We start from the raw sequence: 251,165 nt of genomic DNA, 5'->3' as shown, positions 1-251,165 counted from the left end.
GGAGGAGGGGTGGGAGGAGGGGTGCCCCGGCTGTGGGAGGGGTTGGGAAGGAGGGGGTACGGGGGGAGGGGGGGAGGAGGGGTGCCCTGGCTGTGGGAGGGGCTGGGCGGAGGGGGAGGATGGGTGGGAGGAGGGGTGCCCTGGCTGTGGGAGGGGCTGGGCGGAGGGGGAGGAGGGGTGGGAGGAGGGGTGCCCTGGCTGTGGGAGGGGCTGGGCGGAGGGGGAGGAGGGGTGGGAGGAGGGGTGCCCCGGCTGTGGGAGGGGTGGGGAAGGAGGGGGTGTGGGGGGGAGGGGTGGGAGGAGGGGTGTCCTGGCTGTGGGAGGGGTGGGGGAGGAGGGGGTGCGGGGGGGGGTGGGAGGAGGGGTGCCCTGGCTGTGGGAGGGGCTGGGCGGAGGGGGAGGAGGGGTGGGAGGAGGGGTGCCCCGGCTGTGGGAGGGGTGGGGAAGGAGGGGGTGTGGGGGGGAGGGGTGGGAGGAGGGGTGTCCTGGCTGTGGGAGGGGTGGGGGAGGAGGGGGTGCGGGGGGAGGGGAGGAGGGGTGGGAGGAGGGGTGCCCCGGCTGTGGGAGGGGCTGGGCGGATGCAGGGGTGGGGGAGGAGGGGGAGGGCTGGGGGAAGCAGGGGGTCCCTGGCTGTGTGTATGGGGAGCTGGGCCCTTGCTGGGCAGGGCGGAAGGGCCCTGTGGGAGGCTTTAGCCCCACCCTTGTTAAGTGTTTTCTAGAGCAATGCTCCACAGCACCTCCAGTCATCCTGATAAAGGCTGTGCACTTTTCTCATTGGCTGAGCAAGGAACTGACAGATCTGCTCAAGGCTGGTGCTCTACCACTGGAGCCACCCCTCCATTTCCAGCTTTTGCTGCTTAATTTGGAGATAAGAGACTTTCTTGGTGTGGCTTCCAGCCACAGTTCTCAGATCTCCTCCTGAGTAGCTAGGACTGCTGGCTTTTTCTTCTCTTTTTCTCTTCCTCTCCCCTCCCTCCCCCCTACCTTCTTTCCTCCCTCCCTCCCTCTCTCCTTCTCCCTCTCTCCTTCCTTCCTTTCTTCTTTCTTTGGTGACCTTGAACTCAGAACGTTGTAGTTACTAGACAAGCACTCTACCCCTGAGGCACACCTCTAGTCCTTTAAAAATGAACAGAGCTCAGTTATGTGGGGGAGGGGAGCTTCTCTGTGGCATTTGCACACATGTAAGCAGTGCACTCTGATCGGCCTAACTCCATCTGTTCTTCTGTTTCCATGGAAGTGAACTATGGGCTGAGTCCCCCCCCCCGCCCCCCCCATGGCCCTGCTGCGTCCCTCTACGAAGCCCCATTTCCTGGCGTTTAGGGTGTGTGTGAATCACACCAACCCCTCCTTTTGTTTGTTTTTCGGGGAGGATCTCATTCATTTGCCCGGCTGTCCTGGAGCTGTGATCTTGTCTCCATCTTCTGAGTGGCTGAGATACAGGTATGCATCACCATTCTTGGTTCCTGTTACCTTTATCACCTGAAACTTGGGGCAGAGGTTAGGATCCTGGTGGCCCTGAGCTGGTCTGTGTCTGCCTGTCCTGCAGCTCGCTGAATGATCCAGGTCTGTGGCGCAGCCCGGACCCTGTGAGGAGGAGGCCTCTCAGGAGGCCATGGAGACGAAGCCAGTGTTCCTGGTGCCGGTTCTTCCCACAGTGGGGCCTTGCTGCTCGAGGGCGGCCTGTCCGTGGGTGGGGGTGGGGGAGTCATGGGGGGAGTGGGGGAGGGGGAGGGGGAGTATGTGTGTGCATGTGCGTGTGCGTGCCCCCCCAGCCCGAGCCCCGCCCCAGGTGGACAGCGCCTGCAGGAGCTGGAGAAGCAGCCCGCTGTGACAGTGGCTGGCCCCAGGCCGGCAGGGGCAGGTGGCCTGGGCAGCGTGGGGGGAGGGCCGGGCAGGGCTTCCAGGCGCAGACCAGTGGGATGGCCTAGGAGGAGAGAAGAGTCTCACAGACTTTCCTTCTCCGGCTAGCTCCGCGGTTTCGGCCTCCCCCTGCCAAAAGATGCAGCTGCAGGGGTGGGGAAGGACCGGGCGCTGGCTGCCTGCCACGTGGGGTCCTGCAGACATCGGGGCTCCCCCCAGCCTGGGCCCCAGCACCCCCTCCCCACCGGCCCCTCCCCGCACCGCGCCTAGCGCTGGCTGGCAGCGGATCCATCAGATAGGGTTTCGCTTACCCGGCAGCGCTGCGTGTTCGTGGGCCGTGTCAAGCAGCTTCCTGTACCCTCAAGACAAAGATTAAAAAGTAATTAACCTAAATTTAGCCTGATTGTCATAAATAAATTAGCCACATGAACCACCTGTGGTCTGCCAGCCTATACACGCTTGGCTGCCAGGTGAATGTCCTGAGGGGCCCTGGGGGGCGGTCCCCTCCTGCCCAGACCGGGGTCTGCACACAGCACGCTGGGGGCTGACCCCTACTGCCCAGACCGGGGGTCCGCACACAGCACGCTGGGGGCTGACCCCCTCCTGCCCAGACTGGGGTCCCTGCGCTTGGAGCTGCACATGGCCCTCTGGCCTGCAGGCAGCTGTGGGCTTGGGGTGGCTTGGAGGAGCAGGAGCCGCTGTGGTCCTTCCATGGCCCCTCCTGGCCAGCTCTTGGCTGTGGCTTTGCCATCCCTCTGCGAAGCCCCAGGTCAGCTCCCCCGGGGGGAGGGGGGCCCAGGAGTCTGCCCTGCATCTGGCACTGTCTCCTCCGTGTCTCCCGCAGTGTCATGGTTGTTTGAGGCCCTGGCCCTCTATGCCTGCGTCCTGCCCCCAACCGGAGGTCAGCCCGGCCCAGCCCCACGCAGTGAGTGGCCCAGCACCCTGTGGCCCTGGGGTCCCACTGCCCGCTGCCCCGGTCCTGGCCCTGGGGACCCACTGCCCGCTGCCCCAGTCCTGGCCCTGGGGTCCCGCTGCCCCTGTCCTGGCCCTGGGGTCCCGCTGCCCCGGTCCTGGCCCTGGGGTCCCACTGCCCGCTGCCCTGGTCCTGGCCCTGGGGTCCCGCTGCCCGCTGCCCCGGTCCTGGCCCTGGGGTCCCACTGCCCGCTGCCCCTGTCCTGGCCGTGGGGTCCCACTGCCCTGGTCCTGGCCCTGAGGTCCCGCTGCCCGCTGCCCCGGTCCTGGCCCTGGGGTCCCACTGCCCGCTGCCCCGGTCCTGGCCCTGGGGTCCCACTGCCCGCTGCCCCGGTCCTGGCCCTGGGGTCCCGCTGCCCGCTGCCCCTGTCCTGGCCCTGGGGTCCCGCTGCCCGCTGCCCCTGTCCTGGCCCTGGGGTCCCGCTGCCCCGGTCCTGGCCCTGGGGTCCCGCTGCCCGCTGCCCCGGTCCTGGCCCTGGGGTCCCGCTGCCCGCTGCCCCGGTCCTCGTGCCCGCCCATGGCCTCCTGTCTGCTCTCTCAGCTGCGCTGTAGCTGTGGCCTCAGAAAAAAGACCAACTGATGGAAGCGTTTTTGTCCTCAATGCAGAATCAATGCACACTTTGGGGAGATGAGGGAAGGAGAGGAGATGGGGAGGTGAGGATGGGGAGGTGAGGATGGGGAGGGGGGATGGGGATGGGGAGGTGGGGATGGGGGAGGTGAGGATGGGGAGGGGGGATGGGGATGGGGAGGTGGGGATGGGGATGGGGGATGGGGGAGGTGGGGATGGGAGGTGGGGATGGGGGAGGTGAGGATGGGGGGATGGGGATGGGGAGGTGGGGATGGGGATGGGGGATGGGGAGGTGGGGATGGGGAGGTGGGGATGGGGAGGTGAGGATGGGGAGGTGGGGATGGGGAGGTGGGGATGGGGAGGTGAGGATAGGGAGGTGGGGATGGGGGAGGTGAGGATGGGGAGGGGGGATGGGGAGGTGGGGATGGGGAGGTGGGGATGGGGGAGGTGAGGATGGGGAGGGGGGATGGGGGAGGTGAGGATGGGGAGGTGGGGATGGGGAGGGGGGATGGGGAGGTGGGGATGGGGAGGTGGGGATGGGAGGTGGGGAGGTGAGGATGGGGAGGGGGGGATGGGGAGGTGGGGATGGGGGAGGTGAGGATGGGGAGGGGGGATGGGGGAGGTGAGGATGGGGAGGTGGGGATGGGGAGGTGGGGAGGTGAGGATGGGGAGGGGGGGATGGGGAGGTGGGGATGGGGGAGGTGAGGATGGGGAGGGGGGATGGGGAGGTGAGGATGGGGAGGTGGGGATGGGGGAGGTGAGGATGGGGAGGTGGGGATGGGGGAGGTGAGGATGGGGAGGGGGGATGGGGAGGGGGGGATGGGGAGGTGGGGATGGGGGAGGTGAGGATGGGGAGGGGGGATGGGGAGGTGAGGATGGGGAGGGGGGATGGGGAGGTGGGGATGGGGGAGGTGGGGATGGGGGAGGTGAGGATGGGGAGGTGAGGATGGGGAGGTGGGGATGGGGAGGTGGGGAGGTGAGGATGGGGAGGGGGGGATGGGGAGGTGGGGATGGGGGAGGTGAGGATGGGGAGGGGGGATGGGGAGGTGAGGATGGGGAGGGGGGATGGGGAGGTGAGGATGGGGAGGGGGGGATGGGGAGGTGAGGATGGGGATGGGGGATGGGGAGGTGAGGATGGGGAGGTGGGGATGGGGAGGTGAGGATGGGGGAGGGGGGATGGGGAGGTGGGGATGGGGAGGTGGGGATGGGGGAGGTGGGGATGGGGGAGGTGAGGATGGGGAGGTGGGGATGGGGGAGGTGGGGATGGGGATGTGGGGATGGGGAGGTGGGGATGGGGAGGTGAGGATGGGGGAGGGGGGATGGGGAGGTGGGGATGGGGAGGTGGGGATGGGGAGGTGGGGATGGGGGAGGTGAGGATGGGGAGGTGAGGATGGGGGAGGGGGGATGGGGATGGGGAGGTGGGGATGGGGAGGGGGGATGGGGAGGTAAGGATGGGGAGGGGGGATGGGGAGGTGGGGATGGGGGAGGTGAGGATGGGGAGGGGGGATGGGGGAGGTGAGGATGGGGAGGTGAGGATGGGGAGGGGGGATGGGGAGGGGGGGATGGGGAGGTGGGGATGGGGGAGGTGAGGATGGGGAGGGGGGAGGGGGAGGTGAGGATGGGGAGGGGGGATGGGGAGGTGAGGATGGGGGAGGTGGGGATGGGGGAGGTGAGGATGGGGAGGTGGGGATGGGGGAGGTGAGGATGGGGAGGGGGGATGGGGAGGGGGGGATGGGGAGGTGGGGATGGGGAGGTGAGGATGGGGAGGGGGATGGGGAGGGGGGATGGGGAGGTGGGGATGGGGAGGTGGGGATGGGGGATGGGGAGGTGAGGATGGGGAGGGGGGATGGGGAGGTGGGGATGGGGGAGGTGGGGATGGGGGAGGGGGGGATGGGGAGGTGGGGATGGGGAGGTGGGGATGGGAGGTGGGGATGGGAGGTGCAGATGGGAGGTGGGGATGGGGAGGTGGGGATGGGGAGGTACGGATGGGAGGTGCAGATGGGAGGTGGGGATGGGGAGGTGGGGATGGGGGATGGGGGATGGGGAGGAGGTGGAGATGGGGAGGTGGGGAGGTGGGGATGGGGAGGTGGGGATGGGGGAGGTGGGGATGGGGAGGTGGGGAGGGGGGAGGTGGGGATGGGGGAGGTGGGGATGGGGAGGGGGGATGGGGAGGTGGGGATGGGGAGGTGGGGATGGGGAGGTGGGGATGGGGAGGTGGGGATGGGGGAGGTGGGGATGGGGAGGTGGGGAGGGGGGAGGTGGGGATGGGGGAGGTGGGGATGGGGAGGTGGGATGGGGAGGTGGGGATGGGGAGGTGGGGATGGGGAGGTGAGGATGGGGAGGTGGGGATGGGAGGTGGGGATGGGAGGTGCGGATGGGAGTTGTGGATGGGAGGTGGGGATGGGGAGGTGGGGATGGGGGAGGTGAGGATGGGGGAGGGGGGATGGGGATGGGGAAGGGGGGATGGGGGAGGGAAAGGTGAGCGAGCAGCAGGCTCCACGTAGTCTCTGGACTGGGTGGCCCTGCAGGGGCAGAGCTCTGCTTGGGGCCCTGAGGAGCCCTCAGGCTGACCCTGGGCCCCCGGGGTCAGGTTTGCGTGGCCCCACTGTGACCAAAGAGCCCCTCCCCCTACCGGCATGCGCCCCCAGCTCCGACTGAGCCTTGCCTAGCCGGCGCCTGCTCCCGTGAGCCTCCTAGCCTTGGGCAGGTCCTCCATGGGACTCGGCCCTTGGCTGCCACAGATCCCAAGGCAAAACCACCCTGTCCCAAGTCCTGGTCCCTTGTCTGAGCTGCCCAGCTGCCCAGGCAGCAGCTGGGGTACAGGGAGGCCTGGGGCCTGTCACGGGGCCAAGTTAGAGCAGTCCCAGCCTGCCAGCGGGAGGCTGGGCCAGGGTCTGCAGGGTCTCCTGCTGGCTGGGTGAACAGGGCCCCAGCGTCCGGCGGCTACGCGCTGAGGGCGTGATTTTGGCTGGTGACGGGGAAGCGCCCTGCCTCCTCCTGGCTCTCCTGCCGGTCTGGGCGTCCTACGCCCCCAGGGGCGGGGGCGGGCTGTGCTCCTGGGCCCCGGGGCTGTTTTTGTGGTCTCACCGTGATGGGTCCACCTGTGCTGTGCTGTTGGGTTTCCCTGCCCAGCCTGGACTCCCAAAGGAGGCAGGGCCACCTTTGCTACACGGTGCTGTTCTAAGTCCCAACGTGTGTGCGTTCTTACCGCACTGGTGTCGTTTGGGCTGTGCAGTTTCTGTGTGGTGTTGGAAACATGGTTTCACTCTTCATAGTTTCTTTCCTATTTCTTCCTTTGTTTTTCTTGTCAGCCGTGGGTATTGAACTCTGGGCCTGGGCGCCGTCCCTCAGCTCTTCAGCTCAAGGCGAGCACTCTACCACTTGAGCTACAGCGCTGCTTCTGGTTTTTTAGTGGTTTTTTGGAGATAAGAGCCTCATGGGCTTTCCTGCCCGGGCTGGCTTTGAACCGTGATCCTCACATCTCAGCCTCCTGAGTAGCTAGGATGACAGGCTCGAGCCCCCAGCACCGGTCTCTTTCCTATTTCTTGCTGGAAACGTCCAGCGTTCCTGGGGCCAGCGGCTCTGGGGCCAGCGGCTCTGGGGCCAGCGGCTCTGGGGCCTGCGGCTCTGGGGCCAGCGTTCCTGGGGCCAGCGGCTCTGGGGCCAGCGTTCCTGGGGCCAGCGGCTCTGGGGCCAGCGGCTCTGGGGCCAGCGGCTCTGGGGCCAGCGGCTCTGGGGCCTGCGGCTCTGGGGCCAGCGTTCCTGGGGCCAGCGGCTCTGGGGCCAGCGGCTCTGGGGCCAGCGGCTCTGGGGCCTGCGGCTCTGGGGCCAGCGGCTCTGGGGCCAGCGTTCCTGGGGCCAGCGGCTCTGGGGCCAGCGTTCCTGGGGCCAGCGGCTCTGGGGCCTGCCGGCTTCTGGCTGTTTCTGTTCCCTCTGTATGGCGTCTGCTCATGGGGCTGCACATCTTTGTGTGCCTGTGTGCCAAGCATCTTTGTTTGAAAATTTATTCATGAAAAAAGAACTTGAGGACAACCATGATGGTACGTTCTTCAAGATGGGATTTTTTTTTTTTGTCGGTTGTGGGGCCTGAACTCTGGGCCTGGGCGCTGTCCCTCAGCTCTTCAGCTCAAGGCTAGAGCTCTACTGCTTGAGCCACAGCGCCACTTCTGGTTTTCTGAGCGGTTTATTGGAGATAGGAGTCTTACGGTCTTTCCTGCCCGGGCTGGCTTTGAACTGCGATCCTCAGATTTGAGCCTCCTGAGTAGCTAGGGTGACAGGTGTGAGCCATTGGCTCAAGATAGGATTTTTAATAATTGCAGAAACCAGGATTTGGAGATGGCTTTAGTCATGTCTAGGCCACCTTGCCATGCAGCTGGTCTGCGTCTGCCCTCTGAGGCAGCCCCGCAGGTGTTGGGCCCTGTCCCTGGTGAGCTCACCCCTGTGCGCGGCCAGGCCACCTGGGAACCCGGGCCCTGGGTGCAGTTCCCCACAGCGTTCTGCTTTCATGGGGTATGGGCAGAGATTCAGGTCGAGACAGCCACCTGTACCTCGTTAGCACAGGCACGCTGACGTCACCCAGGGCTGCACACTCAGACCTGGGAGTCACACTCGGAACGTGTCCAGCTTCCTCCCCTTCAGCCACCTGGAGCTGCGATCACTCACTAATCTGGAGATGCTATCTGCCTGCTCAAAGCAGGGGCCTCCTGCGTTCATTACCTGTGGGAGGTGACTCACTGGGCCCCAGATCTAACGAGGCTGCTGTCCCTGCAGCTTAGACAGCCATACAGAGACATGCAAGCATGTGCACATGCATGAACAGATGCACGCACATGGATGTGCGCACACCACACAATGCAGGCCTTACAACACGCACTTGCACACGACATGCATGAACAGATGCACACACATGGATGTGTACACACCACACAATGCAGGCCTTACAATGCACGCATGCATACGACATGCATGAACAGATGCATGCACATGGATGTGTGCACACCACACAATGCAGGCCTTACAATGCACACATGCACATGACATGCATGAACAGATGCACTCACACGGATGTGCACACACCACACAGCATAGGCCTGTACACATGCACACACGCACACAGCACATGTATGAACAGAAGCACACACATGGATTGCACATAGCACAAATGCATGCCTTATACATACACACATGCACACAACCCATGCATGAACAAAGATGCATGCACGTGGATATGTGCATACCACACAGCACAGGTCTTCACACATGCACATTGCCCACACAGATGTATGCGTACACACACCTGCACACATCCCATACAGATATGCAGGCACGTGCAGACATGCATACACCATGTCAGCTTCTGTGTGGCCATGCTGTGTCCAAAGCAAAGTGTGCTGCCAGCCAGCTGTTGAGTGTGACCTGTTGAGCGTTCGCCCTCTCCTTCCCCTCTTTCCTTTCATTGGCTCAGCACTGACCCGTGGCCGGCTTCGTGTGCGGAGCTGGCACAGGGGAGGGGGGGGCAGCAGCTCGTCTCCCCTCCGTCTCCTGTGGTGAGTAGAAGGGGCTCCCGGCCAGGGGGTCTCTAAGGACAAGGCCAGAGCCAAAGGCCAAGCTGAGCGGCAGGCGAGGTGTCCGGGTGTGGGTGGAGGCAGGGAGGCCTGAGAAGGCCCCAGCGAGGCTCTCTGGGGCCGTGTGAAGCTGGTGGCGGGGTGGGAGGGGGTAGGAGCTGGCCCCAGGTCATGGTGAGATGGGGCGGGCGGCACACTGGCTCAGCCTCATGGTAGAGTTGGCAGCATTCACCGGTGGCCGAGCGGCACACTGGCTCAGCCTCGTGGTAGAGTTGGCAGCATTCACCGGTGGCCGAGCGGCACACTGGCTCGTGGTAGAGTTGGCAGCATTCACCGGTGGCCGAGGAGGAAAGAAAGGGCAGCGGCCCTGACCTTGGTCATGATGTCCCCTCACTTGCTTCGGGAGCTGCTCTTTCCATGGTGCTCCCTGGGTCTGGCGTTGGGGGCCCACAGCCCACCGCCGGCTTCCCCTCCCTGCATGCGGTGCCCAGGCCAGGGCACCCCTCCCAGGATGTGAGCCTAGGCCCAGGCACCCTGCCGGGCCCCTGCGGGGCTGGCTTGTGGCTCTGGTGACAGCTAGAGCTGTGGCCAGGCCATGGGCAGGTTTGGGGTGTGTGCCGGGTCTCTGTGCGCCCCGGAGCGTGGCTCCGGGCAGAGCTGGCTGGCAGCCGCTCCGGGGGGCTGAGGCAGGGGGCCGACAGGGCTGCTGGGCGGGCCGGGTCTACGCGGGGATGTCCCTGGCTTTGATGCTCACTGTAATTGGCACCTGCCGTTTCCGGTGAATTCCAAGGGCGGCTTCCTGCCAGGCTGGGCTCCCGTGGGGCGTGTGCTCTGCCAGGGCCTTGTAGGAGTCAGGGAACAGCCCTGCACGGGTTGGTTGGACTCCAGTGACTCAGTCATCTTTGTTGGTCTGAAAACTCACCCTTCTTTGTAGCCCGGGCTCACCTGCGCATGTGCTCTCTCTGTCTGTCTCTCTCTCTTTGTCTGTCTGTCTCTCTCACACACACACACCACACACACACACACACACACACACACACACACACACAGAGGCCATGTAAATCCACCATTTAAGAAACCCCACCCAAAACACAGATGGAGAAATTTCATTGCCTTTTACAGGCTTGATCGACAAGGCGGCAGGAGTGGCCTGTGTTACTTTGTAAGCAGTAGCATCTGTGCAGACACAGACTGGGGAAGAGCCCGGCCCGGACTACTCAGTCACGGCTGTATTCCTGAGTTGGAGACAAACTAGAAACGCCAGGTCCAGTGCTGGGTGTGGTGACTAATGCTTGTAAGCCTGGGCACTTGGGGGCAGTTCATGATCAGCCCAGACGACATTGCCTGACCTGGAAAATAACTAAAGCAAAGGCTCTGGGACCAGGCACCAGTGGCTCACCCCTGTAATCCTTCGCTACTCAGGAGGCTGAGAGTGGAGGATTGCGCTTCAAAGCCAGCCCGGGAAGGAAAGCCTGTGAGAGACTCTTATCTCCAATGAACTACGAGGAAGCCAGAAGTGGTGCTGTGATTCAAAAGGCGGAATGCTAGCTTGCCCAGGCCCTGAGTTCAAGGCACCGGGGGCACAGAGCCTGCTAAGGACACTGTGAGGCTCACAGTCCAAAACCCCAGTGTGCCCCAAAGAAGACACGGGCTAGCGGCGTAAGCAGCAGGTGAGGGGGCTCTGCCTGGGTCCCACCGCAGCTCCGTGGGACCCAGGGCCTCTCAGGGGCTCTTGGGCCCTCGTGGGTCCCAAATCTACAGGGCCTGCATCCCACTGTGGTGCGAGTTCCTCCCTCAGCCGGGCAGGGCAGAGGGGTGGTGGTGGGACAGGACACATCCCGGAGGGAGAGGTTTCTGCCTCTGGGCAGGGCCGGGCGCTCTGTCCCGTCCCTCCAGGCCGGTGTCTAGACTCCGAGGACTCAGCGGCTGAGGTGGGTTTGCTCCTGGCTGGATGACGTGGCGCGGGGTGAGGCTGTGCCGCCAGTGGCAGGGGTGCGAGTGTGGGCTTGCGGGCTGGGGAGCAGGTGTTGGGGTGAGGCCAGCACGCTGTGGGGTCAGCAGCCACTGGTGTCTGGACCCCTGGGGGAAGGTTCTTATCAGGACAGATGTAAAATGTAAAAAAAGCATTGAATGTCAGCTGGGATGATCGCGTGATCTCTGTTCTTGGCTCTGTGATGTGATTCGTTACACTCACTGACGTACATGTGTTGATAAACACTCGGAAGATGCTAAGAATAAAAGGAGCCGGCCCGAACTTAGTAAGGTGGCATAGACAAACCCTAGGGCAGCGCATCCCTCCACGGGAAGAGCCGGCGCCATCTTCCCTGAGGCCAGGCTGTGTGCATCTCCCCAGGGCCGGCTCTGGTGGCCACGCTCCCTCCGCCCGCCCCAGAACAAGGCCCCGGCCCCGCAGACCCTTCCCCAAAACAGGAAAGGAAGGCCCGCTCTCCTGGGCGGGGCCCGCGCGGCTCAGGACTCCCCTCTCTCGCCTCCGTCCCGGGGTGCGGCGCCCTTTCCACAGCGCGGCCTTTCCCGAGCCGCGGGGCGCAGGTGAGAGCCGGCCCCGGGGCTCGGGCGGGGGTCTCTGTGCTGCCCTACGCGGGCCTTCCCATGGCTCTGACACGGGTGTGGAGCGGCCGCAGCCCCTGTGCACAATGTCGTGCGGCGGCCCAGGCCTGGCGGAGCGCCCTCAGAGTCCGCTCTCCTCGGGCCTCTCTGGTCCATGGCTCCCCCATTCCCTTCCCCGCGAGCTCACAGGCAGTCTCGGCCGCTCTGGCCCAGGCTGGTGGGGCCTGAGCCTGTGCGTGTCTGGTGAGTCCGCAGGTGCCACCTGGGGCTGGGCGCGGGGCGTGGGCTGTGCCCCGGGGCGCTGGGGCCCAGCCTTGGCACCGTGTGGGTCAGCTGCCAGTCCCCCGGAGTCTGACGCAGGTCTGGGCTGGCACAGCTGTGACGAGGCCCCCCCCCCGACTTCTGTACCCACCGGGCAGCGAGCCCGGGCCCACGCCCTGAGTGGGCAGCGTCAGCCACTCCAGTTTTGGGAAGTCTTGCTGCTCCTTGTCTGGAAGCTGAAGTGGGGCTCAAACCGTCTGTGAGCCTACGCTCTTCTGCTAAATATTTCTTTCTTTTCTTTTTCCTTTCTTTTTTTTTGTCCCTCCCATCCCCCCTCCTCCCTCGCATGCCCCCTCCTCCCTCCCATGTCCCCTCCTCCCTCCCATGCCCCCTCCTCCCTCCCATCGCCCCTCCTCCCTCCCATGTCCCCTCCTCCCTCCCATGCCCCCTCCTCCCTCCCATCCCCCCTCCTCCCTCCCATGTCCCCTCCTCCCTCCCATCCCCCCTCCTCCCTCCCATCCCCCCTCCTCCCTCCCATCCCCCCTCCTCCCTCCCATCCCCCCTCCTCCCTCCCATGTCCCCTCCTCCCTCCCATCCCCCCTCCTCCCTCCCATGTCCCCTCCTCCCTCCCATCCCCCCTCCTCCCTCCCATCCCCCCTCCTCCCTCCCATCCCCCCTCCTCCCTCCCATGTCCCCTCCTCCCTCCCATCCCCCCTCCTCCCTCCCATGTCCCCTCCTCCCTCCCATGTCCCCTCCTCCCTCCCATGCCCCCTCCTCCCTCCCATGTCCCCTCCTCCCTCCCATGTCCCCTCCTCCCTCCCATGCCCCCTCCTCCCTCCCATGTCTCCCTCCTCTCTTGCCTGTGCCCTTTGCCACCAGGCCCAGAGCATCTTGCAAACTGGACCCACATTTGACACAGCTGTGCAGGTGACAAGAAACAGGAGCACTCTTGGGAGAGAAGTCTCAAGGTCCTGTTTGCAGTTTGCGTGCTGGCGATCTGCAGAGGAGGTCAGCACTGTGCACGGAGGGCCGGTGCTCCCGGTCCGGGGAGGCGCTGGCGCGGGGTGCTGAGGTGGCAGGCACGGGATTCCTGACTCTAGAGCCCCAGTGAGCAGGCTGGGACTGGGGAGGCTGCTCGGACCCTGCCTGCCCAGCCCGGTGTCCGGGACACACCTGCCTGCAGTTCCCCGGTTGACATGTGGTTAGAGCAGCCTGAACGCAGTGGCCAAGCACTAGCCTTGAACACAAAGAAGGTCAGGGACAGAGTCCAGGCCCCGAGTTCAAGCCCAGGCTTGGCACAAAAAACCAAAACAACTACAGAAGAATAGGCGTGTCTGTTCAGATTGGATGTGTGAGATGGCGTGTGTTTATAGCGGTGTGGGATGCGTGTGGAGATGTCTACGTGTATAGCGGTGTGGAATGCGTGTGGAGATGTCTACGTGTATAGCGGTGTGGGATGCGTGTGGAGATGTCTACATGTAGAGAGATGTTACTGCTGCAGAGTACTGACTCAGTGGTTGGCAGTGGGGTAGAGCTACTTTTTATTTCCTTCTTCTTGTCGTTAGTATGAAATGGGGTTTCAACAAGGATCCTTTTGTGACTTGTATAATAAGAAGGATAAAGTTATTTTTAAGAGCTAGTGCGTGTCTGAGTGATGTAATGTATTTGCTGAGCGCCCTGGATGGGAACCGTCACCGACCGCTGCCCGGGCTTCAGGCTGCCAGCTCCGCAGGAGCCAGGCCGGGCTCCCAGGGGCCTGTGCCCTGGTTATTTCAACAAACCACCTGAAGAAGGTGGGAGTGTATTCTAGTCCAACAACAGAGGGTGTCATGCCAGAGCGGGTCGTGGGTCAGGGGGCTGCGGGTCGTGGGTCAGGGGGCTGCGGGTCGTGGGTCAGGGGGCTGCGGGCGAGTCCACCTAAGAGCACGGCGCACCTGCGTGAGTCGCGTCATGAGCCAGCGGGGGTGTGCCCCCTGCGGGCCCTGCGGTCCCCCTGCGGTCCTCCAGTCCGGCTTTCTGGCTGCCCCCTCTCCACTGTTGCTCGGAGAAGATGCACGGTTAGTCTTCATGTTGCCGGTTAGATTCCTGACCCTGAGTCCCGGACAGACACAGAACGTGCTGGCACACACCTGTGAGTTCACGCGTCTCTCCTGTGGTAGTGGGTGTGAGGGGCAGTGAGTCCCTCTGGGCAAAGGCCGGAGTCCGGGTTTTGTCTCTCGCATGGGACCACGTGGCAGAGCTCAGGGCCTCATGCTTGCTAGAGGGTGCTCTACCACGTGAGCCACACCACCCCCGATTTTGCTGGGTATTTTGGAGATAGAGCCTAGTGAAGTCTTCTGCCCGGTGGGCCTTGGACTGCAGTCTTCCAGGTCTCAGACTCCTGTGTCGTTGGGCTTACAGGTGTCACCTATCAGCTCCCCCTAAGAAAGGCGTGAGCCGCCGGTGCCTGGCGCAGACAATTCTCTTCTACACACCTGAAGGGGAAATGGAAATGTCGGCCGCAGGTGCGGTCGGCGCTGGCTCCCCAGCGGCCCTCCCCCCGGCAGCGGCGGGCAGTGGCAGCCCTGGGGCCTCGGGAGAGAGCCGAGTTCCGTTCGGTGGGCTTGGTTGAACTCTGAGTCATGTGCGGGTGGAGGTCTCCATTGTCCCGTGTGCTCAGCTCGTGACCGCGGGAGACTGGCCACTTCCTCCCCTGTGTCCTGCCTGCTGCGTTCTCCAGCCACGGCCCTTGTGGCTGTAACATCTCCCCTTGTTTTCCCTCTGACTCCCCCCTTCCCATCAGGTCCTGCTCTTCCTGCCTGGAGGCTCCATGGAGGCTTCCCAAACACTGGCCTAGCCTCCCCCCAGACCAGCCCCCAGCCAGAGCCCAGAGCAGCCCCCGCTGGGGCCCAGGCATCCTGCCCTGGGATGGGCCCAGCCCCATGCTGACCGGCCGCCCTGCCTGGCTGTGCCCCTCCCAGCCCCACAGCACCGCGCTGTCCTCTGAGAATGGCCAGTGGGCTTCCTGCTCGTCCTGCAGCTCAGTGCCCAGTTTGGTGGCCGAGTCCATGTTCCTTCAGGAGGCTGAGATCCGAGCCATCCTGGGAGAAAAAGTTTGCAAGACTACATCTCTAAAGCAACTAACAAAAACCTGGGCTGGGGGCATGGCTGAGGCAGCAGGCCAGCACTTTAACCCTGGTTTCCAAACATGACTCCCACAAAACAAAACAAAAACAGTGGCAAAACCAACAAAACAAAGCAAAAAGGTAACTTTATTAGATTTGTAATGAGTACTTTCCTTTTGGGACAATGTCACCCCTTCCCTCATTTTATTAGATTTTTTTTTTTTTTTGGCTAGTCCTGGGGCTTGAACTCAGGGCCTAGGCGCTGTTCCTGAGCCTCTTTGTGCTCAAGGCTAAAACTACCACGTGAGCCACAGCGCCACTTCTGTTTTTTTTGAGACTTTGTTGGAGATAAGAGTCTCACGGACTTTCCTGCTGAGCTGTGAGGCACAATCCTCAGATCTCAGTCTCCTGAGTAGCTAGGATTACAGGCGTGAGTCACCAGTGCCTGGCCATTTTATTCATTTTAATGTTCTAACAAACTGAAAGAAGAGTACTTTAAAAATGTTTTCCAGCTACAGACCTGGACAGGTCAGCAGGAGCACGGGGCTGTGAGGCCCGCTGAGTCCACGCGCCCTTTGCAGAGGTCAGCCTGACTCCCGCATGGGGCCTTCTGGAAACTTCCCCGGGGGGTCACCCTCTTCAGTGGCTTCCCCTTTGCATCCAGAGTGGGGTTCCCTGGCAGTGCCCAGCGTGGCCTGCCCTGCTGGCCCTGCCGGCCGATGGGAGGGGGCAGGCTGTGGGCTGCGGGCCTGAGGCCGGGGCACGCGTCCTGCAGGCCCAGGGCCGGACGAGGACCAGGGCACCGCCCAGCCAGGCCCCCACTGCTGCGTCCAGGTGCTTTTGCTCCTGAGGTTCCAACCCAAATCCCCAGGGGCTCGGAGTCCCCGTCCACCGGCGGTGCGCTAATTACAGCCTGGCGGCCCCTCCGCCCAGCTGGCCTTTGAAGCGTGCAGGGCCCCAGGGCCCGCGCCCGAACCCTGCAATTGCGGCGGCCCTGGGGCAGGGCGTCCCGGAGTCCCAGCGTCCCGGCCTTTCCAGCCCTCCTTGGGGAAATTACAGTGCGGCTGGCGCAGCAGGCAGAGGACGCGGTAATCGGCAAGGAATGTTAAGAACATGGTTTGTGTGGGAAGGTGGGCTTGGCCCCGAGCGAGGTGGGGACGGGGCGCCCCAACAACAGCAGATAATAGTGGGGGGCCCTGTGGGCTGGGGGGGGCTCAGGCGGCGTCCGCGCTGCCCTCCAGCCTCAGCCCTGCCATGGGGGGTGGCCAGCGGCCGCTTCCCTTCCCGCCAGGGCGGCCCCTGGGAGCTCAGAGCCAGGGAGAAGTCACCGGAGCCGGGAGGCCGCGCACCCCTCCCGGTGACACCGAGGCCGGTCTCTCTGGAGGTCCCTTAGCTCCGTCCACAGTTGCTTCCCACAGACTTGGCAGCCTGGGAGCTGATGTAGCAGCGCCCGCGATCCGGGCTGCCCCCCCCCCCCCCACGCCACTCTGACGCAGAAAGTGGCTGCGAAGGGAAACCGCGAAGGTTTGTTTTTTGTTTAAAAATCTTATTTCTTAATCTTCATATGATTGTGCAAGGGGGTTACAATTTATTTACTTATTTTGCCGGTCGTGGGCCTGAACTCTGGGCCTGGGCGCTGTCCCTCAGCTCTTCAGCTCAAGGCTAGCGCTCTACCACTTGAGCCACAGCGCCACTTCCGGATTTTTTCTTTTTGCTTATGTGGTGCTGAGAAATCAAATCCAGGGCCTCATGCATGCAAGGCAAGTGCTCTACCACTGAGCCACCTTCCCAGCCCCAGGAGGTTACAATTTAACATGTCCATTTATGTGTCCACTTAGCTTTTTTTTTTTTGGCCAGTCTTGGGGCTTGAACTCTAGGCCTGGGCGCTATCCCTGAGTTCATTTTGCTCAAGGCGAGGGCTCTACCACATTGAGCCACAGCGCTACTTCCAGCTTTTTTGTGTAATGAATTGGAGATAAGAACCTCACAGACTTTCCTGCCAGGGCTGGCCTTGAACCATGATCCTCGGATCTCAGCCTCCTGTGTAGCTAGGATTTGTAAACCACCGGCACCCAGCTGCCTTTTTTTTTTTTTAAGATCCAAATTTACTAAGCTGATCCCCGTCCCATCCCTGGGACCAGCTGCTACAACAGTGCGAGGGGAGGAGGCGCACATGCGGCTCAGGTCGGAGGGCACGGGCCCGGGTGCCGCTGAGTGGACCCCGCCCGCCTGGTTAGTGGCTGTCTGTCTCCCTTCCCCTGCTTCATAGGGCTTCTTCCTCTCTTCTTCAACATGTCCCACAATTCTGTATTTGGGGGGCGGGGAGGGACATCGTGAACTCAGCACTGAGGGCCGGTGGAGGTTTCCTTCCCCCGCACATGAGTGTACAGATGCACACAGACGCGCACACTCAGACGCGCACACTCAGAGGGATATCATGAACTCTGCACCTGAGGGCCTTCCTTCCCCCACATGTGAGTGTGCAGATGCATGCTCAGGCTCAGCTTTGGCTCCTGGAATCTCAGGTATGCACAAGTGTTTTCACAAGCCCAGTCAGGGTGCAAACCCTCGTGCACCTGCTGCACATCTGCAGCCTAACATCTCCACGACAGCATGCCCTGGTGTGCGGGCAGCCTGCACACGCGTGTAACATCTCCACGACAGCATGCCCTGGTGTGCGGGCAGCCTGCACACGCGTGTAACATCTCCACGACAGCATGCCCTGGTGTGCGGGCAGCCTGCACACGCGTGTAAACACACCAGTGCCCAAGGCAGCCACGCACAGATGTGCACATGTGTGCCCTGCAGAGACACACATGCATGTGCACACACACACATGGGCAGAAGCACACTGCACAATTGCGCCCTCACACTCCCCAGAGATGTGCGTGCGTCTGCGGCAGGTGCCCGCCACCTTCCTTCCCCCCAGCCCCAGCCCTGCACAGCTGTCACCCGGCTGCACGCCTCCCTCCCAGTCTGCACCTGGCGGAGCCTCCTGCTGGGGCAGATCTGGGACGGTGACTTAGCTCAGCTCGCCACGCCCCCCAGTCACCACCCCACGCGGCTCCCCCCCCCCCAGTCACGCTCCTGCCAGCCACACACTTGCTCTGCCCGTGCTCTGCCACTGGGCCTGTCCCGCGTGGGCACCGTGCACGGCGTGAGCCGCGTGTACCCCGGGAAGCTCAGTGCGGCGACTTGGGTGGGACCTTCTGAGAGCTCCACAAGCAGTGGTTACCCAGGCAGCAGTGCTGCAGGGGACGGGCCACGGATGTAGCCACAGACCACAGGGCACAGACACAGCCACAGACCACGGACCACAGACCACAGTCCCTGGACGCAGCCACAGGCCACAGACCACAGGACACAGTCCATGGACACAGCCACAGACCACAGGGCATGGGCACAGCCACAGACCACGGGGCACAGACACAGCCACAGACCACAGACCACAGACCACAGTCCCTGGACGCAGCCACAGGCCACAGACCACAGGACACAGTCCATGGACACAGCCACAGACCACAGGGCATGGGCACAGCCACAGACCACAGGGCATGGGCACAGCCACAGACCACAGTCCCTGGACGCAGCCACAGACCACGGGGCATGGACACAGCCACAGACCACAGTCCATGGATACAGCCACAGACCACAGACCACAGTCCCTGGACGCAGCCACAGACCACAGGCCACAGATTCAACCACAACCATAGACACGGACATAGACTGTGGGCCATGATGAGCCCCGCAGCGGCCACAGTCCGTGGCCATGCCCGTGGATAGAGCCCACCTTCTCTGGGCTGCTCATCTCCCCGGGCTCAGGGCCCAGCGTGGCCCCCACGAAGCGCAGAGCAGCATTTTCCTTCCTCCCCGTGAGCGCCTGCTCCCTCTCTCGCGGCTGGGATGGCGCCCCTGCAGTCTGCCTGGACCCGCTCTGGAGGCCGGATGTCCAGGGCCAGGCTGGGCAGGGCTGCTTTCTGGAAAGGCTCTCTTCGGGAGCTGTGGATTCCAGGTCATGTAGCTTTGTCTCCATGCCTCTGTGCTTGATTCTGGGGTGACAGGGGAAGTGTGGCGACTCCTGGGTCACACAGTTCACGCCTGAGGTCAGATGCAGGTTTTGGGGAGATGCTGGTTGCTGTGTGTGGGCAGTGCTGAGCCTGAGGCGCCCTCCCCTGACCATGTCCTCCTCCTGACCATCTCCTCCTGACCATGTCCTCCTGACTATGTCCTCCTCCTGACCATGTCCTCCTGACCATGTCCTCCTGACCATGTCCTCCTGACCATGTCCTCCTCCTGACCATGTCCTCCTGATCATGTCCTCCTCCTGACCATGTCCTCCTGACCATGTCCTCCTGACCATGTCCTCCTCCTGACCATGTCCTCCTCCTGACCATGTCCTCCTGACCATGTCCTCCTCCTGACCATGTCCTCCTCCTGACCATGTCCTCCTGACCATGTCCTCCTGTCCATGTCCTCCTGTCCATGTCCTCCTGACCATGTCCTCCTGACCATGTCCTCCCCTGACCATGTCCTCCTGACCATGTCCTCCTGACCATGTCCTCCTCCTGACCATGTCCTCCTGACCATGTCCTCCTGACCATGTCCTCTTCCTGACCATGTCCTCCTCCTGACCATGTCCTCCCCTGACCATGTCCTCCTGACCATGTCCTCCCCCTGACCATGTCCTCCTGACCATGTCTTCCCCCTGACCATGTCCTCCTGACCATGTCCTCCTGACCATGTCCTCCTGACCATGTCCTCGTGACCATGTCCTCCTGACCATGTCCTCCTCCTGACCATGTCCTCCTGACCATGTCCTCCTGACCATGTCCTCCTCCTGACCATGTCCTCCTGACCATGTCCTCCTGACCATGTCCTCCTCCTGACCATGTCCTCCTGACCATGTCCTCCCCTGACCATGTCCTCCTGACCATGTCCTCCTGACCATGTCCTCCTGACCATGTCCTCTTCCTGACCATGTCCTCCTCATGACCATGTCCTCCTGACCATGTCCTCCTCCTGACCATGTCCTCCTGACCATGTCCTCCTCCTGACCATGTCCTCCCCCTGACCATGTCCTCCTGACCATGTCCTCCTCCTGACCATGTCCTCCTGACCATGTCCCCCTGAACATGTCCTCCTCCTGACCATGTCCTCCTGACCATGTCCTCCTCTTGACCATGTCCTCGTGACCATGTCCTCCTGACCATGTCCTCCTCCCTGACCATGTCCTCCTGACCATGTCCTCCTGACCATGTCCTCCTCTTGACCATGTCCTCCTGACCATGTCCTCCTCTTGACCATGTCCTCCTGACCATGTCCTCCTGACCATGTCCTCCTGATCATGTCCTCTTCCTGACCATGTCCTCCTCCTGACCATGTCCTCCTGACCATGTCCTCCTCCTGGCCATGTCCTCCTGACCATGTCCTCCTCCTGGCCATGTCCTCCTGACCATGTCCTCCTCCTGACCATGTCCTCCTGACCATGTCCTCCTCCTGAGCATGTCCTCCTGACCATGTCCTCCTGACCATGTCCTCCTCCTGACCATGTCCTCCTGACCATGTCCTCTTCCCCTGGCCATGCTCCCTTCCTCCTCTTTCTCCTCCCCTCCCCCCCTCCCCTGCAGGCAGCTGCTCCCTTTAAGGACTGATTTGGCTGGGGAAATTCCTGACACTGGCGGTTGACAAACCCACACCCCTCTGAGGGCTGGGCGCCAGATAAAAAGCCCCTCCTGGCTACAGCAGCACCCAGCGGGGTGCGAGGAAGGGTGGGGTTGCCCGTCTCTGACAGAGCGAGGGACCCGGCTGGGGGTCCCCAGAGAGGCACGCGGGCCCCTGGCTGTGCCGGAGACCCCGCAGAGACGCTGCTGCTTCCCTCCTCCTGGCCCTGCCAAGATCACCAGTGCAAGCACCCGGCCTGAGACCGCGCTGGGAGCCGCACGCGGGGAGCACTCTGCCTGAGAGCCGCGCGCCAGGAGCACCCGGCCTGAGACCGCGCTGGGAGCCGCACGGGGGGGATCCCCGCCTGAGTCCCGCACGGGGGAGCACTGGTGCTCTACGTTTTTCTGGTTTGCTCCCGGCTGCCGGCTGCGCGTGGATTCCTGGGTTTCCTCAGGGGAAATGTGTGCTGCCAATGACTGACCCCAGGCCTGTGGGGCCTGCGGTCCCCTGGGCACCCCCTCCCTGGCGAGCAGGCCCCCAGCCTGCGGGGGAAGCTGGGCGATAGGCCGCCCGCACCGCTGCGGCCGGAGCTCTTCCTCCCGGGCCGGCATGCGGCCACAGCTGTGACGGCCGCCGCACCTGGTCACGGACTCGGGCGTGAGGAGCGGTGGCGGCGGGCCTGCAGGCCGAGCGGAGCCGCCCATGTCTGCCCTGCTGGCGCTGTGCGTGGCCCTGGTGCCCCTGTCCGCCCCGGGTGGCGGTGCCCAGCCCTGGGAGCCCTGCTCAGGTAAGGCGGGACTGGGGGCGCGTGGGTACCTCGCGCGGGTCCGGAGGCCGCAGGCGGGCGGGCCCCTGGGGTTGGAGGGCGCGGGCGCTGGCGCCAAGCGGGTGGACCATCTCCGCCAAGTGCCGAGCTTTGAACTGCATGGGGCGTGCCAGGCTTCAAAGAGTTAACCGGCAGCCGTGCGGCTGGCGCGTGTGTGTACCTGCTCGGCACCTGCCTGCGGAATGAAGCAGCTGCGGCCCTGCGGCCCGGGACGTGGGGGGTGGGGGTGGGGGGACACCCTGGCCTGCGTGGCACACAGTAAAGAGGCAGCCAGGGCCAAGCCCGGCCCGCGGAGAATGGTGACCCAGCCTCAGCCCCGCACACCCGGTCCAGCCCCCAGCAGCGGGAGGAGCCCAGCAGGCCCAGGACTGATGTGGGCTCCTCCCTCCTGGAAAGGGCGTCTCTGCCAGTCGGAGGGCTCCTCAGCCAGTGACCGAGGGCTGAGACCCAGAGCCCCCGGGAGCCCAGCCGCAGACTTGCCATGCCCCCAGCACGACCCTAGCGTTTTGTCGCAGATAGCTGATCCTGGCTACTAGAAAGCACCTACATGTCCTCCTGGTCTGGCTCTGCCCTGACCACTTGGCTCCTTGTGCCATGGCCAGGATCTGGCCCTGACCACGGGCTGCGTTCATGGTGGTGGCAAACCCCAAATCAGGACAGCCAGGGCCGCGACTTGCTGTAGCTGCTAGGTGTGTGCCGGGTGAGCAGGCTCTGGGTGAGCAGCCGTGTCTGCCTGTGCCCCCGGGGGCGGGCAGAGGCAGACCAAAGGCCCGGCGACCGGTGACCACCGGTTCCAAGCAGACGCACCTGCCTGCAGTGGCTTGGGATGGGTGGATGCCCACGGGCTGTGCGCATGCAAAGCTGGGACTCGCAGGTGAGGGAAGAGGCCAGGGGCCGGCCTGGGGCTGTGTCTGTGCGGTGGGGGCACCCAGTGCCAGCTGAGCACCCAGGACGCCTGGGCTGGGCTGGAACTCGGGCGCACAGGGCTGTACTCCCTCGGGGATGAGTCACTGACAAGTGCTTTCATGTCCCCGTCAGCGCACAACAATAATAAAGGTTATTTATAAAGCATGGCGCTCCCCCGCCCCCCAGGTACGCTGCGGATAGGTAAAGATGACCCACTTAGAGACGCACCAGCGGGAGGAAAGGCAGGGATAATAAGCAGTGAAGTCTGGATCGCTTCCAGCAGATGGTGTCCTGGCCGCCCAGGACTCGGGTCCTTTCCCAACATCACTTTGGTTCCATTCAGGTGTGAAAAGCGCCCAGGACCTGGCCAGGTGTGTGCGGCATGTTTTGGCTTTCCTCTCAGCCCTGCATGCAGCATGCCTGCCGCATGGGGTCCAGGCTCCTGAGTCCTGGCCGGGGCTCTGGGGTGCATCCCGGCACCCCAGCAGGGGGTCGGGACAGGGCACAGGCAGACGCGTCGCCACAAATGTGACCTGTGTGAGCGTGTGTCCTGCGTGTGTGTGTCCTGCGTGCACGTGTGTCCTGCGAACACGTGTGTCCTGCACGTGCGTGCATCCTGCGCGTGTGTGTCCTGTGTGCGCGTGTGTCCTGCATATGTGTGTCCTGCATGCTCCTGAGTCCTGCATGCACGTGTGTCCTGCATGTGCGCGTGTCCTGCATGCGTGAGTCCTGTGTGTGCATGTGTCCTGCGTGCGCGTGTGTCCTGAGTGTGCGTGAGTCCTGCGTGCGTGTGTGTCCTGTGTGCACGTGTCTTGCGTGTGCATGTGTCCTGTGTGTGTGTGTCCTGCGTGCGCGTGTGTCCTGTGTGCGCGTGCCTGCGTGCATGTGCGTCCTGTGTGTGTGTCCTGCATGCGTGTGAGTCCTGCGTGCGTCCTGTGTGCGCGTGAGTCCTGCATGCGTGTGAGTCCTGCGTGCGTCCTGCGTGCGCATGCATCCTGCATGCGTGTGAGTCCTGCGTGTGCGTGCGTCCTGCGTGTGCGTGCATCCTGCATGCGTGTGAATCCTGCGTGCACGGGGCTGCTCTGCAGGAGCAGCCGCGGCTCTCCGCACACCTTCCCTTCTTGTTCCGGCTGCGGCCTCTAGCATGGGTTCACAAACCGGGTGGATGGTGGAGGATTGTGGCCGGGACCTCCAGTGTGCCCTGACCTGGGGCGGCCAGCAGAGCATGTCTTCACACCTGTGGCCCAGGGGTGGCCGCGTGAACCCAGCCTGGCCCAGACCCAGCCAGCTGCTTCCTTGGTCCGCTCGCTGAGCAGGGCCCAGCTCTCTGGACAAGAGGCCAACATGGGGTGCCTAGAGTTGGGGTCAGCAACCCCAGGAGGGGCAGATGGGGAGCCTGGCCTTGCCCTGATCCAGCCGGCCTCGGCACCCCATGCTTGCCGAGGGCTAGCCAGACCTGTCCTGTGAGCGCTGGGGAGCCCCGGGGAGTCACTGTGGACTGTGGGCTGTGGCGGGCCACGGGAAGGGCTGCTGGACGCGACCTGTGCTGGGCCCTGGGACATGTGGAGGCTGCACAGAGACTCATTCCCTCCCCTCCCTTTGCTCTCCATGTCCACCTGTGGCAGGGAGCCGCTGTCCAGCCTGCTGAGCACCAGTGCCCCGAGACCCCGACTGCCCTGTCCTTCAGGGAGGGCCGGGCCCGGGCCCGGGGCTGAGCAGCCTGGGCGGCCCTTGCAGGTGCAGCAGTCCTGCCGGGGAGAGGCCGGGCAGACGGGGTGGCTGTGGGAGCCCCTCAGTGCCCAGACGGTGCTGGGGCCGGGCTGCACGCCCAGCCTGGCCGTGGCCATTGTGGCAGCATGGACGCCCTAAATAATTAGCGGGCTTCATTGAGGAGAATGAATTTTGAGTTTTTCTGATGCACAGAGGGAAATAGAAATAAACTCCTGCGCTGTGCAAAGCTTGGTAGTTACAGGTGAGAAGAGTCAGACAACCATTTTGCTTGTTTGCTGACATCACTGCGCTGGGTGTTCTCCGGGTGGATGGTTGGTGGACCACCGCTGGCCCTGGGGTCTGTGGATGCTTCTAGCACTGGAGGTTATGGAATGTTTGCCTCTTCTGCAACTCAGCCAGTTCTTGTTCTTAAATAAGGAATGCCCAGGACAGAGGAGCAGAGCCCTGCTGGCTGCGCCTGCATGAAGGCCGCTGTGTCCACTCGGCTGTGACCGGACTCCCTCTTCTACCGCATGCGCCCCAGCTCCGTGCTGAGGCAGGGCGGGCAGGGTGGGCAGTGTGGGCAGGGCGGGCAGCGTGGGCAGGGCGGGCAGGGCGGGCAGCGTGGGCAGGGCGGGCAGCGTGGGCAGGGCGGGCAGGGTGGGCAGTGCGGGCAGGGCGGGCAGGGTGGGCAGTGCGGGCAGGGCGGGCAGGGTGGGCAGTGCGGGCAGGGTGGGCAGCGTGGGCAGGGTGGGCAGCGTGGGCAGGGTGGGCAGCGTGGGCAGGGTGGGCAGTGTGGGCAGGGTGGGCAGCGTGGGCAGGGCGGGCAGCACGGGCAGCGTGGGCAGGGTGGGCAGGGTGGGCAGTGCGAGCAGCGTGGGCAGTGCAGGCAGCGTGGGCAGGGCGGGCAGCGTGGGCAGGGCGGGCAGGGTGGGCAGCGTGGGCAGGGCGGGCAGGGCGGGCAGCGTGGGCAGGGTGGGCAGGGTGGGCAGGGTGGGCAGGGTGGGCAGTGCGGGCAGCGTGGGCAGGGCGGGCAGGGTGGGCAGGGCGGGCAGGGCGGGCAGGGTGGGCAGCGTGGGCAGCGTGGGCAGGGCGGGCAGGGCGGGCAGCATGGGCAGGGCGGGCAGCGTGGGCAGGGCGAGCAGCGTGGGCAGGGCGGGCAGGGCGGGCAGGGCGGGCAGCGTGGGCAGGGTGGGCAGCGTGGGCAGGGCGGGCAGCGTGGGCAGGGCGGGCAGCGTGGGCAGGGTGGGCAGGGTGGGCAGCGTGGGCAGGGCGGGCAGCGTGGGCAGGGTGGGCAGGGTGGGCAGCATGGGCAGGGCGGGCAGGGCGGGCAGCGCGGGCAGCATGGGCAGGGCGGGCAGCGCGGGCAGCGCGGGCAGGGTGGGCAGGGTGGGCAGGGCGGGCAGCGTGGGCAGGGCGGGCAGCGTGGGCAGGGCGGGCATCGCGGGTAGGGTGAGCAGCATGGGCAGTGCGAGCAGCGTGGGCAGTGCAGGCAGTGTGGGCAGGGCGGGCAGGGTGGGCAGCGTGGGCAGGGCGGGCAGCGTGGGCAGGGTGGGCAGCGTGGGCAGCGTGGGCAGGGCGGGCAGCGTGGGCAGGGTGGGCAGCGTGGGCAGGGCGGGCAGCGTGGGCAGGGCGGGCAGCGTGGGCAGGGTGGGCAGCGTGGGCAGTGCGGGCAGGGTGGGCAGTGCGGGCAGCGTGGGCAGTGCGGGCAGCGTGGGCAGTGCGGGCAGCGTGGGCAGCGTGGTCAGGGCGGGCAGCGTGGGCAGGGCGGGCAGGGCGGGCAGCGTGGGCAGGGTGGGCAGCGTGGGCAGGGTGGGCAGGGCGGGCAGCGTGGGCAGGGCGGGCAGCGTGGGCAGGGCGGGCAGCGTGGGCAGGGTGGGCAGGGCGGGCAGCGTGGGCAGGGCGGGCAGCGTGGGCAGGGTGGGCATCGCGGGTAGGGTGAGCAGCATGGGCAGTGCGAGCAGCGTGGGCAGTGCAGGCAGTGTGGGCAGGGCAGGCAGGTGGGCAGCGTGGGCAGGGTGGGCAGCATGGGCAGGGTGGGCAGCGTGGGCAGGGTGGGCAGCATGGGCAGGGCGGGCAGCGTGGGCAGCGTGGGCAGGGCGGGCAGGGCGGGCAGGGTGGGCAGCGTGGGCAGGGCGGGCAGGGCGGGCAGCGTGGGCAGGGCGGGCAGGGCGGGCAGTGTGAGCAGGGTGGGCAGTACGGGCAGCGTGGGCAGGGCGGGCAGGGTGGGCAGCGTGGGCAGCGCGGGCAGGGCGGGCAGCGTGGGCAGTGTGGGCAGCGTGGGCAGCTCAGGCAGGGCGGCCCCTGTCCTGTCAGGTCTTGGGAGGCCGCTGCACTCCTGGTCCTCAGATGTGGCCCTTGGAGCCCACACCCCTCCTAGAGCAAACCTGGGATGGGTGATTCCCGTCCTGACCTCTGGGTGGCAGGGCTGGTCCCCTGGCAGCCGGACACGCGCCCGTGTGCATGCCCCTGTGCAGTGCTTTGGGTGCACTGACAAGCCCAGGCCGCCATCCCGCAGCCAGCTCACCCCGCCTCCCTCCTCCCGGCGATTAGCACGGCCCCTCGGGCAGGGCGGGGACAGCCAGGTGTGTGGCGCCCTCTGGTGGGGGGGGCACAGACCCACATCACCCACATCATGGGCGGCCCGGCACAGACACCTGCCCCTGACGCCACACCCCTGGAGACAGCAGGGTGTGACCCCGCAGCGCAGCGGCTGGCAGAGGACAGCTGGCCTTCAGGGACAGGACAAAGCCTGAATTTTAGGCTTGTTTCTGTCAAACAGTGCACCTGTGCAGCGCGGCAGGGCTGTGAGCGCGGCGGGGTGGTGTGCGCTCCCGTCCCGACCTCTGCCGGGTACCGTGGGGTGGTGCATCCTCCGTGGGGCCCTGTATTTGTGGGGCCTCCTCCCTCCCATCAGGCTCCGAGGCCCCGTCACTGTGCAATCTCACTGTCGCGATTGCGGTGCTGTACGGGCTACCATTTCAGGTGTCAGGTAAGGAGTCCGTGTCTTTTCTGGGGGACGTCGCCCCTCCTCCGCTCTCCTCGTTTCTCCCTTGCCCACGTGTCGCAGAGGTCATTTTCCAGTAGCGCATACCGACTAGCATGGCTGCATTCCTTCCCCTTCCCCCTCCTTTCCTGCCATTCCCTCTTTATCCCTCTTTAAAAAAAAAACAACAAAAAAGCAAAAATAAACACCACCAACACCAATATCAATAACAACAAACCTATGTTTCCATTTCCTGGAATTCCCTTAGATAACCAGTATTTTAAAATGTTTAGGGGAGTTACACTGTAGGGTTCCTCCCTGATGGTGCTTCCTTTAGTCTGTGTGTGCATGCCTAGAATCTCGCACACATGATCATGTCTAGTTGTATTTTAGATCTGGCATCCACACTGAGAGAAAACGTGTGCTGTTTAGCTCTCTGATTTTGGATCGCCTCGCTTAACATGATTTGTTCTTGGTGCATTTCCCTGCAGAGGACACACGTTTATTCTGTCTAAGGGATGACCAACATTCCATTGTGTACAGGAACCACGTCTTTGGATCTACTCATCTGTTGTAGGGCATCTGGGCTGTTTCTATACCTTGGCTACTGTGAATAGTGCAGCAGTGAACGTGGGTGTGCAGGTGTCTTCCTGGTCTCCTGGCTCACGATGTTCTGGGCAGATGCCCCGGTGTGGTAAGGCTGGGCCACAGGGAAGGTCTATGCTTAGTTTTTTGAGGAGCCTCCAGACCGCTGTCCAAGTGTTTGGACTAGCTCACAGCTGTGCAGTGGGTTCCTTTCTCCCGCCCCTTCGGCAGTTGTAAATTTTTGATGGTGGCCAATCTCACTGGGGTGAGATGGAATGTGGGAGTTGTTTTGATTTTCATTTCCTTTATGGCCAGGGATGTTGAGCATTTCCTCATGTGTTTATTTGCCATTCTTTCTTCTGAGAATCTTTCTTTAGCTCCTTTGCCCACTGATGGGTTGCTTTGTTAGTTTGGGAGGGGGTTAGTTTCTGGAGTTCCTTGTATATTTAGGATTTTTGGCTTTTGTTGGATGTATTGCTGATAAAGATCTTCTCCTAGTCTGTTGGCTGTCTTTCCAGCTTAGGAACTATGTCCTTTGCTGTGCAGAAACTTTTTTTATTTGGATACAAACCTATTTGTCAAGTCTCTCTCCTATCTGTTGTGCCTCTGGGACTTTTTTCAAAAAGTTCTTGCCTACATCTATAAATTCTAGTGTTTCTCCTTCTCCCTCTTGCAGTAGTTTCAAACTTCCACGTCCGATGTTAAGGTCTTTGATCCACTTTGGGTTGATATTGGTGCATGGTGAAAAACAGGTTCCACTTTTAGTTTTCTTCCTACGGAGGCCCAGTTTTACCAACACCAATGACTGAAGAGGCTCTCTTTCCCTCCATACATTTTGGGCTGTCAAATATCAGATAACTAAGTATAATAGCTTTATTACTGGGTCTTCTGTTCTGTTCCATTGATGGCTAGGCCTGTTTCTGGGCAGTACCAAGCTGTTTCTGTTACAGCTCTGAAGTAGAGCTGAGCTCCAGGATTGTGATACCACCAGCATTGCTTTTTGTGCCTAAAATTGCTTTGGTTATTTGAGGTCTTTTGTGGGATTGTTTGGGTGCGGAGTATCATTGTGATTTTGACAGAGTGTTCTAAATTTGTAGATCACCTCTGGCAGAACCCTAGGCCCCTTTCGTGGGGAGCAGTTTTGGAAAGCCGGCCAGGGCAGGGGCAGATGCGGTCCTCAGGTCAGGACCTGAGGTCTGACCACTCTGAGGGTGTCAGGAGCTGCTGTCTAGTGGTGTGGCCGCTGGGTTGGCAGTGGGGTCTCAGCTCACTCCCATGGGAGCCGCGCGAGTATAGATGTGGACACGGGGTGGCTCCAGGCGGGGACGGGGGAGGCATCCTGGGTCTCTGGGCCTCTGGGGGCCCAGGGGAAACCCAGCCAGAGGGATGTTCTGCCCCAGATGCTGGTGTGGGGATCCCGAGGCCCCATGGCCCGGCCTCTGTCTCTTGGATACTCAGGCTGCTCCGGGCTGTGGTAGCTGCTGGTAGTCTTCCAGGCACGCTGTGTGTGTGTGTGTGTGTGTGTGTGAGTGTGTGTGTGCGAGAGAGAGCTTTGGATGAACCCTAGCACGGATGGGTGCATGGCGACCCGCTGGGTGCCCGTGGGCAGCGGGCCACTGCTACTGCGCCCCACAAAACCTGCAGGCTGCCCAGAGCCCGTGAGCAGGAAGGCGGCGGGACCTGCGCACCCCGGCAAGCACGGCGCCAGAGAGGCTCAGCGGGGCGCTGCGGCTGCAGAGGCCCGGCCCGGAGCCCGGGAGCCGCCTGGGCTCTGGAGCTGTGCGCTGCTCTTTAGACCGGTGCGGCCTGCGCCTGCGGCCTGCGTGTGCTGAGGCCAGCACCGTGTGACCTGGGAAAAGACGGAGCCTCACAAGAGGCAGCAAGAGAGGAGCTGAGAGCACGCGGATGAGGGCAGAGAGGAGGCTTTGTTTACTGCAGGTCAGGACAGGGCGGGGAGGGAGGAGATGCCGTGGGGGGGCAGAGAAGCCCAGGCTGGGGAGGCCCCTGCCTCAGTCGCTCAGTGGCCCCCCCAGGCGCGAGGGGCTGGCTGAGTGCTCAGCGCCCGACGCAGGGGCAGGTGGGCGAGACCGGCACCGAGGCTCCTGCTGCAGCTCAGTCCTGCAGGCAGCAGTGAGGCCCTGGGTGGGGAGTGGAGGGACCGGCACCCACGGCCCCGGGCCGTGCCCATCAGCAGCTGCACTGGCCTGGGGAGCCGCCACAGCAGGCCTGGCGGGAGCAGGCAGGGCGGCACAGCAGGGACACGCACGAGGCCGCCGGGCGGCAGCAGCCGGGCTGGCAGCAGGGGGCACAGCAGGAGGAGGTGGGCACGCAGCAGGCGGGCCTGCACACGGGCCTGCACAGCAGGGACATGCTGGAGGACGGCGGGCAGGGCGGGCAGGGGCGGCAGCAGGGCTGGCAGCTGGACGGCTGGCAGCAGCAGGAGGAAGTCCCACAGCACACAGGCTCACAGCACACGGGTCTGCAGCACACGGGCTCACAGCACACGGGTCTGCAGCACATGGGTGTGCAGCACATGGGTGTGCAGCACATGGGCTTACAGCAGACGGGCTCACAGCACACAGGCTCACAGCACACGGGTGTGCAGCACACGGGCTCACAGCACACGGGCTTACAGCAGACAGGCACGCAGCAGGACGGCTGGCAGGCTGAGCAGGGGCAGCAGCAGGGCTGGCAGCTAGACGGCTGGCAGCAGGAGGGTGTGCAGCAGCTGGCGCAGACGGACTGGCAGCAGGGGCTGGACGCACAGCCCGCTGGGGAGCAGAGGAAGGTGAGGCAGGGGGCGGGGGCGCAGCCGCGGGGCTGGCAGCAGCTGGGGGCGCCGCAGGGCTCGCAGCAGCTCTCTGGGCAGTCGTCCACCTGCCAGGAGGCGTGGGTGCAGGCGTCGGAGCAGACGGACATGGTGGAGGCGGCCATGGCGGCGGGGCTGGGAGGAGCGGGAGGTGTGAGTAGTGTGAGTGAGTGTGAGTGAGTGTGAGGTGCTTGGGCTCCTGGGCTTTTATACAGGCCAGGTGTTTTCAGCCGGGCACTCCGGGCGTCATCCCTTCCTTGTTGGTGGCCCTTCCTTGTTGCTGTTTTGCGCTGGCTTCTGGGTCCTCATTAATTCTGGTGTATTTACACAAGGCCCTGTTCTGCCGGCACAGCACAAACCTGTGCAGAGGGCAAGGCCGCGCAGACAAGCCTTTGTGCGCTGGGCCACGGCCGGTGCAGGATGACCTTGCTCTGCTACCAAGACCTGCTGGGCCGGGAGGGGAGAGGCCGGGAGTTCCGGTCCTGCGTCTGAGCCACACAGAGCAGTGCGCCGCAGCCGGGGTGGACGGGCCGGGGAGGAGGCAGAAGGACGGAGGAGAGAGGGCCATGGTGGAGGCGGCCATGGCGGCCATGGTGGCGGGGCTGCGAGGAGGGGGAGGGCAGGTGTGAGTGTGGAGCTGGGTTGTCACTTTATACCTACTCCCCGTGTTGCCTGCTTCCCTGCTCCTAGAAGCGCCTCATTCTGGGTTGGTGTGGACTGTTCTGGAAGCCCCTGGTCATGGTATCGTGTTTTCCCAGAGAGGTGTGCAGCTTGTAAAGCTCAGGGCTGGGCTGTGGTGGGCGGGGCTGGGGCGTGGACAGCAGGGGTGAGTGGGTGGTCTCTGCTGGCGGCGGGGGCCGGTGACGGGTGGGTCTGCAGCCGTCTCCCTCTCCTCTGCCAGCATGTTTGGGAGAGTGGGCAGGGCCAGCGTGGCCCGGGCCTCGGGGGGAGGTGCCTCTCCTGGGCCCTGGGGACGGGGTGTGTGGAGACCCTGGACGTTTGTTGGTTCGCAAAGCCCAGCAAGGCAGGGCCACACCTTGGTGCGGGCACACCAGCAGGCATGCGGCCCTGCCACCGCGCTGTGTGCTGATCGGGCCTGGGACGTCCCAGTTGGTTGGTGGAGGCTGTGGAAGTCACCGTGAAGCCGTTGGGCCGCCCTCACCCCAGCCCGCGATGTCAGCCTTGTCCTCACGCGCACCGCCCAGGCCCGAAGGGGTCACAGGCTCCAGCGGCTCCGGCAGCTCCTCGGGAGCGGTTGCGTGCCTCGGTTTCCAGAGGGCGCAGAGGATGGGGGCGGAGGCTGGGGGCGGAGGATGGGGGGGGAGGATGGGGGCGGAGGCCGGGCTGGAGGATGGGGTGGAGGCTGGGGGCGGAGGCTGGGGGCGGAGGCCGGGCCAGAGCACAGCCTTGCCTTCAGCCTGCTCTCTTCCAACTAAACGTCGCAGCCCAGTGAAGGGGGCATGAGAATCACAAGGGCACAGCGCCGGGTCCCGCGCGCCGGGGCACAGCGCCGGGTCCTGTGCGCTGGCTGCATTGTTAGACGCGGTGCACCTTAGACACCTCCCCGTGAGCGGCTTCTCCCGCACCTGCAAGGTACCCTCAGCCTCTCCCGCGCTGTCACTGCCCACATGCGCTTAGGGGCGCCGGTCACGAAGGGGCCTGCCTGCCTGCCTCCCTGCCCTGCTCCGGAGGAACCCCAGGTCCGCGGCTTCCGTGGTTGCGGCCGGCCGGCGCGCTCTGCTCCCGCCCAGCAGGGTCCCTCTCTACGCTCCGGCCCGGGCCTGTGGTGGCCTCTGAGCTGTGGCGGCTAGTGGTCAAGCTCTGGGGCCAGCCTTGAAATTCCTGGGGAGCCTTCCACAGACTCGCGTTCCCGTGGGCCCCGGGGCTGACGTGTCGCAGCGGCCACGACATGGTCCCGTGGAAAGGAGAGCCGTGGCCCCTCCTCCCTGGAAGCACACTCCCCTGGGAGCTGGAGACCAAGGTCTGCTTCTCCAGAGATGAGACAGGACCCACGCGCACCCCACAGGGAGATCGCGTGGCGGGAGACGCACAGGGGAGGCCAAGCGGACGCAGCTTGATGGGGCGTGGAAGGATCCGCCAGGCCCAGCGCCGGGCAGCAGCCGGAAGGACAGGCCGGCCTGGGAAGGGTCCGGAAGACGCGTGCTCTTTTCTTGCTTCTTCTCTTCAGTGGAGCTGGAGCTCAAGGCCTGTGCTCACTCAGACGGCGCTTGGCCACGTGAGCCTCTCCTTCCCCCTAGTTATTATGGAGATGGAGTCTAGTAACTTGTCCTCCTGGCTGGTTACAAGCTGCGGTTCTCCAGCGATTGGTCCCACGTGGCCGAGAAGCAGGGATGGCCGTGTGAGTCCCAAGTGTCTGAGCAGCGGGGACCACAGTGGCGGTGTCCCACGAGGCCAACTCCCGTGTGGCTGAAGAGCAGGGACCACAGAGGTGGTCTGCAGTTCCCCGCTCAGACTGTTTTCTGTGTAAGGGGGCAGGGGCAGGGGCAGGGGCAGGGGCAGGGGCAGGGGCAGGGGCAGGGCAGGGGCAGGGGCAGGGGCAGGGGCTGGGGCAGGGGCAGGGCAGGGGCAGGGGCAGGGGCAGGGGCAGGGGCAGGGGCAGGGGCAGGGGCAGGGCAGGGCAGGGGCAGGGCAGGGCAGGGGCAGGGCAGGGCAGGGCAGGGCAGGGCAGGGCAGGGGCAGGTTGTTGTGCGAGGTGGAGGCCCTGGTGCGGAGGCTGGTGGCAGCTCTTGTCACACGGGTGAGAGCGTCTCTTCCTCCCTGGTAGGGACTGGGTGTAAAGTGCCCGTGTGGGAGGCGTGGCCGCAGCCTGGGCGCTGGGTGAGCACCGCGAGGCGCTGACCCCCCACAGCTTAGTATGGAGATAGCGCCACGCTGGACGGGCTCCCCGGGCTCCCCGGAGGCCGGCTGCCTGTGGAAGTGGGGTGCACAGGCCTGCCGCTTGGGGCCGGTCTCCTTCCTCACGGCCACGGGGCTGGCAGCTCGGTCCCGCCGTGCTCCCTCACCCAGGCCGGGGCCACGGAGCCGGCCACGGACAGACACCTCAGCCACCAGGAGCCACCGTGAATCCTCGTCCCTCCCGGGGTGGCATGGCGAGGAGTCTGATGCTCCGGGCTCCTTCCTTGTTAGGGGCTCACGCTGACGCAGCCTCTCTGACAGTTCGCTCGTGGTCACCGCCTCTGCTCGGCCTCCTGGACTGAGGTGGCAGCAGAGGCTGCAGGTGGTCCCCGCGCGGTCAGGGCCCCCCCCCGGGCGTGAGCAGGTGAGCACAGGACAGCCCCTGGAGTCCATGCCCGGGCCGAGGCCTGGAGCAGGAGGCGGAGGCGGCCGCGGAGCCCCGCGTGGAGCCGGAGGGCGCTGGCTCCTGCAGGCCGGGCATTTCCAGTGCCATCTCCCCCCCCCCCCCCCCCGCGTGGTCTCCGCACACCGCCGCTGACGGCGCACAGTGGCCCTGCCCTCTGCGTGGGGTGGCGGTTCCACGCCGCGGAGCCCTGCGCCCTGAGGCCAACGTGGTTTCCAGACTGCTGTCTCCCAGGGATGCCTGGAATGGTGCCCCAGGGGCCCAGACGCCGTCCAGCTCCCCCTCCACCCGGCCCAGAGGTGCAGGCCCCGCAGCAGCTCACCAGACTCACACCTCAGGACCCCCAGCCCTCCCGTCCTCCCCCGTCCTCCCCTGTCCTCCCCCATCCTCCCCCCGCCCTCCCCCGTCCTCCCCCCGTCCTCCCCCGTCCTCGCCCGTCCTCCCCTCGTCCTCCCCTCATCCTCCTCCGTCCTCCCCCGCCCTCCCCGTCCTCCCCCGTCCTCCCCCTCCCCCGTCCTCCCTCGTCCTCCCACTCCTCCGTCCTCCTCCGTCCTCCCCCGTCCTCTCCCGTCCTCCCCCGTCCTCCCCCCATCCTCCCCCATCCTCCCCCGTCCTCCCCCGTCCTCCCCCTCCCCCGTCCTCCCCCGTCCTCCCCCGTCCTCCCCCATCCTCCCCCATCCTCCCCCCATCCTCCCCCGTTCTCCCCCCATCCTCCCCCCGTCCTCCCCCGTCCTCCCCCTCCCCCGTCCTCCCTCGTCCTCCCCCTCCCCCGTCCTCCCCCCATCCTCCCCCGTCCTCCCCCCATCCTCCCCCGTCCTCCCCCCATCCTCCCCCGTCCTCCCCCGTCCTCCCCCATCCTCCCCCGTCCTCCCCCGTCCTCCCCCGTCCTCCTCCATCCTCCCCCATCCTCCCCCGTCCTCCCCCCATCCTCCCCCATCCTCCCCCGTCCTCCCCCGTCCTCCTCCATCCTCCCCCCGTCCTCCCCATCCTCCCCGTCCTCCACCATCCTCCCCCGTCCTCCCCCATCCTCCCCCGTCCTCCCCCCATCCTCCCCCCGTCCTCCCCCCATCCTCCCCTCGTCCTCCTCCATCCTCCCCCCGTCCTCCCCATCCTCCCCGTCCTCCACCATCCTCCCCCGTCCTCCCCCGTCCTCCCCCGTCCTCCCCCGTCCTCCCCCCGTCCTCCCCCGTCCTCCCCCGTCCTCCCCCCGTCCTCCCCCGTCCTCCCCCGTCCTCCCCCGTCCTCCCCCCGTCCTCTCCCGTCCTCCCCCGTCCTCCCCCGTCCTCCCCCGTCCTCCCCCGTCCTCCCCCGTCCACCCCCGTCCTCCCCCGTCCTCCCCCCGTCCTCCCCCGTCCTCCCCCGTCCTCCCCCGTCCTCCCCCCGTCCTGCCCCGTCCTCCCCCCGTCCTCCCCCGTCCTCCCCCGTCCTCCCCCCGTCCGTCCTCCCCCGTCCTCCCCCGTCCTCCCCCCGTCCTCCCCCATCCTCCCCCGTCCTCCCCCGTCCTCCCCCGTCCTCCCCCGTCCTCCCCCGTCCTCCCCCATCCTCCCCCGTCCTCCCCCATCCTCCCCCGTCCTCCCCCATCCTCCCCATCCTCCCCCGTCCTCCCCCGTCCTCCCCCGTCCTCCCCCGTCCTCCCCCCGTCCTCCCCCATCCTCCCCCGTCCTCCCCCGTCCTCCCCCCGTCCTGCCCCGTCCTCCCCCCGTCCTCCCCATCCTCCCCCGTCCTCCCCCGTCCTCCCCCCGTCCTCCCCCATCCTCCCCCATCCTCTCCTCATTCTCCCCCACATCCTCCCCCCGTCCTGCCCCGTCCTGCCCCCCGTCCTCCCCCCGTCCTGCCCCCATCCTCCCACATCCTCCCCCGTCCTCCCCCGTCCTCCCCCGTCCTCCCCCGTCCTCCCCCGTCCTCCCCCCGTCCTCCCCCGTCCTCCCCCGTCCTCCCCCGTCCTCCCCGTCCTCCCCCCATCCTCCCCCGTTCTCCCCCATGCTCTCCTCATTCTCCCACACATCCTCCCCCCGTCCTGCCCCCCGTCCTCCCCCCGTCCTGCCCCCATCCTCCCCCATCCTCTCCCGTCCTCCCCCGTCCTCCCCCGTCCTCCCCCATCCTCTCCTCATTCTCCCCCACATCCTCTCCCTGTCCTCCCCTCCCCTCTCCTCCCCTCCCCCATCCTCCCTCCCATCCTCTCCCCCCCGTCCTCCCTGCAGCTCTCTTCTCCTCCCCGGCTGGTCTCCTGGGGTGCAGAGGTGGTCAGTGGAGGGTGTCCTGGCTGGTCTCCTGGGGTGCGGAGGTGGTCAGTGGAGGGTGTCCTGGCTGGTCTCCTGGGGTGCAGAGGTGGTCAGCGGAAGGTGTCCGGGAGGCCGGGCTCCCGCTGCCGCACTCTTCTCTCCTGATTTCGGGGCTCGTGTGCTGGGTAGCCGCTGCGTCTCATGCCCTTCTCTGTGGGCCTCAGCCTCTCTGTCCAGGAGGGTGCTGCTGGTGGGTGTGAGGTGGGGCCGGGCTGTGCCCAGCCAGTTTAGGGCCATGCTGTGTGTATGGCCCAGCAGTGTCCCCCGGGGGAAACCACCTTCCAGCTGTAGCAGGAACTTTCCAGACCTGTCCCTGGCAAGTGGGTGTTGCCTGAGAACATGCTGCTGAGCTGGGATTCCGGTCTGGCCGGAGTTCCTCAGTCCTAGAGTTCACAGACTTGGCTGGAAGCCAGGTTCGGTCCTCTGCTTTTGTGTCAAATACATTAAGACCAAGAAGAGGGCCCAGCCCAGCCCAGCCCAGCCCAGCCCAGCCCAGCCCAGGCGCTGCCAGTCAGATGTCTAGATCAAGTGCCACACATGGTTGGGGCTTGCTTTTTATTTTGCCAGTCCTGGGGCTTGAGCTCTGGGGCCTGGGTGCTGTCCGCGCTTCTTTTGCTCAAGGCTAGTGGCTAGTGTTCTACATTCGATCCACACCTCCACTTCTGGCTCTTTTGGTGGTTTATTGGAGATAAGACTTTGTTGTCAGGGATGGCTTCAAACCACGATCCTCAGATCTCAGCCTCTTGAGTAGCTAAGATGACTGGTGTGAGCCACTGGTGCCCAGCCGGTCTTGCTTTTTGTGATCCAAGTTTCTGTTCTGCATCTTTACTGGGGAGTTGAGACTGTGTACATCCAATGTTCATATCGAGAGGTATGGCACGTCTCCTATAATTTTGTGGTTTCGTGGTGCTCGCTTCTTCCTGCTTTACTAATCTAGTCTTCTGGTAGAGTTTTCCTGTATTTCCTATTCTGTATTTTCCTCTTCTTTAGGTAGCATTCCCTTAAGTATGTTTTTGTTTTTTTGGGGTGCTGTTTTAGGAGTCATGAACTCCTTTAGCTTTGAATTCTCCATCAGTTTTGATGAGTGGCTTTTCTGCATACAGTATCTAGAGTTGGCAGTGTCATTCAGGGCTGACTGCTGTCTCTCCATGTTCTGTGTCTGTGTTGTCTGTTTGTCATTCTAAGTTCCTTGTGTCCTCTCTTTCGCAGCTTTCGTATTCTTCCGTTCTGCATACGTAGTGTTTTTACTGCAATGTGTCTATGGTGTCTCTTCAGTAAGGTCTGAACACCTTCACTGCACAGATGACCCTCTCTTGAAGACTATTCTTTCATTGACTTGGTTCTCAATGCCTTTAGTTTTTCTTTCTTATTCATCATCTATGCTCACGATTTGTAGGTTTGAGCTTTTAACAGAGAGGTCTTGTAAAGGCTCCCTGGTGTCTGTGTGTGTGTGTGTGTGTGTGTGTGTGTGTGTGTGTGTGTGTGTGTGTGTGTGTTAATTTTTAACTTTCTAGATTAAAAATATTTTTACAATGTTTTTTATCTAATTCCTCTGCTTTAGTCAACATGTGATACCCTGTCTCAAGTCCCTCTGTTCTACTGCCCAGGCTTTGCCTAACCTTCTTATTTGAGAAATTGAACACTTCACTTCTGGTACTTCAGCTTGATCCCCACCCCCATTCTCTTCATTAAATTTCTGCCTTCTTTAGTTCATTCAGCTGTTTGTGTGTATCCTCTTGTTTTTTTTTTCCAAACACTTGTTGGATTTGTCTAGAGTTAAAAAGATTTATTCCTTTATTTCATTAACCAATGTTATCATTTTTATTGAATTCATTGTTTAGCATCTCTTCCTCTTCACTCTGACTAAAGCCCTTTCTTGTGGCGTTATTGGTGTGTGAGGCACAGCCTCACGATCTAGGACGCCCCGAGCCAAGGAAGTAGGCCGAGGGGTGGTCTACCCTCCCTCTCCTCTGGTGGCTTCCTGGCTCTCCCTGCAGGGTACCTGGGCAGAACATGGGGTTTGTCTGGGAATTGTCCTTGAGGGCTTTCTCCAAGGCTGGCTGTAAGGTTTGCTGAAAGGAAACCTCTACAAGGATCAGGCACAAAGAGTTTATTGGGGGAAGAGCCAACGGCTGTCCCGCATGAGATGAAGCTGTTCCCGAGAGAGAAGGGAAGGAAGGAAAAGAGGGAGGGGATGTGGGTGAGGGGGAGTATGTGAGGAAAGAGGGGAGGTGTGACCACAGCAGGTGCAGTGACCTCAGAGCCCAGGGAACCGCCCACTGTCCACGGGAGGCAGGCTGGGCGGGTCAGGAGGTGACCTCAGCAGAGGAGGGCGTGACCTCAGAGCCCAGGGAACCGCCCACTGTCCACGGGAGGCAGGCTGGGCGGGTCAGGAGGTGACCTCAGCAGAGGAGGGCGTGGCCTCAGAGCCCAGGGAACCGCCCACTGCCCACGGGAGGCGGGCTGGGCGGGTCAGGAGGTGACCTCAGCAGAGGAGGGCGTGGCCTCAGAGCCCAGGGAACCGCCCACTGCCCACGGGAGGCGGGCTGGGCGGGTCAGGAGGTGACCTCAGCAGAGGAGGGCGTGACCTCAGAGCCCAGGGAACCGCCCACTGCCCACGGGAGGCGGGCTGGGCGGGTCAGGAGGTGACCTCAGCAGAGGAGGGCGTGGCCTCAGAGCCCAGGGAACCGCCCACCACTGCCCACGGGAGGCGGGCTGGGCGGGTCAGGAGGTGACCTCAGCAGAGGAGGGCGTGACCTCAGAGCCCAGGGAACCGCCCACTGTCCACGGGAGGCGGGCTGGGCGGGTCAGGAGGTGACCTCAGCAAAGGAGGGCGTGGCCTCAGAGCCTGGGTCCTTTGCTGACTCAGGCAGGTGGCTGATGGTCAGGCAGGGGAAGAGGAAGCGGAGGCTGCTCTCCCAGGCAGATCTAACACTGGTGTGCTCTCGTAGAGAGGTGGCGCTTCCTTCTGGGAAGGAAGTTCTGTAGGAGGGGCTGTGCTGTCACGGGTGCCCTCTGCGTCCCTGCCTCCCTGGACAGGTGTCTGGCAGGGTCAGGCATAGATCCCGACTGGCTGGAGGGTGGACCAGACGGGTCCCGGTGTGTCCGTCTGCCTCACACCCAGGGAGGGCAGGACAGTAGGCTCAGCTTCCAGGGCCGTGCTTGAGGGCGCGGGTGTGGCCAGTGAGGCTGTGGGAAACCGAAGGGCAACAGCGGGTCCCTGTGCATAGCCAGGTGTGGATGTGTCAATCCAGGCTGTGTAGGAGCCCAGCAAGAGCGGCAGGGGGATCGGGGGGGGGTCCCCTGCAGGTCAGAGGACATCACGGGGCAGACCTGCAGACCAGGGCGCACTGGGTCTGAGGACGAGGCCCTGGGGGGTGGGAGGCAGGGTGTGGCGGGAAGGCGGTGCTGGAGGAGAATGTGCTGGGTCACCGGGAGCCGTTTTGGGCAGGGCTGGGTGGTTGGGAGGACTCAGCTCAGTTCTTCTCATTAGAAAGCCTCGTGGATGTGTGCAGCTGAGCAGGGTCCGGGGACAGCTGCGGGAATGGAGGAGATGGGAGGGCTGGGCAGCTGGCTGGGGGCTGGGCAGGGCTGGGCTCCGATTCGCCCACCCGGGACTGGCAAGGCGGCACCGGGTGTTGCCCAGGGGAGGCAGCCATGTGGATCTGGGTGTCACACCGGCGACTCGGCAACTCCTGGGAGAAGGGCCGGCCTCCGGAGCCCCTTCCGCACAGTGCCAGCGCCGTCAATGCGGGCCCGCGGGAGGCCGTTCAACCAGGAACGCGGGAGGAAGCGCAGCGCACAGCCAGCTCAGGCAGAGCGCTTTGTTAGGTACCCAAGGAGACGTTAGCCACAAAGTGCACAGCCGTGTCCGAGAGGCTGAGTGCAGCAGTCCAGAGAGTGGAGAGGGGTCCCCCGGCCGGTGACTCGGCCTGAGGTGGGAGCAGAGGAGGAGGCGGGACTATCTGTGTTTTAACAGGGTCCCCTCCAGGACTAAGCAGAGGTTGAGGCTGGGCCTGAACCCAGGGAAGTCAGAGGCCGAGGCAGCTCAAAGGCCTGCAGTAGGAGGGGGAGGAGGGGCCTGTGCTCACATGGTCGCGCCCATCAACAGCTGCACTGGCCCGGGGAGCCGCCACAGCAGGCCTGGCGGGAGCAGGCAGGGCGGCACAGCAGGGACACGCACGAGGCCGCCGGGCGGCAGCAGCCGGGCTGGCAGCAGGGGGCACAGCAGGAGGAGGTGGGCACGCAGCAGGCGGGCCTGCACACGGGCCTGCACAGCAGGGACACGCTGGAGGACGGCGGGCAGGGCGGGCAGGGGCGGCAGCAGGGCTGGCAGCTGGACGGCTGGCAGCAGCAGGAGGAAGCCCCACAGCACACGGGCTCACAGCACACGGGTCTGCAGCACACAGGCTCACAGCACACGGGTCTGCAGCACACGGGTGTACAGCACACGGGCTCACAGCACATAGGCTTACAGCAGACAGGCACGCAGCAGGACGGCTGGCAGGCTGAGCAGGGGCAGCAGCAGGGCTGGCAGCTAGACGGCTGGCAGCAGGAGGGTGTGCAGCAGCTGGCGCAGACGGACTGGCAGCAGGGGCTGGACGCACAGCCCGCTGGGGAGCAGAGGAAGGTGAGGCAGGGGGCGGGGGCGCAGCCGCGGGGCTGGCAGCAGCTGGGGGCGCCGCAGGGCTCGCAGCAGCTCTCTGGGCAGTCGTCCACCTGCCAGGAGGCGTGGGTGCAGGCGTCGGAGCAGACGGACATGGTGGAGGCGGCCATGGCGGCGGGGCTGGGAGGAGCGGGAGGTGTGAGTGTGTGTGTGTGAGTGTGAGTGCAATGCCGCTGGCTTTTATACCCCTCCTGTGCATGCTGTGCTGGCCACAGCTTCCCCTTCCTGGTGTATGGGCTCCTGGCTGCGTTGGCCGTGTTTGTTTGCTGAGATGCTGTGCAGCTTGTTTTCCGCCAGACAGTGTCTGTGCCCGGGGCAGCAGCAGCAGGCTTGCCAGTGCGGATGGGGCTGCCTGCCATTGCTCTCTCTGCCGTTCACCTCTCTACCTCTCATCTCTCCGTCGGCCTGTGCTCTGTCTGACCCTGTGTCTGTCTGTCATCTGTGTGCCTCGAGCATGGTGCTTGGTATCCACAGTAGTAGTTGTCTTGGGTGGAGTGTTGGGTGGAAGGGAAAGGAAGTGGTCTGCCTCAGGACCTGGAGTACAAGCTGTCCCCGGCCCCTCAGCCCAACCTACCACAGCTCTCTGCCTGTCTTGTCATCACGGTGGCTGCCAGTACACCAGTACATCTGTCTTCTAGGGGCTGGAATCCGAGAGCACTGGCAGACCCAGTCCTGCAGCTCTCTGCACAGCGTCCTCTTCAAGAACTCTCTTACAGAAGCCCCATCTTCTGCGCCTTATTTACAAAGTCTCCTTGCTGTCAAGGTTGAACCAAAGCCTGGGACTCTTTCTAAATGTGTGTTTGGAGGCTTTCCCAGTGTCCACTTTGAGTTTTACAAGCACAGTGCTGGAGGGCCAAGGGCACGAGGGAGATTCACTGTGTCCCTTCTTTGGGTTTTGGGAACTGGAGAAGGACAGGCGGGACCCCCGGGAGAAGACAGAGGATGGCCTCTGAAGACAGGCTGCATCCCCTCCTCTTACCTTGCTAAAAGCATTTCCAAAGACCAGGGACCGAGCTGAGAGCTCCCGTCCCCCAGGAGTGGGGGGACCTGGGTGACCCTCTGCTGTCTCTCCCTCTGCCTCTCCCCCAGCTGCCTGCCAGTCCTGCCGAGGCTCCTGGGGACCTGCATCTGTCGAGTTTCTCAGAGCTGGGAGTTCCGTCTCCATGCATTGGGTGCAGGCTTATGTCTCATTCTGCTCCCTAAACAGAGACTTTTAGAGACCAGGATCCTGGGCCCTACTGAGACAGGAGTCTCTGTGCCTTCTCCTGGCTGTCCTCTGCCCCACCCAGCTCTGAGTCGCCAGGGATCAAGAATGTGCACTCTGCAGACCCGTCCTGATCAGCAGAGGACAGAGCTCTGGCTGCTTGAGGACTGTCACCACAGGGAGGAAAACTTGGGGTCCTGCAGCTTGGGAGCCTCACAAACGTGAGTCAGAAAATGTGATGGAGGAAGGCAGAGTCAGGTGGAGCCAGAGAAGGACCAGAAGATGCCCAGGGATGGGCGATGCCACAGTGAAGGCTCAGTAGTCAGAGCTGACGTGAGGGCCAAACAAAAGCAGACAATGCGGTCTAGGTAATGCAACAGGAAGCAGAAGGAGGAAGACAAGGCTGTGTTGTGTTGTTGGGACACCTGGGCTGGGTATAAAAGCTGCCCAGAGCAGGAGCCAGACATTACCACCTCCTCTCCACAACAGCCAGCCTCCACCATGTGCCACACCAGCTGCTCCACAGGCTGCCAGCCGACCTGCTGTGTGTCCAATCCCTGCCAGCCATCCTGCTGTGTGTCCAGTCCCTGCCAGTCATCCTGCTGTGTGTCTAGTCCCTGCCAGTCATTCTGCTGCGTGTCCAGTCCCTGCAAGCCGGCCTGCTGTGTGTCTAGTCCCTGCCAGCCATCCTGCTGTGTGTCCAGTCCCTGCCAGTCATCCTGCTGTGTGTCCAGTCCCTGCCAGTCATCCTGCTGTGTGTCCAGGCCCTGCCAGTCATCCTGCTGTGTGTCTAGTCCCTGCCAGTCATCCTGCTGTGTGTCCAGACCCTGCCAGCCATCCTGCTGTGTGTCCAGTCCCTGCCAGTCTTCCTGCTGTGTGCCCGTGAGCTGCAGACCTGCCATGTGCATTCCTGTGAGATTGCAGGTGGCCTGCTGCTCCCCTGTGAGCTGTAGACCTAGTGTGTGTGTGTCTCCTTCCTGCCAGTCCTCCGTGTGTGTTCCTGTGAGCTGCAGGCCTGCTGTGTGTGTGGTCCCCAGCTGCCAGTCCTCTGGGTGCTGCCAGCCATCCTGCCCCACCCAGGTCTGCAGACCTGTGTCCTGCAGCACTCCTGCCTGCTGCTGACCAGCAGAGCTCAGCCCGCTCTTCCTAGTGCATCTGTGCCCTTCCCAGTACTACTCCCTGTGGCTGCAGTGCAGCACCCAGCAGGTGGAGAGTCCCCTCATCCTACCCTGACCTGCGTCATGCATGCTGCAGGATGATCTGGACCCCTGCTCTGACTGGTCCCCAGAGGGCCAGGCTGTCAGGAGTTTGCTGTAGGATCACAGACTCCAAATAAATGCACATTTCTGCCCCCTTTCACGCTCTTGTTTGCTGTCTATTCTGACCATGGAGAGTTGGAGGGGAGGCCGTGTGGACCCCACAGAGAGGCTCCTGCGGAGCCAGGCGGCGTCAAGGGGACAAGGCAGAGGCAGGGAGGGCTGTGTGCGTTGTCAGGAATGCGGTAGGTGCACACCTGGCAGATGGGTCTTATAAGAAAGGGATGGGGAGCTGTGTCCCTGTGTTCATGCCTGTCATCCTAGGAGGCAGGGTGAGGCCTGAGAAGCACATTCAAAGCCAGCCAGGGCACACAAAACCACAAGGCTTGACTTGTGATTAACCAGCAAAACGCAAGACGTGGAGGCATAGCTGAAGGAGTACAGTGCCAGCTGTGAGAGTGGGACCCCGTTTCTCAGACCCAGTATCAGGGCAAAGAGACAAAACAACCGCCCCAAGCCAACCAACCAAACCCACAGAATCCTGAAAGAATATACGTAAAAAGCTCAGCATGGTGGTGCATTCTTATAGCCCCAGCAACTTACATGACAAAGATCAGTAGGATACCGGCTCAAGGTCCACCCAGGAAAACAGTTAGCAAAACTTCATCTTATTGAACAAAATTGGGCTTGGAGGCACACACAATTGCAGCCATGTGGCTAGCAGAAGGAGGAGGGTGTGGGCAGGGGCCAGTCCCATCAGCAGAAAGCATGAGACCGGACCTGAAAAATAGACAAAAGGAAAAAGGGCTAGTGATGATGCTGAGTGGCAGCAGAGTGCTTATAACAGTGTGGCTAAGTGGTAGCAGAGTGCTTGTACCAGTGTGGCTAAGTGGTAGCAGAGTGCTTGTACCAGTGTGGCTAAGTAGTAGAGTAGGTTCGCTGAAGGCACTGAGTTCAGTCCTCAATACTGCCCACCCCCAAAAAGAGAGCAGAGAGGCAACGCAGAGAGTCTGGGAGGGGATTGTGGGATGTAGAAGAAGCAGTAAGCCCCGTGTGTGGGAAGGCAGTGGGGGAAGGAGGGAGGACGGCAGTGGAGCCGTGGGCACGGCTCTCCTCACACTAGGTGTGAGTTGTAGCAAGTTTTGTCCCGGTGGGGTTTCTGTGGCGCTGGGGTCAGCGCCTCGCCTTTCACATGCTCCTGGTCTACTACTTTGGAGCAGGCATTTCAATCTCCCTTTAGCTGTTTAAGTTTACATTTTTTTTGGGGGGGTCCTGGGTCTTGAACTTAGGGCCTAGGCTCTGTCCCTGAGCCTCTTTTTGCTTAAGGCTAGTGCTCTACCACTTGGGCCACCGCGTCACTTCCAGCTTTTTCTGCATAGTGAGTTAGAGATGAGAGGCTCATGGACCTTCCCGCCTGGCAGGCTTCTACCTGTGATCCTCAGATCTTAGCCCTGAGTAGCTGGGATGGCAGGTGTGCGCTGTGCTTCTGGTGCACAGCTTATTCCTTCTTTTGATCAAAATCTTTCCACGATATATTTTTAAATGTTTGTGAGGAAGAGATTAGATTTTAAGACTCATGTGTTGGTGGCGGGGTGGGGGGGTTGGGGGGGGGACCCGGGCCTGTGCCCAAACGATGTCAGGACTTGTGGGGTGACAGCGGCTCTAAGTCCACGCCACCAACCAGGAGACCAGAGGCAGGAAGAAGGAAGGAAAGGCGGATTCATTTCGGCAGACAAAATGAGGACCATGCAGGCTACTCTGTCTGTCTGTCTGTCAGGGCTGTGGAGGGCTGGGCTGGGCTTTTGGAGGTGTGTGCTAAGGTGTGTTCTGGTGGCCAATGGTGGCCTGGTGGCTGACGTGGAGGCAGGGGCCTCCGGTTCCCTGCTGTCCCGTGGTTCCTTCCCCCAGGTCAGAACGGGCACAATGGTCTTGCCTGGGGCTGAAGACACATTTGTGAGTTTCCTGGGATGGGATTGGGGAGGTGTGCAGGAGATGAGACCACGGGAAGCAGAAAAGCTCTTTAAAAACCTGTGAGACTGAAAGCAGACTGGCTGGTGAACTGAGCTGGATTTGGGCTGAAGGCGCAAGGTGGGCATGTTGGGGGTCTCCTCCCTCGACAGTCTGGGGTGTTGTTTCTGGCCGTTGGGGGTCTCCTCCCTTGACAGTTTGGGGTGTTTTCGGCTGTTGGTCCATCATGATCTTGGTCTTTTCCCTTAAACACACAGGCCTGGATGCACATGAAGGGCCGTCATTATGAACAGGATGAAGGTAGAAACTGGCTACAACCCTGTGTATGGAGCCCTCCAGCCTGAGCCCTGGGGCTCAGAAGGTCATCCTGTGTGGCCGGGTTGAACTCCTCCAGAGATGTTCCACACGGGCACATCTGCTTGGCCAGGGGGCTGAGCAGCCACGTGCACCCTTCCTGTACTGCTCACGGGCTATGGGGAAATCAGAATACAGGATCCAGCCCCTCACATCATCCGGTGATCACAGGGACCCGACACCTCTGGGTGGGCCGCGTGCTCTCGGCCAGGGCTCCGGGGCCTCTGCCATCCGTCCTGTCCCAGCAGAGAGGGTGGGGTTGTGGCTCTGTGCCCGGCATCTCTACACCTGAACAAGCTCATGAGCTGTGCTTTGCCCCGTGCCGCCATCCTGCATGAGAACTGGAGGAAAGTGGCCGTCGTGGCATCCCAGGGAGGGACAGAGCCCACCCAGTGTCCTCACACACACAAGTCCTTCCACTCGCGGCTGTCCAGTCAGCAGAGGCCCACTCTGGGGGGTCTTTACCACGGGGAGGACACACCGCCCACATGGGTGCTGTCCTCTGTCCTCTCATGGACGGGAAGCTGGAAGTAGCTCTCTCAGACCCAGGATAGGCCCGGCTCGGGCTCCCCAAACCCAGGTCAATTGGGCATGCTCCAATCTGTTTCAGCGTGGCATCTGCCACTAAAATAGGGGGTGGGCAGTGGAGGTCCCAACAGTGTAAGTCCCCTCAGGGAGGCCAGGGCGGGCGGCTTGAGGCTCAGGTCTGACTCTCACTTGGCCGGTACGGTCAGGGGCCTGCTGTGGTCCACGGGGAGCCGGCCTGGGGTCGGTGACAGGGATGACGGGGGCTCCTGCCCACCCCACAGATTGCGGAGTCAGGTCCCAGAACCCATCACTGTCCTCCCTTAGCAAGACTTCAAGGCCTGCACTGGGGACAGGTAGAAGTTCTGAGTGGTTTCTGGGTGGAGCTTCCAGGCCCGCAGTCTGCCACGCAGCCCTGTGTCCTTGGCTCTGGCCAGTCTACCCCCAAGGTATGTGAAGGGCTCTGTCTCTTTAGAGCATTTGGTAAGCCAGCACCCTCCCCGGGACCCAACCTGGCCTTCCTCAGAGGAAGTTTCTGTGGGCCTGAAGCCATGTTTTTTGATTATCTTATCTATCTAGCAAGCTGTCAGTGTATTTTGCATCAGTATCAGCAAGCCAATCAGCTTGCTTTCTGGTGCTTCTGCTTTGGATGGTGGTGGCACTGTTTGGCCCGTGAATGGCTCCCACATGGCCATCTGTTTTGCATCTATTGTTAGTAGATTGGAAGTTAAGGTCCTTGCAGCTGGCATAGCATTTCAAAATCAGGAGCTACTCTGAAAGCATGGCTCTGTGTGTGCCCAGTGGCTGTGTGCACGTGCATGTGGTCTCTGCCTGCTCACAACCATGGGTGGAGGATGCTGAGCTGGTCGTGGAGATGCACTCTATCATTCCTGTCAGACACGCCCTGCCCTGAGGGAAGCTCTCACTCTATCACCAAGGCAAGGCCCGCAGCTGGGCACCGGAGCGGCTGCTCCACCAAGGCAGTGACCGTGGTGGAGCAGGGATTAGAACCAGGGATGTCGGGCCTCAAGGTGGGCTTGATGCTAGGAGAGGTGGAGACACAGACAACAGAAGTGTGGTGGTGTGAGGGGCTGGCAGGGTGAGGGTACGGGAGCCTCGCAGGGGCTGAATGGCTCTGTTCCTGGGCCAACTTCTAGGAACAGCATGCTGTGTGCACTCTGGAGTCTGCCAGGTCTATTTTGATCTCCTGGCTTTGGGGAGGGGACCCCCAGGGTGTTTTTCTTTTCTTCACGTCTGAATAGAGGAAGGCAACGTCGAGTTGAGGTGCCCAAAGCAGGTGTTTGGTCTAAGCTACAGCAGAGGAGTGTCCTGGATCCATTCAGGGGGCAGATTGTGGTCCTAATTTTTAAAAAGAAATATGGTGGACAAGTCCCTCAGGAAAAGCTAGGAAGCCAGGTTCAGCCTTGTCCCATTCACATGGAATCCTGCAGTGTTTCCTTGCTTGGGGGGCGGGGTGGAAGGCTGAATGGCTCCCACTTCTGTCTGCTTTGACTGAGAGTTTTGATCAGGTGGCAAAAGTGTGGCCAGGGGAAGCTTATCTCAGAAGACCCTGAGTCAATGAAGCCGCCTGTGGCAGTGTCTGGTGCTTGGCTGGAGGAGGAGCGTGGCCGGAGCGGGGGAGAAGAGGAGGTGGCACTTGGGTTATAGCTCAGAACTAGGAGCAGAAGAGGCGGAGGTAGCTGTGAGTACCCAACCTTCTACAGATGAGAAATGTGCGGCGGAGGCTCTGGCCCCCTCCCACTGCACCGGGGAGGGGGCTCGGGTCTCCCTCAGCCCCTTCTGTCCTGTTCCTGTCCTCTTCCCACCGCACGAGGGCCTCAGTCCCAGCTCTGCCACACATGTTCTGTAAGGTACAGAACATGGGAGGTAAGGAAGAGGACGAGATCTGGAGACGTATTAATTTAGGGAAAGGCCCAGTCAGAGGCCCAGTTCAGCACAGCACAGAGAAGCAGAGCAGGCTGGGGGGCAGCTACAAGGGCAGCCTCTGTGGTGGATGCAGGATGAAGGTGCAGTCTGGCAGATGGCCGGCCTCGTCAGGAGATGCTTCCCTGGCCTCCTCTTGGCCTGAGGCTCCGTGGCTTAGGACCACCGGGAGCCTCCCTGCAGGAAGATGTTGTTTTCTTTTCTGGCCTCTGCTGTTGCCTCCCTGCTACACTCAGCTCAGGAGCCCTTGCCCTGCCAGAGGCTTCCAACAGCCCTACCTCAGCACACCATGAATATACCTGGGACAAGTTGTCTTGTCCCAGACAAAGTGGCAGGCACATTCAAGCCCTTGTTCATCCTTCTACATTTCCTGTTGTACAAATCTACTTCTGATGAATTTTCTTTTCTTTTTTGTCAGTTGTGGGGCCTAGGCCTGAGTGTTGTCCCTGAGCTCTTCAGCTCAAGGCAAGTGCTTTACCACTTGAGCCACAGCACCACTTCTGGTTTTCTGGTGGTTAATTGGAGATAAAGAGTCTCACAGACTTTCCTGGGCTGGCTTTGAATGGTGATCCTTAGATTTCAGCCTCCTGAGTAGCTGGGATTACAGGTGTGAGCCGCCGGCACCCAGCTTCTGATGAATTTTCTCTGTACACGGTGCTGAGGAATTGAACCCAGGGCTTCATGCATGCTAGGCAAGCACTCTACTACTAAGCCACATTCCTGGCCCCTGATGAATTTTCTTAGTGATTGTTTTCTCAAAGCACTCACTGCATTTGCAGCTTGTGCAAGTATTTTTCCTCAGATAAAGCAATACTGGGTAGCTGTTTTATCAGTGGATGAAGACAACGTTCCATTGTCATATGGCCTCCACTGTCTTGGAAGAGGAGTCTGCGATCTCTCATCTGCAATCTCTCATGTGTGACTCTTCCCGCTTCAGGGACTTGATGGCTATTTTTGTTTTTCATGTCCTAAATTACCCTGTGGAGTGTCTCCTAAAATTTCCCCAGCTGTCTAGTTGTAGGAGGCTGGTTTGGGGCCCATTTTGTGCCCTCCCTGGGTCGGTATGTTGTCCACGTTCATTTCTTGTACGTCCTGTGTCTTTCAGCACAGCTCTTCTTCCAGGATTTGTTCTAAGAGCACCATCTTCTGTGCCACTTCTATAGCTTCCTTGCTCTGAAGCATGACTGGGGTTGAGTGGATGAAAGCTGGGACTCTGAAAGTGCCCAGGAAGCTTCCCAAAGGCGCACTCTGTGTTTTGCTGGGAAAGGGGAAGGGTGGCAACAGATGGCTGCCATGTTCCTCCTTTGTTGTTGTTGTTGTTCTGTGGGGTAGCTGTAAGGATGCATGTTCACAGGGAGAGGACAAGGGGTAGCCTCTGGTGAGTGCCCATGGCCCCTCCTCTGGCCTTGAGCAATCCCACAGGTGTGGCACTGGGTCACAGTTCCTGTCCCCCAGGCACCCAAGCTGCTCAGGCCTCCAGCCTGAGGCCTCTGGGACCTGCCTTACTTCTGATGCCCCCCAGAACTGGGCTGAGGAATCCTTCCATGTGGGTGCTGTCTCCAGGCCTGGAGGGGAGCTGTGTCTCATTCACTTCCCTAGTTTTCTTTTACATAGCAGGGAAGGGTCAACACATAGGAAGTTCTTCACATCATGCAGCCACCCTCCTAACTCAGGGAGAGAGCGTCCGTGTGCCCTTCCCCCTGCCTGTATTCTTGGACTCCAGCCATGGAGTGCCTTTACTCTGAAGTCTGGATCTGCAGATACTTCCCGATTAGCGGACATGGGTGGGTTTTGTAATTGCTTGGAAAACATCATCCCATAGGGAGGAAATACAGGCCCTGGATTTTGGCAATCTCACTAAGTTTGGAAATGTGATGGAGCAGAACAGAGCCAGGTGGAGCCCAGGAAAGACCCAGGCAGGTTCCACAAGTGGTAGGTGATTGGGGAAGAGCCAATTAGCGAGGAAGCTGAGTCTAAACACCAACAAATGCAAATGGGAGACACTTCAGTCTAGTTAATGAAACAGGAAGCAGAACAGGAAGACACGGCTGTGCTGTGTGTTGTTGGGAGACCTGGGCTGGGTATAAAAGCTGGTCAGGGCAGGAGCCAGACATTACCACCTCCTTCCTACACCAGCCAGCCTCCATCATGCGCTACACCAGCTGCTGCTCAGGCTGCCAGCCATCCTGCTGTGTGTCCAGGCCCTGCCAGTCATCCTGCTGTGTGTCCAGTCCCTGCCAGCCATCCTGCTGTGTGTCCAGGCCCTGCCAGTCATCCTGCTGTGTGTCCAGTCCCTGCCAGCCATCCTGCTGTGTGTCCAGTCCCTGCCAGTCTTCCTGCTGTGTGTCCAGGCCCTGCCAGTCATCCTGCTGTGTGTCTAGTCCCTGCCAGCCATCCTGCTGTGTGTCTAGTCCCTGCCAGTCATCCTGCTGTGTGTCCAGTCCCTGCCAGTCATCCTGCTGTGTGCCCATGAGCTGCAGACCTGCCATGTGCATTCCTGTGAGATTGCAGGTGGCCTGCTGCTCCCCTGTGAGCTGTAGACCTAGTGTATGTGTGTCTCCTTCCTGCCAGTCCTCCGTGTGTGTTCCTGTGAGCTGCAGGCCTGCTGTGTGTGTGGTCCCCAGCTGCCAGTCCTCTGGGTGCTGCCAGCCGTCCTGCCCCACCCAGGTCTGCAGACCTGTGTCCTGCGGCACCTCCACCTGCTGCTGACCAGGAGAACCCGGCCTGCTCTTCCCAGTGCATGTGCCCGCATCTGTGGCCTCTCTAGCACCTTGCCCACTTTCTCCCCATGAGGCTAGTAGAAATACCCAAGCCATTCCTGGGCCCCTAGGTGGTGATCATGGGGTGATGTTTACCTCCCGCTTCCTCCCTGGGAAGGCCTGATCCCCTTGACCTCCCCTTGCTCCAGTGACCAAATAAACTGTCTTGTTCAGTGTATGAGTGCCTTTCTGTCCCTGCTTGTGTCTCTGGCTATGCTGAGATCACTAAGGATTTGGGCGAGTCCTTTTCTGGCCCATGTTCACTGTAGCTCATCAGAAGGGAGCACTGGGTAAAGGAAGCTGCCTGACAGGCCGGTGTGGTGAGACCCAGAGCCTGTGTGGACCCAGGAACATGGCCCTGCCAGGACTCCCTGTCCCTGCCATACAGCTCTCCCTCCCGTGGTGACTGCAGGCAGAGGCCATGTGGGTCCCTGAGACTTGGCATGACCAGAATGGGCCTCCACCTCCACAGGTGCTGCCTGGCTTCCGGGTCCTTCAGACTCATGCCACAGCTTACATGAGTATTCCCCTCTAGGTCACAGAAGTTGATTTGCTCTGTCAACCAACCCCCTATTGCTGGTCAGGGTTCCCCATCTTCTACTGATAAAGAATCATCATTGAAACACCAGTGTCTCACTTTCCAGCACAGAACCTGGGACACATTTGTAATAAGGCCCACTTCCTGTGGCAGGGTGTGTTGCCATGAAGTGATTGTACCCTCTACCCTTTCTGAAGAATATATTTGACTCACCCCTCTGGGTGAGTCAGTGTGGTCACTTCTGCAGATGCAGAAGCTCTGGGAATAAGGTTTTCCTCTTGTCCACTCTGAGGAGCTCTTTTGTTCTTGTTTCCTTGTGATCTCGAGGTTGTACCCCTGTGCAAGCAGTTGAGTGCTTGCTACACCCCAGCCCTCCCTGCAGTTCCATGGTGGTCATTCTGTGTTAAAGGCTTCCATGGGGGGCTGGGAAGGTGGCTCAGTGGTAGAGTGCTTGCCTCGCATGCATGAGGCCCTGGTTCTATTCCTCAGCACCACATAAGCAGAAAGAGCAAGAAGTGCACAGTGGCTCAAGTGGTAGAGCACTATCCTTGAACTGGAGAGCTGAGGGACAGAGTCCAGGCCGAGTTCAAGCCCCACAACTGATTTAAAAAAAAAAAGGTTTCCCTAGGGCAGGCAGCTATAGAGTCCCACGCTCTTCCTTCCACGGAATCCACCCTGCGACCTACCATCCTCATGGCTGTCACAGACTCCAAAGTGTCCGTGTATGTGCTAGAAGCTGGCCATGGGTCTCAAGTTGTGAAACTGGTTTATAACTTGTAACCAAGATTGCCTGGGACCCACTGAGTTGTTGGAATTGGGGCTTTGGATGAGACTTAGCCTGAAATAGAACTGGGGAACATGGAGAAGGAGTCTGTGTCCTCCACAGAGTGGACACCCCTGCCCCAGAAACTCCAGGGAGAGTCAGACCCACAGGGGTGGCATTCTCTTTGAGACTGAAGGCCAGTTTGGGCCTCAGAGGCCAAAGCCAGGGGCAGGACTTAGAAGAGTAAGGTTCCCTGTGTTCGCTGTCCTCCTGAGCCAGTATGTGTCCATCCGGTAGAGTGACCCTAAGGCCTGTGCAGAGCCACACGAGGGCAGCGTGGGCATCATCACGCAAGGGCAGAGTAGACATCACATCAGAGTGATCGTTGCCAGCAAATCCTGTGGTCTGAGCACAGCACACGCTCTGTCTGACAACAGAGAAACGCACAGCTGTGTGTGACCATGTGCCCGTGGACAACATATTTCAGTTTAAAATGTTCAGTGTAAACCCCACTTGAGACCAGTTGTCCTGCAAGAAAGGAAATGTGCCTTTGTGTTTGTATGCGTGTTTATCGGCGTGTCCACCTGGCTTCCATTCTGATCTGCTTGAAGGGTGTCTGCTGTCGTCTCTTGCTGTAGTTACAGTACTTCAAGCAGGTTAATTTATAAGTGGTAGCAGTTCACTTAGCCTGTGGTCCTGGAGGCTGGACCGTCCAGGGCGCAGTGTTGCCCTCCAGTGGGGGCCTCCACAGCATGCTAATTTGCAGAAGGCTGGCTTGAGTCTCTTTTTCCTACGAAGCTCCAGTGCCAACTGGGGGTCCTGAGGGTGAAGCCCCATCCTTGTGCCCACAAGGCCCATCTGCAAACCCGCGAAGCGCATCTGCAGTAGTGAAGCTTGGGGGGTCCCACCGCCACACCTCACCCTCCTGAATGTGTTCGCGTGAGGAGGACTGGCTGAGCTCCTGTTTCTCTGAACCTTTCTCCCCTGCTCAGTGGGCTGTCATTTTCTCTTTTTGAGTCAGATGCTCTAGGCTGCAGTTTTGTCTTTCCGTGGTTGAGATGTCCCAGGGTCCCTGTGCTCTGTTGTCTCTGCAGAAGAGTCGTGGCTTACTTTTTCCAAGCAAGATGCTGGAAGCACTAGGCGGTAGTGAGGAAGATCTCCACGGTTTCATGTATGTGGCTTTTAGGTGGCCTAATGACAGCCCAGAGGAGGAGACACGTGGTGTCCTCTACTGAGTGGTGAGCCTCCGACTTGCACCTCTAAAGACCCAGTTCCCAGCCCTGAGCTGCTGTGCCCCAGGCCCTGGGCACCCCCTGTGGAGACCTGCCGTCATAGGTGACAATGGCTGCCCTGGCCACCCCGTAGCCCCTGCGTGCAGGCTTCTGTCTGCAGGTGCTGTGGTGCTGCATCAGGTCTATTGCTTTCCTGGACCAGGGCTGTTCTGGCCTTCACCTCACATCAGAGAGATGCAGTGCTGCACTTTATTCTGGTTCCCCAAGAAGTTTCCTACAGACAGGGACTTGGGTCCCACTAAGACATGGTTTTCCAGAACCCATGCCCTCCACGCCTGCCCACCAGGGGACTGGGAATCTGTGCCCTCCTCCTGTCCATCCTCCTCCTGACCCCAGCTCTGAGCCATGGGGTGATGTGTGAGCACACTGTGACCAGGCTCTGTGTCCCATCCTGATCAGTAGAGGACCGAGCTCTGGCTGTCTGAGGGCTGTCACCGCAGGGAGAACTCGGGATCCTCCGGCTCTGTATCCTCCCAAGTTCAAGTGAGGAAATGTGATGGAGCAGAACAGAGCCAGGTGGAGCCCAGAAAGGGCCAGGGAGGCGCCCAGGGTGAGCTGGGGCTGGGAACGCTGCTCAGGAAGCTGAGTCCAAACATCAACAAACACAACTGCCGACAATGCACCCTGGGGACAGGAAAGAGGAAGCAGAACAAGGAAGATACGGCTGTGTTGTGTGTTGTTGGGACACCTGGGCTGGGTATAAAAGCTGTCCAGAGCAGGAGCCAGACATTACCACCTCCTTCCCACACCAGCCAGCCTCCACCATGTGCCACACCAGCTGCTCCACAGGCTGCCAGCCGACCTGCTGTGTGTCCAATCCCTGCCAGTCATCCTGCTGTGTGTCTAGTCCCTGCCAGTCATCCTGCTGTGTGTCCAGTCCCTGCCAGTCATCCTGCTGTGTGTCCAGTCCCTGCCAGTCATTCTGCTGTGTGTCCAGGCCCTGCCAGTCATCCTGCTGTGTGCCTGTGAGCTGCAGACCTGCCATGTGCATTCCTGTGAGATTGCAGGTGGCCTGCTGCTCCCCTGTGAGCTGTAGACCTAGTGTGTGTGTGTCTCCTTCCTGCCAGTCCTCCGTGTGTGTTCCTGTGAGCTGCAGGCCTGCTGTGTGTGTGGTCCCCAGCTGCCAGTCCTCTGGATGCTGCCAGCCGTCCTGCCCTACCCAGGTCTGCAGACCTGTGTCCTGCGGCACCTCCGCCTGCTGCTGACCACACACTGCCAGCCAACTGTCCTCAGGGCAGCTTGATGTCACGTGAGCCCCCGAGCGCTGTCCTCTGTGTGGGCCCAGGCCCACGCCATCCTTGGGTCCTTTCTGAGAACATGAAAAGATCATCTGCTCTCCTGCCCAGCACGGCTTCCAGCCTCCTTCTCTTACCCACTGTCCCAATAAACAGTCTGTGCTGCTAGCATCCTTCCTGTCCTGTGTTCAGGTGCTCCGAAGGCTGTCGGGGTCGTGCTGGTCATCTGGTGTCACCGGGTCATCAGCAGGGCGTGCAGGGCGGAGGAAGCGGCCGGCTGCGCTGGCGCGGTGAGGTCTCCCCAGACTCCCTGGGGCCCGGGCTGGCCTCACCAGTCCCTGTCCCGCCTCCCCCTGGTCCTGCCCCGTGGGGACGGTGGTCGGCGAGGTCTAGCGCGCCCCGCTCTGCGTCTTCTCTAAACCATACCTTCCTCTGGGGGGCTCTGTGCGTCCCCCTGTGAGGTGCCCCCTCCGTGGTGCTCGGGCCACGTCCGGCCGCTCCGCTGCCCACCTGTCCTTTGCTGGTCCCAGGATTCAGGGCGCGTGCATGCAGGGGTCAGGACGCATGCGTGCATGGGTCAGGGCCCGTGCTGCGGGGGTCAGGGCGCATGTGTGCAGGACCAGGACACATGCATTCAGGGGTCAGGGTGTGTGCGTGCGGAGATCAGGGCGCATGCGTGTGGGGGTCAGGGCGCATGTGTGCAGGACCAGGGCGCATGCGTGCGGGGCCAGCGCTTCACCGTGGGCCTGTCGCCGGCTCCCCCGCGGTGGTGCGGGGCTGTCGCAGGTCAGTGGCGCCCAGAGGACGCGGACCTGTGGTTCTTGCTCAGCGCTGCCCGCCTCGGCCCAGCCGAGGCGCACAGAAGGGTGCACAGGGCCACCGGCCCGGCCCGGCAGCAGCGGCTCGTGCGGCCCTCCTTGAGGAAGGTGAGCCACGTGGTGCCGCCGGGCGGGGGGCTCAGCTCCGCGGGAGGCCGGGCGCGGGGCACGGTAGGCAGGGCGCAGTTGGCCAGGCGCGGGGCGAGGGGCACGGGAGGCCGGGCACAGGCTCAGCTCCAGGGGCGGGAGTCCGGGAGCGGGGCGCAGGAGACGGGGCGCGGGCTCAGCTCCAGGCGCGGGGCGCGGGAGGCGGGGCACGGCCTCAGCTCCAGGCGCGGGAGGCGGGGCACGGGAGGCGGGGCGCGGGAGGCGGGGCGCGGGCTCAGCGCGGGGCGCACGAGGAGGAGCAAGGGGCGCAGGAGGCGGGGCGCGGGGCGCGGGAGGCGGGGCGCGGGCTCAGCGCGGGGCGCAGGAGGAGGAGCAAGGGGCGCAGCGCGCTCAGCTCGAAGCGCGGGAGGCGGGGCACGGGCTCAGCTCCAGGCGCGGGAGTCCGCGCGGAGCGCAGGAGGCGGGGCGCGGGCGTGGGAGGCGGGGCGCGGGCTCAGCGCGGGGCGCAGGAGGCCGGTGCGGGCGCGGGCGCGGGCTGGGTCTCCGCGGGGCCCAGGCCTCCTGCCCCTGCAGTCTTGCAGCATGGCGTGGGTCTCCTCCGGCTCTTCTGCTGGCCCCGGGCGTCCGTCCTCCACCCAGCCGTGCGGTGTCATTGCGGCCATGGCAGCGGTTCTCAGCTCGGGCGTCTCCTCGGGCTCGGGGTGGGTGCTGTGGTTCCGTCACTCACCTCCACGGCCCTCGGGGGCGGAGCCTTGTGCGGGTGGGGGCGGAGCCTGGGTGGGGCAGAGCCTTGTGCGGGTGGGGCGGAGCAGGCGTGGGGGCAGAGCCTTGTGCGGGTGGGGCGGAGCCTGCGCGGGGGCGGAGCCTGCGTGGGGGCAGAGCCTTGTGCGGGTGGGGCGGAGCCTGCGCAGGGGCGGAGCCTGCGTGGGGGGTGGAGCCTGCGTGGGGGCAGAGCCTTGTGCGGGTGAGGGCGGAGCCTGCGTGGGGGCGGAGCCTGCGTGGGGGCGTTGCCGGTGGGTGGGTTGGAAGGCGGACCCTGTGTGGAGGCAGAGCCTTGTGGATGGAAGGGCGGAGCCTTGTGTGGGTGGGGGGGCAGCCTGTGTGGGGGAGGAGCCTGCATGAACAGGGTGGAGCCTTGCATCAGGGAGGCAGAGTCTGGGGCGGAGCCTGCGTGGGCAGGGGCAGAGCCTTGTGTGGATGGGGAGGTGGAGCCTGTGGGGGGTGGAGCCTGCCTGAGGGCGGAGCCTGCCTGGGGGCGGAGCCTGCCTGGGGGCGGAGCCTGCCTGGGGGCGGAGCCTGCCTGGCAGGCCTGCAACTCGGAGCCCGGGTGGCTGAGCTGAGCGCATTTGCACCACGTGGATGTGAGATCCGGGCTCGCGAGCCGCCGTGAGCGCCGCGGCCCTCCGTGGCCGAGTCCCGCAGGCCGGGGACTCGTGAAGAGGCTCCGGATGCGTGGTCAAGGCCCGACAGCCCGGGCGCGAAGCAGCTCCCAGCCCCGCATTGAGTGCTGGGACCTGTGCAGCGCGGGTCCCTTCTCCTTATGAGCCGGCCAGAGCCCGCGTGGGCCACCTGCGGACCCCGCCCCGGGACCCGCCCCGGACCCCGCCCCCTGATCCCACCCCCGGGACCTGCCCGGGGGCCCACCCCTGCCCTGGACCCTGCCCCCACGACCCCCGCCCCGGACCCCGCCCCCATCCCACCCCTGGGACCCCACCCCTGCCCTGGACCGTGCCCCCAGGACCCCGCCCCGGGACCCGCCCCGGACCCCGCCCCCATCCCACCCCTGGGACCCCACCCCTGCCCTGGACCGTGCCCCCAGGACCCCCGCCCCGGACCCCGCCCCCATCCCACCCCCGGGACCTGCCCCGGGGCCCACCCCTGCCCTGGACCATGCTCCCAGGACCCCGCCCTCGGACCCCACCCCAGCCTCACCCCCTCAGACCCTGACCCCAACCCCACCCTTTGACCCCGCCCCTGCCCCGGTGCCATGGCCCTGCACAATGGCCTGGAGGGGTCCCCAAGACGCACCTCGGCCAGGCTCACCTTGCTGGAAGCTTGGTGTCGGGCTTCCTGAGCGAGGGAACCCCGGCTCAGTCTGCGCCTGCCCCAGCCGGTTGGGGGTCGCTGGTCTTGACCCATAGAGTTTTTTATTTTCAAATTCTTTATTGTGATTAAGTGGTTACATAATTCCCCAAATTTCACAGTATTGTGGGATAGTGATGCTCAGTTAAAGTCACAAACACATTCTAACTTTCCTGGAGCAAATTGTCTATCATGGTCTATAACATTGAGGAGTTCTATGAGCTTTGCGATACAGTTATTTCTTCCACATTGGTGATATGTACATTTCTTTTGTTTTGCATAGCGTCAGCTGTTCCCTCTTTCCCACTTGTTCCCTCCCCCCATCGCTGCCATTGAGTTGCTTAGTTCATTTTGGTCAATGTCCAGTGCAGCTGATGGGTCCTGCTGTTGTGTGTTTTTCCCTGATTCCCTCTAGTTCTGTGTCGTCTTCCTGGTTCCCCTCTGGTGTACACATATACACCATACTTGTGATCAGCAGCATGGGGTTATGTAGTAGTGATTTGACCAGATGAGTGGAAGCCCTTTGTTTCTTAAGTCCTGTTAATTTTGTTGTATCACTTAACATTTTGGATTTAACATCCACTTATCAAGGAGACCATGTGCCGTTTGTCTCTTTGCTCTTGGCTTACCTTGTTCAACATGATTTCTTCTAGCTCCATCCATTTCCCTGTAAATGCCATTATTTTGTCATTTCTAATGGCTGCATAATATTCCATTGTGTATAGATAACCACAATTTTTGGATCTATTCATCTGTGGTGGGACATCTGGGTTGTTCCCATATCCTAGCTATTGTGAACAATGCTGCAATAAACATAGAGGTGCACGTGTCCTTGTATATTGGTTCCTGTTGTTCAGGGTAGATGCCTAGAAGTGGTATGACTGGTTTGTAAGGGAGGTCAATCTTTAGCTTTCTAAGGACCCTCCAGACTGCTTTCCAAAGTGGTTGTATAAGTGTACATTCCCATCAGCAGTGTAATAGGGTTCCTCTTTCTCCGCATCCCCTCCAGCATTTGTCGTTGGCTGTCTTGTGGATTTGGACCATTCTGGCTGGGGTAAGGTGGTATCTCAGGGTTGTCTTTCTTTGCATTTCCTTTACAACCAGGAATGGTGAACATTTCCTCATGTGTTTCTTTGCCATTTTTATCTCTTCATCTGAGAAGTCTCTCTTTAGTTCCCTTGCCTATGTAGTAATTGGTTTATTAGGTTTGGGAGGGATTAGTTTCTTGAGTTCTCTGTATATACTGGATGTTAACCCCTTGTCTGATACATTGCTGGTAAATATTTTTTCCCAGTTAGTTGGTTGTCTTTCTAGCTTAGTTGCGATAGATTTAGCTGTGCAGAAGCTTTTTATTTTAAGGTAGTCCCATTTGTCGAGTCTCTCTCCAACTTGTTGTGACCCTGGGACTCTGTTCAGGAAGTTCCTTCCTGTGCCTTTAAGTTCAAGTGTCTCTCCTACTCTGTCCTGCAGTAGTTTCAGAGATTCAGGTCTTTAATGTTAAGGTCTTTAATCCATTTTGAGTTGATGTTGGTGCATGGTGATAGGCTGGGGTCCACTTTTAGTTTTCTGCATGTGGCCGCCCAGTTTTCCCAGCACCAGTGGTTGAAGAGGCTGTGTTTCTTCCATTGTATGTCTTTGGCTCCTTTGTTGAATATCAGCTGGCTGTAGGCCTGTGGATTTATTTCTGGGTCTTCTATTCCATTGGTCTTCGGGTCTGTTTTTGTGCAAGTATCAAGCTGTCTTTGTTATGGCTCTGTAGTAGAGTTTGAAGTTCGGCATCGAGATCCCTCCCATGTTGTCTTTTTTTCCTAGAATTGTTTTGGCTATTCTAGTTCTTTTGTTGTTCCATATGAATTTTTGGGCTGTTTTCTGTATTTCAGAAATATAAGTCATTTGGGACTTTAATAGGAATTGGTTTGAATTTGTATATTAATTTTGGCAGTATTGCCATTTTCACTATATTAAGTCTGCCTATCCAAGAGTATGGAAAGTCTTTCCATTTCCTAGTGTCTTCTGTAATTTCTTTCTTTAACTTTTTATAGTTTTCATTAAATAGTTCTTTTACATCTTTGGTTAGGTTAATTCCTAAATATTTTGGGGAGGTTATTGTGAGTGGGGTAGCTTCCTTTATTTCCCTTTCTGCTTGTACATTGTCAGTGTACAGGAAGGCGACTGATTTTTGTGGGTTGATTTTGTATCCTGCTACTTTGCCAAAGTGATTTATAATTTCTAAGAGTTTGGGGATAGAGTTTTTGGGATCGTGAAGGTATAGTATCATGACATCTGCCAAAAGGGATAGTTTAACTTCTTCTTTCCCTATGCGGATCCCTCTAATGTCTTTTTCCTTTTTTTTTTTTAATTTTTTTTGGGGGGGTCCGGTCATGGGGCCTGAACTCTGGGCCTGGGTACTGTCCCTCAGCTCTTCAGCTGAAGGCTAGCACTCTACCACTTGAGCCACAGCGCCACTTCCGGCTTTTTTTCTTTAGACTTATGTGGTGCTGAGGAATAGAACCCAGGGCCTCATGCATGCAAGGCAAGCGCTCTACCACTGAGCCAACTTCCCAGCCCTTTAATGTCTTTTTCTTGCCTTATTGCCCTGGCTAAGGGTTCCAGGACTATATTGAAGAGGAGTGGAGACAGTGGGCATCCTTGCCTTGTTCCTGATTTTAGGAGAACTGGTTGTAGTTTTTCCCCATTAAGTATAATATTGGCTATTGGTCTGTCGTATATGGCTTTTATTGTTTTAAGGAATGTTCCTTCTATTCCTATTTTCTCCAGAGCTTTTAACATGAATGAATGTTGTATTTTATCAAAAGCCTTTTTCTGCATCGGTGGAGATAATCATGTGATTCTTGACCTTGGCTCTGTTGATGTACTAGATAACATTTATTGATTTAAATATGTTAAACCATCCCTGCATCTCTGAGATGAAACCTACCTGGTTGTAGTATATAATTTTTTTAATGTGTTTCTGGATTCTGTAGCTAGAATTTTGTTAAGGATCTTTGCATCTGTGTTCATCAAGGAAATTGGTCTGTAATTCTCTTTTTTTTTGTTGGGTCTTTGCCTGGTTTGGGGATGAGTGTGATATTGGCTTCGTAGAATGACTTTGGGATAGCTCCCTCCTCTGCTTCTCTGAAGAGCTTGAGGAGTATGGGTATTAGTTCTTCTTCTGTTGTGAATCCATCTGGTCCTGGGCTTTTCCTTGTTGAAAGAATTCTGATTGCTTCCTGTATCTCGTTGTAAGATATTGGCTTATTTAGTTCACTTACTTCTTCTTTGCTCAGTTTGGGCAACTTGTATTTCTCTAGAAATGCATCCATTTCTGCCAGGTTTTCTTCCTTTAGAGAATATAACTTTTGAAAATAGTCCTTTATAATTGTTTGGATATCTTGGGTTCTTGTGATTTTTCCCGTGGCATCCCTGATCTTGTTAATTGGGGTTTCCTCTCTTCTTTTCTTAATTAATGTTGCCAATGGTCTACCGATTTTATTTTATTTTTGGAAGAACCAGCTTTTTCTTTTATTAATTTTACCTATGATTTTCCTATTCTCAATTTCATTAATTTCTACTCTTAGTTTGACTATCTGGCTCCATCTAGTAATTTTAGGTTCCATTTTTTCATGTTTTTCTAGCTGTTTTAATTGCAACATGAGATTATTTGCTTGGACTGTCTCTATTTTCTTGATGTGGGCACTGAGGGCAATAAATTTGCCCATCAGGACTGCTTTTGCTGTGTCCCACAAGTTTCTTTGTGGTGTGTCTTCATTTTCATTGAATTGTAGGAACTTTTTAATTTCTTCTGTTACCCAGGTGTTGTTTAGAAGTGTGCTGTTCAATTTCCATGTATTTGAATAATTTCTATGGCATGCTTTGTTATTGAGAACTAGCTTGATTCCACTGTGGTCGAATAGGATACAGGGGATTATGTCAATCCCTTTGTATTTGTTTAAGTTCCTTGCATGAACTATGATATGGTCTATTTTGGAGAAAGTTCCATGAGCTGCTGAGAAGAATATGTACTGTGTTGTTTTAGGGTGAAATACTTGGTAGATGTCAATTAGTTCTGTTTGAAATATGGCATCACTTAAAAAATTTGGTGACTTCTTTGCCAATCCTCTGGTTGGTAGACCTGTCCTTTGGTGAGAGTGGTGTGTTAAAGTCTCCTAGTATTATCGGATTGGATCTATTTTATTCTGTAAGTTTGAGAGTATTTGCTCAACATATTTGGGTGCTCCAATGTTTGGGGAATATAAGTTGATGATGGTAATATCTTCCTCTTGGATTGTTCCCTGTATTAATATGTAGTGTCCTTCCTTGTCTTTCTGTATTGATTTTAAAGTTTATTATGTCAGATATTAGAGTAGCTACTCCTTCTTTCTTACTGGGGCCATTTGATTGGTAGATCCTTCTCCAACCCTTCACTCTGAGTTTGTTTGTATGTTTGGATGAGAGGTGGGTCTCCTGAAGGCAACAGATGGATGGGTCATGTTTTCTGATCCAATCTGCAGATCTTTTTCTTTTGATTGTTGAATTAAGACTGTTAATATTAAGAGATAGTATAGAGAGATGCATTGTGGTCCCTGTCATTCCCTGTTTTCTAAGTTTTTCTTCTTTCCTTTCCTCCTGTGCTTGCTCAGTTAGACTTCTATTAATGCCTGGCTGTGTGCGGGTCCCTGTTCCTGGTTGCTTTCTTCAGGTTGTGTTCCCCCTCTTAGTATTTTTTGTAATGCTGGCTTAATGTTTATGTGTTCATTTAGTTTTTCTTTGCTATTAAAAATTTTCAGCTCTCCATAGAATGTGAAGGCTAGCTTTGCTGGGTATATCAGTCTGGGTTGGCAGTTATTCCTCTCAGGGCTCGTATGGTACTTTCCCAGGCCTTTTTTGCATTCAGTGTCTGTGTGGAAAGATCTGCAGTGATTCTATTTTTTTTTCCTGTTGTAGTATAGCTCCTTCATTTTTGCTGCATGCAAGATTGTTTCCTTATTATTCAGATCTATCAGTTTTACTATAATGTGTCTAGAACTTTCTGCTGGGATCCTGCTTGTTAGGTGTTCTATATGCTTCTGTTATGTAGGTAAGATGACCTTTTTTTAAGATGGGGGAAATTTTCACCGATTATCTTGTTGAATAGGTGTTGTATTCCCTTGCTTTGATATTCCTCACCCCTCGTCCACTCCAGTTATACGAAGGTTAAGTTTCTTGGCATTATCTGCTTGCTCTTGAATTTCCCTTTGGCATAATTTATGTGATTTTTCCATATCTGTCATTTTTTGGTCCAGTTGGTTTATTCTGTCTTTTGTATCTGACAGTCTACATTCCATTTCATTCACTCTGTTAACTGTGGCTTCCATTGTGGTTTGCATGGAGGAAATGGACTCATTTATAGATTCGATGTTGGTTCTCAGAGTACTAATCTCACCTCTTGATGAGGTGCATACTGCCTCTATTTTGGTATTAATCTCACCTCTTAGTGAGGTGTGTGCTGTCTCTACTTTTGCATGCATCTCTTGTTTGATACTCTGCATCTCTTTCGATATTTCATCCCTATGTTCTTTAAATTTCTGTTCTATTTCTCACTTTAATTCTTGAGTCATTGCCTGCAGCATCCCTTAGATGTAGCTTTTGTCTTCTATATCTGCTTTGCTTCCACTGGGGCTCTCCCCTGGGTGTCTGCTGGCTTTTAGGAGTAGCTTGCTATCCTGGGTGTTGATAAACCTTGTAATTTTTCTCTGCGATTTTCGCATGGGGATTCAGGGATTATTGGAGACTAATCTGAAATTTGGTTTTGGTCAGTAGGTGTCTGTCTTTGCTTGGTTGCTGTTTCTCTGCTGGTAGAGAGAGTCTGTACCTGATCTCGGTTCTGTTGGGGGCGGACCTCCAGCTGCTGGTCTGACCCACATAGGGTTCTCGGCTCTCTGCTGTAGATCACTGGCAGTTCCCGCCTTTAGAAGGGTTGAGCAGCCTAGACTGCTCCTGTTTGCACCTACAGTTGCTCTTGGCAAGATCGGATGTGCTGGATGCACTCTCCCAGTTGCTGGAGTCTGCTATGGGCTCCTGATTTTTTTTCTTTTTTGCCAGTTGTGGGTCTGAACTCTGGGTCTGGGTGCTGTCCCTCAGCTCTTCAGTTCAAGCCTGGTGCCCTACCTTTGAGCTACAGCACCACTTCTGGCCCTTTCTGCTTATGTGGTGCTGAGGAATTAGATCCAGGGCCTCATGCATGCAAGGCAAGCACTCTAGCGCTGAGCCAACCTGAGCTCTACCAACCTGAGCTCCTGACTATTATCAGGTGCTGGCAGCCTGAGTTGTCCAATTTCTGGCCTGGGATATATGGGTTGGGTTCTGGTGGGGTTTGGGCTTCTGGTTCTCTTGCCCTGGACACCCAGGTCTTTTGCTGTCTCAGGGGTAATTCACAGGGGGTGCAGTTCTGTTTTCCCCCCTCTGCGGAGGCATGTGCTCAGCTTCTGACTTCAGTTGGGAGGAGTTGGTTGTGTTGCTCAGGCCCTGGTCCCCAGGCCTGGTCGTGGCCCCCTGCCTGGGGCATGCCAGTTGGACCTGTGCTGCTGGGTATCCGGCCTGGGCTACACAGCCTGGAGTACACAGTTCAAGTTTCTTCCATTGTTGGCTGTTGTGACCCAGAGGCACTGTTCCTGGCTTGGGCATTTAAGCCCCCTTCCAGGGGTGCTCTTGCTCTAGCCTGGCCAGCTGGGTGTGCTCTACAGGCTGGTGGAGCTCTCGAACAGTGGCCAGTTTTAGTGGGTCCTGTAATCCAGGTGTTGGGGTAGGGGTCTGGGTTAGGGTCTGGGGCTTCCCACCAGCTCTGTCTCCCTGTCTCCCTTGAGGGATACACTGTCCCCTGTGGGGTACTCACCCTGGAGCTAGTTGTTTCTGTGTGATGTAGGTTGTCAGTTGCTGCTGCAGTCAGAGTTCAGTTGAGATGGTTGTGGACTGGGCTGGGCAGTGGTGTCCCTGTGTGTTTCTCCTCTGTCTCTGCCTTTGTTGATGCTGTTAGGGCCGGCGCCGGGATGGGCCTCTGGCCTCCATCTGAGGGGTGGGGGAGGGGTCTCCGTGCAGGTTCTGAGCGCTGGGGTTTGTCTCTATTTGCGCTCTCCAAATCAGCACCAGTTCCTTGCAGGTCTTCTGCTCTGGCATTCTGTGGGTGTCCCGTGTAGCTCTGGGGTTCCCACTGTGGGGCCCAGTGGCTTTGGTGGGATGGAGCCTATCTGCTCGGATGGAGAGTGAGGGGTGGGGGTGGGATCTTTGTCCAAGCTCCCAGCTCGGAGGTTTCTCTGCGATCAGTGGGTCCGACACCGGTACCTCAGGAATCTTCTGTGCGGGTGATCTGCAGACAGCCCCCCCGTGTCTCTGGGGACTAGGGCAGCCCCTGCCGGGCCAGGCTGGCCGCGGCTTGGCACGTTCCTGCGCAGCCAGTAAGAGTTGGGGAAGGGGTCTTTGCGCTCCTCTGTTCTGAAATTCTTCCTTTTCTTTCTTTCTTTTTTGTTTTTTCCCCCCATCTTCTGTTTTTCTGTGGGTTTTCGTCTTTTTGTTGTTGTCGGTCTCTTGGGGAAATTAAGCGTTGGAGCTCGAACTCTCTTTTTGGTTGGAGAGAGCTGTGGCATTTCCCTACTGCCCCGTCACCATCTTGGTCCCCCATCTAAAGAGTTCTTTTAGAGACAAGGATCCTGGGTCCCACTGTGGCAGGAGTCTGTGTGTCCTCCTCCCATCCATCCTCCTCCTGACCCCAGCTCTGAGCCATCGGCTGATGCGTGAGCACATTGTGACCAGGCTCCGTGTCTCCACACTCATCCTGATCTGCAGAGGACCGAGCTCTGGCTGTCTGAGGGCTGTCACCGCAGGGAGAACTCGGGATCCTCCAGCTCTGTATCCTCCCAAGTTCAAGTGAGGAAATGTGATGGAGCAGAACAGAGCCAGGTGGAGCCCAGAAAGGACCAGGGAGGCACCCAGGGTGAGCTGGGGCTGGGAACGCTGCTCAGGAAGCTGAGTCCAAACATCAACAAACACAACTGCCGACAATGCACCCTGGGGACAGGAAAGAGGAAGCAGAACAAGGAAGACATGGCTGTGTTGTGTGTTGTTGGGACACCTGGGCTGGGTATAAAAGCTGTCCAGAGCAGGAGCCAGACATTACCACCTCCTTCCCACACCAGCCAGCCTCCACCATGTGCCACACCAGCTGCTCCACAGGCTGCCAGCCGACCTGCCAGTCATCCTGCTGCATGTCCAGTCCCTGCCAGCCATCCTGCTGTGTGTCCAGTCCCTGCCAGTCATCCTGCTGTGTGTCCAGTCCCTGCCAGCCATCCTGCTGTGTGTCCAGGCCCTGCCAGTCATCCTGCTGTGTGTCCAGTCCCTGCCAGTCTTCCTGCTGTGTGTCCAGGCCCTGCCAGTCTTCCTGCTGTGTGTCCAGTCCCTGCCAGCCATCCTGCTGTGTGTCCAGTCCCTGCCAGTCATCCTGCTGTGTGCCTGTGAGCTGCAGACCTGCCATGTGCATTCCTGTGAGATTGCAGGTGGCCTGCTGCTCCCCTGTGAGCTGTAGACCTAGTGTGTGTGTGTCTCCTTCCTGCCAGTCCTCCGTGTGTGTTCCTGTGAGCTGCAGGCCTGCTGTGTGTGTGGTCCCCAGCTGCCAGTCCTCTGGATGCTGCTAGCCGTCCTGCCCTACCCAGGTCTGCAGACCTGTGTCCTGTGGCACCTCCGCCTGCTGCTGACCAGGAGAGCCCGGCCTGCTCTTCCCAGTGCATGCACACATATCCATGCCCTATCCAGCACCTTTTCCCTGTGGTTCAGGACCCACACATGGGGCAGGAGCAAAACCTATTCAGCCTTTGTTGTGAATCTATCCTGAGGATGTTCATCTCCCCCTCCTCAGCCCAGGGGAAGCTTGGCATCAGCATCCTCTTCTAATCCTCACTTTCAAATAAATATCACCTCTAGTGCATGGCTGCCTCCGTTGTTACAGTATGCTCTCGCTGCTCTGGCTTGGTTTCCTGAGTGTCAGAAGGCAGACAGGAGGCGGCCTGAGCCCTGGCTGTGGTGAGGTCACTGGCGTCTGGGGCTTTTGTCAAGACTGGAGTCCACACAGCGATTGCATAGGGGGTCACAGTGTCAAGGATGCAGCCTCCGTGTCCTGGGGGACAAGGGCCTGGAGGCAGGACCCAGGGCTCTGCTTCTGGGTCCTGTGGAGTTCCTCCAGCAGAGCAGCTGGATTTCCCCATTCCTCCACGTCAACTGTGTGACTCTCCATCATCAGGGGTCATCAGCCCCTCTCCTGCCATGCCGCGAGCCCACTCCGTGTTAGACTCCTGGGAGAAGGCAGACCTGCCCTTCCCAGGCCCTGGTTCTCCACAGGTGCAACACGTATGCCTCTGACCCAGAGTTTGTCCTGCTGTGCTTGGGCTCAAGCCTTGTTACTTACTGGATTTGAGTTCCCTGGTGGTTTGATGGCCTGGAGCTGAGGTGGCCTGGTACCTACTGGGTCGTTTAAGTTGGGGAACTAGAAGCAGTCGACCTGGGTCAAGAGTCCTGACTGGGCACACCCCATGTACCTGTTCCACACACGTGCGTGCACAGATGCACACAAATGCACCCATCCACCCTCACAAGGCAAGTGCACATGGAAACAGTTTTGCACACGCAGACAGTTTTGTGCACGCGTCATCACACGTGCACACAGGAGTGCCTTGCACACTCCTGCATGCTCCTGCACACATGCAGCAGGGTTCTCACATGCACACACACGTGGGAGTGCCTTGCACTCCTGCGCTATGCACACCTGCACATGCATGCAGGGGTGTGGCCTCACCAGTGGGAGGATGCTCTGGAAACTTCTACTGCTGCTGGTGGGGGGGGGCAGGCAGAGGCTCTGAGCCCCTGCAGCAAGGCCCCAAGCCTGTCCCAGCCCCCCATGCTGCTACACTCCACACACAGTGGGTCCACAGAAACAGGCTCAGAACACAGCAAGGAAGAGCACGAGGTCTAAGGATTTGTTAACTTAGGAGAAACAGGTAGAATTCCAGTTTTCCTTAAATTCACATTGAAGGAAGGGGAATAGAATGGGAAATGCCACTGGAAGAAGGGAACGAAGCAGGAGAGGAGAGCTCAGCTGTGGGGGTGGGGAGTGTGCAGGCAGGCACGCAGGAGCCTGGTGCCAGCTGAGGGGCACACATTTCCAGGCCACACGGCAGCGGTGCCCACACTGCACACAGGGTGGTCCGGGGTCCATGCTGAGGGCCGAGGGGCTGCCCTGAGGTGGGCAGCAGGCGTTGGGGCACAGCCCCGAGAAGCAGAGCAGGCCGGCCAGCCAGGGTGGAATGGCGGCCGGGCGGCCAGGGGAGCCTCTGCGTCCTGTCATGCACACACCCTCTCCCTCCCCTTCGCCTCGGCCAGCTGTATCCTCTTGGAGTTTGCCATTTGGTGGCTACCTCAGGCCTCAAGACCCATGTGGCCCTTGCCTGTCTATATGGCCACATGTCTGTCTGCCTGCCTGGCCAGCGTTCTTCTGTTCGGTCTTGGCTACTCTGTGATGCCCAGATACTCCACGAAGTCTGATACTCCTCTGTCATCCAGATACTCAGTGATGGTAAGAAGTGTCACGTGTTCCTGGTGAACTGAGACTGGTTGGGGGGGCATCAGATTGCAATATGTAGCCTGGTGATTGCTGGGGAGGCACTGTGGCCCTTGAGCCAGCCCTCCAGCCCTTTTTGCCTGGTTATTTCCAGGGTAGACTCTTCCTGTACTCCAGGTGTGGCCTGGGCCATTCTCCTGCCAACCTGCTCCAAGGTCGGGATGACCAGTGTGCGCTGGCCCAGCCATTGATTGAGATGGACTCTCATGACTTCTAATGTTCTTTTATGCTCAAATTGGTCTCCATCTCTACCCTCCAAGTAGGTCAGATGACAGGCTTGCGTCACCATGCCTGGCACATTGAACCTTTTAAGCCATCAATTAGATATCTTCTTCGTCAGTGCTTTCTGCTCTATCTGCATATAGTACTGGGGTTTGAACTCAGAGCCTTGTGCTTAAAGGGCAGGTGTGCTACCGCTTGAGCCGTGCTCTGCCCAGCCTTCTACCACTCCTTACTCTGTGATCTACGGTGTTTGATATCACAGGCATAAGCCACGGGCGCCTGGCATTAACCTATATTCTAGTGGGTTTCTGTTAAACAGAATCTTGTTGGACTTTGCTTTTTTTTTTTTAAATCTAATTTGGAAATCTCTGTCTTGTGATTCTAGAGCTCAGATGTTCACTGACATATTTAACTGCATGTACCATCTTGATAATCCACTGCTATTTATCCCATCTATTCTTTTCTCTTTGTTACACTTCTTTTGGGTTTGGTTTAGAGTCCTTGGGTATTACATTTCATTCTCTAAATGAGGCCAATTAATTATCTATCTTGTCAATGCTCTTGACCTAGCCAAGAGAATGGTGTATTGTGTTTACAATACACAGCTTTAGTAAGACAGGAATATCTCTGCTCCACCTTTTGGCACATCCCCCTCCCTCTCTGCCTTTGGGGTCTATGCCATCATATTTTGCTTCTACTTATGTTAAGAGTTCCGCCAAGCATTGCTACTATTTTCACTTAGGCAGCAACTATCTTGCCAAGACTTACTTGTCTTCTCTTTGAAACAAATCCTCTGCTGAGGAGATTTCTTCAAGATTTATTGCATCCATGTTTGTTGTTAATGGAGTTGCTCTTAATTTTGGTTTATCTAAAATGTATTTGCTTCTCTTCATTTGTTAAGGCGCTTTCCTTCCACAGGGCTGGCCACTGGCTTAGCACTTTACATACCTTTGTTTCCCGTGTGTGGCATTTTAATCTGCACACTTCCACAATTTCCTCTTTATTTTTTATTTTTTGCTAGTTCTGGGCTTGAAGTCAGGGCCTGGGCTCTGTCCCTGAGCTTCTTTTGCTCAAGGCTAGTGCTCTACCACTTGAGCCATAGCACCACTTTTGGCTTTTTCTGAGTAGTTTATTGGAGATAAGAGTTTCATGGACCTTCCTGCCTGGGCTGGCTTTGAACCACAATCCTCAGATCTCAGACTCCTGAGTAGGAACTTTGGTTTTTTAAGAGAACTTTTTGTTGTGATTGTTAAGGTGTTGTAAGAGGGGTGACGGCCTCACGGGCTGGGTAATGAGTACACTTCTTGGACAACATCACCCATTCCTTCGCTTTTCCCCCAGCTTCCCCCTCCTGTCCCTGCCCACAAGTTGCAAAGTTCATTTTCCACATAGTGTCTACTGAATACCACTGCTACATTTGCTCACCCTCCCTACACTTCTGTCCCCTTTTCTGCCCTCAAAAGAGAGAAAAGAGAACAAACAAGAAAAAAAACCAGACAACCTATCTCCACCAGTAGCTGACTGGTTCCTGAGAGCCATAGGTTGCATAAGGCGCATCTACCTTTGTGGGGGGCGGGGGAGGGGAAGCTCTGTGTAATTACTGTTGTCATCTCCTTAGTGTCTCTTCTGCTGGTCTCCCCCGCCCCCTCTCCTCCCGGGGCTCCAACTGCAAACATCAGCCGTGGCCTGCCACGGTCCCCGCGCCCCTCGCTCTGCGCCCGTGCCTTCCCCGCGGTCACTGTTCCCCTTGTACCTCACTGCTCCTGATTCCTGTCTGCCTCTGTTTGAGTCCCGAGAGCCCGTCGCAGCTCATCTTCCACGGTGTGTTTTGGCGTCTGCCTTAATCACCTGACTCGCTGTGAAGTTTGTGTCTGACAGCTCTGAGCCTGGACTAGTGAGTCTGCTTTGCTGATTGTAGCCTCTTGATGATTGGCTGGCTCTTCCTTGCTGACTTAGGTGCCTTATCATCTTTGATTGGATATTAGGCAATATATATTGAGCAACTAAAATTGATAAAAGTAGAATTTCCCCTGGAAATGCATCTCTGCTGCCAGGTCATGTGTGTGTGTGTGTGTGTGTGTGTGGTGTGTATTATGTTGAATCAATTGGGGAGTTTTCAGATGCCTATTACATAGAGAGGTCTTCACACATTTTTTTCCCCCAGTGGGAGTGGGTAGGGTCCCTGCCTCTGATCTCTGGCCTCCAGCCTCTGGTCTCCTGTCTCTGGTCTCCAGCAGGCCTCTAGGCTGGGGCTGAACAGGGGCTTCTCTGACCTTCTGCTCTGAGAGCAGCTTCTCTTGGTATTAGTGTTGTTGTTGTGAGAGATGTGATCCCCATCCTCCCTGATATGGACTCCTTCAGGGTCTGGCAGGAGCTTTGAGGTCCAGGCCTGTTTCCCACATACCCCTCATACTGGGTCTTCCTCTACCATTGCTCCCAGGTGCTGGAAATTCAGCAGGGGTGGGGCCATCCCACACCAAGATGTTCCTCGTCAGCTCAGTGGGGTACAGAGGAGAGAGAGTGGGGAGGGCTGGCAGGAGAGGGACAGTGGAGAGGAGGGGGGAGGGCCAGCAGGGGAGGGACAGTGGAGAGGAGAGGGGAGGGCCAGCAGGGGAGGGACAGTGGAGAGGAGGGGAGGGACAGTGGAGAGGAGGGGAGGGGGAGGGCCAGTGGGGGAGGGCCAGTGGAGAGGAGGGGAGGGGGGGCAGGCAGAGGAGGGGTATAGGCCACATTTGTGTCCTATGGTTTATGGAGACAGCTTCACAATTGAAGATGAGAGAGAGAAAGAGAGAGAGACAAGAGGTGTGCTACAAACATGAATTTATTTGGTTCACATGGAGAAGAGAAGGAGCTGGGACCCAGAACTTCTCCAGGGACAGGGACAGGGTGATCTGGATCATTCAGCTGTCCTCTGTGTTCTCACTGGGAAGTCCAGGATTGGGTGAGCAGACCCTACACCTGCCTCAGGTGCTGCACCGCGGCCACAGAGCACAGGTGCTGGGAAGGGTGTGGATGCGGGCCCACGTGCTGGGAAGAGCAGGCTGGGCTCTGCTGGTCAGCAGCAGGCGGAGATGCTGCAGGACACAGGTCTGCAGACCAGAGTGGGGCAGGATGGCTGGCAGCACCCAGAGGACTGGCAGCTGGGGACCACACACACAGCAGGCCTGCAGCTCACAGGAACACACACGGAGGACTGGCAGGAAGGAGACACACACACACTAGGTCTACAGCTCACAGGGGAGCAGCAGGCCACCTGCAATCTCACAGGAATGCACATGGCAGGTCTGCAGCTCACAGGCACACAGCAGGATGACTGGCAGGGACTGGACACACAGCAGGATGGCTGGCAGGGACTGGACACACAGCAGGATGACTGACAGGGCCTGGACACACAGCAGGATGGCTGGCAGGGACTGGACACACAGCAGGATGGCTGGCAGGGGCTGGACACACAGCAGGCCGGCTGGCAGGGACTGGACACACAGCAGGATGGCTGGCAGGGCCTGGACACGCAGCAGGATGACTGGCAGGGATTGGATACACAGCAGGATGACTGGCAGGGGCTGGACACACAGCAGGCCGGCTGGCAGCCTGTGGAACAGCTGGTGTGGCACATGGTGGAGGCTGGCTGGTGTGGGGAGGAGGTGGTAATGTCTGGCTCCTGCTCTGGAAGCTTTTATACCCAACCCAGGTGTCCCAACAACACAACACAGCCGTGTCTTCTGTGTGATATTTTTTATCATACCTGCCCTAACATCTTATTATCTTGGGATGTGGCTTCCTGCATAGACTCACCCACAAATAACTTTACCCTCGAGGCTAATCTTCCATAAACAGGATATTCAGTTTACTTACTGTAGACTTTGGGCTGTTGCTTTCAAGGCCACTATTGTGCGTGTAGCACATCACATCTGTCTTAACCTAAAGTACACTGTCTCATTTCCTTATTTATTCTCATGCTGTTGATGAAGACTGAGGTAATAATTTACAGTTTTATTAGTTATTTGACCTTTTGTATTACACAAGAAAGTTCAATGCAGAAGTTGGCAAGCTATGGTTTATGGACCACATTTGGCCCATTGCCTGTTTTTATAAATAAAGCTTTGTTGGAACACAGCAGGCCCATTTGTATATGTGTTGCCAGCAGCTACTTTTGCACCATCTTGCAAAATTAAAACATTTATGTTTGGCCTTTCACAGAAAGTTAGCTAACCCTGGCATATAATCGCTGACAAGAATTCATTTGCTCATTTAATAGGCATATACTGTGTGCCATCAGCTCTGGTTTCATGCGTCTACCAGCAATGGGAATAGGGGACAAATGAATAAAGGGATGAATGTATGAAAAAATCCTGGAGAGGGCTGTGTCTTGCCACAGAAAATGGATCAGGTCAAAGAGTCTGGGGGCTTCGGCGGGGAAAGTGCTTAGTTAGCCTCCGGGATGAAAGGCTTCCAGGTACCATGTGTGCTGAACAGAAGTAGTCATGGAAGAGACTCTGAGAGACACAAGAGCAGCATCTTCCTGGGTGGTGGGAAGTCACACTCCATGCATGGGTGCAGGAGGGCAGTTGTATCCAAGGACCAGGTGTCACAGTCCTTTGTTAGGGGACCTGGAATGTGGAGTTCAGAGCCTCCTGATAGAAAAGTTCTCTGAGGATACCCAGGTACCCAAGACTCACATTTGTCATCCTAGCACCTCAGAAGGCTGAGATTAGACAATTGCACTTCATAGCAAGCCTGGGGGGAGAAAAGCCTGTGAGACTCCATTTCTAATTGACCAACCAAAAGCTAGGTTGGAGGTGTGGCTTAAGAGGTAGAAAGCCAGACTTGAGAACACAGGGCCCTGAGTTCAAGCCACAATGCCAGCACAAATACCAAAAAATAAAACAGTCACTGAATGTGAAGATAATGCTGGTAGACATTATGTAATCTGAAAAAGGGTGAAGAAAAATTAAGAAAGAAGAGGCCAGTGAAGCAAAATCATGGTCCAACATACAAGCATAGTCCAACACACTTGGGGGGGGGCAGAGAAAGTAACTGAACCATTAACTAATTTTTGAGGAAACATTTTATTTTTTAAACCAAACTAGAGAGATCCAAGAGTCTCATAAACATAAAGAAAACCACAAATGACCTCATACTAAGGTAGCAGAAACCAAAAATAAGACGGGACTCCTGAAGACGATGGAGTGAGACCTCACACAAAAGAGCTGAGATGGCCGTAGATTTCCCGGTGGAGACAGTGTGGAGTGGGCGGCGATGGCACGTCCGCAAATCAGGCGTAGGAAATCCACAACACAGAATCCCATACGCAGGAAGATAAATCGCTAGAAGAGAAAATGGGAGTGCTCATAAAAACAGAAGTAGAGAGGATTCCTCATCAGCAGTTTGCTCTAGGAGGAATGCAGGATGGAGTGCGTCAGGTTGAGCAGGCTCCAGATCATGTGGACCCTAAGCCTGGAGAAAGACGTGGGTCAGCCGAACCACGGGGAGAGCAGGAGGCCTTTTCTGTCCTCCGGTGGACTTGTAATGGACTGACTGCTTTCCTGCATCTTTCAGATAGAGAAACCCAGTTGGACTTCACCTGTGTGTGTGTGTGTATGTGAGTGAGAGTGATATAGGAGATCAAATTAAGGGCTTGCTCGTGTAAGACAAGTTTACCACTGAGCTTCACTTGCATGTGGCTCTCTCTTACACTGACAGGTTTAGTTTAGTTTAGTTTAGTTTTGGCTAGTCCTAGGGCTTGAACTCTGGGCTTGGGTGCTGTCCTTGAGCTTCTTTGTGCTCAAGGGTAGTGCTCTACCACTTGAGCCACAGCTCCACTTCCAGCTTTTTCTGAGTGGTTTATTGGAGATAAGCCTCACAGACTTTCCTTGCCCATGGTTGGCTTCGAACCATAATCCTCAGATCCTGAGTAGCTAAGATGACCAGCCTGAATCTCTGGCGCCTGGCTGATGTTTTTTTTTTTTTTTTAAGCAACATAAATAACCCATGTTTTCGATTCCTGGAATTCAATAAATAGCATTTAACATGTTCAGGAGAGTTACACCTTGGGTTCCTCCCCAGCTGGTGTCTTCCTTTAGTCTCCTCGTTTGTGAATAAGGAGTCACAGCCTTCAGATCTAGCCCCCACTTGGGAGACACCACATGCACCATCTGTCTCTCTAAGTTTGGCTCACCTTACTGAGTTTGCTCTAGATCCATCCATTTCCCTGAAAATGACACAACCTTTCCAAACATTATAGAAAAGAAACTTTTGTCCCCGGGTCCTGGAGCTCATTTCTACAAAGATTATTTTATATGATCAGAGGCACATAGCATTGTGTTCCTCCCCTAAGATTATCCTCTTTTTGGTCCTCCTATATGTGAACAAATGATAGAATCTTATTCGTTCTAATGGCTGTGTAAAATTCCATTGTGTACAAACATCACATTTTATTGATCTGCTCATCCTTAGTGGGGCATCTGGCTCTCTCCATAACTGTATTGTGAATAGTGCAGCAGTGAACATGGGTGTGCAGGTGTCTTTCTTTACAGTAACCTGGCTGGTGATGCTCTGGGTAGATGCCCAGGAATGCTGGCTGGGTCACAGGGAAGGTCTATGTTTGGTTTTGTAAGGAACCTCCAGACCGCTGTCCAAGTGGCTGTAGTAGTTCACATTCCCACCAGCATTCATTGTTGTTTGAACAACTGACTTTGTAACACATGTTTTTATTGCTATTATAAAGGTGATGTACAGAGGGGCCAACATTTCACCAGCCAGGTAAGGAGCACCTCCCAGTGCTCTCTCCTGGTTTTCCCCTCCTGTCCTGTTCACGAGTTGAGTGGCTCATTCTCCACGTGTGTCAGGTGAGCACCACGGACCGCCGGGAGCGTTCACACCGGCGGCCGTGTGGCACCCGAGCGCGTGTTGGCGGTGTCTCTGTCGTAAGGCTTGTGCGGAGCCTGCTGCCACAGGAGGCGCCAGCGAGGGGCAGCTCCGAGTCCTCACCGGTGGCACAGCAGCTCCGCTCTTCTGGTTCCAAGCCCTGACCCCAGCGTGGGCTCAGGCCTGGGGCGGAGGCACCTCAGCGGGTTGCTGGCAGTTGGAAATCCCTGCCCTTAGCTGTTGGCGCTTGGCCGGCTGCTGGCCCGGCCGTCCCCCCCTCCCACGGGGGTTCACGGGACCACAGCCCTGTCTACCCTCCCCCCTGTCCACACGGTGTCCCCTGCTTTGTGTCTCCTTAAGCCCTGAGTGGAAAGGGATGTCAGGCGGCCCCAAGTTCTCTGGGGTCCACGGGAACTTCTGGAGCCTGAGCGCAGGGCGTACACGTTGGGGCTGGGTGGAGGCGGCCCGGGCCGAGCATCTCTCTGCGGCCCGCTATCCTGGGCACCCTCCTCAAACAAAGCCTGAATTTCATAGGCGGTGGACGACAGCCCAGCCTGGGCTGGGCTTGGGCTCAGAGGAGGCTCAGAACGCAGGATGTGTCCCCAGTGCACACGCTTTATTGGTTACAGCAATTGGCTTTTGTCACATGAATGCAGGTGTGAACTGGAGAGGCCAGGGACCATGATGACGGGTTGCTGCCAGGCCACAGAGGGGTGGCTGCTCCTCGGCAGAGGGGTGATTCTGGGGGCCAGGGGATCCTGAGGGGTCATGCCCAGAGCAGAGGCAGCCCATGAGAGCCGGACATGCACCCATCAGCAGCTGCACTGGCCCGGGGAGCCGCCACAGCAGGCCTGGCGGGAGCAGGCAGGGCGGCACAGCAGGGACACGCACGAGGCCGCCGGGCGGCAGCAGCCGGGCTGGCAGCAGGGGGCACAGCAGGAGGAGGTGGGCACGCAGCAGGCGGGCCTGCACACGGGCCTGCACAGCAGGGACACGCTGGAGGACGGCGGGCAGGGGAGGCAGGGGCGGCAGCAGGGCTGGCAGCAGGGCTGGCAGCTGGTCGGCTGGCAGCAGCAGGAGGAAGCCCCGCAGCACATGGGCTCACTGCACACGGGTCTGCAGCACACGGGTGTGCAGCACATGGGCTCACAGCACACGGGTCTGCAGCACACGGGTGTGCAGCACACGGGCTCACAGCACACAGGCTTACAGCAGACAGGCACGCAGCAGGACTGCTGGCAGGCTGAGCAGGGGCAGCAGCAGGGCTGGCAGCTAGACGGCTGGCAGCAGGAGGGTGTGCAGCAGCTGGCGCAGACGGACTGGCAGCAGGGGCTGGACGCACAGCCCGCTGGGGAGCAGAGGAAGGTGAGGCAGGGGGCGGGGGCGCAGCCGCGGGGCTGGCAGCAGCTGGGGGCGCCGCAGGGCTCGCAGCAGCTCTCTGGGCAGTCGTCCACCTGCCAGGAGGCGTCGGTGCAGGAATCGCAGGAGCCGGGCAGGCAGACCCGGCTGTCATAGCTCAGGTCACTGGAGCAGACGGACATGGTGGAGGCGGCCATGGCGGGCTGAGTCTGGAGGAGTGAGGGTGTGTGTGAGCGAGGAGTGTGTGTGAGTGTGTGGGCCTGGGCATGTGTGGGCTTTTATACCCCAGTCTGTTGTCCCCGCCGAGGTTTACGAGCCTCCCTTCCTGGTGGTGCTGCCTCTGGCCGCGGCCGGTTGTTAGTGCCGGTTCTTTGCACGCCTGCCCCAGGACGCGTCCTCTGCCTCCTTTGGCTCCGGTGCTGTCTGCTCCCGGGGGCTTAGACGTGGACCCCTCTCCTGCGGGGGGGGGGGACCCGGCATGACACCCATCCCCAGTTTTTTTTATTGCCTTGGGCACTTTAAAGCAATAAGCATGAAGAAAAATGTGCACGTCTCAGGAACACAGCTGGCCGGGCCGGGCGGGTTCCGCCTGTGCCGCTGGAGGAGAACATGGGCGGGCTCCCCGGGAGAGGGGCCTCCTCTCCTGCGGTGGGTCCCCCCATTTCTGTCTTCCTCTGCTCTGGGGCCGAGGAGGACTCTGGCTTTCGGAGTCTTCACACTCCTCTCAGGAAGTCTCCTGCTATTTCAGGATAAGCTAATGGCCGGTCGGGGAGGGAACCTAGAGACACATGAGGGAAGGGTAGGGAGGTCGCCAGCCGCCGCTCATCACCCGACCTGTGTGACCTTACCCCTCCTCCATCACCTTGAGAGTAAAAATCCTGGCTGGGGAGACTCCAGCTCTTCCGGGCCTTCCTTTCCTGTCTGCTCGTTTCCCCTCAGTTCTTCAGGCTTACCTTTGACCTTTCCTCCAGGAGATTTTCCTGATTTTTGGTCGTTGTTCATCATGGGGCTTGAACTCTGGGCCTGGGCACTCTCCCTCAGCTCTTCAAGGCAAGCGCCCTACCACTTGAGCCACAGCGCCACTTCCAGTTTTTGGTGGTTCATTGGCGATTAGAGTCTCACGGACTTTCCTGCCCAGGCTGGCTTTGAACCGTGGCGTGGTCCTCAGAGCTCTGTCTACTGAGTAGCTGGGATGACCGGCTGAGTGCCGTGCCCGGCTGGATTTTCCTGTTATTTTGCCTTTCACATCTGAGTCTTCAGCCATGTCTAGTCAATTGTTTGACTTATTTACTTAAAAGTTTTTTTATTTCCCAGAGTGATTTGCTGTTTCTCTGTCCTTTGATGGAAGTGGAACAAGACCCCCACCATGACCCCCAACCCTGCCCCATGACCCCCAACCCTGCCCCATGACCCCCAACCCTGTCCCATGACCCCCAACCCTGCCCCATGACCCCTACCCTGCCCCAAGACCCCACCCTGCCCCATGACCCCATCCTGTCCATGACCCCACCCTGTCCCATGACCCCAGCCCTGCCATGTGACCCCTACCCTGTCCCGTGATCCCACTCTGTCCCATGACCTCCACCCTGCCCCGTGACCCCCATTCTGTGGTCCTCCTCATGGCAGAGCCCCTGCCCCCCAGGCCACAGTCTCCATGAACCTGACAAGCCCGCGGTGACGGCCATGCTATTCTCTGACGGTGGAACAGCACGGTCGGGGTGGCCCTGCATTCCACCGGGAGTTCAGTCCCAGTGCCAGTGCGCGCCTCCGCCGGCATGGCCGCTCCATCCACGCTGTGAAGTCGGCTACGGTGAATGCAGGGGTGAGCACGGGTGAGTGTAGGATGATCACGGTATGGATGTGGGCATGCATGGCCTGTGGAGTGGGTGTGCATGGGTGTGAGGTGTGGGTGGGGTGTACGTAGGTGTGCGTGGGTGTGCATGGGCCTATGTGGGGGTAAACATGGGTGTGGGTGTGCATGGGGCTATGTGGGGGTGAACATGGGTGTGGGTGGGGTGTACGTAGGTGTGCGTGGGTATGCATGGGGCTATGTGGGGGTGAACATGGGTGTGGGTGGGGTGTACGTAGGTGTGCGTGGGTGTGCATGGAGCTATGTGGGGGTGAACATGGGTGTGGGTGTGCATGGGGCTATGTGGGGGTGAACGTGGGTGTGGGTGTGCATGGGCCTATGTGGGGGTGAACATGGGTGTGGGTGTGCATGGAGCTATGTGGGGGTGAACGTGGGTGTGGGTGTGCATGGGGCTATGTGGGGGTGAACATGGGTGTGGGTGGGGTGTACGTAGGTGTGCGTGGGTGTGCATGGAGCTATGTGGGGGTGAACATAGGTATGGGTGTGCATGGAGCTATGTGGGGGTGAACATGGGTGTGGGTGTGCATGGGCCTATGTGGGGGTGTACGTAGGTGTGCATGGGTGTGCATGGGGCTATGTGGGGGTGAACGTGGGTGTGGGTGTGCATGGGGCTATGTGTGGGTGAACGTGGGTGTGGGTGTGCATGGGGCTATGTGGGGGTGTATGTAGGTGTGCATGGGTGTGCTTGGGGCCTATGTGGGGGTGAACGTGGGTGTGGGTGTGCATGGAGCTATGTGGGGGTGAACATGGGTGTGGGTGTGCTTGGGGCCTATGTGGGGGTGAACGTGGGTGTGGGTGTGCATGGAGCTATGTGGGGGTGAACGTGGGTGTGGGTATGCATGGAGCTATGTGGGGGTGAACATGGGTGTGGGTGTGCTTGGGGCCTATGTGGGGGTGAACGTGGGTGTGGGTGTGCATGGGGCTATGTGGGGGTGAACATGGGTGTGGGTGTGCATGGGCCTATGTGGGGGTGAACATGGGTGTGGGTGTGCATGGAGCTATGTGGGGGTGAACGTGGGTGTGGGTGTGCATGGAGCTATGTGGGGGTGAACATGGGTGTGGGTGTGCATGGAGCTATGTGGGGGTGAACATGGGTGTGGGTGTGCATGGAGCTATGTGGGGGTGAACGTGGGTGTGGGTGTGCATGGGCCTATGTGGGGGTGAACGTGGGTGTGGGTGTGCATGGGGCTATGTGGGGGTGAACGTGGGTGTGGGTATGCATGGAGCTATGTGGGGGTGAACGTGGGTGTGGGTGTGCATGGGCCTATGTGGGGGTGAACATGGGTGTGGGTGTGCATGGAGCTATGTGGGGGTGAACGTGGGTGTGGGTGTGCTTGGGGCCTATGTGGGGGTGAACGTGGGTGTGGGTGTGCATGGAGCTATGTGGGGGTGAACATGGGTGTGGGTGTGCATGGGCCTATGTGGGGGTGAACGTGGGTGTGGGTGTGCATGGAGCTATGTGGGGGTGAACATGGGTGTGGGTGTGCATGGAGCTATGTGGGGGTGAACATGGGTGTGGGTGTGCATGGAGCTATGTGGGGGTGAACATGGGTGTGGGTGTGCATGGAGCTATGTGGGGGTGAACATGGGTGTGGGTGTGCATGGAGCTATGTGGGGGTGAACATGGGTGTGGGTGTGCATGGAGCTATGTGGGGGTGAACGTGGGTGTGGGTGTGCATGGGCCTATGTGGGGGTGAACGTGGGTGTGGGTGTGCATGGGGCTATGTGGGGGTGAACGTGGGTGTGGGTGTGCATGGAGCTATGTGGGGGTGAATGTGGGTGTGGGTGTGCATGGGGCTATGTGGGGGTGAACATGGGTGTGGGTGTGCATGGGGCTATGTGGGGGTGAACGTGGGTGTGGGTGTGCATGGGGCTATGTGGGGGTGAACATGGGTGTGGGTGTGCATGGGCCTATGTGGGGGTGAACATGGGTGTGGGTGTGCATGGAGCTATGTGGGGGTGAACGTGGGTGTGGGTGTGCATGGAGCTATGTGGGGGTGAACATGGGTGTGGGTGTGCATGGAGCTATGTGGGGGTGAACATGGGTGTGGGTGTGCATGGAGCTATGTGGGGGTGAACGTGGGTGTGGGTGTGCATGGGGCTATGTGGGGGTGAACGTGGGTGTGGGTATGCATGGAGCTATGTGGGGGTGAACGTGGGTGTGGGTGTGCTTGGGGCCTATGTGGGGGTGAACGTGGGTGTGGGTGTGCATGGAGCTATGTGGGGGTGAACATGGGTGTGGGTGTGCATGGGCCTATGTGGGGGTGAACGTGGGTGTGGGTGTGCATGGAGCTATGTGGGGGTGAACATGGGTGTGGGTGTGCATGGAGCTATGTGGGGGTGAACGTGGGTGTGGGTGTGCATGGGCCTATGTGGGGGTGAACGTGGGTGTGGGTGTGCATGGGGCTATGTGGGGGTGAACGTGGGTGTGGGTGTGCATGGAGCTATGTGGGGGTGAACGTGGGTGTGGGTGTGCATGGGGCTATGTGGGGGTGAACATGGGTGTGGGTGTGCATGGGGCTATGTGGGGGTGAACGTGGGTGTGGGTGTGCATGGGGCTATGTGGGGGTGAACATGGGTGTGGGTGTGCATGGGCCTATGTGGGGGTGAACATGGGTGTGGGTGTGCATGGAGCTATGTGGGGGTGAACGTGGGTGTGGGTGTGCATGGAGCTATGTGGGGGTGAACATGGGTGTGGGTGTGCATGGAGCTATGTGGGGGTGAACATGGGTGTGGGTGTGCATGGAGCTATGTGGGGGTGAACGTGGGTGTGGGTGTGCATGGGGCTATGTGGGGGTGAACGTGGGTGTGGGTATGCATGGAGCTATGTGGGGGTGAACGTGGGTGTGGGTGTGCTTGGGGCCTATGTGGGGGTGAACGTGGGTGTGGGTGTGCATGGGCCTATGTGGGGGTGAACGTGGGTGTGGGTGTGCATGGGCCTATGTGGGGGTGAACGTGGGTGTGGGTGTGCATGGGGCTATGTGGGGGTGTATGTAGGTGTGCATGGGTGTGCTTGGGGCCTATGTGGGGGTGAACATGGGTGTGGGTGTGCATGGAGCTATGTGGGGGTGAACGTGGGTGTGGGTGTGCATGGAGCTATGTGGGGGTGAACATGGGTGTGGGTGTGCATGGAGCTATGTGGGGGTGAACATGGGTGTGGGTGTGCATGGAGCTATGTGGGGGTGAACGTGGGTGTGGGTGTGCATGGGGCTATGTGGGGGTGAACGTGGGTGTGGGTATGCATGGAGCTATGTGGGGGTGAACGTGGGTGTGGGTGTGCTTGGGGCCTATGTGGGGGTGAACGTGGGTGTGGGTGTGCATGGAGCTATGTGGGGGTGAACGTGGGTGTGGGTGTGCATGGGGCTATGTGGGGGTGTATGTAGGTGTGCATGGGTGTGCTTGGGGCCTATGTGGGGGTGAACATGGGTGTGGGTGTGCATGGAGCTATGTGGGGGTGAACGTGGGTGTGGGTGTGCATGGAGCTAATTGGGGGTGAACATGGGTGTGGGTGTGCATGGGCCTATGTGGGGGTGAACATGGGTGTGGGTGTGCATGGAGCTATGTGGGGGTGAACGTGGGTGTGGGTGTGCATGGAGCTATGTGGGGGTGAACGTGGGTGTGGGTGTGCATGGAGCTATGTGGGGGTGAACGTGGGTGTGGGTGTGCATGGAGCTATGTGGGGGTGAACGTGGGTGTGGGTGTGCATGGAGCTATGTGGGGGTGCACGTGGGTGTGGGTGTGCATGGAGCTATGTGGGGGTGAACATGGGTGTGGGTGTGCTTGGGGCCTATGTGGGGGTGAACGTGGGTGTGGGTGTGCATGGGCCTATGTGGGGGTGAACGTGGGTGTGGGTGTGCATGGGCCTATGTGGGGGTGAACGTGGGTGTGGGTATGCATGGAGCTATGTGGGGGTGAACGTGGGTGTGCGTGGGGTGTACGTAGGTGTGCGTGGGTGTGTATGGGGCTATGTGGGGGTGAACATGGGTGTGGGTGGGGTGTACATAGGTGTGCATGGGTGTGCTTGGGGCCTATGTGGGGGTGAACGTGGGTGTGGGTGTGCATGGAGCTATGTGGGGGTGAACATGGGTGGGGTAGGGTGTACGTAGGTGTGCGTGGGTGTGCTTGGGGCCTATGTGGGGGTGAACGTGGGTGTGGGTGTGCTTGGGGCCTATGTGGGGGTGAACGTGGGTGTGGGTGTGCTTGGGGCCTATGTGGGGGTGAACATGGGTGTGGGTGGGCTGCTGCTGTCTCTCACGATACTCACTTTACTTCTTTGCACTTATTTATTTATTTTGGTTGGTCGTGGGCCTGAACTCTGGGCCTGGGCGCTGTCCCTCAGTTCTTTAGCTCAAGGCCAGTGCTCTACCACTTGAGCCACAGCGCCACTTCTGGTTTTCTGAGTGGTTTATCGGAGATGAGAGTTTTACAGATGTTCCTGCCCCGGCTGGCTTTGAGTGGCGATCCTCAGATCTCAGCCTCCTCAGTAGCTAGGATGACAGGCGTGAGCCACCGGCAACCGGCTACTTCTTTGCACTTAAACCCAGAATTGGTGTTGCTGGTGGTGTGGGGCCTCGACTTCTAATGTGTTGTGTTGTTGTTTGTGAACCAGGCTGGTCTGGAGCCCACCCTGGTGCCCAGCTGGCCTCCTGCTCTGCCTCCCGAGTGCTGGGGTTACAGGCATGTACCACGTCTGCCTTCTAGTTCTAGCAAAGGGACATCTGCATTGTTTTCTGTAACGAAGAGACATAGGACTCAGGTTCTTTGGGGCAGGTTTGCCTATCCTAATCTTCTCTTTAGAATCTCTTACTTCATGTGTTTCTATGAGCTGGATCTACAGTGTGTCGGTCTTACTTCCCCCCCCCCCTCCCCTCCCTCCCCTTCCCACCTCTTGCTCTCTCCTCTTTATCTTTCTCCATCTCTCCCCTCTGAGGTCTCCTATCTCTGTCTGTCTCTTTCTCACTCTCTCTGCTGGTTTTGGCACTAGAATTCTGCCTGTTTTTCTACATAAATCCAGAATACCTGTGGCTTATGCTAAGCTTGGGGGTGTGTGTGCATGCACGTGTGCGCAGAGCGCGTGTCTGTGTGTCTGTCTGAGCTTGCACTCAGGACCTCATTCATGCTCTCACTTGGCTTTTTTACTCCTGGGGTATTTTACCACCAGAGCCATGCTTCCAGTCTGGTGTTTTGCTCCTTATTTTGGAGATCGAGTCTCAGACTCTTCTGTCCAGGCTGGCTTTCTACTGTGATCCTCCAGATTGTAGCCTCCTGAGTAGCTGGGATCAAGGCGTGAGCGTGGCGCTCGCCAAGGCCTTCATGCTGAACTAGCACACAAAAGTCCGTGTCTTTTGAAGACAGACTGAAGTTCCATTTTGTTGGCATTGTTAACTTGTATTTGAGAACTTGGCAGGATCGTGCCCGCACTTCAGGATGAATTTGGGGTCCACGCGAGCTCTGCTGGCCCCCCTGCCGCCGGCCTGGCTGCCCCCTGCCGCCGGCCTGGCTGCCCCCTGTCGCTCTGCTCACAGCGCCAGCTCAGTGTCCTACCATGTGGATGAGGCAGTCCTGTGGCCGTTTCTGCCGGGCTGGCCTCCTGGCCTGCAGAGGCTCCTGCTGTGGGGCCATTGACCCTCTGCACCTGCGGGCAGTGGGGCAGTGGGAGGCTGCCATCCCAGCAAGGTCACTGTGGGAGACAAGCTGGTGAGGCCCGGGGAGCCAGGCCCAGGCGGGACCTTGTCCCTGGAGGGCCTCTGTGGAGGACCGGGAAGTGAGTCCAGGCCCAGGTGTGAAGGTCAAGTGTAGTGCGGAGGTCTTGGCTTCCCTGGGAAATCTTGGTCTTGGTTCCCAGGACTCCCCCTGAGGGGCCCAGTGGACCTGGGGCTGAGCCCCACAGGTCCCCGGGGGGCCGGCCTGAGGGGCTCTCAGCACCACCTAGACCTGCACCTCCCCCTCCACATCCCCACATTGAAGCCAGGACAGAGGCGGGGTGATGCTGAGCAGCTTTATTAGGACCAGTGGGGAGACGGCGTGGGGGAGTGGCCGGGAGGGGAGGGCGGGTTATGGCTCAGGAGTAGCTAGACCAGCTGGGAGGGGCATCCTCCAGGGCAGATCCTGGGAGCAGCAGGACTCCTGGCCAGCAAGGGGCAGATGGTCCCTGAGGGAGGGGTCCCTTGTGCCCTGTGGCTGGCAGGTTGTGGGGCAGGAAGTGGAGTGACGCTGTGGTGAGGACAGGACTTAGAGGACACTCTAGAGCTCAGCAGCTGCACTGGCCCGGGGAGCCGCCACAGCAGGCCTGGCGGGAGCAGGCAGGGCGGCATAGCAGGGACACGCATGAGGCCGCCGGGCGGCAGCAGCCGGGCTGGCAGCAGGGGGCACAGCAGGAGGAGGTGGGCACGCAGCAGGTGGGCCTGCTCATGGGCCTGCACAGCAGGGACACGCTGGAGGACGGCGGGTAGGGGAGGCAGCAGGGCTGGCAGCTGGACGGCTGGCAGCTGGACGGCTGGCAGCAGCAGGAGGAAGCCCCGCAGCACACGGGCTCACAGCACACGGGTCTGCAGCACACAGGCTCACAGCACACGGGTCTGCAGCACACAGGCTCACAGCACACGGGCTCACAGCACACGGGTGTGCAGCACATGGGCTCGCAGCACACGGGCTTACAGCAGACAGGCATGCAGCAGGATGCCTGGCAGGCTGAGCAGGGGCAGCAGCAGGGCTGGCAGCTAGACGGCTGGCAGCAGGAGGGTGTGCAGCAGCTGGCGCAGACGGACTGGCAGCAGGGGCTGGACGCACAGCCCGCTGGGGAGCAGAGGAAGGTGAGGCAGGGGGCGGGGGCGCAGCCGCGGGGCTGGCAGCAGCTGGGGGCGCCGCAGGGCTCGCAGCAGCTCTCTGGGCAGTCGTCCACCTGCCAGGAGGCGTCGGTGCAGGAATCGCAGGAGCCGGGCAGGCAGACCCGGCTGTCATAGCTCAGGTCACTGGAGCAGACGGACATGGTGGAGGCGGCCATGGCGGCGGGGCTGGGAGGAGCTGAGGGTCTGACTGTGGGGGAGTGGGTGGGTGGGGGGTGCCCTGCCCCTGGGCTTTTCTCCCCTGCGGTGTGTTTGTCTGTCTGGAGCCTCAGGTCCTTCCCTTTCCATGTTGCTCTGGGTGCACGAGGACCTTCATTAGGGCTCAGCTCGTAAACTTCCTGGTGCTGGGCGGGGCTGGGGCCTGCGCGTGGCTCTGCTGGGCATCTCAGGACCCGTGGGGACGGTGGCAGGGCTGACCGCGTCCTCCTCCCAGGCCTCACCGCCAGCGGCCTGCCCGGGCTCCTGTGGGACACTCTGTCCCCAGCCTCTGCGCCGGTGGCCTCAGCCGGGTCAGATGGACAGAACTGAGCGTCTGCGCCCAGACAGCGGAAGAACAGCCCTCCTGGGGGCTCTGGGTCGCTGTGGTCTGGTGCTGTTGCAGGCACTGGCCTGGATCTCTCCCTGGGGAGGACACCGGCGTCCACCCTGGCCTGGTCTCCGGGAAGTGGGTGTGTTTGTAGGACACACAAATTCGACACCAAGCCTGACCTTCCTGTCCATCCAAGGCCCACTGGAGCCGCCACGTGCACGGGAGAGGTGGTCAGGGGAGGGCGACACAGCCTGGTGGAGGGGGGCGAGGAGGAGGGTCACCTGGAGATGCTAAAGGACACACGTGGTCAGCTGGGCAGCGGCTCTGGCCCAAGGATGGGCAGGCATGATCATGCCCTCTATGGGATGACTGTCCCGGCTTGGCTGGCGGGTGGCTCAGTGGGAACCCATTTCCCAGCATCCTGTCGGCCTTGTGGGGGTAAAGAGCAGGCTGGACAGGCAGGGAGCCCCTCCGGCCAGAGGTCCTGCCCAGGGCAGTGGAGGGGGAAGGGCAGGGATGGGGAGACAAAAATCAGACTGAGAAATCTGAACCAGGTTCAGAGCTCCCCTGCCAGACACCCACCAGGTCGGGACCTTCCCACCACGCCCCGCCGACCCCGGGGTCAGGACCGTGAACACCGCGTCTGTGCGGTCTCGGGCATGGTGTTGGCCGGGCAGGCGGGCTCTCTGGACAGCTGGGAGGGGTCCTCAGCTGCTGTTGGGCAGAGAGCTTCACCAGTCCACGCAGCCTGGTTGGTTCACTGTGTTCTTCAAGACGTCGGTGTCATGACATGACTTTTGTCTTCGACTCGTGTCATATGACCTCTTTGTTAGCAGAAGTGGTTTGTGGAGCTATTTCTTTCTTGGTTCTTTCCACTTCTGCTTCCTGTTTCTGGATCTACATGTTAGGTACATAAATGTTCACAGTGATCTTATATTCTTGATGGATTGATATTTAATGCCGTTATCTGATTCATAACTATTTTATAGTACCAGGCTTGGGACTTGAAATTGGGGCCTGGGCACTGTCCCTGAGCTTTTTTGCTCAAGGCTCATGTTCTATCACTTGAGCCATGCTCCACTCTTGGTTTTTGGTGGTTAATTGGAGATAAGTGACTCACAGACTTTCCTGCCTGGGTTGGCTTTGAACAGTGAGCCTTAGATCACTAGCCAAAAAACGTCCCCAAAGAAAAGCGCAGAGACACAGGGTGTCTCTGTGGGACAACACAGAGGGAGAAAAGAATGCTCACCCCCTTCTAAACTTCTACCACATAAAAGAGGAACACTTCTGAAATCACTGTGTGGTCAGCATTTCCCTACTAAAACAAAACAAGCAAAAAGTAACTGTTTCACTGTCTTTTATACATACGGATTCAAAAACCCTTCACAAAAATACAAAGCAAGGAAACGGAGCAGCAGGCGCCCGGATTTCACAGCCAGACACATGGGGACCGACCAGGACGTTTGAAAATCCACCTCTGGGACTCAGACACAGAATGGAGGCAGACCACAGGCCCATCTCCGTGGATTCAGAAAAGCCAGTTAACAAAAGCCAACACCTTCTCCTGATGAAGACAAACCCACCAGACGCACAGCAATCAGAGAGGACTGGTGCCACACTGCCCAGGGTGACATAACACTGGTGTGCAGGCCCACAGCTTGACTTCAGGTCAGAGACCAGACACAGAGGCCCACACCGCCACCAGCCACAGGTCCTCAACCCCACCCTCAGGTCAGAGACCAGCCACGGACCCTCGACCCAGACTGGACGTAGCAGAGAACTTAGGCAAGGAAAACTGAGGGAGGTGCAAATCAGAAAACAAGAAGTACAATCCACGCGAGCGTGGGACCTTCCACCACCGAGCTAGTCCAAACTCATGAAGATGCTCAAAAAATATGATTTACTTCCAAACTGTGGGAATGAAGGCAGAGGTGCTGGCATGTCGGTCCATGGACCGATTCTGAGTCTTCCAACACACACAGTGCCACACTCACATCACATCTGAAGATTAACTCACAGTGGATTAAAAAAAAAGACCTAAACACAGGAACTCAAGGACTTTGAGAAGGAAACATGAAGGGAAGAAAGCATAAGCAACAAGAGAGGAAAAGAAAGCAGGGAAATCAGACTTCATCACAATTCAAGATGCTCTGTGCAAGGGAAAACAAATCAAGAGCTAAGATGATAGCGCGTGGAACGTGGGAACCCCGGAAGCTCACACCCAGAACACATGAAGAACACGCGCTGGGCGCTGGCTTCACTCCTGCAGTTCTTGCTACCTGAGGGGCTGAGCGAGGAGGACCGTGGTGTGAGCACACTCAAGAGACCCCCTGCTTAGCCAGTAGCGGGTGGAGGGGGGTGCAGATGTCGCGGAACCGGCCTGGCCTTCCCTAGGCAGCTGGACACAGAATTACACACACCCCTGCCATGGCACCCAAAGGAAGTGAACAGAATCGTGCAAACAAAAATGCGCACAAGTTCACACTCCCACAGGGAAACATCAGCGCTCAGCATTCGAGGTGTGGATCCGCCCGACGCCAGCTATCTGTGTGGAGGAAAATCACTCCCAGAAAAGAACACGCTCTGACCCTGTGACAATCCTGAGTGCACCTTGAAAGGACGCTGGGCGACAGAACCAGACACACAAGGCCCGCCTTCCCTCTGTGCTGACTGGTTTTGACAAAGCTTTAGCTTGACTGAGAAGAAATCCTAAGTGAGAGCGGGGCTCCCAGCACCAATGTCTTCTGATGGAAGGTTTAAACCGTGTGAATGGCAAGTTAGATAAGCATGCACAGGGACCTGACCCCCCCAAGTTAGATAATGCGTGTGCAGGGGCCAGACCCCCCCCAAGTTAGATAATGCGTGTGCAGGGGCCAGACCCCCCCCAAGTTAGATAATGCGTGTGCAGGGACCTACACACATGCACAAGTTAGATAATGCGTGTGCAGGGGCCAGACCCCCCCCCAAGTTAGATAATGCGTGTGCAGGGGCCAGACCCCCCCCAAGTTAGATAATGCGTGTGCAGGGACCTACACACATGCACAAGTTAGATAATGCGTGTGCAGGGGCCAGACCCCCCCCCAAGTTAGATAATGCGTGTGCAGGGGCCAGACCCCCCCCCAAGTTAGATAATGCGTGTGCAGGGACCTATACACATGCACAAGTTAGATAATGCGTGTGCAGGGGCCAGACCCCCCCCAAGTTAGATAATGCGTGTGCAGGGGCCAGACCCCCCCAAGTTAGATAATGCGTGTGCAGGGACCTACACACATGCACAAGTTGATAATGTGTGTGCAGGGACCAGCCTACACATACACAAGTTAGGTAACGCGGGTGCAGCCCACACGCACACACGTTCGTTAAATAACGCGTGTGCAGCCCCCCCACACGTTAGATAACACGTGTGCAGGGACTTACACACACACACATTAGATAACACGTGTGCAGCCCCCCCACGTTAGATAACACGTGTGCAGCCCCCCCCCCAAGCTCCTGCAGACACCAACGTGCCGACGTGCTAACACTGAGACGTGCGCTGGTATTCTCTGTCTGGCCGCGCTCGGGTCAGCCTGCCTCACCGCTACTGTGACGTGACGGGCTAGTGAGCGGCCCTCTCATCTTCTACCCCAGACAGTCATGACTTCTCCCTCGTTTTGTTTTCCTTTCGTGGCACTGGGAGCTAAACCAAGCCCCTTGCACACACTAGCCAAGCGCTGAGCCTCTGAGCTACCCTCCTAAGCTTGTGTTGTGTTGTGTCTATGCTGGGGCTTGAACTCTGGGCTAGTGCTCAGGGCTAGTGCTCTACCACCTGAACCACAGCCTCGTGTTGGCTTTTTGGGTGATTAATTGGAGAGAAGAGTTTCACAGACTTTCATGCCTGGGCTGGCCTTGAACCAAGATCCTCAGATCTCAGCGTCCTGAGTAGCTGGGGTCTTGGGCGTGAGCCAGTGGCACCCGGCTCTGTATGGATCAATTCTAGTTTGTTCCTTGGACGTGTAGATGTGTAGGTCCATCACATTTGGGAAGATTTGGCAGTTTGTTCTCCAAACACTTGGAATGTTTTTCCATTGCAGGAAAATACACATACTACGTAGGATCTTAAAGCTTAAAGTCCAGTGGCGTTAAATGCATTCACCCCCCACACAACCACCCATTCTCTCCATTTTGAAAAAGCTGACTCACCCTACTCTCTGAGCAGCGCTTCCCGCTGGGTCCCGCCGTTTGGTGTGTGTGCTTCTGTTTCTGTTTGTTTCAAGGCGTTTTTAAATTTCCCTGCTGACTTCCTCAAAATCATGCCAGAGAGGCCTGAAGCACACGTCTCCTCTCTTACGTGGAAGCTAGATCTAAAATACACGGGGCACAGGACCTGGTAAATGACACAGAACTCTAGGCATTCCCGCGCGGTGAGAGTAAGGAGGACTGCCGAGGGGAGGAACCCAAGTGTGGCTTCTCTGAGCATCCAAAATACTATTTTCAAAACGAATGTTGGGAGTGGAAGCATGCTTCTTGTTGGTGTTAGTAGGTGGTGGTGGTGGTGTTTGCTTGTGCTTTTTTTTTCTATTTAGGGGCCACATGGGGGCAGCACAGAGAGGGAGGGAGGAGGGCGAACAGAAGTCGTCCTGCTGCTCAGTGTACACGCTGTGGAAATGACCCAGGTAACTATGGACATGGCCATGGCGGGGGCGGGGGGGGGGAGAGAGGGGCTGAGGAGGAGGGGACCGTCCTGCTGTTCAGTGTACACGCTGTGGAAATGACCCGGGTAACTATGGACATGGCCGTGGTGGGGCGGGGTGGGGGAGAGGGGGAGGGGACCGTCCTGCTGTTCAGTGTACACGCTGTGGAAATGGCCCGGGTAACTATGGACATGGCCGTGGGGGGCGGGGGAGGAGGGGACCGTCCTGCTGTTCAGTGTACACGCTGTGGAAATGACCCGGGTAACTATGGACATGGCCGTGGGGGGCGGGGGGGGGGGGAGAGGAGGAGGGGACCGTCCTGCTGCTCAGTGTACACGCTGTGGAAATGGCCCGGGTAACTATGGACATGGCCGTGGCGGGGCGGGGGGGGGGGGGAGGAGGGGACCGTCCTGCTGCTCAGTGTACACGCTGTGGAAATGACCCGGGTAACTATGGACATGGCCGTGGGGGGCGGGGGGGGGGAGAGGAGGAGGGGACCGTCCTGCTGCTCAGTGTACACGCTGTGGAAATGGCCCGGGTAACTATGGACATGGCCGTGGGGGGCGGGGGAGGAGGGGACCGTCCTGCTGTTCAGTGTACACGCTGTGGAAATGACCCGGGTAACTATGGACATGGCCGTGGGGGGCGGGGGGGGGGGGAGAGGAGGAGGGGACCGTCCTGCTGCTCAGTGTACACGCTGTGGAAATGGCCCGGGTAACTATGGACATGGCCGTGGCGGGGCGGGGGGGGGGGGGAGGAGGGGACCGTCCTGCTGCTCAGTGTACACGCTGTGGAAATGGCCCGGGTAACTATGGACATGGCCGTGGGGGGGGGGGGCGGGGGAGGAGGGGACTGTCCTGCTGTTCAGTGTACACGCTGTGGGAAATGACCCGGGTAACTATGGACATGGCCGTGGGGGGGGGGGTGGGGGAGGAGGGGACCGTCCTGCTGCTCAGTGTACACGCTGTGGAAATGACCCGGGTAACTATGGACATGGCCGTGGCGGGGGGGAAAGGGGGGAGAGGAGGAGGGGACCGTCCTGCTGCTCAGTGTACACTCTGTGGGAAATGACCCGGGTAACTATGGACATGGCCGTGGGGGGGGGGCGGGGGAGGAGGAGGGGACCGTCCTGCTGTTCAGTGTACACGCTGTGGAAATGACCCGGGTAACTATGGACATGGCCGTGGCAGGGCGGGGGGGGGGGGGAGGAGGAGGGGACCGTCCTGCTGTTCAGTGTACACGCTGTGGAAATGACCCGGGTAACTATGGACATGGCCGTGGGGGGGGTAAGGGGGGGCGGGGGAGGAGGGGACCGTCCTGCTGTTCAGTGTACACGCTGTGGAAATGACCCGGGTAACTATGGACATGGCCGTGGGGGGGGGGGCGGGGGAGGAGGGGACCGTCCTGCTGCTCAGTGTACACGCTGTGGAAATGACCCGGGTAACTATGGACATGGCCGTGGTGGGGCGGGGTGGGGGAGAGGGGGAGGGGACCGTCCTGCTGCTCAGTGTACACGCTGTGGAAATGACCCGGGTAACTATGGACATGGCCGTGGTGGGGGGGGGGTGGGGGAGAGGAGGAGGGGACCGTCCTGCTGTTCAGTGTACACGCTGTGGAAATGACCCGGGTAACTATGGACATGGCCGTGGGGGGGGTAAGGGGGGGGCGGGGGAGGAGGGGACCGTCCTGCTGCTCAGTGTACACGCTGTGGGAATGACCCGGGTAACTATGGACATGGCCGTGGTGGGGCAGGACGGAGGGGGGGGGGGAGGAGGGGACACGGAGGAAGAGTGAAGGTAGGGATGACACCGTCCAGAAAAGAAATGAACTTGTTACCTGACTTAGGAAATGGTGACCCCTTGTACGTCACCTTAATAATGACAAGCACATTCTATATGTCCAGAAGCATGCTGTCACATGGAAACACTTTTTTCTTTGTTGTTGTTTTTGTTCTTTTTGCCTGTTTGTTTATCTGACTTTGGGGAGGCACAGAAATGCAGGGACAAAGGATGAACAAATACAGCAGTGGTACTCAGTGGACACTGTTGAAAATGAGCTCTACATCCAATGGGCGGGGAGGGAGGGGAACACTGGGAGAGAGTGAGGGAGGGGTGGCGTTGTCCAAAAAGAAGCGTACTCTTTTTGTGCGTATGTGTCAGTCATCAGGCTTGAACTTGGGGCCTGGGTGCTGTCCCTGAGCTCTTTTGCTCAAGGCTGGCACTCTACCACTTTGAGCCACAGCACTACTTCTGGGTTGTGAGTGGTTAATTACAGATTAGAGTCTCAGAGGGACTTTTCTGCCTGGGCTGGCTGTGCCATGATCCTCAGATCTCAGCCCCCTGAGTAGCTGGGAATATAGGTGTGAACCTCTGGCACCCAACAAGAAATGTGCTCTTTGCCTGACTTACCTAACTGGGACCCTTCCGTATGTCACCTTTATAATAACAACAAAAATATAAAAATATTCAAAACCCACATTATGGAAAAAAGTGGGGAAAGCCTGTTGTCCGGTCTCAGGGCATGTGCATGGCTTCCGCAGCTTGCCTCGCCCCTGGTCTCTGCCTCGCCCTCCGTGAGGGGCCCAGAAAAGGTGCAACTTATGGGTTCAGGTTTTCACTTGCTGTGCAGGATGTGGTGTGTTCTAGAAGTCAGAGCCGTGTGCTGGCTAGAAGGCCAGGTGGCCGCGCGTGTTGTGGGACTCGCGGGTGTCTTTGGAGGAATCTGCTATAGATCTCCCGGGCGGCCAGCAGGCATTTAAATGAGTTTGAACTTCTTTCCTCGCCCCCCCTCTGAGGGGTTTCTCTGCGCTGTGTGGTGAGGATCTTCCCGGCGGCGGTGCCTCGTGGCCTGGCTTGGTGCCATCTTCCCGAGGGTCCAACGTCGTCTGGTACTGTGCCCTGGCTATGGCCCCTAAACCTTCCTCCTCTTCCTCCTCCTCCTCCTCCTCCTCCTCCTCCTCCTCCTCCTCCTCCTCCTCCTCCTCCTCCTCTTCCTCCTCCTCCTCTCCTTCCTCCTCCTCCTCCTCCTCCTCCTCCTCCTCCTCCTCCTCCTCCTCCTCTTCCTCTCTTTCCTGCTCCTCCTCCTCCTCCTTCAATTGTGGTTTTTCCCTTTTTGGCAGTGCTGGGGTTTGAACTCACAGCAGCCTGCCTGGCAGGCACTCTGCCCTCAGAGTCACGCTTGAGGCCTTTCTGTTTATAGTAATTTTTCAAACCGGGTCCTGGACTTAGGCCTGGCACAATGTGGATATTAGTGTTCCTGCTTTTGCCCCCGTAGAGCTGAGGTCACAGCTCACCCCATGCCCGGCTTTCTGTTGGTTAAGATGAAAGTCTCACTAACCTTTTACCCTGGCTGGTCTGAAACCATGATCCTCCCAATTTCTGCCTCCTGAGTAGCTAAGTACAGGGGTGAGCTGCTGTGCCTGGATAGGTATTTAATCTTCTAGTGTTGTCCCTGAACTCTTGGATGCTGCCAATTTGTTTCTGACTGCGATATTCCAAAGACTTGTCTTCAGGCTCTGATGTTCGTTGCTTTGCTTTATCTAGCTTGTTATTCAGACTTATAAAATCAGATTTTTCAGACATCTTCCTTTCTAACATCTCTAGTTGGTTATTTTTAAAACATGTCTACCTCTTTGTTGACATTTTCATTCATATCCTTTGCTCTCTTTCTAATTTAGCTGTCTGTATTCTCTTGGAGCTCACTGAGATTTATTTAAAAAACAAGACATTCCGCTTCCACTGCAGTATCGCTGAGATCTGTTCCTCGATGCCCTGAACTTTAGGAAGTGTCACGCCGCCATTGTGCGCGGTCGCCGTGTCTGTGTGCAGTGGGCCGCGCGGTTCACGCCCTGGCTGTCAGCAGCAGCTTTCTTTTGAGGTGCGCCGTGAGTGCTGGTTCCCTGACAGTGTGCTGCTCGGTGGCTCGCGGCAGCTACCCGGCTCAGGTTGGTGTCTGTGGGTGCAGGGTGCTGAGCGGAGCCTGCGAAGCCCTGACTCGGGGGCCCAAGGGGAGCCTGGCCAGTCTCTGGGGTGGTTCTGCGTCTAGTCATGTTGCATGCCACTGGGGTGTGCAGAGTGTGACGTGCACATGTGGTGTGCAGGGATGGTATGCAGGTGTGATGTGCACCTGTGGCGTGGTGTGCAGGGATGGTATGCAGGTGTGATGTGCACCTGTGGTCAGCAGGGATGGTATGCAGGTGCAATGTGCAACTGTGGTCAGCAGGGATGGTATGCAGGTGTGATGTGCACCTATGCGTGGTCAGCAGGGATGGTATGCAGGTGCAATGTGCAACTGTGGTCAGCAGGGATGGTATGTAGTTGTGATGTGCACGTGTGGCGTGGTGTGCAGGGATGGTATGCAGGTGTGATGTGCACCTGTGGCGTGGTGTGCAGGGATAGTATACAGGTGTGATGTGCACCTGTGGTGAGCAGGGATGGTATGCAGGTGTAATGTGCACCTGTGGCGTGGTCAGCAGGGATGGTATGCAGTTGTGATGTGCACCTGTGGTGTGCAGGGATGGTATGCAGGTGTGATGTGCATCTGTGGCGTGGTGTGCAGGGATGGTATGCAGGTGTGATGTGTACCTGTGGCGTGGTGTGCAGGGATGGTATGCAGGTGTAATGTGCACCTGTGTCGTGGTCAGCAGGGATGGTATGCAGGTGTGATGTGCACCTGTGGCGTGGTGTGCAGGGATGGTATGCAGGTGTGATGTGCACCTGTGCTCAGCATGGATGGTATGCAGGTGTGATGTGCACGTGTGGTGTGGTGTGCAGGGATGGTATGCAGGTGTGATGAGCGCCTGTGGTGTGCAGGGATGGTATGCAGGTGTAATGTGCGCCTGTGGCATGGTCAGCAGGGATGGTATGCAGGTGTAATGTACACCTGTGGAGTGGTCAGCAGGGATGGTATGCAGGTGTGATGTGTATCTGTAGCATGGTCAGCAGAGACGGTATGCAGGTGTAATGTGCGCCTGTGGCGTGGTCAGCAGGGATGGTATGCAGGTGTGATGTGCACCTGTGGCGTGGTGTGCAGGGATGGTATGCAGAGGTGATGTGCACCTGTGTCGTGGTCAGCAGGGATGGTATGCAGGTGTGATGTGCACCTGTGGCGTGGTGTGCAGGGATGGTATGCAGGTGTGATGTGCACCTGTGGCGTGGTGTGCAGGGATGGTATGCAGGTGTGATGTGCACCTGTGGCGTGGTGTGCAGGGATGGTATGCAGGTGTGATGTGCACCTGTGGCGTGGTGTGCAGGGATGGTATGCAGAGGTGATGTGCACCTGTGTCGTGGTCAGCAGGGATGGTATGCAGGTGTGATGTGCACCTGTGTCGTGGTCAGCAGGGATGGTATGCAGGTGTGATGTGCACCTGTGGCGTGGTGTGCAGGGATGGTATGCAGGTGTGATGTGCACCTGTGGCGTGGTGTGCAGGGATGGTATGCAGGTGTGATGTGCACCTGTGGCGTGGTATGCAGGGATGGTATGCAGGTGTGATGTGCACCTGTGGCGTGGTGTGCAGGGATGGTATGCAGGTGTAATGTGCGCCTGTGGCGTGGTCAGCAGGGATGGTATGCAGAGGTGATGTGCACCTGTGGCGTGGTGTGCAGGGATGGTATGCAGGTGTGATGTGCACCTGTGGCGTGGTGTGCAGGGATGGTATGCAGGTGTGATGTGTACCTGTGGCGTGGTGTGCAGGGATGGTATGCAGGTGTGATGTGCACCTGTGGTGTGCAGGGATGGTATGCAGGTGTGATGTGCACCTGTGGCGTGCAGGCAGGGTGCATGCCTGCAAGCTGCAGACACAGGTGGTGGGGAGTGGGGAGAGGGGATGGGGCAGGCTTTGCTGCCCCCATGGGGCTAGTCAGGAACCAGGCTTGCACGCTGGTCACCTGACAGCTCGTGGGGGCTGAGCATGCTTGCTGAGGTCATGCAGTGCTTCCTGGCCCCCTCCTGGTCAGGGAACAGCACCGCTCCCATGGGAGGAGGGCCTCGCAGAGACGCCCCACCATAGCCCACCCCACTGCTGCCCACTGCTGGGCAGGACAGTCCCAGGTCAGGAAAAGCCACTGCGCAGCCAGGGCCTCAGAGCCCCTGGGCGTCCAGCGGCAGCAGTGAGGTCTGTCTGGCAAGATCCCAAGGCCTGAGGCCCCTGTTGGTCACCAATAGTGGTCAGTGTCACATGTAACAGGAGAAGGGCTGAGCAGAGCATTTATTGAGCTTCAGGAAGAGTGGCCAGTGGGGGTCAGGTCATGTGACAAGAGCGGGGTCGCCTTAGGGCAGTGTGGCTCCAGCACACAGAGGTCAACAGAGAGGACACCGGCACCCCCACCCAGGTAGGAGCAGGGTGCGGGGCTGTGTGGGGCACAGGCAGGACCAGCACCCATAGCCCCGGGCCGTGCCCATCAGCAGCTGCACTGGCCCGGGGAGCCGCCACAGCAGGCCTGGCTGGAGCAGGCAGGGCGGCACAGCAGGGACACGCACGAGGCCGCCGGGCGGCAGCAGCCGGGCTGGCAGCAGGGGGCACAGCAGGAGGAGGTGGGCACGCAGCAGGCGGGCCTGCACACGGGCCTGCACAGCAGGGACACGCTGGAGGACGGCGGGCAGGGCGAGCAGGGGCGGCAGCAGGGCTGGCAGCTGGACGGCTGGCAGCAGCAGGAGGAAGCCCCGCAGCACACGGGCTCACAGCACACGGGTGTGCAGCACACAGGCACACAACACACTGGCCTGCAGCACACGGGCTTACAGCAGACAGGCTTACAGCACACAGGCACGCAGCAGGACGGCTGGCAGGCTGAGCAGGGGCAGCAGCAGGGCTGGCAGCTAGACGGCTGGCAGCAGGAGGGTGTGCAGCAGCTGGCGCAGACGGACTGGCAGCAGGGGCTGGACGCACAGCCCGCTGGGGAGCAGAGGAAGGTGAGGCAGGGGGCGGGGGCGCAGCCGCGGGGCTGGCAGCAGCTGGGGGCGCCGCAGGGCTCGCAGCAGCTCTCTGGACAGTCGTCCACCTGCCAGGAGGCGTGGGTGCAGGCGTCGGAGCAGACGGACATGGTGGAGGCGGCCATGGCGGCGGGGCTGGGAGGAGCGGGAGGTGTGAGTAGTGTGAGTGAGTGTGAGTGAGTGTGAGGTGCTTGGGCTCCTGGGCTTTTATACAGGCCAGGTGTTTTCAGCCGGACACTCCGGGCGTCATCCCTTCCTTGTTGGTGGCCCTTCCTTGTTGCTGTTTTGCACTGGCTTCTGGGTCCTCGTTAACTCTGGTGTATTTACACAAGGCCCTGTTCTGCCGGCACAGCACCAACACGGAGGGAGGGCAAGGCCGCGCAGACGAGCCTCTGTGCGCTGGGCCACGGCCGGTGCAGGATGACCTTGCTCTGCTACCAAGACCTGCTGGGCTGGGAGGGGAGAGGCCGGGAGTTCCCATCCTGCGTCTGAGCCACACAGAGTGGTGAGTCGCAGCCGGGGCGGACGGGCCAGGGAGGAGGCAGAAGGACGGAGGAGCAGACGCCCCAGACACAAGTTGTCAAGCCCAGTACCGATTGCCGGAGGTGAAGATGAAGGAGAACTCCAAGGAGGAGGCGGATTCTTCTAGAGGGCAGCTTTTCAGTGGGTGTGTTGGGGGGAGCATGAGGGTCTCAGTCACACAGAGGCGCCCAGAGACGTGAAAATGACAGCGCCTCTGCCATCCGAGGCCCGGCACAGAAAGAAAACCCTCCAGGCTCCAGAAAGAGATGGACACCCAACTTTCGCGTTGCAGGCTGGGGTCTGCAGTACACGAAGCCCCGGAAAGCTCCACTGTCCGTGGGAAATACTGGAATCCCCGGGGTCCCGGGCCCCGGTCCACGGCCACCGGCCCCGAGCCCCCGGCCCGCCCAGAGCGAGGGAGGTAACAGCGTCCAGATCTCATGGCCACAAGAGCTGTGGAGCGCACACAGCCCCCGCACAGGACACAGCCAGAGGAAGGCAACCCCAACCGCGGGGAGAGCGCGACGCGGTCCTGGCTGATGACACAGAACCTGCGCCCGGACCCCAGCTCCCCACACCACTGTGCCGCAGCTGAGAGCTGACAGCACACAGTCCTGAATGCACCGCCACGGCCACCTGAACCCACCTCCCCAAAGGGCCTGCGCACACACCCTCCGCACCCACACTACCGCGCTGTGTACACCGCCGGGCGTCCGCCGGGCACAGCGTGGCGTGGCCTCACCGCAGCCTGCGCGGCCGCCTCTGTGCTCAGCAGACACTCGGGAATCCGCCAAGATGGCGCCCGTGCCCGCCAAGGCTGTCACTGCTCAAGAGGAACTCTGTGTGGCTGGGCACACCACGGTCCACACTCAGTGCTGGACTCCGGCTTGTGGTGTTGCACGCCAGCTTGCACCAACAGCACTGTGCACTGGTTTTGGCACGGTCATGAGTTCTCATTTCTCTAGACTAAATACCCGTGCGTGGGGGCTGGGTCTACGCCGCTGCGCGCTGAGCTTCACAGACACCGCCACGCGGCCTCCTGAGGGCCGGGCCGCTTGCAGTTGTCCAGCAGGCTCCAAGAGTCCGGCTGCTGGCATCCCTGCCAGCACGCAAGGGCCCTGTTGTTTTCTTCGTGGCCTGGGCCATTGGAGCAGGTGCACTTGGTTCTCACAGCCGGGCTGGGCGCTCCTCCTGATGGCCGGCGATGTGCTGGTTTCCCTAACGTGCCCCTTTTCCAGAAGGTTCTGTGGCGGCAGCCCTTCCCTCACTCCACAGGGCCCCACATCCTCCTTCATGGTTGACAGCAGCCCTCGGCGTCAGCCACTGGAAGTCATGGTTTGGACACAGCTACTTTGGTCAGTTTGTCACACATTTTCTACTGGGCTCAGTCTGGCTTTTTGTGATTTTGACCGTATTTTAGCAAACAGAAGAGTTTAATATTGATGAAGTCGATTAGTCAGCCTTTCTTTCCTTTTATGGCATGTGTGAATTCTGTCTTAGCGCAGGACCATAGAATGTGACCTGCTGTGGCTCATGCCTGTAGTCCTACCTACCCAGGAGGCTGTGATCTGAGGATCACAGTTCAGAGCCAGCCTGGCAGGAAAGTCCATGAGACACTTATCTCCAATGAACCCCCAAAATCCAGCACTAGAGCTGTGGCTCAAGTGGTAGAAACCAGCTTTGAGCAAAAACAGCTCAGGGAGAGTGCCCAGACCCCGAGTTCAAGCTCTAGTACTGCCCTCACACACACAAATAAGCAGCACAGTTTTTCCCCTAAAGAGCAAACATTTCTCCCTTGTGTGTTTAGGCCAGTCTTTTTTTTTTTTTTTTTTTGGGTCCGGTCGTGGGGCCTGAACTCTGGGCCTGGGCACTGTCCCTCAGCTCTTCAGCTCAAGGCTAGTGCTCTACCACTTGAGCCACAGCGCTACTTCCTCCTTTTTTCTTTTTGCTTATGTGGTGCTGAGAAATCGAACCCAGGGCCTCAGGCATGCAAGGCAAGCGCTCTACCACTGAGCCACCTTCCCAGCCCATCCAGTGGCCAGTCTTTAGCTTTTCCGTTAAGTATGAGGCGTGAGATGTGTAATGCTCACCTTTCTTCTCTTCCCTCCCTCCCACCACAGAGGCCCCCGGAGGTCAGGACTGGTCTTGTTGGGTGTGGCATCAATTATCCACCCACCAGCCCCTGATTCCTCATATCTCAGGCCATCTCTTCCTTCTGGGTTTTTGTGATTCATATCAACATTGTCACATTTTATTGTCGTGTAAATCAGATGTTTTAACATTAAACCATCAGGGCTGGAAATGTGGCTTAATGGTAGAGTGCTGGCCTCTCACCCATGAATCCCTGGGTTTGACTCTTCAGTACCACATACACAGAACTCAATTCAAGTGGCGCTGTGGCTCAAGTGGTAGAGTGCTAGCCTTGAGCCAAAGGAGCCCTGGGACAGAGCCCAGACCCAGAGTTTAAGGTCCAGGGCTGGAAGAAAAACTAAAACACCAAACCCCACTGCTTCCTACAGAACACTGGAATAGCACTGACGGGCTGCTTTTGCTGTTTTCAGTTCCAATCCTTCCACCCTCTATTCTTGAGGCCAACCAGGTCCCTGCCAGACACACAGACTGTGCCTTCCAGAAGGTGGCTTTCTGTTTCCTTCCTGGTCTTGTCTCTTTGGCAGCCCTTTGTGGGCTGTAGGACGGCAGGGAGGGCTGCAGCTCCAGGCCTGTCCTTAGTGGACAGCCTTCTGAATTGGACCCCTGGAGTGATGTCAGCCATGAGTCTTCCTCCCTCTCCCCTTCCTCTTCCTCCTCCTCTTCCTCCCTGTTTCCCCTCCTCCTATTCTTCCTCTTTCTGTTTCTTTGGCAGATGGCCCATCTCTTTTTGCTTTAGGTTATATTTTCAGGGAGGGTCTTGAGTTTTGGCCAGGGCTGACTTTGGATGGCCATACTGCTACCTACAGCCTCTCAAACAGCTGTGTCATAGGTCTGCACAGCTGCACCCAGCCTGCTGATGCAGATGGATTCTCACATTGTGGGAGGCTGTCTTTGAACATTGATCTCCACCTTCCAAGGAGCTGGGAGGCATGGGCCACCACCGGCCGCCAGTCTTTGTGAAATGCTTTGTTCCAAGTTACAGAGTAAACGGATCAATGTGTTCCTACTTTATAAAGAAAAGATCACAAATGGTGACTTGGTGTTGAGTTCTGTAGTTTCCCAGAGTATCCATCCATACTACCACATCCCTTCCTTTTCCGGTTGTATTGATTGACTCTCCAGGACTGAGCTAGCCTTGCATTCCTGGGGAAAGCCAGCCCTGTGGTAACACATTATCCTGCTGCATAGTTTTCTGAAATGCCCTAGGTTTGGACTTCAGTGTATTGATGAGCCTCCCCCGACCCTGCGTTGTGGGAGGAGCTGTGCAGAACCATCATTCATTTTATCTTTGAACATTTTCATAGACTTCTCTAATGGACAACATGGACCTACTGGTTTCTTGGTTGGAGTGATTTTAAGTTGAAATCAAGAAAGAAACTACCGGGAGGAAAAGAGATGTCAGAGAAAATATTTATAAGAGACACGTGTGGTAAAGCTGCTACCCATAATTACAAAGACCTGTTCACACTCAAGGATAAGAAAACAACCTGAATCAAAAATAAACAAGGGTGGATAAACACTGCACCACAGAAGATACACAGGTGGCCGAGAGGTGCATGCAAAGATGTTCCATCACTTGATAAGTGCACATTAAAGTAACTACTTGACACAAGTACACAGCTATTCGAGTGGCCAAAATCCAAAACTGACAGCAGCAAATGTGGGCAAGAGTGTGGCACGGTGGTGGACCCACTTCTGGGGGAATGAGAAATAGTGCTGCCACCTCCCAAGACAGCCCCGTTCACCCACCCATCCTTCCTTCCTTCCTTCCTTCCTTCCTTCCTTCCTTCCTTCCTTCCTTCCTTGCTTCCTTCCTTCCTTCCTTCTTTCCTTCCTTCCTTCCCTCCTCCCTCCCTCCTTCCTTCCTGCCTGCCTGCCTGCCTGCCTTCCTGCTTTCTCTGTGTCTTTCCCTCCCTTTCTCCTTCCCTCCTTCCCTCCCTCCTCCCACCTCTCTTGTACCAGGGCAAGCATCCCAGTAGCCTATAACACCCTCGAACAAAGTAACCCCCACAGGATTGCAACACACACAAGAGCCACCATGTGAAGGTCCCACTCAAATCCACCAATTACTGAAGAGAAGAAAACATGGGGAAAGTGTCACCAATCACAGACGTGTCACCGAGCAGCTCCCACTGATGTCCACCCAGCACAGATTTGTCACCCAGCAGTGCTCATTATATTCAACACGCCCCAGAATTAGAAAAACAAAACAAATTAAGCATATTAAACAAAAACAAGGAAGGTCCTTTAAAATAACCTAAGACACAAGCTGGGAGCCAGTGACTCTTGCCTGTAATCCTAGCTACGCAGGAGGCTGACATCTGAGGATCATGGTTCAAAGCCAACCTGGGCAGGAAAGTTCTAGAGATTCATCACCAGTTAATCATCAGAAAACTGGAACTGGAGCTGTGGTAGAGCACTAGCCTTGAGCACAAAAGCCCGGGGACAGTGATCAGGCCCTGAATTCAAGTCCCTGGACCTGAACAAATAATAAAGCCAAATGATGCAAGACACAATCAGATGCTGAGAGACCAGCCCAAGTCTGAAGTGGCAGAAAAGTTTGTGAGGCCCCTTCTGAATTCATAGCTGGACACTGTGGCCTGTGCCTGTCACCTGAAGGTACCTGGTAGGCTGGGCCAGAGGGTGCCATACCAGGCCAGGCAGGGCAGAAAAGTCCAAAAGATGCATCTCACCAGAAGGAGGCCAGATGAAGAGCAGTCTGCCTGTCTGTCTAGAAACTACAGGAAGCCCAAAATATGCAGATAGCAGTCCAGGCAAATGCCAGCCAGGAAGCAAGGTCCTATCTCAAAAACATGGCCAATCCCGGTGCTCGTGGCTCACTTTCCACACACAGCAGAGCTGTGTGTGTCACTACGTAAGTGCTACGTGTCATAGTTCTTCCTAGACCCGCTTATAAACTTACTACAATCAAAGCCCAGCAGGATGACAGGATTCTAGGATCCCCGTAACACAGATGGGGGCAGGTTACAGGGTTCTAGGCTCCCCGTAACACAGATGGGGGCAGGTGACAGGGTTCTAGGCTCCCCGTAACACAGATGGGGGCAGGTGACAGGGTTCTAGGATCCCCGTAACACAGATGGGGTCAGGTGACAGGGTTCTAGGCTCCCCGTAACACAGATGGGGGCAGGTGACAGGGTTCTAGGCTCCCCGTAACACAGATGGGGGCAGGTGACAGGGTTCTAGGCTCCCCGTAACACAGATGGGGGCAGGTGAAGGGTTCTAGGCTCCCCGTAACACAAATGGGGGCAGGTGACAGGGTTCTAGGATCCTCATAACACAGATGGGGGCAGGTGACAGGGTTCTAGGCTCCCCGTAACACAGATGGGGGCAGGTGACAGGGTTCTAGGATCCTCATAACACAGATGGGGGCAGGTGACAGGGTTCTAGGATCCTCATAACACAGATGGGGGCAGGTGACAGGGTTCTAGGATCCTCATAACACAGATGGGGGCAGGTGACAGGGTTCTAGGCTCCCCGTAACACAGATGGGGGCAGGTGACAGGGTTCTAGAATCCCCGTAACACAGATGGGGGCAGGTGACAGGGTTCTAGGATCCTCATAACACAGATGGGGGCAGGTGACAGGGTTCTAGGATCCTCATAACACAGATGGGGGCAGGTGACAGGGTTCTAGGCTCCCCGTAACACAGATGGGGGCAGGTGACAGGGTTCTAGGATCCCCGTAACACAGATGAGGGCAGGTGACAGGGTTCTAGGATCCCCGTAACACAGACAGGGGCAGATGCAGAATGTCTCTGGACTCTTGCCGGGCACCGCGGATCTACTTTTTCTCCATCATTAGCTCAGCCTGTCCGACGTGGCCTTGGCTGTGGCTCCTTTTGTCCCACATAAATCCTGTGGACGCACCCAGCAGCTCATCTCCCCCACGTCCTATCATTCATTTGTATGACCTTCCTTATTCTACCTACCCGTCCGTCCCCCCATCCACCCTGCCCTCCCTCCATCCTGTGTACGGCCTTAGCGATGCTTCATCCTCTCTGGATTTGGGCTAAATGCAATAATTCTGCCATTAAAAAAAACGCGCATGTATTTTTGGTGGCTGTGTTAACACCCAGCACGAAACTCCAGGGCCATAGGACAGGCACGATGCAGTTCAGGAGACCCACCCACGATGCAGTTTGCATCCCTGGATGCATCTCCTGGACCTGTGATTCCGGTTACCCCATTCTTTGTGAAATGAGATTCCTTGGCCCATGGTGGACGCCACGCAGGAAACCCACCTCTAGTGTGAGTGTGTATCGAGTGGTATACAAAGACACATAAGCGTCCAAGAAAACAAATTCACAATGGCTCTGAATGTCTGTCTCGGTTCCTCTGTTTGTTCAGCTGTTTTGAGTGTTGTATTTGTTTCAATGTATGGCGACTCTCTCCCATAAATCAGAGCAAGGGCCTTTGCCTTTTACCTTCTACACTCTGGCAGAGACATGATGTCTTCCCATTCATCTTGCAGTCTGACTCCCGGCTCTCTAACACAAAGTACCATATCTGAACCCACCGTCTGAACCCTGCTCCCCATCTGTTGTCATGTAGATTTCCCTGTAGGTGTGGAAAGTCTGCTCCAGGCCGAGGTGTAAGGTGAGGCCTTTGCTTCCCCCAGAAGATGGGGCGGTGGGGGGCTGCATGTGGCTCCCTGGCTCCAGGCTTGGCAGGGCTGGCGCTGCCCGGGCTGCTCTGCGGGGCCACCTGGGCGTGGGGTGTCTGGGGAGCCTCCGGGGACCTCCTGGGCTGCTCTGCCCTCTACCCCCCAGGTGCTTCTGGTCCTTTCTCTCTGGGTGCTGTAGCCTGCCAGGCTCCTGTGGCGCTGGTTCCTGGCTACAGTATAGCTTCAACTTTTTTCCTCCTTGACAGAGGTCTGATTTTCATTCTTGCCCGGCTGATTTGTACCCAAGTCCCATGTCCAGGTGTCCTGTGCGCGCAGGGGTCCTGTGTGCAGCCAGCTTGCGATGGCCTCTTTGTCTGGGCTCCGGCACTGTGGCTCCCGGGTCAGAGGACCGCCGGGTCTCAGCGGTCCTGTCCCACGGCCGTCTCTGGGTTGCTGGCACGTTATCTGATTGTCCACGTTATCCAGAGCTGAACTTGCAGTCCCTTTCTGAGCCATCTGGCTTTCCCTGGCGTTTCTGCCTTCCTGTGTCGGGCCCCAGGGGCCCATCCGCGGGAGCAAGGGGGGTGTTGGGGGGGTGTTGGGGGGTGTTGGGGGGGTGTTGGGGGGGTGTTGGGGGGTGTTGGGGGTGCTGGGGGGTGTTGGGGGGGTGTTGGGGGGGTGTTGGGGGGTGTTGGGGGGGTGTTGGGGGGGTGTTGGGGGGTGTTGGGGGTGTTGGGGGGGTGTTGGGGGGTGTTGGGGGTGTTGGGGGGTGTTGGGGGGGTGTTGGGGGGTGTTGGGGGTGTTGGGGGGTGTTGGGGGGGTGTTGGGGGGTGTTGGAGGGTGTTGGGGGGGTGTTGGGGGTGCTGGGGGGGTGTTGGGGGGGTGTTGGGGGGTGTTGGGGGGGTGTTGGGGGCCACACCTCGGGCAGTACCCCCGTCCAGTCACTCTCCACACACCTGGCCGGGGTGGCCTGCGCTTCCCGGGCATCTCTGGAGGGGCTTGATGCTCCCGGGAGTGGCTGGGCTGGTGACAAACAAACACAGACACAAACTCAGTAGATGCTTCAGGAAAACAATTTATTGGAGGGTCTGACAGTTTTCACAATCAAGGGGATGGAGGCCGAGGCTCCAGACCACTGAGAGAGACCAGGGCCCAGATGCTGTGGGGTGAGGGGGCCCGAGCAGGACTGCTGCCTGCATCTGTGCACAGGCTCTGCCCGCCCAGGGGAGGCCTGACCTGTGGCCACTGCCCTCTAGACCAGAGCAGAGCCCGCTTGTTGATTGGAGAAAGTCAGTCTGTGCACAGATTGTTGGTGAGGAGCCCACGTTCCCTGAGCAGGCCTGGAGAGGACTCCTGACACCATGGAGGCATGGGCAGAGAGGTGGGGCGCCAGGCCTTGAGCTCCAGGCTCTGGGGATCGCTCAGCAGCAAGAGCTTGTTCCACAGCACGCCTGGCGGGAGCAGGCAGAGCTGCACAGCAGGGACACGCTGGAGGACGGCGCGCAGGGCGGGCAGGGGCGGCAGCAGGGCTGGCAGCTGGACGGCTGGCAGCAGCAGGAAGAAGCCTCACGGCACACGGGCTTGCAGCACATGGGCTCACGGCACACGGGCTCACGGCACACCGGCTCACGGCACACCGGCTCACGGCACACCGGCTCACGGCAGGACAGCTGGCAGGCTGAACAGGGGCAGCAGCAGGGCTGGCAGCTAGACGGCTGGCAGCAGCAGGAGGAAGCCCTGTAGCACACAGGCTCGCAGCACACGGGCTCGCAGCACACGGGCTCGCAGCACACGGGCTCGCAGCACACGGGCTCGCAGCACACGGGCTCGCAGCAGGATGGCTGGCAGGCTGAGCAGCGGCAGCAGCAGGGCTGGCAGCTGGACGGCTGGTAGCAGCAGGAGGAAGCCCCGCAGCACATGGGCTCATAGCACACAGGTGTGCAGCACCCAGGCTCACGGCACATGGGCTCACGGCACACGGGCTCACGGCACACGGGCTCATGGCAGGATGGCTGGCAGCAGCAGGAGGAAGCCCCGCAGCACACGGGCTCACGGCACACGGGCTCATAGCATGACGGCTGGCAGGCTGAGCAGGGGCAGCAGCAGGGCTGGCAGCTAGACGGCTGGCAGCAGGAGGGTGTGCAGCAGCTGGCGCAGACGGACTGGCAGCAGGGGCTGGATGCACAGCCCACTGGGGAGCAGAGGAAGGTGAGGCAGGGGGCGGGGGCGCAGCCGCGGGGCTGGCAGCAACTGGGGGCGCCGCAGGGCTCGCAGCAGCTCTCTGGGCAGTCGTCCACCTGCCAGGAGGCGTGGGTGCAGGCGTCGGAGCTGGAGCAGATGGACATGGTGGAGGCGGCCATGGCCATCTGGGCTGGGAGGAAGAGGAGGCAGAGGAGGTGTGCGTGTGAGTGCAATGGCCGCTGGCTTTTATGCCCCTCCTGTGGGTGGTGTCCTGGCCACACCCTTAGTGGTGTGATCTGCTCCTGTTTGCTGAGATGTTGTCCAGCTTTGTCAACCCAGCCTCGGATAGATAGGTTTACCTGTCAAATATTAATCCTATCTGTCTGCCTGTCTATCTATCTATCTATCTATCTATCTTCTGTCTGTCCAGCCATCCACCCATCCTGTTGCCTGGTGGGGCTCTGGGCCCCGAGGCCAGCTGTGGCGCACAGGTCCTGACGGGTCAGGGTCATGGCCCTCTCAGGACGGGTGCTCCCTCCAAAGGAAGCTGGTGCCGTGGAAGTGGCCTCCTGTGGTCTCACCCTCTCGGGGACTCCACCCCTGGTCTGCAGGGCAGTGAACCCCTGGCAGGGGCTGGAGGCCAGGGTAGCCAGGGCCACTGACTCCGAGGGGCCCAGCCTGGACCCTGTGCCCAGCGCCCTGCGCCCTGCACCCTGCGCCCTGCGCCCTGCGCCCTGCACCCTGCGCCCTGCGCCCTGCGCCCTGCGCCCTGTGCCCTGCGCCCTGCACCCTGCGCCCTGCGCCCTGCGCCCTGCGCCCTGCGCCCTGCACCCTGCGCCCAGCTCGGAACCTGCCTCGCCACCTCACACCTCTCCTGTGTCCGCCCGGTGCCCCCTCCCCAGCCGGTGCCCCCTCCCCACCCCGTGCCCCTCCCTGCCCCGTACCCCTCCCTGCCCCGTGCCCCCTCCCCGCCCCGTGCCCCCTCCCCGCCCCGTGCCCCCTCCCTGCCCCGTGCCCCCTCCTTTCTATGATACCTGTGGTCCTGCGTCTCCTTGGCTGGCACTGGCTCCGAGATTCCCTTCCATCCCCCACCAGGCACGTCAAAGACAGAGGGGAAGTGAGGGAGCCCTGCATCTCCAGCATCCCCTGTGTGCCCTCCTGCCCTCCTGCCCTCCGTTTCCAGTCCACCACAGTGGCTTCTATTTCTAGTTCATAGCCTACACCCCATCCACCCATCCCCACCCTGTACCCCCCATCCGCCCATCCCCACCCTGTACCCCCCATCCGCCCATCCCCACCCTCCACCTCCCATCCACCCATCTCCACCCTCCACCTCCCATCCACCCATCCCCACCCTGTATCCCCATCCACCCATCCCCACCCTGTACCCCCATCCACCCATCCCCACCCTCCACCCCCCATCCACCCATCCCCACCCTCCACCTCCCCATCCACCCATCCCCACCCTCCACCTCCCATCCACCCATCCCCACCCTCCACCCCCCATCCACCCATCCCCACCCTCCACCCCCCATCCACCCATCCCCACCCTCCACCCCCCATCCACCCATCCCCACCCTCCACCTCCCCATCCACCCATCCCCACCCTCCACCTCCCCACCCACCCATCCCCACCCTCCACCTCCCATCCACCCATCCCCACCCTCCACCCCCCCACCCATGCCCACCCTCCACCTCCCCATCCACCACCAGTTCATAAACCAATGATCATGACTCTTCAGCTAGAGGATGTCTGCTTTGCACTTCAGCTTCCTGATAGCATGCTGTGACGTGACATCTGGCTTCTTAAACTTATTAATGAGCTGGTCACCCATGGCTCACACCCCAAATCCTAGCTTCTCGGGAGGCTGAGGTCAGAGGCTCACAGCTCAAACCCGCCCACAGGAAGATCGGTGAGGCTCTTATCTCCAGATAAGCACCAGAAAACCAGAAGTGGTGCCGAGGCTCAGAGTGTTAGAGCGCTCTCCTGGAGCACAAAAGCTTCGGGACAGCGGGAGAGCGAGCGCCCAGGCCCTGAGTTCAAGCCCCATGAACACACAAACAAAAAGTTACGTTTGGGTTTTGAGGTTCTGAGCTGGAAGGGAGTCTATCCCTCCCAGGGCAGCAGCTGGCCCTGCCCATGTGTAGAGGAGCCAGGCCGCCTCTGCTGGCCTCGCTTCCTCATTCACCACACTAAGGCCATGATTTGGCCCTGGTGGGATTGAAGCCCGGGGCCCCAGGCCTCTCCTCCTTGCTCCAGGCCGCCGGGGCCCCTCCGCCCATCCACCCGTGCCGGTCCACCACATGGAGGCCTCCTGTGCGTCACTCGGCGGCCAGCGGCGGCCGGGCCAGGGCCAGCGCCCACCAGCCACGCGCAGCGCCGAGGCTGCAGCTCTGGAGCAGCGCAGGCCGGGCTGCACCTGAGCAAGAGACCGGAGTCAGGGTTTGTCGCCAGCACGCAAAGCCCCGACAGGCGTTTGGACGATGGCTGAGAGGCCAGAGGGAGGCTCAGAAGCATGGCCAGGTGACCCAGAGTTGTGTGGGGAAGGAGGAAGCGGGAGCTGTGGACAGATTCGGGGCCTGGGGCCCTGGGGAGAGGGGGGCTGAGGAGGAACCCCCGCCCCCCCACTCCCTGGACCCGCCGACGGCTCTGCCACCTGCACCGAGGCCTGGGGACCCCTGCGCTGACACACAGTGCTCCCTTCCAGAAACCTCCACCCTGGGCCCGCGGGCCCGCCCCCTCCTGCCTGGCCCCGCGGACAGGCCCATGCGCAGGCCAGCACGGGCAGTTGCTGGTGTTGAGCATGGGCAAGGAGCCGAGAAGAAGGTGCCTGCAAGACCGGTGTGGACCCCAGCGTCTGCCTCCAGGGCCTAGACTGAGGAGCCAGGATGAGTCACGAGGCCCAGCGCTCGCTTTCTGGGCAAAGCAGCTTCAGAGCTAAACAGGGCGCTGGTACTAATGAGCTGCACTCTCGCCCACAGGGAAGGGGCGGCCAGTGGCGGCCCAGGAGACATAAAAGGCAGAGCCCCAGCACCTTCCTCACACCACACTCACACTCATTCACACCTCCCGCTCCTCCCAGCCCCGCTGCCATGGCCGCCTCCACCATGTCCCTCTGCTCCGACGCCTGCACCCACGCCTCCTGGCAGGTGGACGACTGCCCAGAGAGCTGCTGCGAGCCCTGCAGCGCCCCCAGCTGCTGCCAGCCCCGCGGCTGCGCCCCCGCCCCCTGCCTCACCTTCCTCTGCTCCCCAGCGGGCTGTGCGTCCAGCCCCTGCTGCCAGTCCGTCTGCGCCAGCTGCTGCACACCCTCCTGCTGCCAGCCGTCTAGCTGCCAGCCCTGCTGCTGCCCCTGCTCAGCCTGCCAGCCGTCCTGCTGCGTGCCTGTGTGCTGTAAGCCTGTGTGCTGCGAGCCCATGTGCTGCAGACCCGGGTGCTGCAGACCCATGTGCTGTGAGCCCGTGTGCTGCGGGGCTTCCTCCTGCTGCTGCCAGCCGTCTAGCTGCCAGCCCTGCTGCCGCCCCTGCCCGCCCTGCCCGCCGTCCTCCAGCGTGTCCCTGCTGTGCAGGCCCGTGTGCAGGCCCGCCTGCTGCATGCCCACCTCCTCCTGCTGTGCCCCCTGCTGCCAGCCCGGCTGCTGCCGCCCGGCGGCCTCGTGCGTGTCCCTGCTGTGCCGCCCTGCCTGCTCCCGCCAGGCCTGCTGTGGCGGCTCCCCGGGCCAGTGCAGCTGCTGATGGGCACGGCCCGGGGCCGTGTGTGCCGGTCCTGCCTGTGCCCCACACAGCCCCTTAGTCTGCTCTGACCTGGGTTAGGCAGCATTGCCTGAGGTTGGGCCTCGGGTGTTCCCTGACATCTCCTTCCTCCCTCTTCTGTCCTCCCTCCTCCTTTCTCCCCCTCCTCCTTGCTCTCTCTCCTCTCCTCTGCTCTGGGCCACACGGCCTTGACTTCACTCACTCTCAGTAAACTCGCTGGTCGCCACATTCCCCTCTCCCTCTCCTGTTGTGCCACACCGGGTTTGAGCAGTCACGGGACTCCAGCCACTGCTTCTAGGAACAACGAGAGCTTCCTGATCACAAGGGAGGCTGCTACCCGCCTGGGCATGGCCGGGCACAGGGGCAGCACAGGGCAGCTCAGGACTAGGCCTCAGAAGGCCAGAGCTGCACATCTGCTTGCCCAGGGTGCTGCTGGACACGTTCGGCCCCGTGAGCCCCCCCACCTGCCTGGACACCCTCTCCAGGGAGCTGCTGGCCTCGTCTGCAGACACCGCGGCCGGGCTGTCCTGGTGGCTCTGTGCCGGCCACCCACGGCACACACTGGGGAGGCGGAGAGGAGCTGCTCTTTGGCCCAGGATGGCACTGGCTGGCACACACAGACTCAGGAAAAGCACCATAGCGAGAACTCAGGGCCCCACAGGCTCTGGGCCGGACTCTTCCCCTTAAGCCGTACCTTAACCCTTCTTTGCTTTAGTTATTTCTCAGAGAAGGTCTCATGTTTTTTTGCCCTGAACTAGCTTTGGAGTGTGATCCTCCTAATCATGCTTCTGAAGTAGCTGGGATTGTAGGCATGCATCACCACGCCAGGCCACTGTCATTTCTTTCTATCTTAATGCCCTGGCAGGGACTCAGGTGGAAAGCTGAGTAGACCTGTAAGAGCAAATTATTGTCTTGGGGAGAATAATCTGTTTTACCCCATAAAACATGAATTTTCTGAGATTGTATTTCCTTAAATAAACATGTTGAATTTTTGTTAAAAAATCCCTGGGATCCCAGGATCGTCAGATGCCCACCGTGCCTCTCCTTTTGTGCATTAATATGGTAGTGTGTGTGTGTGTGTGTGTGTGTGTGTGTGTGTCCTGGAGGTTGAACTTCGTGCCAGGGCACCATTCCTGAGCTTTTTTTCCTCTAGGCTAGCACTTCACTGCTTAGCCGCAGCTCTGCTGCCAGTTTTTTGCTTGTTTGTTTGTTTTGGGGCGGTTAATTGGAGAGAAAGAGTCTTACAGACTTTCTTGCCCAGACTGGCTTTGAATCTTGCTTCTCAGAGCTCAGCCTCCTGAGTAGCTAGGATTATGGATGTCATCCCCTGGTGCCTAGCTCTGTATTAGTTGGTTTTTAAATGTTAAGACAACTTAACATTGCAGATGTAAACTTCTTTAGCAACAAATGATTGTTTTTTAAAAATTGCTGGCTTTCATGTGCTGGCTTTTTTAGGAGGCTTTAGGTGGTCTAGCTCCTCCGTGCTCTGTGGGCCTCTGCTCCCAGGGTGGGAACCACGTCTCCCCTGCGGCTGGTTTCTGAAGTGGTCTGGGAGTGGAGAGCACCTCTTCCATAGCAGCTCTGGAGGCGGAGTCGGGATTGGGATTATTATGCAGTCGCTTCGACTGGTAGGAGGCCGCTCATACTTTATTTTCTTTGATCATTTTCGTCATTTGTGTCCCTTTATTTAAGTTGTTAAATGCGTGAGCACAACGTTGTGACTTTACTGTCCCCTTCGGACCCACACTCTGGCGGCAGCCCTGTCTCCAATCCTCATCTGGGTAGCATCTCTCTCTCCCTTCTCTGGACCAGTTCAGCTAGATGCTCTTTACATTCATTTTTCTCTTGGTCGCTTTCTAGATGTCCTGATAGTTTCTTCCTTCCTGCTCTCCCTGTCCGGGCTGATTGCTTCTTCCTGCTGTTTTGGGGCCTGGCCCGTGCCGCTCACTGTGGCTTCTTCGGTAGAGGTTTAGAACGTTGGCTTTAGGTCTCCCGTCTTTAACCTTGTCCACTGAAGTGATCCATTTTCCTGCCCCACAAGAGGTAGTCTCATGATTTTTTCTTGTATGATTTCATTGTAATGTCTCCATTGTGCTGTCTTCTTCGTGGACTATTTTGCGCGTGCTTGCGTAGAGGTTTCCTGTGTCACTCTGGTTGGAACGTCCCCTCTGTGAAGGTCAACTCGACCCTGGGAGGTGTGTGGTGCGTCACTCACGTGTGGGCATGTTCTGGTTGTTGGTGGTTCATTGGGTTTGTGCACAGACCTGCACGGGGCCATGGAGTCCTGCGGGCTCGGGTGCACGGACCCTGTCACTGTGTCCACGTCAGCCCTGTCCTGCGGGCTCGGTGTGCCCAGGCCCCCGCCCAGGCGTGCGAGGGTGTTGGGAGAAGCTGCTTGTCCCAGGCAGCGGGTGTGGCGGGGGATGGGCTGCAGCCCCAGCTCCCCTTCCAGGCCCTGACCTGCATGTGACCGAAGACCTGCGCCTGGGCCCTGCCATTCCCGTGGCACCAGGCGGGGCTCCTCGGCTCTCCCGGCTTATGCCCTGCTCTGCGGCTAATTCAACTCCAACAAAGGTTCTGTCTGGCTTCAGAAAAGGTTTCATGGCCAGGCACCGGTGGCTCATGCTTGTAATCCTACTCAGCAGGCTGAGATCTGAGGATCGCGGTTCAAAGCTAGCCCTGGCAGGAAAGTCCATGAGACTCTTATCTCCAATGAACCACTAGAAAACTGGAAGCGGCACTGTGGCTCAAGTGGTAGAGCGCTCGCCTTGAGCTGAAGAGCTGAGGGACAGCGCCCAGGCCCAGAGTTCAAGCCCCACGACCGGCAGCAACAACCTCAAAAAGATGTCTTAGGAAACAGTCTGCAGCCAAGTCAGCGGCGGGAAAGGCGGGCGGCGCCACAGGGTCTCTCCTGCCAGAGAATTCCTTCCTGATGACAGGGCTGGCTTTGGTCAACATGCCAAGCCCCCCGCTGGGCGTGGCCTCGGCCTCCAGTCCCTTCTAAAGAAAGCTGGTCGTAGACTCTTCTGCTCCTCCTCTTTTTTCTTCCCAGTCTTCTGGCGGTACTGGGGTTTGAACTCAAGGCCTCAAGCTGCTATTCCACTGAGCTGCGCCCTCAGCCCTCTTTCTTGTGGGTTCATTTTAGGACAAGGATCTTGCTTCCCGTGCAGGCCTGGGCCTGGGCTGCAGTTTGCCTCCAGGCTTCCTGTAGTTTTGGGGGCAACAACTGTGCACCTCTGCGTCCAGGCTCCGTCTCTGAAGATGGAGCTGACCTTGAGCTGCGATCCTCCTTTTCTCCACCTCCCATGTTGTTGGCCCTGGCACTGTCATTAGCTCTGGCGCACCATGTGCGGCACTGCCTTGGCCGGCGGCTGACAGCACCGTGTGCACACGTGTGTGCTGAGCATCGCCACCAGGGCGAGCGCTCGGGGCCCCTCCCCCGCGTCTGCTACGCTGGCAGCTACGGGACTGCGTGGTGCCCCCGAGCCCACGTCCACACCCAACCTGCCCTGGCTCTGAGCTCCCAGCATCCCCATGGACAGCGGGCGGCGTCCATCCACGCAGTCCCGCATCATGACCTGCCCTCAGCCTCCACACACAGACCTCCCAACCACCAGCCTCCTAACCCCCGTCCTAGCAGGGCTCAGAGACGCCAAGGGAGGCTGCGTGGGCCAGCGGCCTGGCCCCCACTGCACTCCGGTCCCCACGTCCCCGGGGTCACAGGGAGCCCTCGGTGGCAGCTCCCAGGCGGGGGGGGGAGGCCTGCCAGGGCCACAGACTTGGAAAAACCCCCCTTTGGGACCCCCCGCCCTGGAGCTCCCCCCCCCCCAGAGGCACAGCTCTCCCCAGGCAGAGGACCCAGCGGGAGGACACAGATGATGACCAGAGGCAAGGGTGAGAGACTCAGGCCTTTATTACAGACTTAAGCACGTCAAGACCAGGGCCGGCCAGGGCAGAGCCGGTGCTGACCCACAGCAGGGGGAGGGAGACGGGGTGGGGAGGGCAGCACGCACCGGCTGCCAGGTCCCCACGACTCCCAGCACAGCCGCAGAGAAGCCACCAGATGCCAGCAGCCTGTCCCAGGGCTGGGGCAATTCAGCAGGCCAGCCCGCTGGCCCCGGGCCGTGCCCATCAGCAGCTGCACTGGCCTGGGGAGCCGCCACAGCAGGCCTGGCGGGAGCAGGCAGGGCGGCACAGCAGGGACACGCACGAGGCCGCCGGGCGGCAGCAGCCGGGCTGGCAGCAGGGGGCACAGCAGGAGGAGGTGGGCACGCAGCAGGCGGGCCTGCACACGGGCCTGCACAGCAGGGACACGCTGGAGGACGGCGGGTAGGGGAAGCAGCAGGGCTGGCAGCTGGACGGCTGGCAGCTGGACGGCTGGCAGCAGCAGGAGGAAGCCCCGCAGCACACGGGCTCACAGCACACGGGTCTGCAGCACACGGGTCTGCAGCACATGGGTCTGCAGTACATGGGTGTGCAGCACACGGGCTTACAGCAGACAGACATGCAGCAGGACGGCTGGCAGGCTGAGCAGGGGCAGCAGCAGGGCTGGCAGCTAGACGGCTGGCAGCAGGAGGGTGTGCAGCAGCTGGCGCAGACGGACTGGCAGCAGGGGCTGGACGCACAGCCCGCTGGGGAGCAGAGGAAGGTGAGGCAGGGGGCGGGGGCGCAGCCGCGGGGCTGGCAGCAACTGGGGGCGCCGCAGGGCTCGCAGCAGCTCTCTGGGCAGTCGTCCACCTGCCAGGAGGCGTCGGTGCAGGAATCGCAGGAGCCGGGCAGGCAGACCCGGCTGTCATAGCTCAGGTCACTGGAGCAGACGGACATGGTGGAGGCGGCCATGGCGGCGGGGCTGGGAGGAGCGGGAGGTGTGAGTGTGTGAGTGAGTGTGAGTGTGAGTGAGTGTGTGAGGCACTGTCAGCTTTTATACTCTGCCTGGCTGTGAGGTTCCCACAACTCCCTTCCTGTTGGTGTTTGCTCTTCCTGGAGTGTAGTCAACAGCTGTGTTTGGTTTCCTGCATTGTTGCTCAGCTGACCCAGGGCACGGGATTCCATCTTTAATCTCAGAGAAGGGAAGGTAGAGGGAGTTCATGGGGGCTTTTCTATGTGGCGTGCTTTGGAGTCAGGGTGGGCCACTCTATCCTGGGTGCCGGGCATGATGTGGGAGCTGCTGTCGGGGTTCTGGTCTGTGGTGTGGTGTGGGAGGTGCTGTCGGGGTTCTGGTCTGGGGTGTGGGAGGTGCTGTCGGGGTTCTGGTCTGGGGTGTGGGAGGTGCTGTCGGGGTTCTGGTCTGGTCTGGGGTGTGGGAGCTGCTGTCGGGGTTCTGGTCTGGGGTGTGGTATGGGAGCTGCTGTCGGAGTTCTGGTCTTGTCTGTGGTGTGGTATGGGAGGTGCTGTCAGGGTTCTGGTCTGGGGTGTGGGAGGTGCTGTCGGGGTTCTGGTCTGGGGTGTGGTGTGGGAGGTGCTGTCGGGGTTCTGGTCTGGGGTGTGGTGTGGGAGGTGCTGTCGGGGTTCTGGTCTGGGGTGTGGTGTGGGAGCTGCTGTCGGGGTTCTGGTCTGGGGTGTGGTGTGGGAGGTGCTGTCGGGGTTCTGGTCTGGGGTGTGGGAGGTGCTGTCGGGGTTCTGGTCTGGGGTGTGGGAGGTGCTGTTGGGGTTCTGGTCTGGTCTGGGGTGTGGGAGGTGCTGTCGGGGTTCTGGTCTGTGGTGTGGTGTGGGAAGTGCTGTCGGGGTTCTGGTCTGGTCTGGGGTGTGGGAGGTGCTGTCGGGGTTCTGGTCTGGGGTGTGGTGTGGGAGGTGCTGTCGGGGTTCTGGTCTGGGGTGTGGTGTGGGAGGTGCTGTCGGGGTTCTGGTCTGGTCTGGGGTGTGGGAAGTGCTGTCGGGGTTCTGGTCTGTGGTGTGGTGTGGGAGGTGCTGTCGGGGTTCTGGTCTGGTCTGGGGTGTTGGAGGTGCTGTCGGGGTTCTGGTCTGGGGTGTGGTGTGGTTGGTGCTGTCGGGGTTCTGGTCTGGGGTGTGGGAGGTGCTGTCGGGGTTCTGGTCTGGGGTGTGGTGTGGGAGGTGCTGTCGGGGTTCTGGTCTGGTCTGGGGTGTGGGAGGTGCTGTCGGGGTTCTGGTCTGGTCTGGGGTGTGGGAGGTGCTGTCGGGGTTCTGGTCTGGGGTGTGGTGTGGGAGGTGCTGTCGGGGTTCAGGTGCTGACCCCTCTGTGACCTGCAGTGTGTGTGCATGTGGCCTCTTGGCCTGCGCGTCCTCTCCTGCTGGGCACAGGAAGCTGCTTCAGAAGAGGGCAGCTGGAGGCCGGCCGCTCGGCTGCCGGGGAGTGACCGCCAGGCCCGGCCGGGTCTGCTGAGCGGGGCGCACGGAGCCCCTGGGGAGAGAGTTCAGTGCCGGGCGGGAGCCTCTTGGCATCTGGGGCGTGGGCTCCCCCCGGGCTCCTCAGGCCGGCCCTGGGGTCCGTGGAGACCGGGCGCCCTTGTGTGGTGGCCGCTCCTAGGCAGCAGACATGGATAGCTTTGGGACTGGGGCTCCGAGGGCCGCCCGCGGGCAGCTCAGCCGTCTCCAGCGGGTGTCCAGGCCGCGTGAGGACCGAGCCCAGCGCCTGGGCCACGGCCGGGGGGAGCCCTGGGCCGAACCCCCAGTCCCCAGCAAGGCAGCGGGGGGGGGGGGGGGGGGGGGGGGGCGGGTGAGACTCTGCTGTCCCCCTGCCCTGGACCCTTGTGGCAGCCAAGTCAGAAAGGTCCAGCATCGGCCCTGGCCCCGCCCCAGCCCCTCCCAGCCCTGGCCCCGCCCCAGCCCCTCCCAGCCCTGGCCCCGCTCCTGGCCCTCCCAGCCCTGGCCCCGCCCCAGCCCCTCCCAGCCCCGGCCCCGCCCCAGCCCCTCCCAGCCCTGGCCCCGCCCCAGCCCCTCCCAGCCCTGGCCCCGCCCCAGCCCCTCCCAGCCCCGGCCCCGCCCCAGCCCCTCCCAGCCCTGGCCCCGCCCCAGCCCCTCCCAGCCCTGGCCCCGCCCCAGCCCCTCCCAGCCCTGGCCCCGCCCCAGCCCCTCCCAGCCCTGGCCCCGCCCCCGGCCCTCCCAGCCCTGGCCCCGCTCCTGGCCCTCCCAGCCCTGGCCCCGCCCCAGCCCCTCCCAGCCCTGGCCCCGCCCCAGCCCCTCCCAGCCCTGGCCCCGCCCCAGCCCCTCCCAGCCCTGGCCCCGCTCCTGGCCCTCCCCGGGCCCCGCACACGGGCGCCCCGGCCCCTCCCCACCGTGGGCCCCGCACTCCGCACCTTCGTTTCTAACGACCTGGAACCACAGAACCACCCGGGGTGTGGAGGGAGCCAGCCGGGCCTGCCCAGCGCCCCGTCCAGCAGCAGCGTGGAGGGAAGGTCAGCGTGGACAGAACCGCCCCGTCCCCCGGCACCGCTCTCCCGCCGCCCCGTCCCGCCGCTCAGCGGCTCTCACCACGGGGAATGGCCGCCTCGAGAGACGCGGGACAGGGAAATGGGCCTGAGGTTCAGAGACGGCCGCTCCTCGGGGGCGTGCGGGGTCTGCGGGAGGAGGAGATGCACAGCTTGCAGGGCTATTACAAGGATACAAGGTTCCGGAGTCAGTAACGACAGACAGGCAGGCAGGCAGGCAGACAGACACAGACAGACCGACAGACAGACAGACAGGAGATTAGTGAGTCCTCAGAGCCAGCCGGGACTGCAGCAGCGGGCAGGGTGTGATTGGAGCCCGCGCAGTTCAGCAGGCCGAGGGCACTCCGGTGGCGGGGCTCACTGCCACGGCGGGCCGGTCTGAGGGGACGGAGCGCAGAGCTGGGCCCGTGCTCGGGGGTCTGCCGCGGGCCGTGGCGGCGGGCCGGTCTGAGGGAAGCGCAGAGCTGGGCCCCGTGCTCGGGGGTCCGCCGCGGGGCCGTGGCCGCGGGGCCGTGCTCGGGGGTCTGCCGCAGGCCGTGGCCGCGGGGCCGTGCTCGGGGGTCTGCCGCGGGGCCGTGGAGGCGGGGTCGTGGCCGCGGGGCCGTGGCGGCGGGCCGGTCTGAGGGGACGGAGCGCAGAGCTGGGCCCGTGCTCGGGGGTCTGCCGCGGGGCCGTGGCGGCGGGGCCGTGCTCGGGGGTCTGCCGCGGGGCCGTGGCCGCGGGCCGGTCTGAGGGAAGCGCAGAGCTGGGCCCGTGCTCGGGGGTCCGCCGCGGGCCCTGGCGGTCTCTGTGCCAGGCAGAGCCCTCCTCAGCAGGCACCCGCCCGGCTCCGCGTGTGGCCCCGGGCCTGGCACGCGCGTGCGGGCTCTGACTGCTGCCTCTGCCGTCTCTGCCGCAGACCTGGGTCCCCTGGACATCCTGGCGGAGGCTGTCCCCGCAGTGAGCGCTGTGGTTGGAGTGCGGCTGGTGCAGACCCCCGGCGCGCGAGGCCTCCGGCTGGCGGCCGCCGACCCCCGCGCCCTCAGCTTCCCCGCCTCCAGGATTTTCTACAGGTGCCAGCGCTTCCCCGAGGAGTTCTCCATCGTGGTGACCTTGAAAGCACCCAGCCTTCCACCCAAGGTCAGTGCCGTTGTTTCTTTCTTCCCAAGAGCCTGACTTTCCGTTCTGCTACTCCCAAGGCCGGTGTGCCCACCGAGGCCCATGCGGCCTGGTGAGGTCTCCGCCAGTCTCTGGGCACAGCAGGGACGGCTCTGCCGGGCAGGGAGGCCCCAGCTGGCACTGCAGGGCAATCCGTGACTACAGCAGATTATAAACCATCGTCACCTGACTCAGGAGCGTTACCTCAGCTTTGATCCCAACAAGCCTGGCAGGAAGTCACACACGAAACCCCAACTCTGTAGACCCATTCTGCGGTGCACCGTGTCACCAGCCAACACCTAGAATCCCCTCCCCCTCACACCCACTGGTGCTACTGTCACCCACTGGAGGCCGGGAGGGCTTATGAAGGTAGATTATAGACAAATGGGGGCTGGGAAGGTGGCTCCGTGGTAGAGCGCTTGCCTTGCATGCCTGAGGCCTTGGGCTCGATTCCTCAGCACCACATAAGCAAAAAGAAAAAAGCCGGAAGTGGTGCTGTGGCTCAAGAGGTAGAGCGCTAGCCTTGAGCTGAACAGCTGAGGGACAGCGCCCAGGCCCAGAGTTCAGGCCCCATAACCGGACCCCCCCAAAAAAAAGATTATAGACAAATAGGTAGGTAGATACGTTGGCAGACAGATACAAGAGAGATGATTGATGGCTAGACTGATGATAGACAACCAATCAATCAGATAGGTAGGTAGGTAGGGAGAGAGAGAGAGAGAGAGAGAGAGAGAGAGAGAGAAAGCACAGATCACATATCTTTCCTTTTTGGCAGAACTAGGATTGAACACACATGGGACAGGTGCTGTACTACTTGAGCCACACCCTCACCCCTACTTGCTCTTTTGCTTGGAATCTCTGCATGTTTGTATCTAAGTAGTGTTCCCACCACAGAGAGCATCAAGTTGGATCTCGTTGTTAGGATCTGGCCTGATAATCTCCATTTTTTTTATTTCATTGCTTAATGCCATTATTTGGCTGTGGCTTTTTGATGTTCATGTTCACTCATTTTCTAAAATGGATAAATACTTAGGGGGACAAGGGCCTGGCGAGGGGAAACTCTGGGGTCCCCAGAACCCCCTCCCCGAGGTCTCTCAGGGGACATGGCGCCTTTTTGTTTCAGCTCTCGGGTTGCAAATGTGTATCTTCTCCTGGTCTCCTCCGCTCCTGGTTTCCCATATCCTGTGCCTTTCGGAAGCCTTTGCTATGTACCTGGCCTGGCAGCGGGTAGCAAGGTGTGGTCTGGCGCTCCACGTGCGAGAGGCTGAGCTGCGTGTTGCCATGTCTTTAAAGTTCAGGCGCGAGTGTGGCTGCGTGTCCTCAGCACAATGCAGTGCCATGTGTTGATGGGGGAGGAACTGAGCCGGCTCGGGGAGCCTGGCCGCTTCCGCAGCGCCGTGGTCAGCGCTGGCTGGCTCTGTCTGTGAGGTCATGCCACCTGCCGTGATCCTCTCTGCCTCTGACTCAGCGCGCTGACCGCGTTTTCCCTTTGGTGCTTTTGGTCGCCAGTCCTCTGTCCCGCACTGCTGCCTTTTGCACTGATACCATCTCATGTGATCGGAAGCATTTTGGTTTCTTTCATGTTTTTCCTTGGTGTGTGCGTGTGCACCCGTGTGCCTGCATGCATGCATGTGTGCACGCGCATGCACCAACACTGGGTCTGATATCAGGTCACTTTGCTCCCGCTCAGCTGGGGCTACACTACCTGAGTCATGCCTCCAGTCTGGCGTTTTACTAGTGCACTGAAGATGGACTCTCTTGGACTTTTCTGCCTAGTATGGCTTCAAACTGTGATCTGGGTCTCAGCCTCTTGATGGCTAAGATTGCCAGTAAGTGCCTGGGTTTTACTCTGGTTTTTGTTGTCATTGGTTGGTTGGTTGGTTCGGTTTTTCCTTGGTATTGCTCCATCAGAATCAACTCCAGACTTCTCCAGGGAGACATACAACTGCTGTCCCACGCTCATGTTCCTCTCCCTGAAAGTGGTCTCGTGTTATGCACACTGCGTCTGCAAGCGCTCAAACCAAAGAACGCAGTGTCATAGTTGTTGCTGCTCCAGACCTGTGACTCTTCAGGGGACTTAGAGAAGCAGCACAGCAAGCACCCCGCCTCCTACAGCTGCTTCACACGCTGACTTCTCCCTTCCTCCTGGTCCTCCCCTGTCTCTGGTGACTTTGCTGCAGGCCTTGTGTTGTTTATTTCCCGGCAACGGGCCCCTCTGGGCATCATGCAGACTCGCATTCAGTGGCTTTCTAATGAGTTAGGGGAGCGTGCGCCTTCTCCTTTGCAGTCAGGCCACCGGCTGGTCCTTGTCTTGCTGTGGGTCTGGACACCGTGGAGGCCCCGTGGTCCCGGTCTGGAAATCCTCCAGGTGTGTAAGACAAGTCTGCTGGGACACATGCCTTCGGTTTTCACTGATCTAGGATTCGTGTTCATCTCTGAAAGATGGGGTGGCTGGTGTGTGATGTTGGAGGACAATTGTTTCCACAAGAATGTGGCCATTTCCTACAACTGCCCTCCAGCTCGCGGTGTCTGACAGATGTCAGCTGTCACTCTTCCAGGTCCCTTGTCATTGTCACCCCCCCCCCCCCCGTCACCTTCCCCCTCCCCCGTCAGTGCCCGGCCCACGCTCCCCCTTGTTTTTGACTCTGGGCATTCGTACCATGCTGGGTCTATCAGTGGGTTTTCGGTGAGGTCAGGCTGGTTGGCCACTCTTCCTGGATGTGGGTTAGCCAGCCAGCCTGTCTTCAGCGGCTCTTTGAAGTCCCATTTACCCTCTGTGGCCTAACTGCGTGGATCACTACAGGGGGGTCCCAGCTCTGTGCACAGCGGCCAGTGAACCCCGAGAATCATCAGGGCCCCAAGGACATTAGACACCGGGCACAGTGACTAAAGAGACAGAAGACAGGGACTCCACAACCAGACCTGCTGCGGGTCACTCGGGACGGCGGGCAGCGGGGGCCGCCCTGGCCGCGCATCCCCCCGGCCGCGCTTCCCCCCCCCAGCCGCGATTTCCCCGGCCCTGCTTTCCCCCTGGCCGCACTTCTCCCTGGCCCCACTCCTGCCACCGGCCGCGCTCCCCCCCCCCCCCCGCACTTCTCCCTCGGCTCCGCTAACCCCCGGCCCGCTTCCACCCGGCCGCAATTCCCCCAGACCCCGCTCACCCCCCCAACCCTACTACCCCCCCCCCCGCTCCCGCTCTCACCCCCCCCCCCCGCTCTGCTCCCCACCCCGCCCCGCTCCCCCCTCCCCCCGCCCCGTTTCCCCCTGGGGTGGGTGGAGCTGGCCCACGGCTCAGACCAGCACAGACGTGGTGCAGCTCAGCCACAAACGAGCAGCTGCCACGGAGCTGCAGAGAACCACAAACACAAACAAGAGCCGACACACAACTAGGAAGAGGAAGGACTCACGGAGCCCCAGCGGGGACAACACAACAGCTCAGCGGTGTATAAATGCTGACCTCTGAGTGCTTCCCTCACACACTCACACACTCACACCTCCCGCTCCTCCCAGCCCCGCCGCCATGGCTGCCTCCACCATGTCCGTCTGCTCCGACGCCTGCACCCACGCCTCCTGGCAGGTGGACGACTGCCCAGAGAGCTGCTGCGAGCCCTGCGGCGCCCCCAGCTGCTGCCAGCCCCGCGGCTGCGCCCCCGCCCCCTGCCTCACCTTCCTCTGCTCCCCAGCGGGCTGTGCGTCCAGCCCCTGCTGCCAGTCCGTCTGCGCCAGCTGCTGCACACCCTCCTGCTGCCAGCCGTCTAGCTGCCAGCCCTGCTGCTGCCCCTGCTCAGCCTGCCAGCCGTCCTGCTGCATGCCTGTGTGCTGTAAGCCTGTGTGCTGTGAGCCCGTGTGCTGCAGACCCGTGTGCTGCAGACCCATGTGCTGTGAGCCCGTGTGCTGCACACCCGTGTGCTGTGAGCCTGTGTGCTGCAGACCCGTGTGCTGCAGACCCGTGTGCTGCACACCTGTGTGCTGCAGACCCGTGTGCTGTGAGCCCATGTGCTGTGGGAGTTCCTCCTGCTGCTGCCAGCCGTCCAGCTGCCAGCCCTGCTGCCGCCCCTGCCCGTCCTGCCCGCCGTCCTCCAGCGTGTCCCTACTGTGCAGGCCCGTGTGCAGGCCCGCCTGCTGCGTGCCCACCTCCTCCTGCTGTGCCCCCTGCTGCCAGCCCGGCTGCTGCCGCCCGGCGGCCTCGTGCGTGTCCCTGCTGTGCCGCCCTGCCTGCTCCCGCCAGGCCTGCTGTGGCGGCTCCCCAGGCCAGTGCAGCTGCTGATGGGCACGGCCCGGGGACAGTGGGCCTTTCCCTATCATGAAGACATGCAGAGGTGCCCTAGCTGTCCACTGAGCTGACCTGATCATCCTCTCCCTCCTCCCTGTTCTCTCCTTCCTCCCCCCTCCTCTGCTCCACCTCACATCACCTTGACTGCCAACATTATCAATAAACTCACAGATCACCACATCTCCTGCTCTCCTTGTTGGGGTTTGAGCGGACGTCAGCTCGCAGGCCACGGCCTCTAGGAACAAAGATGGGACTCAGGGCCACGTCTACTCCAAGGGGAGCTGCCCTGTGAGACCCCGCCACTCACAGTCACCCCTGGCCACTGAGCAGTGACCCAACGCGAGTGCTGCTGGCGGAGGCTGGGCCACCACTGCCGGGTACCTGGCCCGTCCTGCTGCGGTGTCCAGCAGAGGGGACATTCGTCCTGGCAGTGCCAACAGAACTGGGCAGGCCTCACAGAGCAAATGTCCCGGGACCCTGCCACACATCTGGGGAAGTAGCATGTCTGCACCTGCACCTTAATTAAAGCCCACACAGGGCTGGCGGCTCAGGCCAGTGCAGCTGTGTCAGGGCCTGATCACTGTCCCCGGGCTTTTGTACTCAAGGCTAGTGCTCTACCACAGCTCCAGTTCCAGTTTTCTGATGATTAACTGGTAATGAATCGCTAGAACTTTCCTGCCCAGGTTGGCTTTGAACCATAATCCTCAGATGTCAGCCTCCTGCATAGCTAGGATTACACGCAAGAGCCACTGGCTCCCAGCTTGTGTCTTAGGTTATTTTAAAGGACCTTCCTTGTTTTTGTTTAGTATGCTAAATTTGTTTTGTTTTTCTAATTCTGGAGCATGTGGAATATAATGGGCACTGCTGGGTGACAAATCTGAGCTGGTTGGACATCAGTGGGAGCTGCTCGGTGACACGTCTGTGATTGGTGACACTTTCCCCATGTTTTCTTCTCTTCAGTAATTGGTGGATTTTAGTGGGACCTTCACATGGTGGCTCTTGTGTGTGTTGCAATCCTGTGGGGGTTACTTTGTTCGAGGGTGTTATAGGCTACTGGGATGCTTGCCCTGGTACAAGAGAGGTGGGAGGAGGGAGGAAAGGAGGGAAGCAGGAAGAAATGAAGGAAGGCAGGGAAAGAGAGAGAAAAGCAGGCAGGCAGGCAGGCAGGCAGGCAGGCAGGCAGGAAGGAAGGAAGGGTGGGTGAACGGGCCTGTCTTGGGAGGTGGCAGCACTATTTCTCATTCCTCCAGGAGTGGGTCCACTGCTGTGACACACTCTTGCCCACATTTGCTGCTGTCAGTTTGGGATTTTGGCCACTCGAATAGCTGTGTACTTGTGTCAAGTGGTTACTTTAATGTGCACTTATCAAGTGATGGAGCATCTTTGCATGCACCTCTCAGCCACCTGTGTGTCTTCTGTGGTGCAGTGTTTATCCACCCTTGTTTATTTTTGGTTCAGGTTGTTTTCTTATCATTGAGTGTTAAAAGGTCTTTGTAATTCTGGGTAGCAGCTTTACCACACGTGTCTCTTATAAATATTTTCTCTGACATCTCTTTTCCTCCCTGTAGTTTCTTTCTTGATTTCAACTTAAAATCACTCCAACCAAGAAACCAGTAGGTCCATGTTGTCCATTAGAGAAGTGTATGAAAATGTTCAAAGATGAAAAGAATGATGGTTCTACACAGCTCCTCCCACAACGCGGGGGGGGGGGGGGATCATCGAAACACTGAAGTCCAAACCTAGGGCATTTCAGAAAACTATGCAGCAGGATAATGTGTTACGACAGGGCTGGCTTTCTGCAGGAATGCAAGGCTAGCTCAGTCCTGGAGAATCAATCTATACAACCCAAAAAGGAAGGAATGTGGTAGTACTGATGGATACTCTGGGAAACTGCAGAACTCAACACCAAGTCACCATTTGTGATTTGTTGTTTTTTATTTTATTTTATTTTATTGTAAAGATACTATACAGAGGGTTACAGTTACATGAGTAAGGTAATGAGTACACTTCCTACTGATCATTGTTACCCCCTCCATTGTTTTCCCCCAACCATCCCTTCCCTTCCTACCTTCCCGGAGGTTCTTTTTTTTTTTTTTTAATTGTGATTAAGTGATTACATAATTTCCCGAATTTCACAGTATTGTGGAATAATGCTGCTCATTTAAAGTCACAAGTTCATTCTAACTTTCCTGGAGCAAACTGTCTATCACAGTCTATAACATATAACGGTGTTCACATGTTATACACCATACATGTGATCAGCAGCGTGGGGATATTTAGTAGTGGTTCAACCAGATGACTGGGAGTTTTGTTTCTTAAGTCCTGTTAGTTTTGTCATATCACCTAACATTTTGGATTTAGCATCCACTTACCAGGGAGCCCATGTACCATTTGTCTCTTTGCTCTTGGCTTACCTCGCTCAACACGATTCCTTCTAGCTCCATCCATTTCCCTGCAAATGCCATTATTTTTTCATTTCTAATGGCTGCATAATATTCCATTGTGTATAGATACCACAATTTTTGGATCCATTCATCTGTGGTGGGACATCTGGGTTGTTTCCATATCCTAGCTATTGTGAACAGTGCTGCAATAAACATGGAGGTGCACGTGTCCTTGTATATTGGTTCCTGTTGTTCAGGGTAGATGCCTAGAAGTGGTATGACTGGGTCATAAGGGAGGTCAATCTTTAGCTTTCTGAGGACCCTCTAGACTGCTTTCCAAAGTGGTTGTATAAGTGTACATTCCCACCAGCAGTGTAATAGGGTTCCTCTTTCTCCACATCCCCTCCAGCATTTGTCGTTGGCTGACTTGTGGATGTGGACCATTCTGGCTGGGGTAAGGTGGTATCTCAGGGTTGTCTTTATTTGCATTTCCTTTACAACCAGGAATGGTGAACATTTCCTCTTGTGTTTCTTTGCCATTTTTATCTCTTCATCTGAGAAGTCTCTCTTTAGTTCCCTTGCCTATGTAGTTATTGGTTTGTTAGGTTTGGGAGGGATTAGTTTCTTGAGTTCTCTGTATATACTGGATGTTAACCCCTTGTCTGATATATTGCTGGTAAATATTTTTTCCCAGTTAGTTGGTTGTCTTTCTAGCTTAGTTGTGATAGATTTAGCTGTGCAGAAGCTTTTTATTTTAAGGTAGTCCCATTTGTCGAGTCTCTCTCCAATTTGTTGTGACCCTGGGACTCTGTTCAGGAAGTGTCTTCCTGTGCCTATTAGTTCAAGTGTCTCTCCTACTCTGTCCTGCAGTAGTTTCAGAGATTCAGGTTTAATGTTAAGGTCTTTAATCCATTTTGAGTTGATGTTGGTGCATGGTGATAGGCTGGGGTCCACTTTTAGTTTTCTGCATGTGGCCGCCCAGTTTTCTCAAAACCAGTGGTTGAAGAGGCTGTGTTTCTTCCATTGTATGTCTTTGGCTCCTTTGTCGAATATCAGCTGGCTGTAGGCCTGTGGATTTATTTCTGGATCTTCTATTCTGTTCCATTGGTCTTCGGGTCTGTTTTTGTGCCAGTACCATGCTGTATTTGTTATTATAGCTCTGTCGTAGAGTTTGAAGTTCGGCATGGATATCCCTCCCATATTGTCTTTATCCCCTAGAATTGTTTTGGCTATTCTAGGTCTTTTGTTGTTCCATATGAATTTTTGGACTGTTTTCTGTATTTCAGTGATGTATGTCATTGGGATTTTAATAGGAATTGCATTGAATTTGTATATTAATTTTGGAAGTATTACCTAAATCTTTACTATATTAAGTCGGCCTATCCAAGAGCATGGGAGGTATTTCCATTTCCTAGTGTCTTCTGCAATTTCTTTCTTTAACTATTTATTGTTTTCATTAAATAGTTCTTTTACATCTTTGGTTAGGTTAATTCCTAAATATTTTATTTTTTGAGAGGTTTTTGTGAATGGGGTAGCTCCCTTTATTTCCCTCTCTTCTTGTACATTGTCAGTGTACAGGAAGGCAACTGATTTTTCTGGGTTGATTTTGTATCCCACTACTTTGCTGAAGTGATTTATGATTTCTAAGAGTTTGGGGATGGAGTTTTTGGGATCATGAAGGTTTAGTATCATGTCGTCTACAAAAAGGGATAGTTTAACTTCTTCTTTCCCTATGCAGATCCCTTTAATGTCTTTTTCTTGCCTTATTGCCATGGCTAAGGGTTCCAGGACTATATTGAAGAGGAGTGGAGACAGTGGGCATCCTTGCCTTGTTCCTGATTTTAGGAGAATTGGTTGTAGCTTTTCTCCATTAAGTATAATATTGGCTATTGGTCTGTCATAAATGGCTTTTATTGTTTTTAGAAATGTTCCTTCTATTCCTATTTTCTCCAGAGCTTTTAGCATGAATGAATGTTGAATTTTATCAAAGGCCTTTTCTGCATCTGTGGCGATAATCATGTGATTCTTGACCTTGGCTCTGTTGATATGCTGGATTACATTTATTGACTTACGTATGTTAAACCATCCCTGCATCTCTGGGTTGAAGCCTACCTGGTCATAGTGTATGATTTTTCTTTTATCTGTTTCTGGATTCTGTTAGCTAGAATCTTGTTAAGGATCTTTGCATCTGTGTTCATCAGAGAAATTGGCCTGTAATTCTCCTTTTTGGTTGGGTCTTTGCCTGGTTTGGGAATGAGTGTGATATTGGCTTCGTAGAATGAGTTTGGGATAGCTCCCTCCTTCTCTGTTTCTCTGAAGAGCTTGAGGAGTATGGGTATTAGTTCTTGTTTAAAAGTCTTATATAATTCTGCTGTGAATCCATCTGGTCCTGGGCTTTTTTTTGTTGGAAGACTTTTGATAGCTTCCTGTATCTCGTTGTAGGATATTGGCTTATTTAATTGGTTTACTTCTTCTTTGCTCAGTTTGGGCAACTTGTATTTCTCTAAAAATGCATCCATTTCTGCCAGGTTTTCTTCCTTTACAGAGTATAACTTTTGAAAGTAGTCTGTTAGAATTGTCTGGATATCTTGGGTACGTGTTGTGATTTATCCCGTGGCATCCCTAATCCTGTCAATATGGGTTTCCTCTCTTCTTTTTTTAATTAATCTTGCCTACGGGCCATCAATTTTGTTTATTTTTTCAAAGAACCAGCTTTTTGTTTGGCTTATTTTGGCTATAATTTTCTGATTTTCTAATTGGTTAATCTCTGCTCTTAATTTGGTTATCTGGCTTCGTCTAGTAACTTTAGGTTCCATTTTTTCTTGTTTTTCTAGCTGTTTTAATTGCAACATGAGATTATTTACTTGGTCTGTCTCCATTCTCTTGATGTGGACACTGAGGGCAATAAATTTGCTCCTCAGGACTGCCTTTGCTGTGTCCCACAAGTTTCTTTGTGAGGTGTTTTCATTTTTATTGAGTTGTAGGAAATGTTTTACTTCTTCTCTGATCTGTTCTGTTACCCAGGCATTGCTAAGGAGTGTGCTGTTCAATTTCCATGTATTAGAGAAATTTCTGCGGTATGCTTTGTTATTGAGAGCTAGCTTGATTTCACTGTGGTCAGATAAGATACAAGGGATTATGTCAATCCGTTTGTATTTGCTTAAGTTCCTTGCAGGAACTATGATATGGTCTATTTTGGAGAAAGTTCCATGAGCTGCTGAGAAGAATGTGTACTGTGTTGTATTAGGGTAAAATACTCGATAGATGTCAGTTAATTCCGCTTGAAGTATGGCCTCACTTAATTCGGTAGCTTCTTTGCCAATCCTCTGGTTGGTAGACCTGTCCTTTGGTGAGAGTGGTGTGTTAAAGTCTCCTAGTATTATCATATTAGGATCTATTTTATTCTGTAAGTTTGAGAGCATTTCTTTAACATATCTGGGTGCACCAATATTTGGGGCATATAAGTTGATGATGGTAATATCCTCCTCTTGGATTGTTCCCTTTATTAATATGTAGTGTCCGTCCTTGTCTTTCTGTACTGATTTTAATAAAAAGTTTATTTTGTCAGATATCAGGATAGCTACACCTGCTTTCTTACTGTGGGCATTTGATTGGTAGATCCCTTTCCATCCCTTTACTCTGAATTTGTTTCTATGTTTGGCTGACAGGTGGGTCTCCTGAAGGCAACAGATGGATGGGTCTTGTTTTCTGATCCAGTCTGCAGTTCTTTTTTTCGGATTGGCGAATTAAGCCCATTAATATTAAGAGAACGTATAAAGAGATGCATTGTTGTCCCTGCCATTCCGTTTTTCCAAGTTTTTCCTCTTTCCTTTCCTCCTGTGCTTGCTCAGTTAGACTTTGAGTAATGCCTGTCTGGGGCAGGTCCCAGTTCCTGGTTGCTTTCTTCAAGTTGTGTCCCCCCTCTTAGAATTATTTGTAATGCTGGCTTAATGTTTATGTATTCATTTAGTTTTTCTTTGCTATTAAAAATTTTCAGTTCTCCATCAAATGTGAATGCTAGCTTTGCTGGGTATATCAGTCTGGGTTGGCAGTTATTGGCTCTCAGGGCTCATATGGTGCTTTCCCAGGCCTTTCTTGAATTCAGTGTTTGTGTGGAGAGATCTGCAGTGATTCTAATATTTTTCCCATTGTAGTATAGCTCCTTCTTCATTTTTGCTGCATGCAAGATTGTTTCCTTATTATTCAGATCTATCATTTTTACTATACTGTGTCTAGGAGTGTTTCTCCTGGGATCTTCCTTGTTGGGTGTTCTATATGCTTCTGTTATGTAGGTAAGATGTTCTTTTTTGAGGTGGGGAAAAATTTCACCGATTATCTTGTTGAATAGGTGTTGCATTCCCTTGCTCTGAAATTCCTCACCTTCGTCCACTCCAATTATACGAAGGTAAAATTTCTTGGCATTATCTGCTTGCTCTTGAATTTCCCTTTGGCTTAATTTGAGTGATTTTTCCCTATCTGTCACTTTTTGGTCCAGTTGGTGTATTCTGTCTTCTGTATCTGACACTCTACCTTCCATTTCATTCACTCTGTTGACCGTGGCCTCTATTGTGGTTTGCATGGAAGAAATGGATTCCTTTATGGATTCAATGTTGGTTCTCAAAGTACTGATCTCACCTCTTAATGAGGTACGTATTACCTCTAATTTGGCATTTATCTCACTTCTTACTGAGGTCTGTGAAGCTTCTATTTTTGCATGCATCTTCTGCTTGATATCCTATATCTCTTTTGATAGTTCATCCTTGTACTCTTTCAATTTCTGATCTATTTCTCACTTTATTTCTTGAGTCATTGCCTCCAGCAACCCTTGGATGTAGCTTTTGTCTTCCATTCCTGCTTTGCTCCCACTGGGGCTCTCCCCTGCGTGGCTGCTGGCTTTTGAGGTGAGCTTGCTATCCTGGGTGGCGATAAACCTTGTAATTTTTCTCTGTGATTTTCACATGGGAGTTCAGGAGACTAATCTGCAATTTTGTTTTGGTGTGTCTGCCTTTGCTTGGTTGCTGATTCTGTATTGGTAGAGAGAGTGTGTGCCTGATCTGATTTCTGTTGGAGGCCTACCTCCAGCTGCTGGTCTGACCTAATTAGGATTCTCGGCTCTCTGCTGTAGATTGCTGGCAATTTCCGCCTTTAGAAGGGTTGAGCAGCCTAGACTGCTCGTGTTTGCTCCTACCGGTGCTCTTGGCTAGATCAGATGCTCTGGATGCACTCTCCCAGATACTGGAGAATGCTATGGGCTCCTGATGTCTTTTTGTTTGTTTGTTTTGGGCTGGTTGTGGGCTTCAACTCTAGGTTTGGGTGCTGTCCCTCAGCTCTTCAGCTCAAGGCTGGCACCCTACCATTGTGCCACAGCACCACTTCTGACCCTTTTTGCTTATGTGATGCTGAGGAATCAGATCCAGGGCCTCATGCATGCAAGACTATCACTCTACTGCTGAGCTGCCTTATCAGCCTGAGCTCCTGTCTACTATCAGGTGCTAGCGGCCTGTGTTGCCCAATTCCCAGCCTAGGGTATATGGGTGGGGTTTTGGTGGGGTTTGGGCTTCTCTTGTCCTGAGCCTCCAGGTCTTTTGTTGTCACAGGCGTGCTTCCCAGGGGGTGCAGTTCCCTGTTTTTCTCCCCTCTGCTGAGGCGTGTGCTCAGCTTTTGACTTCAGTTGGGAGGAGTTGGTTGTGTTGTTTAGGTGCCGGATCCCCTGGTCTGGTTCCAGCCCGCCTGGAGCGCGCTGGTTGGGCCTGTGCTGCTGTGTATACCACCTAGGTTATGCAGCCTGGGGTACACAGTTCAAATTTCTTCTACTGTTGGTTGTCTTGACCCAGGGGCGCTGTTCCTGGCTTGGGTGCTTAAGCTCCCTTCCAGGGGCACTCTTGCTCTAGCCTGGCCAGCTGAGTGTGCTCCACGGGCTGGTGGAGCTCTCGAACAGTTCCCAGTTTTATTGGGTCCTGTGGTGTGGGTGTTGGGGTAGGGAGTCTGAGTTAGGGTCTGGGGATTCCCTCCAGCTCTGGTCTCCCTTGAGGGATACACTGTCCCCTGTGGGGTACTCAAACTGGAGCTAGTTGTTTCTGTGTGGTGTAGGTCATCAGTTGTGGTTGCAATCCAAGTTCTGTTGGGGTGGTTGCGGGCTGGGCTGGGCAGTGGTGGCTCTGTATGATTCTCTTCTGTCTCTGCCTCTGTCGAAGCTGTCGGGTCCACAGTGTCCACGCTCAGGCGGCTTCTGCGTGGGTGATCTGCAGGCAGCCCCCTGTGCCTCTGGGACCCCAGCGGCCCCCTCCGAGTCGTCGCGGTGATTTGTTCTTTATAAACTAGGAACACATGGATCAGTTTACTCTGTAACTTGGTACAAAGCATTTCACAAAGACTGCTGGCTGGTGGTGACCCATGCCTCCCAGCTCCTTGGAAGGTGGAGATCAATGTTCAAGGACAGCCTCCCACAATGTGAGAATCCATCTGCATCAGCAGGCTGGGTGCAGCTGTGAAGACCTGTGACACAGCTGTTTGAGAGGCTGTAGGTAGCAGTATGGCCATCCAAAGTCAGCCCTGGCCAAAACTCAAGACCCTCCCTGAAAAAATAACCTAAAGCAAAAAGAGATGGGCCATCTGCCAAAGAAGGAGAAAGAGGAGGAGGAGAAAAAAAGAGGAAGATGAGAAGGAAGAGGAGAGGGAGGAAGACTCATGGCTGACATCACTCCAGGGGTCCAATCCAGAAGGCTCTCCACTAAGGACAGGCCTGGAACTGCAGCCCTCCCTGCCCTCATGACCGTGCCAAAACCCGTGCACAGTGATGTTTGTGCAAACTGGCGTGCAACACCACAAACTGTAGTCCAACACTGAGTCGGGACCGTAGTGCGCCCGACCCACACAGAGTCCCCTCTGAGCAGTGACAGCCCTGACAGATACGGTCGCCATCTTGGTGGATTCCCGAGTGTCTGCTGAGCACAGAGGCGGCCGCGCAGGCTGCGGTGAGACCACGCCACGCTGTACCCGGCGGACGCCCGGCGGTGTACACAGCGCGGTAGTGTGGGTGCGGAGGGTGTGTGCGCAGGCCCTTTGGGGAGGTGGGTTCAGGTGGCCGTGGCGGTGCATTCAGGACTGTGTGCTGTCAGCTCTCAGCTGCGGCACAGTGGTGTGGGGAGCTCGGGTCTGGGCGCAGGGCTCCGTGTCATCAGCCAGGACCGCGTGGCGCTCTCCCCGTGGTTGGGGTTGCCTTCCTCTTGCTGTGTCCTGTGCGGGGGCTGTGTGCGCTCCACAGATCTTGTGGCCATGAGATCTGGACGCTGTTACCTCCCTCGCTCTGGGCGGGCTGGGGCCGTGGGCCGAGGCCAGGGACCATGGGGATTCCAGCATTTCCCATGGACAGTGGAGATTTCCGGGGCTTCGTGTACTGCAGACCCCAGCCTGCAACGCGAAAGTTGGGCGTCCATCTCTTTCTGGAGCCTGGAGGGTTTTCTTTCTGTGCCGGGCCTCGGATGGCAGAGGCGCTGTCATTTTCACGTCTCTGGGCGCCTCTGTGTGACTGAGACCCTCATGCTCCCCCCAACACACCCACTGAAAAGCCTGCCCTCTAGAAGAATCCGCCTCCTCCTTGGAGTTCTCCTTCATCTTCACCTCCGGCAATCGGTACTGGGCTTGACAACTTGTGTCTGGGGCGTCTGCTCCTCCGTCCTTCTGCCTCCTCCCTGGCCCGTCCGCCCCGGCTGCGACTCACCACTCTGTGTGGCTCAGACACAGGATGGGAACTCCCAGCCTCTCCTCTCCTGGCTCAGCAGGTCTTGGTAGCAGAGCAAGGTCATCCTGCACCGGCCGTGGCCCAGCGCACAGAGGCTCGTCTGCGCAGCCTTGCCCTCCCTCCGTGTTGGTGCTGTGCCAGCAGAACAGGGCCTTGTGTAAATACACCAGAGTTAACGAGGACCCAGAAGCCAGTGCAAAACAGCAACAAGGAAGGGCCACCAACAAGGAAGGGATGACGCCCGGAGTGCCCGGCTGAAAACACCTGGCCTGTATAAAAGCCCAGGAGCCCAAGAACCTCACACTCACTCACTCACACTCACACTACTCACACCTCCCGCTCCTCCCAGCCCCGCCGCCATGGCCGCCTCCACCATGTCCGTCTGCTCCGACGCCTGCACCCACGCCTCCTGGCAGGTGGACGACTGCCCAGAGAGCTGCTGCGAGCCCTGCGGCGCCCCCAGCTGCTGCCAGCCCCGCGGCTGCGCCCCCGCCCCCTGCCTCACCTTCCTCTGCTCCCCAGCGGGCTGTGCGTCCAGCCCCTGCTGCCAGTCCGTCTGCGCCAGCTGCTGCACACCCTCCTGCTGCCAGCCGTCTAGCTGCCAGCCCTGCTGCTGCCCCTGCTCAGCCTGCCAGCCGTCCTGCTGCGTGCCTGTCTGCTGTAAGCCCGTGTGCTGCAGGCCCATGTGCTGTGAGCCCGTGTGCTGCGTGCCCGTCTGCTATGAGCCCGTGTGCTGCAGACCCGTGTGCTGTGAGCCCGTGTGCTGCGGGGCTTCCTCCTGCTGCTGCCAGCCGTCCAGCTGCCAGCCCTGCTGCAGCCCCTGCCCGACCTGCCCGCCGTCCTCCAGCGTGTCCCTGCTGTGCAGGCCCGTGTGCAGGCCTGCCTGCTGCGTGCCCACCTCCTCCTGCTGTGCCCCCTGCTGCCAGCCCGGCTGCTGCCGCCCGGCGGCCTCGTGCGTGTCCCTGCTGTGCCGCCCTGCCTGCTCCCGCCAGGCCTGCTGTGGTGGCTCCTCAAGCCAGAAGTGCAACTGCTGATGGGTGCGGTGCATGCGCCCCACACTGCAGAGTGGTCTTTCTAGAATCCTTGCTGCTCTGAGCTCTTTGAGATCTGTTTCACCCCACACTCCCACAGGCTGTCCCAATCCCCCAGCTTGGCTAGCCCCGGGGCAGCTTCCTGTGCCCTCTGGGCCTGGTGGTACTGCACCCACCCCTCCATCTGGCAGGAACAAGCCAGCTCGCCTGTGCAGGCTGGGCCTGTTGTCAGATAACATCAGACTCTCGCCCCTCAAAGTTCATCTTTGCCCTCTGCAGACAGAGAGGAAATGCGGGTGCGTGGCCGGGCCTGGAAGGGTCAGGCGTGGCACAGTGCAAGCCAATTTGGGACACTGGTGTGAAATCCAGGCTGACTGTCCCTGGGACGGGGCCGTGGAGTCCTCCCCCTCCCAGCTCCTGTCGATCACCCACCCAGCCTCCATCGCAGGGAGACCTGCCGTGGTGAGAACCTGCTCAGGGCCAGAGGGCTGGCCGCCCAGGCCCCCACCCTCCTGCCCTCTCCAGCCTTGGCGGTGCCTCCGTTGCCCTGGCCAGGTGGATGCCGTTGGCGGTGCTGGCCACAGCCCAGTCCGCTCTCCCCTCCCTCGCTCCCCACCCTGCCCAGCGCGCTGCCTTTGGAACTCACCCTCTGCTAATAAAACTCACGTCTCACCGGGAGGGTGCTCCTGCTGCTGAGCTGTGTGTTGGTCTCGCCGTTGGGTGCAGTGCCTGGTCCCTGCTGCTCAGGGGGTGGCTCACTGTCGGGTGCAGGGTCTGGTCCCTGCTGCTGAGCTGTCTGTTGGTCTCACCATCGGGTGCACTGCCTGGTCCCTTCTGCTCAGGCCGTGGCTCTTGGGCTTTTCTTCTGTCCCCTTCCTCCTGCAAGCTGCTCCACACCAAACCTAACTTGGCCAGGCCGGCCAGCGCCCTCAGGACCAGTGGCCTTGGCATGGCTCAGTGTGGACAGAATGGGGCCCTCAGCCCGAGCCCGAGTGTGGGGCAGAGGGGGACACTCCATGTGTCGGCCCTAGCCTCCCGCCGACGTTCCCCATCCGCTCACTCTGGACCGAGGTCAGCATGGAGGGCTGCGGGCCTGGCTGCCCGCCGAGGCCAGGAGGGGTCCCACCCACAGGTCCTCGCCCCATTCCCTACTTTGCTTTCCGTCTTTCGGTATGGCTGGGGATGCGGCTCATTTCCCTCCACTCGTTTGCCAACCCACCCGCACCTCACCACACAGCACGCACGGCGAGATCTGCACTTGGGTTTGGGGCTGGCACGCCACCAGGGTTGGGCACCCTGGAATGATACCTTGGCGGCGAGTTCATTAGAAATGTCCTGAGCGTTTCCAGCTTCCTGCCTTGGCTCTAGCTCTTCTGTTCTGGCCGCTGAGGCTTTGGCTGTGTGTGGGTGTCTCTGTGTCTCTCTGGCAGTGCCAGTGGACCAGGACAGCCGGGGACCCCTGTAGGCACATGCACCTTGTCACCACCCTCCTCCCCAGTTTTACGTCTGCTCTGGGCAGAAGAGTGGGCACCGCAGGAAGCGCAGCCACAGCGCTCTCCGCCCAGGTCTGGTCTGAGGCCTGAGGACCCCCGCCCAGCCCTGGGCCTTCTGGTCTCCCATGTGGCCTTTTCACACATTCTGCCACATTCTGTGGGGCGGATGTGGTATGATGTACTTGACAGGGACTTTGACAGATGGACTCCATGCTGCTGGACTTTCTTTCTCCCCAGACTGTGAGCCAAATAAACCTCTTTTCTTAATAAAGACCCGGCCCCAGGTATTTTGGTACAGTAATGGAACACAGGCTAATAGGCTTATGTATCTTAAGATGTTTTCATTTCAAGCTGGGCCTGGTGGCTGAATCCTATATGCCTGGCTCTTTGGAAGGAGGAGATTGTCAGGATCCCAGTTCAAGGCTGACCTGGGCCTAAAGGTTGCAGACCCTGATCGCAATTTATAAGCCAGGCATGATGAACATTTCTGTAATCCCAGATACCTGGGAGAGAAAAGTAGGACGACCGTGGTGCAGAGTGCAAGGGCAAAAATACAAAACCCTGCCTGAAAAATAGTGAGACCACAAAGGGTGGAGCGAGCGTGAGGTCCTCAGTTCAAACCCAGTATGCCATACTACATCATGTCACTCCTGCACACGGATACGTGGGCACGGCTGCCGTGCAACAGCACGGAAGGCTTACAACCTTATCCTGCTATTAAATTAAGACGTACTACACTGTACCTCTAAGGGCTGCATTTGAGATTCGTGTTTGCCTTGGTAATGGACACAATGTCACCCAGCCTCAGGCCCACACATCTTCCTGTCTCTGGGCCCGCCAGCCCTCCCACTTCCTGTCTCTAGGCCCCACAAGCCCCTCGGACTTCCTGTCCCTGGGCCTGCCAGCTCTCCACTTCCTGTCTCTGGGCCCCACTAGCCCCTCTGACTTCCTGTCCCTGGGTCCGCCAGCTCTCCACTTCCTGTCTCTGGGCCCCACTAGCCCCTCTGACTTCCTGTCCCTGGGCCCGCCAGCCCTCCACTTTCTGTCTCTGGGCCCCCGCTAGCCACCATCCACACCACCGCTGTGGCTCGCTTCACCCCCGCCTCCCACAGCTTAGGCTGCTGTGGCCATGGGGCCTCTGACAAGGAACATAGTTCCCCTCCGTTCTGGGCTGGAAAGAGGATCAGGCAGGCGCCGTGGTCACACACCCGAGACAGACCAGCCCTTTGGGGTTCCTCTGGTGCTGAGTTTGCCTATCGATAGCATCATACTTAGACTTAATGTTTTACTTCGTTTGTTCAAACACTTCAAATGCCATCCATACCAATAACTAACTCCTAGGCCTGATGCTACTAAGTGTGCCCACACCTAGGGGAGCTCACGAGGCACGTCTCTTGGCCCGGGGTCCAGCCTCCGCTGAGGGTGTCCCTGGACTGGGCCCAGTCGCTGAAAGGAGACGCGGCTGGCCTGCAGGTCAGGCTCCAGCAGAGGGCCGCCCCACGGGGGGCTGCTGGGTCTCTGCTGCCCTGGGTGTCTATACGTTTGAGCTGGGCTGCCTTGGTGGCAGCTTCGCCTCTGGTCCAGTGTGGCCTGTGCAGTGTGGGTTGCCCAGTGTGACCTGTCCAGTGTGACCTGTCCAGTGTGACCTGTGCAGTGTGACCTGTGCAGTGTGGCCTGTCCAATGTGACCTGTCCAGTGTGACCTGTGCATTGTGGCTTATCCAGTGTGACCTGTGCAGTGTGAACTGTCCTGTGTGAGCTGTCTCGTGTGGCCTGTAAAGTGTTACCTGTGCATACTGAGCTGTCCAGTATGAGCTGTCTAGTGTGACTTGTGCAGTGTGTGTTGTCCAGTGTGACCTGTCCAGTGTGAGCTGTCCAGTGTGAGCTGTCCAGTGTGACCTGTGCAGTGTGAGCTGTGTAGTGTGAGCTGTGTGGTGTGACCTGTGCGGTGTGAGTTGTCCAGTGTGAGCTCTCCTGTGTGGCCTGTGCAGTGTGACCTGTGCAGTGTGGGTTGTCTAGTGTGGTCTGCGCAGTGTGACCTTTGCAGTGTGACCTGTGCATTGTGACCAGTGCAGTGTGGCCTGTGCAGTGTGACCTGTGCAATGTGAGCTGTCCAGTGTGACCTGTGCATTGTGACCGGTGCAGTGTGGCCTGTGCAGTGTGACCTGTCCAGTGTGGCCTGTGCAGTGTGGCCTGTGCAGTGTGAGCTGTCCAGTGTTAGCTGTCCAGTGTGACCTTGCAGTGTGAGCTGTCCAGTGTGAGCTGCCAATGTGCCCTGTGCTGTGTGATCTGTGCAATGTGATCTGTCCAGTGTGACTTGTCCAGTGTGACCTGTGCAGTGTGAGCTGTGCAGTGTGATCTGTGCAGTGTGGGTTGTCCAGTGTTACCTGTCCAGTGTGACTTGTCCAGTGTGAGCTGTGCAGTGTGAGCTGTGCAGTGTGAGCTGTCCAATGTGACCTGTGCAGTTTGAGCTGTGGAGTGTGGGTTGTCTAGTGTAAGCTGTGCAGTGTGGGTTGTCCAGTGTGAGCTGTGCAGTGTGAGCTGTCCAGTGTGAGCTGTGCAGTGTGACCTCTCCAGTGTGAGCTGTGCAGTGTGAGCTGTGCAGTGTGAGCTGTGCAGTGTGGGTTGTCCAGTGTGACCTGTGCAGTGTGACCAGTGCAGTGTGTGCTGTCCAGTGTGACCTGTGCAGTTTGAGCTGTGCAGTGTGACCTGTCCAGTGAGGGCTGTGCAGTATGGGTTGTCCATTGTGACCTGTGCAGTGTGAGCTGTCCAGTGTGAGCTGTCCAGTGTGAGCTGTCCAGTGTGAGCTGTGCAGTGTGAGCTGTGGAATGTGGGTTGTTCAGTGTGAGCTGTGCAGTGTGGGCTGTCCAGTGTGACCTGTGCATTGTGGGTTGTCCAGTGTGACCTGTCCAGTGAGACCTGTCCAGTATGGCCTGTCCAGTGTGAGCTGTGCAGTGTGACCTGTACAATGTAGGTTGTCCAGTGTGAGCTGTGCATTGTGGATTGTCCAGTGTGACCTGACCAGTGTGGCCTGTCCAGTATGGCCTGTCCAGTGTGTGTTGTGCAGTATGACCTGTGCAATGTGGGTTGTCCAGTGTGAGTTCTGCAGTGTGGGCTGTCCAGTGTGACCTATCTATTGTGAGCTGTGCAGTGTGAGCTGTCCAGTGTGAGCTGTCCAATTTGACCTGTACAGTTGAGCTGTGCAGTGTGGGTTGTCCAGTGTTACCTGTCCAGTATGACTTGTGCAGTGTGACCTGTGCTGTGTGAGCTCTCCAGTGTGACCTGTGCAGTGTGAGCTGTCCAGTGTGAGCTATCCAGTATGAGCTGTCCAGTGTGACCTGTCCAATGTGGCCTGTCCAGTGTGAGCTGTGCAGTGTGGGTTGTCAAGTGTGAGCTGTGCAATGTAAGCTGTGCATGTGACCTGTGCAGCGTGAGCTGTCCAGTGTGACCTGTCCAGTGTGACCTGTGCAGTGTGAGCTGTGCAGTGTGGGTTGTCCACTGTGAGCTGTCCAGTGTGAGCTGTGCAATGTGACCTGTGCAGTGTGAGCTGTGCAGTGTGCGTTGTCCAGTATGAGCTATCCAGTGTGTGTTGTTCAGTGTGACCTGTCCAGTGTGAGCTATGCAGTGTAGGTTGTCCAGTGTGACTTGTGCAGTATGAGCTGTCCAGTGTGACCTGTGCAGTTTGAGCTGTGCAGTGTGAATTGTCCAATGTGGGTTGTCCAGTGCAACCTATCCAGTGAGGGCTATGCAGTGTGGGTTGTGCAGTGTGAGCTGTGCAGTGTGACCTGTCCAGTGTGACTTGTGCAGTATGAGCTGTCCAGTGAGGGCTGTGCAGTGTGGGTTGTGCAGTTTGAGCTGAGCTGTGCAGTGTGGGTTGTCCAGTGTGACCTGTCCAGCATGGGGCTGTGCACTGTGGTCTGTGCCATGTAGGCTGTCTAGTGTGACCTGTGCAGTGTGACCTGTGCAGTGTGGGCTGTGCAGTGTGACCTCTGCAGTATGCCCTGTCCAATGTGGGTTGTCTAGTGTGACCTGTGCAGTGTGGGCTGTGCAGTGTGACCTGTGCAATGTGGGCTGTGCAGTGTGACCTGTGCAGTGTGGCCTGTCCAGTGTGAGCTGTGCAGTGTGAGCTGTCCAGTGTAGCCTGTCCAGTGTGAGCTGTGCAGTGTGATCTGTGCAGTGTGGGCTGTGCAGTGTGGGCTGTGCAGTGTGGGCTGTGCAGTGTGACCTGTGCAGTGTGGGCTGTGCAGTGTGACCTGTGCAATGTGGGCTGTGCAGTGTGACCTGTGCAGTGTGGGCTGTGCAGTGTGGGCTGTGCAGTGTGGGCTGTGCAGTGTGACCTGTGCAGTGTGGCCTGTGCAGTGTGGCCTGTCCAGCCTGGGCTCTAAAGATCCCGCCGTGCTGGGTTCCTCCACATTAGGGCAGGCTGGTGCCGGGTGCCCCAGCTCCGGCATTGCCAGGATTCTGGCTCTGGTTGTTACTTAGGGCCTACCGGCGCTCTCTTCCTCGTGGCTGACTGAATCCACGTGTCTGGCCTTGGCTGACACTGTCTGCTGTCTTTTCTCTCATTGCACCCGTGGCTTTGTGTTTAGGAGGAGCAGCCTGATGGCCGAGGGGATAAGTGTGTCCCACCACCTGTGGGAAGTGGTCCTTCCATTTGTGGTATTGAAGTCTGAACTCAGGTGCTCTACCACTTGAACCATACTCCAGCCTTTTTATAAGCCTCGTTATTTGTCAAGTAGAGTCTTGGTTTGCATGTGACCAGCCTTAGACAGCAATCCTTCCTACCTATGCTCTGGCATAGCTAGGACCATAGGTACCTACCACCGTGCCCAGTCTGTGGGTTGAGATGGAGTCTTTTTTATCCAGACTGGCCTTGAAACATGACGCTCTGTCTGCGTCCCAAGTAGCTGGGGTTACAAGCCCAAGCCACCACTCCTGGCCTTCCCATATGAATTCTTTATTTTTAAATGCAACTGTTTAGTATTAAATTTCTTTGCACACTTGCTTTCTTCAGCCAAGAATAGGCCCCACAGCTTCTCTGTGCAGAGACTCCCAATCTGTCCACAGCTTCTCTGTGCAGAGACTCCCAATCTGTCCACAGCTTCTCTGTGCAGAGACTCCCAATCTGTCCACTCTGCGTTGGCCAGGTGATGTGAGACCAAGTGAGTGGATGTGAAGCCTCAGCGCCGTGCGTGAGCTCAGGGGGTTCAGGGGAGCTGCAAACACCACCCACATGGGTTCAGCGGTGCTGCAAACACCACCCACATGGGCTCAGCCGTGCTGCAAACACCACCACAGCATCGTGTGAGAGCTCAGGGGTGCTGCAAAACACTACCACAGCGCCGCGCAGAGGTGGTCTCCTGACGCCATCAAACCTGGCCCTGGGATCCTGCTTGTGGGTTTCTGCCCTGTGGTCCCGGAAACTGCAGCCTCTAGAGTCCGTTCAGGAAAGGCGCATGCTGCTGGTCTCTGTGCGAGACCAGAACAGTCACTGTCGGCAGAGTCAGTGGACATCATCCTCGGGGGCCACAGCGGGAATGTGGAGTGGGCTGGGCCATGCAGAAGGGCTCATGGGCAAGGTGGAATTTTTTTCAAAACCAGCAATGGAAGCAGAGAGGAGGTTCCTGTCCCCCCGTCCTCAAGAGCCACGTATCCCAAGTTTACACATGCTGGTGAGAGGATAGCATGTCCCGAGTTTACACACGTTGGTGCAAGTCCTTGGGTGACATCGGAGGCTTGCACACTTCTGCCCAAACTCTCCTCGGCCTCCATGTGGATGGACTACCGCTCAGGCCTCCGTGTGCATCTCCTCGGATGACCCTGGGGCTTCTGGGTTTCAGGCGGTGACTCCGAGAAGTAGCTGGATCGCTCAGTGGACAGCCGCTTCCCCCAGACCAGGGATGCTCGCCGCATTGCGGTTTCCTGGCCCGTTGCTTTACTCGGACCCAGGGACCTAGAGGAAGGCAGCCATGGACTGCCTTATCTGTCTCCCTCAGCAACAGGAAAATACAAGGGAAGCCAGAAGCCACGGGACTCCGGAAACCAGGAAACCCATGCGTCTCCCTCCAGGACCGGGTGCTGGGGCTTCCCAACCAGGGAGGCCTAGAGGATGCTGGGAACTGAATTCCCAACAAGCTACCCCAGGCCGAGCAGGGCTGCTCATCCCAGAGAGAGCGTGCCCACGCTGTCCCCCCTGGGGCCAGGGCCGCTGCCCAGCTGACCATGTGTGTTCTTTAGCATCTCCAGGTGATCCTCCTCCTCGCCAGGCCAGTGCCCGCAGCAGCACCGGACCACGGCAACTCAGAGCCCACAGGAGGGCTGTTCTTCCGCTGTCTAGGCGCAGACGCACAGCTCGGTCCATCTGACCCGGCTGAGGCCACCGGCGCAGAGGCTGGGGACAGAGTGTCCCACAGGAGCCCGGGCAGGCCGCTGGCGGTGAGGCCTGGGAGGAGGACGCGGTCAGCCCTGCCACCGTCCCCACGGGTCCTGAGATGCCCAGCAGAGCCACACGCAGGCCGCAGCCCCGCCCAGCACCAGGAAGTTTACGAGCTGAGCCCTAATGAAGGTCCTCGTGCACCCAGAGCAACACGGAAAGGGAAGGACCTGAGGCTCCAGACAGACAAACACACCTCAGAGGAGAAAAGCAGAGGGGCAGGGCACCCCCCACCCACCCACTCCCCCACAGTCAGACCCTCACCTCCTCCCAGCCCCGCCGCCATGGCCGCATCCACCATGTCCGTCTGCTCCAGTGACCTGAGCTATGACAGCCGGGTCTGCCTGCCCGGCTCCTGCGATTCCTGCACCGACGCCTCCTGGCAGGTGGACGACTGCCCAGAGAGCTGCTGCGAGCCCTGCAGCGCCCCCAGCTGCTGCCAGCCCCGCGGCTGCGCCCCCGCCCCCTGCCTCACCTTCCTCTGCTCCCCAGCGGGCTGTGCGTCCAGCCCCTGCTGCCAGTCCATCTGCGCCAGCTGCTGCACACCCTCCTGCTGCCAGCCGTCTAGCTGCCAGCCCTGCTGCTGCCCCTGCTCAGCCTGCCAGCCATCCTGCTGCGTGCCTGTCTTCTGCAAGACTGTGTGCTGCACACCTGTGTGCTGTGAGCCCGTGTGCTGCAGACCTGTGTGCTGTGAGCCCGTGTACTGTGTGCCTACCTGCTCTGGGGCTGCTTCTGCGTGCTGCTAATAGTCTAGCCTGCTGCCTGTCTCTCCTGCCCGCAGGCCTGCTGAATGCCTGCCTGCTGTTCGCCCATCCACAATCCAGGGCTGCCCCTTGCTCAGCCCCCTGGGGCTGCCAGCCCGGTCCGCCAGGCCTGCTCCAGCCCAGCCCAGTCTGTGGCCTGGCCTGACCTCAGGTCCTCTCAGCGATGGCTCCTCCGCTGTCCAGGCTGACCCTGCGGGCCCCGTCCTCCCACCTCAGCCTCCAGTCCCCGCTGTCTTGTGTGGACTCGTGTGTTGGTGGGGTGGGGCACAGCGAGGCCTGGTCAGGTGCTGGAAGCTGCGGCCGCTGCCCCTCTGCCTCGCCAGCTGTGGGGCTCCTTGGCTACACACAGCCTGGGGTGTCTGCCTCCCGTTTCCCCTGCAGGTCCTGTGGGCTCCGGAGCCCTGGCTCCCGCTCCCATCCTGTGGGGCCTCCTAGGCTAGGACCCAGCGCTACCCATGTCTGTGTTGGACTACCTTCCGTCCCAAGCTGTGCTGAGGGCTGGAGATGAGGGAGCTAGGCTGGGCTGGGCTGGGCTGGAGGAGGGACCACAGGCCTCTGCAGGGTAGCTGTGGCCTAGGCCTGGCCCTGACATCCTGAGCACTGCTGGGAAGGCCCAAGCTCCGCCCATCCCAGCTGGAGGAGAGCCTGAGGCCGGCCATGGGCAGGGCAGGGTCCTGATTGCCCCTTGGGTGGGTGCTGAACCTTGGCAGCCATTGCCTCCCAGGGCGCAGGGAGCTCTGCCCTGGGGGAGTGGGCTATCTCAGTGCCATCCCTCATCCCTGCCCTGCGGGAGTGGGCTATCTCAGTGCCATCCCTCAGCCCTGCGGGAGTGGGCTATCTCAGTGCCATCCCTCAGCCCTGCGGGAGTGGGCTATCTCAGTGCCATTCCTCAGCCCTGCCCTGGGGGAGTGGGCTATCTCACTGCCATTCCTCAGCCCTGGGGGAGTGGGCTATCTCAGTGCCATTCCTCAGCCCTGCCCTGGGGGAGTGGGCTATCTCACTGCCATTCCTCAGCCCTGCGGGAGTGGGCTATCTCAGTGCCATCCCTCATCCCTGCCCTGGGGGAGTGGGCTATCTCAGTGCCATCCCTCAGCCCTGGGGGAGTGGGCTATCTCACTGCCATTCCTCAGCCCTGCGGGAGTGGGCTATCTCACTGCCATTCCTTGGCAGAGGCTAGTGCTTTCTGGTGTTGGGCACACAGTTCTTGGCTCAGGCTCTGGAAGGCCAGCTGCACTGGCAGGTCATCTAAACTGCTGCAAGCCACGCCCTGATCCTTCCAATCCGGCCAAGTGCCTTAGAGTCGCCTAAATTCCCAGATGTGGATTTGCAGGGGGCGTGGTCGCCCATTCCAGTTCGGAGATCCTGACAGTGGCCTGTGCGGGCCCTGAGCTGTGCTGTGGCGCAGGGGGAGGCGGGTGCCGTGGGGGCTGGGCGAGCCCCGGAGAAACCACCTGGGCAAGACCCCAGCACCACCGGGTCTGCACCCTGGAAAGTGTGCAGGCAGGGGAGGGCAAGGCAGGGGAGGGCACAGGCTCTGCACTCCCCTGCCCCCAGCGTCCCCAGCGCCTCTCCTCTCTGTCATGGCTTCCTAGGGTGTGAAGTTGGATTATGGCTTGAGATCACACTCCTTGTGTGTGTGTGTGTGTGTGTGTGTGAGAGAGAGAGAGAGAGAGAGAGTTGTGGGTCTTGAACTCTGGGCCTGGGCACTGTCCCTCAGCTCTTCAGTTCAAGGCAAGCGCTCTAGCACTGGAGCCACAGCGCCACTTCTGGTTTTCTGATGGTTTATTGGAGGTAAGAGTCTCAGGGACCTTCCTGCCCGGGCTGGCTTTGAACTGCCATCCTCAGCTCTCAGCCTCCTGAGCAGCCAGGCTGACAGGCGTGAGCCGCTGGTGCCCGGCTCCTGCTTCTTTTTCCGCCTAGACATTTTCTGAGTGCCCCTGGCCGTGTCTGCTGCCTCCTCCTGCCTCGTTGTCTTCTTCGTTCATCACAAAGCCCTCCTAACTTCCTCCAGGCTTCTTTTGTTCAAGTGTGTTATTGGCCCATATGTATGGATTCTGGTCTTCCTTTTGGTTTTGATTTCCTTCTGTGGTCAGAGAAGATATTTGATTCAGTTTCAGTCACACAGGGTGAAGGAGACCAGTTTTGTGGCCTCGCCCGCCGTGCTGTGGGCTGTGGCTGGGCAGAGCTGCGGGTCTGACGGGTGTTGGGGTGCTCTTTGGCTCCCTGCTTGATCCGGCCCCATTCTTTCCTCCTTCGGGACAAGTGTGCTTGTTGGAGCCCAGCTGTGGTTTAGAACGGGATTGTCTATGTCTTCTTCAGTTCCGCCCATTTTGCTTCGTGTGTTTGGGGTGTTTTGTTAGGTGTGCAGTATCCTGGGTACTGATCTGCCCATGGATGAGCTCTTGTTCATGCTCTCCTGGCCCTGGCCACCGGGGTCCCCACGGACACCTGTCACTGCCCTCAGCTGTCTCACGACTCAGAGTTAGTCTTCTGTCATTTCCTGGGGGCCGTGGGGGGGGGGGAGAGCGGGGAGTCCATTTTCCATTTTATGGAGGAGCAGCTATGTTGGGGTGCTATTCCAGGTGCTGGGGGACTGAATGGGGAAAAACCATGAACTTTACACTGCCAAGCAGATACAGCAGGCAAGAGGCTGCAAAGAAATGGGGGCAGGGACAGGCGCTGTCATTACACATGGTACCCATCCTGCTGGGAGCAAAGCCACAGCCCAGGACAGTGCTGGGCCCCCCGTCCTCTTCCAGCCCCCCGTCCTCTTCCAGCCCCCCATCCTCTTCCAGCCCCCATCCTCTTCCAGCCCCCCATCCTCTTCCAGCCCCCCATCCTCTTCCAGCCCCCGTCCTCTTCCAGCCCCCCGTCCTCTTCCAGCCCCCCGTCCTCTTCCAGCCCCCGTCCTCTTCCAGTCCCCCTATCCTCTTCCAGCCCACCATCCTCTTCCGGCCCCCATCCTCTTCCAGCCCCCCTATCCTCTTCCAGCCCCCCATCCTCTTCCAGGCCCCTCCCCCCAGGGGCAGGGAGGGAAGGACATGGCTGCAGCCCTCACTCTCCACCTTCCTTGGGGCTCTTACTCCTCGGGCACAGATACCAGACATTCATCTCCTGAACCTAATGCCAGCTCACGATACTCGTGGGCAGGGTTTTGGAGAAACAGGAAGTCAAGGCTTATTAATTTTGCCAGGCAAAATGAGGACCACATGATGCTATCTCAAGAAAAAAATGCAAAGCCAGATGCTGGTGGCTCATGTCTGTCATTCTAGCTACTCAGGAGGCTGAGATCTGAGAATCAAGGTTTGATGCTAGCTGGGCAGGAAAGTCCATGAGACTCTTATCTCCAATGAACCACCAGAAAACCGGAAGTGGAGCTGTGGCTCAAAGTGGTACAGTGCTAGTCTTGAGCACAAAAAGTCAGGGATAATGCCTAGGCCCTGAGTGCACACCCCAGGACTGGCAAAAGAAAGGAAGGCAGGAAGGCAGGCAGGAAGGAAGGGAGACAGGGAAGGAGGGAGGAGCAAGGAAGGAAGGGAGGGAGGGAGGGAGGGAAGGAGGAAGGAAGGGAGGAAGGAAGGAAGAATGGAAGGAGAGAAGGAAGGAGAGAAGGAGGGAGGAAGGAAGGGAGGGAGGAAGGAAGGGAGGGAGGCAGGAAGGAAGGCAGGCAGGAAGAAAGGGAGACAGGGAAGGAGGAACAGGAAGGAAGAAAGGAAGGAAGGAAGGAGAGAAAGGGAGTGAGGAAGGAAGAGAAGGAGGGAGGAAGGAAGGAAGAGAGGGAGGGAGGGTAGAAGGAAGGGAAGGAGGGAGGGAGGGAGGGAGGGAGGGAGGGAGGAAGGAAGGTCACTCCTGGAGACTCGGTATGTGGCGGTGGTGGCAAGCAGCATGTCTGGTAGTGTACTGGCCTGTTACTCACATGGGTGTCCTAAGGGGCGTTGGAGTACGTCTCCCAGCGTGTCCACATGCCTCTGATCTCATACTGCCCCCCACTTAGGCTCCAGGCAGGAATGCGGGGTGCCTTTGGGAAACCCTAGGGCACTGTGGCCAGGATCACGTTGGCCAGGTCATCACGTCCATCTGCACTGAGCTGCAGAGTAGAACAGGTGATTGAGGCTGCACGCAGGGCCGCGGTCAAGCTCCCTGGCCGTTAGAAGATCCACATCTCCACGGGCTGGGCCTCGCCAAGTTTAAGGCGGATGAGTTGGAAGACATGAAGCCTGAGCAGCACCTCATCCCTGATGGCCGTGGTCCTCCGAGTAACAGGTGAGCCCGGCCGCGGGGCATCCGCTGAGCCCGGCGCGGGGCACCCGCTGAGCCCGGCGCAGGGCATCCACTGAGCCCAGGGTACCCGCTGAGCCCGGCGCGGGGCATCCACTGAGCCCAGGGTATCCGCTGAGCCCGGCGCGGGGCACCCGCTGAGCCCGGCGCGGGGCACCCGCTGAGCCCAGGGTATCCGCTGAGCCCGGTGCGGGGCACCCGCTGAGCCCAGGGTATCCGCTGAGCCCGGCGCGGGGCATCCGCTGAGCCCAGGGTATCCGCTGAGCCTGGCCGCGGGGCATCCGCTGAGCCCGGCGCGGGGCATCCGCTGAGCCCAGGGCACCCGCTGAGCCCGGCGCGGGGCATCCGCTGAGCCCAGCCGCAGGGCATCCGCTGAGCCCGGCGCGGGGCATCCGCTGAGCCCAGCCGCGGGGCATCCGCTGAGCCCGGCGCGGGGCATCCGCTGAGCCCGGCGCGGGGCACCCGCTGAGCCCAGGGTATCCGCTGAGCCCGGCGCGGGGCATCCACTGAGCCCAGGGTATCCGCTGAGCCCGGCGCGGGGCATCCACTGAGCCCAGGGTATCCGCTGAGCCCGGCGCGGGGCATCCACTGAGCCCAGGGTATCCACTGAGCCCGGCGCGGGGCACCCGCTGAGCCCAGGGCACCCGCTGAGCCCGGCGCGGGCTCACCCAGCGCTCCACACCCGCCCGGCTCCTTGAGTCCTGCTCACCAGTAAATCCTGTATCATGTCTTTAAAAAAGAAAAGAAAGAAAGAAAGGAAAGGACAGTCCTTGTAGGGAGAAGGAACGGGTGGTTATTGGTGGCGCTGGCCGCGTGGGCGCGGGGGCCGCGGGCGGAGTGGGATGCGGGGAGCGAGGGGTGCGGGGGCTGCGAGTGGAATGGGATGCGGGGGGTGCGGGGGCTTGCGGGTGGAGTAGGATGCGGGGGGGGTGTGGGGGTGCGGGGGCTTGCGGGTGGAGTAGGATGCGAGGGGTGTGGGGGTGCGGGGGCTGCGGGTGGAGTGGGATGCGGGGGGCTGCGGGGGCCGCGGGCGGAGTGGGATGCGGGGGGGGGGGGGTGCGGGGGTCGCGGGCGGAGTGGGATGCGGGGGGGGCGCGGGGGCCGCGGGCGGAGTGAGATGCGGGGGTGTGGGGGTGCGGGTGGAGTTGGATGCGGGGGGGTTGGGGGGGCCGCGGGTGGAGTGGGATGCGGGGGGCTGCGGGGGCCGCGGGCGGAGTGGGATGCGGGGGGGGGGGGGGGAGTGCGGGGGCCGCGGGCGGAGTGGGATGCGGGGGGGGCGCGGGGGCCGCGGGCGGAGTGGGATGCGGGGGGGGGGGGGGGGTGCGGGGGCTGCGGGCGGAGTGGGATGCGGGGAGCGAGGGGTGCGGGGGCTGCGAGTGGAATGGGATGCGGGGGGGTGCGGGGGCTTGCGGGTGGAGTAGGATGCGGGGGGGGGGGGGTGTGGGGGTGCGGGGGCTGCGGGTGGAGAGGGATGCGGGGAGTGCGGGGGCTGCGGGTGGAGTGGGATGCGGGGGGGTGTGGGGGTGCGGGGGCTGCGGGTGGAGTGGGATGCGGGGAGCGCGGGGTGCGGGGGCTGCGGGTGGAGTGGGATGCGGGGTGCGGGGGCTGCGGGCGGAGTCGGATGCGGGGTGCGGGGGTGCGGGGGGCTGCGGGCGGAGGGGCCTGCGCTGCGGCTTCGGGGCCGCGGGCTCTGCTCACCAGGTGAGGAGGTTGGGCAGGGGCTCGGGGCCTCCCTGGCGCTGTGAGGCCCTTGTGCTCTGCCCCCAGCCTGGCCCGCCGGGACGCAGCCGGGCGCTGCCAGCCAGAAGATGCCCGTCAAGGGCCACGACCCGGCGGCCGGCCCCAAGGTGGGGGCCACACACGGGGCGCACAGGGGACACTGCCCACGGGGACGCCCGATGGTGACACGTGGAGGGCCGGCGGCGGGGGGGGGGGGGGGGGGGGGGGGGGGGGGGGGCGGCGGGGGGCGGGGCCGGCGGGGGGCGGGGCCGGCGGGGGGGGCCGGCGGGGGGCGGGGCCGGCGGGGGGGGGGCCGGCGGGGGCGGGGCCGGCGGGGGGGGGGGCCGGCGGGGGGGAGGGCCGGCGGGGCGAGGGCCGGCGGGGGCGGGGCCGGCGGGGGCGCGGGGCCGGCGGGGGGGCGGGGCCGGCGGGGGCGGGGCCGGCGGGGGGAGGGCCGGCACGGGAGGGCCGGCACGGGAGGACCGGCTAGATGAGATGCACAAAGGGCGGTGGGCACACAGGGCGAGCACCGGCGCGGCCCTGGCCCCACAGACACCGCCAAGGCGCAGACTCGGAAGCCGAGGCTGAGCGGCTGCTTAGAGGCTGACGAGGAGCGACTGAACTCCAACTTGGAACCTGCCGCCCCAGGCCGAGGACAGACAGGGGCGAGGGCACCGGGCGGGCACAGGAGAGGTGTGCGGTGCTGAGACACGGTTCAGAGCTCAGGGCAGACATGAGGGTCCAGGCTCAGCTGCTCGGAGCCAGCGGCCCTGGTGGTGACTGGTGCCCTGTCCTGATCCCTACCTGGTGGCAACTGGCCTGCAGATGAGGGTGGACGCCAGCTGAGGGGCCTGGAGCACAGCCCACAAGGGGACAGGGTGGCGGGCTGCTGGCCCGGGGAGGGACAGCGACTGAGCTTCCTCGCGGTGACCAAGACAAGGACCACCATGAGTACCAAGCACCATGCTCCAGGCACACAGACGACAGACAGACACAGGGTCAGACAGAGCACAGGCCGACGGAGAGATGAGAGGTAGAGAGGTGAACCGCAGAGAGAGCGATGGCAGGCAGCCCCATCCGCACTGGCAAGCCTGCTGCTGCTGCCCCGGGCACAGACACTGTCTGGCGGAAAACAAGCTGCACAGCAACTCAGCAAACAAACACGGCCAACGCGGCCAGGAGCCCATACACCAGGAAGGGGAAGCTGTGGCCAGCACAGCACGCACAGGAGGGGTATAAAAGCCAGCGGCATTGCACTCACACTCACACACACACTCACACACTCACACCTCCCGCTCCTCCCAGCCCCGCCGCCATGGCCGCCTCCACCATGTCCGTCTGCTCCGACGCCTGCACCCACGCCTCCTGGCAGGTGGACGACTGCCCAGAGAGCTGCTGCGAGCCCTGCGGCGCCCCCAGCTGCTGCCAGCCCCGCGGCTGCGCCCCCGCCCCCTGCCTCACCTTCCTCTGCTCCCCAGCGGGCTGTGCGTCCAGCCCCTGCTGCCAGTCCGTCTGCGCCAGCTGCTGCACACCCTCCTGCTGCCAGCCGTCTAGCTGCCAGCCCTGCTGCTGCCTCTGCTCAGCCTGCCAGCCATCCTGCTGCGTGCCTGTCTGCTGTAAGCCTGTGTGCTGTAAGCCCATGTGCTGTGAGCCCGTTTGCTGCACACCTGTGTGCTGCAGACCCATGTGCTGCAATCCCGTGTGCTGCACACCCGTATGCTGCAGAGCCATGTGCTGCGAGCCCATGTGCTGCAGACCCGTGTGCTGCAGACCCGGGTGCTGCAGACCCGTGTACTGTGAGTCCATGTGCTGCGGGGCTTCCTCCTGCTGCTGCCAGCCGACCAGCTGCCAGCCCTGCTGCCGCCCCTGCCCGCCCTGCGCGCCGTCCTCCAGCGTGTCCCTGCTGTGCAGGCCCGTGTGCAGGCCCGCCTGCTGCGTGCCCACCTCCTCCTGCTGTGCCCCCTGCTGCCAGCCTGGCTGCTGCCGCCCGGCGGCCTCGTGCGTGTCCCTGCTGTGCCGCCCTGCCTGCTCCCGCCAGGCCTGCTGTGGCGGCTCCCCAGGCCAGTGCAGCTGCTGATGGGTGCGGCCCGGGGACAGTGGGCCTTTCCCTATCATGAAGACATGCAGAGGTGCCCTAGCTGTCCACTGAGCTAACCTGATCATCCTCTCCCTCCTCCCTGTTCTCTCCTTCCTCCCCCCTCCTCTGCTCCACCTCACATCACCTTGACTGCCAACATTATCAATAAACTCACAGATCACCACATCTCCTGCTCTCCTTGTTGGGGTTTGAGCGGACGTCAGCTCGCAGGCCACGGCCTCTAGGAACAAAGGTGGGACTCAGGGCCACGTCTACTCCAAGGGGAGCTGCCCTGTGAGACCCCGCCACTCACAGTCACCCCTGGCCACTGAGCAGTGACCCAACGCGAGTGCTGCTGGCGGAGACTGGGCCACCGCTGCCGGGTGCCTGGCCCGTCCTGCTGCGGTGTCCAGCAGAGGGGACATTCGTCCTGGCAGTGCCAACAGAACTGGGCAGGCCTCACAGAGCAAATGTCCCGGGACCCTGCCACACATCTGGGGAAGTAGCATGTCTGCACCTGCACCTTAATTAAATCCCACACAGGGCTGGCGGCTCAGGCCAGTGCAGCTGTGTCAGCCGCCCGCACGCCGGGCCTCCCGCTGGGTGTGATGAACTCTTCAGTTCTCTAGAATGTTCTCCTGTGGACATCACCCCACCTCAGATGGGCTGGTCTCTCAGCGTCTGTGTGTTGCATCATTTGGCTTTATTATTTGTTCAGGTCCAGGGACTTGAATTCAGGCCTGATCACTGTCCCCGGGCTTTTGTGCTCAAGGCTAGTGCTCTACCACAGCTCCAGTTCCAGTTTTCTGATGGTTAACTGGTGATGAATCGCTAGAACTTTCCTGCCCAGGTTGGCTTTGAGCCATGATCCTCAGATGTCAGCCTCCTGTGTAGCTAGGATTACAGGCAAGAGCCACTGGTCCCAGCTTGTGTCTTAGGTTATTTTAAAGGACCTTCCTTGTTTTTGTTTAAAATGCTTAATTTGTTTTGTTTTTCTAATTCTGGAGCATGTGGAATATAATGGGCACTGCTGGGTGACAAATCTGAGCTGGTTGGACATCAGTGGGAGCTGCTCGGTGACACGTCTGTGATTGGTGGACACTTTCCCCATGTTTTCTTCTCTTCAGTAATTGGTGGATTTTAGTGGGACCTTCACATGGTGGCTCTTGTGTGTGTTGTAATCCTGTTGGGTTACTTTGTTTGAGGGTGTTATAGGCTACTGGGATGCTTGCCCTGGTACAAGAGAGGTGGGAGGAGGGAGGGAAGGAGGGAAGGAGAAAGGAAGAAAGGGAGAGAGGGAAAGATAGAGAGGCAGGCAGGCAGGAAGGGTGAACGGGGCTGTCTTGGGAGGTGGCAGCACTATTTCTCATTCCCCCAGGAATGGGTCCACTGCCGTGCCACACTCTTGCCTACATTTGCTGCTGTCAGTTTGGGATTTTGGATTTTGGCCACTCTAATAGGTGTGTAGTTGTGTCAAGTGGTTACTTTAATGTGCACTTATCAAGTGATGGAGCATCTTTGCATGCACCTCTCGGCCACCTGTGTGTCTTCTGTGGTGCAGTGTTTATCCACCCTTTTATATTTTTGGTTCAGGTTGTTTTCTTATGCTTGAGTGTGAACAGGTCTTTGTAACTATGGGTAGCAGCTTTACCACAGGAGTCTCTTGCAAATATTTTTTCTGATATCTCTTTTCCTTCAAGTGGTTTCTTTCTTGATTTCAACTTACAATCGCTCCAACCAAGAAACCAGTAGGTCCAGGTTGTCCACTAGAGAAGTCTATGAAAATGTTCAAAAATGAAAAGAATAATGGTTCTACACAGCTCCTCCCACAACGCGGGGTAGGGGAGATTCATCAATACACTGAAGTCCAAACCTAGGGCATTTCAGAAAGCTATGCAGCAGGATAATGTGTTACGACAGGGCTGGCTTTCCCCAGGAATGCAAGGCTAGCTCAGTCCTGGAGAGTCAATCAATACAACAGGAAAAGGAAGGATTGTGGTAGTACCGATGGATACTCTGGGAAACTACAGAACTCAACACCAAGTCACCATTTGTGATTTGTTCTTTTTTTATTTTATTTTATTTTATTGTAAAGATACTGTACAGAGGCTTACAATTACATGAGTAAGGTAATGAGTACACTTCCTATTGAGCATTGTTACCCCCTCCATTGTTTTCCCCCTACCATTCCTTCCCTCCCTACCTTCCCGGAGGTTCTTTTTTTTTTTTTTAATTGTGATTAAGTGATTACATAATTTCCCAATTTCACAGTATTGTGGATTAATGATGCTCATTTAAAGTCACAAGTTCATTCTAACTTTCCTAGAGCATATTGTTTATCACAGTCTATAGGATATAACGGTGTACAGGTATACATATACATGTGATCAGCAGCATGGGGATATTTAGTAGTGGTTCGACCAGATGAGTGGGAGTTCTTTGTTTCTTAACTCCTATTAATTTTGTCACATCATCTAACATTTTGGATTTAGCATGGACTTATCAGGGAGACAGTGTACTGTTTGTCTCTTTGCTCTTGGCTTACCTCGCTCAACATGATTCCTTCTAGCTCCATCCATTTCCCGGCAAATGCCATTATTTTGTCATTTCTAATGGCTGCATAATATTCCATTGTGTATAGATACCACAATTTTTGGATCCATTCATCTGTGGTGGGACATCTGGGTTGTTTCCATATCCTAGCTATTGTTAACAGTGCTGCAATAAACATGGAGGTGAATGTGTCCTTGTATATTGGTTCCTGTTGTTCAGGGTAGATGCCTAGAAGTGGTATGACTGGGTCATAAGGGAGGTCAATATTTAGCTTTCTGAGGACCCTCCAGACTGCTTTCCAAAGTGGTTGTGTAAGTGTACATTCCCACCAGCAGTGTAAAAGAGTTCCTCATTCTCCACATCCCCTCCAGCATTTGTCATTGGCTGATTTGTGGATGTGGGACATTCTGACTCGGGTAAGGTGGTATCTCAGGGTTGCCTATTTGCATTTCCTTCACCACCAGGGATGATGCACATTTCCTCATGTGTTTCTTTGCCATTTTTATTTCTTTATTTGAGAAGTCCCTCTTTAGTTCCCTTGCCCATTTAGTAATTGGTTTGTTAGGTTTGGGAAGGATTAGTTTCTTGCGTTCCCTGTATATACAGGATGTTAACCCCTTGTCTGATATATTGCTGGTAAATATTTTTTCCCAATTAGTTGGTTGTCTTTCTAGCTTGGTTGCGATAGATTTAGCTGTGCAGAAGCTTTTTATTTTAAGGTAGTCCCATTTGTCTAGTCTCTCTCCAATTTGTTGTGACCCTGGGACTCTGTTCAGGAAGCTCCTTCCTGTGCCTATTAGTTCAAGTGTCTCTCCTACTCTGTTCTGCAGTAGTTTCAGAGATTCAGGTTTAATGTTAAGGTCTTTAATCCATTTTGAGTTGATGTTGGTGCATGGTGACAAGCTAGGGTACACTTTTAGTTTTCTGCATGTAGCCGCCCAGTTTTCTCAGCACCAGTGGTTGAAGAGGCTGTGTTTCTTCCATTGTATGTCTTTGGCTCCTTTGTCGAATATCAGCTGGCTTTAGGCCTGTGGATTTATTTCTGGATCTTCTATTCTGTTCCATTGGTCTTCGGGTCTGTTTTTGTGCCAATAACATGCTGTCTTTGTTTTTATAGCTCTGTAGTAGAGTTTGAAGTTAGGCATGGATATCCCTCCCATATTGTCTTTATCCCCTAGAATTGTTTTGGCTATTCTAGGTCTTTTGTTGTTCCATATGAATTTTTGGACTGTTTTCTGTATTTCAGTGATGTATGTCATTGGGATTTTAATAGGAATTGCACTGAATTTGTATATTAATTTTGGAAGTATTACCTAAATCTTTACTATATGAAGTTGGCCTATCCAAGAGCATGGGAGGTCTTTCCATTTCCTAGTGTCTTCTGAAATTTCTTTCTTTAACTTTTTATAGTTTTCATTAAATAGTTCTTTTACATCTTTGATTAGGTTAATTCCTAAATATTTTATTTTTGGGGAGGTTATTGTGAATGGGGTTGCTCCCTTTATTTCCCTCTCTTCTTGTACATTGTCAGTATACAGGAAGGCAACTGATTTTTGTGGGTTGATTTTGTATCCTGCTGCTTTGCTGAAGTGATTTATGATTTCTAAGAGTTTGGGGATGGAGTTTTTGGGATCGTGAAGGTATAGTATCATGTCGTCTGCAAAAAGGGATAGTTTAACTTCTTCTTTCCCTATGCGGATCCCTTTAATGTCTTTTTCTTGCCTTGTTGCCATGGCTAAGGGTTCCAGGACTATATTGAAGAGGAGTGGAGACAGTGGGCATCCTTGCCTTGTTCCTGATTTTAGGAGAATTGGTTGTAGCTTTTCCCCATTAAGTATTGGCTATTGGTCTGTCATAAATGGTTTTTAGTGTTTTTAGAAATGTTCCTTCTATTCCTATTTTCTCCAGAGCTTTTAGCATGAATGAATGTTGAATTTTATCAAAGGCCTTTTCTGTATCGGTGGAGATAATCATGTGATTCTTGACCTTGGCTCTGTTGATATGCTGGATTACATTTATTGACTTACGTATGTTAAACCATCCCTGCGTCTCTGGGATGAAGCCTACCTGGTCATAGTGTATGATTTTTCTTTTATCTGTTTCTGGATTCTGTTAGCTAGAATCTTGTTAAGGATGTTTGCATCTGTGTTCATCAGGGAAATTGGCCTGTAATTCTCCTTTTTGGTTGGGTCTTTGCCTGGTTTGGGGATGAGTATGATATTGGCTTCGTAGAATGAGTTTGGGATAGCTCCCTCCTTCTCTGTTTCTCTGAAGAGCTTGAGGAGTATGGGTGTTAGTTCTTCGTTAAAGGTCTTATAGAATTCTGCTGTGAATCCATCTGGTCCTGGGCTTTTTTTTGTTGGAAGACTTTTGATAACTTCCTGTATCTCATTGTAGGATATTGGCTTGTTTAATTGGTTCACTTCTTCTTTGCTCAGTTTGGGCAACTTGTATTTCTCTAAAAATGTATCCATTTCTGCCAGGTTTTCTTCCTTTAGAGAGTATAACTTTTGAAAGTAGTCCGTGAGAATTGTTTGGATATCTTGGGTACGTGTTGTGATTTTTCCCATGTCATCCCTAATCCTGTTAATATGGGTTTCCTCTCTTCTTTTTTTAATTAATCTTGCCAACGGGCCATCAATTTTGTTTATTTTTTCAAAGAACCAGCTTTTTGTTTGGTTTGTTTTGGCTATAATTTTCTGATTTTCTATTTGGTTAATCTCTGCTCTTAATTTGGTTATCTGACTTCATCTAGTAACTTTAGGTTCCATTTTTTCTTGTTTTTCTAGCTGTTTTAATTGCAACATGAGATTATTTACTTGGTCTGTCTCCATTCTCTTGATGTGGACACTGAAGGCAATAAATTTGCTCCTCAGGACTGCTTTTGCTGTGTTCCACAAGTTTCTTTGTGAGGTGTTTTCATTTTCATTGAGTTGTAGGAAATGTTTTATTTCTTCTCTGATCTGTTCTGTTACCCAGGCATTGCTAAGGAGTGTGCTGTTCAATTTCCATGTATTAGAGAAATTTCTGTGGTATGCTTAGTTATTGAGAACCAGCTTGATTCCACTGTGGTCAGATAGGATACAGGGGATTATGTTGATCCCTTTGTATTTGCTTAAGTTCCTTGCAGGAACTATGATATGGTCTATTTTGGAGAAAGTTTCATGAGCTGCTGAGAAGAATGTGTACTGTGTTGTATTAGGGTGAAATACTCGGTAGATGTCAGTTAATTCCTCTTGAAGTATGGCCTCACTTAATTCGGTAGCTTCTTTGCCAATCCTCTGGTTGGTAGACCTGTCCTTTGGTGAGAGTGGCGTGTTAAAGTCTCCTAGTATTATCGTATTGGGATCTATTTTATTCTGTATGTTTGAGAGCATTTGTTTAACATATCTGGGTGCACCAATATTTTGGGCATATAAGTTGATGATGGTAATATCCTCCTCTTGGATTGTTCCCTGTATTAATATGTAGTGTCCGTTCTTGTCTTTCTGTACTCATTTTAATGAAAAGTTTATTTTGTCAGATATCAGGATAGCTACCCCTGTTTTCTTACTGTGGGCATTTGATTGGTAGATCTTTTTCCAACCCTTTACTCTGAATTTGTTTCTATGTTTGGCTGAGAGGTGGGTCTCCTGAGGGCAACAGATGGATGGGTCTTGTTTTCTGATCCAGTCTGCAGTTCTTTTCCTTTGGATTGACGAATTAAGCCCATTAATATTAAGAGAAAGTATAGAGAGATGCATTGTTGTCCCTGCCATTCCGTTTTCCTAAGTTTTTCTTCTTTCCTTTCCTCCTGTGCTTGATCAGTTAGACTTTGAGTAATGCCTGTGTGGGGCAGGTCCCAGTTCCTGGTTGCTCTCTTCAGGTTGTGTCCCCCCTCTTAGAATTATTTGTAATGCTGGCTTAATGTTTATGTATTCATTTAGTTTTTCTTTGCTATTAAAAATATTCAGTTCTCCATCGAATGTGAATGCTAGCTTTGCTGGGTATATCGGTCTGGGTTGGCAGTTATTGGCTCTCAGGGCTCATATAGTGCTTTCCCAGGCCTTTCTTGCATTCAGTGTTTGTGTGGAAAGATCTGCAGTGATTCTAATCTTTTTCCCATTGTAGTATAGCTCCTTCTTCATTTTTGCTGCATGCAAGATTGTTTCCTTATTATTCAGATCTATCATTTATACTATACTGTGTCTAGGAGTGTTTCTCCTGGGATCTTCCTTGTTGGGTGTTCTATATGCTTCTGTTATGTAGGTAAGATGTTCTTTTTTGAGGTGGGGAAAAATTTCACCGATTATCTTGTTGAATAGGTGTTGCATTCCCTTGCTCTGAAATTCCTCACCTTTGTCCACTCCAATTATACGAAGGTTAAATTTCTTGGCATTATCTGCTTGCTCTTGAATTTCCCTTTGGCTTAATTTGAATGATTTTTCCACATCTGTCACTTTTTGGTCCAGTTGGTGTATTCTGTCTTCTGTATCTGACACTCTACCTTCCATTTCGTTCACTCTGTTGACAGTGGCTTCTATTGTGGTTTGCATGGAGGAAATGGATTCCTCTATGGATTCAATGTTGGTTCTCAAAGAACTGATCTCACCTCTTAATGAGGTACGTATTACCTCTAATTTGGCATTTATCTCACTTCTTCTTACTGAGGTTTGTGCAGCATCTATTTTTTTCATGCATCTCCTGCTTGACATCCTGTATCTCTTTTGATAGTTCATCCTTGTACTCTTTCAATTTCTGATCTATTTCTCACTTTATTTCTTGAGTCATTGCCTCCAGCAACCCTTGGATGTAGCTTTTGTCTTCCATTCATGCCTTGCTCCCTCTGGGGCTCTCCCCTGTGTGTCTGCTGGCTATTGATTTTCGCATGGGAGTTCAGGAGACTAATCTCCAATTTTGTTTTGGTGTGTCTGTCTTTGCTTCGTTGCTGATTCTGTATTGGTAGAGAGAGTGTGTGCCTGATCTGATTTCTGTTGGGGTCCTACCTCCAGCTGCTGGTCTGACCTAATTAGAATTCTTGGCTCTCTGCTGTAGATCGCTGGCAATTCCCGCCTTTGGAATGATTGAGCAGCCTAGACTGCTCGTGTTTGCTCCTAAGGGTGCTCTGGGCCAGATTGGATGCTCTGGATGTACTCTTCCAGATGCTGGAGAATACTATGGGCTCCTGATGGTTTTTTTTTTGTTATTTGTTTGTTTTTTGGGCTGGTTGTGGGCTTGAACTCTAGGTTTGGGTGCTGTCCCTCAGCTCTTCAGCTCAAGGCTGGTACCCTACCATTTGAGCCACAGCACCACTTCTGACCCTTTTTGCTTATGTGATGCTGAGGAATCAGATCCAGGGCCTCATGCATACAAGACTATCACTCTACTTCTGAGCCGCCTTATCAGCCTGAGCTCCTGCTTACTATCAGGTGCTAGCGGCCTGTGTTGCCCAATTCCCAGCCTAGAGTATATGGGTGGGGTTTTGGTGGGGTTTGGGCTTCTCTTGTCTTGAGCCTCCAGGTCTTTTGTTGTCGCAGGCGTGCTTCCCAGGGGGTACAGTTCCCTGTTTTTCTCCCCTCTGCTGAGGCGTATGCTCAGCTTTTGACTTCAGTTAGGAGGAGTTGGTTGTATTGTTCAGGCGCCAGATTCCCAGGCCTGGTTCTGGCCCCCACCTGGAGTGTGCCGGTTGGGCCTGTGCTGCTGTGTATACCACCTAGGTTATGCAGCCTGGGGTACACAGTTCAAATTTCTTCTACTGTTGGTTGTCTTGACCCAGGGGCGCTGTTCCTGGCTTGGGTGCTTAAGCTCCCTTCCAGGGGCACTCTTGCTCTAGCCTGGCCAGCTGAGTGTGCTCCACGGGCTGGTGGAGCTCTCGAACAGTTCCCAGTTTTATTGGGTCCTGTGGTGTGGGTGTTGGGGTAGGGAGTCTGAGTTAGGGTCTGGGGATTCCCTCCAGCTCTGGTCTCCCTTGAGGGATACACTGTCCCCTGTGGGGTACTCAAACTGGAGCTAGTTGTTTCTGTGTGGTGTAGGTCATCAGTTGTGGTTGCAATCCAAGTTCTGTTGGGGTGGTTGCGGGCTGGGCTGGGCAGTGGTGGCTCTGTATGATTCTCTTCTGTCTCTGCCTCTGTCGAAGCTGTCGGGTCCACAGTGTCCACGCTCAGGCGGCTTCTGCACGGGTGGTCTGCAGGCAGCCCCCTGTGCCTCTGGGACCCCAGCGCCCCCCTCCGAGTCGTCGCGGTGATTTGTTCTTTATAAACTAGGAACACATGGATCAGTTTACTCTGTAACTTGGTACAAAGAATTTCACAAAAACTGATGGCTGGTGGTGACCCATGCCACCCAGCTCCTTGGAAGGTGGAGATCAATGTTCAAGGACAGCCTCCCACAATATGAGAATCCATCTGCATCAGCAGGCTGGGTGCAGCTGTGCAGACCTGTGACACAGCTGTTTGAGAGTCTGTAGGGAGCAGTATGGCCATCCAAAGTCAGCCCTGGCCAAAACTCAAGACCCTCCCTGAAAAAATAACCTAAAGCAAAAAGAGATGGGCCATCTGCCAAAGAAGCAGAAAGAGGAAGAGGAGGAGGAGAAAAAGGGAGGAAGAGGAGGAGGAAGAGGAGAGGGCGGAAGACTCATGGCTGACATCATTCCAGGCTGTCCACTAAGGACAGGCCTGGAGCTGCAGGCCTCCCTGCCGTCCCACAGCCCACAAAGGGCTGCCAGAGAGACAAGACCAGGAAGGAAATAGAAAGCCACCTTCTGGAAGGCACAGTCTGTGTGTCTGGCAGGGGACCTGGTTGGCCTCAAGAATAGAGGGTGGAAGGATGGGAACTGAAAACAGCAAAAGCAGCTGGTCAGTGCTATTCCAGTGTTCTGTAGGAAGCAGTGGGGTTGGGTGTTTTAGTTTTTCTTCTATCCATAAGTCTTAAACTCTGGGTCTGGGCTCTGTCCCAGGGCTCCTTTGGCTCAAGGCCAGCACTCTACCACTTGAGCCACAGCGCCACTTGAATTGAGTTCTGTCTATGTGGTACTGAGGAATCAAATACAGGGATTCATGGATGTGAGGCCAGCACTCTACCACTAAACCACATTTCCAGCCCTGATGTTTTAATGTTAAAACATCTGATTTACACGACAATAAAATGTGACAATGTTGATATGAATCACAAAAACCCAGAAGGAAGAGATGGCCTGAGATATGAGGAGTCAGGGGCTGGTGGGTGGCTAATTGATGCCACACCCAACAAGACCAGTCCTGACCTCCGGGGGCCTCTGTGGTGGGAGGGAGGGAAGAGAAGAAAGGTGAGCATTACACATCTCACGCCTCATACTTAACGGAAAAGCTAAAGACTGGCTACTGGCCTAAACACACAAGGGAGAAATGTTTGCTCTTTAGAGGAAAAACTGTGCTGCTTATTTGTGTGTGTGAGGGCAGTACTAGAGCTTGAACTTGGGGTCTGGGCACTCTCCCTGAGCTGTTTTTGCTCAAAGCTGGTTTCTACCACTTGAGCCACAGCTCTAGTGCTGGATTTTGGTGGTCCATTGGAGATATGCATCTCATGGACTTTCCTGCCAGGCTGGCTCTGAACTGTGATCCTCAGATCACAGCCTCCTGGGTAGGTAGGACTACAGGCATGAGCCACAGCAGGTCACATTCTATGGTCCTGCGCTAAGACAGAATTCACACATGCCATAAAAGGAAAGAAAGGCTGACTAATCGACTTCATCAATATTAAACTCTTCTGTTTGCTAAAATACGGTCAAAATCACAAAAAGCCAGACCCAGTCCAGTAGAAAATGTGTGACCAAAGTAGCTGTATCCAAACCATGACTCCACACGCCCGTTCCAGTGGCTGACGCCCAGGGCTGCATGTCAATCATGAAGGAGGATGTGGGGCCCTGTGGAGCGAGGGAAGGGCTGCCGCCACAGAACCTTCTGGGAAAGGGGCACGTTAGGGAAACCAGCACATCGCCGGCCATCAGAAAGAGCGCCCAGCCCGGCCGTGAGAACCAAGCGCACCTGCTCCAATGGCCCAGGCCACGAAGAAAACAAGGCCCTTGCGTGCTGGCAGGGATGCCAGCAGCCGGACTCTCGGAGCCTGCTGGACAACCGCAAGACGGCCTGGCCATCAGGAGGCCGCGTGGCGGTGTCTGTGAAGCTCAGCACGCAGCGGCGTAGACCCAGCCCCCATGCACGGGTATTTAGTCTAGAGAAATGAGAACTCATGACCATGCCAAAACCCGTGCACAGTGCTGTTTGTGCAAGCTGGCTTGCAACACCACAAGCCGGAGTCCAGCACTGAGTGGGGACCGTGGTGCGCCCAGCCCACACAGAGTTCCCCTCTGAGTAGTGACAGCCCTGGCAAACACGGGCGCCATCTTGGCGGAATCCCGAGTGTCTGCTGAGCACAGAGGCGGCCGCGCAGGCTGCGGTGAGACCACGCCACGCTGTGCCCGGCGGACGCCCGGCGGTGTACACAGCGCGGTAGTGTGGGTGCGGAGGGTGTGTGCGCAGGCCCTTTGGGGAGGTGGGTTCTGGTGGCCGTGGCGGTGCATTCATGACTGTGTGCTGTCAGCTCTCAGCTGCAGCGCAGTGGCGTGGGGGGCTCGGGTCCGGGCGCAGGTTCTGTGTCACCAGCCAGGACCGCGTGGCGCTCTCCCCGCGTTGGGGTTGCCTTCCTCTGGCTGTGTCCTGTGCGGGGGCTGTGTGCGCTCCACAGCTCTTGTGGCCATGAGATCTGGACGCTGTTACCTCCCTCGCTCTGGTAGGCTGTGGGCTGTGGGCCGGGGGCCGCAAGGAATCCAGCATTTCTCCCGGACAGTGGAGATTTCAGGGGCTTCGTGTACTGCAGACCCCAGCCTGCAATGCGAAAGTTGGGCGTCCATCTCTTTCTGGAGCCTGGAGCCTTTTCTTTCTGTGCTGGGCCTCGGATGGCAGAGGCGCTGTCATTTTTACGTCTCTGGGGGCCTCTGTGTGACTGAGACCCTCATGCTCCCCCCAACACACCCACTGAAAAGCTGCCCTCTAGAAGAATCCGCTTCCTCCCTGGAGTTCTCCTTCATCTTCACCTCCGACAATCAGTACTGGGCTTGACAACTTGTGTCTGGGGCGTCTGCTCCTCCGTCCTTCTGCCTCCTCCCCTGCCCATCGGCCCCGGTTGCGGCGCACCGCTCTGTGTGGCTTAGGCGCAGGACCGGACCTCCCGGCCTCTCCCCTCCAGGCCCAGCAGGTCTTGGTAGCCGAGCAAGGTCATCCTGCACCGGCTGTGGCCCAGCGCACAGAGGCTCGTCTGCGCGGCCTTTCCCTCCCTATGTGTTTGTGCTGTGCCGGCAGAACAGGGCCTTGTGTAAATACACCAGAATTAATGAGGACCCAGAAGCCAGCGCAAAACAGTAACAAGGAAGGGCCACCAACAAGGAAGGGCTGACGCCTGGAGTGTCCGGCTGAAAACACCTGACCTGTATAAAAGCCCAGGAGCCCAAGCACCTCACACTCACTCACACTCACTCCCACACTCACACCTCCCGCTCCTCCCAGCCCCGCCGCCTTGGCCGCCTCCACCATGTCCGTCTGCTCCGACGCCTGCATCCACGCCTCCTGGCAGGTGGACGACTGCCCAGAGAGCTGCTGCGAGCCCTGCGGCGCCCCCAGCTGCTGCCAGCCCCGCGGCTGCGCCCCCGCCCCCTGCCTCACCTTCCTCTGCTCCCCAGCGGGCTGTGCGTCCAGCCCCTGCTGCCAGTCCGTCTGCGCCAGCTGCTGCACACCCTCCTGCTGCCAGCCGTCTAGCTGCCAGCCCTGCTGCTGCCCCTGCTCAGCCGGCCAGCCGTCCTGCTGCGTGCCTGTGTGCTGTAAGCCTGTGTGCTGTGAGCCCGTGTGCTGCAGACCCGTGTGCTGCAGACCCATGTGCTGTGAGCCCGTGTGCTGCACACCCGTGTGCTGTGAGCCTGTGTGCTGCAGACCCATGTGCTGTGAGCCTGTGTGCTGTGGGGCTTCCTCCTGCTGCTGCCAGCCGTCCAGCTGCCAGCCCTGCTGCCGCCCCTGCCCGTCCTGCCCGCTGTCCTCCAGCGTGTCCCTGCTGTGCAGGCCCGTTTGCAGGCCCGCCTGCTGCGTGCCCACCTCCTCCTGCTGTGCCCCCTGCTGCCAGCCCGGCTGCTGCCGCCCGGCGGCCTCGTGCGTGTCCCTGCTGTGCCGCCCTGCCTGCTCCCGCCAGGCCTGCTGTGGCGGCTCCCCAGGCCAGTGCAGCTGCTGATGGGCACGGCCCGGGGACAGTGGGCCTTTCCCTATCATGAAGACATGCAGAGGTGCCCTAGCTGTCCACTGAGCTGACCTGATCATCCTCTCCCTCCTCCCTGTTCTCTCCTTCCTCCCCCCTCCTCTGCTCCACCTCACATCACCTTGACTGCCAACATTATCAATAAACTCACAGATCACCACATCTCCTGCTCTCCTTGTTGGGGTTTGAGCGGACGTCAGCTCGCAGGCCACGGCCTCTAGGAACAAAGGTGGGACTCAGGGCCACGTCTACTCCAAGGGGAGCTGCTCTGTGAGACCCCACCACTCACAGTCACCCCTGGCCACTGAGCAGTGACCCAACGCGAGTGCTGCTGGCGGAGGCTGGGCCACCGCTACCGGGTGCCTGGCCCGTCCCGCTGCGGTGTCCAGCAGAGGGGACATTCGTCCTGGCAGTGCCAACAGAACTGGGCAGGCCTCACAGAGCAAATGTCCCGGGACCCTGCCACACATCTGGGGAAGTAGCATGTCTGCACCTGCACCTTAATTAAAGCCCACACGGGGCTGGCGGCTCAGGCCAGTGCAGCTGTGTCAGCCGCCCGCACGCCGGGCCTCCCGCTGGGTGTGATGAACTCTTCAGTTCTCTAGAATGTTCTCCTGTGGACATCACCCCACCTCAGATGGGCTGGCCTCTCAACGTCTGTGTGTTGCATCATTTGGCTTTATTATTTGTTCAGGTCCAGGGACTTGAATTCAGGCCTGATCACTGTCCCCGGGCTTTTGTGTTCAAGGCTAGTGCTCTACCACAGCTCCAGTTCCAGTTTTCTGATGGTTAACTGGTGATGAATCCCTAGAACTTTCCTGCCCAGGTTGGCTTTGAACCATGATCCTCAGATGTCAGCCTCCTGCATAGCTAGGATTACAGGCAAGAGTCACTGGCTCCCAGCTTGTGTCTTAGGTTATTTTAAAGGACCTTCCTTGTTTTTGTTTAATATGCTTAATTTGTTTTGTTTTTCTAATTCTGGAGCATGTGGAATATAATGGGCACTGCTGGGTGACAAATCGGAGGTAGGTGGACATCAGTGGGAGCTGCTCGGTGACACGTCTGTGATTGGTGGACACTTTCCCCATGTTTTCTTCTCTTCAGTAATTGGTGGATTTTAGTGGGACCTTCACATGGTGGCTCTCGTGTGTGTTGTAATCCTGTTGGGTTACTTTGTTCGAGGGTGTTATAGGCTACTGGGATGCTTGCCCTGGTACAAGAGAGGTGGGAGGAGGGATGGAAGGAGGGAAGGAGAAAAAAAGGAAGGAAGGGAGGGAAAGACAGAGAAAAAGGCAGGCAGGCAGGCATGCAGGAAGGAAGGAAGGCAGGAAGGAAAGAAGGAAGGAAGGAAGGAAGGAAGGAAGGAAGGAAGGAAGGAAGGAAGGAAGGAAGGAAGGAAGGATGGGTGGGTGAACGGGGCTGTCTTGGGAGGTGGCAGCACTATTTCTCATTCCCCCAGGAGCGGGTCCACCACCGTGCCACACTCTTGCCCACATTTGCTGCTGTCAGTTTTGGATTTTGGGCACTCGAATAGCTGTGTACTTGTGTCAAGTGGTTACTTAATGTGCACTTATCAAGTGATGGAGCATCTTTGCATGCACCTCTCAGCCACCTGTGTGTCTTCTGTGGCAAAGTGTTTATCCACCCTTGTTTATTTTTGGTTCAGGTTGTTTTCTTATACTTCTTAAAAGGTCTTTGTAATTATGGGTAGCAGCTTTACCACACGTGTCTCTTGCAAATATTTTCTCTGACATCTCTTTCCTTCAAGTGATTTCTTTCTTGATTTCAACTTAAAATCGCTCCAACAAGGTCCAAATTGTCCATTAGAGAAGTCTATGAAAATTTCAAAGATAAAAAGAATGATGGTTCTATATAACGCGGGGGGTGGGGGGGGAAGGGGACATCAATACACTGAAGTCCAAACCTAGGGCATTTCAGAAAACTATGCAGCAGGATAATGTGTTACGACAGGGCTGGCTTTCCCCAGGAATGCAAGGCTAGCTCAGTCCTGGAGAATCAATCAATACAACCCGAAAAGGAAAGAATGTGGTAGTATGGATGGATACTCTGGGAAGCTACAGAACTCAACACCAAGTCACCATTTGTGATCTTTTCTTTATAAAGTAGGAACACATGGATCCGTTTACTCTGTAACTTGGTACAAAGCATTTCACAAAGACTGGCGGCCGGTGGTGGCCCATGCCTCCCAGCTCCTTGGAAGGTGGAGATCAATGTTCAAGGACAGCCTTCCACAATGTGAGAATCCATCTGCATCAGCAGGCTGGGTGCAGCTGTGCAGACCTGTGACACAGCTGTTTGAGAGGCTGTAGGTAGCAGTATGGCCATCCAAAGTCAGCCCTGGCCAAAACTCAAGACCCTCCCTGAAAATATAACCTAAAGCAAAATAAGATGGGCCATCTGCCAAAGAAGCAGAAAGAGGAAGAGGAGGAGAAGGGGAAACAGGAAGGAAGAGGAGGAGGAAGAGGAAGGGAAGAGGGAGGAAGACTCATGGCTGACATCACTCCAGGGGTCCAATTCAGAAGGCTGTCCGCTAAGGACAGGCCTGGAGCTGCAGGCCTCCCTGCCGTCCCACAGCCCACAAAGGGCTGCCAGAGAGACAAGACCAGGAAGGAAACAGAAAGCCACCTTCTGGAAGGCACAGTCTGTGTCTCTGGCAGGGAACCTGGTTGGCCTCAAGAATAGAGGGTGGAAGGATGGGAACTGAAAACAGCAAAAGCAGCCGGTCGGTGCTATTCCAGTGTTCTGTAGGAAGCAGTGGGGTTTGGTGTTTTAGTTTTTCTTCCAGCCCTGGGCCTTAAACTCTGGGCCTGAGCTCTGTCCCAGGGCTTCTTTGGCTCAAGGCCAGTACTCTACCACTTGAGCCACAGCGCCACTTGAATTGAGTTCTGTGTATGTGGTACTGAGGAATCAAATCCAGGGATTCATGTTTGTGAGGCCAGCACTCTACCACTAAGCCACATTTCCAGCCCTGATGTTTTAATGTTAAAACATCTGATTTACACGACAATAAAATGTGACAATGTTGATATGAATCACAAAAACCCAGAAGGAAGAGATGGACTGAGATATGAGGAATCAGGGGCTGGTGGGTGGCTAATTGATGCCACACCCAACAAGACCAGTCCTGACCTCCGGGGGCCTCTGTGGTGGGAGGGAGGGAAGAGAAGAAAGGTGAGCATTACACATCTCACACCTCATACTTAACGGAAAAGCTAAAGACTGGCCACTGGCCTAAACACACAAGGGAGAAATGTTTGCTCTTTAGGGGAAAAACTGTGCTGCTTATTTGTGTGTGTGAGGGCAGTACTAGAGCTTGAACTTGGGGTCTGGGCACTCTCCCTGAGCTGTTTTTGCTCAAAGCTGGTTTCTACCACTTGAGCCACAGCTCTAGTGCTGGATTTTGGGGGTTCATTGGAGATAAGCGTCTCATGGACTTTCCTGCCAGGCTGGCTCTGAACTGTGATCCTCAGATCACAGCCTCCTGGGTAGGTAGGACTACAGGCGTGAGCCACAGCAGGTCACATTCTATGGTCCTGCGCTAAGACAGAATTCACACATGCCATAAAAGGAAAGAAAGGCTGACTAATCGACTTCATTAATATTAAACTCTTCTGTTTGCTAAAATACGGTCAAAATCACAAAAAGCCAGACCCAGTCCAGTAGAAAATGTGTGACCAAAGTAGCTGTATCCAAACCATGACTCCGCACGCCCGTTCCAGTGGCTGATGCCCAGGGCTGCTGTCAACCACGAAGGAGGATGTGGGGCCCTGTGGAGCGAGTGAAGGACTGCCGCCACAGAACCATCTGGAAAAGGGGCACTTTAGGGAAACCAGCACATCGCCGGCCATCAGAAAGAGCGCCCAGCCCGGCTGTGAGAACCAAGCGCACCTGCTCCAATGGCCCAGGCCACGAAGAAACCAACAGGGCCCTTGCGTGCTGGCAGGGATGCCAGCAGCCGGACTCTCGGAGCCTGCTGGACAACCGCAAGCGGCCCGGCCCTCAGGAAGTAGACACAGGGCACAGTGACCAAAGAGACAGAAGACAGGGTCTCCACAACCAGACCTGCTGGTCACTCGGTACCGCGGGCAACGGGGGCTGCCCTGGCCGTGCTTCCCCCCGGCCGCGCTTCTCCCCCTCAGCCGCGCTTTCCCCGGCCCTGCTTTCCCCCTGGCCGCACTTCTCCCTGGCCCTGCTCCCCTCCCCCCCCGCCCCCACCCCCACTTCTCCCTCGGCTTTGCTAACTCCCGGCCCCACTTCCACTCGACCGCAATTCCCCCTGACCCGCTCCCCCCCCTCCCGCTACCCCCCCAGCTCTGGTCCCACCCCTCCCCGCTCCCTCCCTCCCCCCCCCACGCTTCCCTGTGGGGTGGGTGGAGCTGGCCCACGGCTCAGACCAGCACAGACGTGGTGCAGCTCAGCCACAAACGAGCAGCTGCCACGGAGCTGCAGAGAACCACAAACACAAACAAGAGCCGACACACAACCAGGAAGAGGAAGGACTCACGGAGCCCCAGCGGAGACAACACAACAGCTCAGCGGTGTATAAATGCTGACCTCTGAGTGCTTCCCTCACACACTCACACACTCACACCTCCCGCTCCTCCCAGCCCCGCCGCCATGGCCGCCTCCACCATGTCCGTCTGCTCCGACGCCTGCACCCACGCCTCCTGGCAGGTGGACGACTGCCCAGAGAGCTGCTGCGAGCCCTGCGGCGCCCCCAGCTGCTGCCAGCCCCGCGGCTGCGCCCCCGCCCCCTGCCTCACCTTCCTCTGCTCCCCAGCGGGCTGTGCGTCCAGCCCCTGCTGCCAGTCCGTCTGCGCCAGCTGCTGCACACCCTCCTGCTGCCAGCCGTCTAGCTGCCAGCCCTGCTGCTGCCCCTGCTCAGCCGGCCAGCCGTCCTGCTGCGTGCCTGTGTGCTGCAGGCCCATGTGCTGTGAGCCCATGTGCTGCAGGCCCGTGTGCTGTGAGCCTGTGTGCTGCAGACCCGTGTGCTGCAGACCTGTGTGCTGTGAGCCTGTGTGCTGTGGGGCTTCCTCCTGCTGCTGCCAGCCGTCCAGCTGCCAGCCCTGCTGCCGCCCCTGCCCGCCCTGCGCGCCGTCCTCCAGCGTGTCCCTGCTGTGCAGGCCCATGTGCAGGCCCGCCTGCTGCGTGCCCACCTCCTCCTGCTGTGCCCCCTGCTGCCAGCCCGGCTGCTGCCGCCCGGCGGCCTCGTGCATGTCCCTGCTGTGCCGCCCTGCCTGCTCCCGCCAGGCCTGCTGTGGCGGCTCCCCAGGCCAGTGCAGCTGCTGATGGGCACGGCCCGGGGACAGTGGGCCTTTCCCTATCATGAAGACATGCAGAGGTGCCCTAGCTGTCCACTGAGCTGACCTGATCATCCTCTCCCTCCTCCCTGTTCTCTCCTTCCTCCCCCCTCCTCTGCTCCACCTCACATCACCTTGACTGCCAACATTATCAATAAACTCACAGATCACCACATCTCCTGCTCTCCTTGTTGGGGTTTGAGCGGACGTCAGCTCGCAGGCCACGGCCTCTAGGAACAAAGGTGGGACTCAGGGCCACGTCTACTCCAAGGGGAGCTGCCCTGTGAGACCCCGCCACTCACAGTCACCCCTGGCCACTGAGCAGTGACCCAACGCGAGTGCTGCTGGCGGAGGCTGGGCCACCGCTGCCGGGTGCCTGGCCCGTCCTGCTGCGGTGTCCAGCAGAGGGGACATTCGTCCTGGCAGTGCCAACAGAACTGGGCAGGCCTCACAGAGCAAATGTCCCGGGACCCTGCCACACATCTGGGGAAGTAGCATGTCTGCACCTGCACCTTAATTAAAGCCCACACAGGGCTGGCGGCTCAGGCCAGTGCAGCTGTGTCAGCCGCCCGCACGCCGGGCCTCCCGCTGGGTGTGATGAACTCTTCAGTTCTCTAGAACGTTCTCCTGTGGACATCACCCCACCTCAGATGGGCTGGTCTCTCAGCGTCTGTGTGTTGCATCATTTGGCTTTATTATTTGTTCAGGTCCAGGGACTTGAATTCAGGGCCTGATCACTGTCCCCCCTGATTAACTGGTGATGAATTGCTAGAACTTTCCTGCCCAAGTTGGCTTTGAACCATGATCCTCAGATGTCAGCCTCCTGCATAGCTAGGATTACACGCAAGAGCCACTGGCTCCCAACTTGTGTCTTAGGTTATTTTAAAGGACCTTCCTTGTTTTTGTTTAATATGCTTAATTTGTTTTGTTTTTCTAATTCTGAGTGCATAGAAGATAATGGGCACTGCTGGATGACAAATCTGAGCTGGTTGGACATCAGTGGGAGCTGCTCGGTGACATGTCTGTGATTGGTGACACTTTCCCCATGTTTTCTTCTTTTCAGTAATTGGTGGATTTTAGTGGGACCTTCACATGGTGGCTCTTGTGTGTGTTGCAATCCTGTGGGGGTTACTTTGTTCGAGGGTGTTATAGGCTACTGGGATGCTTGCCCTGGTACAAGAGAGGTGAGAGGAGGGAGGGAAGGAGGGAAGGAGAAAGAAAGGAAGGAAGGGAAGGAAAGACAGAGAGAAAGCAGGAAGGCAGGCAGGCAGGCAGGCAGGCAGGAAGGAAGGAAGAAAGGAAGGATGGGTGGGTGAACAGGGCTGTCTTGGGAGGTGGCAGCACTATTTCTCATTCCCCCAGGAGTGGGTCCACCACCGTGCCACACTCGCCCACATTTGCTGCTGTCAGTTTTGGATTTTGGGCACTCGAATAGCTGTGTACTTGTGTCAAGTGGTTACTTAATGTGCACTTATCAAGTGATGGAGCATCTTTGCATGCACCTCTCAGCCACCTGTGTGTCTTCTGTGGCAAAGTGTTTATCCACCCTTGTTTATTTTTGGTTCAGGTTGTTTTCTTATCATTGAGTGTTAAAAGGTCTTTGTAATTATGGGTAGCAGCTTTACCACACGTGTCTCTTGCAAATATTTTCTCTGACATCTCTTTTCCTCCCTGTAGTTTCTTTCTTGATTTCAACTTAAAATCGCTCCAACCAAGAAACCAGTAGGTCCATGTTGTCCATTAGAGAAGTCTATGAAAATGTTCAAAGATGAAAAGAATGATGGTTCTACACAGCTCCTCCCACACGCGGGGTAGGGGTGATTCATCAATACACTGAAGTCCAAACCTAGGGCATTTCAGAAAACTATGCAGCAGGATAATGTGTTACGACAGGGCTGGCTTTCCCCAGGAATGCAAGGCTAGCTCAGTCCTGGAGAGTCAATCAATACAACAGGAAAAGGAAGGAATGTGGTAGTACCGATGGATACTCTGGGAATCTACACAACTCAACTCCAAGTTACCATTTGTGATTTGTTCTTTTTTTATTTTATTTTATTTTTTATTGTAAAGATACTATACAGAGGGTTACAGTTACATGAGTAAGGTAATGAGTACACTTCCTATTGAACATTGTTACCTCCTCCATTGTTTTCCCCCTACCATCCCTTCCCTCCCTCCCTTCCCCGAGGTTCTTTTTTTTTTTTTATTGTGAATAAGTGATTCCATAATTTCCCGAATTTCACAGTATTCTAGAATAATGATGTTCATTTAAAGTCACAAGTTCATTCTAACTTTCCTGGAGCAAACTGTCTATCACAGTCTATAACATAACGGTGTATACATGTTATGCACCATACATGTGATCAGCAGCATGGGGATATTTAGTAGTGGTTCAACCAGATGAGTGGAAGTTCTTTGTTTCTTAAGTCCTGTTAATTTTGTCACATCATCTAACATTTTGGATTTAGCATCCACTTATCAGGAAGACCATGTACCATTTGTCTCTTTGCTCTTGGCTTACCTCGCTCAACATGATTCCTTCTACCTCCATCCATTTCCCTGCAAATGCCATTATTTTGTCATTTCTAATTGCTGCATAATATTCCATTGTGTATAGATACCACAATTTTTGGATCCATTCATCTGTGGTGGGACATCTGGGTTGTTTCCATATCCTAGCTATTGTGAACAGTGCTGCAATAAATATAGAGGTGCATGTGTCCTTGTATATTGGTTCCTGTTGTTCAGGGTAGATGCCTAGACATGGTGTGACTGAGTCATAAGGGAGGTCAATATTTAGCTTTCTGAGGACCCTCCAGACTGCTTTCCAAAGTGGTTGTATAAGTGTACATTCCCACCAGCAGTGTAAAAGGTTCCTCTTTCTCCACATCCCCTCCAGCATTTGTCGTTGGCTGATTTGTGGATGTGGGACATTCTGACTGGGGTAAGGTGGTATCTTAGGGTTGTCTTTATTTGCATTTCCTTCACCACCAGGGATGATGCACATTTCCTCATGTGTTTCTTTGCCATTTTTATTTCTTCATTTGAGAAGTCCCTCTTTAGTTCCCTTGCCCATTTAGTAATTGGTTTGTTAGGTTTGGGAAGGATTAGTTTCTTGCGTTCCCTGTATATACAGGATGTTAACCCCTTGTCTGATATATTGCTGGTAAATATTTTTTCCCAATTAGTTGGTTGTCTTTCTAGCTTGGTTGCGATAGATATAGCTGTGCAGAAGCTTTTAATTTTAAGGTAATCCCATTTGTCGAGTCTCTCTCCAATTTGTTGTGACCCTGGGACTCTGTTCAGGAAGTTCCTTCTTGTGCCTATTAGTTCAAGTGTCTCTCCTACTCTGTCCTGCAGTAGTTTCAGAGATTCAGGTTTGATGTTAAGGTCTTTAATCCATTTTGAGTTGATGTTGGTGCATAGTGTTAGGCTGGGGTCCACTTTTAGTTTTCTGCATGTGGCCGCCTAGTTTTCCCAGCACCAGTGGTTGAAGAGGCTGTGTTTCTTCCATTGTATGTCTTTGGCTCCTTTGTGGAATATCAGCTGGCTGTAGGCCTGTAGATTTGTTTCTGGATCTTCTATTCTGTTCCATTGGTCTTCGGGTCTGTTTTTGTGCCAGTACCATGCTGTCTTTGTTTTTATAGCTCTGTCGTAGAGTTTGAAGTTAGGCATGGATATCCCTCCCATATTGTCTTTATCCCCTAGAATTGTTTTGGCTATTCTAGGTCTTTTGTTGTTCCATATGAATTTTTGGACTGTTTTCTGTATTTCAGTGATGTATGTCATTTGGATTTTAATAGGAATTACATTGAATTTGTATATTAATTTTGCAAGTATTACCATCTTTACTATATTAAGTCGGCCTATCCAAGAGCATGGGAGGTCTTTCCATTTCCTAGTGTCTTCTGAAATTTCTTTCTTTAACTTTTTATAGTTTTCATTAAATAGTTCCTTTATGTCTTTGGTTAGGTTAATTCCTAAATATTTTGTTTTTTGGGAGGTAATTGTAAATGGGGTTGCTCCCTTTATTTCCCTCTCTTCTTGTTCATTGTAGTGAACAGGAAGGCAACTGACTTTTGTGGTTTGATTTTGTATCCTGCTACTTTGGGGAAGTGATTTATGATTTCTAAGAGTTTGGGGATGGAGTTTTTTGGGATCGTGAAGGTATAGTATCATGTCGTCTGCAAAAAGGGATAGTTTAACTTCTTTCCCTATGCGGATCCCTTTAATGTCTTTTTCTTGCCTTATTGCCATGGCTAAGGGTTCCAGGACTATATTGAAGAGGAGTGGAGACAGTGGGCATCCTTGCCTTGTTCCTGATTTTAGGAGAATTGGTTGTAGCTTTTCCCCATTAAGTATAATATTGGCTATTGGTCTGTTATAAATGGTTTTTATTGTTTTTAGAAATGTTCCTTCTATTCCTATTTTCTCCAGAGCTTTTAGCATGAATGAATGTTGAATTTTATCAAAGGCCTTTTCTGCATCTGTGGCAATAATCATGTGATTCTTGACTTTGGCTCTGTTGATGTGTTGGATTACATTTATTGACTTACGTATGTTCAACCATCCCTACATCTCTGGGATGAAACCTACCTGGTCATAGTTTATGTGTTTCTGGATTCTGTTAGCTAGAATCTTGTTAAGGATGTTTGCATCTGTGTTCATCAGGGAAATTGGCCTGTAATTCTCCTTTTTGGTTGGGTCTTTGCCTGGTGTGGGGATGAGTGTGATATTGGCTTCATAGAATGAGTTTGGGATAGCTCCCTCCTTCTCTGTTTCTCTGAAGAGCTTGAGGAGTATGGATGTTAGTTCTTCTTTAAAGGTCTTATAGAATTCTGCTGTGAATCCATCTGGTCCTGGGCTTTTTTTTTGTTGGAAGACTTTTGATAGCTTCCTGTATCTCGTTGTAGGATATTGGCTTATTTAATTGGTTTGCTTCTTCTTTGCTCAGTTTGGGCAACTTGTATTTCTCTAAAAATGCATCCATTTTTGCCAGGTTTTCTTCCTTTAGAGAGTATAACTTTTGAAAGTAGTCCGTGAGAATTGTTTGGATATGTTGGGTACGTGTTGTGATTTTTCCCGTGGCATCCCTAATCCTGTTAATATGGGTTTCCTCTCTTCTTTTTTTAATTAATCTTGCCAACGGACCATCAATTTTGTTTATTTTTTCAAAGAACCAGCTTTTTGTTTGGTTTATTTTGGCTATAATTTTCTGATTTTCTAATTGGTTAATCTCTGCTCTTAATTTGGTTATCTGGCTTCGTCTAGTAACTTTAGGTTCCATTTTTTCTTGTTTTTCTAGCTGTTTTAATTGCAACATGAGATTATTTACTTGGTCTGTCTCTATTCTCTTGAAGTGGGCACTGAGGGCAATAAATTTGCCCCTCAGGACTGCTTTTGCTGTGTCCCACAAGTTTCTTTGTGAGGTGTTTTCATTTTCATTGAGTTGTAGGAAATGTTTTACTTCTTCTCTGATCTGTTCTGTTACCCAGGCATTGCTAAGGAGTGTGCTGTTCAATTTCCATGTATTAGAGAAATTTCTGGGGTATGCTTTGTTATGAGAGCTAGCTTGATTCCACTGTGGTCAGATAGGATACAGGGGATTATGTTGATCCCTTTGTATTTGCTTAAGTTCCTTGCAGGAACTATGATATGGTCTATTTTGGAGAAAGTTCCATGAGCTGCTGAGAAGAATGTGTACTGTGTTGTATTAGGGTGAAATACTCGGTAGATTTCAGTTAATTCCGCTTGAAGTATGGCCTCACTTAATTCGGTAGCTTCTTTGCCAATCCTCTGGTTGGTAGACCTGTCCTTAGGTGAGAGTGGTGTGTTAAAGTCTCCTAGTATTATCGTATTGGGATCTATTTTATTCTGTAAGTTTGAGAGCATTTGTTTAACATATCTGGGTGCACCGATATTTGGGGCATATAAGTTGATGATGGTAATATCCTCCTCTTGGATTGTTCCCTTTATTAATATGTAGTGTCCGTTCTTCTTTCTGTACTGATTTTAATGAAAAGTTTATTTTGTCAGATATCAGAATAGCTACACCTGTTTTCTTACTGTGGGCATTTGATTGGTAGATCTTTTTCCAACCCTTTACTCTGAATTTGTTTCTATGTTTGGCTGAAAGGTGGGTCTCCTGAGGGCAACAGATGGATGGGTCTTGTTTTCTGATTCAGTCTGCAGTTCTTTTCCTTTGGATTGACGAATTAAGCCCATTAATATTAAGAGAAAGTATAGAGAGATGCATTGTTGTCCCTGCCATTCCGTTTTCCTAAGTTTTTCTTCTTTCCTTTCCTCCTGTGCTTGCTCAGTTAGACTTTGAGTAATGCCTGTCTGGGGCAGATCCCAGTTCCTGGTTGCTTTCTTCAGGTTGTGTCCCCCCTCTTAGAATTATTTGTAATGCTGGCTTAATGTTTATGTATTCATTTAGTTTTTCTTTGCTATTAAAAATTTTCAGTTCTCCATCAAATGTGAATGCTAGCTTTGCCGGGTATATCAGTCTGGGTTGGCAGTTATCGGCTCTCAGGGCTCGTGTGGTGCTTTCCCAGGCCTTTCTTGCATTCAGTGTTTGTATGGAGAGATCTGCAGTGATTCTAATTTTTTTCCCGTTGTAGTATAGCTCCTTCTTCATTTTTGCTGCATGCAAGATTGTTTCCTTATTATTCAGATCTATCATTTTTACTATACTGTGTCTAGAAGTGTTTCTCCTGGGAACTTGCTTGTTGGGTGTTCTATATGCTTCTGTTATGTAGGTAAGATATTCTTTTTTGAGGTGGGGAAAAATTTCACCGACTATCTTGTTGAATAGGTGTTGCATTCCCTTGCTCTGAAATTCCTCACCTTCATCCACTCCAATTATTCGAAGGTTAAGTTTCTTGGCATTATCTGCTTGCTCTTGAGTTTCCCTTTGGCTTAATTTGAGTGATTTTTCCATATCTGTCACTTTTTGGTCCAGTTGGTGTATTCTGTCTTCTGTATCTGACACTCTACTTTCCATTTCATTCACTCTGTTGACCGTGGCTTCTATTGTGGTTTGCATGGAGGAAATGGATTCCTTTATGGATTCAATGTTGGTTCTCATAGTACTGATCTCACCTCTTAATGAGGTACGTATTACCTCTAATTTGGCATTTATCTCACTTCTTATTGAGGTCTGTGCAGCTTCTATTTTTGCATGCATCTCCTGCTTGATATCCTGAATGTCTTTTAATAGTTCATACTTGTGCTCTTTCAATTTCTGATCTATTTCTCACTTTATTTCTTGAGTCATTGCCTCCAGCAACCCTTGGATGTAGCTTTTGTCTTCCATTCCTGCTTTGCTCCCACTGGGGCTCTCCCCGGCGTGGCTGCTGGCTATTGAGGATAGCTTGCTATCCTGGGTGGCGATAAACCTTGTAATTTTTCTCTGTGATTTTCCCATGGGGGTTTAGGAGACTAATCTGCAATTTTGTTTTGGTGTGTCTGTCTTTGCTTGGTTGCTGATTCTGTATTGGTAGAGAGATTCTGTGCCTGATCTGGGCTCTGTTGGGGGCCTACCTCCAGTTGCTGGTCTGACCTAATTAGGATTCTTGGCTTTCTGCTGTAGATTGCTGGCAATTCACACCTTTGGAAGGGTTGAGTAGCCTAGACTGCTCGTGTTTGCTTCTACGGGTGCTCTTGGCAAGATCGGATGCTCTGTATGCACTCTCCCAGATGCTGGAGAATGCTATGGGCTTCTGATTTTTTTTGTTTCTTTGTTTTGGGCTGGTTGTGGGCTTGAACTCTAGGTTTGGGTGTTGTCCCTCAGCTCTCCAGCTCAAGGCTGGCACCCTACTATTTGAGCCACAGCACCACTTCTGACCCTTTTTGCTTATGTGATGCTGACGAGTCAGATCCAGGGCCTCGTGCATACAAGACTATCACTCTACTGCTGAGCCGCCTTATCAGCCTGAGCTCCTGCCTACTATTAGGTGCTGGCAGCCTGTGTTGCCCAATTCCCAGCCTAGGGTATATGGGTGGGGTTTTGGTGGGGTTTGGGCTTCTCTTGTCCTGGCCCTCCAGGTCTTTTGTTGTCGCAGGCGTGCTTCCCAGGGGGTGCAGTTCCCTGTTTTTCTCCCCTCTGCTTAGGCGTATGCTCAGCTTTTGACTTCAGTTGGGAGGAGTTGGTTGTGTTGTTCAGGCACCGGATCCCCAAGCCTGGTTCCAGCCCCCCGCCTGGAGCGCCGGTTGGGCCTGTGCTGCTGTGTATACCACCTAGGTTATGCAGCCTGAGGTACACGGTTCAAATTTCTTCTACTGTTGGTTGTCTTGACCCAGGGGTGCTGTTCCTAGCTTGGGCACTTAAGCTCCCTTCCAGGGGTGCTCTTGCTCTAGCCTGGCCAGCGGAGGATGTTCCACGGGCTGGTGGAGCTCTCGAACAGTTCCTAGTTTTAGTGGGTCCTATGGTCTGGGTGTTGGGGTAGGAAGTCTGGGTCAGGGTCTGGGGATTCTCTCCAGCTCTGGTCTCCCTTGAGGGATACACTGTCCCCTGTGGGGTACTCACCCTGGAGCTAGTTGTATCTGTGTGGTGTAGGTCGTCAGTTGCTGTTGCAATCCGAGTTCAGTTGGGGTGGTTGCGGGCGGGGCTGGGTGGTGGTGGCTCTGTGTAATTCTCTTCTGTCTCTGCCTCTGTCGAAGCTGTCAGGTCCACACTGTCCATGACCAGGCGGCTTCTGTGTGGGTGATCTGCAGGCAGCCCCCTGTGCCTCTGGGACCCCGGCAGTCCCCAATGTGTCGTCGCGGTGATTTGTTATTTATAAAGAAGGAACACATGGATCAGATTACTGTGTAACTTGGTACAAAGCATTTCACAAAGACTGGTGGCTGGTGGTGGCCCATGCCTCCCAGCTCCTTGGAAGGTGGAGATCAATGTTCAAGGACAGCCTTCCACAATGTGAGAATCCATCTGCATCAGCAGGCTGGGTGCAGCTGTGCAGGCCTGTGACACAGCTGTTTGAGAGGCTGTAGGTAGCAGTATGGCCATCCAAAGTCAGCCCTGGCCAAAACTCAAGACCCTCCCTGAAAAAAATAACCTAAAGCAAAAAGAGATGGACCATCTGCCAAAGAAGCAGAAAGAGGAAGAGGAGGAGGAGAGGAAACAGGGAGGAAGAGGAGGAGGAAGAGGAAGAGGAGAGGGCGGAAGACTCATGGCTGACATCACTCCAGGGGTCCAATTCAGAAGGCTGTCCGCTAAGGACAGGCCTGGAGCTGCAGGCCTCCCTGCCGTCCCACAGCCCACAAAGGGCTGCCAGAGAGACAAGACCAGGAAGGAAACAGAAAGCCACCTTCTGGAAGGCACAGTCAGTGTGTCTGGCAGGGGACCTGGTTGGCCTCAAGAATAGAGGGTAGAAGGATGGGAATTGAAAACAGCAAAAGCAGCCAGTCAGTGCTATTCCTGTGTTCTGTAGGAAGCAGTGGGGTTTGGTGTTTTAGTTTTTCTTCCAGCCCTGGGCCTTAAACTCTGGGCCTGAGCTCTGTCCCAGGGCTTCTTTGGCTCAAGGCTAGCACTCTACCACTTGAGCCACAGCGCCACTTGAATTGATTTCTGTGTATGTGGTACTGAAGAGTCAAATCCAGGGATTCATGGGTGAGAGGCCAGCACTCTACCACTAAGCCACATTTCCAGCCCTGATGGTTTAATGTTAAAACGTCTGATTTACACTACCATAAAATGTGACAATGTTGATATGAACCACGAAAACCCAGAAGGAAAGATGGACTGAGATATGAGGAATCAGGGGCTGGTGGGTGGCTAATTGATGCCACACCCAACAAGACCAGTCCTGACCTCCGGGGGCCTCTGTGGTGGGAGGGAGGGAAGAGAAGAAAGGTGAGCATTACACATCTCACGCCTCATACTTAACGGAAAAGCTAAAGACTGGCCACTGGCCTAAACACACAAGGGAGAAATGTTTGCTCTTTAGGGGAAAAACTGTGCTGCTTATTTGTGTGTGTGAGGGCAGTACTAGAGCTTGAACTCGGGGTCTGGGCACTCTCCCTGAGCTGTTTTTGCTCAAAGCTGGTTTCTACCACTTGAGCCACAGCTCTAGTGCTGGATTTTGGGGGTTCATTGGAGATAAGCGTCTCATGGACTTTCCTGCCAGGCTGGCTCTGAACTGTGATCCTCAGATCACAGCCTCCTGGGTAGGTAGGATTACAGGCATGAGCCACAGCAGGTCACATTCTATGGTCCTGCGCTAAGACAGAATTCACACATGCCATAAAAGGAAAGAAAGGCTGACTAATCGACTTCATCAATATTAAACTCTTCTGTTTGCTAAAATACGGTCAAAATCACAAAAAGCCAGACCGAGCCCAGTAGAAAATGTGTGACAAACTGAACAAAGTAGCTGTATCCAAACCATGACTCCACACGCCCGTTCCAGTGGCTGACGCCGAGGGCTGCATGTCAATCACGAAGAAGGATGTGGGGCCCTGTGGAGCGAGTGAAGGGCTGCCGCCACAGAACCTTCTGGGAAAGGGACACGTTAGGGAAACCAGCACATCGCCGGCCATCAGGAGGAGCACCCAGCCCGGCCGTGAGAACCAAGTGCACCTGCTCCAATGGCCCAGGCCACGAAGAAAACAAGGCCCTTGCGTGCTGGCAGGGATGCCAGCAGCCGGACTCTCGGAGCCTGCTGGACAACCGCAAGACGGCCTGGCCATCAGGAGGCCGCGTGGCAGTGTCTGTGAAGCTCAGCACGCAGCGGCGTAGACCCAGCCCCCATGCACGGGTATTTAGTCTAGAGAAATGAGAACTTATGACCGTGCCAAAACCCGTGCACAGTGCTGTTTGTGCAAGCTGGCATGCAACACCACAAGCCGGAGTCCAGCACTGAGTGTGGACCGTGGTGTGCCCAGCCACACAGAGTTCCTCTCTGAGCAGTGACAGCCTTGGCGGACACGGGCGCCATCTTGGCGGATTCCCGAGTGTCTGCTGAGCACAGAGCTGGCCGAGAAGGTGCAGTGAGACCACGCCACGCTGTGCCCGGCGGACGCCCGGCGGACGCCCGGCGGTGTACACAGCGCGGTAGTGTGGGTGCGGAGGGTGTGTGCGCAGGCCCTTTGGGGAGGTGGGTTCAGGTGGCCGTGGCGGTGCATTCAGGACTGTGTGCTGTCAGCTCTCAGCTGCGGCACAGTGGTGTGGGGAGCTGGGGTCCGGGCGCAGGTTCTGTGTCACCAGCCAGGACCGCGTGGCGCTCTCCCCGCGTTGGGGTTGCCTTCCTCTGGCTGTGTCCTGTGCGGGGGCTGTGTGCGCTCCACAGCTCTTGTGGCCGTGAGATCTGGACGCTGTTACCTCCCTCGCTCTGGGCGGGCCGGGGGCTGGGGGCCGGTGGCCGTGGACCGGGGCCAGGGACCCCGGGGATTCCAGTATTTCCCACCGACAGTGGAGCTTTCCGGGACTTCGTGTACTGCAGATCCCAGCCTGCAACGTGAAAGTTGGGTGTCCATCTCTTTCTGGAGCCTGGAGGGCTTTCTTTCTGTGCCGGGCCTCGGATGGCAGAGGTGCTGTCATTTTCACGTCTCTGGGGTCCTCTGTGTGACTGAGACCCTCATGCTCCCCACCCTCCATACAAACCCACTGAAAAGCTGCCCTCTAGAAGAATCAGCCTCCTCCTTGGAGTTCTCCTTCATCTTCACCTCCGGCAATCGGTTCTGGGCTTGACAACTTGTGTCTGGGGCGTCTGCTCCTCCGTCCTTCTGCCTCCTCCCTGGCCCGTCCGCCCCGGCTGCGGCGCACTGCTCTGTGTGGCTCAGGCGCAGGATGGGAACTCCCGGCCTCTCCCCTCCCGGCCCAGCAGGTCTTGGTAGCAGAGCAAAGTCATCCTGCACCGGCCGTGGCCCAGCACACAAAGGCTTGTCTGCGCGGCCTTGCCCTCCGCATGTGTTTGTGCTGTGCCGGCAGAACAGGGCCTTGTGTAAATACACCAGAATTAATGAGGACCCAGAAGCCAGCGCAAAACAGCAACAAGGAAGGGCCACCAACAAGGAAGGGCCGACGCCCGGAGTGCCCGGCTGAAAACACCTGGCCTGTATAAAAGCCCAGGAGCCCAAGCACCTCACACTCACTCACACTCACACTACTCACACCTCCCGCTCCTCCCAGCCCCGCCGCCATGGCCGCCTCCACCATGTCCGTCTGCTCCGACGCCTGCACCCACGCCTCCTGGCAGGTGGACGACTGCCCAGAGAGCTGCTGCGAGCCCTGCGGCGCCCCCAGCTGCTGCCAGCCCCGCGGCTGCGCCCCCGCCCCCTGCCTCACCTTCCTCTGCTCCCCAGCGGGCTGTGCGTCCAGCCCCTGCTGCCAGTCCGTCTGCGCCAGCTGCTGCACACCCTCCTGCTGCCAGCCGTCTAGCTGCCAGCCCTGCTGCTGCCCCTGCTCAGCCTGCCAGCCGTCCTGCTGCATGCCTGTCTGCTGTAAGCCCGTGTGCTGCAGGCCAGTGTGCTGTGAGCCTGTGTGCTGCACACCCGTGTGCTGCAGATCCATGTGCTGTGAGCCCGTGTGCTGCGGGGCTTCCTCCTGCTGCTGCCAGCCGTCCAGCTGCCAGCCCTGCTGCCGCCCCTGCCCGCCCTGCCCGCCGTCCTCCAGCGTGTCCCTGCTGTGCAGGCCCGTGTGCAGGCCTGCCTGCTGCATGCCCACCTCCTCCTGCTGTGCCCCCTGCTGCCAGCCGGGCTGCTGCCGCCCGGCGGCCTCGTGCGTGTCCCTGCTGTGCCGCCCTGCCTGCTCCCGCCAGGCCTGCTGTGGCGGCTCCCCAGGCCAGTGCAGCTGCTGATGGGCACGGCCCGGGGACAGTGGGCCTTTCCCTATCATGAAGACATGCAGAGGTGCCCTAGCTGTCCACTGAGCTGACCTGATCATCCTCTCCCTCCTCCCTGTTCTCTCCTTCCTCCCCCCTCCTCTGCTCCACCTCACATCACCTTGACTGCCAACATTATCAATAAACTCACAGATCACCACATCTCCTGCTCTCCTTGTTGGGGTTTGAGCGGACGTCAGCTCGCAGGCCACGGCCTCTAGGAACAAAGGTGGGACTCAGGGCCACGTCTACTCCAAGGGGAGCTGCCCTGTGAGACCCCGCCACTCACAGTCACCCCTGGCCACTGAGCAGTGACCCAACGCGAGTGCTGCTGGCGGAGGCTGGGCCACCGCTGCCGGGTGCCTGGCCCGTCCTGCTGCGGTGTCCAGCAGAGGGGACATTCGTCCTGGCAGTGCCAACAGAACTGGGCAGGCCTCACAGAGCAAATGTCCCGGGACCCTGCCACACATCTGGGGAAGTAGCATGTCTGCACCTGCACCTTAATTAAAGCCCACACAGGGCTGGCGGCTCAGGCCAGTGCAGCTGTGTCAGCCGCCCGCACGCCGGGCCTCCCGCTGGGTGTGATGAACTCTTCAGTTCTCTAGAACGTTCTCCTGTGGACATCACCCCACCTCAGATGGGCTGGTCTCTCAGCGTCTGTGTGTTGCATCATTTGGCTTTATTATTTGTTCAGGTCCAGGGACTTGAATTCAGGGCCTGATCACTGTCCCCCCTGATTAACTGGTGATGAATTGCTAGAACTTTCCTGCCCAAGTTGGCTTTGAACCATGATCCTCAGATGTCAGCCTCCTGCATAGCTAGGATTACACGCAAGAGCCACTGGCTCCCAACTTGTGTCTTAGGTTATTTTAAAGGACCTTCCTTGTTTTTGTTTAATATGCTTAATTTGTTTTGTTTTTCTAATTCTGAGTGCATAGAAGATAATGGGCACTGCTGGATGACAAATCTGAGCTGGTTGGACATCAGTGGGAGCTGCTCGGTGACATGTCTGTGATTGGTGACACTTTCCCCATGTTTTCTTCTTTTCAGTAATTGGTGGATTTTAGTGGGACCTTCACATGGTGGCTCTTGTGTGTGTTGCAATCCTGTGGGGGTTACTTTGTTCGAGGGTGTTATAGGCTACTGGGATGCTTGCCCTGGTACAAGAGAGGTGAGAGGAGGGAGGGAAGGAGGGAAGGAGAAAGAAAGGAAGGAAGGGAAGGAAAGACAGAGAGAAAGCAGGAAGGCAGGCAGGCAGGCAGGCAGGCAGGAAGGAAGGAAGAAAGGAAGGATGGGTGGGTGAACAGGGCTGTCTTGGGAGGTGGCAGCACTATTTCTCATTCCCCCGGGAGTGGGTCCACCACCGTGCCACACTCGCCCACATTTGCTGCTGTCAGTTTTGGATTTTGGGCACTCGAATAGCTGTGTACTTGTGTCAAGTGGTTACTTAATGTGCACTTATCAAGTGATGGAGCATCTTTGCATGCACCTCTCAGCCACCTGTGTGTCTTCTGTGGCAAAGTGTTTATCCACCCTTGTTTATTTTTGGTTCAGGTTGTTTTCTTATCATTGAGTGTTAAAAGGTCTTTGTAATTATGGGTGGCAGCTTTACCACACGTGTCTCTTGCAAATATTTTCTCTGACATCTCTTTTCCTCCCTGTAGTTTCTTTCTTGATTTCAACTTAAAATCGCTCCAACCAAGAAACCAGTAGGTCCATGTTGTCCATTAGAGAAGTCTATGAAAATGTTCAAAGATGAAAAGAATGATGGTTCTACACAGCTCCTCCCACACGCGGGGTAGGGGTGATTCATCAATACACTGAAGTCCAAACCTAGGGCATTTCAGAAAACTATGCAGCAGGATAATGTGTTACAACAGGGCTGGCTTTCCCCAGGAATGCAAGGCTAGCTCAGTCCTGGAGAGTCAATCAATACAACAGGAAAAGGAAGGAATGTGGTAGTACCGATGGATACTCTGGGAATCTACACAACTCAACTCCAAGTCACCATTTGTGATTTGTTCTTTTTTTATTTTATTTTATTTTTTATTGTAAAGATACTATACAGAGGGTTACAGTTACATGAGTAAGGTAATGAGTACACTTCCTATTGAACATTGTTACCTCCTCCATTGTTTTCCCCCTACCATCCCTTCCCTCCCTCCCTTCCCCGAGGTTCTTTTTTTTTTTTTATTGTGAATAAGTGATTCCATAATTTCCCGAATTTCACAGTATTCTAGAATAATGATGTTCATTTAAAGTCACAAGTTCATTCTAACTTTCCTGGAGCAAACTGTCTATCACAGTCTATAACATAACGGTGTATACATGTTATGCACCATACATGTGATCAGCAGCATGGGGATATTTAGTAGTGGTTCAACCAGATGAGTGGAAGTTCTTTGTTTCTTAAGTCCTGTTAATTTTGTCACATCATCTAACATTTTGGATTTAGCATCCACTTATCAGGGAGACCATGTACCATTTGTCTCTTTGCTCTTGGCTTACCTCGCTCAACATGATTCCTTCTACCTCCATCCATTTCCCTGCAAATGCCATTATTTTGTCATTTCTAATTGCTGCATAATATTCCATTGTGTATAGATACCACAATTTTTGGATCCATTCATCTGTGGTGGGACATCTGGGTTGTTTCCATATCCTAGCTATTGTGAACAGTGCTGCAATAAATATAGAGGTGCATGTGTCCTTGTATATTGGTTCCTGTTGTTCAGGGTAGATGCCTAGACATGGTGTGACTGAGTCATAAGGGAGGTCAATATTTAGCTTTCTGAGGACCCTCCAGACTGCTTTCCAAAGTGGTTGTATAAGTGTACATTCCCACCAGCAGTGTAAAAGGTTCCTCTTTCTCCACATCCCCTCCAGCATTTGTCGTTGGCTGATTTGTGGATGTGGGACATTCTGACTGGGGTAAGGTGGTATCTTAGGGTTGTCTTTATTTGCATTTCCTTCACCACCAGGGATGATGCACATTTCCTCATGTGTTTCTTTGCCATTTTTATTTCTTCATTTGAGAAGTCCCTCTTTAGTTCCCTTGCCCATTTAGTAATTGGTTTGTTAGGTTTGGGAAGGATTAGTTTCTTGCGTTCCCTGTATATACAGGATGTTAACCCCTTGTCTGATATATTGCTGGTAAATATTTTTTCCCAATTAGTTGGTTGTCTTTCTAGCTTGGTTGCGATAGATATAGCTGTGCAGAAGCTTTTAATTTTAAGGTAATCCCATTTGTCGAGTCTCTCTCCAATTTGTTGTGACCCTGGGACTCTGTTCAGGAAGTTCCTTCTTGTGCCTATTAGTTCAAGTGTCTCTCCTACTCTGTCCTGCAGTAGTTTCAGAGATTCAGGTTTGATGTTAAGGTCTTTAATCCATTTTGAGTTGATGTTGGTGCATAGTGTTAGGCTGGGGTCCACTTTTAGTTTTCTGCATGTGGCCGCCTAGTTTTCCCAGCACCAGTGGTTGAAGAGGCTGTGTTTCTTCCATTGTATGTCTTTGGCTCCTTTGTGGAATATCAGCTGGCTGTAGGCCTGTAGATTTGTTTCTGGATCTTCTATTCTGTTCCATTGGTCTTCGGGTCTGTTTTTGTGCCAGTACCATGCTGTCTTTGTTTTTATAGCTCTGTCGTAGAGTTTGAAGTTAGGCATGGATATCCCTCCCATATTGTCTTTATCCCCTAGAATTGTTTTGGCTATTCTAGGTCTTTTGTTGTTCCATATGAATTTTTGGACTGTTTTCTGTATTTCAGTGATGTATGTCATTTGGATTTTAATAGGAATTACATTGAATTTGTATATTAATTTTGCAAGTATTACCATCTTTACTATATTAAGTCGGCCTATCCAAGAGCATGGGAGGTCTTTCCATTTCCTAGTGTCTTCTGAAATTTCTTTCTTTAACTTTTTATAGTTTTCATTAAATAGTTCCTTTATGTCTTTGGTTAGGTTAATTCCTAAATATTTTGTTTTTTGGGAGGTAATTGTAAATGGGGTTGCTCCCTTTATTTCCCTCTCTTCTTGTTCATTGTAGTGAACAGGAAGGCAACTGACTTTTGTGGTTTGATTTTGTATCCTGCTACTTTGGGGAAGTGATTTATGATTTCTAAGAGTTTGGAGATGGAGTTTTTTGGGATCGTGAAGGTATAGTATCATGTCGTCTGCAAAAAGGGATAGTTTAACTTCTTTCCCTATGCGGATCCCTTTAATGTCTTTTTCTTGCCTTATTGCCATGGCTAAGGGTTCCAGGACTATATTGAAGAGGAGTGGAGACAGTGGGCATCCTTGCCTTGTTCCTGATTTTAGGAGAATTGGTTGTAGCTTTTCCCCATTAAGTATAATATTGGCTATTGGTCTGTTATAAATGGTTTTTATTGTTTTTAGAAATGTTCCTTCTATTCCTATTTTCTCCAGAGCTTTTAGCATGAATGAATGTTGAATTTTATCAAAGGCCTTTTCTGCATCTGTGGCAATAATCATGTGATTCTTGACTTTGGCTCTGTTGATGTGTTGGATTACATTTATTGACTTACGTATGTTCAACCATCCCTACATCTCTGGGATGAAACCTACCTGGTCATAGTTTATGTGTTTCTGGATTCTGTTAGCTAGAATCTTGTTAAGGATGTTTGCATCTGTGTTCATCAGGGAAATTGGCCTGTAATTCTCCTTTTTGGTTGGGTCTTTGCCTGGTGTGGGGATGAGTGTGATATTGGCTTCATAGAATGAGTTTGGGATAGCTCCCTCCTTCTCTGTTTCTCTGAAGAGCTTGAGGAGTATGGATGTTAGTTCTTCTTTAAAGGTCTTATAGAATTCTGCTGTGAATCCATCTGGTCCTGGGCTTTTTTTTTGTTGGAAGACTTTTGATAGCTTCCTGTATCTCGTTGTAGGATATTGGCTTATTTAATTGGTTTGCTTCTTCTTTGCTCAGTTTGGGCAACTTGTATTTCTCTAAAAATGCATCCATTTTTGCCAGGTTTTCTTCCTTTAGAGAGTATAACTTTTGAAAGTAGTCCGTGAGAATTGTTTGGATATGTTGGGTACGTGTTGTGATTTTTCCCGTGGCATCCCTAATCCTGTTAATATGGGTTTCCTCTCTTCTTTTTTTAATTAATCTTGCCAACGGACCATCAATTTTGTTTATTTTTTCAAAGAACCAGCTTTTTGTTTGGTTTATTTTGGCTATAATTTTCTGATTTTCTAATTGGTTAATCTCTGCTCTTAATTTGGTTATCTGGCTTCGTCTAGTAACTTTAGGTTCCATTTTTTCTTGTTTTTCTAGCTGTTTTAATTGCAACATGAGATTATTTACTTGGTCTGTCTCTATTCTCTTGAAGTGGACACTGAGGGCAATAAATTTGCCCCTCAGGACTGCTTTTGCTGTGTCCCACAAGTTTCTTTGTGAGGTGTTTTCATTTTCATTGAGTTGTAGGAAATGTTTTACTTCTTCTCTGATCTGTTCTGTTACCCAGGCATTGCTAAGGAGTGTGCTGTTCAATTTCCATGTATTAGAGAAATTTCTGGGGTATGCTTTGTTATGAGAGCTAGCTTGATTCCACTGTGGTCAGATAGGATACAGGGGATTATGTTGATCCCTTTGTATTTGCTTAAGTTCCTTGCAGGAACTATGATATGGTCTATTTTGGAGAAAGTTCCATGAGCTGCTGAGAAGAATGTGTACTGTGTTGTATTAGGGTGAAATACTCGGTAGATTTCAGTTAATTCCGCTTGAAGTATGGCCTCACTTAATTCGGTAGCTTCTTTGCCAATCCTCTGGTTGGTAGACCTGTCCTTAGGTGAGAGTGGTGTGTTAAAGTCTCCTAGTATTATCGTATTGGGATCTATTTTATTCTGTAAGTTTGAGAGCATTTGTTTAACATATCTGGGTGCACCGATATTTGGGGCATATAAGTTGATGATGGTAATATCCTCCTCTTGGATTGTTCCCTTTATTAATATGTAGTGTCCGTTCTTCTTTCTGTACTGATTTTAATGAAAAGTTTATTTTGTCAGATATCAGAATAGCTACACCTGTTTTCTTACTGTGGGCATTTGATTGGTAGATCTTTTTCCAACCCTTTACTCTGAATTTGTTTCTATGTTTGGCTGAAAGGTGGGTCTCCTGAGGGCAACAGATGGATGGGTCTTGTTTTCTGATCCAGTCTGCAGTTCTTTTCCTTTGGATTGACGAATTAAGCCCATTAATATTAAGAGAAAGTATAGAGAGATGCATTGTTGTCCCTGCCATTCCGTTTTCCTAAGTTTTTCTTCTTTCCTTTCCTCCTGTGCTTGCTCAGTTAGACTTTGAGTAATGCCTGTCTGGGGCAGATCCCAGTTCCTGGTTGCTTTCTTCAGGTTGTGTCCCCCCTCTTAGAATTATTTGTAATGCTGGCTTAATGTTTATGTATTCATTTAGTTTTTCTTTGCTATTAAAAATTTTCAGTTCTCCATCAAATGTGAATGCTAGCTTTGCCGGGTATATCAGTCTGGGTTGGCAGTTATCGGCTCTCAGGGCTCGTGTGGTGCTTTCCCAGGCCTTTCTTGCATTCAGTGTTTGTATGGAGAGATCTGCAGTGATTCTAATTTTTTTCCCGTTGTAGTATAGCTCCTTCTTCATTTTTGCTGCATGCAAGATTGTTTCCTTATTATTCAGATCTATCATTTTTACTATACTGTGTCTAGAAGTGTTTCTCCTGGGAACTTGCTTGTTGGGTGTTCTATATGCTTCTGTTATGTAGGTAAGATATTCTTTTTTGAGGTGGGGAAAAATTTCACCGACTATCTTGTTGAATAGGTGTTGCATTCCCTTGCTCTGAAATTCCTCACCTTCATCCACTCCAATTATTCGAAGGTTAAGTTTCTTGGCATTATCTGCTTGCTCTTGAGTTTCCCTTTGGCTTAATTTGAGTGATTTTTCCATATCTGTCACTTTTTGGTCCAGTTGGTGTATTCTGTCTTCTGTATCTGACACTCTACTTTCCATTTCATTCACTCTGTTGACCGTGGCTTCTATTGTGGTTTGCATGGAGGAAATGGATTCCTTTATGGATTCAATGTTGGTTCTCATAGTACTGATCTCACCTCTTAATGAGGTACGTATTACCTCTAATTTGGCATTTATCTCACTTCTTATTGAGGTCTGTGCAGCTTCTATTTTTGCATGCATCTCCTGCTTGATATCCTGAATGTCTTTTAATAGTTCATACTTGTGCTCTTTCAATTTCTGATCTATTTCTCACTTTATTTCTTGAGTCATTGCCTCCAGCAACCCTTGGATGTAGCTTTTGTCTTCCATTCCTGCTTTGCTCCCACTGGGGCTCTCCCCGGCGTGGCTGCTGGCTATTGAGGATAGCTTGCTATCCTGGGTGGCGATAAACCTTGTAATTTTTCTCTGTGATTTTCCCATGGGGGTTTAGGAGACTAATCTGCAATTTTGTTTTGGTGTGTCTGTCTTTGCTTGGTTGCTGATTCTGTATTGGTAGAGAGATTCTGTGCCTGATCTGGGCTCTGTTGGGGGCCTACCTCCAGTTGCTGGTCTGACCTAATTAGGATTCTTGGCTTTCTGCTGTAGATTGCTGGCAATTCACACCTTTGGAAGGGTTGAGTAGCCTAGACTGCTCGTGTTTGCTTCTACGGGTGCTCTTGGCAAGATCGGATGCTCTGTATGCACTCTCCCAGATGCTGGAGAATGCTATGGGCTTCTGATTTTTTTTGTTTCTTTGTTTTGGGCTGGTTGTGGGCTTGAACTCTAGGTTTGGGTGTTGTCCCTCAGCTCTCCAGCTCAAGGCTGGCACCCTACTATTTGAGCCACAGCACCACTTCTGACCCTTTTTGCTTATGTGATGCTGACGAGTCAGATCCAGGGCCTCGTGCATACAAGACTATCACTCTACTGCTGAGCCGCCTTATCAGCCTGAGCTCCTGCCTACTATTAGGTGCTGGCAGCCTGTGTTGCCCAATTCCCAGCCTAGGGTATATGGGTGGGGTTTTGGTGGGGTTTGGGCTTCTCTTGTCCTGGCCCTCCAGGTCTTTTGTTGTCGCAGGCGTGCTTCCCAGGGGGTGCAGTTCCCTGTTTTTCTCCCCTCTGCTTAGGCGTATGCTCAGCTTTTGACTTCAGTTGGGAGGAGTTGGTTGTGTTGTTCAGGCACCGGATCCCCAAGCCTGGTTCCAGCCCCCCGCCTGGAGCGCCGGTTGGGCCTGTGCTGCTGTGTATACCACCTAGGTTATGCAGCCTGAGGTACACGGTTCAAATTTCTTCTACTGTTGGTTGTCTTGACCCAGGGGTGCTGTTCCTAGCTTGGGCACTTAAGCTCCCTTCCAGGGGTGCTCTTGCTCTAGCCTGGCCAGCGGAGGATGTTCCACGGGCTGGTGGAGCTCTCGAACAGTTCCTAGTTTTAGTGGGTCCTATGGTCTGGGTGTTGGGGTAGGAAGTCTGGGTCAGGGTCTGGGGATTCTCTCCAGCTCTGGTCTCCCTTGAGGGATACACTGTCCCCTGTGGGGTACTCACCCTGGAGCTAGTTGTATCTGTGTGGTGTAGGTCGTCAGTTGCTGTTGCAATCCGAGTTCAGTTGGGGTGGTTGCGGGCGGGGCTGGGTGGTGGTGGCTCTGTGTAATTCTCTTCTGTCTCTGCCTCTGTCGAAGCTGTCAGGTCCACACTGTCCATGACCAGGCGGCTTCTGTGTGGGTGATCTGCAGGCAGCCCCCTGTGCCTCTGGGACCCCGGCAGTCCCCAATGTGTCGTCGCGGTGATTTGTTATTTATAAAGAAGGAACACATGGATCAGATTACTGTGTAACTTGGTACAAAGCATTTCACAAAGACTGGTGGCTGGTGGTGGCCCATGCCTCCCAGCTCCTTGGAAGGTGGAGATCAATGTTCAAGGACAGCCTTCCACAATGTGAGAATCCATCTGCATCAGCAGGCTGGGTGCAGCTGTGCAGGCCTGTGACACAGCTGTTTGAGAGGCTGTAGGTAGCAGTATGGCCATCCAAAGTCAGCCCTGGCCAAAACTCAAGACCCTCCCTGAAAAAAATAACCTAAAGCAAAAAGAGATGGACCATCTGCCAAAGAAGCAGAAAGAGGAAGAGGAGGAGGAGAGGAAACAGGGAGGAAGAGGAGGAGGAAGAGGAAGAGGAGAGGGCGGAAGACTCATGGCTGACATCACTCCAGGGGTCCAATTCAGAAGGCTGTCCGCTAAGGACAGGCCTGGAGCTGCAGGCCTCCCTGCCGTCCCACAGCCCACAAAGGGCTGCCAGAGAGACAAGACCAGGAAGGAAACAGAAAGCCACCTTCTGGAAGGCACAGTCAGTGTGTCTGGCAGGGGACCTGGTTGGCCTCAAGAATAGAGGGTAGAAGGATGGGAATTGAAAACAGCAAAAGCAGCCAGTCAGTGCTATTCCTGTGTTCTGTAGGAAGCAGTGGGGTTTGGTGTTTTAGTTTTTCTTCCAGCCCTGGGCCTTAAACTCTGGGCCTGAGCTCTGTCCCAGGGCTTCTTTGGCTCAAGGCTAGCACTCTACCACTTGAGCCACAGCGCCACTTGAATTGATTTCTGTGTATGTGGTACTGAAGAGTCAAATCCAGGGATTCATGGGTGAGAGGCCAGCACTCTACCACTAAGCCACATTTCCAGCCCTGATGGTTTAATGTTAAAACGTCTGATTTACACTACCATAAAATGTGACAATGTTGATATGAACCACGAAAACCCAGAAGGAAAGATGGACTGAGATATGAGGAATCAGGGGCTGGTGGGTGGCTAATTGATGCCACACCCAACAAGACCAGTCCTGACCTCCGGGGGCCTCTGTGGTGGGAGGGAGGGAAGAGAAGAAAGGTGAGCATTACACATCTCACGCCTCATACTTAACGGAAAAGCTAAAGACTGGCCACTGGCCTAAACACACAAGGGAGAAATGTTTGCTCTTTAGGGGAAAAACTGTGCTGCTTATTTGTGTGTGTGAGGGCAGTACTAGAGCTTGAACTCGGGGTCTGGGCACTCTCCCTGAGCTGTTTTTGCTCAAAGCTGGTTTCTACCACTTGAGCCACAGCTCTAGTGCTGGATTTTGGGGGTTCATTGGAGATAAGCGTCTCATGGACTTTCCTGCCAGGCTGGCTCTGAACTGTGATCCTCAGATCACAGCCTCCTGGGTAGGTAGGATTACAGGCATGAGCCACAGCAGGTCACATTCTATGGTCCTGCGCTAAGACAGAATTCACACATGCCATAAAAGGAAAGAAAGGCTGACTAATCGACTTCATCAATATTAAACTCTTCTGTTTGCTAAAATACGGTCAAAATCACAAAAAGCCAGACCGAGCCCAGTAGAAAATGTGTGACAAACTGAACAAAGTAGCTGTATCCAAACCATGACTCCACACGCCCGTTCCAGTGGCTGACGCCGAGGGCTGCATGTCAATCACGAAGAAGGATGTGGGGCCCTGTGGAGCGAGTGAAGGGCTGCCGCCACAGAACCTTCTGGGAAAGGGACACGTTAGGGAAACCAGCACATCGCCGGCCATCAGGAGGAGCACCCAGCCCGGCCGTGAGAACCAAGTGCACCTGCTCCAATGGCCCAGGCCACGAAGAAAACAAGGCCCTTGCGTGCTGGCAGGGATGCCAGCAGCCGGACTCTCGGAGCCTGCTGGACAACCGCAAGACGGCCTGGCCATCAGGAGGCCGCGTGGCAGTGTCTGTGAAGCTCAGCACGCAGCGGCGTAGACCCAGCCCCCATGCACGGGTATTTAGTCTAGAGAAATGAGAACTTATGACCGTGCCAAAACCCGTGCACAGTGCTGTTTGTGCAAGCTGGCATGCAACACCACAAGCCGGAGTCCAGCACTGAGTGTGGACCGTGGTGTGCCCAGCCACACAGAGTTCCTCTCTGAGCAGTGACAGCCTTGGCGGACACGGGCGCCATCTTGGCGGATTCCCGAGTGTCTGCTGAGCACAGAGCTGGCCGAGAAGGTGCAGTGAGACCACGCCACGCTGTGCCCGGCGGACGCCCGGCGGACGCCCGGCGGTGTACACAGCGCGGTAGTGTGGGTGCGGAGGGTGTGTGCGCAGGCCCTTTGGGGAGGTGGGTTCAGGTGGCCGTGGCGGTGCATTCAGGACTGTGTGCTGTCAGCTCTCAGCTGCGGCACAGTGGTGTGGGGAGCTGGGGTCCGGGCGCAGGTTCTGTGTCACCAGCCAGGACCGCGTGGCGCTCTCCCCGCGTTGGGGTTGCCTTCCTCTGGCTGTGTCCTGTGCGGGGGCTGTGTGCGCTCCACAGCTCTTGTGGCCGTGAGATCTGGACGCTGTTACCTCCCTCGCTCTGGGCGGGCCGGGGGCTGGGGGCCGGTGGCCGTGGACCGGGGCCAGGGACCCCGGGGATTCCAGTATTTCCCACCGACAGTGGAGCTTTCCGGGACTTCGTGTACTGCAGATCCCAGCCTGCAACGTGAAAGTTGGGTGTCCATCTCTTTCTGGAGCCTGGAGGGCTTTCTTTCTGTGCCGGGCCTCGGATGGCAGAGGTGCTGTCATTTTCACGTCTCTGGGGTCCTCTGTGTGACTGAGACCCTCATGTTCCCCACCCTCCATACAAACCCACTGAAAAGCTGCCCTCTAGAAGAATCAGCCTCCTCCTTGGAGTTCTCCTTCATCTTCACCTCCGGCAATCGGTTCTGGGCTTGACAACTTGTGTCTGGGGCGTCTGCTCCTCCGTCCTTCTGCCTCCTCCCTGGCCCGTCCGCCCCGGCTGCGGCGCACTGCTCTGTGTGGCTCAGGCGCAGGATGGGAACTCCCGGCCTCTCCCCTCCCGGCCCAGCAGGTCTTGGTAGCAGAGCAAAGTCATCCTGCACCGGCCGTGGCCCAGCACACAAAGGCTTGTCTGCGCGGCCTTGCCCTCCGCATGTGTTTGTGCTGTGCCGGCAGAACAGGGCCTTGTGTAAATACACCAGAATTAATGAGGACCCAGAAGCCAGCGCAAAACAGCAACAAGGAAGGGCCACCAACAAGGAAGGGCCGACGCCCGGAGTGCCCGGCTGAAAACACCTGGCCTGTATAAAAGCCCAGGAGCCCAAGCACCTCACACTCACTCACACTCACACTACTCACACCTCCCGCTCCTCCCAGCCCCGCCGCCATGGCCGCCTCCACCATGTCCGTCTGCTCCGACGCCTGCACCCACGCCTCCTGGCAGGTGGACGACTGCCCAGAGAGCTGCTGCGAGCCCTGCGGCGCCCCCAGCTGCTGCCAGCCCCGCGGCTGCGCCCCCGCCCCCTGCCTCACCTTCCTCTGCTCCCCAGCGGGCTGTGCGTCCAGCCCCTGCTGCCAGTCCGTCTGCGCCAGCTGCTGCACACCCTCCTGCTGCCAGCCGTCTAGCTGCCAGCCCTGCTGCTGCCCCTGCTCAGCCTGCCAGCCGTCCTGCTGCATGCCTGTCTGCTGTAAGCCCGTGTGCTGCAGGCCAGTGTGCTGTGAGCCTGTGTGCTGCACACCCGTGTGCTGCAGACCCATGTGCTGTGAGCCCGTGTGCTGCGGGGCTTCCTCCTGCTGCTGCCAGCCGTCCAGCTGCCAGCCCTGCTGCCGCCCCTGCCCGTCCTGCCCGCTGTCCTCCAGCGTGTCCCTGCTGTGCAGGCCCGTTTGCAGGCCCGCCTGCTGCGTGCCCACCTCCTCCTGCTGTGCCCCCTGCTGCCAGCCCGGCTGCTGCCGCCCGGCGGCCTCGTGCGTGTCCCTGCTGTGCCGCCCTGCCTGCTCCCGCCAGGCCTGCTGTGGCGGCTCCCCAGGCCAGTGCAGCTGTTGATGGGCACGGCCCGGGGACAGTGGGCCTTTCCCTATCATGAAGACATGCAGAGGTGCCCTAGCTGTCCACTGAGCTGACCTGATCATCCTCTCCCTCCTCCCTGTTCTCTCCTTCCTCCCCCCTCCTCTGCTCCACCTCACATCACCTTGACTGCCAACATTATCAATAAACTCACAGATCACCACATCTCCTGCTCTCCTTGTTGGGGTTTGAGCGGACGTCAGCTCGCAGGCCACGGCCTCTAGGAACAAAGGTGGGACTCAGGGCCACGTCTACTCCAAGGGGAGCTGCCCTGTGAGACCCCGCCACTCACAGTCACCCCTGGCCACTGAGCAGTGACCCAACGCGAGTGCTGCTGGCGGAGGCTGGGCCACCGCTGCCGGGTGCCTGGCCCGTCCTGCTGCGGTGTCCAGCAGAGGGGACATTCGTCCTGGCAGTGCCAACAGAACTGGGCAGGCCTCACAGAGCAAATGTCCCGGGACCCTGCCACACATCTGGGGAAGTAGCATGTCTGCACCTGCACCTTAATTAAAGCCCACACAGGGCTGGCGGCTCAGGCCAGTGCAGCTGTGTCAGCCGCCCGCACGCCGGGCCTCCCGCTGGGTGTGATGAACTCTTCAGTTCTCTAGAACGTTCTCCTGTGGACATCACCCCACCTCAGATGGGCTGGTCTCTCAGCGTCTGTGTGTTGCATCATTTGGCTTTATTATTTGTTCAGGTCCAGGGACTTGAATTCAGGGCCTGATCACTGTCCCCCCTGATTAACTGGTGATGAATTGCTAGAACTTTCCTGCCCAAGTTGGCTTTGAACCATGATCCTCAGATGTCAGCCTCCTGCATAGCTAGGATTACACGCAAGAGCCACTGGCTCCCAACTTGTGTCTTAGGTTATTTTAAAGGACCTTCCTTGTTTTTGTTTAATATGCTTAATTTGTTTTGTTTTTCTAATTCTGAGTGCATAGAAGATAATGGGCACTGCTGGATGACAAATCTGAGCTGGTTGGACATCAGTGGGAGCTGCTCGGTGACATGTCTGTGATTGGTGACACTTTCCCCATGTTTTCTTCTTTTCAGTAATTGGTGGATTTTAGTGGGACCTTCACATGGTGGCTCTTGTGTGTGTTGCAATCCTGTGGGGGTTACTTTGTTCGAGGGTGTTATAGGCTACTGGGATGCTTGCCCTGGTACAAGAGAGGTGAGAGGAGGGAGGGAAGGAGGGAAGGAGAAAGAAAGGAAGGAAGGGAAGGAAAGACAGAGAGAAAGCAGGAAGGCAGGCAGGCAGGCAGGCAGGCAGGAAGGAAGGAAGAAAGGAAGGATGGGTGGGTGAACAGGGCTGTCTTGGGAGGTGGCAGCACTATTTCTCATTCCCCCAGGAGTGGGTCCACCACCGTGCCACACTCGCCCACATTTGCTGCTGTCAGTTTTGGATTTTGGGCACTCGAATAGCTGTGTACTTGTGTCAAGTGGTTACTTAATGTGCACTTATCAAGTGATGGAGCATCTTTGCATGCACCTCTCAGCCACCTGTGTGTCTTCTGTGGCAAAGTGTTTATCCACCCTTGTTTATTTTTGGTTCAGGTTGTTTTCTTATCATTGAGTGTTAAAAGGTCTTTGTAATTATGGGTAGCAGCTTTACCACACGTGTCTCTTGCAAATATTTTCTCTGACATCTCTTTTCCTCCCTGTAGTTTCTTTCTTGATTTCAACTTAAAATCGCTCCAACCAAGAAACCAGTAGGTCCATGTTGTCCATTAGAGAAGTCTATGAAAATGTTCAAAGATGAAAAGAATGATGGTTCTACACAGCTCCTCCCACACGCGGGGTAGGGGTGATTCATCAATACACTGAAGTCCAAACCTAGGGCATTTCAGAAAACTATGCAGCAGGATAATGTGTTACAACAGGGCTGGCTTTCCCCAGGAATGCAAGGCTAGCTCAGTCCTGGAGAGTCAATCAATACAACAGGAAAAGGAAGGAATGTGGTAGTACCGATGGATACTCTGGGAATCTACACAACTCAACTCCAAGTCACCATTTGTGATTTGTTCTTTTTTTATTTTATTTTATTTTTTATTGTAAAGATACTATACAGAGGGTTACAGTTACATGAGTAAGGTAATGAGTACACTTCCTATTGAACATTGTTACCTCCTCCATTGTTTTCCCCCTACCATCCCTTCCCTCCCTCCCTTCCCCGAGGTTCTTTTTTTTTTTTTATTGTGAATAAGTGATTCCATAATTTCCCGAATTTCACAGTATTCTAGAATAATGATGTTCATTTAAAGTCACAAGTTCATTCTAACTTTCCTGGAGCAAACTGTCTATCACAGTCTATAACATAACGGTGTATACATGTTATGCACCATACATGTGATCAGCAGCATGGGGATATTTAGTAGTGGTTCAACCAGATGAGTGGAAGTTCTTTGTTTCTTAAGTCCTGTTAATTTTGTCACATCATCTAACATTTTGGATTTAGCATCCACTTATCAGGGAGACCATGTACCATTTGTCTCTTTGCTCTTGGCTTACCTCGCTCAACATGATTCCTTCTACCTCCATCCATTTCCCTGCAAATGCCATTATTTTGTCATTTCTAATTGCTGCATAATATTCCATTGTGTATAGATACCACAATTTTTGGATCCATTCATCTGTGGTGGGACATCTGGGTTGTTTCCATATCCTAGCTATTGTGAACAGTGCTGCAATAAATATAGAGGTGCATGTGTCCTTGTATATTGGTTCCTGTTGTTCAGGGTAGATGCCTAGACATGGTGTGACTGAGTCATAAGGGAGGTCAATATTTAGCTTTCTGAGGACCCTCCAGACTGCTTTCCAAAGTGGTTGTATAAGTGTACATTCCCACCAGCAGTGTAAAAGGTTCCTCTTTCTCCACATCCCCTCCAGCATTTGTCGTTGGCTGATTTGTGGATGTGGGACATTCTGACTGGGGTAAGGTGGTATCTTAGGGTTGTCTTTATTTGCATTTCCTTCACCACCAGGGATGATGCACATTTCCTCATGTGTTTCTTTGCCATTTTTATTTCTTCATTTGAGAAGTCCCTCTTTAGTTCCCTTGCCCATTTAGTAATTGGTTTGTTAGGTTTGGGAAGGATTAGTTTCTTGCGTTCCCTGTATATACAGGATGTTAACCCCTTGTCTGATATATTGCTGGTAAATATTTTTTCCCAATTAGTTGGTTGTCTTTCTAGCTTGGTTGCGATAGATATAGCTGTGCAGAAGCTTTTAATTTTAAGGTAATCCCATTTGTCGAGTCTCTCTCCAATTTGTTGTGACCCTGGGACTCTGTTCAGGAAGTTCCTTCTTGTGCCTATTAGTTCAAGTGTCTCTCCTACTCTGTCCTGCAGTAGTTTCAGAGATTCAGGTTTGATGTTAAGGTCTTTAATCCATTTTGAGTTGATGTTGGTGCATAGTGTTAGGCTGGGGTCCACTTTTAGTTTTCTGCATGTGGCCGCCTAGTTTTCCCAGCACCAGTGGTTGAAGAGGCTGTGTTTCTTCCATTGTATGTCTTTGGCTCCTTTGTGGAATATCAGCTGGCTGTAGGCCTGTAGATTTGTTTCTGGATCTTCTATTCTGTTCCATTGGTCTTCGGGTCTGTTTTTGTGCCAGTACCATGCTGTCTTTGTTTTTATAGCTCTGTCGTAGAGTTTGAAGTTAGGCATGGATATCCCTCCCATATTGTCTTTATCCCCTAGAATTGTTTTGGCTATTCTAGGTCTTTTGTTGTTCCATATGAATTTTTGGACTGTTTTCTGTATTTCAGTGATGTATGTCATTTGGATTTTAATAGGAATTACATTGAATTTGTATATTAATTTTGCAAGTATTACCATCTTTACTATATTAAGTCGGCCTATCCAAGAGCATGGGAGGTCTTTCCATTTCCTAGTGTCTTCTGAAATTTCTTTCTTTAACTTTTTATAGTTTTCATTAAATAGTTCCTTTATGTCTTTGGTTAGGTTAATTCCTAAATATTTTGTTTTTTGGGAGGTAATTGTAAATGGGGTTGCTCCCTTTATTTCCCTCTCTTCTTGTTCATTGTAGTGAACAGGAAGGCAACTGACTTTTGTGGTTTGATTTTGTATCCTGCTACTTTGGGGAAGTGATTTATGATTTCTAAGAGTTTGGGGATGGAGTTTTTTGGGATCGTGAAGGTATAGTATCATGTCGTCTGCAAAAAGGGATAGTTTAACTTCTTTCCCTATGCGGATCCCTTTAATGTCTTTTTCTTGCCTTATTGCCATGGCTAAGGGTTCCAGGACTATATTGAAGAGGAGTGGAGACAGTGGGCATCCTTGCCTTGTTCCTGATTTTAGGAGAATGGTTGTAGCTTTTCCCCATTAAGTATAATATTGGCTATTGGTCTGTTATAAATGGTTTTTATTGTTTTTAGAAATGTTCCTTCTATTCCTATTTTCTCCAGAGCTTTTAGCATGAATGAATGTTGAATTTTATCAAAGGCCTTTTCTGCATCTGTGGCAATAATCATGTGATTCTTGACTTTGGCTCTGTTGATGTGTTGGATTACATTTATTGACTTACGTATGTTCAACCATCCCTACATCTCTGGGATGAAACCTACCTGGTCATAGTTTATGTGTTTCTGGATTCTGTTAGCTAGAATCTTGTTAAGGATGTTTGCATCTGTGTTCATCAGGGAAATTGGCCTGTAATTCTCCTTTTTGGTTGGGTCTTTGCCTGGTGTGGGGATGAGTGTGATATTGGCTTCATAGAATGAGTTTGGGATAGCTCCCTCCTTCTCTGTTTCTCTGAAGAGCTTGAGGAGTATGGATGTTAGTTCTTCTTTAAAGGTCTTATAGAATTCTGCTGTGAATCCATCTGGTCCTGGGCTTTTTTTTTGTTGGAAGACTTTTGATAGCTTCCTGTATCTCGTTGTAGGATATTGGCTTATTTAATTGGTTTGCTTCTTCTTTGCTCAGTTTGGGCAACTTGTATTTCTCTAAAAATGCATCCATTTTTGCCAGGTTTTCTTCCTTTAGAGAGTATAACTTTTGAAAGTAGTCCGTGAGAATTGTTTGGATATGTTGGGTACGTGTTGTGATTTTTCCCGTGGCATCCCTAATCCTGTTAATATGGGTTTCCTCTCTTCTTTTTTTAATTAATCTTGCCAACGGACCATCAATTTTGTTTATTTTTTCAAAGAACCAGCTTTTTGTTTGGTTTATTTTGGCTATAATTTTCTGATTTTCTAATTGGTTAATCTCTGCTCTTAATTTGGTTATCTGGCTTCGTCTAGTAACTTTAGGTTCCATTTTTTCTTGTTTTTCTAGCTGTTTTAATTGCAACATGAGATTATTTACTTGGTCTGTCTCTATTCTCTTGAAGTGGACACTGAGGGCAATAAATTTGCCCCTCAGGACTGCTTTTGCTGTGTCCCACAAGTTTCTTTGTGAGGTGTTTTCATTTTCATTGAGTTGTAGGAAATGTTTTACTTCTTCTCTGATCTGTTCTGTTACCCAGGCATTGCTAAGGAGTGTGCTGTTCAATTTCCATGTATTAGAGAAATTTCTGGGGTATGCTTTGTTATGAGAGCTAGCTTGATTCCACTGTGGTCAGATAGGATACAGGGGATTATGTTGATCCCTTTGTATTTGCTTAAGTTCCTTGCAGGAACTATGATATGGTCTATTTTGGAGAAAGTTCCATGAGCTGCTGAGAAGAATGTGTACTGTGTTGTATTAGGGTGAAATACTCGGTAGATTTCAGTTAATTCCGCTTGAAGTATGGCCTCACTTAATTCGGTAGCTTCTTTGCCAATCCTCTGGTTGGTAGACCTGTCCTTAGGTGAGAGTGGTGTGTTAAAGTCTCCTAGTATTATCGTATTGGGATCTATTTTATTCTGTAAGTTTGAGAGCATTTGTTTAACATATCTGGGTGCACCGATATTTGGGGCATATAAGTTGATGATGGTAATATCCTCCTCTTGGATTGTTCCCTTTATTAATATGTAGTGTCCGTTCTTCTTTCTGTACTGATTTTAATGAAAAGTTTATTTTGTCAGATATCAGAATAGCTACACCTGTTTTCTTACTGTGGGCATTTGATTGGTAGATCTTTTTCCAACCCTTTACTCTGAATTTGTTTCTATGTTTGGCTGAAAGGTGGGTCTCCTGAGGGCAACAGATGGATGGGTCTTGTTTTCTGATCCAGTCTGCAGTTCTTTTCCTTTGGATTGACGAATTAAGCCCATTAATATTAAGAGAAAGTATAGAGAGATGCATTGTTGTCCCTGCCATTCCGTTTTCCTAAGTTTTTCTTCTTTCCTTTCCTCCTGTGCTTGCTCAGTTAGACTTTGAGTAATGCCTGTCTGGGGCAGATCCCAGTTCCTGGTTGCTTTCTTCAGGTTGTGTCCCCCCTCTTAGAATTATTTGTAATGCTGGCTTAATGTTTATGTATTCATTTAGTTTTTCTTTGCTATTAAAAATTTTCAGTTCTCCATCAAATGTGAATGCTAGCTTTGCCGGGTATATCAGTCTGGGTTGGCAGTTATCGGCTCTCAGGGCTCGTGTGGTGCTTTCCCAGGCCTTTCTTGCATTCAGTGTTTGTATGGAGAGATCTGCAGTGATTCTAATTTTTTTCCCGTTGTAGTATAGCTCCTTCTTCATTTTTGCTGCATGCAAGATTGTTTCCTTATTATTCAGATCTATCATTTTTACTATACTGTGTCTAGAAGTGTTTCTCCTGGGAACTTGCTTGTTGGGTGTTCTATATGCTTCTGTTATGTAGGTAAGATATTCTTTTTTGAGGTGGGGAAAAATTTCACCGACTATCTTGTTGAATAGGTGTTGCATTCCCTTGCTCTGAAATTCCTCACCTTCATCCACTCCAATTATTCGAAGGTTAAGTTTCTTGGCATTATCTGCTTGCTCTTGAGTTTCCTTTTGGCTTAATTTGAGTGATTTTTCCATATCTGTCACTTTTTGGTCCAGTTGGTGTATTCTGTCTTCTGTATCTGACACTCTACTTTCCATTTCATTCACTCTGTTGACCGTGGCTTCTATTGTGGTTTGCATGGAGGAAATGGATTCCTTTATGGATTCAATGTTGGTTCTCATAGTACTGATCTCACCTCTTAATGAGGTACGTATTACCTCTAATTTGGCATTTATCTCACTTCTTATTGAGGTCTGTGCAGCTTCTATTTTTGCATGCATCTCCTGCTTGATATCCTGAATGTCTTTTAATAGTTCATACTTGTGCTCTTTCAATTTCTGATCTATTTCTCACTTTATTTCTTGAGTCATTGCCTCCAGCAACCCTTGGATGTAGCTTTTGTCTTCCATTCCTGCTTTGCTCCCACTGGGGCTCTCCCCGGCGTGGCTGCTGGCTATTGAGGATAGCTTGCTATCCTGGGTGGCGATAAACCTTGTAATTTTTCTCTGTGATTTTCCCATGGGGGTTTAGGAGACTAATCTGCAATTTTGTTTTGGTGTGTCTGTCTTTGCTTGGTTGCTGATTCTGTATTGGTAGAGAGATTCTGTGCCTGATCTGGGCTCTGTTGGGGGCCTACCTCCAGTTGCTGGTCTGACCTAATTAGGATTCTTGGCTTTCTGCTGTAGATTGCTGGCAATTCACACCTTTGGAAGGGTTGAGTAGCCTAGACTGCTCGTGTTTGCTTCTACGGGTGCTCTTGGCAAGATCGGATGCTCTGTATGCACTCTCCCAGATGCTGGAGAATGCTATGGGCTTCTGATTTTTTTTGTTTCTTTGTTTTGGGCTGGTTGTGGGCTTGAACTCTAGGTTTGGGTGTTGTCCCTCAGCTCTCCAGCTCAAGGCTGGCACCCTACTATTTGAGCCACAGCACCACTTCTGACCCTTTTTGCTTATGTGATGCTGACGAGTCAGATCCAGGGCCTCGTGCATACAAGACTATCACTCTACTGCTGAGCCGCCTTATCAGCCTGAGCTCCTGCCTACTATTAGGTGCTGGCAGCCTGTGTTGCCCAATTCCCAGCCTAGGGTATATGGGTGGGGTTTTGGTGGGGTTTGGGCTTCTCTTGTCCTGGCCCTCCAGGTCTTTTGTTGTCGCAGGCGTGCTTCCCAGGGGGTGCAGTTCCCTGTTTTTCTCCCCTCTGCTTAGGCGTATGCTCAGCTTTTGACTTCAGTTGGGAGGAGTTGGTTGTGTTGTTCAGGCACCGGATCCCCAAGCCTGGTTCCAGCCCCCCGCCTGGAGCGCCGGTTGGGCCTGTGCTGCTGTGTATACCACCTAGGTTATGCAGCCTGAGGTACACGGTTCAAATTTCTTCTACTGTTGGTTGTCTTGACCCAGGGGTGCTGTTCCTAGCTTGGGCACTTAAGCTCCCTTCCAGGGGTGCTCTTGCTCTAGCCTGGCCAGCGGAGGATGTTCCACGGGCTGGTGGAGCTCTCGAACAGTTCCTAGTTTTAGTGGGTCCTATGGTCTGGGTGTTGGGGTAGGAAGTCTGGGTCAGGGTCTGGGGATTCTCTCCAGCTCTGGTCTCCCTTGAGGGATACACTGTCCCCTGTGGGGTACTCACCCTGGAGCTAGTTGTATCTGTGTGGTGTAGGTCGTCAGTTGCTGTTGCAATCCGAGTTCAGTTGGGGTGGTTGCGGGCGGGGCTGGGTGGTGGTGGCTCTGTGTAATTCTCTTCTGTCTCTGCCTCTGTCGAAGCTGTCAGGTCCACACTGTCCATGACCAGGCGGCTTCTGTGTGGGTGATCTGCAGGCAGCCCCCTGTGCCTCTGGGACCCCGGCAGTCCCCAATGTGTCGTCGCGGTGATTTGTTATTTATAAAGAAGGAACACATGGATCAGATTACTGTGTAACTTGGTACAAAGCATTTCACAAAGACTGGTGGCTGGTGGTGGCCCATGCCTCCCAGCTCCTTGGAAGGTGGAGATCAATGTTCAAGGACAGCCTTCCACAATGTGAGAATCCATCTGCATCAGCAGGCTGGGTGCAGCTGTGCAGGCCTGTGACACAGCTGTTTGAGAGGCTGTAGGTAGCAGTATGGCCATCCAAAGTCAGCCCTGGCCAAAACTCAAGACCCTCCCTGAAAAAAATAACCTAAAGCAAAAAGAGATGGACCATCTGCCAAAGAAGCAGAAAGAGGAAGAGGAGGAGGAGAGGAAACAGGGAGGAAGAGGAGGAGGAAGAGGAAGAGGAGAGGGCGGAAGACTCATGGCTGACATCACTCCAGGGGTCCAATTCAGAAGGCTGTCCGCTAAGGACAGGCCTGGAGCTGCAGGCCTCCCTGCCGTCCCACAGCCCACAAAGGGCTGCCAGAGAGACAAGACCAGGAAGGAAACAGAAAGCCACCTTCTGGAAGGCACAGTCAGTGTGTCTGGCAGGGGACCTGGTTGGCCTCAAGAATAGAGGGTAGAAGGATGGGAATTGAAAACAGCAAAAGCAGCCAGTCAGTGCTATTCCTGTGTTCTGTAGGAAGCAGTGGGGTTTGGTGTTTTAGTTTTTCTTCCAGCCCTGGGCCTTAAACTCTGGGCCTGAGCTCTGTCCCAGGGCTTCTTTGGCTCAAGGCTAGCACTCTACCACTTGAGCCACAGCGCCACTTGAATTGATTTCTGTGTATGTGGTACTGAAGAGTCAAATCCAGGGATTCATGGGTGAGAGGCCAGCACTCTACCACTAAGCCACATTTCCAGCCCTGATGGTTTAATGTTAAAACGTCTGATTTACACTACCATAAAATGTGACAATGTTGATATGAACCACGAAAACCCAGAAGGAAAGATGGACTGAGATATGAGGAATCAGGGGCTGGTGGGTGGCTAATTGATGCCACACCCAACAAGACCAGTCCTGACCTCCGGGGGCCTCTGTGGTGGGAGGGAGGGAAGAGAAGAAAGGTGAGCATTACACATCTCACGCCTCATACTTAACGGAAAAGCTAAAGACTGGCCACTGGCCTAAACACACAAGGGAGAAATGTTTGCTCTTTAGGGGAAAAACTGTGCTGCTTATTTGTGTGTGTGAGGGCAGTACTAGAGCTTGAACTCGGGGTCTGGGCACTCTCCCTGAGCTGTTTTTGCTCAAAGCTGGTTTCTACCACTTGAGCCACAGCTCTAGTGCTGGATTTTGGGGGTTCATTGGAGATAAGCGTCTCATGGACTTTCCTGCCAGGCTGGCTCTGAACTGTGATCCTCAGATCACAGCCTCCTGGGTAGGTAGGATTACAGGCATGAGCCACAGCAGGTCACATTCTATGGTCCTGCACTAAGACAGAATTCACACATGCCATAAAAGGAAAGAAAGGCTGACTAATCGACTTCATCAATATTAAACTCTTCTGTTTGCTAAAATACGGTCAAAATCACAAAAAGCCAGACCGAGCCCAGTAGAAAATGTGTGACAAACTGAACAAAGTAGCTGTATCCAAACCATGACTCCACACGCCCGTTCCAGTGGCTGACGCCGAGGGCTGCATGTCAATCACGAAGAAGGATGTGGGGCCCTGTGGAGCGAGTGAAGGGCTGCCGCCACAGAACCTTCTGGGAAAGGGACACGTTAGGGAAACCAGCACATCGCCGGCCATCAGGAGGAGCACCCAGCCCGGCCGTGAGAACCAAGTGCACCTGCTCCAATGGCCCAGGCCACGAAGAAAACAAGGCCCTTGCGTGCTGGCAGGGATGCCAGCAGCCGGACTCTCGGAGCCTGCTGGACAACCGCAAGACGGCCTGGCCATCAGGAGGCCGCGTGGCAGTGTCTGTGAAGCTCAGCACGCAGCGGCGTAGACCCAGCCCCCATGCACGGGTATTTAGTCTAGAGAAATGAGAACTTATGACCGTGCCAAAACCCGTGCACAGTGCTGTTTGTGCAAGCTGGCATGCAACACCACAAGCCGGAGTCCAGCACTGAGTGTGGACCGTGGTGTGCCCAGCCACACAGAGTTCCTCTCTGAGCAGTGACAGCCTTGGCGGACACGGGCGCCATCTTGGCGGATTCCCGAGTGTCTGCTGAGCACAGAGCTGGCCGAGAAGGTGCAGTGAGACCACGCCACGCTGTGCCCGGCGGACGCCCGGCGGACGCCCGGCGGTGTACACAGCGCGGTAGTGTGGGTGCGGAGGGTGTGTGCGCAGGCCCTTTGGGGAGGTGGGTTCAGGTGGCCGTGGCGGTGCATTCAGGACTGTGTGCTGTCAGCTCTCAGCTGCGGCACAGTGGTGTGGGGAGCTGGGGTCCGGGCGCAGGTTCTGTGTCACCAGCCAGGACCGCGTGGCGCTCTCCCCGCGTTGGGGTTGCCTTCCTCTGGCTGTGTCCTGTGCGGGGGCTGTGTGCGCTCCACAGCTCTTGTGGCCGTGAGATCTGGACGCTGTTACCTCCCTCGCTCTGGGCGGGCCGGGGGCTGGGGGGCCGGTGGCCGTGGACCGGGGCCAGGGACCCCGGGGATTCCAGTATTTCCCACCGACAGTGGAGCTTTCCGGGACTTCGTGTACTGCAGATCCCAGCCTGCAACGTGAAAGTTGGGTGTCCATCTCTTTCTGGAGCCTGGAGGGCTTTCTTTCTGTGCCGGGCCTCGGATGGCAGAGGTGCTGTCATTTTCACGTCTCTGGGGTCCTCTGTGTGACTGAGACCCTCATGCTCCCCACCCTCCATACAAACCCACTGAAAAGCTGCCCTCTAGAAGAATCAGCCTCCTCCTTGGAGTTCTCCTTCATCTTCACCTCCGGCAATCGGTTCTGGGCTTGACAACTTGTGTCTGGGGCGTCTGCTCCTCCGTCCTTCTGCCTCCTCCCTGGCCCGTCCGCCCCGGCTGCGGCGCACTGCTCTGTGTGGCTCAGGCGCAGGATGGGAACTCCCGGCCTCTCCCCTCCTGGCCCAGCAGGTCTTGGTAGCAGAGCAAAGTCATCCTGCACCGGCCGTGGCCCAGCACACAAAGGCTTGTCTGCGCGGCCTTGCCCTCCGCATGTGTTTGTGCTGTGCCGGCAGAACAGGGCCTTGTGTAAATACACCAGAATTAATGAGGACCCAGAAGCCAGCGCAAAACAGCAACAAGGAAGGGCCACCAACAAGGAAGGGCCGACGCCCGGAGTGCCCGGCTGAAAACACCTGGCCTGTATAAAAGCCCAGGAGCCCAAGCACCTCACACTCACTCACACTCACACTACTCACACCTCCCGCTCCTCCCAGCCCCGCCGCCATGGCCGCCTCCACCATGTCCGTCTGCTCCGACGCCTGCACCCACGCCTCCTGGCAGGTGGACGACTGCCCAGAGAGCTGCTGCGAGCCCTGCGGCGCCCCCAGCTGCTGCCAGCCCCGCGGCTGCGCCCCCGCCCCCTGCCTCACCTTCCTCTGCTCCCCAGCGGGCTGTGCGTCCAGCCCCTGCTGCCAGTCCGTCTGCGCCAGCTGCTGCACACCCTCCTGCTGCCAGCCGTCTAGCTGCCAGCCCTGCTGCTGCCCCTGCTCAGCCTGCCAGCCGTCCTGCTGCATGCCTGTCTGCTGTAAGCCCGTGTGCTGCAGGCCAGTGTGCTGTGAGCCTGTGTGCTGCACACCCGTGTGCTGCAGATCCATGTGCTGTGAGCCCGTGTGCTGCGGGGCTTCCTCCTGCTGCTGCCAGCCGTCCAGCTGCCAGCCCTGCTGCCGCCCCTGCCCGCCCTGCGCGCCGTCCTCCAGCATGTCCCTGCTGTGCAGGCCCGTGTGCAGGCCTGCCTGCTGCATGCCCACCTCCTCCTGCTGTGCCCCCTGCTGCCAGCCGGGCTGCTGCCGCCCGGCGGCCTCGTGCGTGTCCCTGCTGTGCCGCCCTGCCTGCTCCCGCCAGGCCTGCTGTGGCGGCTCCCTGGGCCAGTGTAGCTGTTGATGGATGCGGCCCGGGGCTTTGGGTTCAGATCCCTCCTCCAAGGCCCCCTTGATCTACTCCTGACCTGGATTAAGGGCCCTGTCCTTCACCCCTAGGGTGGCCCTCCCTTGTCCACTGTGCTGACTCTATCTCTCTGTCCTTCTCCCCTCCTGTGTCCCCTGCCTCTCCACTCCTCCACTCTGCAGTTCTTGCCCTGGCTTCCACCGGTCAGCCTCTCCTGTACTTCAATAAACTCACTGAGTTCATCCTCTGTCTGTCGTGCTGTGAATCTCGGGGTGAGAGCCAATGTCAGGCTGCTGCACACAGTGAGCAGTGAGTGATCTGACTTGGACTAGAGGCCGTGGGGGCAGGGCAGGGGGGCTCCCTGGGCAGGCTGGTCGGCAGGGGACCTGTGGGCAGACTGCAGAGGGCCTGGTGTGTGGGGTCTATCTGGTGTTTGAGTCTTCTGTTGGTTGAGGTGCTGCCACCCCAGCCCCCGCCCCGCCCGTGTGTCGCTTTTCCTGGCCTTTACTGGACGGATTTCCACCTCGGTCCCTTTTGGGTTCCAGGCATTCGCTTGTGCCAGCTTGTGCCAGCAGAAGTGCCTGCTCCTGGCAGGTAGGCCTGGTGGGCCCCCGACATGGAGGCTGAAGTCTCCCATGTCCCCAGAATGACCAGAAGTAAGGACAAGTGGTCATCTGCAAAGTGAACACTAAATGAAATTTTGTCACAGGAGGGTTTTGCCCTCTTCAGACACACCGGTGCATCACAGACGGACAAAGACTGGCTGTTTCCATGTTCACATACACTCTACCCTACCCTCGTATCGGATTTACCTCTACAGTGTAATCACTTTCCTCTCCCCCCTCCTCCTCATCCTCTCTTCCTCCTCCTCCTCCTCTTCTTTCTGCTCTTTCTTCCTGCATCCTAGGGGTGTGTGAACTCAGAACTTAGTACTGTACTCACTTAGCTTGCTTGCTCCAATTAGCACTCTACCGTGTAAATCATGCCTCCAGGCAGCCTTCTGCTGATTATTTTGGAGATGGACTCTCGCAGATTTTTCTGCCCAGGCTGGCTTCCATTCTCCAGAGCTCAGCTTCTGAGCAGCTGGGATTTCAGGCAGGAGCCATACTGGAGCCTGGCTTCACTTTCCTATCTTTTCTTCCGTGGTGACGGATGAAGCATGCACCGGATCTCAGCTGCAGTCAGTATAAGCCAGTGTCGATCAGCCTTTGAGAAGAACACAATTGGGAGGTCACACTCCCGGCAGGCAATTTCATCGCTTGTTCCCAGAACATTCCATCTAGCAAAACTGACCTCCATAAGTTCTAATTCCCGGTTCCGACCCCAGCTCCTCCTGGGCTTACCGCACTTGCATAATGTCTTTAGGATCCACTCCTGACGTAGCAGACCAGAACGACCTTTCAAAGGCTGAGTGCTATTCCAGGGCAGGAACACCGGCTCACCGCTTGCTGGTGGGCACAGGTGGGCCTCTGCCCTGGGTGAGTGGCGCCGTGGGTACCAACCCCTGGGCCGCTCCAGCCGCGTCTCCCGCGCTCCGTTGCCGAGGAGCCCCAGGCTCACGCATCCTCCCCGGCAGTGTGCCAGGGTCTGGGGTCTCGGCCGTGCAGGCCCTGGCCCCCGCCTGGCCCCCGCCGAGGGCTGGGGTGCCTTGGGTTGTGCCCCTGCCCGAGGGAGGGAGGTCGGGCCGGGTCCTCCCGGGGCTGCCCAGCACCGCCTCCGCCCGGTCCCCGGCCCCTCCACACACCCACCCAGCAGCCCCGGCTCTCCAGGCCCCGGCCCGCCTCGCCTCAGTCCCCCCGGCTCTCGCCTCAGTCCCCCGGCTCTCGCCTCAGTCCCCCCGGCTCTCCAGGCCCCCCACGCCTCAGTCCCCCCGGCTCTCCAGGCCCCCCTCGCCTAAGTCCCCCCGGCTCTCCAGGCCCCCCTCGCCTCAGTCCCCCCCCCCCCGGCTCTCCAGGCCCCCCTCGCCTCAGTCCCCCCCTCTCCAGGCCCCCCTCGCCTCAGTCCCCCCGCCTTGCCCTCCCTCCCCCACGCCCGCCCTTCCTCCTGCTATTTCTGTCCCCTTATTAGTTCCGCCCCATCCTTACTCCTACCCCCTCCCCGGCATCAGCCCCCACTCCCGTCAGTCCCATCCCTGCTTCTACGTCCTGCAGCGCGCCCTCATTAGCCCCCCCGGCCCAGCCGCGTTCTCGTTCCCCCCTTCTTCCCCATTGGCCATGCCGGCCTCGCCCATTCAGCCCACCTTCCCTTCCCATTGGCCAGACCTGTCTCCCATTGGCCTCATCCTCCTCTCCCACTGGCCAGGCCTTCCTCTGTCATTGGCTTCGCCCTCCTCTCCCATTGTCCAGGCCCACCCCTTCCATTGGCCAGGCCCGCCTCTCCCGTTGGCCCCACCCTCCTCTCCCACTGGCCAGGCCCGCCTTTCCCACTGGCCAGCCCTCCCGTTGGCCCGCCCTTCCATTGGCCAGGCCCGCCTCTCCCGTTGGCCCCACCCTCCTCTCCCACTGGCCAGGCCCGCCCCTCCCGTTGGCCCGCCCTTCCGGCCCCGCCCCTCACGCCTGCTCTCTGCAGAAGAACGAGTACCTGCTGTCCGTGGTGGCGGAGGAGCGGGACGCGCTGCTGCTCGGGCTGCGGTTCTCATCCACCCAGCTGCACTTCCTGTTCCTCAGCGAGGACGCGGCCGGCGCCTGGCAGACCCGCGTGTCCTTCCGCAGTCCCGGCCTCGCGGACAGCCGCTGGCACACCCTGGTCCTGGCCGTGTCCCAGGGGTCCTTCTCCCTCTCCACGGACTGCGGCCTCCCGGTGGACGTGTAGGTACTGGGGCGCGGGACCCGCCCTCCCCGCCTGCCCTCCTCATCCTCCCCGCCCTCCCCGCCCGTCCTCCCCGCCCTCTCCGACCTCCCCACCCGTCCTCCCTGCCCTCCTCATCCTCCCCGCCCTCCCTGCCCGCCCTCCCCGACCTCCCCGCCAGCCCTCCCCGCCTGCCCTCCTCATCCTCCCCGCCCTCCCCGCCCGTCCTCCCCACCCTCTCCGACCTCCCCACCCGTCCTCCCTGCCCTCCTCGTCTTCCCCACCCTCCTCATCCTCCCTCCTCGTCCTCCCCGCCCTCTCCGACCTCCCCGCCCGTCCTCCCTGCCCTCCTCATCCTCTCCGACCTCCCCGCCAGCCCTCCCCGCCTGCCCTCCTCATCCTCCCCGCCCTCCCTGCCCGCCCTCCCCGCCCTCCCCGCCAGCCCTCCCCGCCCTCCCCGCCCTCCCCGCCAGCCCTCCCCGCCCTCTCCGACCTCCCCGCCCGTCCTCCCCACCCTCCCTGCCCTGGTCTGCCCTCACCTGTCCTCCCCTGCCTCCCCAGCCCACCCTCAGCTGTGCGTGCCCTGGGGCCCCAGATGGCCCAGGCTGTGGCGGGGCCTTAGAAGTTGCCCTGGAGGAGTCAGCTGAGGTCCCTTGGGGAGGACAGGCACCACCCTGGGTGGGGACAGGACGGGACAGGCCTGGGAGAAGGGGCGGGCCCTGCAGAGAAGGGCCCGGTGTCCTGGAGGAGCAGGCCCAGGCCGAGTGTTCAGTGCACTGCATGGGGCAGGCTGGCACTCCCCTACCCTACTCCTCCCTCCCCAGTGTCACCCCTCCCTCCCCAGTGTCACCCTGCCCTCCCTCCCCAGTGTCACCCTGTCCTCCCTCCCCAGTGTCACCTCTCCCTCCCCAGTGTCACCTCTCCCTCCCCAGTGTCACCCTGCCCTCCCTCCCCAGTGTCACCCCTCCCTCCCCAGTGTCACCCCTCCCTCCCAGTGTCACCTCTGCAGAGACCGCAGTGTCAGGCCAGTGAGGCCAGCTGGAGCAGCTGTCCAGCTGCACCTCTGCAGGCCACACAGAGCTGGTGAAGCACCCCCGCGTGCCTGGCAGGCCCATGAGGGCCGGGCCTGGCCTGGTGGCTGCCTCTGCAGGCCACACAGAGCTGGTGATGTGAAAAGCCCCAGGGGCCCTGTGCACACCAGGACCTCGGGCCTGCGTTTGCTCCTGGGCCTGGCCTTTGCCTCGTTGGTATGGTCTGCCCTAAGCCAGCTGGCCTGGCCTCGGTGAGTCCTGCAGTCCAGCCCGCTGACCACTATGATGACTCTGTTTGTAGTGAAGCTGCCATTATCCGAAGCCATTACTCGCAGAGGTGCCTGCTTCCTGTTTTGTAACCAAGAAGCCTACTTGGCAACAAAGGGACCCTTGGTCTTTATGCAAGCTGAGCTCTGTTCGGTTTGGATGGTACTGGGGTTTGAACTCGAGGCCTTCTGCTGGTTGTGCGGCTGGAGCCACACCCACGGCCCTGTCCACTCTATTTTTCAGATGGGTGTTTTGCCCATGGCCAGTCAGGACCTTGATCTTCCTGCCTGTGCCACCCACAGCCAGGCCTACAGACACACACCGCACACCTGGACCTCGTGCGTCTCTATCACAGCGGCTCTCCCGCCTCCCCCCCAAAATTCATGAGGTGCCCTAAAGTTCAAGCACCAAGAGAAGGGGAGCCCCACTGCTGGCTGCTCTGGGCGGGCAGAACCCCAAGAGAAAGCTGCAGGCCAGAAGGGCTCTGAGCCAGCACAGAAGCCGGTGTGACTGGGCTGCGTGGTCACCGGACTCCTGGGCATGTCCCAGCACAGGTGACGAGGGGCCGTGGCACCGACACCTGCAGATCATCCACCTGACCTGCAACAGAATGACCAGGAAGTGTCTCTCGGGTTTTCAAAATGGACACCTAGAGTGAGTGGAGGAAGTGCAGCCTCCAGCAGGAAGTGCGCAGCCTCCAGCAGGAAGAGGGGCTGGCAGTGGGGAGGAAGTGCAGCCTCCAGCAGGAAGTGCACAGCCTCCAGCAGGAAGTGTGCAGCTTCCTGGAGGAAGAGCAGGCTGGCAGTGTAGAGGAAGCGGGCAGCCTCCAGGAGGAAGTGTGCAGCTTCCTGTAGGAAGTACGCAGACTCCTGGAGGAAGAGCGGGCTGGCGGCTGTGGAGGAAGTGTGCAGCTTCCTGGAGGAAGTGCACAGCCTCCTGGAGGAAGAGGGGCTGGCGGCTGTGGAGGAAGTGGGCAGCTTCCTGGAGGAAGAGGAGCTGGCAGTGTGGAGGAAGAGCAGCCTCCTGGAGGAAGAGCGGGCTGGCCGCTGTGGACTGAGCTGGGAGCCCCTGGCCCAGGCCGGTCAGGGCAGCTGTCTCACGCTCAGCCATTCGGCGAGGGCCGTGCTGTGTCCCATGGGATTAAGCTTTGTGGACAGCGGGACGGAGCGGGCCTCCATGGCAGCTGCAGTCTGACGGCCAGGGGGGCGGGGGGGGGGTGCTTGAGGAGAGGGTAGCACTGTGAGCAGGACGGGGTCAGGGCACCCCAGAGCTCCTCCTGGGGCCTCTGGCTGCAGCGTCCCTTGGCCGTGGTGTCCCGTGACCGGCCTCACCCGCAGCTCTCCAGACTTCAGCCACGCTCACATCCACACCAGCGCTTCCCATCGCCCTGGGGGCTCCAGGGCTCCTTTCTCCTGCTCCAGTCACTGCACACAGTGCTCAGTGGAGGCCGGGAGGGGGGCGGGGAGGAAGAGCCACTAAGCATCTCTTTGCCAAGTGAAGACTCCTGTCCTGGGGGAAAGTGTCCCCACGTCATGCCCTTCCTGCATCACCCCTCCCCCACATCCCCCCTCCCCACGTCACGAGCCCCGGTACCTGTGAACCCGATCTTACTTGGGAGCAGGTGTTGAACTGAGTCAGGATGATATTTACAGAGCAGGGCAGCTCCTCCTGGGGAGCTGAGGCCCAGAGGAGGCTGGAGGAGGAGGCTGGGAGAGGGTGCGGCCCGAGCTCTCCCAGCGGCCCGGGCCTCAGACAGACTGCTGCCTGCGGTGTAAGTGACGGGCCTGAGCCTGTCGCGGTGGCCGGGCGTGAGCACGGTGCTCACACAGACCGCTGCCTGCGGTGTAAGTGCCGGGCCTGAGCCTGTCGCGGTGGCCGGGCGTGAGCACCGTGCTCGCCGGGCTTTTGTAATCACAGCAGGGCGCAGCCTTGCTCCTGTAACTCAACTGTCCACTGCTGTTTTCAGAGTGGCCGACGTGTCCTTCCCTGACACACTCTCCGTGGGAGGAGCCCGGTTCTTCATCGGCAGCAGGAGGAGAACCAAAGGCTTGTTCACAGTACGTGCGGCTCCCCCCACCCCCGGGGCTCCGGGCTGCTGCCCCTGACACGCAAACATTGTCCTTCCCAGACGGCAGAGGTCACAAGGGTCACAAGGTCACAAAGGAACAGATGGATGGCGAATGCATGGTGGGTGGCAGGGCGGAACCACTGGCTGGGCGCTGAGTGGATGGATGGATGGAGGACGGAGGAATGGCTAGAGGGGTAGATGCACAGGAGGACTGGCAGTGGAGTCTGGTCACTAGCTCATTCACATGGAAAGTCCATGCGTGGAACTGAGTGCAGTGTTGGGCTGTGGCACCTGTGGTCTTCCCGACGAGTGACCCGCAGGCTCCTTAGCTCTGAAGAAGTTTGGACTCCTATGTCCCCACGGCCCTGAGTCCAGCCCCACCCCAACTGCGGGTCTGACCACTGTGTCCCCACAGCCCCAGGTCCAGCCCCACCCCATCCGCGGGTCTGACCACTGTGTCCCCACAGCCCCAGGTCCACCCCCACCCCATCCGCGGGTCTGACCACTGTGTCCCCACAGCCCCGGGTCCAGCCCCACCCCATCCGCGGGTCTGACCACTGTGTCCCCACAGCCCCGGGTCCACCCCCACCCCATCCGCGGGTCTGACCACTGTGTCCCCACGGCCCCGGGTCCAGCCCCACCCCATCCGCGGGTCTGACCACTGTGTCCCCACGGCCCCGGGTCCAGCCCCACCCCATCCGCGGGTCTGACCACTGTGTCCCCACGGCCCCGTGTCCACCCCCACCCCATCCGCGGGTCTGACCACTGTGTCCCAACGGCCCCAGGTCCACCCCCACCCCAGCTGCGAGTCTGAGCCGTGGGCCCTGTGTCCCCACAGCCCCGGGTCCAGCTCCACCCCAGCTGCGGGTCTGAGCACTGCCCTCTCTCTGCAGGGCCTGATGAGGCAGCTGGTGCTTCTGCCCGGCTCGGATGCCACCCCCAGCCTGTGCCCCAGCAGCAACGCCCATCTGGCCCAGCTGTCCATCCCTCCCGCACTGCAGGGCTTCCCAGGAGAGCCAGACAACAACGAAGTGCTGAAATATCCCTATGGTTAGTAGTTGAGGCCATAGTGCCCCACCCCAGGGGGTCTGCTGAGATCTAGGACTCTATGGACTGTCCATGGCTCTGTGGAGGACTGTCCATGGCTCTGTGGACTGTCCATGGCTCTGTGGAGGACTGTCCATGGCTCTGTGGAGGACTGTCCATGGCTCTGAGGACTGTCCATGGCTCTGAGGACTGTCCATGGCTCTGAGGACTGTCCATGGCTCTGTGGACTGTCCATGGCTCTGTGGAGGACTGTCCATGGCTCTGTGGGACTGTCCATGGCTTTGTGGAGGACTGTCCAAGGCTCTGTGGACTGTCCATGGCTTTGTGGAGGACTGTCCGTGGTTCTGTGAAGGACTGTCCATGGCTCTGTGGATTGTCCATGGCTCTGTGAAGGACTGTCCATGGCTCTGTGAAGGACTGTCCATGGTTCTGTGGAGGACTGTCCATGGTTCTGTGGAGGACTGTCCATGGCTCTGTGGAGGACTATCCCCGGTCTCTTTGGAGGACTGTCCATGGCTCTGTGGAGGACTGTCCATGGCTTTGTGGACTGTCCATGGCTTTGTGGACTGTCCATGGCTCTGTGGACTGTCCATGGCTTTGTGGACTGTCCATGGCTCTGTGGACTGTCCATGGCTCTGTGGAGGACTGTCCCCGGTCTTCGTGGAGGACTGTCCCCAGTCTCTGTGGAGAACTGTCCATGGCTCTGTAGAGGACTGTCCATGGCTCTGTGGACTGTCCATGGCTCTGTGGAGGACTGTCCCCGGTCTCTGTGGAGGACTGTCCATGGCTCTGAGGACTGTCCATGGCTCTGTGGACTGTCCATGGCTCTGTGGAGGACTGTCCATGGCTCTGTGGAGGACTGTCCATGGCTCTGTGGAGGACTTCCCCTAAGACGGCAGGCCTCTTGACCTCTGCCTTGTCTCCTGGCTGGCCAGTGCCCAGGGCCCTGGGATGCAGAATGTGCTGTCAAGTCAGCCAAAGCCACCTCCTCTTCCCTCTGAAGGCCCTGCCTGGCTGGGCCCTGGGCAGATCCCTTTACCTTCCCGGGCACCCTGGGCAGATGGCAGCCATGGCTCCCTTTAGAAACTCCTTTGGAGCAACCCTGTGCTCCGAGATGCCTGGCGCTGTTCTGTGATCCCTGCGGCCTGGCTGAGTGCTGCCTGTGGGCATCTGCCACGTGTAACCACTTAACTGAAATCAAGCCCGCCGGCTGCAGACACAGAGCGCCCCTCCCGAGGCAGGGGGAGAGCGAGGGGGCTCGTGATGCGCAGAGCTCCCACCAAAGCACGACCCAGCTGGGCCCAGCCACTGGGCGGACAGTCACGTGGAGCCTGCTGCAGACCGGCTGCACCCACGGTCAAGAGAACCGAAACGCGTGCGTAGCTCACACTTACACCAATAAGGATGTGTCCTGAGCATGGAGCCCCGCGATTACCCAGCCCTCCGCAGGAGGCCGGTGGGGCATCCATGTCCAGGCCTGCACCTCGAGGCTGGCCACAATCCAGTCTGCCTGACCTCCCGCCCGACACGCGGCCCCTCCCTATCTCCACAGACGCCAACGTGCGAGTGACCCTGGGCACGCAGCCGCCCTGCTCTCGGGCCCAGGAGGCCCAGTTCTGGTTTGACGCCGTCCGGAGGGGGCTGTACCTGTGCACACGCGGACAGTGGCTCTCCGTGTTGGCAGGTGAGGCTTCCTGAGGACAGGGCGATCATGCCCTGAGCACGCAGGTTCCCCCCCACACACGCCCCACAGGCCCCACACACACCCCGCAGACCCACACACACCCTACAGACCCCCACGCACCCCACAGGTCCACACACACACACCCTGCAGACCCTCACACACCCCACAGACCCACACACACCCCGCAGACCCACACACACCCCACAGACCCCCACACACCCCACAGACCCACACACACCCCACAAGTCTACACACACCCCGCAGACCCCCCCACACCCCGCAGACCCCCACACACCCCACAGACCCACACACACCCCGCAGACCCACACACACCCCACAGACACACACACCCCGCAGACCCCCACACACACCCCACAGACCCACACACACCCCACAGACCCACACACACCACAGACCCAAACACACCCCGCAAACCCACACACATCCCCCGCAGACCCACACACACACCACAGACCCCCACACACCCCACAGACCCCCACACACCCCAGACCCACACACACCCCACAGACCCCCACACACCCCAGACCCACACACCCCACAAGTCTACACACACCCCGCAGACCCCCACACACCCCGCAGACCCCCACACACCCCACAGACCCACACACACCCCGCAGACCCACACACACCCCACAGCCCCCCCCACAGACCCACACACCCCCCACAGACACCCACACACCCCACAGACCCACACACACCCCACAGGTCCACACACACACCACAGACCCACACACCCCCCGCAGACCCACACACACACCCCACAGACCCACACACACCCCGCAGACCCACACACACCCCACAGACCCACACACACCCCACAGACACACACACCCCGCAGACCCACACACACCCCGCAGACCCACACACACCCCGCAGACCCCCATACACCACAGACCCAAACACACCCCTCAAACCCACACACACACCCCGCAGACCCACACACACACCACAGACTCCCACATACCTCACAGACCCCACACACACCCCACAGACCCCCACACACCCCACAGACCCACACACACCCCACAGACCCACACACACCCCGCAGACCCACACACACCCCACAGACACACACACACCCCGCAGACCCCCACACACACCCCACAGACCCACACACACCCCACAGACCCACATACACCCCGCAGACCCACACACACCCCACGGGTCTACACACACCCCGCAGGCCCACACACACCCCACAGACCCACACACACCGTGCACCCAGACACACACATTACACACACATGCCAGCTGTGGGAGGGGCGGTTATGAAGAGGTGAGGACGCTCCGTCTCTGGGTGGTGTGTCCCGGGGGCCGCAGGGGGCTTGTGAGAGCTAGAGGTGGCCTCAGTCAGCCGTGACTCCCCGAGCAGATGGTCCAGCTCCATGCAGGCAAGCCAGGCGCGCGGCTCCGGCGCCAGGAGCCCCGGGCCTCAGCGTGAAGGCCACACTGCTCGGGGTGGCTGCAGAAGCCCAGGCTGCCGCGTGGTTTGTAAACACACATGTCCTGGTGTGGCCCTCGCTCAGGGCTTCCTGTTGACTAGAAGGTTCAGGAGCTGAGCTCGGCCTCCATGGGCTTCCTGTGCATGTCCTGTGCACCAGGCCACGGGTTAGACACAAGGCGCCACCCACCTAGTCTGTGTGTCATGCTGGTTCTTCCCCAGGGCTCCCAGTGGGGGAAGTGAGCCGGGACAGGGGTGGCATGGACAGGGCGTGAGCCGGGGCTCAGCTGTGGGCCTGTAGGAGCCCTGAGTCTTGGGACCCTCTTTGATTTGGACACCTTGTGTAAGTTGTATCCCGTTCCTACCTCTGGGAGGGGTACAGATCCCACAGCCAGGGAGAGCAGCCTCCCTCTGTATGTCTCCCACAAGAGTGAAACAAAGGCCCAGGAAATCTTCATGCAGCCAGCACCATGGACCGGGCTGGGCCCCCGGGGTGTCTAGGCTCCACACCTGGCCATGCTCACCAGGTCACGATCTTCCCATCACCAGCCAAGGCCAGGCTAGACTATGTGGAGGAGCATCAGAGCCTGTTCACCAACTCGGAGACGCTGGGCATGGAGACCTTCCGCATCCCAGGGGCAGGCCTCTTCGTGGCCACAGCCAATCGGAAAGCCAGGTCCACCATCTACAAATGGGCGGATGGAAAGTTTGTCTCCTATCAGAGCATCCCCACACACCAGGCCCAGTCCTGGCGACACTTCACCATTGGGAGAAAGGCAAGTCTGCAGGGGACCTCCCCTTCCTAGCGGAGTCCTCGGGCTGGGTCTGCACGCTCCCCTTCTCAGGGCTCCGACACCTTCCCCGGGGAGAGAGGCGGTGGACACAGCGCTGAGTCAGAGAAGTCCCGCAGCAGCCTCGGGACCAGCTCCTGGGCAGGATCTGCACACAGCGCATTTTCCAAGTTTTGAATTTGTTTTGCTTTCTAGTGGAGGCCATGGGGGATTTTAATGAACTTGACTGCCAGGTTTGGAGAGGAGGGCGCTGGCTTTGAGCTACCCCTCAGTGATCACAACATAGGCTGGGCTTGGCCAGTGCGTGCACGTGCGTGTGCACACACACGTGCATGCACACGTACACACATGCACTCACACACATGCACACACGTGTGCACACATGCACACACATGTGCACACACGCACACATGCACGCGCACACACATGCACACCCGCGCACACACATGCACCCGCACATGCACGCACACACACATGCACACACGCACACACATGCACACACACGCACACACATGCACTTGCACACATGCACCCGCACATGCACGTACACACACATGCACGCACGCACACACATGCACGCACACACCTGCACACACATGCACGCACATGCACGCACGCACACATATGCACTCACACACATGCACTCACTCACACGTGTGCACACATGTGCACACATGCACACACACACACACACACACACACACACCCTCTCCACGGGCATGGGTGAGGCAGTCAAGTGCAGAAACAACACAGGTCACCCTCTGCAGGGATCATAGTGGACTGGCCTGGTCAACGCCCTGTGCCAATCAGAGCAGAATGACCTGGTTCTCCTTTTTCAGATCTTCCTGGCTGTGGCTAATTTTGGACCAAATGAAAAGGGCCAGGAGTTCTCCGTGATTTACAAATGGAGCCCCAGAAAGCTGAAGTTCGTCCTGTATCAGAGGATTGCCACCCACAGCGCTCGGGACTGGGAGGCCTTCACGGTGGACGGGGAGCACTTCCTGGCAGTGGCCAACCACCGGGAAGGTAGGGCGGCAGCGGTGGCCCGTGACCTAGAAGGTAGGGCGGCAGCGGTGGCCCATGACCTAGAAGGCATTCAAAGTAATACCCGGCATCTGTGGTGCACGCCTGTAATCCCAGCCCTTACAAGCTGAGGCGAGAGAATTGCGATTTTGAGGCCAATCCCAGCTACATAGTGAGACCCTGTTGAGAAGAACGGAAGAAAGGAAAAAAGAGGAGGAGGAGGAAGGAAGGAAAGCGAGGGAAGGAAGGGAGGTGGGTCGTGCCTGGGCCATTTCCGGGAGTCCAGCCCTAGACATCTGGGTGTTGCTCACACAAACGCCTGCACACCTGCCTCGGTCGGGAGACCCCAGAAGACATGACCTACCGAACCCCAGCCCGCAATCTGCCCCTGCTTCCCTCCTGATTTGGAAGTAACCAGCCTGTCCTTGGGAGGGTCAGGCTGGCACAGTGAGCAAGGGGGACACTGGCCGCAGGCCACCCAGGTGGACGGCGTGGCGGTCTGGTGGCCCCATCCACCGTGGGACAGTGCTCATTCTGAGCAACTGTGTCAGAAGTTGGTGGGCAGCGCAGCCTGGCAGGGGCCGGGAGGTCTGGCTCCAAGGCCCCGCTCCCACCATGCGTGACTGGGGGCCAGTGAGTCTCCCCAGGCCTAAAGCTCTGGGCTGGTATGGAGAGGTCCGCGCACGTTCATGCTGCAGGGGACTCTGACCCGTCCTCCAACAGCCACACAGCATTTGCCCGGGTGTGCGGCCCACCAGGCAGGCTTGGGGGTCTGAAGCCGTTCCACTCGGGGTCCAGGGACCATGGCCAGAGCGTCCTCAGGGCCAGCACTCCGGCAGAATGGGCCTGGGAACCGCTGGCCATAGAGGGGGGCTGTGGGGAAGCATCACTGAGCACGGGACTGTCGGGGGCACTGTCAGGGACAGGTTCTCGGGGAGCCCTGAGGGAGGGGCCCCTCTCGGTCCTTCTCCACGGGGCTCGCTGACGGCCCTCCTCCACGGGGCTCGCTGACGGCCCTCCACGGGGCTCGCTGACGGCCCTCCTCCACGGGGCTTGCTGACGGCCCTCCTCCACGGGGCTCGCTGACAATGCTCTTTTGGAAAGCGGTGGGAGCCCAGGAGGTTTTCACTGGGGACGGAGCCTCCACCCGGGCCATGACAGCCAGGCACTGGGGACGGGATGACTCGGATGGCTGGGCAGGTCTTGTGCAGCTGCTTGTGCGAGACCCGAGGGGTGCGGGGCAAGAGTGGGGCTGCCGTGTCCCCACGCCCACACGGAACCCTGGTTCCAGGCGACAACCACAACATCGACAGCGTGATCTACAAGTGGAGCCCCACCACCCAGCTCTTCGAGGCCAACCAGAGCATCGCCACGTCGGGCGCCTATGACTGGGAGTTCTTCACGGTGGGGCCCTACTCCTTCCTGGTGGTGGCCAACACCTTCAACGGCACCTCCACCCGCCTGCACTCGCACCTCTACATCTGGCTGGTGGGCGCCTTCCGCCTCTTCCAGTCCTTCCTGGTAAGACCTGCCGCCCTCTCTCGCTCTCCCGCGTCGTCTCCGCAGACCCCGGAGTCTGCCCTGTGCGCCTGCTGGATCCTCGATCCTGGGCCCCAGAGCCTGAGCCTCCCCCAGGCACAGGCTCCGGCCCAAGGCGGGGGGCTGACCAGGGTGGGGTGCTCGCATGGGCCTCCTGCCCCAGGGCATGCCCCAGCTCTGCCACTCCAGCAGGGGGCTAGGTCTCCACCCCAGGTGGCCAGGCAGCTTGGCTGTGGCATGGGGGGTGGGTTGAGGTGTTTGGGGGAGCCTCTCCCTTTAGGCTGGAGGCCTGGCCCCCTTTGAATAGCGGGGAGGGAGCTGGGTGGATGTTAGAACCAGGCTGAGCAGGGAGCGGCCAGTGGTGGAAGCCCCCAGCTGAGGGGACCCACCCGCCCGCCCGCCCGCAGAGCCGGGCTGAGCCCCGCGGGCCCAGCCTCAGAGCCCCCCCTCCCCTCACACCTGTGTGTTTTGCCAGCATTTGCTCATTTTACTGAAATCCGTGTTGGCCCTGGAGATATCTTCATTTGTTTGCCGTGGGGTTTGAGCTTTGCAGGTCATGCGTGTGTGAGGCTCTGGGGAGCTGCCAGGGACCCGTTTCTTGAAGGCTCCCTGGTGCACGGTGGGAAGAGCCACGGGCGAAGGTGCTCACAGCGTGCACGGCCCGGTCCTCCCGCTGGGGCGGGACCAGCACAGGCTGGCTCCTCGGCCCACCCTCCAGTCCAGCCTCACACCACTCCAGAACCTTCCTCCTGCTGCCAGAGACTGCCGCTCTGTTTGGGCTCTCCCTGGAGCCCGGCCTCCCGCGTCGGGGTCCTGTGGCCTGAGCGGATGGGTGTTGAGCCTCTGGGCATGGTCTTGGGCACGTCCTCACTCTCTGAGAGGCGTCGGCTCTCCAATGGGGGGAAGGAGGGGGGAGGGGGGCTGCTGATGAGGACTCGAGGTTTGCTGCTGGAGGGAAGAGGCCCAGGGGGCCGCACAGACCAGGGGAGGGACACAGAGCCGTCCTGGGGCCAGTGCATGGGACCGGGGAGGCCCGGGGGGGGGGGGGGGGGGGCCTTGGGTCTGGAGCTGGCATTAGCACACATTGGCTGAAGTGTGGAAGGGTCTTGCCAATGGTGACAGCAGCCTCCAGGTCTGCAGAGACTGCACGTCACAGGCCTGCCCCAGTGTGCATGCACGTGAGCATGCGTAAATGTGCTGTGTACATGCGAATGCACTGTGCACGCATGTACACACGTGTACACACTCAGTACTGAAGAAGGCTGGGCAGAACCCCGCTGGCAGTTCTGAGGGCAGGAGGCAGTCAGATAGACAGCAGGCCCTCCAAGACCTGAACACATGCATGCCTCCCTGCCTCGGTTTCCACGCCTGTGAAGTGGGTGTGGTGTGAGTGCGTCTCTCCAGAGGCCAGCACTCCCGGCAGCGGCATCCCACAGCCGTCTGCGCTGAGTTGGGGCTGGCAGCCCAGGCTCCTGGGGAACATGGGGTTAGGGCTCCCCAGGGTGAGAGTGCAGCGGGCACCCGACCTGGCCGGGGAGTGCGCTGCACTCGCCACTCAGGGAGCCACCTGGCCTGAGCTGCAGCCCCCAGGAGACGGCAGCACCCTGCCCTAGGCCTTCGGGGCCACCCACCTCCCTGACAGCTGGGGAGGGGCCTGGCAGGCGTCCTGCCCCGCCCCCGTGTCTCCTGCAGTCCCCACCACAGTGTCTGCGAGCACAGTGCCCCTGTGACCACAGTGTCAGTGACCACAGTGTCAGTGACCACAAGTGTCAGTGACCACAGTGTCTGTGAGCACAGTGTCTGTGAGCACAGCGCCCCTGTGACCACAGTGTCAGTGACCACAGTGTCTGTGACCACAGTGTCTGTGAGCACAGCGCCCTGGTAACCACAGTGTCTGTGACCACAGTGTCCTTCTGACCACAGTGTCAGTGACCACAGTGCCCCTGTGACCACAGTGTCAGTGACCACAGTGTCTGTGACCACAGTGTCAGTGACCACAGTGTCCTTCTGACCACAGTGTCTGCGACCACAGTGCCCCTGTGACCACAGTGTCTGTGACCACAGTGTCAGTGACCACAGTGTCCTTCTGACCACAGTGTCCTTCTGACCACAGTGTCTGTGACCACAGCGCCCTGGTAACCACAGTGTCTGTGACCACAGCGCCCTGGTAACCACAGTGTCTGTGACCACAGTGACAGTGATTGTTTTCATGAAGGTTGTCCTAAGTATGACATAGACATTCATCCTCACCAAGCACCGTGTACTTGCTTGACCCTGGCTGGGCAAGAGGGGCTGGGCACCCCAGAACCCCAGCACGGACACCTGCAGCAGGTGCTGTGCCTATCCTGCATAGAGATGGACCAGGAACCAGAGGTGGCTCACCACCCATGGTACCCTGCTCACCACCCATGGTGCCCTGCTCACCACCCATGATGCCCTGCTCAACCACCCATGATGCCCTGCTCACCCATGATGCCCTGCTCACCCATGATGCCCTGCTCACCCGCCCATGATGCCCTGCTCACCAGCCCATGATGCCCTGCTCACCACCCATGATGCCCTGCTCACCCACCCATGGTGCCCTGCTCACCACCCATGATGCCCGGCTCACCACCCATGGTGCCCTGCTCACCCATGGTGCCCTGCTCACCACCCATGATGCCCTGCTCACCCACCCATGATGCCCTGCTCACCCACCCATGATGCCCTGCTCACCCACCCATGATGCCCTGCTCACCACCCATGATGCCCTGCTCACCACCCATGATGCCCTGCTCACCAGCCCATGATGCCCTGCTCACCCACCCATGATGCCCTGCTCACCCATGATGCCCTGCTCACCCGCCCATGATGCCCTGCTAACCACCCATGATGCCCTGCTCTCCACCCATGGTGCCCTGCTCACCAGCCCATGATGCCCTGCTCACCACCCATGATGCCCTGCTCACCACCCATGATGCCCTGCTCACCCACCCATGATGCCCTGCTCACCCATGATGCCCTGCTCACCCACCCATGATGCCCTGCTCACCAGCCCATGATGCCCTGCTCACCACCCATGATGCCCTGCTCACCCACCCATGGTGCCCTGCTCACCACCCATGATGCCCTGCTCACCACCCATGATGCCCTGCTCACCCACCCATGGTGCCCTGCTCACCACCCATGATGCCCTGCTCACCAACCATGGTGCCCTGCTCACCCGCCCATGATGCCCTGCTCACCACCCATGATGCCCTGCTCACAACCCATGATGCCCTGCTCATCACCCATGGTGCCCTGCTCACCCACCCATGGTGCCCTGCTCACCACCCATGGTGCCCTGCTCATCACCCATGATGCCCTGCTCACCCACCCATGGTGCCCTGCTCACCACCCATGATGCCCTGCTCACCCACCCATGGTGCCCTGCTCACCACCCATGATGCCCTGCTCACCCACCCATGGTGCCCTGCTCACCCACCCATGGTGCCCTGCTCACCCATGGTGCCCTGCTCATCACCCATGATGCCCTGCTCACCCACCCATGGTGCCCTGCTCACCACCCATGATGCCCTGCTCACCCACCCATGGTGCCCTGCTCACCACCCATGATGCCCTGCTCACCCACCCATGGTGCCCTGCTCACCCACCCATGGTGCCCTGCTCACCCATGGTGCCCTGCTCACCACCCATGGTGCCCTGCTCACCACCCATGATGTCCTGCTCACCACCCATGATGCCCTGCTCACCACCCATGATGCCCTGCTCACCCATGATGCCCTGCTCACCACCCATGATGTCCTGCTCACCCATGATGCCCTGCTCACCAGCCCATGATGCCCTGCTCACCCATGATGCCCTGCTCACCACCCATGGTGCCCTGCTCACCCGCCCATGATGCCCTGCTCACCCACCCATGATGCCCTGCTCACCCATGATGCCCTGCTCACCACCCATGATGCCCTGCTCACCACCCATGGTGCCCTGCTCACCACCCATGATGCCCTGCTCACCACCCATGATGCCCTGCTCACCACCCATGGTGCCCTGCTCACCACCCATGATGCCCTGCTCACCACCCATGGTGCCCTGCTCACCACCCATGATGCCCTGCTCACCAGCCCATGGTGCCCTGCTCACCACCCATGGTGCCCTGCTCATCACCCATGGTGCCCTGCTCTCCTCCCATGGTGCCCTGCTCACCACCCATGATGCCCTGCTCACCCACCCATGATGCCCTGCTCTCCTCCCATGTGCCCTGCTCTCCTCTTGCCTCGAACCTCCTGAGCACCTTTTCGGAGCCTTCACCTGCTGAAGCTCTCAGCACCCTTTGGCCAAGCCCTGGCCCTTCCTCGGGTCTCAGTCCCTCTGGAGCTGAGCCTCAGACCCACCTCCCTTTCTCCCTGTGCTGAGGCTCCCGCCCCCGAGCGTCTCCCCTGCCTTCCTACCTGCTGAACGCCGGGGACTTCTCAGCTCTGCCGGTCCCTGGCCGCCCAGCCGGGCTCGGGGGTGAGAGGAGCCCCCAGGCATCACGGGGCCTGGCCCTGGAGGGCAGCGGGCTCCACACACAGCAGTGGGCAGGTGTTGGGAAGGAAGCAGCCTGGAGACCTGACTGAGGGTGCAGGTGAGCTGAGCGCACACGTGCCTCTTGTGATGTGTGTACACACTGCATGCATGCCTGCATCTGTGTATGGGCCTGGGCATGCATGTGTGCGGCAGCTAAGTAATACATACCTGTGTGCACAGTTGTGTGCGTGTAGACGTGAGCACACATGTGTGCACACGTGGCTGCTCACAGCTTGGGAGGGGCGGCGATGTCCCAGGCTGACAGCTTCTGTCCCTAGCCCAGCACACTGGGTTGGTCCAGCAGTCCTGCTCTGTGAAGCGGCACAGGCAGATGGGGCTGACGGTCCTGCAGACCTTGACATCCCAGGCCACTGGGCCTTGGGGGCTGGTCCACAGGGGACAAACGTCCACGTGGGAGAAGAGGTGTGATCTCAGAGGGCCGAGTGAGCAGCCGAGCCCCGCAGCCCTGGCCCTGGCCCTGGTCCCTGGGAGTCTTATTCTTTGGCCTAAACTAGCACAGTGGCTGATTCTGAGGCAGCCTGGGCTTTGGGGTGGCCTCAGTGACCATGGGCTGGCGTTCCTGCCTGTGCCCTGGCCACTGAGCTTGGGCGAGCAGCAGCGCCCTCTGCTGCTCATGGAGAGAAAGGGCCTTTGCATGTGGCCTGGAGTTTGCTCTTTCTCTAAGTGCCCGGCAGTGCCAGCCAGGCCCTGGACAAGCAGGGGTCAGAGGGCAGCAGTGCACTAAACTTGCAGGCCAAGAGGTTAACAGACCTCTGTGGAGAACAGGTCAAAAAAAAAAATCACCCTAGGGTCTTGAGCCGGATGCTATGTAAACCTTTTCACTCAAGGCTGGTCACAGCTTCACTCCTGGATTTTGGTTTTTGTTGGTTAATTGGAGATGAGTCTTCCAGACTTTCCTCCGTAGGCTGGCTTTGAACCGTGATACTCAGATCTCATCCTTCCGAGTTGCTAGGATTATAGGCGTGAGCCACCAGTGCTCAGCTGTGTGTGTTTTGTGAAAACATACTTGTCGGGACATAGATGTATATGTGTATGTTCATTTGCAAATACTACCCAGGTCTTTCCCCTGTTTTATTTGACCTGTTCACTGCTGTGCGGAAGTCCCGGACACGGGCTCCCCTTGGTCTCTGTAGCTCCCATGCTCATGCTAGATTTTCGGTCTATTTGGAAGGGCTGTGCAGCTCCCTGTGAGGTGAACTCAGCACATGCAGTCATCTTGTTCCGGCTCCTGTCACACCACCATGTGAACGTGTAAGAACATGCTCATACGCAGCAGGTTCTATAGCTTGTCAGAGTGCTTGCTTTCCATGGCCACCTGCCTTCATCCACGCACTGCCCACCTCTAATAACTCCACCCACCTCAGATTCTCCATTCCATCTGTGAGACTTTCCTTCAGCCTGAAAAACTCCCTTCAGCACGTCTTACAAAGTGGTCTGCTGGCCATCCATTCTGCCATCATATCCATCTTCCCTTCACTCCTGAGGGACGTGGAGTCTACCGGTCACCTTCCAATGTCCTCTGTGGACGCCATGCTCCAGAGTGTGTCCCCTGGTGCTTGTGTCATTGGAGTGTGTCCTGTGCTTTTTTGTATTCATCCTGCCTGCATAGTCTCTGATCTTGGATCTGCAGTATAAGGTTTCAAATTCAACTTGGAAACATTCTATTCATCGCTTCTCCCCCTATCTTCTGCCTCCTCTCCCCATTCGTTTCCTCCAGTTCCGTCTCCCCGCCCGGCTCTGAGGGTCTGCTCTGTGTTAGATGGATGATTTCCATGGAAGCCAATGTGGACACTGCGTTCTCAGTGCAACACTTACTATTTGGTTCCTTCCAGAGCTTCTCAGGCCTCCTGATGTCTCTTTCTCACGGCTCCTTCCGCCCTCCCCTGTGCTCCTGTCTTCCATCCTGAAGGCGGCTCCCGTGGCCGCTGTGGCCCCACGTCCGGCTGCGAAGTTCCGTCAGCAGCACCTCCCGGCCGCGCCGGTCACCTGCAGGGCTTGTCTCCTGGCATTCCCGGCATGGTGCCCGCACGGGTGCCATCTGGCACCTTCCGCTAGGGGGTGCCGGGGGTCACAGCGGCCTCTGGGTTTAACCTTCCGTGTTTAACCCCAGGCAGCCCCACCACCACCACCCCCCTACCCCCGCGGCTGCCAGGATTCCAGGGTTCTCCCTTCTCTCGCCTGGTGTGGCTCAGGCCTCGGCCCCGCCCCCCAGCCCAGACAGCCGGCTAGGCTGGACGGGCTCCTGGCCCCCGCTGTCCATCTTTGGCTCTTTGGACTCAGTCTCTGATGCAGTGCACTCTGCTGACTCGCGGAGAGTCCTTGTGCCGTGTCCCTCCCCAGGACCAGGAGCAGAAAGTCAGAGGCAAAGGCCCTGCGGCACTTCCCGCCCGGGCCGGGTGGGCGGGGATGGGCGTCCCCTCCTGCAAGAGCTGAGCCCACAGAGTCCCGCCCACCACGCCCCACGTGGGCTGCCCGGTCCCACCCTCCACTCACACCCCAGGTCACCCACGGGGCCTCTGCCTTGGCCTTGTGCTTCCAGGAGCCTCCTCCTGCCCTGCACCTCTCTGCCTGGGTCTGGATTCTCCAGCTCTCTTCCTTCCTGCCTCCTCCGCATCCCCCCCCACACCCTTTTTCCTTTTAGCCCTGAGAACAAATAGCCGCTCACCCCACCACCCACACCCCCAAGGGGTGAGAGGCCCCCCAGGAGGTACAGGTGCCCACGGGCTCTGCCCAGGGCATCAGGGACTTTCCTCCATCCACCCAGGGAGGCTGGGACGCCCCCTCGGGGCAGAGGCTGTGAGGCCGGTGGAGGCTGGACGGCCCCCAGAGGAGGAGGCTGGACACAGGACTTGAGGAGCAGTTAAGAAGGGAGACAGCCCCCGTTCATCACCCACCAACACTGGAAAAGTCCTAAGAAAAACGTGTGGGGATGGGGAGCACTGAGAGCAGGGGTGTGGAAAAGTCCCCTGGGGGGCCCGCCACGGCCCTCTGCGCCAGCCTGCATTCAGGTCCTGGGGCCGGGCCATCAGACAGACACCGGCCTGCAAAGAGCGGTGGGCCTGCAGGCCAGCGGTGTGGGCGTGGGTGCCGGCGTGGGTGGTGGGAGCTCTGCCGCCCTCCTGCCCTCCCGCCCTCCTGCCCGGCCCTCCTCTGCCCTAGACGTTTGGCGCCGCGGACTGGGAGGTTCTCCACATCGGGGACAGGGTCTTCCTGGCCGTGGCCAACAGCCACAGCTACGACGTGGAGACGCAGGTTCAGAACGACTCCTACGTCCTCAGCTCCGTCATCTACGAGCTGAACGTCACCGCGCAGAGCTTCGTCAAGTTTCAGGACATCTCCACCTGCAGGTGGGGGGCTGCGCAGGAGGGGGGCAGGGCGGGTCTGGGGCGGGCCACCTCCCGCCAGTTCCTCCCCGTGTCTCCTGAACCGTCTGACTGGCAGATGCGCAGAGCGGATCTCAGGGAGTTTTTTCAATCCAAAAGAAAAAAAAATCCTGAGACCAGGAGATCAAGCTCCGTGCCTGGCTCGGACCCAGAGCCAAGCCGGGTACGCTGCCGCCACAGCGGCCACGGCCGGAGAGCCACAGTCCCCACTACGGGGCACGTGGGACGTGGCAAGGGGGCCCTGCCAGGATCCGCTGAGGTCAGACGTGCCGGGCGCTTCGGAAGGAAGCTAGAGGGAGACGCGGAGCAGCGGGAGCCAGCGGTGGCAGTGACCTGCCTCTCACGCCACACCCTCTTCCTCCACAGTGCTCTGGACTGGGAGTTCTTCTCCGTGGGGGAAGACCACTTCCTGGTGGTTGCCAACTCCTTCGATGGAAACTCCTTCTCTGTGAACAGTATTATTTACAGGTAAAGACCAGCCAGGGCCGCCCCTCCTGCCTCAGCGCTCACCTGCCCTGCCAGGGCTCCCCAGCTTAGGCCGGGCCAGGCCTCGTGGTCAGGTGAGGCTGGATTTGTGAAGAACTGTAAGCATCATGAGTGGGTGTTACTTCCATTCCCCGCAGCCCACCAATGAGCAGCTGGGATGCCCATGGGAGCCTCAGGCGCCTGGCTCTAGTTTTTGCCTGACAGCCTCAAGGACCGAGAGACGCAATCATATCTGAGAACAAAGACAGCTTTGCCCTCTGGTCTCTAAGGCCGTTGCTGCTTCCCTGTTTCCGGTGTGCTTGCTTGCTGGTCTTGGCTGTGCTGTGCTGCAGCACGGACTCGGGGCCCACGCTCGAGAGGCAGGCGCCCCACACTCATCTCGGCCATTGTGCTGTCCTTTGCTTTTCAGACACAGTGTAGACTTGGCCCAGGGCTGGCCTGGAACCGCCCTCCTCGCTCTGCCTGCAGCAGCTGGGGCTGCAGCCGTGTGGCGTTGTGGCCACTTCCTTTCTTGGTTTTCTTAACTAGCTACAAGCTGCAGAGCAGCCTTGGCCAGCAGAGCGGCCTCTGCCCATGGGGAGGCCGCTGCATGTGGGGTTGGCGGGAAGGTACGATGGTGCCCTCCTCCGGCCTCGACGCTTGCTCTGCTTGAGGCTTCCTGTGGTGCTGGGTATGCTTTCTCTATGAATGTATCGATGGTAGCCTGCTGCTTGGTGACTCCTAGTAAGAGGTAGAAGCTGACGTCCCAGAGAATGCATTATTGCTTTATGTATGGCTGGATTCCATGGCTGTTGTGTAAGAATTGTACAACAGGAAATGAAGTTGCTCTGGTGCCTGTGGGGACTTTCTGGACTAATTCATAAATATTCTCTGCAGTGTTTTCTCACTCTGCCCAGGGGTCTGAATAGTTGAACTAACAGGTGTAATTGTTTCCTATGCCTGGGGTAAGTTTATTTACAAGCCATGCGGACCTGGTGCCTTGTTGATAGTGTCTTAGATAGCATTCTCAGTCTCGGCCTCCAGGTGGTATTTTCAGGTCTCCAGCTCTCTTCACTTAGTTTTGATCGTGTCTTTACTAAAAGAAACGTCTGATTTCCTTAGACTTCAAATCTATCATGCTGAAAGCAGCATGGTAAAATAATTCCAAAATGGATGTGGGGGGAATTCTTTAAATGACCAAAGAAACTTTGGGGGAAAGGCAGGGAAGGAGAAAGCGGCCTGTCCATCCACAGATAGGTAGATGATCCTCCTGCCCTCCCGTGAGCACAGAGATGGCTGTGCTGGGTAAAGCTCGGCGGTAGAGTGCTTACCTCCCTCTATGGGGGCCTGAGTTTCATCCCCAACCACACAGGAAGCTGATAGGTGGGGTGAAGAGCCAAGAACTGACGGTTGTTTAACGTGATAAGAGATATATTTAAGTCAATGGAAAAGCCTGGAGTACGGATATTTAAGTCAATGGAAAAGCCTGGAGTATGGAATAAAGTAACCTCATACAATTTGTGATCTATCTGGAGGAAAACAAAGCTAAACCCTTATTGCATAGCCACATTCAAAAATTAATCTTATAGCCGGGCGCTGGTGGCTCACGCCTGTAATCCTAGCTACTCAGGAGGCTGAGATCTGAGGATCGTGGTTCAAAGCCAGCCCGGGCAGGAGAGACCGTGAGACTCCTATCTCCAATAAACCACCAGAAAACCGGAAGTGGCGCTGTAGCTCAAGTGGTAGAGCGCTCACCTTGAGCTGAAGAGCTGAGGGACAGCACCCAGGCCCAGAGTTCAAGCCCCACCACCGACTAAAAAAAAAAAAAAAATTAATCTTATATGGATTAAAAACCAAATGTAAGGATAGGCACGGGGGAAAAACCCAAATATAAAAAATTCAACAAGAGGACCATAGGAGAGCCAGGAACGGGGAGTCACACGGGTGTACCAGCTGCCCGGGGGTGCACGGGGGGGGGTTGTTTAGGCAAAGGGCGGCCCGGCCAGACCCCTCTCAACACCCGCGTCCTCCCTGCAGAGAGGCTTAGGTAGGAAGATCACAGTCGCCGGCCGGCCCGGGCAGAACTGACCCCCTTCCTGGAGGGGGAGCCGGGGGTGGCCGGCAGAAGCTGTCTGTCCACCCCAGGGCCCCACGCGGGCACGGGAGGACAGACCCTCGGGGGATAGAAGGTGGATTTTCATTGAGAAAAGGGGCCAAGGCTCTGACCAAGGAAACTGCTAGAAGTTTGTTCTCACCTGCAGGGTGGGAGGGTGGACAGCTCCAAGTTGGCGGGCCGGACTGGGCTGGAAAACAGCCCGGGGAAATGTGAAAACCAAAGCCCATGCCCTCCAACAACAACCTAGCCACGCGTGGACACTACACCTCATGCACGGGGCACGCCCCGCGGCCAGGCCTCCTGGTGTTGGGGTACGGAGCAGAGCAGGGGCCACGAGCACGGTGCAGGGGGTTAGAGCGGAGGGCGCTGCTCCCGCTGGGACCTTGTGTCCGCCGGCCCAGGGCGGGGCCGTGCCCAGACACGCCCCACCCACTGCCAAGGAATGGCCAGGCCCATCCCCGCCCACAGCCAAGACAACCCGAGGGGCGCCCAGAGACATGCCCCACCCACTGCATGGCCAGTCACAGCCCCGCCCTCCAAGGCCCCGCCCACAGCCAAGGCCCCACCCACAGCATGCCATGTCCATCTGTCCCACAGACCCCCTGGGGGCAGTGGAGTCACACTGTGTCCATCTGTCCCGCAGACCTGGGGACAGTGGAGTCACACCATGTCCATCTGTCCTGCAGGCCCACTGGGGGGCAGTGGAGTCACGGCGTGTCCATCTGTCCCGCAGACCTGGGGACCGTGGGCCCACACCGTGTCCATCTGTCTGCAGGTGGCAGGGCTACGAGGGCTTTGTGCCAGTGCACAGCCTCCCCACCGTGGGCTGCCGGGACTGGGAGGCCTTCCACACGGCCACTGGCTCCTTCCTCATCTACTCCAGCGCCAAGGAGCCCCTGTCCCGGGTCCTGCAGCTCAGGACCATCTGAAGGCCAGGGCAGCCGCAGCCAGCCGGACTCCACCGCCCTGACCAGCTCTCCACGCCCTGCTGGGGCTGCACTGACCACCCGGCGGCCCTGGGCCCAGCGGGCCGAAGCCCCCACCATGGCGCAGCCCCCGAGTCCAGCAGATTCGGCCTCGGGGCAGCTTCCTCCAGTCTTACCTCACTTGGCCTCAGCCCTTGGCGCAGCCCACGTGGGCCCTGACTATTTATTGTATTTTATCTACAGGCAAATATATTTATATCACTCTGTCCCAAAGGGCGGCGCAGCGTCCTGCTTGCCCGGGCCAGGCCGGGGACGCGCACGGCCCCAGCCAGGGAAGCCCCTCTTGCAGGCAGCTGCTCCTGCGGGCCTCAGTGCACCTGCAGATGCTTTGGGGACAGGGCTAGGCCCCACCCCCAGGTCCCCAGTGGAGGCCACAGCGCCCCTTCTCTGGCCAGTCACCCGGTCCCCGCAGCTCCACACTGTGTGCAGAGGGCTCTGCCCCCATGTCCAAGGCCCCTGCCCTTTCCCTGCTCCGGGCTCAGGACATCGGGGTGTGGGCTCATGTGGGGGTTGGGAGGCTCGGTGCGGGCTGGGATTCTCCAGGGTCCTCACCTCAGGGCCCAGGAGAGGAAAACTCCAGGGGGCTGCAAGGTGGCTGCACAGGGGGCCAGGAGGAGCCCATCATGGATCAGAGCAAGTGGACCAGGGCCAGCACGGGACCGGAGCAGCCCCGTGGCCAGCATGGCCAGGGCAGACCCACGGCCAGGGCGCCCAGGGCTGGCATGGGAGCGGGGCAGACCCACGGCCAGGGCGGACACGTGGAGGGGATGCAGGGGCAGTGCCCCGCTGGGTCTGTGGGGCAGACAGGCCATCTGGAAAGCCGGGACGGAGGTGGGGCGAGTCACCTTGGGACTACTTCTGAAGAATCTCCAGAAACTCGCTCACAAGGGTGCAGCCACAGAGAAGCGGGGGGCAGGGGGGGAGCCCAAGCAGCAGAGAGCCTGCCTCCTCGCCTGTGTTGATTAAACCACGTGTTGGCTGACACGCAGAGAGCTTGCAGATGAGATTAGTTTTAAAGTCTGAATGGGAGGTGAAGCAGAAGGGCGGGAATCATCCAATCAGAGGAAGGAAGTCTGCGGCCAGCCCCGCCCAGCTCCAGGCAAGGTGACCCGGATGTCTCTGCGCCCCTCTGTGTGCCGAGGGGGCTGCTGGGGTGTCCGATGGCCCTGGGGCTGGTGCCAGGTGTGGGGGGGGTGACACATGTCACACCGTACACGGAGTGGGGAGCCGCGGGCATGGCTGCCAGGGCTCTGATGTCCTCAGAGCCCATGCAGGATGGGTGGCAAAGGCCGCAGCCGTCCGGCCCACGGAGGGGGGGGGGGGAGTGCGCAGATGAGAAGCTAACCCTGTGCGCAGGATTTCTAAGTTACAAACGCAAGCCTGAGGGCAGTGTAGAGAGGGCTCAGATACGTGTAGCGGCCATCTGTGCTTCTGGATTCTGTCTGCATGTTGGGCGCTTGCAGGCCCCTGCTCTGCTGCCCGCACGCTCGCCAGCCAGCTGCTGCTCAGACAGGCTGGTGGGCTGAGCCGGGTGCTTCTTACTCATCCGTGGGAATTCTTGTCACTATAAAGGCATGGTTGTACAGTCTCCCTCCTGGAATTATTCCCAGAGCTGCCCTCGGCAGCTTCTCCCTCTGCTCCTTGCTCCTGAGCTTTGCTCCCTGCAGTCCTGACCAAAGACCGGGATAGCTGTGTGTGACATCACCGCGTCAGCTGTGTGTGACATCACCGCGTCAGCTGTGTGTGACATCACTGTGTCAGCAGCGGTGTGTGACATCACCACGTCAGCAGCGGTGTGTGACATCACCGCGTCAGCAGCTGTGTGTGACATCACCGCGTCAGCTGTGTGTGACATCACCGCGTCAGCAGCTGTGTGTGACATCACCGCGTCAGCAGCTGTGTGTGACATCACCGCGTCAGCAGCTGTGTGTGACATCACCGCGTCAGCAGCTGTGTGTGACATCACCGCGTCAGCAGCGGTGTGTGACATCACCGCGTCAGCAGCTGTGTGTGACATCACCGCGTCAGCTGTGTGTGACATCACCGCGTCAGCTGTGTGTGACATCACTGTGTCAGCAGCGGTGTGTGACATCACCACGTCAGCAGCTGTGTGTGACATCACCGCGTCAGCTGTGTGTGACATCACCGCATCAGCTGTGTGTGACATCACCACGTCAGCAGCGGTGTGTGACATCACCACGTCAGCAGCGGTGTGTGACATCACCGCGTCAGCAGCTGTGTGTGACATCACCGCGTCAGCTGTGTGTGACATCACCGCGTCAGCAGCTGTGTGTGACATCACCGCGTCAGCAGCTGTGTGTGACATCACCGCGTCAGCAGCGGTGTGTGACATCACCGCGTCAGCAGCTGTGTGTGACATCACCGCGTCAGCAGCGGTGTGTGACATCACCGCGTCAGCAGCTGTGTGTGACATCACCGCGTCAGCAGCTGTGTGTGACATCACCGCGTCAGCTGTGTGTGACATCACCGCGTCAGCAGCTGTGTGTGACATCACCGCGTCAGCTGTGTGTGTGACATCACCGCGTCAGCAGCTGTGTGTGACATCACTGTGTCAGCAGCTGTGTGTGACATCACCACGTCAGCTGTGTGTGACATCACCGCGTCAGCAGCGGTGTGTGACATCACCGCGTCAGCAGCGGTGTGTGACATCACCGCGTCAGCAGCGGTGTGTGACATCATTGGGTCAGCTGTGTGTGACATCACCATGTCAGCAGCGGTGTGACATCACCGCGTCAGCAGCTGTGTGTGACATCACCACGTCAGCAGCGGTGTGTGACATCACCGCGTCAGCAGCTGTGTGTGACATCACCGCGTCAGCAGCGGTGTGTGACATCACCGCGTCAGCAGCTGTGTGTGACATCACCGCGTCAGCAGCTGTGTGTGACATCACCGCGTCAGCAGCTGTGTGTGACATCACCGCGTCAGCAGCGGTGTGTGACATCACCGCGTCAGCAGCTGTGTGTGACATCACCGCGTCAGCAGCGGTGTGTGACATCACCGCGTCAGCAGCTGAACTCGTATGCTCTGTGCAGAGCTCTCGTTGCTCACCTGCTCCTCTCACCTCACCCTCCACCCCACAGACACCCAGGCACCCAGATGCACATCCCCACACGTGCAAACACGTACACACACGCATGTGCACCAGTGCTAATGCATGCACGCGTCTACACAAATCTCAGCAATGCAGCCATGGCTCGTCACCAGCAACAGACCACGAACAAGATCCTCCCACGCCTGGCCAGCTCTTGCCTGAGGGACGGTGTTCTCGCGGGCTCTGCGCTGTGGTGTGGTGTGGCTGCTCCTCCAGGGAGCTGAGGGTTGGGGAGGGGAGGTCAGGATGGAGCTGAGCACATCAGCTGACAACTCCAGACACAAGCCACACAGCCACACAGGTTTAGCACCTAGGAAGAGGCACTGATCACAGAAATGCCACCCCAGATGCTGTCACCTGCGTCACAGGCTCACACCGGCAGGCCGGGGCAGAGCGGCTCCTGCCGTCAGCCGGGGAAGCAGTGAGCGCCCTGCTGGGAGAGGGATGGGCGTGTCGCCCGCTGCAGAGCCTCCAGCTTGTGCCCTAGTTATTGTGATTTCCAGATTGACAGACTGGTGACCTTGGGGAGCACAGGGCTGTGCCACGTCCTCCTGACCTGGCCATGCTGGCCTGTGATCACGTGACGCACAGAGGCCCTTGGAGCAGGAGTTGAGCTGGTGACACCAGGACAGCCTTGCTGGCCGGCACCGGTCAGTACCCAAGATGCCTGCTCTGGGCACACTGCGCAGCTGCCCGGCCCACACATCCACTCACCTGTCTGCTAAGAGAGGGATCCTGGTAGGGCCTAGCCAGACGCCCACCCTGCACACAGGCCTTGAACCCTTGAGCCCCGGGCAGGTCCACACCCATCACCCACCTTCGCTCCTCTGATGTGGCTCACGCGACTCCAGCCCTGGGCCACCCATGTAATGGTGCCTCCCTTCCCGCGGCCCAAGGATCAGCTGCTCTGGAATGTGCCTCCTGCCTCAATCCGCACAGGCACCCTCCAGCCCGGCCCAGGACCGGGCGGGGGAGCTTCCTCCCGGCCCCTGTGCGCAGCCCCCAGCCAGCCGCTGCCTGCCAGCGCCAGGGCATCAGCTCCCTGCCTGGCCTGCGTCATCGCCATGGTGACAGGTGCAGAGCCCGCGCAGCGGCTCCTCCGGCGCCGTGCAGGCGGCCAGGCCGTGGCCCTGTTTTGCCTCACTCGCTGGCCACTGGCGCTGGCTGGTGCGGTACCACCCAGCGCGGGCCGTTGTGTTTTGACAAGGCCCCTCCCAGGGTCCTGAGGGAACACACACGTCCAGGCTCAGTACCAAAGACCCAGGCTCTAGTTCAGCGCTGCCCCCAAGTGAACCCCGGCTCCCCACCCCTCCCTTGGGGCCCAGAACCTCGCTTCCCCTCTGAGAACACAACCCACCACCCCAGCACCCCAAGAACAAACCCAACCTCCCTTGAGAGCAAGCTGGCTCCTGGGGCTGACCCTGGGGCTGCTGTCCCCTCCCAGGGGGGCCGCCCGCCCCACCAGGAGCCACACCATGGGCTGAAGACAAACGGCTCCCCAGGAACTGGCAGCAGCCACGCAGCGGGAGCTGACTTTACACATCTTCCTGGAAAGAGGCCGAGAGGCCGCCCACTCCTGCGCTGTGGCCAGGCGCTGCCACGGGCCCAGAACCTTCCTCCTCCACAGCCTGAGTCCTCCCTGCTCCCAGGGAGCCCAGTCCACACTGAGACCCAGTGCCCACCCACAGCTGACTGGTGGGGCGGGCAGCCCCGGAGGTGAGCTCACCCCACAGTCCCTGCCAGGCTGGGTCTCGGCTCGGGCCCCTCTGGGGTCCGCCCCACCTGCTTCCCGGGGAGTCCCGGTTCTCCTTGCCCACCCTTCCCCCCTCCCCGCTGGCCCCTAATCTCCCCCACCTGCCACCAGCGCCTGCTTCCCCTGACGCCAGAGCTGGCTGCCCCGCGCTGCCCACATCTGTGACCTGTGGCCTGGCCAGCACCCAGTGCCTGAGGCCCAGCGAGCACTGTGCCTCCCGAGGCCGTGGCCGGGGGTCGAGGGTTCCAGCTGTCACTGGAAGCAGCAGGGCCGCGTCTGGTGTGGGCCCGGGGCCCTGCAGATCCCCGAGGAGGACGGCAGCAGGCTCTGAGCCCTGCCTCCCACCACAAGCCTGGTATGACTCCACACGGGGCTCGAGCCAGGACTCCACTCACACTGCACGTGCTGGGCACGAGGGCCCCAGACAACCCCACCCCTCCATCCACTGCACAGCACACTGGCTTGAGTGCAGGTGTGGGCATGGTCTCTAGACCCTGAGGGCCATTTCTCCTTAACACACCACCAGGACTAAAGAATCATGACTTGGTTCTGCTGTGCTGTGGGCCTGTTTCCGTGATGCTGACAGGTCAGCCCAAGCCAGCGTGGTCACGTGACTATGCTCCTGTCTGGAGCCAGCGTGGGCACAGCCCTGGCATGCAGTGGTACCGACGCCAGACCAGACCTCGGTGGCCTCACTCCTCCACTGCAAGTCACACAACACTTTGCAGATCACAAGCCAAAAACAAGCTCAAGTTCTAACCAGGTCTCTTCTTGATAAGGCATCTATACTTGAAGCTCATAACCAATTTACACTTATTTGTTCCCCACACACACACAGATATCTGAAGTAGCTTGAAGTGTAACATAAAAAACACAGTAGAAAATAAAACTAGAAATGAAGAATCATAGACATGGAAGTCACAGCTACCCTGAATAGGAAGTAAGTTGGGTAAGAAAACTGAGCAACAAATGAGCTCTGAAGTTCCTGGCAGCAGAGGTGAAGAGAAAAAATTCTTGTTGCTGGAGAAGAGAAGCATCCACTGAGCGGCCTGGAAACATCCAACTGCAGTCCCTCTGTCCTTTGTAGAGACAGGTTTCGGACATGGGTGATAGAAAAGCAAGGCACGGGAGTGAGCGGTCCGCAGCCTCCTCCAGCTGGGCACTGGAAGCAGGAAGGGCTGTTTTACTGGGTTTTTTGTGGCAGCCATCTGCACTCTGTAGACGCGTGTTGGACCTTTCTCCACCCCGGGGATCAATGGATTACAATTTTGGCACAACGCTTGCTCAAACATTCTGAAGACAAAGGTTAGTAAAAGCTCCAAATTCCACTGACTTCTCTAGAAAACTGGTCTTCTAGAGCTTTGCACTGGACAAATGGCCATCGCCTTTCGTGTTCTGATGTGTGTGTACCAGGCAAACACTGGCCGGCCACCCAAGGGCCAACCTGCCCGTGGTGTCACCGTGAGTCAGCACCCCTCCAGGCCTGGGGGCCCTCCTCCTCTGTGTCCATTCTCACATCACCGCGTCCCCCAACCGTAGTACCCCTTTCTCTAAGCCTGTTTCCTTGCACACGCCCCCCCCCATCCCAGGGCAGGAGTGCTCGCCCGTGCCTCCCAAGGAAGCGCTTTTCACACGGAAAAGGCCAGTGCCCAGCCTCCCTCCCTGGAGGACACAGCTCGGCCTCCGCCACTTCCAAAGCCTGCGTGGGGAGGGGCGGCGTGCGGGGCGCTAGGGCGCGGGGCCCCGGGCGTCCTTGGCGGCGGGGGCGCTGGGCAGCGACTTCAGGTACTCCAGCTGTCTCCTGGCATCCTCCTGGTTGTGCCTCACGTAGTAGACGACGTAGGTGACGACCATGGCAAACCAGCCGAACATGGTGACCAGCATGGCCACGTCGGTGGTCTTGCGGTGGGCGCTGCAGAAGCTGACGCCCGAGTCCAGCACCTGGATGAGCGGCTTCCCCACGAAGGCCTCCTGCGCGGCCGAGTGGCAGGCGATGTCGTCGACCGAGTCGGGGTCCAGCTTCAGCTCCCACAGCGCCTCCTGCAGCGCGCACTCGCAGTGCAGCGGGTTGTGCGCCAGGCGCACCTGCGCGCTCAGCTTGCCCAGCGCGTCCTTGGGGATCCTGCGGATGCGGTTGTGGGACAGGTCCAGCAGCCGCAGGCCCCCGGCCAGGCCCGAGAAGGCCGACGGGCCCACGGCCTCGATGGCGTTGCGGGACAGGTCCAGCTCCCGCAGCTGCGGCAGGTGCTGGAAGGCCCCGTTGGGGACGCGGGAGATCTCGTTGCGGTCCAGCTTCAGGAGCACGGCGTCGGCGGGGATGCCGCCCGGGATCTCGCGCAGGCCGCGCGCGCTGCAGTGCACGGCCACGGCGCCCGCGAGCTCGGGGCACTGGCAGGCGGCGGGGCAGGCGGCGCCCAGGCGCAGGCCCAGGAGGAGGAGGAGGCCGGGGCCCCGCGCGGGCGCCGGCGGGGCCCGGGGGCTGCGCGCGCCCCGGGGGCCCATGCTGCCCCGCGCGCCCGGGACGGACGGACGGACGGACGCCCCGCGGCTGCCCCGCCCGCCGAGCCACGCCAGGACGAGCTGCGCCTCGGGTCTAGACAAGACACGGGAGGGAGCAGCGGAGTCGGCGGCGGCCCGGGAGCGGCCGGGACGGGCACGAGGCGCAGACCCCTGGGCCGGCGTCTGGGGCGGGGCGCGGCCTCCTGGAAGCACCTGCCCCGCACCGGCCGGTCCGATCCCGAAACCCCGACCGCGCCCGACCCCGACCCCGCCCCGGCCCAGCCCGGCCCCCCGCAGCCCCTCCCCGACTCCCGCCCCCGCCCCTACAGCCCGGCCCCTGCAGCCCCGCCCCCGCCCCGACAGCCCCGCCCCCGCCCCTGCAGCCCCGCCCCCGCCCCGACAGCCCCGCCCCCGCCCCGCCCCTGCAGCCCCGCCCCCGCCCCTGCAGCCCAGCCCCCGCCCCTGCAGCCCCGCCCCTGCAGCCCCGCCCCTGCAGCCCCGCCCCTGCAGCCCCGCCCCCGCCCCTGCAGCCCCGCCCCAGCAGCCCCGCCCCCGCCCCGCCCCGGCAGCCCCGCCCCCGCAGCCCCGCCCCCGCCCCGGCAGCCCCGCCCCCGCCCCTGCAGCCCCGCCCCCGCCCCTGCAGCCCAGCCCCCGCCCCTGCAGCCCCGCCCCCGCCCCGACAGCCCCGCCCCGGCAGCCCAGCCCCCGCCCCGGCAGCCCCGCCCCCGCCCCGCCCCTGCAGCCCAGCCCCCGCCCCGGCAGCCCCGCCCCCGCCCCGACAGCCCCGCCCCGGCAGCCCCGCCCCGGCAGCCCCGCCCCGGCAGCCCCGCCCCTGCAGCCCCGCCCCTGCAGCCCCGCCCCGACAGCCCCGCCCCTGCCCCGCCCCTGCAGCCCCGCCCCCGCCCCGGCAGCCCCGCACCCTGCAGCCCCGCCCCCGCCCCGGCAGCCCCGCCCCCGCGCCGACAGCCCCGCCCCGGCAGCCCCGCCCCCGCCCCGGCAGCCCCGCCCCGGCAGCCCCGCCCCCGCCCCGGCAGCCCCGCCCCCACCCCGGCAGCCCCGCCCCCGCCCCGGCAGCCCCGCCCCGGCAGCCCCGCCCCCGCCCCCGCCCCGGCCGCCCAGCCCGGGTCCCGCCCCGGCAGCCCCGCCCCGCAGCCCCGCCCCCGCCCCTGCAGCCCCGCCCCAGGCCCGGCAGCCCCGCCCCGGCAGCCCCGCCCCCGCCCCGGCAGCCCCGCCCCCGCCCCGGCCGCCCCGCCCCCGCCCCGGCCGCCCAGCCCGGGTCCCGCCCGGCTCCCCGCGGGCATTCAGGGGGCTCCCGCCGGGTCAGGCCCGGGCCGGGGCGGGACCGGCCCGCGTCTGGGCGGCCGGGGCGGTGGCGTTCGGACACAAAACTGAATAAAGCCGGGATCTGTGCGGAGAAAGGACGGGGAGGGGGAGAAGAGGGGTGCGGGGTGGGGCCGCGCCCGGGCCCGGCGGGGTGCGGGGTGCGGGTGGGGACCGGGCTGGATGCGGGGGGGCGGGGTGGGGCCGTGCCCGGGCCGGGCGGGGTGCGGGGTGCGGGGCGGGGCCGGGCAGGGTCGGGTGCGAGGTGCGGGGTGCGGGTGGGGGCCGTGTCCGGGCCGGGCGGGCGGGGATGTACCTGCGCGGCCGCTCGGCTGCTCGGCGTCGCTGCGGCCTCCACGAGCCAGGCGCCCTCCGGACCCCCGCCCCGCGCAGCGGCCGCCCGGGGCTCTCTCCTGAGGCCCGGGCTGCAAGCCGAGCCCGCCGGGGCCGAGAGGGGCGGGGCCTGGCGGGGCGGAGCCTGGCGGGGTGGGGTTGTGGGCGGGGTCAGGAAGAGGCGGGGCACTGACAGGGGCAGGAGGCGAATCAGAGCGTGGCATGGCTCGAGGGGAGGGGCGTGTGAGGTACTGTAGTCGCGGCAGGGCCAGCCTTGAAGGTGGGCGGGGCTTCGGCCGAATTGCAGCCTTGGGGGCGTGGTCTCCCTGGAAGGCGTGGCTCCTCGGCCTCTGGCTCCGCCTCTTGGCCACACCCCCGACCTAGCTAGTGCAGTCACTGTCACGTCCTTGGTCCAGGCGCTGCCAGCCACGGGAAGGTCCTGAATGGCTGTGAGGTCCCTCTGCATGCGCATGCCCCATCCCGTGCACGCTCTCCCCGGCACAGCTCCCACCCCCCACCCCCCCCCCCCCCGCGCAGTCCCCTGCAGTTCTCCCTGCACAGTTCCCCCCCCCCCGCACAGTCCTCCCACAGTCCCCCCTGCACAGTCCCCCTGCACAGTCCTCCCACAGTCCCCCCACCGCACAGTCCCCCCCCCCGCACAGTCCCCCCAACCCCCCCGCACAGTCCCCCCTGCACAGTCCCCCCCTGCACAGTCCTCCCACAGTCCCCCCTTCACAGTCCCCCTGCACAGTCCTCCCACAGTCCCCCCCCCCGCACAGTCCCCCCCAACCCCCCCTGCACAGTCCCCCCCCGCACAGTCCCCCCAACCCCCCCGCACAGTCCCCCCTGCACAGTCCCCCCCTGCACAGTCCTCCCACAGTCCCCCCTTCACAGTCCCCCTGCACAGTCCTCCCACAGTCCCCCCCCGCACAGTCCCCCCCAACCCCCCCTGCACAGTCCCCCCCCCGCACAGTCACCCCAATCCCCCCCGCACAGTCCCCCCCTGCACAGTCCCCCCCACAGTCCCCCCTGCACAGTCCCCCTGCACAGTCCCCCTGCACAGTCCCCCTGCACAGTCCTCCCACAGTCCCCCCTGCACAGTCCCCCCTGCACAGTCCCCCCTGCACAGTCCTCCCACAGTCCCCCCTGCACAGTCCCCCTGCACAGTCCCCCTGCACAGTCCTCCCACAGTCCCCCCTGCACAGTCCCCCCTGCACAGTCCCCCTGCACAGTCCCCCCTGCACAGTCCTCCCACAGTCCCCCCTGCACAGTCCCCCCTGCACAGTCCCCCCTGCACAGTCCCCCCTGCACAGTCCTCCCAGAGTACCCCCTGCACAGTCCTCCCACAGTACCCCCTGCACAGTCCCCCCTGCACAGTCCCCCCTGCACAGTCCCCCCTGCACAGTCTTCCCACAGTCCCCCCTGCACAGTCCCCTGCACAGTCCTCCCACAGTTCCCCCTGCACAGTCCCCCTGCACAGTCCCCCCTGCACAGTCCTCCCACAGTCCTCCCACAGTCCCCCCTGCACAGTCCCCCCTGCACAGTCCCCCTGCACAGTCCCCCCGCACAGTCCTCCCACAGTCCCCCCTGCACAGTCCCCCCTGCACAGTCCCCCCTGCACAGTCCTCCCACAGTCCCCCCTGCACAGTCCTCCCACAGTACCCCCTGCACAGTCCCCCCCTGCACAGTCCCCCCCTGCACAATCCCCCCTGCACAGTCCCCCTGCACAGTCCCCCCTGCACAGTCCCCCTGCACAGTCCCCCCTGCACAGTCCCCCTGCACAGTCCCCCCTGCACAGTCCCCCTGCACAGTCCCCCTACACAGTCCCCCTGCACAGTCCTCCCACAGTCCCCCCAGCACAGTCCTCCCACAGTCCCCACCCCTCACAGTCCCCCCCAAACCCCCCCTGCACAGTCCTCCACAGTCCCCCCACACAGTCCCCCCTACAGTCCCCCCTGCACAGTCCTCCCACAGTCCCCCCTACAGTCCCCACCCCTCACAGTCCTCCCACAGTCTTCCCCTACAGTTCCCCCTGCACAATTCCCCCCCCACACACAGCCCCCCCCCACCTTCCACCCCTCTGCGCAGACTCCTCCCCACCACACCGTTGAGTTGGGGTGACCGTGAGGGCCGGGCTGTGGGGCTCCACGGGAGTCGCCTTGAGGCTGTTGAAACAGCCTCACCATGGAGCCCTCGACCCCAGGACCCGGGTTCGGCTCCGGCTGGGCCTTCGCCCTCTGCGGCCCCAGGTGATCCGTGCCAGTTGCCCTGCAGTTTGTTTTTGCTTTGCAGCCACGTGGCCACTCTTCTCAGCTTCTCTGCTGGGACCCTCGCTGTCCTGGAAGTCCCTCCACGTCCTGCTCTGCCTGCATCCCGACACCTTGATGTCGTGGTGTTGTGTCCTCAATCCCCTTCCGATTGAGTGTTTGACCCAGGGTATGAATACGACCGAATTAACTTCGGACATTTGGTGATTTTCCAGAGACTTTCTTGTTGGTGGCTAATTTAAATTCGTATTCTGTATGTTTGGGGTGCTTTTAATTTTATTGAGACCCATTTGATAGCACAGGCTAGGGGTACAGCTTCAGTGTGCATGGCGCTCAACCCTGTGCCGTGGAGTGTCAAGAAATACGGATCCACCGCTGGGCTGAGGAGTGCGATCTTGCGGCGCACCTGTGCACTGATCATTGAGAGAGGAGCACCAGATCCCTTTCTCCTGATGTCCTTTAGGTCTCCTTTGTTCATTTTGAAATGTTGTGTTCCGATTATTATGAGCCCTTGAGTAATTTACTCCTCTGTCACAGGAGATGGCTGTCTGTCTGTCCATGATTCTTTGATTTGAAATCTGTGCCTGGCACTGGCCCAGCCAGGCCAGTTTCCCCGTGACCAGGTCCAGTGGATGGTTCCCCGTGACCAGGTCCTGTGGATGGCGCCCTGAGCTTTGGCTTAGGCTGGGACGGCGTTGTGCCCCCTCAGTGGCTCCCCTCAGGACTTCCTCATACCCACATTCCTCCATCGACAACGCAGTTATGAGTGCGGAGGGGAAACAAAGGCTTCACAGTGGGGAAGAGGCCTCTTCCTCATCTGTGCGACCAGGCTGGTAAGCGCGGCGGTGAGCCGGGCGGGTCCCGGCCTGGCTCCCCTGGCACTGCTGTCCCCTCAGCGCCCACTCCCAGGGGGAAGGCTCCAGCACAGTATCAGTGAAGGGCCGTGAAGGCGGGGGGCTGAGGGGCCCTGAGTCTGCACTCCGGTTGGAGGGTGGGCATGCCGAGGGGACGGGGCGCGGGGGCTTCCTCCACGGGCCAGGGACGAGGCGCTAGGGAAAACAGCAAAGCCAGCCATGCTGGCTTAGACTTTTGTCCGTGGAGGCTCCACTCACGGGAAGACTGTCCACCCTGTCAGACCCCATTCTCCCCATCTGGTCTTTGTTCTCTCCCCTTCTCCTGCCTCTGTTGGGACCCGGAGCTTTGCCGGGGTCGGGGTGGGGATGGGACCTCACCAGGCGGGGCCGAGTGGGGGGTCTGTAGGTTTGGGGTGCCCTGGAAGGGAGCTGGGGTCCCTCTCTCTGTCCTCTCAGAGCAGGAGCATTTTGCTGCCAGACCCGCTCCCCACCACGGCTGTCTGCCCGTGCACGCGGCGCTCCCGCAGCGGGCCTGGCGGGCACGGCGGGCCTGGCGGGCACGGCGGCATGGGCTCCTCGGCATCTGCAAAGCTGACGGCGAGCTCTCAGTCATCACAGAGCCAGGTTTGCCTCCTTGGCCTCTGCGCTGGGTGGGCTTGCTGCCTTACCTCAGGGCTGCTCTGGAGCAGACAGCACAGCTGTGACCTTGCCCAGGCCGGGCACTGTGGTCTGAGGGAAGGCCCGGGACCGTGTCCGGCCCCCCTGCCCCCTCACCCCGCCTCACACTGTTGGTCATGTGCTTTGCTTTTCTGTGTGTAGGAAGCCCCACAATGCATTGGGATTGTTGTAGCAGTGCTGGGGTTGAACTCAGGGCCTCACGTTGCTGGGAGGTACTCTACCATCTGATCTACGCCGCCACCACCCCTGCTTTCTACTTCAAGTTAATCCTCCTCTTCTAAAGAGATGAAAATAATACAAGCTATGAAGTTAGTATGTTGAATATTGAAGAGATTTGAAAAAAGGGGTCCAACAGCCTGGAATTTTTTTTTAACTCAAGATCTTGAACTGCAGCCCTTCCTGCCTCAGCCTCCTGAGTGCTGGGATTCCAGGTATGTGTCACCACGCCCGGCTGGAATACGTCTCACAAAGGAATATGGTCACCACTGAACAGTGCGATCCAGCGTAGCTGGGCCACAGGCGTGACCTGGAGTGCTGGATGCCGATGGGAGGGCGGCATGGCCATTCCCCACAGCGGCTCGCCCGCCCTCAGGGGCTGGGGACTGGAGTGCCTTACCAGGCCCTGGTTATGAATCCGTGTACGCCTCAGTAAACATAAGCCATGTGCTGTGCAGGGCAGGTGTGAGTCCTGTCACCGCTGGTGATCGTGCCCGTGTATTCATTGACACCGATGACAGGGCCGTTTCCCAGCCAGTGTCCTCTTTGGGTCCTCTTGCTCTGAGGGTTCAGCCCCGCAGGAGAGGGGCATCCGTGGCAGGCCTGGCTCACTGTCTGCCTGCACTGTCAAAGCTCCAGAACCTTCTGCACTCGGGCGGCCCACGCCTCCCGCAGGACCATTAAGTGGACTGAGGACCGGTAGATCCGACCTCACCTTCATCTGCCCAGAGCCTGGGCATCATGGTGTCAGGGATAAACCGCAGCTGCCCTGCGCCTGCGGAGGCTCTGCCCTCGGGAACTCTGCGTGCGTGGCTGTGAGGGGCGAGGGGGGCCCACATGAGCAAGACCCCCCCCAGCACAGCCGGCGCGGAGGGGCGGGCCCACGTGAGCAAGACCCCCCCACGCCCGGCATGGCCGGCGCAGCCCTGCAGGGGGCTGAGGAGAGGCCTTGGACCGGCCCCGCCCCAGCCATGGGCCAGCCCCGCATCCGGCTGCCCACCCAGCCCAAGGTCACCCTCCTTCCTCTGTCCCCCGCCCCATACCTGCCCCACTGACCCACACTGCCGTCCCTCCCCCACGTGGTCCTCGGACAGCAGCCAGGCCGGCTGGAACCGCCCGCACGGGCACGTGGCGGGGATGGAGCAGAGGGCCAGGCTGTGGCCAGGGCCCAGCGTTCACGCTGGCGACGGCCTTGGAGGGTAGCTGGAAAGTCAGGGCTCGTCAGCCTCGGTCCTGTGCCTGGCGCGAGAGGAACGCAAGCAGGGTTCGGATGTGGAAAAAGCGGCAGGACGTTGATTAGGAAAGAACGCTCCACTAACAGACGGGCGCCGGTTGTCACCAGGCGAGAACAACACGCCTGCCTTCAGAAACGGAAACTCTGTTAAAAAAGAACTGGGCGCGCTGGGAAGGCGCTCAGTGGCAGAGCGCTCGCCTCGCATGCCTGAGGCCCTGGGTTCCATTCCTCAGCACCACATAAGCAGAAAAAACTGGAAGTGGTGCTGTGGCTCAGTGGTGGAGCGCTTGCCTTGAGCTGAAGAGCTGAGGGACAGCGCCCAGGCCCAGAGCTCAAGCCCCAGGACCAACAAAACACACACACACTCACACACACACAAACTGGGGCTTGACCTCAGGGCTTTTGGGGCTCACAACTAGCATTCTACCACTTGAGCCACACCTCCTATCTATCATTTTTGTTGGTTAACTGGAGATAAGAGTCTCACTTTTCTTTTTTTTTTTTTTTGGGGGGGGGTCCGGTCGTGGGGCCTGAACTCTGGGCCTGGGCACTGTCCCTCAGCTCTTCAGCTCAAGGCTTGCACTCTACCACTTGAGCCACAGCACCACGTCCGGCTTTTTATTTTTGCTTATGTGGTGCTGAGGAATCGAACCCAGGGCCTCATGCATGCAAGGCGAGCGCTCTACCACTGAGCCACCTCCCCAGCCCCTTGAGTCTCTCACTTTTCTGCCTGACTTGGAACTGCAGTTGTCAGATCTCAGCCTCCTGAGTCTCTAGGATTACAGGCGTGAGCCACCGGCGCCCAGCGAGAGTTGAGATCGTGCTGAGATTAAGTTCCTAGCCTGGGACCCAGACGCTGACAGACACCTGCGTGAGCGTGGTGCCATGGCTAGCGGAGGTGACAGCACGCGGAACCTCCCGGATGCAGCCGGCGGCAGGAGCAAGGCTTTGTAACCGTGGCTGGGGTTGGAGATCAACCATAATGAGAGCGGCTAGAGAAGTCAACAGGGCCTGGAAGCTAGCCAGGGCAGGTTAAAGAATGACTGGAACTTTCCGTTGGCCTACTGTGGGCTGGAAGGCCTTTCCCTCATCTTTAAGCCTGCAGGGTTTTAAAGCACAAACCCTTCCTCGTGCTCCTTGAGTGGCCTGTGCCAGGCCCATCTGCTACTGCATTGGCAAATGTTTCTCAGCAACTGTGGCCAGGCTGAGCCTTGCCTGCACTCCTGGGTCCCTGGGTCTCTGAACTGCCGGGTGTCTGCCCGATCTCGCAGGCCTGACCGAGAGGAAAGAGACCAGGACCCGCCCTGGGCTCCCTCACCCCGCAGGCCCATGCCCACGCCCTCGGCGGGGCCGCCTGCTGTCTTGCAAGCAGACCTCTCCCCTCCGCCCCCACCCCCAGGAGCTGAGCTGCCTCCCCCACGGCCCACCTTCTCAGGGGCCAACCAGCGCCCCGTTCCCCGACCTTGCCCCACTTCCTGTGCCCAGCGGTCTAAGCTGGGTGGGTTGTGAGCTCTTCCTCGAACTGCTCTTCGAAGAGCTTTCCCATCGCCAGGGTTCGTGCTGTTTGTTTCTCTGCGTTCCATTAAACTCTGACGTCAGCGCCGCCTGGCTGGGCTCGCTGCAGCCGCGCTGACCTCGGCGAGGGGTGACCCGCAGCCGGCCACGAGCACGCTCCGTTCCCGGTCGCTGCCCCAGCCTTCCCAGGGCTGCACGCTGTCCTCTGTGTCCTCTGTGCAGGGCTGGCCAGCGACAGCCGGAGCTGGGGGACCTCGCTCCTGGGGGCTGGGGGGGCTGCCCTCTCTCCTCTCACTTTTGGTCAGGAGCTGTGGGTTTTAGGGATCACAGAGAGCCCGGCTCAAAGCCCTCCCTTCCTCTGCTAAGACCCATGATGGCCCAGACCCCCCCCCAGGAGACAGGGGCCTGTCCAACTGTCTGCACCGGAGCTGGGCCCACGGCCACCCCATCCCCACGGGGCAGGAGCCCCTGCAGCCTGGCGGGGGAGGTGGGAGGAGCAGGTGTGGAGCACTCCACGCAATTTCTGCCCCTCGACCGCCTCCAGGCCCAGCCATGCCAGGACACAGGCTGCGGCCTGGGGACCCCAGGGACAGGCCCAGCTCCCCTGGTGGCCTGAGACCTGGTGGCCTCCAGTCCTCACTGCGGAAGCAACAGACCCACGACCGGCTCCACAGAGCTCTGCCCCCGCGGCTGGAGGTGGGAGCAGAGCTGGCTCACACGCGTCTGTGGTCATGGAGGAGGTGTGCGGCCTAAGCGTGCAGATGCGAGAGCACACCTATCGTCACACACTCACGGGGCGTGTACAGAATGTGAGACCGTGTGCACTGACATGTTCACACGGGGTGTGTGCGTGTGTGTGCACGGAACTGTGGGGCGTGTACAGAATGTGAGACCGTGTGCACTGACATGTTCACACGGGGTGTGTGCATGTGTGTGCGTGTGTGTGTGCGTGGAACCGTGGGGCGTGTACAGAATGTGAGACCGTGTGCACTGACATGTTCACACGGGGTGTGTGCGTGTGTGTGCGCGGAACCGTGGGGCGTGTACAGAATGTGAGACCGTGTGCACTGACATGTTCACACGGGGTGTGTGCGTGTGTGCGTGTGTGTGTGCGTGGAACTGTGGGGCGTGTACAGAATGTGAGACCGTGTGCACTGACATGTTCACACGGGGTGTGTGCGTGTGTGTGCGTGGAACCGTGGGCCGTGTACAGAATGTGAGACCGTGTGCACTGACATGTTCACACGGGGTGTGTGCGTGTGTGTGTGTGTGTGTGCGCGGAACCGTGGGGCGTGTACAGAATGTGAGACCATGTGCACTGACATGTTCACACGGGGTGTGTGCGTGTGTGTGTGTGTGCGCGGAACCGTGGGGCGTGTACAGAATGTGAGACCGTGTGCACTGACATGTTCACACGGGGTGTGTGTGTGTGCGTGTGTGTGCGCAGAACCGTGGGGCGTGTACAGAATGTGAGACCGTGTGCACTGACATGTTCACACGGGGTGTGTGCGTGTGTGTGTGTGCGCGGAACCGTGGGGCGTGTACAGAATGTGAGACCGTGTGCACTGACATGTTCACACGGGGTGTGTGTGTGTGCGTGTGTGTGCGTGGAACCGTGGGGCGTGTACAGAATGTGAGACCGTGTGCACTGACATGTTCACACGGGGTGTGTGCGTGTGTGCATGTGTGTGTGTGTGGAACCGTGGGGCGTGTACAGAATGTGAGACCGTGTGCACTGACATGTTCACACGGGGTGTGTGTGTGTGCGTGTGTGTGCGTGGAACCGTGGGGCGTGTACAGAATGTGAGACCGTGTGCACTGACATGTTCACACGGGGTGTGTGTGTGTGCGTGTGTGTGCGTGGAACCGTGGGGCGTGTACAGAATGTGAGACCGTGTGCACTGACATGTTCACACGGGGTGTGTGCGTGTGTGCGTGTGTGTGTGTGTGGAACCGTGGGGCGTGTACAGAATGTGAGACCGTGTGCACTGACATGTTCACACGGGGTGTGTGTGTGTGCGTGTGTGTGCGTGGAACCGTGGGCCGTGTACAGAATGTGAGACCGTGTGCACTGACATGTTCACACGGGGTGTGTGCGTGTGTGTGTGTGCGCAGAACCGTGGGGCGTGTACAGAATGTGAGACCATGTGCACTGACATGTTCACACGGGGTGTGTGCGTGTGTGTGTGTGTGTGCGCGGAACCGTGGGGCGTGTACAGAATGTGAGACCGTGTGCACTGAC

The 251,165-nt window shown here is 57.7% G+C and overlaps 23 protein-coding genes and 1 pseudogene across 47 annotated transcripts; 15 read left to right on the top strand and 9 right to left on the bottom strand.

Annotated features, from left to right (window-relative positions):
* Window positions 1–3,801: 3,801 nt before the first annotated feature.
* LOC122101323 lies at window positions 3,802–5,746 on the bottom strand (annotated as a pseudogene).
* Window positions 5,747–40,085: 34,339 nt separating this feature from the next.
* LOC122101298 (keratin-associated protein 10-3-like) lies at window positions 40,086–40,757 on the bottom strand. The gene has a single exon (XM_042671651.1). The coding sequence runs from the start codon at window positions 40,755–40,757 to the stop codon at window positions 40,086–40,088; it is 672 nt and encodes a 223-aa protein (XP_042527585.1).
* A 1,595-nt stretch (window positions 40,758–42,352) lies between these two features.
* LOC122101306 (keratin-associated protein 12-1-like) lies at window positions 42,353–42,973 on the top strand. Of its 6 annotated transcripts, XM_042671668.1 has the most exons (3): window positions 42,353–42,429; window positions 42,706–42,775; window positions 42,836–42,973. In XM_042671668.1, exons 1-3 carry the CDS (start codon window positions 42,353–42,355, stop codon window positions 42,971–42,973), a joined length of 285 nt encoding a protein of 94 aa, XP_042527602.1. The 6 variants fall into 6 exon arrangements, with proteins under 6 accessions (XP_042527602.1, XP_042527601.1, XP_042527600.1 ...); XM_042671667.1 differs by having other exon boundaries at window positions 42,353–42,427; window positions 42,716–42,973; XM_042671666.1 differs by having other exon boundaries at window positions 42,353–42,459; window positions 42,745–42,973.
* Window positions 42,974–50,046: 7,073 nt separating this feature from the next.
* Window positions 50,047–50,607, top strand: LOC122101307 (keratin-associated protein 12-1-like). 3 transcript variants are annotated; one of them, XM_042671672.1, is made up of 2 exons: window positions 50,047–50,099; window positions 50,340–50,607. In XM_042671672.1, the coding sequence occupies exons 1-2, from the start codon at window positions 50,047–50,049 to the stop codon at window positions 50,605–50,607; spliced, it is 321 nt and encodes a 106-aa protein (XP_042527606.1). The 3 variants fall into 3 exon arrangements, with proteins under 3 accessions (XP_042527606.1, XP_042527604.1, XP_042527603.1); XM_042671670.1 differs by having other exon boundaries at window positions 50,047–50,183; window positions 50,379–50,607; XM_042671669.1 differs by having other exon boundaries at window positions 50,047–50,213.
* Window positions 50,608–54,014: 3,407 nt separating this feature from the next.
* LOC122101319 (keratin-associated protein 12-1-like) lies at window positions 54,015–54,455 on the top strand. 6 transcript variants are annotated; one of them, XM_042671708.1, is made up of 3 exons: window positions 54,015–54,091; window positions 54,188–54,257; window positions 54,318–54,455. In XM_042671708.1, exons 1-3 carry the CDS (start codon window positions 54,015–54,017, stop codon window positions 54,453–54,455), a joined length of 285 nt encoding a protein of 94 aa, XP_042527642.1. The 6 variants fall into 6 exon arrangements, with proteins under 6 accessions (XP_042527642.1, XP_042527640.1, XP_042527641.1 ...); XM_042671706.1 differs by having other exon boundaries at window positions 54,015–54,076; window positions 54,188–54,455; XM_042671707.1 differs by lacking the exon at window positions 54,188–54,257 and having other exon boundaries at window positions 54,015–54,119; window positions 54,258–54,455.
* An 11,218-nt stretch (window positions 54,456–65,673) lies between these two features.
* Window positions 65,674–66,156, top strand: LOC122101315 (keratin-associated protein 12-1-like). Of its 4 annotated transcripts, none has more exons than XM_042671692.1 (2): window positions 65,674–65,760; window positions 65,959–66,156. In XM_042671692.1, exons 1-2 carry the CDS (start codon window positions 65,674–65,676, stop codon window positions 66,154–66,156), a joined length of 285 nt encoding a protein of 94 aa, XP_042527626.1. The 4 variants fall into 4 exon arrangements, with proteins under 4 accessions (XP_042527626.1, XP_042527622.1, XP_042527625.1 ...); XM_042671688.1 differs by having other exon boundaries at window positions 65,674–65,792; window positions 65,889–66,156; XM_042671691.1 differs by having other exon boundaries at window positions 65,674–65,822; window positions 65,988–66,156.
* A 5,253-nt stretch (window positions 66,157–71,409) lies between these two features.
* LOC122101314 (keratin-associated protein 12-1-like) lies at window positions 71,410–71,970 on the bottom strand. Of its 5 annotated transcripts, XM_042671687.1 has the most exons (4): window positions 71,898–71,970; window positions 71,718–71,727; window positions 71,608–71,677; window positions 71,410–71,547 (listed from the first exon to the last, which is right to left on the bottom strand). In XM_042671687.1, exons 1-4 carry the CDS (start codon window positions 71,968–71,970, stop codon window positions 71,410–71,412), a joined length of 291 nt encoding a protein of 96 aa, XP_042527621.1. The 5 variants fall into 5 exon arrangements, with proteins under 5 accessions (XP_042527621.1, XP_042527618.1, XP_042527617.1 ...); XM_042671684.1 differs by lacking the exon at window positions 71,718–71,727 and having other exon boundaries at window positions 71,410–71,638; window positions 71,804–71,970; XM_042671683.1 differs by having other exon boundaries at window positions 71,410–71,737; window positions 71,864–71,970.
* A 4,063-nt stretch (window positions 71,971–76,033) lies between these two features.
* On the bottom strand, window positions 76,034–76,777 carry LOC122101310 (keratin-associated protein 10-12-like). Its single transcript, XM_042671678.1, has one exon. The coding sequence runs from the start codon at window positions 76,775–76,777 to the stop codon at window positions 76,034–76,036; it is 744 nt and encodes a 247-aa protein (XP_042527612.1).
* A 7,861-nt stretch (window positions 76,778–84,638) lies between these two features.
* LOC122101309 (keratin-associated protein 10-3-like) lies at window positions 84,639–85,453 on the bottom strand. Of its 2 annotated transcripts, none has more exons than XM_042671676.1 (2): window positions 85,059–85,453; window positions 84,639–84,998 (listed from the first exon to the last, which is right to left on the bottom strand). In XM_042671676.1, the coding sequence occupies exons 1-2, from the start codon at window positions 85,451–85,453 to the stop codon at window positions 84,701–84,703; spliced, it is 693 nt and encodes a 230-aa protein (XP_042527610.1). In that variant the 3' UTR covers window positions 84,639–84,700. The 2 variants fall into 2 exon arrangements, with proteins under 2 accessions (XP_042527610.1, XP_042527611.1); XM_042671677.1 differs by having other exon boundaries at window positions 84,639–85,028; window positions 85,089–85,451.
* Window positions 85,454–96,895: 11,442 nt separating this feature from the next.
* Window positions 96,896–97,552, bottom strand: LOC122101312 (keratin-associated protein 10-3-like). Its single transcript, XM_042671681.1, has one exon. It carries the CDS (start codon window positions 97,550–97,552, stop codon window positions 96,896–96,898), a length of 657 nt encoding a protein of 218 aa, XP_042527615.1.
* An 8,592-nt stretch (window positions 97,553–106,144) lies between these two features.
* On the bottom strand, window positions 106,145–107,083 carry LOC122101308 (keratin-associated protein 10-3-like). Of its 3 annotated transcripts, XM_042671674.1 has the most exons (4): window positions 106,757–107,083; window positions 106,686–106,690; window positions 106,346–106,601; window positions 106,145–106,288 (listed from the first exon to the last, which is right to left on the bottom strand). In XM_042671674.1, exons 1-4 carry the CDS (start codon window positions 107,081–107,083, stop codon window positions 106,145–106,147), a joined length of 732 nt encoding a protein of 243 aa, XP_042527608.1. The 3 variants fall into 3 exon arrangements, with proteins under 3 accessions (XP_042527608.1, XP_042527609.1, XP_042527607.1); XM_042671675.1 differs by lacking the exon at window positions 106,686–106,690 and having other exon boundaries at window positions 106,346–106,572; window positions 106,777–107,083; XM_042671673.1 differs by having other exon boundaries at window positions 106,346–107,083.
* Window positions 107,084–109,997: 2,914 nt separating this feature from the next.
* Window positions 109,998–110,639, top strand: LOC122101313 (keratin-associated protein 10-3-like). The gene has a single exon (XM_042671682.1). The coding sequence runs from the start codon at window positions 109,998–110,000 to the stop codon at window positions 110,637–110,639; it is 642 nt and encodes a 213-aa protein (XP_042527616.1).
* A 4,149-nt stretch (window positions 110,640–114,788) lies between these two features.
* Window positions 114,789–115,496, bottom strand: LOC122101311 (keratin-associated protein 10-3-like). The gene has a single exon (XM_042671679.1). It carries the CDS (start codon window positions 115,494–115,496, stop codon window positions 114,789–114,791), a length of 708 nt encoding a protein of 235 aa, XP_042527613.1.
* Window positions 115,497–118,093: 2,597 nt separating this feature from the next.
* Window positions 118,094–233,085, top strand: Tspear (thrombospondin type laminin G domain and EAR repeats). Its single transcript, XM_042671712.1, has 12 exons — window positions 118,094–118,229; window positions 118,941–119,161; window positions 210,493–210,731; window positions 213,976–214,066; window positions 214,971–215,127; window positions 216,677–216,808; window positions 218,820–219,046; window positions 219,901–220,087; window positions 221,376–221,605; window positions 229,352–229,539; window positions 229,942–230,043; window positions 232,932–233,085. Exons 1-12 carry the CDS (start codon window positions 118,094–118,096, stop codon window positions 233,083–233,085), a joined length of 2,064 nt encoding a protein of 687 aa, XP_042527646.1.
* LOC122101300 (keratin-associated protein 10-3-like) lies at window positions 122,700–123,446 on the top strand. Of its 3 annotated transcripts, none has more exons than XM_042671654.1 (2): window positions 122,700–122,989; window positions 123,050–123,446. In XM_042671654.1, exons 1-2 carry the CDS (start codon window positions 122,700–122,702, stop codon window positions 123,444–123,446), a joined length of 687 nt encoding a protein of 228 aa, XP_042527588.1. The 3 variants fall into 3 exon arrangements, with proteins under 3 accessions (XP_042527588.1, XP_042527589.1, XP_042527590.1); XM_042671655.1 differs by having other exon boundaries at window positions 122,700–123,004; window positions 123,110–123,446; XM_042671656.1 differs by having other exon boundaries at window positions 122,700–123,019; window positions 123,125–123,446.
* LOC122101301 (keratin-associated protein 10-3-like) lies at window positions 133,937–134,611 on the top strand. The gene has a single exon (XM_042671657.1). The coding sequence runs from the start codon at window positions 133,937–133,939 to the stop codon at window positions 134,609–134,611; it is 675 nt and encodes a 224-aa protein (XP_042527591.1).
* On the top strand, window positions 142,818–151,371 carry LOC122101320 (keratin-associated protein 10-9-like). The gene is made up of 4 exons (XM_042671710.1): window positions 142,818–143,223; window positions 146,146–146,322; window positions 147,449–147,560; window positions 150,600–151,371. Exons 1-4 carry the CDS (start codon window positions 142,818–142,820, stop codon window positions 151,369–151,371), a joined length of 1,467 nt encoding a protein of 488 aa, XP_042527644.1.
* LOC122101294 (keratin-associated protein 10-3-like) lies at window positions 161,794–164,154 on the top strand. The gene is made up of 4 exons (XM_042671646.1): window positions 161,794–162,102; window positions 162,843–162,985; window positions 163,443–163,808; window positions 163,863–164,154. Exons 1-4 carry the CDS (start codon window positions 161,794–161,796, stop codon window positions 164,152–164,154), a joined length of 1,110 nt encoding a protein of 369 aa, XP_042527580.1.
* On the top strand, window positions 168,817–169,488 carry LOC122101302 (keratin-associated protein 10-3-like). Its single transcript, XM_042671658.1, has one exon. It carries the CDS (start codon window positions 168,817–168,819, stop codon window positions 169,486–169,488), a length of 672 nt encoding a protein of 223 aa, XP_042527592.1.
* LOC122101303 (keratin-associated protein 10-3-like) lies at window positions 181,643–182,299 on the top strand. The gene has a single exon (XM_042671659.1). The coding sequence runs from the start codon at window positions 181,643–181,645 to the stop codon at window positions 182,297–182,299; it is 657 nt and encodes a 218-aa protein (XP_042527593.1).
* Window positions 194,454–195,110, top strand: LOC122101304 (keratin-associated protein 10-3-like). Its single transcript, XM_042671660.1, has one exon. It carries the CDS (start codon window positions 194,454–194,456, stop codon window positions 195,108–195,110), a length of 657 nt encoding a protein of 218 aa, XP_042527594.1.
* LOC122101305 (keratin-associated protein 10-3-like) lies at window positions 207,265–207,921 on the top strand. Its single transcript, XM_042671662.1, has one exon. The coding sequence runs from the start codon at window positions 207,265–207,267 to the stop codon at window positions 207,919–207,921; it is 657 nt and encodes a 218-aa protein (XP_042527596.1).
* Window positions 233,086–233,200: 115 nt separating the features above from the next.
* On the top strand, window positions 233,201–238,338 carry LOC122101321 (ice-structuring glycoprotein-like). Its single transcript, XM_042671711.1, has 4 exons — window positions 233,201–233,290; window positions 234,822–236,180; window positions 237,151–237,426; window positions 238,141–238,338. The coding sequence occupies exons 1-4, from the start codon at window positions 233,201–233,203 to the stop codon at window positions 238,336–238,338; spliced, it is 1,923 nt and encodes a 640-aa protein (XP_042527645.1).
* A 440-nt stretch (window positions 238,339–238,778) lies between these two features.
* Window positions 238,779–240,509, bottom strand: Lrrc3 (leucine rich repeat containing 3). Its single transcript, XM_042671650.1, has one exon. The coding sequence runs from the start codon at window positions 240,507–240,509 to the stop codon at window positions 239,736–239,738; it is 774 nt and encodes a 257-aa protein (XP_042527584.1). The 3' UTR covers window positions 238,779–239,735.
* Window positions 240,510–251,165: the final 10,656 nt, after the last annotated feature.

The sequence above is a fragment of the Dipodomys spectabilis genome, unplaced genomic scaffold (genome assembly GCF_019054845.1).
Source record: "Dipodomys spectabilis isolate Male_0828 unplaced genomic scaffold, ASM1905484v1 ptg000652l, whole genome shotgun sequence".
Lineage (NCBI taxonomy): Eukaryota > Metazoa > Chordata > Mammalia > Rodentia > Heteromyidae > Dipodomys > Dipodomys spectabilis.
The sequence above is the reverse complement of the archived record's forward strand: the minus strand, read 5'-3'. Positions and strand labels throughout refer to the sequence as shown.

Bases quoted from the DNA above. Each gene is read 5' to 3' on its own strand.
- LOC122101321 (XM_042671711.1), top strand. From the start codon at position 233,201: ATGGCGCAGCCCCCGAGTCCAGCAGATTCGGCCTCGGGGCAGCTTCCT. The intron at 233,291-234,821 runs GTGGGCCCTGAC...TCCTGACCAAAG, and splicing joins CAGCCCTTGGCGCAGCCCAC to ACCGGGATAGCTGTGTGTGA. The intron at 237,427-238,140 runs GTACCACCCAGC...CCCTGACGCCAG, and splicing joins CACTGGCGCTGGCTGGTGCG to AGCTGGCTGCCCCGCGCTGC.
- LOC122101305 (XM_042671662.1), top strand. From the start codon at position 207,265: ATGGCCGCCTCCACCATGTCCGTCTGCTCCGACGCCTGCACCCACGCC.
- LOC122101298 (XM_042671651.1), bottom strand. From the start codon at position 40,757: ATGGCCGCCTCCACCATGTCCGTCTGCTCCGACGCCTGCACCCACGCC.
- LOC122101300 (XM_042671654.1), top strand. From the start codon at position 122,700: ATGGCTGCCTCCACCATGTCCGTCTGCTCCGACGCCTGCACCCACGCC. The intron at 122,990-123,049 runs GCCTGTGTGCTG...CGTGTGCTGCAG, and splicing joins TGCCAGCCGTCCTGCTGCAT to ACCCATGTGCTGTGAGCCCG.
- LOC122101313 (XM_042671682.1), top strand. From the start codon at position 109,998: ATGGCCGCCTCCACCATGTCCCTCTGCTCCGACGCCTGCACCCACGCC.
- LOC122101308 (XM_042671673.1), bottom strand. From the start codon at position 107,083: ATGGCCGCCTCCACCATGTCCATCTGCTCCAGCTCCGACGCCTGCACC. The intron at 106,289-106,345 runs GTGTGCCGTGAG...GTGTGCCGTGAG, and splicing joins AGCCGGTGTGCCGTGAGCCG to GCTTCTTCCTGCTGCTGCCA.
- LOC122101311 (XM_042671679.1), bottom strand. From the start codon at position 115,496: ATGGCCGCCTCCACCATGTCCGTCTGCTCCAGTGACCTGAGCTATGAC.
- Lrrc3 (XM_042671650.1), bottom strand. From the start codon at position 240,509: ATGGGCCCCCGGGGCGCGCGCAGCCCCCGGGCCCCGCCGGCGCCCGCG.
- LOC122101319 (XM_042671703.1), top strand. From the start codon at position 54,015: ATGTGCCACACCAGCTGCTCCACAGGCTGCCAGCCGACCTGCTGTGTG. The intron at 54,182-54,226 runs GTCCAGGCCCTG...TGTGAGCTGCAG, and splicing joins TGCCAGTCATTCTGCTGTGT to ACCTGCCATGTGCATTCCTG.
- LOC122101309 (XM_042671676.1), bottom strand. From the start codon at position 85,453: ATGGCCGCCTCCACCATGTCCGTCTGCTCCAGTGACCTGAGCTATGAC. The intron at 84,999-85,058 runs GCCCGTGTGCTG...TGTGTGCTGCAG, and splicing joins TGCACACCCGTGTGCTGTGA to ACCCGTGTGCTGTGAGCCCG.
- LOC122101303 (XM_042671659.1), top strand. From the start codon at position 181,643: ATGGCCGCCTCCACCATGTCCGTCTGCTCCGACGCCTGCACCCACGCC.
- LOC122101302 (XM_042671658.1), top strand. From the start codon at position 168,817: ATGGCCGCCTCCACCATGTCCGTCTGCTCCGACGCCTGCACCCACGCC.
- LOC122101312 (XM_042671681.1), bottom strand. From the start codon at position 97,552: ATGGCCGCCTCCACCATGTCCGTCTGCTCCGACGCCTGCACCCACGCC.
- LOC122101307 (XM_042671669.1), top strand. From the start codon at position 50,047: ATGCGCTACACCAGCTGCTGCTCAGGCTGCCAGCCATCCTGCTGTGTG. The intron at 50,214-50,339 runs GTCCAGTCCCTG...CTGTGTGTCCAG, and splicing joins TGCCAGCCATCCTGCTGTGT to TCCCTGCCAGTCATCCTGCT.
- LOC122101310 (XM_042671678.1), bottom strand. From the start codon at position 76,777: ATGGCCGCCTCCACCATGTCCGTCTGCTCCAGTGACCTGAGCTATGAC.
- LOC122101306 (XM_042671663.1), top strand. From the start codon at position 42,353: ATGTGCCACACCAGCTGCTCCACAGGCTGCCAGCCGACCTGCTGTGTG. The intron at 42,520-42,705 runs GTCTAGTCCCTG...CTGTGTGTCCAG, and splicing joins TGCAAGCCGGCCTGCTGTGT to TCCCTGCCAGTCTTCCTGCT.
- LOC122101294 (XM_042671646.1), top strand. From the start codon at position 161,794: ATGTGGGGCCCTGTGGAGCGAGGGAAGGGCTGCCGCCACAGAACCTTC. The intron at 162,103-162,842 runs GTATTTAGTCTA...CTCGGATGGCAG, and splicing joins GACCCAGCCCCCATGCACGG to AGGCGCTGTCATTTTTACGT. The intron at 163,809-163,862 runs GTGCTGTGAGCC...TGTGTGCTGCAG, and splicing joins CCCGTGTGCTGCAGACCCAT to ACCCATGTGCTGTGAGCCTG.
- LOC122101315 (XM_042671688.1), top strand. From the start codon at position 65,674: ATGTGCCACACCAGCTGCTCCACAGGCTGCCAGCCGACCTGCCAGTCA. The intron at 65,793-65,888 runs GTCCAGTCCCTG...CTGTGTGTCCAG, and splicing joins TGCCAGTCATCCTGCTGTGT to GCCCTGCCAGTCTTCCTGCT.
- Tspear (XM_042671712.1), top strand. From the start codon at position 118,094: ATGGCCGCCTCGAGAGACGCGGGACAGGGAAATGGGCCTGAGGTTCAG. The intron at 221,606-229,351 runs GTAAGACCTGCC...CCTCTGCCCTAG, and splicing joins GCCTCTTCCAGTCCTTCCTG to ACGTTTGGCGCCGCGGACTG. The intron at 230,044-232,931 runs GTAAAGACCAGC...ATCTGTCTGCAG, and splicing joins GTGAACAGTATTATTTACAG to GTGGCAGGGCTACGAGGGCT.
- LOC122101301 (XM_042671657.1), top strand. From the start codon at position 133,937: ATGGCCGCCTCCACCATGTCCGTCTGCTCCGACGCCTGCACCCACGCC.
- LOC122101320 (XM_042671710.1), top strand. From the start codon at position 142,818: ATGGCCGCATCCACCATGTCCGTCTGCTCCAGTGACCTGAGCTATGAC. The intron at 143,224-146,145 runs GTGAGCCCGTGT...ATCCTCTTCCAG, and splicing joins GTGCTGCAGACCTGTGTGCT to CCCCCGTCCTCTTCCAGCCC. The intron at 147,561-150,599 runs GTGAGCCCGGCC...CGCTCCTCCCAG, and splicing joins CGTGGTCCTCCGAGTAACAG to CCCCGCCGCCATGGCCGCCT.
- LOC122101304 (XM_042671660.1), top strand. From the start codon at position 194,454: ATGGCCGCCTCCACCATGTCCGTCTGCTCCGACGCCTGCACCCACGCC.
- LOC122101314 (XM_042671683.1), bottom strand. From the start codon at position 71,970: ATGTGCCACACCAGCTGTTCCACAGGCTGCCAGCCGGCCTGCTGTGTG. The intron at 71,738-71,863 runs GTCCAGGCCCTG...CTGTGTGTCCAG, and splicing joins TGCCAGTCATCCTGCTGCGT to GCCCTGTCAGTCATCCTGCT.